This window comes from Podarcis filfolensis (genome assembly GCF_964270895.1).
Source record: "Podarcis filfolensis genome assembly, chromosome: 9".
In the NCBI taxonomy this organism is placed as follows: domain Eukaryota; kingdom Metazoa; phylum Chordata; class Lepidosauria; order Squamata; family Lacertidae; genus Podarcis; species Podarcis filfolensis.
In genome coordinates, this window is record NC_139610.1 from 33820460 (window position 1) to 34108817 (window position 288358).

Consider the following 288358-nt stretch of genomic DNA (forward strand, 5'->3'; position numbering starts at 1 on the left):
TAAGACCGGACATTTTGTGTGCAACTGCAAACTCTATTCAATGAAATTTATTGGTGAAATACGGAAATACAATTCTGTGTGTGACAGTGCTTTTGTGGGGTCAACTTAGCATGGGCTGAGGAGCCACTATATGCAGCATAAGGCCACCACATGTGTCGATAATGAAATGCCCCACAAATAAAGCTGATCATAGTTATCTATATTGTTTATTCCTCCTGTATTCTACTTACTTTGTGCAAACCATATTGAATCCATTTGCAGTTTAAAATTATTGTTCTTAGATGTAGTCAGACTTTGTCTTTGATATGGTTATGCCATCTCAGTATTCATATGGAGAATCGCTATGTTAACATAGAACATCAAGTGCACCAACATGAACAGCGACTTCCATGTCAACAATGGCTACACAGAGAGAAGCTAGGCTTCCCTAGTGATTCCTCTCATAACCATCCCTTTTGGTCTCTACCAAGAGAATATGACAATGTGAACATATTAATATTTACAGCTGTTATAATTATTCAGAAAATCAGGCAGCTAGGCTCAGCATGTTTCATATTTGCTTTTTTATTCTTGACACAGAGCTGTTTTCATATTCTGCGAGACGTTAAGTAACCCTATAGAGATTGTGCAGGAGAAGTTTTGGATTTCCCACTGGGTTCTGGGAGTTTTTTCAGACACCAACATCCTGGGGGAAATTTATGAGATGCCTGAAGAGCTACACCCCAAGGTGACCCAGAAAGCTGATTGAAAATGCTGTATCTCTGCTTTTAATTTGTGTTTATTAACCTCCTGACACAAAACACTTCCCTAACAGCTTCTGGTGCAGTCTGGTGGATATGTGCATACCAATATACAATATGTATATATTAGGGGGCACCACAGTCCCATGATTACTAGTGATTATATAACCTCCAGGTAATAAAAAGGAACCATCATAGCCCCAGTAGAGATAGATGATATTTGTCCATTTGAGATTCCTGGGAAAGCTAACTGTACAGAAGATAGGGAAGAGTCATAAATTTGTAATGTGCAGTCATTGTGGCTTGGGGGATAAATATTCAGTACCTGTTATTACCTGATAAAGTCATACATATGTATGGATCCATTTTATGTGATAATTACTGAATCTAGCATTAGCATCTGCTTTTACCTGATAAACCAACTTTATTATTTTAAATAAAGCAATTGCAATAATTCACAAGTCACTGTGAACTGTGAAGACTGCAAAATAAAGCAATCAAAAAGGGCGGGGAGACAGCAGTTTAAATCCTCAAAACATCAAGGTGTGTTAGCAGGAATTCTAACAACCTGTTTTGCATGTGGTTCTTGTTACAAATATTTCTGTCTGTGTTAGAAGGCTTCTGTCTTTTTTTTTAAAAAAAGTGAGATTGCTTGAATTTCATACATAATATGGTAGTGGGAGCAAGCTAGGCTGCTATATTGTGAGCCTAAGGGAAAGACACTTTCTGTGTAGGGTATTAAAGGCAAGGGAGTAAACAGAAAGCCTTTGCCTCCTGCCGGAATGGTCAACTACCTGCTGATTAATCAGTAATAGGAAGCGATAATCTGGAATGTTTTTAATTACAAAGAACAGATAATGTTGAAGAAGGGAACAGATGTCGCCACATCCCACTAGTCACAGATACAACACTGCACTCTCTCCCAGAGGCATCGCTGCTGGATGCAGAAACTCTGGAGCCTGCAGATATCTTTAATGCCCGATTATGTGTAATTGTGTGCCACCATAGATTGTTAACACAATATCTAGCTTCCTTTGTGTGTGAGTGTTTGTTTATTTATCAGATGGCTAAAGGCCCAAGATTATATGCCTCTTCAAGAAGGAAGTTCTCCAGAGGAAGAACCAAGAATAGGTGCTTCACCTTTTCCCTAGCTGCCTTGCTCCCAAACACTGTGTCAAACCCTCCAAGTGTTCCTATTTTCAAGAGCCAGTCCCAGATTTACAGAAGCTGTCCCAGTTTCTGATTTGATTCCGGAATGGCCTTCTTTTTCTAAGGACATCCCTATTTTCATCGAGGAATGTTGAAGGGTATGAAGTTATGAGAGACCTGATCCAATGAGATATATAAAACCTTTAAAAGACTTTTGAAGGCAGCCCTGTAAAGGGAAGTTGTTTTTTTAATGTTTAATGTCTTATATTTTTATACATGTTGGAAAATGCCCAGAGTGGCTGTAGCAACCTATTCAGATGGGCAGGGTATAATAATAATTACCACCATCATCATCATCAAATAGGACATCCCTCTTTTCATTGTAGAAATGTTGGAGGATATGTGATGCTCCATGCAGTCAAGACCATGGGTAGGCAAACTAAGGCCCGGGGGGGGGGGCTGGATCCAGCCTATTCGCCTTCTAAATCCAGCCCACAGACGATCCAGGAATCAGCGTGTTTTTACATGAGTAGAATGTGTGCTTTTATTTAAAATGCATCTCTGGGTTATTTGTGGGGCATAGGAATTCATTCTCTTTCCCCCCAAAATATAGTCCGGTCCCCCACAAGGTCTGAGGGACATTGGACCGGCCCCCTGCTGAAAACGTTTGCTGACCCCTGGTCAAGACCTTTGCTTATGTGCAGCCCTAGACATCAACCCAGCCTCTTTGCAGACATGCATTCTGACATGTGGGTGTTAAGTGAGTAGGACCAACCACACAACTCTACTACCACCTTTTTTTTCACTTATGAAAGAACAGCATACGTGTAAAAATGAACAAGGCTCAGACCGAAGTAAGAATCTTGACCATATGGAAAAGGAGTACAGTGGTACCTCGAGTTAAGTACTTAATTCATTCCGGAGGTCCGTTCTTAACCTGAAACTGTTCTTAATCTGAAGCACCACTTTAGCTAATGGGGCCTCCCTCTGCTGCTGCGCCACCAGAGCACGATTTCTGTTCTCATCCTGAAGCAAAGTTCTTAACCCAAGGTACTATTTCTGGGTTAGCGGAGTCTGTAACCTGAACTGTATGTAACCTGAAGCATATGTAACCCAAGGTATCACTGTACTATTGATGGCTACCTGACAAGCAAAGAGCTAGAGATAATTTGAGCTTCCGAGGCAGCATTCAATTACAAGATTTTCATTTTAAATTAAGGGAAATAGAAAATGAAACTTGTTATTCCCTGATCAAGAGGAAAGATGCATTCCATTCCTACCCCGTCCAGCTGTTCATACTCTACTTTATGTCATCTGCTCACAAGATGGGACATCCACATGCCATTTTCTTATTTGTAATTCGTAATAAGATTTTTCTCTCCTGTTGGAGACCAAACCTGCTGTGAGTGCTGTTATCTCTAAGGAACCATCCTGCTGTAAAATATTTCCACAAACTCTATTCCAGATTAACAGTACTCTGTCAGGCATCTGATTTAATAACAATGAATGAATACTACTACCCCCCGCCTTCACACAACCCTGACAATTTTTACATCCTATTCCTACTTAAGGGCTTATAAGAATTGTCAAAAGAATCCAGATTTTGTAGCTACTAGCCACTTTAATAGGGCATACAATACCAGATTTGGAATACCTTTTCTGAATGTGAAATCTGTTTTGGCACAAATTTGATAAAGATTGAGAAATGCTAATTAACATGGCCCAAACTGTGCATGAAAGAGAGAGATGTAAGGAAATAATTGATGTTTACTGGAGCTCTCTAGTGCTTATGTGTGACATTATAATAATCCTAAACATTTCATGCATATTTTATCATTTTAAACAGAAGTCTTAAACTAATTATATGAGATGTAATTTCAGTTGAATTGGGTAAAGCTGCCTCTGATACTATTTTGAAGTAGATATTTTGGACCTCACAACTGCATCAACTTCCATTTAAGTATTCCATGCTTTTGTTTCACGCAATCCTTTATTCTAATTTGGATTTCTTTTACTGCTGGAGAAAGAAATAGAGGTCTTAACCAGTCAGTTCTGTTTGAAAAGTGTACATTGTCTGTACCTCGATGAAGTGAGGATTTATTTATTTTTAGTGGGGGGACATTAGCAAAAAGAAAAGGAGAAACATTTGATCCTAAAACCTTTAGTACTGACACTGGCCATTTTGAGAAAAGGAAAAAGGAAATAGAAAGGTCCTTTTGTGCAGGAAATCAAGAGGAAGTCAAATTAACAGGACGTGTTCTGTGGTTTTTTAAAAAAATATATAATATAATTTTCCATACCAAACAGTGTAGCAAAAGTAAATAGAAATGCAGAACTGGTTAGTAATATGACCACCATGTCTTGATTTTTCTGAATAAGTACAGCTTTGCAACACATCCCTTCTTTAGAAGAATAACAATAGCCCTATTTTATAGATTGGGAACTTAAGCTAAATGGCATCAGTACCCAAAGACCACCCAGCTGAGCTGGACCTTTATCCTTCTATTCCAACACATTATCCAGTGGAGGACATTATCCAATGAAATACATCACATTTTATAAAGAAACATCATGCTGCAGGATCTCAAAGAAGTGGGAGGGAATTACAGTGGTACCTTGGTTCTCGAACATAATCCATTCCGGAAGACTGTTCGGCTTCCGAAACATTCGAAAACCAAGGCGCGGCTTCCCATTTGTTGCAAGAGCTTCCTGCACTAAGCAGAAGCCATGTTGCATGTTTGAGTTCTGAAAAACGTTTGAAAGCAGAAGCATTTACTTCTGGGTTTTCAGCATTTGAGACCCAAAACGTATAACAACGGAGGCATCGGGAACTGAGGTACCACTGTAATCCCTTTCTGATTCTTGGATGGGGTTCTCAAAAATGTGGTGGGGGCTCACCTATCTCTTCACAGGCAGCATTATTTGCATGCCTACTAATAAATCCTGGGCCATTTATTAAAATTAACTCATTCTCTTTCACTAGACACATGCCAAGCTTTGAGTAATCAAACAAATGACAAATTTGTCAGGCGTTAGTGGGAGGATGCTATGTGAGAGGCCCAAATCATGCACCTTGAAAGGCAAACACCAATTTATGTGAATTAAGTCTATGAATTAATACAGCAAGAAATGTTTGGATGCATCTGCCCTTCCTTTTACCTTCATGGTTTTGTGTATCCCATTTCATTCCTGTCTCTCCTTCCCCCAAAATAGAGAGGTCTAGTTCCACTTGCTGGTTCCTTCCACTATATACCTTCTTGATCTATGTAACGTTCATTATATAGCAAGGTGACCCTAATTGAGCATGGTATTATTATAAAGTGGTGCTGGAGGATCACCAGGCATCACATTCATTACCAACCAGTAATTTTTTTCCTCCACAAATTCTGCTTGCCACCAGGAAAAAGAATGATTGAACTACCAAAGACGTATGTATCCAAGCATACACAGGGTTTATTTTCAGGGGATTTTATTCCCTGTCTCTGAATTCTATAGTTCATAACTCATTGTCGCTGAAGTGTGAGAAGTTAGGTGAAATTTAATTGCACAAAGTTTCAAAGATGCAAATCAGCCGGGAAAGAGGAGACCACATTAAATCAGTTAAGCTTTCAACAGCACTTGATACTGACATTAAAAGGTCTCCAGTGACAAAAGATGAAGTTCTCCAGAACCAGATATGTGCCGAATCCTTACAATATGAAGAACATGTTTTTGTGCTGAGGGCTACAGATTAGCACTATGTAGTAGCGGTGGATTATACTTAGTCACACAGTGGCTAAGAATTTAGCGATATTGCCCACTCATACATTATATATATTTTAAAAATATTATTTCATGATAAAGGCAGTTTGCTTTGTATTTCTACTGGAAGCAGCACAACCTTGAACTGGTTTAACCACCAGGAAGCCTCAAAACCCAGCCAGATGGAGGGGAATAAATAATAAATTATTATTAAAACTTGGATTACATTTTCTACACAGTGGCAACATCCAAACCAGCTATTAACAGAAGACCTACATGAAAATGAAAATGCCAGCTGGGGCATTTGAGGATGAAATATTTTAAAGAGTGCAACTGAATGAGATAGTGGAAGGTCCCTGGTTGTAATCCTGTTTTTTTTAAAAAAAAAAGTTCAAGAAGACATTAGAGCTGTAGCACCGGGGAGAGTGACATAATCCTCAACTCCAGCACCAGTTTCTTGATTTGAATAACCTCGTGGAGCTGTCATTTGCTCTTCAGGGATGGAAAATCCCATACATGTAGGTACCATACGGGTGTCTGTTTCTCGCCACCATGGTACAAATAGTAAGTCTTGGTGGGGAAGGTGTTGACTGCTGGTGCAAAGAGCTTAAGATAAGCCTATGAAGAAGTGCATCAACTGCCTGTACCCTTTTGCAACACTACGTCTACTCAGTGCTATTTTCCTAGAAAAAGAGGTACTGGAACTCACCATGAATATCTCCCCTGTTTTCTTATAACGGCAATGGTGCCCAGCTGAGAGGTGCTGGAACTGAGTTCTGGTAAGTTATGGCTTTTTAAAAAAACTCTGCTTCTAATACTGTTTTCTGGTGACATAGTACTCCAGCTCTAACTTAAGTCAGAAAAAAATAGCATTTAAAAATACTAATACTAATAATGTTTACAGGGTTATTCTAAGGATTAAAAGATAATGTATGTAAAATACATGGAACATTCAAAGGCACTCTAAAAATGCTTATTATTGTTGATTTAATAGAACATGAAACACTTGTCAGGAAAGGTGGAAGTATAAGGGAGAAAACAGTGTTCCATTTCAATTCTGATTATCTTTCAATAGTAACAAATATTGATGAGTACAGTAACAAGATTATATACTAGATAATTTGCAGCACATTGTTATGAATTAGTGAGCTGAAGGCACCTGCTGATCGACCATTTGTCTTCCACCAACTTTAGCAGCCTGCACAGAAAGGTTTCTGTTATTCCTTAATTTGAACATAGCCCAAAACTAGTATTCATTATTTCCACTGTACTTCAATGTGAATAGTCAGTTGTATAACACATCGGAAGGAGGAAAGAGCAAAAGGGTATCAAACCTGTCAAAAATGAGACAAATAACAGTAGTTCATCAGTGATAAACTGTAATGATTTGGGAAGCCAAATGTTCACTTTAAACTGGGCCTCAGAAGCAAGATAGACCCATAGGGCACATGGCAAAAAGGTTGTACTAAATATACTTCACATAAGCCCCCTTTATGCATAACCCATGATAGCTACCAGAATCACTGTTTTGGTTATAGGTCAGTTGATTCTGGGGGCCTCCTGCTGCTAATGGATTACAGCTCTCAATTTCAAAAAGCACCTTGGAACAGGGATTTCTGGGGAAAATAAAATGGCATCCTGCCCAATTCTATTCCCCTCCCACCCAAAAATCATCTCACCCCTGAAATACTGCTGATTTTGAAGCAGGTGAATTAATGGAGAAATGACCACTATCAGTTCAGTCCAGCTCTAGTAGCAACCCTGGTTTGCTCAGTGAGTGTAATTTGAAGTTAGGACCACTCAGTTAATGCAATGTAGTTTCATGGTTCAACTGTGACTTAGTTGAGATTCCTGCATTGCAAGGAGTTGGACTAGATAACCCTCAGGTTCCCTTCCAACTCTATGAAGGTGAATTTGGATCTAGTCTGGCAGGCAAGTCCCGTGTTGAGGGCTTGCAGTTGTGATATGCATATGCTTTCATCTATTGCTGTGTTGACAGACCGGTTACAACATGGGTTCTTGTTCCTCAGTCTGCAGAGCACTTGACAGTATTATTTATCATTCATATTCAAACCCATTAATTAGTCCTATTCATATAATCCCTCATGACACAATTCATTTACTATGTGTATTTTTTAAAGAAATGAAACAATGGTCTTCCAGGAATAGGCCTGCAATGCAACTTCACAGGTAATGGTTTGTAAAAGAAATGTTATTCCATTATTTTACAATAGCCTTCCACCCCAGCCTTCCACAGAGCACCAAGAAAATAATCTGAAACATTAATGAAGAAAAGGGATGAGGCCTGATCTTTTGTTTGCTTTATTAGTTCTGCTTTTCCCTCAGTAGCAGATGATGTAAATACAATTGTTAGCCTAAGGGTTCTCTCTGAAACTGCTTGTCTATATCAGTTCATATGGTGAAAAAGTGTCAATAACTGTGTTAAAGCACTTCAGGCTCAGTCTGAAAAATGGCATAATAATGATCCGAGTAATGCATGCAAGAGCAAAGCTGTTAAGAGGGGTGACAGGTGGCATAAATGTCCCAAGGCCATGACTCACAGAGGCACAGCAGCACTCAAGACAAGTGGTGTAAAAACAATCCTCATCAAACCATTGCTAAATAGCTGCAAACAGTGTGTTATATCTTTGGCCATAGGGTCAACCTATAGATGAGGACATAATAAAAGCCCTGCTGGGTCAGACCAAAGCAGCTATTCCAGGATCCCGTTTCCCACTTTGGCCAACTGCTCTTCCACAGCATCTCCTATTCAGAAGCATGATGCGTCTGATCATAGACACAGCATGTAGCCATTAGGACTAGTGGTCACTGATAGCCTTATCATCCATGAATTTGTATAACCAAGTTTAAAAGCCATGAATGCTGGTGACTATCAGTACTTGTGGCAATTATTCCATAGTTTAACTACATGCTGCCTGAATGCATATATGACATTTTGTCTGTCCTGAACCCAGGTTTCTTCAATGACCTCCTTACTAATGTTATGAGATAGAGAGAAATTCTATACAGTGGTACCTCTGGTTACATACTTAATTCGTTCCGGAGGTCCGTTCTTAACCTGAAACTGTTATTAACCTGAAGCACCACTTTAGCTAGTGGGGCCTCCCACTGCTGCTGCGCCACCAGAGCATGATTTCTGTTCTCATCCTGAAGCAAAGTTCTTAACCCGAGGTACTATTTCTGGGCTAGCGGAGCCTGTAACCTGAACCATATGTAACCTAAAGCGTATGTAACCTGACGTACCACTGTACACTTTCTTCACAGCATGCAGAATTTTATACACGTCTGTCATGCCACCTAACTTTTTTTTCAATACTAAAAAGCCCCAAACCATGTGACCTTTCCTCATAAAAAAGATTGCAGGTATTTTCCGTCAGTGGTTTTACATTATCAGGTGTTGATGTTACTGCTGGCAGTACACAGAATTGCATACATTAGTTTAGTTTTCATTCTGGCTGCCTGGTGTAGTATGACCATTTGACCAGCCTGTGGTTAATCCAAGCAGTTTATTGGCCCTCGTACAGCCAGGGCTGGATTTAGATGAAGAGAGGCCCTAGGCTACTCCACTTGTGAGGCCCCTCCCCATTCCCCACCCTCACAAGTAGAAGAAAATGGAAGAGTGTTATAAACAAAATTGAGTGAAGCTAAGGATTATGAGAGGTATTTAAAATTCTACAATTCACCATTTCTCCTCTAAAGGACATAAGATATTATTGTTAAATACCATGGTGATTTTAAAGACTCTTCTTATGGTCTTTGTACTGGACCTGGAGACTCCAATAGAGAGCATTCCATGTAAAGAAGGAGGGCAAGTGGGCACCCTATCAAATGACAGGGCAGGAGCTACACGGAGCAGGGCCTTTTCACTGGTGGTGCCCATTGTATGCCTCGCTCTTCCCAGACCTGCTCTCTTTTGGCTTGTATTTTGGAGCTTTATAATTTAGGAAGACTTTGGAAGAACTGGTTGATAAGTCTTATCAGTTGCTGACATATGAGTGGATTTTATTTGCTGTTATTCTGTGCTTCTGGTGCACCAGAAGAGATACAGTTTACGAGCTTTCTTCATTATCTGCACAGCAGGGGGTGTTCAGTCAACAGTGCAAAGGCTGAGCTGAAGCATTCCCTGCTGGTTACCTGCTTTCAGCAATAGGGGTCGCTGTTTGGTAGTACCCAATTGGTTAGCTATCAGATTCTAGAGCTCCCTGTTGGTGGCTGTTAGGTAATTCGCAAAATACAGAGTCCATTCATAAAACACAGTGTTCATTCATAAAGCAGTAACATAAATCTCCATTGCTACATATTGGATGTATATTTCAGTGGTTGAACGTACAAGTTTATGGCTATGCTGTGGTGTAGTGCTTATGCAACTGTGAATAAAAGGTGGCTGGGCTCATTGTCTTGGGGTTTGGGGGGGAGAGGTGACAAAACTGATTTCCAATAAATGCCCCCCTTTATTTCCATAACAAGTCCTTGAGTCTGTACTCTGAATAGTGACACCAGGGACCTAGAAGGTGCAGGGCTCGTCAGTCCAAGCTCTGCACAGTCTCATCAGGGCTGACCTTAAGGCAATTGGAGCAATTGGGCCAACTTGGGCCCTGTGGGCTGCTCCTAAAAAGCCCCCTGCACCAGGGCAATCTAGGTGGATTTTATTTATATCTATAAGATTTTGCAGACTTTGGCTGTGAACTCAGGCCCTACAAAAAATAATAATCAAGTAGCACCCCACTGCTTCAAATGGGGCCCCACTGGCTATCCCTGAGCCTAATAGTTGCTGGAACTGAGTTGCCCTGCCCTTGCATGAAGTCTTGGGTTTACAGTTTTGGGAGAGGGGAGACTGCGGCACTGGGGAGCAGTGTTTTCAACAACATAGAAACGAAACAAGAATTTCATGGCCAGTCATCAGGAATATTCATTTGTGCATATATTCTTGATTATATAGTTCAGAATATTGTCCAGGTCATGAGAATAATTGAGAATATACGCTTGCCACTGTCCTAGAACCAGGGGGATCAGCATTTCTTGCCTAAGGAAAAACAAATAAGTCCCACCCTTAATCCTAAAAAGAATTAAGGTGGTATATGTGCATTCTGCTCCTTTTGAAGAATATGAACCTAATTCATGCCCTCTAGATTTTTTGTACTATTAGTCCCATCAGCCCCTTCCTGAGTCTGATGGGAACAGTAGTCCAACCATTTCCTGAAGGCACCAGGTGGAGGAAGGCTGATATAGCACAGCTCTTTTCTTTCAGTACGTCATTACCAGCATGTTCAGCATACAGATTTGTTGCATAGTTTCCTCAAAATGATAGCCTTACATTTTTTATTGGATCACCTTTTCTTGGTGGAAAAACTTTGGAACCTTTTGAATTGTACAGAAGCTTTATTCAGCACAACAGCTAATCACTCAATTTCCATTCTGCCCAGGGATAATTGTATGTAATTAAAAAGCTTGCTCACCCCTTTGCCAACAGTTGTTGTCCCTCACTCAAAAGCGGCAGCCTTATCTGGTTCTGTCTTTTATTGTGTGTGCTCAGTAGTAAAATAATAGAAGCAGGAAAGAAATGTTGGACAAAAACGTTAATTTTTCAGACCCATTTAAACAAAAATAGATATGTTTGACTCATTATTCCACACCTATACTTCAGAGCTATTTTGAGTATTAAGGTGAAATTATGTTTTAAAATTAGAACTAATTTAAGGCTGCAACCCTGTGCTCATTTATCTGGAAGGAAACCCCATGGAACTCAATGGAACCTGTTTCTGAAAAGACCTGCATTATGGATTGCACTGTAAATGTGCTTGCTTGTGATGAAAAAGTAATGCTTTGTTTGATGGAAAGCAATGCTGAGCCAAGGAGCTTTGGTAAGTTGTATGCTCATCTATTTACAATTAGGCACAGCTTAATATTCAGTCCATCTGCCTGAAGTTGAAGCTGTCAAAACATCTTGAGTCCAATGATCACCAGTGTGCACGCAAACATTGGTTAAAAACAGGAATTTTAACTGCTGCTATTTGGATGGTGTTTTTGTGCACCTGTTACATCTGCATCTCCTTTGAGCAAAGCATTAAATAATTTGTATGAGAAATTAGGTTAACTCTGACTCTGGTACTGGACCTCTGGAGATTGGTGAATGATGAATAAAAGATTATCCCTTTTGTTCAGTAGTGCGTGTTCCTGTTTGCTTAATCTTATGCTGATCAGCCAAAGGCAGGCTGCATAGACATTTCAGTGTTATTTTACAAACAAAACCTTTTCTTTTTCCTTTATTTTCTTACGGAAAGTTAGTGATCTCGCATTGCTTTCTTTTTAATCAGGAGGTGGGAGGGAAGAGTCTATTCACTACAATATTGAAAAAAGCATATTAGTGTTGAGCAAGTATAGAGTCACAATAAGATTAAAATAAAACTGTAGCGCTCTTTCTACTGCAGGGATGGGGGCCCTGTGGCTTTCCCAATGATGCTGGAGTACAGCTCTCATCATGCCAAATAAGTAGCCATGCTGGCTGATAGGAGTTAGAAACTGGCAGCAGGACCATCCCTGCAGTAGAAAGAATAGTTACACTTGCTTGTGTACCATTTGCATTAGCCAGGAATGCATGGAATAACAGTATCCTAACAACAAGATACAGTATCCTAATTCAGAGGCAGGAAGAAGGTAGGTCTGAATCTACTATCTCTGAGTGACAGTAGATCAGCAACAATTTAGGTTTAACAATATCAACAACAAAATGACCCATGGCCTAAATGATTGTGCTAAAATGAAGAAAGTCACATTTAATTGTGGTAGAATCACAGAATTGTAGAATTGGAAGAGGCCCCAGGGGTCATTAGTCCAACCCCCTGCAATGCAGGAATCTCAGCTGAAGCATCCTTGACAGATGGCCATCCAACCTCTGCTTTAAAATTTCCAAGGAAGGAGAGTCCACCACCTCCTGAGGGAGACCGTTCCACTGCCAAACAGCTCTTACAGTCAGAAAGTTCTTCCTGATGTTTAGTTTGAATCTCTTTTCTTGTAACCAGCAGAAATGGACAGGCCTAAAACAGAACCTGCATGATGCTTATGCTGACCCAAGAAGCAGGGTAGGAAAGATGAGGATGCTTGAAGGAGCAGGAGACCCTCAAACTAGTTGAGTTGTGAAGCTGGAAGAATAAACACCAGGAGCAGCAATATATTAGATGAGTAAGACACAGTCATGTGGAGAGACAAAGACATGGAGAGGTATGAAGATAAGGAAAGTGTGCGCTGGATCCAGGAGTGGACAGAAAAAGGATTTAAGGGGAGGTCACATGGTCAGAACAACAAGAAAGGCGAAGCATTTTATACGTAGGGTTTAATAGGGCTGAGATGTGACTATGGCCCAGTTCTGAGCTCGCATACTTAAAACAAATTCAGAATGGGTTTTAGTCTAACTCTAAATGTATGGTATGTCTTTTGCATGGGGCTGCATGTTTGGGATCTTGGAGTTCTGGAGTATGAAATTTCTACTGAAATATATCCATGCACATATTCTCAGGTGTTAGAGTAGCCATATTTCAATAAGTAAAAATCCGGACACCCCCAAAGATGTTGAGTGCTTTTTTTTACCTGTTTACTTGCTGAAGATCCAGGCTATCAGGAGTGCGTGCAGGAGCCAGGCCCTGTGACTGGTAGGGCCTCACAGGAACTGGGGCCTTCCTGTGTTTGGCCTGGGTGTTTGGCCTGGGTTTGGCCAGGGTGCGGCCGCACAGGTGAGGCTTGACAGAAGACTCGTAGCACCTGGTGGCAAGGGTCGGGAGGGGTATATAAGACCAGCATTTCCTTCTGGCTCTTTGCCACAGCAACACGCTACCCACTTAGCTGTGCTCCGGCTTCCTGACTCCTGATTTCCTGATTTGTGGACTCTTGGATTCCTGACCCCTGGACTGCTGACCCTGGACTGCTGCTTCCTGCTTCCCGACCTCTACCCCAGTCCCGAATACCAAGCCGGGACTCCGACTGCCTGTAACTCTGACCATGACACAGGCAAACCGCCGGACGTCACTTCTGCCTTTGAAATACCAGTAATGTCTGGGAAATCCTGGGCTTATGGCAGACCCATCAGGTGTGTCTATATCAAGTTCAGTCATTCATATTCACCACTGAATGACTAAAATATAATTTATTGGCTTGGAGTTAAGAAATTCTGACCAAATGTTAGAGGCAGAGCTTTCACAACACCTGGTATCACTTCACACAGTATGCTTCAATGGAGACAGTTCCTGTTAGATTATGCTCACAGAATAGTCTCAATTACTTGGAAAACAAACTGCAATGTAATTTTTTTCCTGGCATTTGTGCTCATGTGATCATTTCATAATGTCATGGTGTGAGTACCAAAGGGTCTATCAAAGTCAGCCCTTCTGACATTAGTCAAAAAGCAAGCAAATCCCTAAACTCTCAGTTTGGAAGAAGGGTAAGCCATGCTGTAGGAGGAAAAGACCCTCCAGCACCAAGAAGTATCTACCTCAGATCTTCCAGTGAAAAGGCAACACACAGTGAAGGCTGAGCAATGAAGCAGACACTACCACGAAATATACAACAAAATGATATCCACATAGAATAGGTTGTCGTTATGAAGTACTCCATAATACCTGTCATCTGTCTAGCTCCTTATTATGCACATGCTATTTTAAGTTAATATTTAAAGTGTCAAATAACCACATATGAAACTTTAAGCCCCCACTTACTCCAGTCATAAAAATTGCCCCATCCTGTCTTTCTCCCCAAGTTCTTTACAGCTAGAACTGGTCTTGGAGATCACCCACCAAAGTTTAAGATTAATTAGTCTTTCACAGGATTTAAAGGCATCATCTGTATCCTGAAGGCAATGCATGGTGTTTGGCAGCCTCTTCCATCATTTCAAATTCTGCTTTATACACAGTATAAATAATCTGTGGCCAAATGAGTACATTTTGTGTATGGAAACAGATACAAATGCTCTTGTCTCCTGCAATTCCACAATCTTCAGTTTGTACAGATTACCCCATTTGAGCTTTTTATTTATTTTAACTAAGGTTAATAAATATCCCTCTCACCCACCCACCCACCTCATAATATTGCAGCAAAACAGCCACATCGTTTATTAACATTTGTTCTGTGGTTTGGGTGGACTGTATATTCATTTTATTCTGTCTCATTCCCCGACTGATGCATGTTTATGAAGGATTTGAGAAATATCTATTTCTCTTTTGTAATATAAAGGAATGAATTTTAGCATGTGAAGAAGACATGCATGTGTCAAAAGGGAACAAGCAGAAAACACATTCGGTGATACTTCACAGCGTGTTAGCTATGCTATGTCCTGTTAACATCTTTTAACTTTTATCATGTGAGCTCCTAATCCACTTGCTTCATTTCTGTGCTTCAAGTTCTTGCTAATTAGTTCAGTCACTCATGTATTCAAATACTTGCATGCTTGGGAGTTCTGCAGATGTCAAAATAAAGTTACCTGAGGCACTATTTCTGTGAGTTTTCGAACGTTAAATAGGTAGGAAGAATTGTATGTAATTATCTCTTGTTACCCAAGTTAATTTTATGTTTCCTTTTCTGTTTCAATTTCCATTTACCCTACAGAGAACTATGCTTCAGTTCCCATAACAGCCATGAATCCAGAAACTTGGTGAACCCTTCGGATGAAACAATTCCAGGGAATGTTATAACTGTGACTTCTGCTGCTTGGAAGTTTAGGTTTGTAGCTACTATCTTCTCCTGTCCAAATGCCTTTGCGGCTTCCAGCCTGCTCCCTGAGAATTCTATGCAGACCCTCCAAGTACCCCTATTTTTCAGGCACACTCTTGGATTTACAGAAGCCATCCAGGTTTATGACTGGATCCCAGAATGTCCTGCTTTTCCTTAAGATGTCCCTATTTTCATCAGAAAAATGTAGGAGAGTATGGAGTTATGCCATTCCTGAGCCAAGGAGATAAGTAACTACACAACCATTAGAAGACATCTGAAGGTAGCCCTGTAAAGGGAAGTTTTTAATTTTTTGTTATGTTTTCATATATGTTGGAAGCCGCCCAGAGTAGCTGGGGCAACCCAGTCAGATGGGCAAGGTATTAACATTATCATCATTATTATTACTGAATAGGACGTATCTATTTTCATCCGAAAAACATTGGAGCGTATGTTGTATAGATTATTTTTTACCTTCACTATGTAAACTTTTCAGAATTTGAACTACAACTCCCACAATCCCCGACCATGGGCCATGCTGCCTGGAGCTGATGGGAATTAGAGTTTAACAACACCTGGAGGATCAAAGGTAAGCCACACACTTTGGTGCATCACCCTTAGCAGAACCTGCAGCGTATTCAGGGCACCCCATTAAAGGGGTCTCAGTGGAACTCTGTCCAGAAGCCAAGCATGGGGCAGACAGGCCATAGAGCTTCCGGCGATGGCCTGAAGGTGGCCTTCACAGTAGATAGGCATCTTACTGAGGCCATAACCCCTGGCATGACCCTAAAATGTCCTCCACCAGGAGGCTGAGGCAGATATATACCCAGTGCCTGAGCCAAAATCCACCTACATCTAAAATCAATATAGTTGTGGCCTATACTATCCCAGATTGTTGTCTGACTGACTTTATTCATCACATACTTGCTATAGTCAATGCATGCCATGGGGGGTCCCTGCGGCTGGGGCCACAATGAGAGTTCAACAACACTTGGAGGATCAAAGGTAAGTCACTCATGTTTTTGGTTCAGATGGTGTTCGCTTGCACGGCATTTGTGCAGATGTTCAGTGGAATGATCTGGTCTTTGTTCCCGACTCCACCATACATGCAGTGTGCTTGGATTCAGACTGCATGACCTCTTAGAAACCCATACCTGCTAGTTCCAATTCCTTGCCCCATAATGTCCAAATTCCAGTTGAAAATAGGTCTTGGGTTGTTGTCCTGATTTTCCCCATGAGTGTAGCGCTGTCTACAGCTAAAGGAACTTGGAGGCTCCAATTCATCATTGAGACTGAAAAAACAAATTGGAAGGCATAGTAAATATCTCTTTATCCTACCTATGATATCTGTCATTTTCTTCTGTCTGACACACATGTATACTAATGGAGTTTTGTACTTTGCATTTGCTCCAAGCCTATTTAAGAGAGTGGAGCTGACTTCCCAGAAAGCAAAGTGCAGATTGTGCTGTAAGCCCTTTGAACTCCAAAAAATGAAAACAAAAACCATGGTGACTGGATACTTTACCTTTTAATAAATGGCCATCTAGTGTCTATTATTACTTTTGCTGCTATATCTTATTCAGAAGCTCTATAGAGATGTGTCCGCCTGATGTAAGTAGGAGCCTTCATTTTACAGAAAATACGGAAAAGGTCATCTTGCTTCACACTGCACACCTTTAGGTTCAGGAAAATATGAAATTCAAGTGCTGAGTGGCTCTGGACCTCTTCCATAAAAGTGTCAAGAGGAAAGCTGTGGCCTTTAATGATCACAGACATCTATGCTCAATTGAGTGTGACTAGATGAAGCTGGAATTCAAACTGAATCTCCTCAGTGAATTGTCTGCTGATTGAGATGTAGCTCAGCGAGAGCAGAGAGAGAGAGAGAGAGAGAGAGAGAGAGAGAGATGTTCCCAAGAGAATATATCTGTACTGAGAGAGCAAATGTAAAACCTGATTTGAGGCTAACAGTATTCCTCAGTTAGGTAATTTGAAAAACAGTGGGAAAGAAAGAATGGGAGATTTTATAGGGGGACAGGGGAAAGCTTAGGTACTTGTTTTTAGGCTAATATGTTTTTACTTACTGCCCATGAAAATACACTCAAAGAGAATGCATGTGCAAACCAATCCTCTGCATGCGTCCTTGGAAATAACTTCCTCTGAACTCAGTGGAACTTACTCCTGAGCAAGCATTACTGGATTTCAGCCTTTCTGTTTCATCCCATTCAAGAACACATCCATTTAATTGGAAAATCAGCATTCTAAACTTACCAAGCCTTACAGAGCTCCTCCTCTTCTTTGTTCAGCATATCAGCCTTTGAATGCAACTACTTGTGGTTGACTTTTATGTTGTAATGGGGCGGTGTGTGTTTTTGGCCCATTACTGTTCTACTTTAGTTGGTTTTGGGGGTTATTTTTAGGTTTTAATCTTTTATGAACTTTGTGTTGCTGTTTCATGTTTTATCGTTCTGGTATGCCATTCTGAGTGCCAATTTGGCAGAAAGGACAACTTATAAATGTCTGGCAAATGTACATGCATAAAGTTAATGTAGACTTCTATGAACTACCATGATGATTTCATCTAGTGACGAGAAACTCCTCTTGGCTCAGTTCAGAATTGTCTTGGCAATTACAAAATTTCTTGATGAGATTTGGAAAGAAAGCACTTCTATTTTACAAGGTGTGTCTCCTGCTGATAATGTTGGTGAAACCTTTCTAGCTTTGTTTTCCTAGAATCATAGAGTTTGAAGGGGTCTTGTTATATGCTATTTATTATGTTCTATGTTGTAAACTGCTCTATGGTCTTTTTATGAAGGGTTGTACATATTTTTTCTTTTCAAAATTCATCTGTTTTTGATCTACCCCATGCATGGACAATAATCACAATTCAGGTTGATACCTACAAGCGAGGCATCAACTGCAGGAATTCACGTACTGATCACTTTTATTCTAAACACACTTACAGGGTCAGCCTGGGGGCAAGAGCAAGTGACCACCACATTTTCCTTTCCACTATTGTTAGAAATCTCTCCAAAAACAAGTAACCTACCTATGAAATACTTTGTGATTCACTTCCAAGTTTGGCACTGCAATAATTGGGATAACAACTGTCTCGAAACACCAAGGACATCCTCTTCTGGCTCTTGGGAGGGTTTCCATGAAAGCCGGAAGGGTAGCACTGTTTGCTCAGCTAATATTCTGGCAAGTGGTGAGAGATGCTGCACTACCCCACATGTCAGCTGTTAGGCTGTGAGGCTGAGCATCTCAACAATGCCCTGCTGCCCCTCTGGTTCATGAGGAGGCCCTCCCCTGGGGTTGATCTCCTCATAAGCCAGGAGGACTCTGCAGGGTGTTCCCCATTTCCAAGTACCACTTCTGGGTACTTAGCACCATGCATGTGTATGGTCACAAGCAAATGGATCACATATAAATGGGGTGTTGCCTATACATAACAAGGATACCAGATACATGTAGTGGGGGAGAGAATTAGGAGTTTAGGAGCTGGCTTGCCCCAAACTTACAAGTCTGGTAGAACAATCCATCTAGGATTCTTGTCTCGAGGGAATGTTACTATAAGGTAAGATACGTTACAAAATCATGTATGATAAAGCTATAAAGAAATAAGAAGACAGAGAGTGGCTGACAGACAACACATTCATTAGTTCTGTGTCAGTCTACAGGCATATGGATGCCTCAAGCACAACTGTTCATACTTGACTGATTAGATTGATTTTTTTAGCTGTTGTTACCAGACTCGACTTGAAAACTAATACAATAAAATACTGCTGAACTTGGAAGAAAGCAGTAAAGGAAGTACCAATGTATAATCTGATAAAGAATGAGAGAGTTCTCTTTTCACTGGTTTCCATTTGGGCTTGACAGCTGTCTTTTTGTCTCAGCCAAACTAATAAGCAAGCAGCTTATAAAAGAAATAGTGCTGATCCGGTAACGTTTTGTGATTTAGAGGCAGTGAGGCTGCCAGGCTGTAGCTTCTTGATTTCAGTTTGTGGCACTTTCTTTGTATTGTGATATGTTAACAACAGTTGCCTCCGGGGCTTTTTTTTTAGGGGGAATTCATAGGAACTCAGTTCCAGCACCTCTCAGGTGGGTTCTGGCATCTCTCAGGTGGGTGCCACTTTCATTCTAAGAGAATGAGGAAAGTGTTCGTGGTGAACAGTGCTGGCTATTACAAGCTTTCCAGCTCCCCCCCAACCAAAACTGTGTTTTTGACAACTGTGGGGTAGTCAGCAATGCAACGGCTGCAGTTTTCACTTCCATGAAGATGCAGTGATAGGCAAATCTGTTCCTTCCCAAAGCCTTATGTTTTTACAAGATAGATTTGCCATCAAACACAATTTGGAATGATGTTATGCTATGATACAGTTCACTGTTGGGGAAACACAATTTGGAATGATGTTATGCCATGATACAGTTCACTGTTGGCGAAACAGTGGCAGTCCCAATGGCATTGTTTTAAATCAAGAAAGGGACAAATAAACCAGCTGTCACTGCTTTTCCAAGTAAACTCCACATTCTGAAAATCTGTAGATTTTCTCTAGTCCTGTTCTTCCCTCAAAGTAGTTGAAATTGTCTCCTATTTTCATGGGCGTTGGAACAACCACACATGCTGATCTTAATAGCATTTCATTTTATATCATGGTCCTTTATTAAATGTGTAACCTCTTTAATCCTATCCGTTATTGTCGTCTTTAATTCCTTTCCCTGACATGTTTTACTGCTTTAAAACACAAACTAATAAATCCCATATTTAAGATTGCCTATGTGTTTTTTTCTGCTCACATGACAACTCATTTTTAGTGGAGGTACCTGAATTAAGAGCGCCATAATCACACGTCCAGATCATATTGCTGTGGGAGGTTTTGTTTGGAGGGGGGAGAAGCACTAAACTTTGCTATGATTTATTTACTAAGGAATGTCTTTAGAACAACAGAAACCAGGTGACAGTTTTCTCACTTAGGACTCATCCATCATTGCCTTGAACCTGTCAGCCTGTGTAACGCTGTCTTGATTTGCTGTAATTATTCACTCCTTTAAATCCCAGGTTGCTTAAAGATATCATTAAGTCTCTGGAAGGAGATGAATTTAATCCATTTCTGTGAAGCAGAGTTAAAATTATTTTAGTTAAATATGCCTAAGATTCTGAACGTAATTCTTTTTATAACCCCCCCACACACACAGAGAGAGAGAGAAAGAGAGAGAGAGAGAGAGAAGTTCTTCAGAGAAATAATAGACTGTTGGAAAAGGTGTGGGTTCTTTTTACACAAGCACATGCATAAGGAGACTTTTCTTCACTATTAATAAAATGATTGAGGACAATAAATCTCTTTGAGGTGGTTTGCTTGTGCTTTGACAGTTTATGCCACCAAATAAAAAGCAACGTAATAAATTTAAATATGTGGTGTAGCAAATCATGCCTCATGATTCAGCCTAAAGGCTGATTTTAAAATTCTTACCCATGTCTGTGCTCCATATGGCAGACATAATATTTAACAAGTTATCTACCCAAGTGCCAGCCCATGGTCGTGCCTATGGAGAGAGTAGAAGCCATAGTTAACTGGTAAAGAACATGCCTCACATCCATTCCTTAGCATTTCCAGGTAGACTGAGAAATATCCTGTCTGATAAACTGAAGATGTGCTGCCAGACAGTACTGGCAGTCAGTGGTGTTGCGTTCTTTATTGACACCCGGGGCCCAAATCAGCACTGACTGTTTAGGACATTATCTGTGCTACATTAGTGGCATGAATGAGCAGTAATCTACAGTAGAAAAGAATGAGAGCTGTTGAATGGAGTAGACTTTAAAAACATATATTGTATACACATACATGCACGTATACATATACTATATACACAGGCATCTCACCAGCTGCATGTGACGAAGGGAAAAGAGGAGCAGCGGTAGACACAGGGGCAACTATCAGCTGAAGTGGTAAATGAAACTGATAAAAAAGGATTCAAGTGATTCAAAGAAAAGCTCGGGTGCTATCATCATCTGAGAACTAAGAGACAGGGCTTTTCTGGAGTCATCTAAGATTGTTATATATGTCCTCTGTTTGAATTGTGCTATTTCAAGTCTTTTACTTCCCCCAAAATGCTCTTTCAGGAAAAGGTTTTCCATAGTGCACCGAGATTGATAACGTCTATATTATAGATATAAAAATGGCTCAGTTTCGTGTAATCTCTTTTACAATCTTGTTAGCCGTGTTTTCAAAGGCAGATAGTTATCTGAGCACTATCTTGAATTCCCTCAACGGAGCCCTGGTTTCTAACTGTACTTCTGGAAAAAACGCTTTTAAAACATCTAAGGGCCAGGTGGAGATTCAAAGGTACCGTTTACCCCTGAAATGTTGGGAAGACATATTTCTATGCTGAGGTAACTTACACCCAGGTGCGCAGGCTTGGCCCTGTGATTGAGGGGGCCAGTGCCACACGATGTGCTCAGGTCATGCACACATATCCTGCTTTCTAATCCTCAAAGTGGCTATTGAAATAGTGTGGCAAAAATATCACCCAGACACTGAAACTGTGTCCTAAAAGCCCAAATGACGTCCCCAATTGCAACAGCTCTACTAAACAGAACAAAATTCAACATTTCCTAAATCATCAGGAGAGGAGCAGCTAAGCACTCCCTAGATAGGGCGTTAGAGAGGCAGCATGTCAGTACAGAACATGCTTGAGAATGTCCTGCCTCTAAACATGCCCCTTGGGGGGGGGAATGGAAGAGACCATAATTGTGAGTCCTCTGAGGGACACAGATGGCTACTGATGAAATTGCTGTGAACCACATGAGCCCATGGGGTAGGCCAGAGTATCACTCTAAAGCAGGGCTGGGGAAATGTTTTCAACCTGAGGGCCACAGCCCCTTCTGGGCAACCTTCTCAGGGCCACATGCAGGTGATTGATGGAGCCATAGGGAAAAGTCAGGTGAGCAATGGGTGGAAAGTATACCATTACACAGGAGACCAATTTCTATGTAGATGCACACACCTTCCGTTGTCCTTTATCCAAACAAAAAAGAAACATTACTGGAATCCAATGATGTATTCCAGTCAGGCAAAAACATTTGGGGGGTGCAGCAGGGTCAGTGAGCCCCTATACCCATTCCTGAGGGTTCAGATTCTTTGCAGGTAATGGCGGCGTGAAGACATGAATATGCCCTTCTATAAAAGGGGATTTTTTCCAATAATAATAAGCAACTGAAATGACTAACTATGACCATATTTTAAAAAATCTTTTCATTTCTACTACTACCACCTATTTACATAATTGGGCTGTTCCTATCGGAAGGATCATTCAAGCTTTATTCAGTGAATATGCAACATCTGCATTTCTCTTTGCTGGGCTCTGCCTTACTACCTCAAACAATCAAAGCTAGACACATTATACATCTGCCATTTTTTATAATCTAAACTGCCTCAAGTAGGAGCAATGCATTTATATTTTATAATGAAGAGAGAGTCGCTGAATGCCAACTAGTAGACACAAAAGATTATCTTCTGGATTTGCCAAGCTTTGATTGTCAGACATTAAATTTTTTAGCAGCCACTTCAAATGAATTATTGATGTTTGCACCATTTGGAAAAAAATGGATCACATTACCGGAGTAATTAGCACCCTGCCACTTCTGCCTATAACATTCAATGTGTCACGAGTGAAGCCAGCCTTGAACTTCCAAAATAAACAAATGACTGCCTTCATTTGTCCTCCATTAATATATCAGGGCTCAACAAGGCTATCAACGTGGAGGGTACTAAGCATGATGGTTGCACTCTACCTTCACTGCTGGAGGCCATATGTCTTTGAATACCAGTTACTAGGAATCACAAGTGGGCAAAGTGTTTTCTTTGCTTATGTCCTGATTGTGGGCTTGTCCTCTGCTTGCCCACTGTCAGAGCTGGATGTTGAACTACGCAGAGCTTTAAGCCTGAACCAGCATGACTTTTATTATGTAATGGTTGGGTTCAACTTTACAAGTGCAACTACAGAAAACTAGAGAAACATGAAAGTTTGCCATCAAAGCAGTATTTCCTTCAGAAGAGTAATATAAGCCAAGTTCTGTGGTGCTCTTCTGTGAAGAGAAAGCATCCTTCTGTTTGGAGGGTGTTAACAGAAGTGAAAGGGAGGAAGGTTTAAAAAATATGTTTTATTTTATTTTGACCGGTTAACTACCCCACCTTTGCTCCCTTCTGGACCACTTGCCATGCTTCTGGAGGGTCGTCCTGAGCAGATTTTTCAGGGAGCTGCAGGGGAAATAGTTGCCAGTAGACTAGTCTCTGAGGTAAGTGGAAACAGCCCTTTGTCAGGTGGGGGAGCTTTCCAGGAAAACCTTCAAGATTATGGTAAGTGGAGAGAGGCAGGCAGAGACAAGGTGGATAATTGAAGGATAGAGAGTGAGCTGAAAACCAACCCTACAAGAACAGAGTATGTGGAGAAGATGTGGGCCTGTGTGTGTGTGAGTGTGTGAAATCAGGAGGACTGTTTAGTGAAAATGGGTTGAGAATGTGGCGTTAATGATCATATGAGCAAAGACAAAATCATTTGTTTAGAAATACATTCATTTTGTTACTTGCATAATTTCCTTGGGAGTGCTTCCAGGGACAATTAAGATTTTTTAAATCCTTTTTTGAAGTCTTGGCAAATAACAAACCTTATTGCAAATGACTTTCACATTTGTTCCTACTTGAGAGCAGACATACAAATGGATGTGTTATGTGAGTGAAAAATCCATAAAGGAAATGCTAAATTCAGATGGTGGAACTAGTTTGCCTTATTTCTAAGCAGCCACTGTGCCGTGAGCACAAAGGACAGTAATGTAAGTCCACAGGTCAAGGCAAGAGTTCTTCTAATTTTATGTAAATTGTTTTAGTCTGTCAAGGTGTTCTGGCTCATTCTAAGTTTCTACTGTAGCTTTTTTGGGGGTGAGCCTCTTGCCTAGTCCTGTTTTAAATTAATATCTGTTGGGGAGATCTCCCATAGAAATTAATGGGAATCATCCCCTTTCATGACAGTGGACCTGCACAGTAGAAGATACCATTATACTATGAACCTTGGTTTCTACAAAGTTGGTTATAAAAGCATCCTTGTTCAGACCCCTAGTTTCCCCTGCTGGCCTATGGGATCTAATCTAATTGACCTAGAGTCATAAGTTCATTTATACTCTGCCTTTATCTAGCTAACTTGAATTGATTTCCTCTGCAAGACTCATATAGTCTTTAATTTCCATTCACATCATTATGTAGCATGATGCTGATATATTTTTTTATGGCTGTTGATGATGTATTGCACTCCTGTCCAACTTAGAAACGGAGGAAAGTGAGCAGCGCTGGAAGCCAACTATCTCACCCACATAAAATAGATGGTGCTGTAAGAAACAAAGAGAGTGTTATGATGAGCTACTGCTTTTATTATTGCCAGAGCTATCCTTGGAGCAATCACCTCTTTCATCATATTCAACTCAATGTATTATTGGCAGAACAAGCTATGCAAGCGTGCTGCCAAAGGACAAAATAGAAATGATTCTCTGACTTCTCATTGTCCCTTTGGAGACATTTCAGCATTCATATTTAGAATAATTTTATATACAGGTGTTGGAGTGCTGAATTTTCTACCATGCATCCTAAAGTGGAAACATGATATAGGAGGAAAGTACCTAAGAACATAAGAAGAGCCTGCAGGATTGGGTCAATGGCCCATCTAGTACAGCATTCTTTTCTGACAGTGGCCAACCAAATGCCTATGGGAAGCCTGCAGCAGAAGCTGAGAACAACAGGAGTCTCTTCTCCTGTGGTTTCCAGCAACTGCTATTCAGAAGTATGCTGCTTCCAACAATGGAAGTAGAACGTCTCCATTGTGGTTAATAGCCACTGATAGTCTTACTCTCCAAGAAGTTGTCAAATCTTCTTTTAAAGCCATCCAAGTTCATACCTTCCTTAACTCATAGGTCTGAAGAGCATTCAGGGCTATCTGGTTTAACAACTTCTACTAAATCATACCCTACTATGCTACTTCCAGGAAAGCATCCCTAGCAGACAGCTATGACAGAAAAAAGTGTAACTTATAATAACCTAAATTATGATCTCCCTCAAGCAAGAGAGTGGAAAATCTAGAATTGTCCAAAAATGTCTGCCAGTTTTCATAGCTTGAAAACCATTCATTTTTAAAGGAATCACAGTATTGAAAAATGTACCTGGAACATCCATTTGTGGCCATGTTATGAATAATGATGTCAAAAAAAAAAGTGCTATTTCCTCATCTTCCCTGATCTGATCTCTATCCCAAAGAATTTCCCTCATTTCCACCTTCATTTCCTTCCAGGCACCTGGAAATCCAACCACTGGATTTGGGGCTTTAATAAAGTGTAACTAATCTTCCTAGAGCAATTTCTATTGTTATCTTTGAGGTACTAATGCTGTTTCTTGCAAGGCATAGTTTCATGTAGGATAGGAATTGCACTATTTATCAACCTCTTCCTTTTAAATCAAGGAAAATAAAGGGGTTGATAAGTAACACATCACTTTCTCTCCCTCCTCTCTGTGCATTTTGCTGTTCAGCTAATGGAAATGGAACTTGGAGCCTTAGGGCTCAATGCTACAAACTGCTACACTGATCTGAAAATATTTAGTAGACTTCTGGGGCGGCACGACTTCCGGGGTGGCGCCATCGGCAATGGGGGATTCCCTCTGAACTGGAGGGATCAGCTCCGCGCGAAATGGGTCTTTTCCGCTACGGCGAAGCAGGGACCTTTTAAAAAATCACAGGCGGATGAAGCCTGTGACCATGGGACTCGGCGGGCACCCTTAGCGCCCCCCCAACCCGCAAAGGAACCCATTAACAGGCTCCGAAGCAAAGAGGGGGAAGTGGCGGGTTCTGTGAGTCAACTGCTCTTTCCGTGGAGCGAAGCCGCATAGCCGTTGCCGGAGAGCGCTGCCTTTTTCCTGGGACAATTTGGCATCTAAAAGTACTTAAATCTTGAACAACTGGACTTTAAATAAGGACTGGCGAGTAGAGAGGAATTGGACTTAAAAATTTACTTCAATTTGGTACTGAAATGGGAAGGTCTAAACAGGAAGTCAGCCTTCCGTTTCTTTGTAGTCAGAATAAAGCAAAGACAACGTAAACTAGAGCTTAGAAAATCACTTTTAAAGGATTGGCTTTCATCATTTAAAATTGTTGAACCCCCCTTCGGTAGCAGGAGAAGAAGGGGGATCTTTTTTTTTTTTTGGACTGTTTAAACCTGCAGAAGTGAGTTTAAAGTAAAGTAACTTTCCACCATCCTGATCCTGGAGCGGAGTGTCAGGACTGACGTTTGAAGCTCATTGACCAGAGACAAATGTTTTTGACAGACAGCTAAAAGAAGAGTAATATAGTGATTCCACTGTTTCCTTTCGCATTTTAAAGGAACAAATATTGACAGAATATCTCAAAAAAGAAACTTTGTTGCTATTGTCCTTAAAAGAAAGAATAAATAGAAGTTTTCCCCCTAGAGGGAGACTGTGAAACTGTAACTAATTCCAGTGAGCTTGCAGCTGCCACAGATTACAATCGTGGGAAAGGACTTGTGACCTTGCAGGACAATGTTTTCAGAAGCTCTGTTGGGTGCTCTTTGTAAAATAAATGCCCTATTGGATCAGTTAAGTCAGAAGACGGATTTGATGACTAATGCGGTCAGAACTTTTGAACAGGTAGTCGGAAACTATATGGAGCCCACCCAGGAACTAAAACAGGAGTGTGCTATGACAGTACAGATGAGAGAAGAGGATGCTGCTGAATCTTGGGTGCCAGAAATGGAGGGAGTTGCGGCCCTGCAGGAATATGAGCCTTTGGATTTGACAAATGAATTTGGAAAAAACCAGATTTGGAAAGATAAAGTTTGGACTGGCTTGGAAATGGGGGGTTGGATTGACCCTCCCATGCAGGGATGTTTGGACTTTCCGAGTCTGGCAATGGGCCGTCAGATGTTTGGAGCTGTGGGGGCTCTTAATTTTGGAGGGAATCTGAAACATGTGTTTAAATATCACATGGAGTTTAGTCTGGACTATGGAAATGGGGCTGATTTGCTGAAAAGGGTCAAAAACATTACCAAGCTGGAGTTCCCATGAGTGAAAGGAAAATATGAAGAAGAGCCGCGGAAGGGACATGGAAGAGACTTGAGGGCCTCGGATATAAGGACACCAGGTTAATGCGCTAGATCAATGGGACAAAAAGGACTGACAAAACCCGGGACCAGGAGGAAGGGACGCTGGATGAAGATTGGATCGTTTTATTTCTTTCTTTTATCATTAGGACTGTTTTTAAAAAATTGATGAATGTTAGAAAAATGTTGAAATGAAATTACTTGGTTCTAGTAAAAATGTTTAAAGAATTAGGTTAATGATATGGTTATGAGAAGTTGGTAAAAATAAGATTTAAGTTTTAAGCTTTAAGGTTTGCTATAAGATAAGATGAAAATAGATTAAGGTAATGTAATGACAGATTATTATGAACTATGGAAAGGATTTGCTGCGATAGTTATTAACCAGGATACAAGAAAGGGGAGGAGGAGGAGGTCAAAGAAAGAAGGTAATGAAAGTTGAAAATTTGAGAATGATGGATTTATTTTTTCTTTTTCTTTTTCTGTTTTGTCTTTTTTATAATTTTAAAATTTTTTAAATAAATATTATTTTTTTAAAAAAGAAAATATTTAGGAGGAGTGCAATAAAGAATATAACTTTTGTGACATTTGTTTAGTTCAGCAATTCCCAAAATGTGTGTCACCATGCTTGATGTCTCTACCACTCTTAACACATCCAAACAGAGAGTCAGCATGGAACACTGAATTCCTCTATCTTTGAAAATATATAGGCAGTGACAAAATTCTCAAAGGATGGAGTGAAGCCCATGGTAAATCCCATTGTCAAGATCTGATCTGATTGACTAGAGAAAGATGCTAAGAATACAATGGGTTGTATTCAAACTAGCTTTTACTCAGAACAGACCAACTATGGCAGACCAACACGACTACCTACCTGTAACTGAAATTACTGTCCTTCCGTTAGTCCTGTCCGTTCATTGGAAAAGCTCTACTCTGAGTATAACTAGGCTGTCTCATAGTTGCATGTATATAAAACATTCTGCATTCTGATTGAGAACTTTGAAATTGTTGACATTTGAAAAACTGATAAATAATAGGTAGGAAGTAAGTAAAAAAGATTATTGCCAAAATTTAGTTAATATTCATATTCAGTTAATATTCAATATTCATATTGTGCTATGATCAAAAGTTAACAGTCATAAAAAGAGATGGGAGATGTTTCTGGATATTTTTGTTACATCAGAAATTTGGGTGCCTATTCACTCTAAAAGTCCAGCATGGTCACAGTATATTAAGAGAGAACTTTTACAAAATCTTGTACTAATATTACTTGATGCCTTGTTAAATTAAGATTTATAGGAAACTTAAAATCATAGAATTGTAGAGTTGGAAAGATCCCAGGGGCCATCTATTCCAACCCGCTGCAATGCTGGAAACTCAACTAAAGCAACCATGACAGATGGCCATCCAACCTCTGCTCAAAAACCTCCAAGGAAGGAGAGTCCACAGCCTTCCGGGGGAAATGGTTCCACTGTCAAATAGTTCTTACTGTCAGAAAGTTCTTCCTGATGTTTAGTCGGAATGTCCTTTGTTATAACGTGAATTCATTGGTTTGGGTCCTAACCTCCACAGCAGGAGAAAACAAGCTTGCTCCATCTTCCATGTGACAGTCCTTTATATACCGTATTTTTCGCTCTATAACACGCACCTGACCATAACACGCACATCGTTTTTAGAGGAGGAAAACAAGGGAAAAAACATTCTGAATGAAACAGTGGATGTATCATTTTTGTGCTTCATGCTGTGGCCACAGACATGTGATCTGATGGTGAATTTGGGGTGACCCAATGCAAAAATCCTGAGAATTCCTGTGGATCCATGCTTTGTAACCACGTTTTTGCACCATTGCAGCCCCAGGCAACAGTGGGTGCGTGATTTTTCTGGTGCAGGCTGTAGCCATGGACATGCTATGTGATCTGATGGTGAATTTGGGGTGACCGAATGCAAAGATCCTGAGGATCCCTGTGGATCCATGCTTTGTAACCACGTTTTTGCACCATTGCAGCCCCAGGCAACAGTGGGTGCGTGATTTTTCTGGTGCAGGCTGTAGCCATGGACATGCTATGTGATCTGATGGTGAATTTGGGGTGACCCAATGCAAAGATCCTGAGGATCCATGCTTTGTAACCACATTTTAAATGGAGAGCGAAGGAAAAACAAAGAAGGGACATGAGGTGGTGTGCAGAGAAGCAGCTGGCTAAGAATGCAGGAGAGGGATTTAACGGGAGGGAGAAAAGAAAGGCAAACGTTTCCCCCCACCCCAGCCATTTCTTTCTCTCTCTCTCTCTCTCTCTCTCTCTCTCTCCCTCCCTCCCTCCCACCCTCTCTCTCTCTCCCTCTCCCCCAGCAGCACCGGAGCACAGAGAGGAAATAGAAGGAACACAGTCTGCTTTCCTCTCTGCTTGCCTGGAGGGGAGGGGCTTTCCCTGCTCTTTGTTCCGTTTCAGCAAACACAGCAAGGAAACAGAGGAGGGTGGGCAGTAAGACCCTGAGGCAGAATGCAGGAAAGCAGCCACTTCCTCTTTTCAGATTTCCCTTCTCCGTGAAGCGCGATTTGATTTTTGCCTGATTTTTCGGCTCCAGGGACCACACATTCGCTCAATAACACGCACACACATTTCCCCTTCCTTTTTAGGAGAAAAAATCTGCGTGTTATAGAGGGAAAAATACGGTATTTAAAGATGGCTATTCACCTCTCAGTCTCCTCTTTTCCAGGCTAAACATACCCAACTTCCTCAACCCCATAAGGCTTTGTTTTCCAGACCATTTATCATCTTGATCATCCTCCTTTGCGCACACACACTAGCTTGTCAATATCCTTCTGAATTTGTGGTGCCCAGAACTGGGACTGATTAGAGTAGCAGCTAATCTAAGGCAGGTTTCTTACATATATGGTGGACTTGTCCAAAGATAATAGGGGATGATCATATCCTTTATTTATTCTATCATGTCTAACTATTAAATACTCTTTTCCTCTTGACCCCTTAATTATTTTACAGGGACATACTATCTACTTTAAGATTAATATGGCTGATACAGTGGTACCTCTGGTTACAAACTTAATTCGTTCTGGAGGTCCGTTCTTAACCTGAAACTGTTCTTAACCTGAGGTACCACTTTACCTAATGGGGCCTCCCGCCACCGCCGCACCGCCGCCGTGCGATTTCTGTTCTCATCCTGAGGTAAAGTTCTTAACCCAAGGTACTACTTCTGGGTTAGCGGAGTCTGTAACCTGAAGTGTTTGTAACCAGAGGTGTTTGTAACCCGGATACCACTGTACATTTACATTTTTTAAAAAAAGACAAGCAAAGTTACATATGAACTAAAACTGGTCAACCCTGTTTATTTATTTTCATTACATAATTAAAGATAGCCACCCTCTGATCTATCATGAGCGTCTCCCATCTTATTCAGCCTCAATTGATTTTTGTTAACATTCTGTGTTACACTTTTTCTCATCCTCTTCTTTAAATCCCCCACTTAATGACAGCTAACGGCTCTATTGGGCTGTTTCCTGTTCAGGCTTAACTTGGATGAATTTCAATGAATCTTTGCATTTTCTTCAAGTGCTTTCCACTTTACTCTGTTAGATCCCCCACCCCCATATAACAAAATTCTGGTCACTTTTCCTCCAGGCGTTCTGTGTCCTTTCAAAGCCAAATGTAGTAACATAAAACAATTTTGTTTTGCTTACAATGGTGCTACTTACACTCGTGAGAATTTCAGTCCTTCACACTGAATGATAATGTTATGCCTAGGTACTCCCCAGTGCTTTGTTTACTGTACCTGCCTAATTTATTTTTTAAGGATCAGTCCCTAGATAGGCCATGTGATCTAAAATACTATTTAACAATTTTTGGTCTTTCTCACTATAGAGCCAATAGCAGTAGGGTGAGAAGAGCCGTTTGTTAGTTAGAGTAGTCAGAAGACTATTTCTTTGTCTCGATACACACCCTCCCGCACCAGTATCAATATCTGAGCAATAATTAAAATCCCAGGAATAAAACGCTGGTGTTCTAAGCAGGCACAGTCTAGATTGCCCACATAGCCAAATAAATTTTATTCAGTAGGATTTCCCATTAAGGCTCAGGAGTGTAGATGATTCCATGTCCTGGTAGGATTCCATTCACCAATGTTTTAAATATATCTTTTTTTCACCACAGCAATGGTTTTTTTCATCATGGTTAAGGATTCTTTGATCCATTCATTTTGCTTTCCATACAGCTCTGCTTCTATCATCATAGCTATCTCAGGAAGAAGGAATGTTCAGCTCAGTTCTTCATGTTTCCATATCACTTTGTGTGTGGGGGGGGATTTAAGTCTTCATGAAAATGCATCAGCATATTTGGTATGTTGTTTTCACTAATATATGCACCTAGAAGACACTTTATCCCAGTTTACACATTGTTGTGCACATTAGTTGGTTGGAAAATTGCAAAATTCAGAAAGTTGCAAATTTTGAAGGATGGCTGTGTTTCAATTTGCCTATTCTTTCAGAAAATGTGAACTGAATTGAATTTTCCCCTCATCCCAAGTCTTGTCTCACTGTTAGAAGACCAATGGTACCAGCTATAGAAAGGAATCAGAGCTTTCCCCTACTAGTCATCAAGTAATATCCAGATTGCTACAGAATCCAACCCAGTTTACAAGAGTCCAGATGTATGTGTTTAAAATAATTCTATGCAATAGTTTCCTGTTATTTTTCTACCCCCTCCCTCATTAAAACCAGACATGCATTTCTCAGCAATCCTTTTGCTAAAAGTGATTTTCATCCTGTATTTTCCCTACCTCCTTCAATTTTCCATCTTTAAGTAGCTTATAATAATAGAGTCAGATAATTTTTTTTGTCACTTCTCTTATAGTCAGGACTTATGGACCACTTTTACTCATGGCTAGAGATAATGCACAAATGGCTATACTTCATAATTTCTTAGAAACCTGCTGTTTTAATGGCAATGTTCCAGCACTGACACACTCTGCAAAAGTTTGAGAGGACTGTGAATAAAGCATAATAATAGTAGAAATAATGAGGCCATTTTTTGTTATTACTGTGTAACAGAACATTAGCACTGGGGACCAAATAAAAGTGTTTGCTTCCAGTTAGTTGAGGGGTCGGCTCTTTACATGTAACATGATCACCGCAGGAAATCTGTGCCTATAGGATACAAATTTGACTTGGTCCTGGACCATGACGTTCTGTTACTTGTAGTTGCATGTGCTAACATAAAAAAACCTAAGATCATGGCCACTGGTCCCATCATCTCCTGGCAAATAGAAGGGGAAGAAATGGAGGCGGTGAGAGATTTTACTTTCTTGGGTTCCATGATCACTGCAGATGGTGACAGCGGTCACGAAATTAAAAGACGCCTGCTTCTTGGGAGAAAAGCAATGACAAACCTAGACAGCATCTTAAAAAGCAGAGACATCACCTTGCCAACAAAGGTCCGTATAGTTAAAGCTATGGTTTTTCCAGTAGTGATGTATGGAAGTGAGAGCTGGACCATAAAAAAGGCTGATCGCTGAAGAATTGATGCTTTTGAATTATGGTGCTGGAGGAGACTCTTGAGAGTCCCATGGACTGCAAGAAGATCAAACCTCTCCATTCTGAAGGAAATAAGCCCTGAGTGCTCACTGGAAGGACAGATCGTGAAGCTGAGGCTCCAATACTTTGGCCACCTCATGAGAAGAGAAGACTCCCTGGAAAAGACCCTGATGTTGGGAAAGATTGAGGGCACAAGGAGAAGGGGACGACAGAGGATGAGATGGTTGGACAGTGTTCTTGAAGCTACCAGCATGAGTTTGACCAAAGTGCGGGAGGCAGTGGAAGACAGGAGTGCCTGGCGTGCTCTGGTCCATGGGGTCACGAACAGTCGGACACGACTAAACGACTAAACAACAACAACAAGGTACCTCCTAGCAGTCTGATGGCACTTTCTATAGTTGGGATCCCATGAACTATGTGACTAAGTTCTACATGAGCAATAGAGGTGTGGACTCTTATTGCTTGAACACCAGCCTTTATGCTACATGGAACAGAGGAAGCTGCCTTACAATAGGCCAGGCTATTTGATCATCTACCCCAGTATTACCTCCTTTCACTGGAGAAGACAGGGATTGAATATGGACCTTACACATTCCAAGTCTGTTCTCTGCCACAGGTCTATGGGCCCTTCATACATGGCCATTAGGAAACTGCCTCGTACCAAGTTAGTTTATCTAGCTCAGTATTGTCTACCATGACTGACTGCAGTCAATGTAGGGTTTCAGACAGGTATCTTTCTTAGCCCTACTAAGATTGCATTTTCTACCATACCACAAAACACTTTTTTTTTGTCTGAATAAAGCTATCGTGTCAACATATAGATTGTTAATTTTTTCATATTCCAATGCAACAGAAAACATTTTATAGATAAACCAATTCACGTATTTATTTTATTTTATTTTTCTAGGCTTCTTCACAGTAAAATGATTTTGTTTCCGTTTTTCAGTAAACCTCATTTAATAAGATAAGCTGGCAGTCATTCACTCTTTTTCCAAAAGTAGGCACGAATATTTTTCCCAGATGCAACACTTCATAATGAAAATCATCTGAATGATGCGTAGAATATTTGTGAAGTAGACATTTAGAAACTTTTTCCAGGTGTCCCAAATTTTAGAACTGAATTGAATGCAAACAGATACTATTTATCGTTTAGCTTCATTTTCCCTTTCGTTGTCATGGGGTTGCAGCATTTATCAGAATTAGTCTTCCTTTATCTCCACATCCCAGTATATTCTCCTCCCCACACTCCCCAATACTTTAGCCAATGCTTTAACTCTGCACAGGTTGCAATTGCCCTTCTTTCTTAAAAATAAATTTAAAAATCAGATAACATAATAAGAGTCACATAAAGAGAGCTGTTGGTCAAAATTAACTGGAGGAAATGTGAGTGATTCCCACAGGATCTTGTGTTTTACAACTGTTTTCACTTCATATGATTTCAGAGTGGATTTTGTAGTCCCCCCCCCTAAAACATTTAAAACAAGGCAAACCCCCCCACCCCACCTACTGAGGGGCAATGAGATGCAAAGCTTTTAAACCCCGCTTGCTTTCTCCTGCTGCTAGAAATTCCTGCAATTTTGGCAATACAAACATTACATTAGAGATGGAAACAGACACATATTATCCTTAATTTTGTTTTTTGCTTTAAAACAACGAAACAAAAACCAAGGCTTAAGATTTCATACCAAGATGTTTGAAGGATTCTGTTATTCCTTGCATTGATGACCACATCCTTGATTTTCATTTACAGCTCTGCCAGCTCAGGGCAAAGATTTCTCTGATACAATCCTGGAACTGTACCTCCCTCACAATCTGGTCTGAGCTTGTATAAAGCTCATCTGAAGAGCTCACTATGATTTTCTTAGGTGTGAATCAGCAATGTCAACCCGCTGCTCCCCGCCCCCCAGTGCATGGAATATTCGTAATAAGAGACAGTGTACCTTGGGAGAGGCAATCAGGGTGCTAATAGAATGAAAGGAGAGACTCAAAAATGAGAACCGGCAGTAGACTTTCAAAAGAATATTAGAAATTCATGCCAGATGGTAATGATACATTTAGTCATTCTTCTTAAATGCACGCCTTTCATCGGTCTTGATAGCAATTCGTTTTATGCTCTGTAAAGGAACTTGAAATCAACAATGTACTGACAACACATCTGAAAGGCAATGCATTTTAGTCTCCCATTGTCATACAGTAAAGTAAGTTGCTTTTGGATTTCAGCTTTGAAAAAAATATTGTCGTATGCTGTAAGATCTGTTCAGTATGAGAAAAAGTCACTCAAATATGTAGAGGAGTTGTTGCTAGGGACATTGTGGCCTGGTTTGCATGTAACTGTAAGCCAGAAGATTGCTAAGCATGAAAGAACATGCATGAGGATACTCCAAGAAAAAAATGTTTCTGTTTCCCTCCTCCCATGGTCCTGCTTCTGCTGAGATGTATGTTGCTAACCCCTAACTAACAGATCTGAATTATCCTGTGAATAATGTCCAGATTTCCCACCCACCCTAAATATCAACATCTGACCAGTATATAAAGAATATTTCTGTGCATGTGAAATAAAACACCAATAAAGGAAATAGCTGACAATGTTTCATTTCTGAACTATTTCTAGTAGAGCAAGCAGTAAAAAGAAGTACCCTAACATAACCAGACCAGGCCATACTTTAAATTAATTTCACTGCCAATTCAACTGGAAAACTTTGTAGAAACAAACATGTCTTCAGCTGTTTTCAGGAACTACAAATAGTGGGTGTCTGTGGTATCTCAATAGGGATGCTGTATGGATAATGCTAGAAAAGCCCAGGTATACAAGCAGTGTCCTACACAAAAAAGTGTCCTACACACAAAAATAGTGTCCTAATAATCAGGTAAGGACATAGAGTGGAAATGTGAAATTAAAATAGATATACAAAAACAGGCAAATCTACCTTGCTTTGCACCCAAAGAAGCAATGAAGATTGCATCTGATACAAGAAGTTACAGATCTCTGAAGTTCTGAAGTCATAGATCAGAATTGTCTGTTGCTGATCTGTAGTTCCAAGGTACATCATTAAATACAGCTATATGGAAACTGTCTCAGGCAAGAGACCTAATACAGACAAGACCAATGCCCTGTTCATATCTTTCTCTCCATGCAGTTGGGGTTACAGGGAGACTGCACAGATTCAACACACCTCCTCTGCTGTGTCCTAGGCTGGCCCTGGCCCTGTGTTGTCAGCAGGGCCATCTTTAGCATATGCGCCGCAGGGGTGCAAAGATGCACCCAGCGCCCCCAAATTTAGATATACTTCTACGTGGTTGCAGGCGAGGCCATGGAGGTGGTGTCAGCGTCCTGCTCTTCCGAGTCTCAGTGCCATCGCCCCTCAAGAACCTGGCGAACGAGCTCCACAAAGGTGTGCAGCTTCACATCCAGGTGCTTTTAAAAGCTCCCCAGGAGGAGGAAGGAGAAGAAGAGGGATGCAGCAGCCACGCCGATGGTAGGCAATTCTGGTGTCCCCCAGAATTTGGTGCCTGGGTGCCCTGCTCCCCTTGCACCCCCGGGTAAAGACGGCCCTGGTTGTCAGTGTGCTGAAGGAAAGTCTAAAAGGGGATTTTTATTTCCCCCCAGAATGTGCAGAGGGTGTTTCCATGCGCTGGAACTCAGTGTTCTATTCACAAGACAGCCTATGGACTTTGGGCAGCCCCCTCCCCTCCAGTACTTTCCCCATTGGAGAGGGTCCTGTGTGTGATGTGACAGCAGGGGCACAAGCCAACTGTCTCCATAACTGGAGAGAAATACCTGAGCAGGGCTCAAGTAGACAAAAGTATTAGGAATGACAAAAGCATTGGGAATGACAGCTTCCCAGATGCCAGGCAAAGGGGCTGTTCCTCATCATTATATTTACAGAATGCATGCTCTGGAGAGCCAGATGACCTCACAACTCATGCGGTTTCAATGAACACAAGAATATAAAGAGAAGGAAGCTTTAACTGCAACTATTTTTTAAAAAACAGGAGCTACATAACACAGGTAGCCTTGATGTAAGAAAATACATTACAATTTGGTATACAGGTTTTCTTAATGGGAGTATATGTGCTGAAGAGCCTTATAGATTCAAAAAGTTTGACACAAGGTCAGAATTATCGCACTTTCGTACATAATCTGTATGTAAAATAAGAACATTAAATCCTCACTTGTATGTAACTAGTTACTGTGGAACCTATGAATAATCAATTGGATGTTTCATTTCACCATATTAAATATAGATTTTTTGCTCCCTTGAGATGAAAGCAATTTTTTCCTTATCAGGGTGGTGTTTCATTGAAGATTTCAGAGAGGAATGTGCTGCTAGATTAAAATATGAGTATTCCATGATGAATTATTCATAGGTACCCTTATCTTCATCAGCGTAGTTTGGGCTCAGACCAGTGCAGAGAGGTTGCCAAGAAAACCATCCAAGCCTAAGCCCTTGTTCTTCTGCCTAAAAAGAAAAAAAGAAAGGGGGTTAGGTCTTCAGAATTATGAGATCAATCTTGAGATCCAAATAATGAAAAAACATATCTGGGGGAGGTGGGCCTCCTATGGATATTTAACAGGAGCCAAAATATTTCCTGGTGCTAAGCACAGGGGGACATGGGAAGCTCTATAAGGCCTTTATGAATGTATTATCTATGAGGATGTTGCAAATCTTAGTCAGCTCTGAAGGAAAAGTACTGTGTCTAAGTCAGGGGTCAGCAACCTGTGGCCCATGGGTCACAAGCGGCTCATGGGGGTCGTTGAAACGGCCCATGAGCTGCCCCCGAACCAAGCCGCCCACTAGGCGAGTCCCCATTGGCTAAACCGGCGTAGCACAGAGCAGGGACTCGCTTTCGCAGCACCAGAAATCGCGTCTGCGCAGAAGCGATATAGCCCACGGAGCAATCTCAGTGGGAGTGAACTGGCCCAGGTGAGGTAAACCTCGCCGACCCCTGGTCTAAGTTGTTGTAGGAGAATTGGCTGAATCAGAATGAAACTTCTATGATTTTAATTAGCTATATTACTTTCCTGACTTTCAAAAAGTTGAAAGTAGGAAAGCTGAGAAAATGCTATGCAAATGAATTAAATTTCTTTATGAAGATTGCTTTTATCCTCATCTTGAACAGATCCTTAATGACCTTTCTGTCTAGTTTAAAACATACAGAAAGAGGGGTGGGATATATCAAACTGATATGAGTTAATCTTGATGAAAATGTGGGATAATCTATGTTTGGGGTTCTGGTCTTCAAGATCTGTTAAGTCAGCTTCAAGTTAGGTGACTGGTGCTGCCTCACCACACTGTCTGCGCCTGGTGTTAATTGGAACATGAATGAATCCTTAGTTTTGTTAAATATGAGAAGAAGACTGAGAAAGGAGTCAGGAGTATGACAGCTTAAAAAGCAGCTTCATAATGAATTTTAATGTTAAACTTCCCAGCATTCCATATGGCTTGAAGGGGTAATTTGCTCTTTTAGGAGGTTTTGCCCTGCAAGGTCTTTGAAACTGAGAGTTTGCTAAGAAGCAAATAAGCCCTTGAGCCAAAATGCATTGGGCTAATTTAACAATAAACTTTTTCCTCATCTTTGAAATACAGTGGTACCTCAGGTTACATACACCTTGGGTTACAAACACTTCGGGTTACAGACTCCGCTAACCCGGAAGTAGTACCTCGGGTTAAAACTTTGCCCCAGGATGAGAACAGAAATTGTGCCGCGGCGGTACGGCAGCAGCAGGAGGCCCCATTAGCTGAAGTGGTACCTCAGGTTAAGAACGGTTTCAGGTTAAGAATGGACCTCCAGAACAAATTAAGTTCATAACCAAAGGTACCACTGTACATTTCTCTTTTACATCTTTGGTTGCTTTTTGTTCTCTGTGTTTCCTTTTCTTAATTTTTTCATAGCCCAGTACGTTTCTGTGCACAATTCAAAGTGTTGGTGCGGACCTTTAAAGCCCTAAATGGTCTCTGTCCAGTATACTTGAAGGAACGTCTCCACTTCCATCGTTCAGCCCGGACACTGAGGTCCAGCGCCAAGGGCCTTCTGGCAGTTCCCTCACTGCGAGAAGTGAGGTTACAGGGAACCAGGCAGAGGGCCTTCTCGGTAGTGGCGCCCGCCCTGTGGAACACCCTCCCATCAGATGTCAAAAAAATAAAAACTATCTGACTTTAAGAACATATCTGAAGGCAGCCCTGTTTAGGGAAGTTTTTAATGTTTGATGTTTTGTCATGTTTTTAATATTATGTTGGGAGCCACTCAGAGTGCCTGGGGAAACCCAGCCAGATGGGCGAGGTATAAATTATTATTATTATTACCATTACAGTGGAATTTTTCACATGAAATGCTTCTGTTCCACTGCAAGATAATCATGAAGAAGACCATCATTAGTATGGAAACTCTCCATGAGATTAGAATATATACATTGTGAGATACAGTAGATGTTACCCTCCACTTGAAAACAGCTCTTCATAGGGAGGAGTGGCAGTTGGTGTACTTGTGTAATGTTGCGAATATAAAGCGGCCCTGTGTGTGCAGGGCTATTATTTGAACTGTACTCAGAATATTTTGTAAGCATTAAGGAGCAAGTCGATACTGATAAATAATTGAGTAATCTGGGATTTGTTGGGCACACTGAGGGGCAGAGAGCAGAGAGAAGATAATTGCTATCAGTCAAGTCGACTGGCTTGACAGAAAAATAACAAAGGGGACTCAAAAGGTTGGCAGGCCAGATCTCCTGGGTGAGAAAACACCATAATCAAATACTCATGATGAGTCATTGAGAAAATAATGAAAGGAAAAGAGAAATTGCTGCTGCTGGGGGAAGGATGCTATTTCGCTTCCCTACCCTTAAAAGGTCCCAAATGTCCTAAGCTTAAAGTGTGTAGAATTCTTCACGCACAACTCAATGAAGCCATTGCTTGGCAATGACTTGAGTCTAATATGTGAGTGCCAGAAACCAAACACTTAATTGTGGATGGGCATTGACTACACTATACTTGCCTGCCTGCCTGCCTGCCATGCTTTCCTCTACACCTGTATGTGTATAATATGTTGGCCAACTGAGGCAGGTATCAGATACTTTATGTAAAGTGCTTAGTGGTTTTGATGATTAAGTGCAGTAGCAAATGGTGTGATGCAGAGGAGGTGCTTACCTGAACTCCTTGCAGGTGAGATGCTGCTGCTTACTGGGAAGGAGAGGGATGAGTGGCGGGGAGGGTGGTGTGGTGCAAAAGCACCATCAGGTGTACCAGATTTGCTCCACAGGTGCATTTGCACAGCACCACCTTCCCCACTGCCACACCCTTCCTCCTCTCAGTAAGTGTAATGTTTCTGAGTCCAGTCAGGAATAGTTCAATAAGACCCTCTGCTAGAACTGAAACTGCAGGCTCATGGAAAGCTCATACCAAGATCAAACTTAGTTGGTCTCTAAGGTGCTACTGGAAGGGTTTTGTTTTGTTTTGTTTCAACTACGGCAGACCAACACGGCTACCTACCGGTGTCTAGGTTATGTGACTCCAGAGCAGGTCTTCAAATTGCCAAGTCCTTAACACTAAGGGAGTATCAACCAATGGCTTTAAAATGCAGCAGTACCTCAGGTTACATATGCTTCAGGTTACATACACTTCAGGTTACAGACTCCGCTAACCCAGAAATAGTATCTCGGGTTAAGAACTTTGCTTCAGGATGAGAACAGAAATCGTGAGGCGGCAGCGGGAGGCCCCATTAGCTAAAGTGGTACTTCAGGTTAAGAACAGTTTCAGGTTAAGAACGGACCTCTGGAATGAATTAAGTACTTAACCCGAGGTACCACTGTAGCAACAGACAAATTCATAAGGCTGTCAGTGACTACTGGTTATGATGATGATATGCTTATGTTTTTATATATGTTGGAAACTGCCCAGAGTGTCTGGGGCAACCCAATCAGATGCGTGGGTAATAATAATAATAATAATAATAATAATAATAATAATAATAATAATGCTACTTCCAGAATCAGGGGCAACTGTGGGAGAGAATCAGGGGCAACTCATGCCCTGTATCCAGAATTCCCATTGTGTGAAGCAAGATGCTAATTTATTTAAGTATCTGGTCTGATCCAGCAGACACTTCTTGTATTCTTATGTTCTTATTACAGTGGTACCTCGGGTTAAGTACTTAATTCGTTCCGGGGGTCCGTTCTTAACCTGAAACTGCTCTTAACCTGAAGCACCACTTTAGCTAATGGGGCCTCTTGCTGCTGCCGCGCCACCAGAGCACGATTTCTGTTCTCATCCTGGAGCAAAGTTCTTAACCCAAGGTACTATTTCTGGGTTAGAGGAGTCTGTAACCTGAAGCGTATGTAACCCGAGGTACCACTGTGGTGCCTTTTTGTTTTTTTTCACAATATTCAATTACAGTTTGCTGATTGGAAAGCAAAGTATAAAAAGATGCAAGGCAGCAGAGCCTTGACATTTCTCTAGAATTCCCAAATGCCTCCTTACAACTGAATATATAAAGCTCATTAGAAAGAAACACCTATTTTTAGTGATACAAAATAAAATAACATCAAGGTGTAGGATCTAAGTTAAATATGGGAAATGGTTGATTACAACTTGTTCATGTCATCTCTTCCCTCAGTGAGATTCTTTGAAATCACAAGGGGGCACTCTTCTCCTGAGTACACAAAGAAATAGGCCCCTCTTGCAGAAATCCTGAGAGGTTTCTCTCCTGTTCACACTATGAATGGAACATTTGGAAATGCCACAATTTTTTTAAAAAAGAAAAAAATAGCCTGAAATCTGTTTGCACCTGACTTAAGTGGCAGCTTGCCCATGGTAAAATTTTCAATATGGTCATATAATTTAGCTTTGTAGTGATTTTGTTCCTGTTCTTCACAGAAATTATATTTGGCTTTCATGAAACCTGGACATATTAATGAATCCTTCTTGATATCTTAGGTGTGAATGAAGATGATTAGAAAATGCCTCATTCCTGTTCCAGGTGTCTTTAGCAAACCGCTCATAAGTCATGTTCTTCCTTTCTAGCCTGTTAATCATTAAGTTGACATTAGTTAATCCTCAGTTGGCTGGTGCATTAGCCATGTACTTTTCAAGAAATACATAATTGAAAACTTTTTTCTTTCTTTTTTACTGAACACCAGGAGAAATCATCTCACAAATGTTCTACATGAATTCTAACTCTTTTTAAATGCTTCCTAGTGGTTGGATTTCCTTTAAAAAACAACAACAACACTTTGTGATGTAATGGGAAATGGCCTTCCAGATGTTGCTGAACTCCATCCCTAACCATTGGCCATGCTGGCTGAAGTTAATAGGAATTTTAGTCCAACAGCTGTGGATGCCCATAGGCTCCCCTTCCCTGCACCACACCCATCCCGGCTTTTAGTTTTTCTGCAAGACTTGCAAGCACAATCCTACAGATGTCCTTAGAAATAAGTTCCACTGAGTTCAATAGGTGTTCCACTGAGTTCAATGTTTAAACTTACTCCCAAGTAAATGCGTGCGGCTTGCAACTTATGAAGCATTATTATATTACCAGCCACTTAAAATCTTGTCTCATGTGTTTTTTGGAGAAGGTCTTTGGTTAGGATCACCAAGAAAGTTATTCTTAATGGGCATTTCCAGGCAGACATAAGCTATCCATGATGACCCATGTTCTGGACTTCTGGTAGGGATGGGGAAATCTGTTGGCTTTGGTTCCCATAGTTTCTCATTTTTCCAGTCTGCCACCATTCAGTTTGTCACCATTCTGCAACAATTAGCAATTCTTTTTAAACTTCATGGAAATTTGCCAGTATTTTAGTGTGAATTAGCTGCCTTGAGTCCCATCAGGGGGGAAAGGCAGGGTATGAATATATTGTTACAAAAGTTGGATGCAGCCACTCTCCACTCTCTGCCAAGTGGTAGCAAGATTCCTGGGGTGTACCTTTCAGAATCAAGATGCAGTGGAGACTGTCATAGCTTTAAGAAATATGATTTATTCACACATTTACACCTGAGTTTAGATGGAGGGAGTCCAGCATGGTCATCTCAAGAAGAATTTACTTAAAACTGCAATATGCAATATATGTAATACATAGGACAATGGAGTTTGATTATTACTATTGAAAGAAATATTAACAGCCAAACCACAACATCTAAATATTTAATAAAATGGTGTGGGGATGAGTATTTCTGTGACTATTTCTTTGCTTTATGAAAAATAGTCTGTGCCCCTTGAAAAACACCCCAATTTGTGGTGAATTTTTGAAAGGGGGGAGCTCAAAAACGGTCCAAAAAGGTTTGTGGAGGCATTGTGTTGCCACGGCAACTGTACTGTGACACTTACTGTTTTGACACACTGGGCAGAAGCCACCATTGCATGGCATAGCTGCACAATTATCTTTGGTCCTGTTGCCTTGGCAACAAGGATGTGTCCCCTCCTCATCCCTTATTCAGGGTGAGGGTGGGGTATTTGGTTTTGCCTCCACTGAATTCATCACATTCATGTTGTTTATTTATTTATTTGTTCACAGAATTTTATCACATGTGATCTCAGGGTGGATCTCAATAGCCAAGTAAACGCAGTCAATGAGATCCAATTAAAAACCACACTCAACCAGTCCATCTATTCCTCTCACAAAGCTTATAATTCCTCGAGTTCCCTGTGAAAAAGGGATTGGTTGTTAAATCACTCTGGGAATTGGCTTACTGCCCCCTGCTTACCTCTTATAATGCTAGTTTATTGTGTATCTATTGTGTGCATTTGTGTATCTCTCAGTGTGTCTACTACACTTAAACATGCTAAGATCTTGAGAGCCAATGTAGTATAATAGTTAGATTGTTGGACTAGGACCTGGGAGACCAGGGTCAAATCCCCATTCAGCCATGAAGCTTGCTGGGTGATCTTGGGCTAGTCCCAGTCTTTCAGCTCAACCTATCTCATAAGGTTGTTGTAGAAGGGAGCGAGGAGAAGTGAAGAAGAAGAAGAAGAAGAAGAAGAAGAAGAAGAAGAAGAGGAGGCGGAGTTTGGATTTGATATCCCGCTTTATCACTACCCGAAGGAGTCTCAAAGTGGCTAACAATGTCCTTTCCCTTCCTCCCCCACAACAAACTGTGAGGTGAGTGAGGCTGAGAGACTTCAGAGAAGTGTGACTAGCCCAAGGTCACCCAGCAGCTGCACGTGGAGGAGCGAGGACGCGAACCCGGTTCACCAGATTATGAGTCCACTGCTCTTAACCACTACACCACACTGGCTTTCTTCTTCTTTTTCTTTCAGCTCAACCTACCTCATAAGGTTGTTGTGGAAGGGAGCGGGGAGAAGCTTATTGGAAAGAAGGTGGGATATAACTATGGGTGCTTCTCCACCCACTGCTCCTGCTGATTGAATGAGACTATGTCCCAGAGCCTCTGTTGCCAGACCAGCAGTGTATACTCTTGTTCACCATATGCAAGCATGGAGAGATTCTTCCTTTCTTAAGCAAAATGAATCCAGAAATCCCATTAGCCTCTGGGACGAGAGACAGTAGTTAAGAGTGTTGGGGTAAGATTGAAGGTTTAAATTCCCACTCAGCCAGGAAGCTTGTTGGGTTACGATACCTCAGCCTAGCTTACCTCACAGGTTTGTTGTGCGGATAAAATGGGGACTGAGCACCTTTGAAGGAAAAGTGGGATAGAAATATAGTGAATGTTAACAACAATGGTCTACAGTTCATACTGGATGTGATGGGCAGCTTGGAAAGCCTGTGAAAGAAATCTTGTCATGCAACTGTCACCCTACCTACCACACCATGAGAAATTCTGCTCTCTGACTCTGCATGTCCTTCCCTTGGCCTATCCATCCATCCCAGCCCCTAAATACCAGGTCTTAACAATCTTGTTTGCAGCCCCAATCTCTTGTGTCCTTTTCCAGTTTCCCTGAATTTGGGATATCTTGTCTCTTCTAACCATGTTCAGTGTTTGCCCAAAGGCTCTGGATTCTACGGTGTTGGCAAGAGTTTGCTAATGGGCCTACCCCTTTCTTATGATGTATGAACCCCTGTTTTCAAAAGTCCTTTGAAGCAGCATCCCATGTAAATGTTGCTGCAGCAAACTGGCTCTGGACTTGATTCAGAGAACAACGAGACCTGATAAGTATATTCATTCCCTCTAGGTTAAAAGAAGCAAATGAAATTGTTTGCAAAAGTGAGTCCTATTAGGGGTGATAACAATTGCTACATATTGACTAACGTAGGCTTCCTTTCTGGAATGTTTACAGAATACCTTCCTTTCTTTGAAGATCACAGTTATTTTTAAAAGGCACAATCTGGGTCTAGTTGACAGAGTGTAAGTGCTTTAGAATCTTTATTTTCCATTGTGTCTGTTTAATGTATCTTTTAAACACACAGAGAGATAAAGCTAAAATCACCTTCATGTTTATGGTTGCCAGATATATTTACCTGAACACTGTCAACTTGAGGGTAAACTGTAGCAGATCCTATACATCAGAAAACTAGGCTGAAGTGCAATATATCTGGAAAATGTGGAGGCCCAAATCAGAACAATGAAAGATGCAGATACACAGCAGCAGAAGGCAAAGGACAGATTCTGAGCTACAAATTTTCAAAAGCCAGTGAACATAACTTTGCATTTCTTCTTGTCTAATTCACATGTTACACTGAACAAAGGTGCAAACTTTCTCTAAACCTGTACAAATGTTTGTGTGAAAGAGCATTTACAGCTCAGCTATTGTGTATCTAGGTAAACAAGTGAACATTTCTTGAATGTGTCATGTAATTATGTCAGTAAATTAGCAAATAACCAAAATAACAAAGAAGCATGAATGATAATAATGTGACATAGAAGTTATTAGAAGGAAAGATGAGAACTCTTGATGCCGAAACTCATGTGAACCATGACTAAATTTTTATTAGACCATTTGGCTTCCCACCGCCCCCCAGCTGAGCAGTTTAAGAAAGCCCCCACTCCTTTGGCTCATGCAAGCCAGAGTGGTATGGAGCTTGCTCAGTAGGCCTAGGCAATGCATTTTGATTGCTGTGTTGAATTAGCCCAACTATTTTCCCCTCCAGATGTGTTGAACTACAGCTCCTGTCAGCCCCAGCTAGTACTGGTAATGGCCATGGATTATGGGAGTCATAGTCCAAAATGGCTGAAGGATATTAGGTTGGGCAAAGCTGAATTAGCCCCTGCTCCCTGATGTCATCACAGTACCCGTTCCTCTGCCCTCTTCACCAATAATGTGGGGCAGGAGTGTGAAAATCCACATTACTATGACATCAGGGTGGAAAGTAAGCTGGATAGAAGTTTATGAGAAGGACCATAGCTCAAAGAATTGTAGCAGAAGGTCTTGGATTTGATTCCAGGCATCTCCAAGTGAGGCTTGAACTAGATGGACCAGTGCTCTGACTCTATAAGGCAAGCTTCCTGTGTTCCTGTGGGGAGAAAGGGAGAGAGGGGGGGAGAGCTTGACTCAGAGCTGCCATTGTAACCCTGTGTCCTAATTTCACCCACAAACTGAAATCCCAGTTTCACCTATTTAGAAACAAGATTAATTTAATTCTACATTTCTTCCAAGTAATAGTTTGCTAGGATCAGTTTGCTTATTATACTTCAAAGGTTCAACCCATTTTTAAATTGGCTTCTGAAGATTCAGGAAACAACTCTGAAGAACTACTGATTTAAGCAAATCAGTCCTGATTCCAGTAAGTAGAGAAGGGAAATAAAAGGACATTTTTGAGACAATTTGCATGTAATAGAGATGGAAACCTATTAAAATTAACAGCCATAGAAATAAAATGACTGGAGTGGGAATGTAGTGGAATCTACAAGATCTTGAACACTGTGACAACAGTAAATACAGGATGATTATTTATCCTCTCACACATTGCAGGTCAGGAACTACAGGACATCCAATTACATTAACAGGCAGCATCCTTAAACCAAACAAAGGAAATCTTTTTTCTTTTTCTTTTTTCTTTACCACAGACAGCTCTTGTGGAATGCCATGAATATTTATCTAGAGAGTTAGCAATTAGTCACCACACAACAAACAACCTCAAAGGTTAAGTCATGAACAAAGGCATGACCAGAAATCCATTGCCCCTTTATGCTGGGAGTAAATGGCAATACAAACACAATTTGACAAATGTTTTAAAACAGAACACACTACAGGGCTCTGTAGAGCTTGCTTCCAAGCAACTGTGTACAGGAACAGGTCTCTTATTTAAACCCTACATTTCCTCCACAGAGACATAGTCCCCTCAGTTTTATATTCACAACAGCCCTGTTCAGTAGGATAAGCTAAGAGATCATTGACTGACCAAGGAACATTCTTGGCTGCAGAACTGAAAGTGGTGTCACATCCACACCACACTTCTAAAGCACTCTTATACCACTTTAACAGCCATGGCTTCCCCCGAAGAACTGCGCAGTTTCTTAAAGAATTTTGTTTTTGTGAGATCAGAACCCTTAATGAACTACAGTTCCCAGGATCCTCATCCTAGTCTGATATTCTAACCACTTGTCAAAACATTAGACCAGGCATAGGCAAATTTGGGCCTCCAGATGTTTTGGGACTTCAACTCCCATCATCCCTAGCTAACAGGACCAGTGGTCAGGGATGATGGGAGTTGTAGTCCCAAAAACATCTGGAGGGCCAAGTTTGCCTATGCCTGCATTAGACAAAAGAAGTAGTTAGCTGTGTAGATTGAGGCTAAGCTAGTCTTCCTGGATTGGGTCACTTCTGTAATGTAAACTGCTGTAGAGTTCATGGGAAAATTAGTTCTTTTTTTAAGTGACAACCATATCTAAACATAATTACTAGTGTCGAATCCTGAGAAACTTCTTCAGAAGGCTTCTTCACACTTGCATATTGCCCTGATTGACAAATGTGAAACTCAGGTTTATTTGGGAAACTTCATGTGTTTCATAATTATCAGGTACTGGTGTGTAGCTACCAGAACCACAGAGTCTTTCCCCTGTGTGCATTCCTTTCCCTCTTCATGCACCCAAATGTTCTAGGACTAGGTAAATGGCCTACAAGTGGGACTGGACAAAACATTGCTGTGAGAAGTGCTTTTTTCTGTGTTTCAATCAGGCAACCCTGTCCTTCTCTATGATTACCCTTCCCATATTGTCTCCCACACACCCACATCGGTATTCTGTGACCACTGAATATGCTCATTCCTCATTGGACAGTTTTGGAATCTCCCACTCCACTTATTCCCCCAAAAGATTCTTTGTACTTATGCCAACTTGGGGGTTAGCTTCAACCCAATTATACCTCCCCTCTTATATGTGGGTGATACATTTTGATTACATAATAGGCAATGGCACTCACAGCCTGAACACTGGAAGCTGAGCAAATTATTTATAAGTACCTTTTGTAGAAGTCTTTTATATGAATCCCTTGTGATGAGATTGTTGATGACCATATTTATGCGGTTTTTAAAAAGTCACCCTATCATGTGTGGCTGCATTTACACAACTGCTCCACTTTTAGGATCTATAGGTGTGTTCATAAATAATTGTTAACTTTGGTATGTCACAAATTCCAGAGAGGTAGCTGCTGTAGGAAAAACAAAGAAGAGCACCTTATGACACCTTAAAGACCAACAGATTTATTATGACACAAACTTTTGTGGACTAGAGCTTGTTACCATGGTGCTTTGTGTAAGATTTCACTTTGGTCCACAACTGTGTTGGCATGACCAAAGGGTTGCATTTGGGGTAATTACCTCTCAGTGGAACTACATTTTCTATTGCTTTTTTTACCTTACCTGTTGGGCAGACATGACAGGAATCACTAGGAAGATGGGATTGGAATAACTTAATGAAACTATCTGGCTGTCAAAAGATTGCTAAATGCATAGACTTTATGTCTCAGATTTACTGATGCAGAGTCTCTTTAGGCAAACATGGCTATCACTTAGGTGTCAATTAAAAGGATGAGCAAAACAATGGAGGCCCATTGCAGGTATCCTGTCCCACCAGGAAAAAATATGTAAAACACTTGTTTACCAGTAGACACTCTATTCAAGAGGGATAATCCTCTCTAAGTAGAGTTGACCACATACAGACAGTCATGACCTTTCAGGCAGAAACCAGATTTTCCTGCCACTTATCCCAAGTCTATTTTTCCATTAAGGTCACCCACCTATACATCACCAAACCCCTCATTTTATGTCACTTAACCCCTTCTTAGACAAATGCTCACCAACAGAACATGAAAACTTTAAAATCAGTTTTTTTTGCAATAACCATTTCCTGTATCCATTACATCACCCTATCACCCTCCATTGTTGTCAGATCATCTATTGAGAGCTAGGATATGTAAAACCCTTCTCCTATCACTGTCTTTTTGCCACAAGGTTATGTTCAAACTACCTTGCTTCTTCTTCTAGATTAGAGTTTCTTGTTCTCTTAGGTTAAGTATGCATGAATGTGAGAGTGCATTAGTTATTGTGCACATTGTCTGTATGCTTTTGCTTGTGATAAACTTATGAGTTATATGCACTCTGGACTTCAAAAGGCTGATTTCATAAAGCTTAAGGAACTCCCTATCATCAGAAATACTCAAAGAGAAGGGAGTCCAAGATGAATGGGAGTTTCTTAAAGTTGAAATATTGAAGGCATACAATTCCAACAAGAAGGAAAAGTGGGAGGCACCTAAAGAAACTGGTGTAGCTGCATAAGGAGCTTACAGATGAGCTGAAATCTAAGAAAGCTAGAAATTGCAAAGGAAGAGTATACAAAAGTAGCCCACAGTTGCAGGGAGAAGGTCAGGTGGGCCAAAGCTCAGAATGAGCTCAGGCTTGTAAGAGAGTTTAAAATAATAAAAAATGTTTCTTTGGCTATGTTTGAAGCCAGAGGAAGAACAAGCAAATAGTAGGTCACTTGTGTGGAGAAGAGAAATACTATTGGGTGAAAGAGAAGGTGGAACTACTCAACACCTACTTTACCTCTGTCCCTTCCAACTCTACAAATCAATGATTCAGATAGAATTCTGCCAGGACTGGCTTATCCAAAATGGCTGCTGCGATGGATGTGGACACACCGAGTGGGACCAATAGTGGTGCCAGCAAGAAGCACTTCAAAGTAAAGAAGTGGAATGCAGTTGCACTCTGGGCTTGGGACATCGTGGTTGACAACTGTGCCATTTGCAGAAACCATATTATTGATCTGTGCATAGACTGTCAAGCTAACCAAGAATCAGCTACCTCCAAAGAATGCACTGTTGCATGGGCTGCCTGCAATCGTGCTTTCCACTTCCATTGTATCTCTTGTTGGCTTAAGACTCGGCAGGTGTGTCCATTAGATAATCGAGAATGGGAATTCCAGAAGTATGGGCACTAGTAGGAGAGAGAAGACCACCAAGTTTATTGTTCTTTCTTCAGATAAGCCTTTCACCTTGCAAGAAGGTTGATGAAGTCTGTGTAACGTAATAGACACTTGCCTTGCTTTTTGTTTTCACCTTAAAATAATTATTGTGAATAGTAATAAACATGTTTGTCTCGGGGGGTGGGGATATTCAATGATTCTAAGTTAATTCTAAGTCAATATATAACGGGGTTGGGATCAGACATGGAGACAAATATTTTTCTCAGTTTGGTCCTTCAGACTTCTACCCTGGCCACACTTTCCTCATACTTTTGCCTGCCTGAAAGGTCCCTTGAACTTTAGCAATATCTCTTGCTTGTCTGGATGGAGGGGTGTTATGTATAGAAACCCTGGACATCTGTAAGCCTGGACTGTAGCCAACTGCACAAAGATAAGAGTCACAGTCATTGTCCCACTCACTACAGTACTGGCATGTGGTCCTGTAATATTTCCTATAAGAAACAAACCCCTAGGGTTAAAAATAGAGGCTTCTCAGCATGATCTTATGAAAGCTTACTTAAAACCTGAGTTCTGATTTGAGTTCAATATCCTCCTTCCTTGTGATTTGCTTAGATTTACATATATGAATGACCAAAAGCAAGGGAATTCAAAACCAAATAATTCCCCCCCCCCAGCGGATAATATGGTAGCATCAATTCTCTACAAAAGGAATGGAAGAGTGAGAGTACACCCATCTGATAATAATGTTAAACATGGGGGAGCTGAAAACAATTGAGTGAAATTTCATGCGTGTAATATTTTGCCGGAAGTACAAGAAAATTAAAAGTACATTTGCTGAAAACAGTGTATCATTTATTGGCCTTATCATGAAGGCTGTTCTTGTAACTTGCACAAGCAGTCCAGGACATCAGTCTCATTCAGTTGGCTTGGATGAAGGTGACACTGATACCATCAAAACTCTTTTTAAAAAATACCTAGCCAACTCCAAAGACTTCACTAAAATTCATGGTGTGGAGGTGTTATCTCAGCCTCTGAAGGATCTAATGTTCTTTCCAGCATAGAGTTCATTAGCCAGCTTTCTACCAGCTCTGAGCCTGAAATTCTTTTCAAAACCTGAAAACAACTAGTTATAGGGATGTCAATTTTATTTTGGCAGAATTCCTGTGCTTGTAAACAGCTACATTTTTATTATGCATTTATTTAGAATATTTATGTCCCACTGTATAGCTCTGAAGGGCTCTCTAAGCTGTTTACAAAATTTCACAGCAAAAAAAATCTTAAAGAATATGTGCCATATGTTCAGCATTTTCTTTCCCTTCTTTTCACCACAAATAAATGCTCCACATCTGATTTTTTGGGGGGAGGGGTGTAGACATGGTTGAATTTCTGCCGCCCGTGTAGCTTTTAAAGGCACAGAGGTTTTTAAGGGGAAAGTTAGCAACCTTACTATTGAAGGAGTGAAGCAGTGTACACTTGTGATTCTAGACATGCTTGAGAATAAGTGCCGTTGAATTCACTGTCACTTAATTCAGAGTGAAAATACAGAAAACTAGGCTGCAGAGCTCAAATGTTACTTTTCAAACCCAGGGTCCATAAAGATGGCACAATTTTAATCTCAAAATACTTTATAGAAAATCTATTGTAATTTTGGAACTTGAAGTTTAGAGGAATGGTCACTTCATTATAATGTTTTGGGCAGAGCAGTCCTTAAATTAGGAAAGGAGAAGGAAAGGTATGTCACTGTTACTCCAGAGGAATACTGTACCATATCTTATAATCGCTCAGCAAAGAAGGGAAAGGAACACAATGAAAAGATGGCATAAAAAAGACAAACCTGCTCTGGCACCACTGCCATAGCCCATCAACCAGGGACTATGCTAGTAATGACACACATGTACTCTTCATACATGGGGGAAGGGCAAATGGGCCCACAACAATGGGAATATGCACCCAGCACACTCACAGCATGCAGAAAGGCCACTGTGTGAGTCTTCTACAGTTGAAGAGCAGGATACAAACGTTTTAAATAAAATAAAGGGAACACACAGCAACACTGCAGCTCCACCAGTTCCAGAGGCTTAACCAGAAATAAGGTCACTACCGTTAGTCCCCTTAGGCACTTCTGAAACCCCTCATAAACACTGTGTTCTGTTGGTATATCTGAGGCATTCCATCAGTGTATTTTTCATGGCAGCAGCATAACTAGCATTCAACTGGTATAGAAAGACTTTTAACAAGTGCTTTGGCCTCTTAGCCATCGTATCCCAAATCTAGGACAGTGTTGTTGATGGCAGAAATATGGTTGAAAAATGAGGAAAATAGGGGGTGGCAGTTTGTAACACTGTGGAAACGATGGTGAGGCTTCTTCTTAAAGTTCTCTTTTCATTGTGCAGGGCTAAGATTGTTCTCAACAGCAAATTCTCCAAATTATACAAGCCCCATTTCTTTCTTTGAAATGGAAGGCAAAGTAGACAATGACCTGTAGCCAGGGACAGTGCACTTTCTGAACAGATTAATTAGCATCCCAAAGGTCTTCCAGAAACAACAATTCCCTGGTGGGGGAAGAGGCTGTAGTGTGGTTTGGACAGTCCCCAGTTGGTGCTTTCATGAAGAAATGTAAGTGACCAGGGACACAAATCTTCTTAATGCATCCAGCCCTCCAATCCACTTAACATGAATTGTTTGTATAGTGAATTACTAGGGCACCATCGGCACTATACATTTAAAGCATTATCACACCATTTTAAACAGTCATGGCTTCCCCCATTAATCCTGGGAACTGTAGTTTGAGAAGGATGATGAGAGTTAGTAGGAGACCACCCGAAGCTACAATTCCCAAAGCGGCTTAACAATCTATCTGCCTTCCCAAGGATGTCTGGGAATTCAAGCTCTGTGAAGGAAAGAGGGACCTTCTAACACCCTTAACAAACTGTAATTCCCAGGATTCTCTAGTGGAAGCCATGGCTGTTTAAAGTGGTATGATCCTGCTTTAAATGCATAGTGCAGGTGGGGTCTAGAAGAGTTGCAATCCTATACATGCTAACTTGGCAGCATACCTGGTCGAATATCAGGGCATTGAGGTTGCTGTCCTTCAGGGTGAATGCTTCCAATCCAACCCCTCAATTTTTGAGTTAGATGGCACACTATGGGAAGCACCGTAGCTCACCTGTAGAGGACCTGAATTGTATGCAGAAGGTCTGGATTTAATCCCAGGCATCTCTAGGTAGGGGTGGGGAAGACCCTGCCTGAAACCCTGGGTAGATGCTGCCAGTCAGTGGACCACTGGTCTTTCTCAATATCAAGCCGCTTCCTATGTTTCTATATATATAGTCCTTCCAGGTGTTTGTTTGTTGTGGGACTGGCGCTGTTCATGCATGCATGCTTTTCTCAGTCTCCACATGACATCACTGGCATCAAAATGTCAGCCTATGCATCCGTCCCCTTTCATCTAGATATACCCTTTAAACCTGGTAAGTTACAAGCCCTGCTGTTAATGACCCATTTGCAATATTAAGCCCCCATCTAGAAGCACCCATACAGAATGACAGACAAGCAGAGAAGCCTGCAACCATCTGTGTATGAGCCAGAAAACTCTGGCTTCGATTAAGAATAGTGAAAGCCTGAAAAGGAGAAATTGAGAGATGTAAAATACAATTCCAAACTAATCAAACTTATATCCTGGCAAGAAGCCATTATTCAATTAGAGTTACAACTACAGTCTGTGCGGCTCATGTCAGAAAGAGATATAATGTTATAAGCATTTATTTCTGCTCAGCAAGATATGAACTTTCTCTCCATGTATAGAGGCCCATGTCTTATGCGTAAGACAAATTTATATTTTCATGGTGACTCAACGTTAGCTGCAAATCTTCATCTCTGCAAAACAGCTCAGCATTGTTTTCTGCAAACCCCCCGAACCCTTGCACCTGTTTTGGTTACATCCATCTTTCGTTTTTAATGTGACAACTAGGTAATCCACTCTTCACATGTCCCATTGAATTCAATGAAAAAATGGGAATTCTGTTTAATTCAATGGTGCAGTTGGGCAAACTTGCGTCCTTGTGCACAAATCTGCACAAAGGCATTGTGAGAAGAGAGGACTCCAATGCACTCATTTAGGACATCCAGTCCTGATAAGGCATCTGTGCTCAATGACACTGAATCTCTCACCTGTATTTTTGTCTGTATTGCAAATGTAGGAATGAAAATAATGAGGTCAGTGCTGTCAAGGCAGTATACAAGCTGCGAGGAATGATGTCAATGTGGGAAGCACCAAACGGTATTAACAAAGCAATCCTATACTTACAGTATTTTACTGCAGGTCTGGAGTTTTGCCCCACTACACTGGTGAAATGGTCACTGAACCCAAAGCCAACTCAGAATGTTTGAATGTTTTCCACTCCTACTGAGGTTAATGGAGAGAAATTTCTTCTCCCAGTGTCCTCCTATATTTCTGGTTCTGTTAGCAAATCGAGGGACTTTTGCTTGTGCAGTTGCTTATGTATTGCTGGTATGGTATCATGCTATGTTAACCTTTGTAACTTTCTTGCAATAAAGTGCTAAACTGGCAGCATGGGAGTTTCCTGTGCAAATGTATCCTAAAAGTACACATGCACATATTATTTTATTCTGAGTAATAACAGAGAATAACCCCTCTGATAATATCTGCAGCTTCCATTTTATTTGCTCTCACACACTTCTAGTCAGATATAATTATTTCCATGTTGCATCAGTACAACGCTATGTACACTTCGTGGGTGGCTATTCCAGATTCCCATGTCATGGTTTTCAGAATAGTCTCTCTTCTTCCTCTTCGATGGTTATTTACTATTTTATCTCCCAGTCCTTATGCTTTCCCCTCTACTTATTTATTTTTGTTTATGTCTTTACCATTTATGTGTTCTAATTTCTTACTCCCTGATTTACCTAGTTAAACACATGGAATAATTTTATCACCTAGAACAGGATAATTACTGTGAATGAAGAATAGGAAAGGTGGCAAGTTATTTCAGGGAAACTATTTAGGATAAAGAATGTGATCTTGTACAGGTGACTCTAGGGATGAATCTTGGCTAACACACCAATTAAGATACACCGAAATCTCTGTAGATTATGAAAACTTTAACCTGCTGAATTCATGTCCAGTGTGTTATCCAGCTGTTAAAGACACAGTATCTTTGTTAGGGGGGAAAAAAGGGATAACATCGGTGTATGTTGTACTGTCAGTATTTTGCAGGAGGGATTTAAGCACAAACTGGGAAATTAAGGTTTGCATAATTAAAGTGGATTAGAGCGCTCTGTTGACCTAGCACCACAAATCTACTTTAAAAAAAGAGACTGGCTTTTTGCAGTTAGGAAAGTGACAATGAAATGTATACAAAAGTGTGGAATAAACAAATGATTAACAGGAAGACATATAAACACCACACAAGCAAATCAGGATGAATGATCATTGTCATATAATCTTCCTACAAACAAACACCTGATAAAGATCAGTACATTCTTTCTGCTGTGTAAGCTTTGTGCAAGCAAACCAGAATAAATGTTCAATAAAGAGGTAATATGGAGGAACTCTTAGTGAGTCACTGGAGGTACTCTGTGTACCCTTGAGTTTTAATTTATTTTCCTTGGACAAAGCCTACTCACAAAATTCAAACTGAAGGCCATTGTCCTAAAAATCCACACCAAACTAGATTTTAAAAAAAGAAAAACCCAATTACAGTTCCATCACTTTATGATTGATGCCAAAACCCAGGATCTTGAAACAATTTCTTCAAAAGCAGAGTTAAAGTGAACAGAACTTAGTACTGCCAAATTCAATATGAATCAAGGATCTTTAATAATTTATATAGGAAGAATACGGGTGCCAATTCCCTCTTCCATTGTAGTGCTCTTGTGCATTTAATAGCTGCATGTTGGGCAGAAATTCAGATGATGAAGTTTTTCACATCACTATATGTAGCTCAATGCCAGGAAAACATCAGTGGCTGAACTTTTGTCTGTCACTCAGTTGTTAATGGCCTTGTCAGAACCAAAGTTGGCAACTCTAGTGAATGCAACACTTCGCCAGAATTCAGTTACAGTGAACTTAAACAAGCATTGAGGTAGTGATGTCACAAATATGCCTGTTGAAAATGCTGAGAAATAAGTTGTGAGTTCTTGCAAAATTTTGCCCTTGGGTAAACTGGATCCCTGTGAATCAGAAGCTGAAGAATATTAGGTCGCTGGTGGGCTCTTTAACCCATTAAATTGCAACAGTTAAGAACCAACATTTGAAAAAGTATTTTTTCACTAAGCTAAACATTTTAATGTATTTTTTTTTCTGAGAAAACGTCTGAGATTTTTCTTATTTTCAACTCTCCCCCAACACCCCAGATGTTGTTGGCATGTTCTTATCTTGAGGGACAATGGGTACACCTCCAGGGATGAAGTCAAACTGCTGCGTTACCAAAACTGAAGTGACGTCCCCAAGAAACAAGCTTGGGCAGTGTCCTGGGCTGCCCAGACGAATCACTGATGTGGTCCAAAGGAAAGCAGAAAAATACGCTTGGCACCAGCTTAGCTTCAGGAGTTGCTGGAAGGAGGCATACAAGGCACCATCCAATCATCTTAGGGACACTACTCTGGATTTGTGTAGGGTTTATTGCTTATCCTTTTCTTCTCCTGTAGATATCCCACAAGGTAACAGAGGTTTAGGATGAGAGATTTCCTTCCCTTAGATGGGCTACCTTCTCAGGTTGACAAGCCCCATCTGCCCCTCACTTCCCTCTGCTCTACAGCATGTGCAGAAACTGCCTTCTTGACCATTGTACCCACTAATGGACTCATTCACTCAATCTGCTGGAGTATGTATTTGCATGCAGGGGAAGCCCCTAACTCACTGAGGGTTAGCTACCCTAACCCAGTTGAGCCGGCCAGTTGAAGTCATTCCCAGGGTGTGGCTGCTGTTGCAAGCTGGTAACCTCTAGGAACCACAGATGAAAGTTGAGGACAGGGTGGGGACTAATGGTGGACAAATTACCCCAGAAGCAGCACAGCATGTTCCCCCACCAGAGGTACTATGCCTCCTCTAACACTCCATACCCCAAATGCACTTTGCAGAATTCCCACCATTTTTGTGGTGGTCACCATCTTCTGCACACCCACCCCAACAATAGCCCAGAACAACATTAGGTCTGGGACATTGTAGAGGGTGGAAAATTGGATATTTTGGGAAAAGTTTTGTTGGGAGTTTTTGCTGTTGTTGATATTAATTTTTTTGAATCTATATTTTTATGTGGAAATTGTTCAGTTTGGTTATGCAGTTTTTGTTGTGTTTTATTTATTTTTATGACTACTTTGCTACATTTGTAACTATGTAAATCTTTTCATATTGTAAGCCGTCTTGAGCATTGTTTTAACTGTGGAAAGGTGCTATACAAATAAAATGATAATGATGATGATGGTGATGATGATGAAAATGGGTAATGATACTGCTATTGCTACTTGCAGCAGCTGCACCTAAACATTTAGTAAAAAGGAAAGAAGTTGTGTCAAGGCATTCCAGCTTTTAGTTGAGTGGGTGCTGCATTGCCGTTCTGTGTTGCGGTTTTGTTAATTTTGTTGTTGGTTGGTTTTGTTTTATGATTTTAATATAATTCGTACTTGTTTTAATTGTGCTGTTTTTATAATCCTCCCTTGGACCATTTGCTAAAGGGCAGGTTGTAAGTAGACTAAATAAATGGTCAACCCCAACACTGAGAAACAGTTGGCCAGTTACTCCTTCCCTTGGATAAATTATTTGAAATACCCACTTCTGCCCCATTTCTCTGCCTATAAGCATGGCAGAGGATTTCAAGGTGTAATTTGTGGTTGGCTCTAGTATTTTTTATATTTTTCTCAAATAATGCAACCTGTAGCATCCTCTTTCGGAATCAGGTTCTTAAACCAATTATGTGCAGACTGATAGACTTATAGATATGAAAAAAGCACTTAAGAGTTATTAAATGTTCAGGAAGCTGAGACAGACAAAATTAGAGATAATTGATCATTTAGTTTCCATTATCAAAAGAGTATACACATATATGCAAGATCACTTTTTGTAAAAATCAGAGGGAAACTTCTGTAAATCCCATACTACTCTTGTTCCTAAACACATCTCTTTCTCTATGACGTGTGTGTGCACGCATACACACTCACATCTTCATCTAACTCTGCTCTTCTCATTACGGAATAATTTACCACGTAAGCCCTTTTTACATGTTCAGTGGAGTAAGTCAAGATTATGCTGACTCTGTCCCCATTTCCAACCCCCACACATTCGCCTGGAGGTGTGAATAGAGTTTACATGTGTACAAATTGTACATGCATAAACTCTTTCTGTACTGCTGTGAAAACTACAAAAGACAAGATACAGGTATGGCTGAGATCCTGCACCTTCTTCCATTCATTCAGTGTATACACCATGTGAGAGGGCAGTTTTACTAAAGCAAGTAGTAAAGGCTAGAAAAGTGAAATGCAAGTTTTATAAAAGAGTAATAAGAGAGGACATTAGAATAAACCAAGAGAACGAGATGCAAACCAAGGCAATTTATTTTATTTTTTGGTGTATTTGTTTTGTAGATGGGATGGAAGCTTTAAAATAGTTATCAAAATCTCACTTCTGAGAATGATGAAATCAGCTGCTAGAAGATGGATCAGAGATGTGGGCTGGGGGAGAGGCATTTCACGAGCTGCATTTACTAAAGGTGTGTGATCATTTTGCCTTAATCATCCCAACCAGAACTGAAGCAGCTCAATTCAGGGAGATTCAGGAGAAGTGGGAGGGCATTGTTCAGTGGCAGAGCACATGCCTTGCATGCAAGGCCCATGTCCGGGCCCTGGTATATCTCAGCCGTACCTAGACATCATAGAATTGTAGAGTTGGAAGGGGTCTCTAGGGTCATCTAGTCCAACCCCCTGCAATGCAGGAATCTTTCACTCATCATGGGGCTCGAAGCCATTTCCCTGGGATTAAGAGTTTGATGCTCCACTGACTGAGCTACCCAGCCTCATCCTGCCTGAAACCCTAGAGCCACTTTCAGCTGGTACAGTCAATATTGAGCTAGATGGACTAGTGATCTAATTTGGTAGAAGGCAGATCCCTAGGTTCCTGTTTGGTGTGACCTTTGGCCACTCATACCATCTCTCATCCTAACCTACCTTCAAAGGTTGTTGTGAGGACAACTGGAGAGAAGAGAAAACCATATGTATAGCACCTTGAACTTCCTGGAGTGAATAAATCTGGGATATAAATGTAATTGTAAAAATAATCCTTCAGTCCTGAAGCACGTCTCCTACCTAAGAAATTCAGCCTTACCTGATGCTTTCCACCAGATCACATCCACACTGTACATTTAAATCTCACAGCTTCCATCAAAGAATCCAAGGAACTGCGGTTCCCAGTTTAATCCTCATATAGCTACAATTCCCAGCAGTCTTAACAAACTACAGTTCCCAGGGTTCTTTTGGGGAAGCCATGCGCTTTAAATGTGTGTTAGGGTTGTGTACGATTTTAAGTTTATTTCTGAACCATTTTGTATTAAGTATGTTTAATATTTCCACTTTTGTGTTGAAGGAAATGCCAGCCAATCACCAGCTATTGATGGTGAAGGATTCAAATGATAAATAGTGATGCCTCATTCCTACCCTTCCAATAGCAGAAGGTGGGGGAAATGGCATCCAGGAAAGCCCCTTCAGCAGCTCCTCCTCCTCCAAGACATCTGGAGGAAGTCAGGAAGAGTGAAATCAACAAAAGGCAGTGACTACTCCTGCCTTTTATCTGTTACTCACCCTATTAGGGAATCAGCAGCAGGCAGAACTGGCTCCATGGTGACATCTAGAGAGGCAGTGGAAGCAACCACTCCAGTCCAGTCATTTAGCTTAGCCAGTAAAAAGGTAAAGGGACCCCTGGCCATTAGGTCCAGTCGTGACCAACTCTGGGGTTGTGGCGTAGAGACTTTTAATCTCAGGGCTGTGGGTTCAAGCCCCACATTGGGTGAAAGATTCCTGGGCAGTTGGACTAGAAGACCCCTGTGGACCCTTCCAACTCTACAGTTCTATGATTCATCTCTCCTGCCCACCTGCTGCCAGATGGTGCAGTATAGAGAACATAGGAAGCCCAGCATACTGCCTATGGAGAGTCCAGAAGCAGAGACCAAGTGCAACAGCCTTTTCCCCTTTTGTGGTTTCCAAGAAGTGGTGTAACTGGGATGGGCATGGAAGGAGCAGCCACACCAGCCTCTCAGCTGCCCTCTTCCTCTGGGTGGCACAATGATGGTGGCACTGGGTGTGCTCAGTGAGAGGAGGCAGTGGGTTAGTTACTGGCAGAAAGAACTGGGCAAGCGATTGCTGCCGCCTCTCGTTGCTTGCATATCCCTAGCAGCGCCACCCAGAGGGAAAGCACAGGTGGGTGAGAGGCAGCTGCTGCTTCCCCCGGCCATCCTCTTGTGCCATGCCTGCTAGAGAGAGTATGAGAGAATGGGCAGAGGTGGGTGCTTGGACCATGAAACTGATCTTCCCTGCCCAGGGGGTAAGCGCATGAAAGGCATCAGGAGCAGCCACTCTTTTTCACTCTTTCCTTCCCCCATCCAGAAGTGGCAAGGCTCAGATGAAGTGGCAGGAGGCAAGGACAGCCGCCAACCTAGATGGCTTTAAGAGAGGATTAGACAAATTCAGAGAGGAGAGGGTTGCGATGGCTATGCCTCTACAGTTGGATACCAGCTGTTGGAAGGGACAGGAGGGGACGTTCCCACAGGTATAGGACTCAACGCCTAGCGGCTGAGGTCCCTTCAGTCCCCCCAAAATATCTGAGGGGGCTGGGCCCCCAAAATTTATTCAAATAGGGGGCTGCGTCATGTGATCTATTATGTGGGACGGGGCTTACCTGCCCCCCTTCCAATATTTTATTCAAGTTGGCACCGCTGCCCACAGGCACCCGGCTGGCCACTGAGACCAGGACGCTGGACTAGCCGAGCCACGGGCCCGATCCAGCACGCTCCTCTGACGTTCCTCTCGAGCCCTCAGCCCCTGTTTCCAGCCTCTGCTACAGCGCAGGAGAGCCTTGCGCTGTCTCCTCCCCGGCAGCAGCTCTTCCTTCAGGAGGCAAAAGAAGCGGCCGCGTAAAGGCGCGCTTGCACCATACGTGCCTCGCCTCACGTGTAGCTCTCGGGCCATCCCGGCCGCCTCCGCCACGCCGAGTCTCCTCGCGCGCGCCCCGTCCGGAAGGGCCCTCCCGCGTCCCCTCGTCAGCCGAGAGAGCGAGAGAGCTTCTCCCGCCGCTTGCCAGCAGCTGCCTGCGGAGCGGAGCCGAGCAGCAGAACGAGGGGGGAGGGCCTGCTGGGCGGGAGGAGGCGGGGGCGGGGGCGGGGAGCGCGCGCTGGGCGCCAGGCGCTGAGTGGACGGCTCGAGACGGCGGCGCGTGCAGCGGCGGCGGCAGCAGCAGCTCCTTCAGCAAGAGGCTCAGTGGGCAGCGTCGCGCTGCGTTTCCACAAGCAAGAAGCGGAGAGTCCGGAGCGGCGGCGGCGGGGTTGGCGGCAAGGTGACGGAGTGGGCAGCGCGCGCTTTTCCCCGTTCGACTCGCGCCTTTTTCCTATTATTTTTCTCCCTTTTTTGCGGAGGGGGACCGGCTTCTCGCCAAGGGAGCCTTCTCTGTGGAAACCCCCCTTTCTGTTTCGCGAGGGGAGGGTGCGGGCGTGTGTGTGTGTGTGTGGGGGGGTGCCTTCGGGGGCTAACCCGCCCTCGCGGTGTCTCTCTTCTCTCCCTCAGATGCTCAAGGTAGCCGCCTTCGCGTGTGTGTGGGCAGCCGCTTGGTGCAGTCAGGCGGTGGTAGCGGCGGCGGCGGCGGCGGCAGCAGCGACGGGCGCCGGGGGCAGGTCAGACAGCGGCAATTTTCTGGATGATAAACAATGGCTTACCACTATCTCCCAGTATGACAAGGAGGTTGGACAGTGGAACAAATTCCGAGACGTAAGTGTGCCGTGCTCGCTTGCTCGTCCGCCTGCCTGCCTGATCCTTCTGCCACTGATGCTTCTCCTGCTCCTCTTTCCCCTTCCTCTTATCTTATTTCTGCTTACCTGGGTTTTCGCTGCGGGCGCGATCACCTTTCCTCTGCGAAGAAGTTCTCCTGCGCTTTTCTGCTCCTCTTTCGCGAAAACTGGCATGGCTCCCTCGCTCCTCTTCCCCGATGCGAGCAGACTTTGTTTCCCCTGCAACGATCTTCATTTCCCACTGGCGGCGGGTGCTGTGATGTCTCAACTTTTTTCCCTGGGTGGTATGGGGAGATGTAAAGGGTTTTTTGTTTTTTTTGGTTCCCCACCCTTCCCTTCCCCGCATCGCCTTGAGTGAAAAAAGTGCATCCCCACTGTGGGGAGCTTTCTCTCTGCTGTTAACTGAGTAGTGTAAGGATCGATCCGGTGGCTTAATGGACCCTTTAAAAGAACTTGAAAGTCAGAGGAGGAGGAGGGAGACACGCAGACAATGCTACTTGGGGAGACTTGGATGTCTGCGAATGAATAAAAGCCCTGATTGATGGTGATGGGCTGCCTTGGGGGGGGGGCGGGTGGACTTTCCCACCCCCATGCCACCTCTCTTTGTGCACGTGCAGGCCAGGAATATATAACAATGCTGGTCTTAAATGCTGAGAACCAGGGGATGGAAATGGTGATGAAAAGGCAGACTTTTGCTGGATGCAGTGGGTGGGGGAGAGAATAGACATAGAGGAGGTTAAGAGTCGTAAATGGAAAGGAGAGTGGGATTTTTTAGGGCATGTGTTGGTCCTGTCTTTAACCCATAGTTCGTTGGGAAAGATGCTTCCCTTTTGATAGAAGAGAGCTGAGTTTTCTCTGGGTGGCTGCAGGTGGAGTGTAGCTGCTGCTACATTGTCATCTCCGATCCTAGTGTTTTATCTAGGGATCTGTATTCTCTAACTGGAAGAGGGGGATGTGCTTGAGTTACAGTTGCAGTGCTTTTTCACCCCATGGAAAGCAGCTGAGTGACTTTGGTGGAACATGCATGAAGCCAGGGTCACATTAGAAGCTAGGTAGGGAATGCAACTTCTTTTTCTTTCTCTCCTCCCTCTCCACTGCCCCCCTCACTTTGGGGCCTGATCAAATGGAGCCCAAGCAAGGAATGTGCTAAGTGAGCCCCAAATCTCACACTCAGGCAGGTCCAGTCTGTGCAGAGAATGCTTCTGAATGAATGGCTAAGGGAGAATGCTAGTACTAGTTTGAAAGCATCACCAGTCGCTTTAAATCTCCTTGCTCTATCCTTTTCAAAAAGTTATCATGAGACTAAATATAAATTCTTAAGAAGCAACACATGTGTTGCAAGAAATAATGTGAATGCTTTGGCATACTTTTTGTGAATTTTTCTTAACTTAGGCTAAGACATGTAAAGGTTTGCAATGGAGATATCTTTGATCTGTGCAGCTTGATGTATGTGGCCTGTGAAACCTTCTGTGTAATTGGAAACAAGTCCTATGTCATTCACTAAAACTTAGTTCCAAGTTAGTGTGCATTGGATTGCAGCTTCAGTCTGAATATTTACTAGGGAGTAAGCCACATTGGACACAGTGGGACTTGCTATAAAGTAAACAAGCATAGCATTGCATTGTTTAGAATCTTATCTCCTTAGAAGCAGTTGAATAATAATTATCACCATTTATTTAAATCTTACTCCTCTAAAAATATCTGGTTGATGCTTTGGAAACTCTTCTCTACTGTTGAATTTTTTTAATGGGAAAACTTTTTTTAAAAAAGTGTCAAAGTTTTCTTGTTAGAGCAAGCATACTTTGGACTGCCATTGTTTCTTTACTTTGAAGAAAAGCAATAGCTGAATGCTGCTTAATTTTTTGTATGCATGTTAATAACTTTGGTTTTAAATTAAACTCCCCCCCCCAACCGAATTACTAAAAGAGAGAGAGAGACTGCATACAGTAATTGGTCGTGGTCTCTACACTAGAGTCACTAATATTATCTTATTATGACAAATATCCGTGTTTCATTAGCACTAAATTCTTTGCACATTGCTCTGTGCTCTATACTATTCTGTTTATCACTTTAAATAAATATTTTTGAAACCTCCAGCAAACTCTTCTCTTCTGCTTTAAGTTCCCAGAAAGCTGGCACCCCAATAGTAAGAGCAATTGCATCCTCTAAATAAAATGAACATATTTTGGCCCCTTTTTGGGTTCTAATGGTGTTCATAAAAAATGACGGACAATGAGAGTAGACAATATAGGATAGGGTCCTCACTACTGTTTTACTAGTAAGGAGAGAAAACGTAAGTCAAGGGCATGCCATCTTAAGTTGATAAATCATGAACAATGGAATGTCAGAGGTTTTCTGGAAATAAGTTAATCTCAAGCAATAAGGTATCATTTTCTGTATTTGAGATTGGAATAGGTTTTCTTGCCTTATGAATAGAAAATACTAATTTCTGGGTTAGAAATGTACCCTGCTTCAAAGTATTCAAGGGGACTGGTCACAGCTTACTAGTTCCTAGGCTGCATCATATTTTTATATGCGGAGCTCCATGAACACTCTAGGAAAAAAATGCATGGGAATGGGCTTTGGATTAATAATCAGCATCCTTCTGAATTTGTTTATAGTGAAAGATTGATTTTGCTATATAGCCAGTTAAGTAAGGAGTATTGAATGTTGTGTGTGTGTGAGGGTGCTTATTACCACTGCAGTGCAAAGTTGCAAAACTTACAGTGGTGCTGTAGGCTGATTTTATCTGTAGAAACATTTTAGTTAGCAGCTGAATTTTCAGTAAGCCAGTGTGTCTCTTTGAATGAATGAATGAATTGGAAATGAATTCTAAGTGAACTGTTAATAAGCATCCATACATCATGGTTTCAAACATTACCACAAATTGCATCACATACACTTTAAACTTTTTTGATTTCCTTGACACTAGAATTTCTAACTACTCCCTCTCAAAAAGAGAGAAAAATGTTTGTCTTGAGACTTTCAACTGGTCCCTTCAATAGTTTGTCTGTATCTGTGATTTAATCTGAAATCCTAAGTTTTTCATGCTATTCCTTCTTGCATTGCCAGTGTACATATAGATTTTTTTGTCCATGTTGGAAATAGCATAAATGTATGGCCAAAAACAGTTGGGCTAGTAAAGGTGTCCACGTGTGTGTGCCTAAATACATTTCAGTAGTAGGTTTCAGTTTTAATTTTTAGCTTTGATTATTGTATGAAATGTTAAAAAATGCATTCCTCCTTAATGTAGAACTAGAAGCTTGAGATTTTCCAGTTCAATAGTATGTGATTATTGTAGGATGTGGGACTAGTGTCAAATCATTGTATGATATATCCATGAAGACTGTGATCTTGTGCAAACTTAAGTATAAGAATAATGTAACCTACTCCTGAGATGCATATGATCATACTGCTCTTGTGTTAACTGATACTTTCAATGCATTATCCCATAAAACTGAATAAGTGAATGCATTGTGAAAGATCCTTGTTGGTGTTGTGTGTGGTATTATTGGGATATTAGCCAGTTTTTTTCTGTACCTGAAACAAACAAACCTGTTCTAAGTATTAAAGAATTTGGAGAATACTCCCTATTGAGTCTTCCAATAAAATGTCCTGGTATCGTGTCTGTTTAAAATACAGGTTGCTAACCTGTGGCCTTCCAGAAGATGTTGGTCTGCAGTTCTCATTTTATTTCAACCAGTTCTACAATTCTTTAATCATTGGCTGCACTAGTGGGGGTTAACGAGAGTTGTAGTCCAATAACATCTGGAGGACCGCAGATTACCCATATAAAGAAATTTCAGAGCACTAGTGATTCAATCCTATATCCACTTATTTGGGAGACATCCCCATTAAACATAAGACTCTCTTGTGTTAGCTGGGCACAATTCATGTGGAAGAACTTTCTCCATCACAGTAGATTCATAAGACAAACTCCACCTGTTGAATGTTTTACTGTGCAGCAGCTGTTAAGGGCACAGGAGACTCGGTCATGAAAGGATGTAGTAATCCTATCCATGCTTACCACCAACATCTGGATTTATTGTAAACAGAGTCTGCATATGTTCATTTTTCAAGGAGAGCTTGAGCTCAATACATAAAAGATGGCATGATTCCACAATCCTGAAACAACTAATTTTGAAGTAGTAGCTGTTGATATCAAAGTGGCTGACTAGGAATATTCTGAAATAATTTAAGGTTATGGTTACAGCTGCCTGAGCTTTTTAATTCAGCCTCAGCAAATAGGTGGTGAAGGCCTGGGAATACATTTTTAATACCTTAATAATATAAAAAGTCTTCCTTTATTCAATTCCACTTCTGTAGAACTTTGTTCTTTTTTTTCGAGTGTGGAAAGGATTTAGAATGTTTAAACAGTTTTAAAGTGTGTGACAAGCAAGCTTTCTGTAAAATAGGAAAAATCCTATCTCTTTCAGAGGTAATTCTGGTGTGAAAAGAAGTATTTAAAGGCTTAACTCAGAGTTAACTGACAGGATTGATTAATGTGTAAGATAATGACCCTGACTTCTGGCTCATTGGCTCAGCTTTCCAGAAGTGATTTAGAACACAATGAAAGAGAATAGAGAGCTGTTCTGAAATAATTGTCCATAATCTGGTGAATGTCTTAGGCCAACACTGGCTTTACACCATGTTGTTGCAACTTTGCCTGATGTCTTATAATGTTGGCATTACATTAAATTGGATTTTTCACTAAAATGATATCCATGGAATGGTGGAAATTTCAAATAACCTTTAGTACTTTATATGAAACTTAACATGACATTTCTGCTTCTTAAAAGAAACGAATTCTCTTGTGACCGTCCAGAAGAAAGTTATTCATCAGCTACATTGCAAAAGCCATGTGTTACCCTGAAACAGTAGAAAATTTATGTGTTGGGAGTATGTACTGACTTTGTGCTTAATTCCAGCAGACAGTGGTCATATTACAGGGCAGAGAGGCAATCCTGATGATGTTTAAACTGAAAATTAGCTTGATGAAGGGTTGAAGAGGCAGTATTATTTGGAAGCTTGTTTCCCATGGACATCTGAATCTGGCTTCATGACTGAGCTGAGATGTGAAGCTAGGACATCTAGCTCTTAACCATGTTACTACACCAGCTGTCTACATTAAGTAATATGGGTGATAGAATCTGGAAAGATAATATTCTTGGAAAATGACATGGACACATCTGACTACTGACTGACTCTGGTCTTCTAAGTGTGACTCTTAACTGGAAGGTTTCCACAACACAGCAGGATTCCTCAACTGTCAAAAGTAGCCCATCATCAACTATACAGAAAGCTAACGCAATTTCCCAAGAACTGGAATAGTCTTGATCAACATTACCTTGAAAAGTGCTGATCTTGTCCAATAAGAAAGCCAAATCCCAGCCTAAAATGTCAGATTTTCTTATCTGCATCTTATGCAGGGGCTTGGTTCTGTGTATGCACAAAAATAGCATATCTCCAAATCCTTGGAGCCACCCCGTGGCCAGCAGGTGGTGGTGGGGTGGAGAGAATCCCTGGAGTTCATGTACTGAGCAAGCCTTGCCCAACAAGCAAGTCAGAGCTTAAAAGCTCTTTTCGTGCTGAATATAACCCCAAGTGGATCTGGTACAAAAAGAGCTTTTAAGCTCCCTGCCTGGCTTGGATTTGACTTGCAGTTTCTGCCTTCAACCATGTATGGTTGAAATTGTGCAAGTGAAATGCATTTAGGATGCAGTACTCTTTTCCTAACTGAGGAACAGCAATCAAGGAAAAGCTACAATCCAGCAAGAAGCTCCCAGTGGTGTTATAATGGCCAGAGTGTCAACAAGGACGCACCTATTTTTTGTGGTACTTGACTGCAGAGATTTCAGGATGGCATCCAGTAGGATTTATTGGACTGTGCTGTGCTGATCTGTTCTTTGTAGGATAAGTGCAGGGCTTTCTTTTTTTGTTTTGACTATAGCCCTATAGCTCTCCCTCAGTCATCTCTCCCAAGTTAAACCACAGCTACTATGTTTATCAGACTTGTTGCTGAACCATGAAGATCTATAGACTGAAGAAACAATATATAGCCTCCGGCAAGGAAACAGAGTCCAGGTCTGAAAGTAATTATTGATGAGCCTGTTGATTAAATGATTGAAAAGTATCACATGGTAAACGTAGTTGGTTTTCATTAAAAAAGACAAACAAACATGGAACATCTCATGGGATTGATAGCCGAGTAGGTTAGCCACCTAACTTGGGAGAGCCTCTCATTTTCTTTTCTCTTTTATATAGACGGGGGGTAAATGTCCCACAGCAGAAGTAGTTCTGTAATATTTTATTACTTTGTTTTTCTTTACAAAGTTGCTTTTTATGCTCAGGGCTTTGACATATGCTATAATATTCCTAGTTTATTCATCAATAATTCTGTTGCAGATTATAGACAAGAGCAACTAGAGGAGAAATTCTGAGGTGACTGAAATATAAATTAACTTAGAAATCTATCCTGTCTTTATACATTTATCTAGTATTTGTGTCCTGCTAATGAATTCCTATTTATCCCTGATTCCCTGTTTGACCTCAGAGTAGTAAGGGGGAAAGAAACAGTTTAGTCAAATTGCATGTAAATAGATTGGTCTACTTGTAAATGAAAAGTAGGGAGGGGGGAATGCTCAGGTTGGCTAAGCGATCTTTTCTTTGGTCTTGGAAAGCATTAGTTGAGAGAAGCTGATTATACTGCTGGATATTTCAGAGTTAGAAGAACATTAATATGCTCTTCTTTAGATTGGCCTTGTAATCTTAGGTAAAGTAGATAACTGTTTCATCTTGTCTTTATCGCCTTTCTCTGAACAAATAATCTTTCTTTTACTTGCTGCAGGTGATTTAGTTGATATGGATATCCACCATTAGTCTTGTCTTATGTCTTTAATCTTATTGGAATTGACTTTTGCCATCTGTGCCTATTAAACTGCAGCTATTATAAATAGTTTTGGGATGTATGAATAGGTGGTGCCAGCAGACTTTCTTCTTGTTTTATATATAACTTGAGGTGAAAAATCTGGAGACAGAAATCAAGTTCAGCATGGTTTTAATGCTCAGACTGTTCTGTTTCTTCTAAAAAGGGCAAGGCTTTCTCTGTTCTGCTTCTAATATCTGAACTATAAACTATAAACACTGGTATTTGAATACTATGTATTATGCTCTTTTAATGTGTATTTTGTGTAAACTGCCTAGAGGTTTTCACAATTAAGTGGTATACAAATGATGTTAAATCTTTGTCTTCATTTCATAGCTGGTAATATAGATTGCTGCTTAGTGTTTTTAAGAGGACTGTTCCATATAGTGGTACATGTGCCATGTTTAGCTCACCTTTTCTAAGCTTTCACCTATGAGTCACTTACCTGTTTCTAATCTTGTCACTTGATGATCTTGTTATCAAATCCTTTCATAGCATTTCCTCCTTTATTTCTGCCTTAAGTGTTTAGTTTCATAAATCTGTATTTAGCTTGTAAGCAGTACACCTGTGTAGTAATAGTTTGCATCTATATAGTAATTGTTTTGTGTGAAGTGGCTGTCACTGTGCCCCTGGATTTAAAAAAAGGTTTATCACATGTACACAGTACCTGTCAGTCGAGGTAAGCTTTCCAAATGGTAAGCTTGTTACTTAACTGCCACTTCAGCTAATCATGTAAGTTGGCCTTTGTTAGCATGGACTCCTTATGTTGTTGACAGCAAAGAGATTTGTTTTGAGAATCTTATTCTGCTTATGCAATTCAATTCACTAAGGTTTGTTCGCACCATGTGATTGGTGGGTGGAAGAGTTAAAACTCCCTGGCTTTTCCAAACCCTTGTTTATAGTTAACAAGATGGAAATGGGCTTTTGTGCATGGATGTCCATTTTGGCTACGATCCATGCCATGCAAAAGGTTGCTTCACCCTGCAAGCACTTTGGGGAGTGCATGTGGATGGTTTCTGTACGGTGAAACTCATGGTTGGTGCAACTGTTAGGAGTATCTGTTATGAATGGACTAATTTCAGGTACTCTCACCTTGCAGATGATTAGCAGTAGCAGCACTAACCATCTCTTTGAGGGAACCTCATCTTTGGTAGTGTGCATAGAATAGAGCCTGCTGTTGTCTGCAAGGAGTTCCAGATTGTCTTTGTCTTGTGCAGCACATAGCATACAGTTGATCAACAACTGCCAGCTGGTGTAAGCAGCAGACTTCACTACTGGTGGCACCAGCTAAAGGTTCTTAATAGCTTTTGGGGTGACATTGGACTGGTCATTTGTGCTCTATGTGACACACACCCATGGGAAATAATATTCTTATAGCTTTATTGTGTGTTGTAACTTTCCTAAATGTCAAATGATACCCTTATCTATCAATCTTAGATGCTTTATGATTTTCATAGCAAATTTACTAGAGACAGAATGTTAGACTTACTAGCTGTCATTCCAAAACTCCTCTTAAATTTGGTTCATCCATAATTTAAGGAAGTATTGCAACTTCTTGGCTTTTCTTCTCCAGCATTTGCTTCCTGTGAAAGCCTACTGAAATACAAGGAATCCATAATTTTCTACATAGGATTAAACATGCCATGAAAAAGTGAGACTTGGGTTTGATCTTACTCTTGCTATATTTCTAAACTTCTTGCAGTTCTCTGAATAATTGCAGATTGGAATATTGAATGTATTAGTTGAGCAGGAATCACATTTTGTTAAACCTTTTTTTAACTCTGATCTTGCCACAGTGCTAAGTGGAAAGCAGGTGTAAATTTGCCTGCAATTTAAGTAAGTCTGGGTCAGGGATATTTTTCTATTGGAGACAAGTGCTAGCCTTTTTTAAAAAATAAAATAAAATCATGAGACTTGTTTAATGCATTTGTAATTAATTTTCATATTTGTTATTAATAATTAAAATGGCTTTACCACCCTTCGTCCAAGGATCATAGGTGGTTTACAATATAAAACACAAAAATACATAAGGTAGTAACAGACAAAAACAATATCTGCCTGTAACAGTAATGCTTTACATGTAATATTAATGCTTTTGGTTGCTATATGCAATATAAATTATTTACAGGATTGTGGCCCACATTGATAGGCTGCAAAAGTGTGATAAGTATCATTGCCCTGCATAACCTAGGTTTTCTTAATGTATATCATATTTGTTGTGGTATACCTGCTCGGCAATTTTTAATGATGCTCAGAGTTATTGTTATGCATCATGGATTCTTAGCTTTAATGGGACCCTTGATAGGACTCTCTAGTAATTCGAAATAGAACCTTTCCTGCCTTTTTATTTTGTTCTCAGTCCACTAATTATTGCTCCCATATGTGCCACACTGAAATAAATGTGAAGCAGCATTGCTTTGTGGATTAGAATATACATCAATAAAATGATGATTGTGCACAGAGTGGCAAGTGGAGCAAATACAATCTCTTTTGACATCTTATTGCTAAATGTTGGGCACCTAGATTTGCAGCTTAGGTTTCCTGACAGCTGAAATAATTTAGGAAGATGTGCCAATGTTTTGCTCTGTTGTTGTTCTGTAGATGTGCTCATCTGTCCCAAGATGCATAAACGTCATTATCTTTGATGTGGTGCAATTTCTGTATTTGTTCTCAATTCTAAAACATGCCTGGCCTGGCATAGAAGATTGTAGGACTGGCTTAAAGATTAGTACGTCCATAAATGGATAATATTTGCACCAACTACTGAGAGTCATGTGATAAATTCTCACATTATTGGAAGAGTGAATTCTGAATCATGAAGCAGGCAGAAGTGTATGACTTTTGATTTAGTTTAGAAGAGATGTAGCTCGTGTAATAATGTAAGCTGAGCAGTCATGGCCTCTATTAATGACTATAATTTTAGTTGTTGCACTAATAAGCTTGTAAGATGAACAGTTGCTTAATGGCTGGATATATTTTGCAAGCTGAAATTAATGATCTTCGTTATCCAGCTGCTAACATAAATCACTTTCCTCATTGATTCTTAAATGTGATGTATGTTATGAAAATAGAAGATCCGGGAGTGAAAGTCTCCCATACTGCTAACTAAGGAGACTGCCACCACAAATAATTATAAATGAAGAAGAACACTTCAAGTAGTCTGTATCCTGCATCTTAGTTTTGTAAGCTTTGCTGATTTTAAGAACGGGATCCTTGTAATATTAGTTCTAATTGTGTTTTGCCTATAAACTCCACAATTCTATGATTCTATGCAGTGGATGATTGGAATCACATCTGTGTGGCCCTGCCTAATGTGTGCAGGTTTGATCCATTTGAAATATTTGCATAGCCTCTCCATAATTGTAAGGAGATAAACATCAGTATCTTGCATATGTGTCCAGGAATCTGCATGTGCATGTATTCAAACACATGACCCTTGAAAACAAGCTTATGAGAGAGGTAGTATATTTGCTGGAGTCAACTGTGCACTGCTCTGAGAAACATTCTGAATTGTGCTATACCCAGAAATGTACTGTTACATAGAATTATTCCATAAGGCCTGGTGAATGTGTGAGTTTGGGTACCTTGAGGAAATGTAATCAAGAAAGATTACCTCTCCAAGATAGCCTCTTGAATAGATTGAATAGATTTCCTGCCTGCCTGGACACCTAGAGTGAGCTGCTATTATTCTTCTCACCCTAAATTTACATCTTAGTAGCATCTATGTTTACCTAAGGAGTGCCTGCCTCTGGAGTCTCAGATCTTGCAATCTGCATCTGATGACCTTTCAATTGCCAAATGGCTTCATTGTTACCATCATAGCAACTCATTATTTTCATTGCTTTAATCATTACGCTTCCTGCCACAAAGCAACTTGCTAGAAATGGTCAGAAAATAAATGGTGTGTGTGTGAGAGATTACCCAGAGCATGCTGTTGATTAGTCCAGTCATGAACACAAAATAAAGGTTAACCATGAACCCCTTAACAGGTGGGGTGAAGGACAGGGAAGCAAAACAGTATGTAGAGCTAGGGACAGACATCATGAGGGAGCCAGAAGTCAGAATATGCAGAGCACATGACACAGACACACAGTTTACATGGTGGTGAGAGGAAGAACAAAAATAAGGCCTGGGAGGGGGAAGAAATAGAGAGGTTAAGGGATGGAGGCTCAGGCTTGTGAAGGGGCAACAACAGAGAGGCTAGGGGAGATTTTGCTGTGGTTCATTGCAGGAAAGGAAATCATTTTCTCCCATAAAAGCATGGGCTCCCAAATTTGTTTGTGTCACATTTCTTATTTGTGGAGGGTGAGTGGACGCGGGGATGTTTGACCAAGAAATTGTGCTTAAGATTCTCCCATATGTCCTTTATGCTACTGTCAGGTGCAGTTCTTCACCCATTTATGAAACATCCTTTTGCACTGACTACTTCTTCCTTTACTCTTCCTCTTGCCTCTCTGCACTACTAAAATCACCACAGTCATGCTTTCTCTGTGCTGCTAAAAAGAGCAATAGAGACATGGCATTGTGGCTAGAGCATCTGCCACAGTAGCCACTCTAGGCACACAGCCCCATTTACAATGCTTCCCCCCTCCCTTCAGCCAAGATAGGATATGGAGGAGGCAGTGTGTCTGGAAAAGAAGAAGCAAGGTATATTTTCACATACTACTAAGTACTCTGTACTAGATTTGATGTAGCTAATCACAGAATGGATCAAAAATCCATGAAGAAATAGGCACCATCATTTCTATTCATGCAATGTCTGCTGAAAATACTCATATTTGTTGACAGAGCTGAAACCTAACTCTGCTAGTGCAGCAGATGAAATGCTGTGCTACTTTAGGAAGATTAATTGAAGCACCAGCACTGTTGACAGGCCAGTTTATGTCTTTGTATTGTACAAAGAGAAAACCTTGTAAATCGTCAGGCTGCAGGAACAGAGTTAACAATGATGGTGGCTTGAGTGCATCCTTCAAGAACACATTGGGCTTTTCGACATGATCATGAAACATTTTTCAGCCTTCAGCCTTGTAACCAGTTAGATCAATAAGTGTGAAGTACATATCAGAGGGATTTACAGGTGCATAATTAGGCATTAGATCATGGGTAGTTAAACTAAGGCCCAGGGGCTGGATCCGGCCTAATCGCCTTCTAAATCTGGCCCGCAGACGGTCTGGGAATCAGCGTTTTTTTACATGAGTAGAATGTGTCCTTTTATTTAAAAAGCATCTCTGGATTGTTTGTGGGGCCTGCCTGGTATTTTTACATGAGTAGAATGTGTGCTTCTATTTAAAATACATCTCTGGGTTATTTTGTGGGGCATAGGAATTCATTCACCCCCCCATATAGTCCAGCCCCCCACAAGGTCTGAGGGATAGTGGACTGGCCCCCTGCTGAAAAATTTTGCTGACCCCCACATTAGATTGTGGTTTTAATGTACTTACATCTAACAGATTGCGCCGCCCCCTTTCAGTGTATCTCTAAAGGTCATACTTGTTCTCCTGCCTTGCATCATAACTAATATGTACAAAAGTTTCCAGAGGCTCCTCTGAGTTTTGATCTTGAAGACTTTGCAAAATAGAAAACAAAATTTGGTATGTTATGTTTGAGTAAGCATGGTTTCTGAACACAATCTGTGTCCTGAGGGTAGCAAAACCTCTTCCCTTTACAACAGGGGTCATTAATTTTTGACTCTCCAAATGTTGGATTTTAGCTCCCATCATCTGTGACCATTGTCTACTCTGGCTGGGACTAAGGCAAGTTCCTGTTAGACAAACAGCTGTCTATCTGGTGGGGAAAGTGGATAGAGATGTTTTTCTCCCTCTCATCTCATAACACTTGGACTATGGGGCACCCGATGCTGGAAATTCAGGAGAAAAAAAGTACCGTATTTTTTGCTCTATAAGACTCACTTTTTGCCTCCTAAAAAGTAAGGGGAAATGTGTGTGCGTCTTATGGAGTGAATGCAGGCTGCGCAGCTAGCACAGAAGCCAGAACAGCAAGAGGGATTGCTGCTTTCACTGCGCAGCAATCCCTCTTGCTGTTCTGGCTTCTGAGATTCAGAATATTTTTTTTCTTGTTTTCCTCCTCCAAAAACTAGGTGCGTCTTGTGGTCTGGTGCGTCTTATAGAGCGAAAAATACGGTACCTCTTCACAGATTACAAAATTAAACTATGGAATTGCTCCCACTAGAGGCAGCAATGGCCACAATTTTGGATGGCCTTAAAAGAGATTACACAAATTCATAGAAGTTAAAGCTGTTTTCTACCTCCACTATCAGAGGGTGTATGCATTTGAATTCCAGCTTCTGGAAACCACAGGAGGGCAGAGTCCTGTTGTTTGTGCTCAGCTTCTGTTTATAGGTTGGTCATTGTGTTGGCATCTGGTTGGCTACTGTGAAAACTAAATGTTAGACTGGAAGGGCCACTGACCTGTTCAAGAAAGTTCTTGCATTTTGTGAGTGGCAGGGTGTTGCCTCAATTGCATTTCAGTGCAAGTAAGGTTGTCTTGGCATGTGCCTTTATAACACACACACTTGCTTTGTTTGTACAATGTGGTCAACCAAGCTGTGGTTTAATATGACTGAATGAATGTGTGGGTTCCTGGAAAGCGCATGCTGCTGCTTCACTCTTCCCCAGTATTTTTTGATTCCTGCACCACATTGAACTATGTAGCAGTTTGACTTGGCATTTTGTCTGAATGTGTTTTGTCTACTTACTAATTATGAGCTCTAATCAAGAACAACCTGAGAGTTTTTTTAACCACACACTCCGGTTTGGCCTTCAGCCTATAGGCTTAGGCTATAGCCATAAGACCAAGAGATCAGGAGATCAGGAGATTCAAAAATGAAACAAATATATTACTTAAAACCTTTTTAAAAACAATATAATTATTTAATAGATTTGATAATAAAACTAAGCTTTGGTTGTTGTGTGCTTAAATAGTGATGCTACCTTAAAGAAGTATCTGTTCGCTCAAGCTAGTTTACTTTTGTAATAAAAGCCAATAGTCTGTGTCCTAATTTCCCCCCAGTTAGCATTCACTGGATATCTTATTCTTAAGTCTTCTCATAAGAATGCATCACAAAATTCTTTTAGTTGCTTGAAGACTTGTAGCTTCTTGAGATCAGCTGTCTTTAGTTTATCATCCGGCTTCAGTTCTCATATAGGGCATTAATGGAGTCTTCCTCTCCTGCAGACCTTATCAGCTTTTGCAGTTTCAGTTACTTTGTTGTTCTGCTTTTGGGCTGCTGCTGTTTGTTGCCAATCTGTTGCCCTCCCTAACTATCCCACTCTCAGTCTTGGCTCTTTCTGGCATCTATCTTCAACTGATGTTCACTGTGTCATCTTGCCCTTTTTATTCTCTCTGGCTCCAACCTTCCAGCCAATCACAAATTACATTTTGGTGTCCTGACAGCTCATTGGTTCCTAACTGAAAACCAGTAAGTGAAGATAGAACGTTCGGCCATGAACCTATCCTTGCCTGTCCTTCTGTTCAACCCACCACACACAATTCTGGTATAAAAGCACTATGCAGTATAAAATAGCAGTAAACCTCTCAAGGCAAATAGTCAGTTCCTTGGTAACTGTAAAATTACCAAATTTTAACCTGCTGATTCTTCGCAGGTTGCCAACAGTAGAGCACCTATTCAGTATGTTTTCCAGATTCACTTAGAAGTAAGACTTCTAAGTGAATCTGGAAAACTTGTAACCTTTTAACCTCATACAGTCAACCATTTACAAACCAAATAGTATTATGCCACAGAAAACATTCTTATTTATAAATTCATATTAGACAACCCCTTTCGTCCTGTCCTTACTGATTCTCTACAACTTGAATGATTACAGTGCATGCTGAAGTTCCATCCAGCTGATGTTTCACCTTCTCCTGAATGGTGCAGATTGTCATTTGGGGAACGTGTTTGGATTATTGTATCTTGCCATATTAAGCTGAGATAGTCTGCAGACTTTTTGGCCAGGCATGCTCCTCCTTCACACAACATGCTGCATAGCAATCAGACAAGAAACTGGGAACAATGATTATCCTGGGATAAGCCAGGATATTAAAAAGAAGTTTGAAGTTGGTTTAATAGCCTGGTTTGTTCTGAAGCTGGAAACCCTAGTTTTGCAGTGTTGGTGAAATTGTGGCCAATTGTGGACTTCCTTATTTAATTGTGGCTTATGTATGGGTAAGAGCAAAGGGGCTGTGCGTGGAGAGAGAAAACCTCAAGCACACTCTGATGCAATAAGAATGAGATATGAGCATCTGAACTGAGCCAAGTATGTTTCCATGTAATGGTGCCTTCTGAATTCTTGGCGTCCTGAAAGATTTCCTAGCAGTATACTATTTGAAACTTTGTCTCTTTATAAAAATTTCAAGAGCACACAGTTGTATCTAAATTTCAATGCCAGGAAGTGGTTTATGTAGCTATTATAATACTACAGTACATCACAGAGCAGAGTTTAGGGCTGCTAAAGCAAGAAATAATTCTGTTCTTACTGCATCACATTTGTAAATAAAACAACAGAGTAAATATTTGGGAAGCAGTATTTCTAGTCCAGAAAACAGAATCTTTCCCAGTAACTGAACACCTAAATCTGAATGTGCAGAGGAAATTGCTTCAGTGATGCGTTAAGAGTTAGCTAATTTGTCTGCATTCTGTAGGAGTATATACAGCAATAGCATTTATTCAAGCAGAAGGGCACAAACAGTTGCATTCTCATCGTCTTGTACTATGTATTGCATGTATTACACATCACCTTGTGGGAAGAAAGTCACCTGAGAGGCTGTTGGTACATGAAGAGCTCTCAAAGGTTATTTACTAGGTTCAAGATAGAGCTGTGGCCTGGAAGCAAGAAGGATCTCTAGTGTACAGTGACATACCTTTAAAACAAGCAAACAAACAAAAAAACTATGGTGAAAATCTAGTAAGTGAACTGAGACAACATTTCAGTGGTCTACTGCACCAGATTTCTTATAACTATGTACAGCATGCATTTGATACAGCTTTTCAAGACTTTCAGCATGCAATTGTTTCTGTAAATGGGTTAAATTGTGAAAAGAAGGTAAAGGTCTGCTATGGTACAGCTAGGTAATTGTGAAGTTTTGTGAACAAAGGAGGACATTCCTTTGCATTCCTCTCACCTTCAAGACCCAGTTCTGTAACTAAGCAGTTTTTGCAGTACTGCTGAGTTACAAAAATGATAATTATTGCAATTGTTTACAAAGTATTGTTTTATCCTTTAACAATTTTTATGGTCGTTGGTATAAATTTGAACACTGTCCCCGACATTCACATGTACCCTGTGAACATCTGTAGGGAATGATATATAGTTGTACATACAAAAGCTTCCCTATGTTATGGATCCCAATCATTCAGAGTGAACTGAACCTCCAGCTCAGTTTAAATAAAATTACATTTTCAAGTTATGACTCCCAAAATGTTGTATTTGTGTTAACTGAAAGATTAAATCTTACGAAGGCAAAATGTGAATACCCACAAGTTTATTTTTGTTTATCAATGTACTTTCTTTTCTTAAGGAGGTTCTTAAATCCTCCACTCCATTTACAAGATCAAATATACAAAATTCTTCACTGTTGTATTTAAAGCCACTGAAGAAAAGCTGATAAAAAGCTGAAGTTGCACAGTTAAATGATTGAATGTATCTAATATTTTTTTGCAAGGCTACAATTTCCTTGTTTCTTCCTTTGAACATGTTGCAGTCAGGTATCATTTTTGTACTCTGAAACAAATACTCTCCTTCTCCTTCTCTCTCTCTCTCTCTCTCTCTCTCTCTCTCAACTCATGCCAATTCTTACCATCTTTGCCAGTTTACTGGTAGGACAGCTCATAGCCATGAACAAAAGACATTCCCTCTACCAATTTCCATTTGATGCTTTCTAAGCTAGAGTGACTCATCAGCTTGATTTTTAAAAAGCAAAGATGAGTACCGTATTTTTCGCACCATAGGACGCAGTTTTTCCGTCTTAAAAACTAAGGGGAAAAGTCTGTGCGTCCTATGGAGCGAATGCAGGGGGGGAGGCAAGCAGGAAAAGCCCCCAAGAGCCACACACAAGCTTCGCGCAGCTCTTGCAGGCTTTTCCCCAGGAGGGTGAAGGGACTGACGCGGCCAGTCAGTCCCTTCTCCCTCCTCTAGAAAAGCCTTGCACAATCTCTCCAGTCGTGGGAGGCTGCGCAAGGCTAAAGAGGAAGCCTGGGCAGCGAGCGCGATCCATCCCGCTCGCTGCCCGGGCTTCCTCTTTAGCCATGCGCACCTCTCCAGCTGCGGGAGGCTGTGCAAGGCTAAAGAGGAAGCCCGGGCAGCGAGCGCGATCCATCCCGCTTGCTGCCCGGGCTTCCTCTTTAGCAGTGCGCACCTCTCCAGCCGCGGGAGGCTGTGCAAGGCTAAAGAGGAAGCCCGGCAAGCGAGCGCGTACCATCCTGCTCGCTGCCCGGGCTTCCTCTTTAGCCAGTGCGCGCCTCTCCAGCCGCGGGAGGCTGTGCAAGGCTAAAGAGGAAGCCCGGGCAGCGAGCGCGTTCCATCCTGCTCGCTGCACGCGATTCCTTTTTTGCCTAGCACGCCTCTCCAGCAGCGGGAGGCTGCACAAGGCTAAAGAAGCCAACTTTTTAAAAACCTTTCTATCTCTACCTCTTTTTCTTTTTTCGTCCTTTCTCTACCCCCTTATTTTCCTCTGGATCAGTGTTTTTATCTAGATTAACATTTTAGTTTGGAGGGGGGGATATTATAAAAAAGGAAACTTTCAGCTTTTATTTTAGTATACAATAAAAACAGATTAAACAAAACACAAGAGAAGGAACTAGCATAGAAGAAGAAGAGAAAAGGGAAAGAGGGAGGATACAAAGCCATTTACCAGAGGTAGATCTTAACCCTTGCCTCACCTGGGAGCTTCTCTGGGCAGGAATTCCCTCTGCTTAAGTGGGGTGGGAGAAGAGTGGCAGGTAGGGGGGTACCTACCTAGACAGTGAAGCCACATGTCTCTCCAATGAAAATTGGGAGTGGGCATTGTGTGGCTGGAGAGGTGCGCACGGCTAAAGAGGAACCCCGGCAGTGAGCGGGATGGATCGCGCTCGCTGCCCAGGCTTCCTCTTTAGCCTTGCACAGCCTCCTGCGGCTGGAGAGGCGCGCACGGCTAAAGAGGAAGCCTGGGCAGCGAGCGGGATGGATCGCGCTCGCTGCCCGGGCTTCCTCTTTAGCCTTGCGCAGCCTCCCACGACTGGAGAGATTGCGCAAGGCTTTTCTAGAGGAGTGAGAAGGGACTGACTGGCCGCGTCAGTCCCCTCTCCCTCCTGGGGAAAAGCCCGCAAGAGCCGTGCGAAGCTTGTGTGTGGCTCTTGGGGGCTTTTCCTGCTTGCCTCCCCCCTGCATTTGCTCCATAGGACGCACAGACTTTTCCCCTTAGTTTTTAAGACGGAAAAACTGCGTCCTATGGTGCGAAAAATACGGAATGCTGTGCTTCTGTAAGCCTATGGATCTGAACTGCAGCACCAGTTCCTCTCTGCATTGGAACTAATTTCCAAATCCTAGAGATAGAAATGGATTTTCATTCCCATAGGTGTTTTTCCTGAAAATAATTTGGGTAAATATACCGTATTTTTCCCTCTATAACACACAGATTTTTTCTCCTAAAAAGGAAGGGGAAATGTCTGTGCGTGTTATTGAGCGAATGTGTGGTCCCTGGAGCCAAATGGCAAAAAAAATCAGGCAAAAATCAAATCGCGCGTCTCGGAGAAGGGAAACCTGAAAAGAGGAAGTGGCTGCTTTCCTGCATTCTGCCTCAGGGTCTTACTGCCCACCCTCCTCTGTTTCCTTGCTGTGTTTGCTCAAACGGAACAAAGAGCAGGGAAAGCTCCTCCCCTCCAGGCAAGCAGAGTGTCGTCTCTGTGCTCCGGTGCTGCTGAAAACATGCAGGAGGAGAGAGAGAGAGAGAGAGAGAGAGAGAGAGAGAGAGAGAGAGAGAGAGCGAGCTGGCTGGCTTGGGTGGGTAGGTGAGGGAAAACTTTTGCCTTCCTTTCCTCCCTCCCGTTATACCCCTCTCCTGCATTCTTAGCCAGCTGCTTCTCTGCACACCCCTCTCGTGCTCCTTGTCCATTCTGTATTTTTCCTTCCTTCCCCACTTAAAATGTGGTTAAAAAGCATGGATCCACATGGATCCTCAGGATCTTTGCATTGGGTCACCCCAAATTCACCATCAGAGCACATAGCATGTCCATGGCTACAGCCTGCCCCCCCCCAAATCACACACCCACTGTTGCCTGGGGCTGCAATGGTGCAAAAACGTGGTTACAAAGCATGGATCCACAGGGATTCTCAGGATTTTTGCATTGGGTCACCCCAAATTCACCATCAGATCACATGTCTGTGGCCACAGCATGAAGCACAAAAATGATACATCCACTGTTTCATTCAGAATGTTTTTTCCCTTGTTTTCCTCCTCTAAAAACGATGTGCGTGTTATGGTCAGGTGCGTGTTATCGAGCGAAAAATACGGTAGCTTGTCCCATTATAACAGTTAATTCTAGTTCTTAGAGATGAAATAATGCTTACTTAATTTGCATTTCACTGGGACTGGAGAACCAATGGCTTTTTTTATACTATTAGGATTTAGCACCTGTTAACCATTTTATAAATGGGACGTGGGTGGCACTGTGGGTTAAACTACAGAGCCTAGGACTTGCTGATCAGAAGGTTGGCGGTTCGAATCCCCGCGACGGGGTGAGCTCCCGTTGCTTGGTCCCTGCTCCTGCCAACCTAGCAGTTTGAAAGCACGTCAAAGTGCAAGTAGATAAATAGGTACTGCTCCGGCGGGAAGGTAAACGGCGTTTCCGTGCACTGCTCTGGTTCGCCAGAAGTGGCTTAGTCATGTTGGCCACATGACCCAGAAGCTGTACGCCGGCTCGCTCGGCCAATAAAGCGAGATGAGCGCCACAACCCCAGAGTCAGTCACGACTGGACCTAATGGTCAGGGGTCCCGTTACCTTTACCTTAAACCATTTTATAAAGGGACGTGGGTGGCCTAAGCCACTGAGTCTCTTGGGCTTGCCAATCGGAAGGTTGGAGCTTCGAATCTGCATGATGGGGTGAAATCCCTTTGCTCTGTCCCAACTTCTGCCAACCTAGCAGTTCGAAAGCATATAAGTGCAAATAGATAAATAGGTACCACTGCGCCGGGAGGGTAAACAATGTTTCTGTGCACTCAGGCACTCATCAAGGTCCTCCTTGCACCAGTAGCAGTTTAGTCATGCTTGACACATGACCTGGAAAGCTGTCTGGACAAATGCCGACTCCCTCGACCTGAAAAGCGAAATGAACGCTGCACCCCATAGTCAACTTTGACTAGACTTAACCATCCAGGATTCCTTTACCTTTTACCTTTTAAACATTTTATAGCAGTTTTCATATTTATAGCTTAGGATATGAAATTTAGAAGTTCTTAGTTTTATGAGCAACAAAGAGTGAAGTGATATAACCATTAATAAAAACTCCCACAGTGACAGCAGCAGACAAGTAAATGAGATTGTATGAGGTTTCAATTATGTGTCATGGAAAAAATGCAAGTTTTGGGGCTTTTAGTGGAAGAATGATGATGAGGTTGGTGGGGAACTAACATAAGGAGAACAAACAGCAACAGTTTAGAACTGGCATGATTTTCTCATTTGTAAAATATTATTCATTTTGATTCTGATATATCTGTCTTATGTGTTTCACCTGGTATAAGCTTGTAGGTTTAAGCAATTTAAATTGCTTAATGACTTTCTTACAGCTGTATTTTGCTTTTGTTTTCCTTCTTTATTAAAAAAAATCTTATTCAGTTATTTATGTAGTACTCAGAATATGAATAAAAATGATTTGTAATTTATCTCTATGCTGCTCTTAACAATATAAATTAGATTTGCCTCAAGAGACAGTGGCTTGCCCAGGGCCATATCAGGCTCAAAAGGGATTTTCCCACTTTCCATGTCTTCCACTCCATGAATCTTTATATTTCTTGTCTCTCTCCCACTCCACTTAAAATTTGTCCACTCCTTAGAATATGCTAGGAAGAAGAGAAAGCTACTATATTGTCCAAACTGACAGATAAACTTCTTTCAGTGAAATTTGGTTATGCCTAGACTATTAACTATTTACAGTGGTACCTCAGGTTACAGACGCTTCAGGTTACAGACTCCGCTAACCTAGAAATAGTACCTCGGGTTAAGAACTTTGTTTCAGGATGAGAACAGAAATCACGTGGCAGTGGTGCAGCGGCAGCGGGAGGCCCCATTAGCTAAAGTGGTACCTCAGGTTAAGAACAATTTCAGGTTAAGAACGGCCCTCCAGAACGAATTAAGTTCTTAACCCGAGGTACCACTGTATATGCTTCTATGGTGGTCCTTTTCACACCTGCTACACCCCTGAGGAATCATATTGTTCTTACTTACAGTGCACTAGTCTTGTTTCTGGAAGCCCTGTCAAAATTAATGCTCCATTGAGCCCAGTAATAACTTTAACATCAAAATGAATCTTGTTTTTTCAAAAAAATTAACACCATATGTTTGGCAGGTTTTTAATATGAACACTTAAATTGATTTTCAATAACATTTTCCTAAATTTAGTTTCCAATTATTGTTAATGCTCATGAAACACTTCATAGAGCAGCAACTTTCTGCATTACATAGACACCTAAGTAAAGATTGACCTGTTTGTCTTATGTAGAATACAGAAGGGCATTTCTGGCAGATAACCACACATATCATATTGGAAGATGTGGATTAATGAACTCTTGATGTCATAGCTGACATTATTAGGTCCAGCAGTGCTGTTGTCTGAGTAGATATGGGCACAAGGTTGACATCTGGATTTGTTAACAATATAGGAATAACCCAACTGGCTAAGGGTCTATCCTTTCATAACGTTTGATTCCTGTGCTTGTGTCCCTGCTCTGTGACTTGACGACGTGACTGGCTTTCTATAAGCAAGTACAAATATATCACCCACAGTCTGTGTGAAGGGAAGTATCAATATCCAGGACAACATATTGTTAAATTTCCATGGGGTGGGGGGAGAGAGAAACTCAACAATATGAGTAGGCAATAAAGTTGTGTGACAGTTTTGGTGAGAAACTATTTCTCAAAGTACTAACTACTGTTAACTTTGCAGGCTGTATCCTTCTGAGTAAGATTAGACTATTAATTCTGTTTTATAGGTGGATAACAGATTGAAAGAGTGTCCAAGGTCAAATCATGGCTCTGTTCAGATACCATACCAAAGAACATGAAAGAGCTCTGGGCTTCTTCATTCCCTGCAGACAAACTGCAGTTTGTGCCAACCTGAACTAGAAACCACATTTTCAGAACTTTAGTTCTGGTTTGCAAAAACTAGTTTGTTCAGCTCTAGTGGGAAACTGCAAAAGTAGTAATATAAGTGGGAAATGCAGACATGGGAAGGTTATATAAAAGCAGACCATGAGCTGGCATTGTGTCTGAACTAAGCCAGTGATCCCATGGTAGATAAGTGGGATCTTTACTCTAGTTCTTATATATTCAAAACTAGCTATTTTCTATGGGAGCACACCAGCTGTTTCTACTACTTTAGAATCTTCATTGTTATTTGACCACTGTATAATTGTTCTTTAAATCTTCTTCATTAGATTAATTTTAATTTTCAAGTTATTTATCTTTGTATAATTTACATGAAATGGTTATAACAATGAATATTTGACGATGCTGTTAATGACCAAAATTAGGACAATCCTAGGGGCAGGGAGAGCATCCAGGTGTAGGAGATATCACTCTGATATAGGCGAAATGCACTTTCAGAATTTGATGTTAATCTGCTAATTAAATAGGACTTCCATTAGAAGAATGAATCCACTCTGTTTTCAGATGTTAAGGAAGGCCATATTGTATAGAAAAGTATTCACATCTTGCTTCAATTTCTTGAATAAGTGGACTTTTTCAAGCTTACAATATATCTGCTCTTGAAAATTAGGTGATCAAATCACTGTGTGAGGAAATGTATGTCAGGTATGAATGAATAAATTAATGCAAAGATAGCAGTTTGCTAAAATTAGTTAAAAATAGATTTAAACACATCAGTACCTGTGTATGGGAGGGGTGTTTGTACATGAAGCTACATTTGAAAACCATTCAGTAACTTCATTTTACAAAAGGCATAGCTATTCATTCACTGGCATGAGCATATCTCACCAGTTCTGAAACAACTTTATGGCTTCAGGTTAGTTCCCAGAAATGGATATGAAGTGATAGTTCTGCCCTTGGCAGTCTTCTGCTGCTTGGGTCTGGGGTATTCTGCTTTTAGTGATAAGATAGATGGCAAATGAAAAGCAATCTCCTGTCTGGTGATTCTGTGGGATAGAACTTCTTCTACAGGTACACCAGCGACCAACAATGTTGTCATTTTGGTGCCAAGTGGAGTTCAACCTTTACTGTTTATTCCAGTCTTCTAGGTTTGTAATGGATGATTTGGTTTAGCGTTATTTGTTCAGCTGTTTATTATTGACTCTGTGCACGGTTTCTTTTCTTTTTAAAGGATCTGTTTTAGGGAGCTCAGAGACCTTCTGTCTAATGCAGGGATGAGGAAGTAGTAGCCCTTCAAACATTGCTAGATTATTGGTCACACTGGCTGGGCTGATTGGAGTTGGAGAACAACAACATCTGGAGAGCCACAGCGTCTTCCTCCCTGGTCTACTGGGTTATTGGAGTGAGCGGACAGGAGGAGCCAGGTTGTCACTGCATTCTGAGCCCATTTGGGAATCTTCCTTTTAGCCAATATATACCATATATATACTCTGGTCCCAAAAGTAGTGTCTGCATCTCTTGGTAGGCTGGAATCTGCTGCAGAAATACTCGCCCCATTTTTTTTTTATGAGGAGGGGAATCATTACCAATGTTTGCGATTTTTCTGCAAGAGGAGTTCTGTATTATGGTCTCCTCCAAATTACTTGTTAGTTGAACACTCATTCTTTTTTGCTTGCACAAAGCTTAAGCAGAAGTTATACAATCACTGTTCTTTATCAAGCATTCTTTCTTATTTTCTTTGCAGGGATGTCACACATAATCCCACCCATTGATCATTATCCCATACTTTTCCATACATTTCCCCATAACTTCCTTAACTGCAAAAAGTCTGCTGTAGTGGATTTGTTAGAGCACTTCAATCATTTTTTCATTATCATTTAACCCTTCCTACATATACTGATGCCTGTCCCTTCCATAAAATACTGACAGTCTGGAGGTTTTATCCTGCAAAACCCCACTCTTAGCTCTTCATTATCTGCATTCCTGTGCTGAAGGTTACAAATATGCAAGACAATGGGCAATTGAGAGATGAAGCCAGGCTATCAATTATAACAGCTGTACCATCATAATAGTAAGATATTTAAAGTACTTAAGAGATTTTTATCAGAGTGTGAAAGTTGCAAAGTTGTTTTTAACCTATGTCTTTTCTAAGCTTATTATTACTTATATCTATCTACCTGTGTACTGCCAATGGCTGCTAAGCAATCCAATTCTATATATAGCATTCTTTGAAAAGGAGATGATGGCACAGCTATATTTAAATGCACAGTAGTTTGAAAATAAAATGCCTGCCCTAAGGAATGTTAGATATTTAGTCCCATTTAACTGTTGAAACCTCACTGACTCTGATTAGCTGTCATATGTTCATGTTATAATTATGTTACATATGGTAGCCTGTTAAGAAATGTCAAAGAATTTTTGAATTACTAGATGCTGTGCCACATTTCCTTAAGCTAGCTGTGTGATTCTACAGCTAGAGGGACTATACTGCGCTAATTGCTGCTTTTAGCTGCTAATTGCCAGTGGACAGAGGAGTCTTTGAAAGAGAATATTTGATACTAGAGGCATATGCTTTTGTCTAGACCACCTATTACAAAACACTAAGCAATTTCCACAAACTAGGAAACAAAATTGTTAGGGTTAGGAAAGTTTTGGAATGAGTGGGAGTGCATTTCCCACACATTTTCATGCCCCCCCTATGCCAGCCAGCCAATAATTTATACTTCTCTAGTGTATTCTAAACTTCTCTTCCTTGCCATCTTTGCCATTTTGTGTTGGCATGCAAATTCTTTGTACAGAATGGGCAACTTTTATGGATCTTAAGAGTAGTGATGGGAGAGGGGGAGCTAACAGCCTTAGGTAGACTACTTGTCATCTTTTGCATTGAAGTAGTATATGGCTACTAGGGTACCAGGTGCCCCTGGCTAGTTTTTTTGTGGCACTCCCTTAATTGTTGGTATCTTGGACAGTTTTTGTCTGGCTAACTTTCTTGGCACTAATAGCTACAAATCTCCTTTTGAGTATGGGGGGGGGAATGCTTTTATTTATGTCCTTTAGGTTTTTAGCCTGCCTTTTCTTGAAGGCTTCGAAATAAAAACAAATGTAGAAATACCCACAGTTCTTGGACTAGGATTGCAAATTACCACTGCTGTGTGTAGTAATCTCAAATTTAGACTACTGTAAATCGGTGCTAAGGAGCCAGGTGCGGGTCCAATTGTATAAGTTCAAAGCTGCAATCTTGCATGTTCTGGGACCCAACTGAGCATCACAGAAATATATGAATAAGTGTGTGTAGGATTACACATGTAAATGTTGTAAAGGGTCTTTGAAAAATACACCTGTGTGCATAGCAAATGGGCTAGTAACAAATTGTATGGGTTGACAATTTTTATGGCCTTGCAAGGCTGGTATTTATGACTATGCTTGTAGCTATATCCAGCAGTTTATAAGCAACAACCACTCTCCCTGCCACCTCCTAGTTGCAAATGGCTTGCTTGAATAAAATGCTTCATATCTGGAGGTTGCTCAAACTACCATAATACTTCCTGGCATAGCAGTCTACTTCCACTGCAGCAGAAGAATTCCTATGAATTAGGGAGATTTGTGACAGCTGTAGAAGATGCGTAATTGAACTTATGTTAGTGATGGAGATGAGTCTGCAGTTACATGACACCAAGTCGGTGAAACAGAATAGTGGTGTTTCATAGCCTGACCAGACCATAACACTGATCACTTAGGGGGAAAATAGTAATGTATAGTAATCTAGTATAGTAGATTAATAGTAATCTATAGTGCTTTCTAAATAAAAATGAACATTGATTTAAAAAACAACAACAAAAGAAACAGCTGCATGGTCATTTAAGAATGGTAGTTATTCTGTTCATATTTAGCAAGAGGAGTTAAAGCAAGGATTGGGGAAGAGGTAAAAAATCTAGTTCATGCTGAGTGACATATTCCATTTACAGATCTTAAAAAAGTAGACTTCAAATGTCAAATGGAATAACTCTTTCTTCATCTTCATGCGTATTGTAGATTTTATATATATATATATAGAGAGAGAGAGAGAGAGAGAGAGTTCCACAGCAGCAAGGTTTCATATATAAAGGATATGAGTACAGGAGTTGAATTAATCGTTGTACAAATGTCAGTTTGACCTCTTTCTGAGAGCAGCATTCAGAAACTTTTGGTACTATTCACTGTTTCAGAATGAATGGATGATATAATCCATTTTCTTGAAAAAGTAACATTGTATAAATTATAGGTTGGATTCTGTGCCAATGCTAGGGGTGTGGGGGTGTGCGTGCACATACAAATAGTTCTTTAAAAGAAACATGAGAGCCCTGCTAGTTCAGACCAAAGGTCCATCATAGTCCAACACTCACAATGGCTTATCTGGATGCATATGGGAAGCCTGTATGCAGGACCAGAGTGCTGCAACTGTGCTCTCCCCACCTGTGATTCCTAGCAACTGGTATTCAGAAGTATACTGCCTCCAATAGTGGAGGTAGAACATAGCTGTCATGGCTAGTAGTCATTGATAGCCTTATCCTATATTCATTTGTCAATATGCTTTCTAAAGCTGTCCAAGGTAGTCACCATTATTGAATTTTGTGGGAACAGATTCCATAGTTTAACTTGGAGCTGTGTGGAGTACTTACCTTTTGTCTGTCTTGAATGTTCCAAAATTCAGTTTTATCAGATGGTCCCAGGTTCAAGTAAAAGAAATAGAGAGAGAAAATTTCACCCTATATACTTTCTCCACGCTACGCAGAATTTACATATCTTTTACATCGCCCCTTACCCACGCTTTTTCTAGAGTAGAAGGCCTCAAATGTTGCAAGCTTTCCTTATAGGGAAGTTACTCCAGCCACTGAATCATTTTGGCTGTCCTTCTCTTAATATTCCAAGCTATCCAATATCTTTTCTGAGGTAACTGATGGAATGGTAAACAATATTCCAAGTTCTGACTCACCATAGTTTTTATGACATGGGCAGTTTTACTTTCTGTCCCTTTCCTAGTAATCCCTAACACGGAATTGGCATTTTCTCACAGCTGTCGCACACTGGCTCAACATTCTCATCAAGGTATCCAGCACAACCTCAGGATCTCATTCTTGGTTGGTTACCGCTAGAACACATTAGTATACATGTGATTATTAGTTCCTATCTGGACCCGGTGATTTGCCAGTTTTTAATTCATCGGTAAGGCCTAGAACAGGGGTCAGCAACCTTTTTCAGCCATGGGCTGGTCCACCGTCCCTCAGTCCATGTAGTGGGCAGACTATATATATATATATATATATATATATATATATATATGTGTGTGTGTGTGTGTGTGTGTGTGTATGTATGTATATTTGGCGGGGGGGGATGAATGAATTCCTATGCCCCACAAATAACCCAGAGATGCATTTTAAATAAAAGGACACATTCTACTCATGTAAAAACATGCTGATTCCCAGACTGTCCATGGGCCGGATTGAGAAGGCAATTGGGCTGCATCCAGCCCACGGGCCTTAGGTTGCCTACCCCTGGCCTAGAACGTAGTCTGTTCTCGCAACTCAGGCACAAGGTTCTGCCCTACATCTTCCATTGTGAAGACAGATGCAAAGAATTCATTCAGTTTTTCTGCAACCTCGTTCTGCTCCCTTAGCACACCTTTGAGTCCATCAATACCCAAAGGTATTCTCTAGCCGGTCAACTGCTACTAATGCATTATTATTTTTTTATGTTGCTGGTCTTCCTATTTTTAGCAATATTCTCCTCAAATGCTTTTTAGTACCCCTTTTAAATTGCTAATCTGAGATTTGTTAAATTTGTTATTTTTTTGGAAAACATTATAAAAATTGGGGGGGGGATGTTTGCTTGCATTTCTTTTGCCAAAGTTTGTGGTTCCCCCTTTCCCTCATTTGGACGCTAACATTTTCTGAAGGAAGCCTTTTTGCCTACAATAGTTTCCTTGGCTTCTTGTTAACTGTATTGATGCCCTGGTGGCATCCCCCCCCCCCCCCGAGCTACATTATATACAGTGGTACCTCAGGTTAAGTACTTAATTCGTTCCGGAGGTCCGTACTTAACCTGAAACTGTTCTTAATCTGAAGCATCACTTTAGCTAATGGGGCCTCCTGCTGCTGCCGCGCCGCCGGAGCACGATTTCTGTTCTCATCCTGAAGCAAAGTTCTTAACCTGAAGCACTATTTCTGGGTTAGTGGAGTGTGTAACCTGAAGCGTATGTAACCCGAGGTACCACTGTATTTTAACTAGGCTTCTATTATTGTGCCCCCAACCCACAGCATTCTTGACCAATTTGATCCTTTTGCCTTTCTTTTTCAACTATCTCCTCATTTGGGGGAACTTTTCTCTTTTGCAGTCAAATTTGTTGGACATCAGTTGGCAATTCTCCATTTGAATTCGAAAGCACCATGGTTCCTGATCAGTTCAACAACATTTACATCTCACAACAGGTCCTGAGTGCCATTAGGTCCAGCTTCAGAGTCCCTCTGGGTCAGTTTTTCACTAACTGTTCTAGGGCAGTCATTTAGGTATCTTGAAATTTTTCCTCTTTGTTGTGACTAGAATATGTGTGTATCTAGTCTATGTGAAGATAACTGAAATTATTGATTTTATTAAGCAATTTCTTCCTGGTTTTAGTATGCCTTTCAAGATTTCTTTGATGAGTTTGAAAAGGAGGATGGTAGTATAGCTTCAGTACTAAATTACAGTTGGGGTCTGGTGTTACCACACACAGTGATTTTGTGGAGGAGTCTGCTCCTTTCCAGATTTCTAGGAGCATGAAAGTATCTTATTCATGCAAATGAATATATTCTTACACAATGTAGTTCACTGGCACTTGTGTCATAAAACTGTATTTATACTTTGAACTCTTTTAAGTGTTTTCTCAAGGGATATAGATCCTTGGAAAGTCAATATTTTAGCCAGCCATATAATAAGAAATCCAATAATTCAATCTGATTGTGGAGCTGAATGAAATGACAAAAATCTGAATACTTATTAAAGAATTCATTTTGTAAAGTCAGATTTCATGCTCAGTAATTTTAATGTATCTATAATGCACCCAGTCATTATTAAAATATTTAGTCTTTTCTCATAGCTGTATTGTAATAATAACTATAGACCGTATTTTTCTTTATAGGGCCAAGTGTAACACTGTAAATTGTTAAGCTGTGGCAATCTGCATTTCTGAATCAACGCGAATAATTATTTGTTTATTCATTATTATCAAACAAATAGTTTTCCACAATACTTTTAATTAGTCAGCTAGAGTCTGCATTGCATATTTGTTTCAAGAAAGACAAACAAATTAGAAAAGAAGTAAAAATAGAGGAAGAGAAAAAATGATAAAGCTGTTGCTTGTGATAAGATTCTTTTCCTTCATACTGTTATAATTTCATGTCTGGCTGCATTTGACTGAGATAATGTATATGCTTTGTGTAGTCCCTTTAAAAATATTGCTTAAAATAGACAATAGAGCAAGGCTAAAGTTGGGTTTAAGTTTCACAGAATGAAAAATTGTGAAAGGTTTTGCTACTGTTAATACTTGGCCAATGGCAGCTATTTGTTTGTATATTGAATTTCTATGCTACCCTTAAACAAATGGTGTGATAAACTTGTTGTATGATGAACCACTTAACTGTAACATCCATAGCTGCTTTTGTTAAATATGAGTGGGTTTTTGAAGCTCTCTTTGGACAAACTTAGAAATCATATCAGAAAAGCTTGGGTGAGCCAGAGGGCTCAGAAAGTGTCTTTGCCAGTGTTCACCCCCCAAATCTTGACAGCCAGTCCTTTACCCCATTTACTCCTCCCCTCCTCCCATTTACCTCACAGGTGACCAGATGTGATAGGACCGACAAGGGGCAGGCATGTGAGGAAAGGAGAGGGGGATTGCTCTTTTTGTCCTGCCCCCTCCAATATCCTGATGTGCTGGGTTGCAGTGGGCAAGAGCACAGAACCTTGGGAGAAGTAGTTCTATGCAGTGCGTTAGGGCAACAAAGAGTTAGGGCAAGCCTCTGCACCAGGGGTTGCCAACCTGGTCCCTACCGCCCGCAAGATTCTAGGTGGGTGGTAGGGGGTTCTACAGCACAAGCTGAATCCTCCTTCCATCGAGCACTGGTGGGCGTTAAGGAAATTTTACCACCAAGAAAGATGCATTAGTGGGTGGTATAAAAAGGTTGACTACCCCTGCTCTACACATTCCATGCACCACATGCCTACTACAGCTGTTCCCTCCCCTTCATTTACCTAGCTAGAAGGAAAAAGTGTACTAGCTGGGAGAAGTTAGTTTCTGCAAGCGGTGTCAGGAATCTCTTGTTTTTGGTTTAAACTATATGGATTTTATTGAAAAATACAAGTCATTTCTGGCTGAAGTATTCTTTCTATGGCCTGCTGGTGTGTTCAGTAAAATCACTTGCCACAGTCAGGATGTTTTCTGTGACATATCTTTTTAAACTGGCAAGAGATAAGCAGTTGTCACCTGGCTAGCATTTCTTGCGGCATCTCATTATATTCATGAAGGTAAGTAGCCTCATTAGTTTCTTTTTTCACTTATCACTGATGAGATGACACATGAGTAATTTATTAACTAGAAAGGAAGACACTGGGGGAAAAAAATAAATTAGATTCTGTGCTTCAGTATTCATAAAGCAGGGTGCAGGCAAACTCCCTAAATAGGGAGCAATTTTCTCAGGGGATGAATGCAAAACTGCTTAAGGAAATTAAAGTCATGACAGAGTAAGTAATCCAAAAATGTATAGAGGCTGTTGTCCTTCTGGGCAGGTCTGGATTTCCCTTCAAAGTACAGTAGTATTACAGTAATGGAGCATTTCAAGATTTTTGGTAGGTGCAGGAAGTAGTTGTGCATTGCAGCTAGACAGTTGTAGGAACTGTCAGCTGATAGGGTCAAGTAGTGACAATTGCCTGACCCTACATTTGTTACAGTACCAAGAGGTTAGGATCTTTTGCTAGAGTTATGATGTGTGTCTGTTATGAATACGTGTTTACCCTTAACCTTATGCCCACAAGAAGTTCTTACACAAAAGGAATAAAGAAAGCATGAAATGAAAGTGATAGAATATATAAATGCTATTTCAGCCAGCAAAATTACAATTTCAGCAGCAGCAAATCCTGCAATACATACACTCCTTGATCTAAAGAGTGAAAGAACCCCAAACTACTCTCCAAAGCTTGCAGAAAGTTAGCATGACAATTCTGCAGCAGAACCCACATTAAGGGTGGGGGAAGGGCATATCTGTCCTTATGGACATGTGTTTGTTCCTTGAGGGTGTTGACTAAATTTCTTGTTGGACCAAGGAGAGTTGACTAACCATTGGAAATCTAGAGTTTTGGCACTCATTTAGCCAATTCATTACAGTGAAGAAGAGAGCAGGGCTTTGAGATGAGCAATTCCTATAATTCGAATAGTTCTGTAATTCTATTGAATTTATTCCAGAGTTTCCTGCCTATTTCCCACTTTGTCCATCTTGCTCCATAAACAGTTGGAAGAACGTCCTAGTGAACTGGCTATTCTTGTCTGCCTCCTGTCTATATCTGAAGAAGTCTGCATGCACACGGAAGCTTACACCCAGAACAAACTTAGTTGGTATCTAAGGTGCTACTGGACAATATTTTTTATTTATTTTGACTGTGGCTGCCTACCTGAATCCTGTCTCAAAAGTTATCCCACCCATTATCTCCATGGCATCCATTCAGGTGTTAAGTAGATTTTAATGGTAGCTAGATTTACATATGCTCATCTTTATACAAGCAGCGAGGAGCTCAGGAAGTCTCCTGTTCTTCCAGTACAGGTTTTGAGACCAGACTGATACCTGTGTCAAAAAAGTTGTGAATGCCTCATGTCACATTAATTTGTGCCAACCATGATCTACAGTAATAAATCATAGAACATGTGCTTGCTGCCCTCTCTACTACTTTCTAGGTCTACCAAATACTCCACTACTTCTTCAACTTTCTATAACATCTTTCCCCCCAGAATTAAATATAACACCCATTACTGTTCATGTCAAATTTCTCAGACCTGCCTGCTTCTTCTTCTTTGCTTCTTTTACTCTTAAAATAGTAGACTATTAATTGCACTTATGTAATCTCTCTCCCCGCCCCTCCACCCCATTCCAATGTGTTGCTATGGTATTTGTTTTTCTTTAACAAATGTAATTTGGTGCATGATCTCTTATTGTAGTGATTACAAGATTTACATTTTCAAAACACACAGGGATGTTTTTGTTTCTTGGCGTTTGCTGCCTATGCCGTTGGTGTTCTTACTATCAATCACATATGAATGACACTCTGCTCTTAATGCAATTCAAAGGAGAGAAAAAGGAATCTATCAAGAAAGGGTTGTTGTTGTTTTTTTTGCTTTCTAATAATTAGGACTGATTGTTCCTCACTTAATGCATTATAATGAATTTGAGGCTGCTCAAATGATTGCTGTGGAATTACAAAGATGAATGTAATACTTTCCATTTTTCATGAGGAGTGGGAGTTTCTAATTAGGCCTGGTTTTAAAATGCATGTGCGTGCACACACACTCAAAGTTGGTACAACTGGAAGCAAAGAAGCTAAATACTTCTCTCTTATAGGCCTGTTTAAGACATGCCTGACTGTTAAGGTGCAAACTTGTTCTTGTGGGTCTCCATCTCTAAAGTCTGCTGGGTACTCTTATTGTAATCATTCAGAAAGGCAATTAAAACTATACAGTGGTACCTTGGGTTAAGAACTTAATTCCTTTCGGAGGTCCGTTCTTAACCTGAAACTGTTCTTAACCTGAGGTACCACTTTAGCTAATGGGGCCTCCCACTTCCGCTCCATGATTTCTGTTCCCATCCTGAAGTAAAGTTCTTAACCCGAGGTACTATTTCTGGGTTAGCGGAGTCTGTAACCTGAAGCGTCTGTAGCCCGAGGTACCACTGTACTAGAAACCCAATGGGATGGTGAAAGAGGATTCCTCTGCGAGCCTGCCATGTTGCTGGCATGCAACATGTCTTACAAGACTACATTTTATTTTGTATGTTCTCAACCAGCCCCTCTGATGAGTAAAAAGCAGATGAGTGAACCGTGGGCTAGTACCTTTTGTGGGCTGAATTATAAGGCTGATTTAACTGAGCAAACATGTTTCAGGTGGGCCCAGGGAAACCGAAGTATTCCCTGGGGGAATGTAGCAAAATGTTGTTACCAGTATGCCAGTAAAGGAAACAAGGATACTTATTGATATTTATCAAATGACATCTGAGGAATGAAATTCTCAGCTGTTTGCTTCCATGTAATTTTATTCCTACCCAAAATTTACCAGACTTCATATCCCACTCAGGGTATTCCTTATTTCTCTCGCCACCCCCGCCACCTCCCCTCTCTCTTTGTGTGTGTTCTGTATTGATGGTTGGTTAGTGTTCCTAGGGGATGGATACTATCAACAAATTCTGATGATGAGTTTATTGTAGCTGCCAGGCAAAAAGTAGAATGACACAGTGTAGTTGTGTCTTACATAGTTTATTATCTAGGTGATTATTCATCCCCTAGTGACCTGCTCCATGAAACATAACATTCTTTACTAATGGGCTGACCTTGAAGCAGTGGATATGAAATATTTATTTTCTTAGAAATGGAGCATATGCATTTTTAAAAGGAGTCTGAAAATGTAGCTCAAGTGTTTGTTCTACAGTTGCAGCTTAACAAGTCCTCTTTGGAAAGAAATATGGGTCAAAGTTATGACAGTTTTATATTTAAAATATTTTAATTGTCTATTAATCATTGATGGGATGGTTGTCTGGATGCAGTGTGCTCTTTTTATATGAATGCATTGTTAAAAAGATCCCAAGTGCTCAGTTCCTGTGTGTTGTGTTGGCAATAGATTTCAAACACTCCTGGTGGCAAATCAAAAGGCTGGCAAACTAGGGCATCAAGTCCCTAATAGTAGGTCATATGGAATTTGTAGATATGCTGCTAGGCTTGCAGTGCTAGGAAAGAAAGAATGTCAGATGGGCCATAGGAAGAAGTTGCCACACAAATGCCACACACATGCCACACAAATATACTATTTCATATATAATTTTAGTTCTCCTAAGCTCTGCTTTCAGTTGTGTCATTTCTTTTTTCCATTGAGACTCTAGAGATGTTATTTCCGATCAATGATGGTTAAAATTCAACTGAACTAATACAGCATTCTCTCATTTTTTGTTAATCCAATGTGCAAATTGTTGTGGTTATCCACACACTTTTTTATATTGTGTTCTTACTTTAAAATAATTTAGATTGTCATTTAGAAAAAAAATAATTATGGAAATAAGATTGTGTATGATTGCTGTTTTTATATATCATGTTGGAAACCATCCTCTGATCACTATAATGAAGAGTGGCTTAAAGGTTTTGTAAACAAATAAATGTACTCTTAAAAAGCAATAAGCATATTTACAATATGAAGAGCATAGTAGTCATGAGATAAGAAAAATCACAATCATTTAATGAATAAAAAAGATTTCCACATAGTGGAATGTTTTGAAATCACTGGTAATTTCCCAATTTTCCACCACCTTCCCCCTACCACATAATTTACTATTCTGAACTTTGAAGCAGTCACACTGCTTAGTGACCTTTAGCACCAGTAATTCAACTTTTTGGGAAGTGAAATGGAATTTACTGATTTTGGCATGTGCCAAGTAAGAATGTGACCTTTGCCCAGTCAACTTAAGTATGTGCCGTTGGTGTGCAGTGGAAGCATATGGCATTTTACATTTCATAACAGCAGAGTTAATCCCCGTGAAACATGTTGTGATGCATTAATATTTGCAACAATGCATAAGAAATAAAGTGAAGCGTGTTAAAATGATTTTTCTTGTGATCTTTCTTCTTGTAGAGATGCAGAACCACTGAGGCAGCACTGTCCAATCTGCTATTGCATTTTAGCAAGTCAAATGTATGGTGGTGGAAAGAAAGAGCAAAGCCAGGGACTGGCACAGGGGAGTAATGCTGAGGTTGGAGTGGGGGTCCATGGGAGAAAGCAAGGATAGGGGCTGGAAGGTGGCAAAAATCAAGAGAACAAAGGTGAAGTCAAAAAAAGCCTAAAGAGTAGGAAAGAGTTGTTCTGTGTTGCAACAAATGAAATCCCACCTCTATCCTGCCCTGGTATAGCACTAAACCAAAGCAAACTTGTCATGGTCACCTGCTTTAAACTAATGGATCACAATCCAGTTGATCCTTCAGCTAGACCCTGCTCAAATGTATGTTGGCTAAAATTGATTCAGAACAAAACTGAACCAGCATCAAATTTATTGGTTGTGAGCATCATCATTATATTGGAAATATTTTAGAAGTGTTTGCAATGGATTGGTTGTGGGCTTCAGTTTTGCAAATTTTAGCCAATCACTGTGTTCCGATTAGGTAGGTGTTTCCTGTTTCTAGGAAATAAGGCTTTTTGCAGGATTGGTGGGTCTTGTCACTCTGCCTGAAGCCTCTTTTTCCCTGTGGAAAATTTCTTTCTTTCTGGTCTCCACTGGTAGAGAGGTGGGTTTCTGTCCTGAGAGGTGGAAAGCTACTAACCGTTTTCTCATGTGTGGCAAGACCCAAAATAGAGCATTTTGGATGGGGCAGTGGTGTCTTTGTGGATCCTTTGGTCCATCAACTGTGCAAGCCTGGAGGTGGGATAACAAAGAAAACAAAACAAAACAAAACAAAACAAAACAAAACAAAACAAAACAAAACAAAACAAAACAAAACAAGAAAGCATCCTCCCTGGATGGCATGATCTGGCAGGGCTTGGGATACAGTGTCATATCTTATCATGTCATTCCTCCCTTGCTTCCTCTTAGGATTGCACTGCTCATTCTGATAATTTTCTTTAGCTAGTGACCTATCTATATTGCATGCGTATATCAGCCTTCAAAAAAATAATCAAGACTTCTGAAATGCATAAACACTATAGGCTAAAAGTAAAATAAAATGCTACAGAAACCAAAAGAAATGCTGCTATTAGAGAAATGACAATTGCACATTTCTTAATTTAGACATAGCTGTGATTCATAATGAATACATCAGATGGTCCCAGACTTTATACCAAAGCACATGGATAAATTCTTCTACCTACTTCATCAAGTAAGAAAGCATAAATGAAACACAAACTTCCTCTTCTTCAATAGATCTGCTCTAACTTTTTTTTTAAAAAAAAAATATGTTCCACTCATTTTATTTTAATGTGAAACATGGAGACTAGGTGAGGTTAAAAAACTTAGCAAATCTTTCTATCCAATGTTTGTATCTAGCTACTGTCAGCACAGGGAAATGCATGTTAAAATTTCTCTTGTATTAAATGTATAGGTTGAGATCCAGAAAAGTCAATGTGTTTATGTAAAATAGTTTTACATACACATAAGAGATTTTCTTCTTCTTCTGGCTGCTGCCGCTTCATTTTTGATGGGATGATGGTCAATGGTCCCCTCACTTGCAGGGGAAGTCTTCAAGGGCTGCTACTGGAAGGTGATGCTAGAAAGTCTTCTTTAATATGTGGTGCTTTGAATCCACAGAACAAAGCCTTCATTTTCTGATGTTGCCTTAGACAATGAGCCCTGTACAGTGGTACCTCGGGTTACATACGGTTCAGGTTACATACGGTTCAGGTTACAGAGTCTGCTAACCCAGAAATAGTGGTTCAGGTTAAGAACTTTGCTTCAGGATGAGAACAGAAATCGGGCTCCGGTGGCGCAGCGGCAGCAGGAGGCCCCATTAGCTAAAGTGGTGCTTTAGGTTAAGAACAGTTTCAGGTTAAGTACGGACCTATGGAACGAATTAAGTACTTAACCCGAGGTACCACTGTATTGGTTAAAACTGAAAGCTTTAGTTAAGAAGTTCTGATCTAGGTCTTTTATGTTGTAATTCATGTAAAGAGCCACATTGTGGCTGTTTCACATTGTTATAATAGAACAGCAACCCAGATCAATACTCTAGTAAATGACCATTATATTATGAAAGTAGGATTTAAAATGAATAGGCAACTGATTTAGAATTCACCTGCAAGAAACAGTTATCTGTGTGACATATGAGAAAATCCAGTTGACTGACTCCTGTCAGCCACAGTCTGATGGGCACAGTCTCCCAAGTATAGAATGCAGTATAGAGGTTACTTTACAAGTAGTTTATTTATTTTAAACCCAAAACTTTTGTTTTTCGGTTTTTGAAAATACTTATATAACATATAGTTGCCATTTACAGATAGGTAGCCGTGTTGGTCTGCCATAGTCAAAACAAAAAAAAATTTGTTTTTGTTTTTGAGCTGCTGAATTGCAACTCATTACCAAACTTAAAACCATGGAGAGACCTGGTCTGAACAAAGACATTGGATTCTTATCTCATTATACATGACAAAGCCATTTTTCACCTTCTCACCCCTTGCTTTTTCCTGTAAGACCTATTGCAGTCGTTAAGAGTCGTCAACAGGCCTATCACAGCTATCTGCCAACCACCCATTCCCACCACCCTTCTGAGTAATACCCCTCCCCACCTTCTCACTATATAGAAGGATCTGGCAACTTCTGTTTCAGTGTATCTGAAGAAGTGTGCATGCACACGAAAGCTCATACCAAGAACTAACTTAGTTGGTCTTTAAGGTGCTACTGGAAGGAAAAATTTTTTTTTGTTTTGAATATAGTTGCCATATAACCCCACTCCTCAAGAAACAATCTATGCATATACAATGTAAATGATACAGTCAAACATTAAGCAGGTTCGTACAACAGTGTAGAGTTTATTAAATAAATATGTGTCACATAGTTTCAAAATCATCTTTGGTCTTTGTGTTCTTTAGTGCGCTAAGATGCTCTGTTAGTTTCCCTGTAAGATCTAGCATCCATAGTCTGTCTCGTCATGCCTTTAGAGTTAAGTTTTTGGCTGTTTTCCAATATTCTGTTAATAAATTTCTAGTTGCAGACATGGAAAAGATTAGTAGCTGCTTAAACAGTAAATTCTTACTGTTTACCTAAAAACAGGTTTAAATAATTGTGCAGGTTTGCATTCTCACCATATATGGAAATATGACTGAACATCTACTATGTAAAGGACTTCAATGAGAGCTTAATCTGTGGCATTTCACAGGTATCTGGTGCCATCTGTGAATTGTATTAAGACTATTTTTGCCTCATTTTAGCCGACAATGACTTAAAAAGCCGCTGCCCCAAGTTTTTGACAGTCTGTGAGTAGTTTCTTGATGGAACAGGATATACTGCATATATCTTACTCAAAGGAAAACCTGTATTTGAGCATATTGGAAATAAGCAGATCAGGCCAATATTGACATTGGGCTTCCAAGCAGAGTTTTTTAGATAAAATTGTTGGGGGGTGGGAACACACTACTGCAAACCTTTCTTCATAGCCAGCTGCTTGCATATTGCATAATTCTATGTTTATTTTATTAATAGCTTTTTGGAGTAAATCATTGAAAACAGGAAGAAAAATGTGAGCATCACTTCCATCTATTTCATATTCTGTGTTATCAACTGTCACTTCACACAAATTATAGCTGTTAATTCTAAACAGTCAGAACACATGCTTATAAAAATTAAAGTTGGCACAACGTAGCTTTGGCTTCAGACATGTTTTGTCACAACAAGAAAAGTGTAAATCCATAATCACTGCTAAAACAACTCAAAATATCAAACATCTGTGGACATATTTTTCAGTGGAGCTTATAAGTGAGGTACAAAGCACTCCTCTCTAAACTGGTAGCCTTCCTTGTGTGTAACATGAGACACGTTGGTACTTCTTGCAAGTATAAAAAGCATGCCTTTATTGAGATACTTCCTTTTTTAGTAAAACAATAGAGTCTAATCAGGGTTGATAAAATAAAAAAGTATGCTGTAACTGACCGTATCATTTTTAAATTTTTTAAAAAATCACAGTTCACTGCTGCATGAGCAAGATTTTTTGTAATTACATTCATTGCAGAGATGACACATTTGCCTTTCCTTGGTCTCTGCAGTGGCAGTTCTGGGAGTGCCTGCTGATGTCCCAAACAAGTTGCTTTGTTTCTAGATTGAACCAGGATTTGATCAACTCTTTAGGTCATCTAGATAGAGTGGTGTTTTAGACTGATCATCTAAGGCAGAGGTCATCTAAGGCAGAGGGGGCCGGTTCACTGTCCCTCAGACCTTGTGAGGGTCCGGACCCACCCTCTCTCAAAAGCACCCCCCCTCCCAAAAGCACCCCACCACCACTCACGCCACCACCTCCTTGTCTTTGGCAGCATCGGCAACGTCCTCTGTCTCGGCGGGGTGCAGAGCCCATGCTGCTGGCCTGGGCGGCACCGGGACTGACTGAGCGGGCAGCAAGGTCCGCAAGGTTCATTTTCCCTTCAAAACATAGTCCGCCCCCGCACAAGGTCTGAGGGACAGTGGACCGGCCCCCTGCTGGAAAAGTTTGCTGACCCCTGCTAAGCATTATGGCTGAATGGCTGTCAACCCAAGCAGTTTTTCATCAGATTTGTGGATTGGCTGTTAGATACTTTTAGTTCTTCATTAGCAAAGTTCTTTCTATTCCCTGCAATTGGTTTGCCAGTATGATAATTATATCTTTTTCTTGTTTGTGTTCCTTTTTGCTGCGTGCCCTTTACAGGAAGTCGAGGTTTGTATATTCCTTCTGTATTTCTGTTCTTTTTCTTTCTGCATGTATTTATACTTTTTTCTGCATAATAAACATACACTTTCTTTTTTTCTGCTGCAGGATGATTATTTTCGCACATGGAGTCCAGCCAGACCTTTTGATCAAGGTAAGAAATAATCCTTACATCAATAAAAGGGGTTGATACTATGTAAAGTGTGTGTGTGTGTGTGTGTGTGTGTGTGAATAAAGAATGTCCCCCCCCCCCTTTGGGGTATGTGCCAATTATTCCCTCTCCCTTTTGAAAAGTGAATTACAATCAATTCAAGTATAAAAATATAACTGCTAGGTGACATTACAGTTAGGGTTAAAAACTAGCCTGAGCTCATAACTTCATTTCTTTAGAGTACTCTACTTAGGGTATCGAATAAATAGTCACTGAAGTCTGCTTCATACACAGTATTTTTCCAACCCGGGTATTGTAGAAAAGCTCAAGGTGCATGGTTACATATAAGGACAACATATGAATATGTTTTACCACATACATGCAAACTGAGACTTTCTGCCAACTTCATTTTATGATCTACCAACAATTTTTACTTCATCCCTTATAAGGAAAACATGGGTGAAATGGACAGGGCAAGCGTACCAAATTGGAATGTATTTAATACGGGTCAAAAGATTTGCAACATTTAAGGCATGGGAAAAGAAAGAATGAAGGGACTTTAGGTAGGTGAAAAAATATTTCGAACTGGGGCTATGCCACCTTCTTCTCCAAGTCCCAATCATTTTCATGTTTAGTTGAGGCTTTATCAGAGCGGCTTCCTAGCAGCTCCTCTTGGGGTTACTTTTAACTTTTGGCTACAGGAGGCCACAGAGGACAGACCTTAGTCTATAGCAACTCTTACCTGCCTGGTGTCCTTCATATGTTTTGGATTATAACTTTCAACGGTAACAGTTGGGTATGGCCAATTAGCAGGGGTTACTGGTTTCAATAAAACAATATATTTGCACATGATCTGGTGTATTCTGGATGATTTGAATGACCACTCACATCGTCCCTGTCTATGGAATACACTGGAGAATTATAGTTCAGAAATCTAGAGGGCACTACATTGGGGAAGGCTGGTCCATACAATCATGGCCATCCCCACAGTTGGCAGATTTCAGATGCTGCTACATAGAAATGTGCATGGGAGAGCTTGTAACATTATGTAACCCGAAATATGTTGCTGCTGTAATAAAGCTCTTCTCATATTTGCTTAAACTTTCTTCCAATATAATGGTTTGGGATGATGTAAAAGAGAAGTTAAGTCGGTTAAAGTTTCTTTATAAAGCCCTTAAACGGCTTTGTGACTTCCCTTTGTGGTTTAATAATCCCATGATGTTATTCCCCAAGTTTATTAAGTCTAGCAATTCTCTGTTTTCATAAATGATGGCAATCATAGAAAAGTTCTGTAAAGAAACTTCATATGTATGGACTCCACTCCCATTTTTCTAAATAAGATTGGATTTTTTGGGGTTTCCAGGTGTTAAAAATGCATTATCTATGATTTTGGTGATGAGGGGCAAAATATGATTGGTATAGTCAAGCTTGAATGGGAGACTATATATTTGAATAGCTGCTGAGAGGTTTTGGTTTGGATAATTGTTCAAGATTGTATGTGCTAGAGGAATATATTATGGTCTTAAGGGTGGTTCTTGTTTGCTTGCTAACATACTTGTAGCAAGTAATTTTTTTTTCAAATTTTGCATTCGATTGAATGCATTTATTTCTCAGCTGCAGTGTCAGACTGAGTTTCCATTTTTAATACCACATGGTGTTCATCTGTACTGTCATAAGATGGTTTAGGGTGAGATGAGGAAGCTGGAATTCTGCTTCTTGAGCTAGTAGTTTCTTGGCAGATCATTTGGGAGATTCTATAGATGTACAGAAGATGATAAATATTTAAAATATTTAAAATGCCATATTTGCACTTCTTTTTTTGGCTTGCTGCTGCCAAATGCCATTCAACTGACAATTTAAGGAGGACATAGATCCTCCCCTAACAGTCATACAACAAATTTTTCCAACTCTCCTAATCACTGTTTGTCCATAGTTAATAATAATAACAACAATCTAACAAAATAAACCATTTCATGTTGTCCTATTTAACATAATAATGAAAAAAAAAGGTAAAGTGATGGTATGGAGCTATTCTCCCCACCACCACTGAAGGTGAACTTTGTATTGCGTCTTGTTTTAACTATGATGATTCTTTGAGAACATTTTAGATGGCCACCTGTATTTCTTTTATACTAAAAATGTGTTGCCCCCTTCCAACCCTTTCCCTGCCTTCCCAAGGAGCTGGGTAAGCTAGGTGCAGGGCTTTGGGAAGGAAGTGCAAGGGCTCTGGCAGAGTCCTAGAGCCCTTCTAATCTCCTTTCCAAAGCCAGGCAAGTACTGACTAGGCTTTGGGAAGGAGGCAGACAGACATGTTCTCAGCTCAGCACCCTGTGCGGGGGAACAAGTCACGCTGCCCTAAATCCACCTCTGATTGTAGCAGTCTCACAGTGCAAGAAATTGAGAGTGTTGGTATACTCATTCCATAGGCTGTGCACACAGGGAAGCTTGTCTCTTGCACTGCTGTACTGTGTTAAAGCTGATAATCAACTCTGAAGCCAAAAGTATATTGTGTCTGTCATGAAAATCAGCATGTATTTTTTGTCGTATAAGTCCTTTCCACATGAAATTGGCAGAATATAAGTTCTGGGCTAAACATCTACAGACATTAGTAACTAACTAACCATGTAAACTTTTTCTGGGCGGGGGAAGCAGTTTAACCCTAGCCACCTAGTCTTTCCAATGGGGTAGAATTGATTGGAAAAGCTGTATAAGTAAGCACACCACTAAATTACAAGGCACCCACCAAATACCATTTGACAATTCACAACACGTGTTTGAGGACTACCTGGAATGTAGAGTTGTGGAAGACTGGCATAAAAGGGATAGATACATAGATGTATATTTCAGTGCTTGACCCCACATGTCATGAAAAAGTTAGAGATGCTAAGTTAGTAACATATATTTATTGAATTTAGATAGTGGTGGAACTTTTTTTAAAAAAAATTCCTTGAAGACTGAAGATGAAAATAATTGAATCCAGGAGCTCTCCACAGACCGCTCTTGGTACTTATGAACCTAACCAGCTGAACAAAATTAGATTTTAGGAGATTGACGACTTCAACAAATTTACACAATGTGTTTATAGAAATATCATTTTATTTACTTTTCACATGGGATCCAGATGTTCTTTTGGTTTCCATTCTCAGAATGGTAGTGTGGACAGAGTAGCTGAAGAAGATTATTGAAACACACACACACACACACACACACACACACATATATATATATATATATATATATATATATATATATATATATATTGTTATTTCCGCTCTGCATGTAACATCATGTAAGTGGCATCTGATGGATGTTGCATCAAGTCCAAAGTCAACAGAGGCCTTAAACAGACTTTCATTTGATTGCTGGAAGACCTTCCAACAAGATAGCTTACGTTTATCAGGAAAACAACCAGTGGTATCACAGTTGGCAAAAGATATGAAAACCAGGTTGTGTATGTACCCTGTAACTCTTTACTCATCATAAATAGGATGAAGAGGACCTTGCCTTTTCCTCTTACTGGTGCCACCATTGCAGGATGTTGGTGGTCATAGTATGGGTCTCATTGAAGTAATAGTACCAAAACATCTGATTCAGGAAAGTGAATGTTGACTAAGGAAGCACCTTGTAAAGTTGCATCAATTGCATGAACCATCAGTTTTAGCATCAGCTTTTGCTATCAGCTGCTTCTTGTGTTCTCTCTTGGTGGATCAGTTGACAATGAGTAGCTGCCACTGCTGTTCACCGTGTTCCAACCAAAAGTCATCTTTTGTCAAACTTGTCAGTGATGTTGTGTGCCAAGTATACTGTTAAACTCTGCTTTTGTCTGCATGTTTGACAGCAACATTTTTGTGAGACATTTCTGATCTCTGTGCTGCATGCAGTTGCCACATTTGGTCCGGGTGACATTTCGGCAATGCTGGAAGGCCCTATCTATCAACCAGAACTTCATCATAGGAACCATAATGGGACTGTAATTGCTGCTTAAGGAAATGCTTGGCAAATTCCTGACATGCATGTATGAATGGGGGCTGATCAAAGCTTTGCAGCAATTCAATACTATTATAAACTGAAACCAGCATTTGTTACAGAACTTGTGCATTAGTACCTGCTAGTCCACCCACATGAAATTGCAAAAAGGTCACTTTTATTTGTTGAGATAAGAAGCCCACCATCAGCTGTGACATGCACATTTCTTATGAAATTAACTTGAAGAAGCCATTCATAAATTAACCTGGAATATTCTGGGCATCTTTCCACCTCCATACATTTAGATTTTTTTTTTGTTACTGCCTATATAAAGCTAATGCAATAAGTGGCAAATGCAGTCTAAATTCAGACTGTTAGATGGGTAAAAATGCAAAAGCCAATGAATGGTGTGAATTCTTCTTCTTTATGTAGAGGTTTATATTAATATTTAACCACCTGTGCATTAGAATAAAAGTTATTTCACATTCTGTATGGCTACTATTTTCCTAATTCTGCACCGTAACAAAAAAGTATAGCATTCGTTTAGGCAGTGGGGTTTGTTTGTTCACCAGTTTTATCTGAGGGATGTTTGTGAGCTGGAAGGCATTGTTGGTTATGCACTATTTTTCAATATATAGTCATAGAAGATGGGTGAAACATATTTAGATCAATTTCCTTGTTCATGTGACCATATGTGCAAAACATATTACCCCGGTTTACTCTTAGAAGGTAGAGGCTTTCAAAGCTTAGCGGGAGTGCTATAGTGAATAAAATTACAATACAAAGTCACTGAAGTAATTTCTGAGGTATGGACTCTCTTTCCTTTGCTCAATAGAAATACCCCGGAGGATCAGTGAACTATTTTCATGTAACAGATAAGATATGAAATGACATTTCCGTGGAGGATGGGTACCCTGCAGGTATTGTTGTGTTAGTAGATACCATTTATAATGCTTTTCATCGGCCACTCTAATCCATAGCACTTGGCTTTTACAGTATATATACTGTTATCTAGGCATTCAACCAAAAATAGGAATGAGGCAATTTCAGTCTCTTGTATGTTATGCTTTCGTGAACTATTCCTGCTTTTATCAGTTCACTTATGATATAATTCCAGTGCCTACAGGTTTGCATTAAAGGTTGCATACACGTTAAGTTCAGTATTCTGTTTGTACCTATTTAATTTTGTGTTCTTATTATATATAATAAAATTAACATACGCTGTGCTAAAAGTACACTTGTGTTTGATGATTAAGATGTATGTTTCTAGAGTGAAATGAGCATCGCTCAGCGGTAGAGCTCATGTTTTGCATACCAAAGTTTCCAGATTCATTCCCCACTATGCCTAGGTAGGATGGAGAAAGTTGAGTGGAACTCTGGAAAGCTGCTGCTACTCAGTGTTTATAATATTGAATTAGATGGATCAAATGTCTGAGTTAGTATAAGGCAGTTTCCTATGTTTTCCAAGGGAAAGGCATGCTTTATGATCTGATATGGATATGGATATCTCATAGATCTCATAGAATCATAGTTGGAAGGGCACCTGAATATGCAGCTGTCCCTTATGGAGATCAAACCTGCAACCATGGCATTGTCAGCACCACATTTTAACCAACTGAGCTATCTCTAAAATGAAGAATTTCTAAAGATACAGTTCATTTTAGTGGTGGTGATGGTAGATCAAAATATTTCTGTGTAATTGTTAAAAGTGCTGATGTTTTTTTCAGCATATTCCTGTGTAGCACACCCAGCCTCTTCAAGTGTGGTTGTTTAAAATTAATTTATATGCTTAAGACATTCAATAATTTGATGTGTCTTTACCTTATCAAGTCAACTTTGTTATCTTTCTAAGCTTACCTATTTAGTTGTTTTTGCTAGAAGCTCTGTGAACTTCCTACTTTTATGTAAGTTAAGCTGTGTTTGAGAAGTTGTGGCTTGTTTCAGTAAAGCTGTAGCAGAGTTAATGTAGGACACAGATTTTCCTCCCCCCCCCCCCAAGCCACAATAGTTCGACAAAGGTAGAAGCCACAGAAAATCAATCTGATCTCTATTGACTGCCATGGGACAAAGTATATTATGCAAAATGTAAAAGGAGTGGAGGAAGAGAAGCTTCTACCTTAATAGGGGCCCCACTACTTTCTCTTATGGGGAAGAAAGTCTGCCAGTTGCTCCTTTGCAGGGAAGGAGGAAAATGAGGCACATGGTAGGGATAGAGCTATCCACTGCTGCTGATGCTGAGTGCTTGACTGCTACCAGTAGGGACCTCATGCAGTTTGTCTTCCTCCATAGCTTTCAATAACAGATGCTGACACTACACAGGTACTATCAGCCACACTGACATCCCAGACAGCTTCCTTTCAAGGGAGCATTACAACCACTTTTTATTATTACTCAAACAATTAAGTGATTTGCAAGATAAAGATTTATTATTATTTATTGGAAAAACAGAGAAATTATTTTCAGTTGTCCTATTCCAAATACTAGCTTGCTTATTTATTATTATTATTATTATTATTATTAATAAAATATATAGATAAATAGCATAATCTTAATGTGGAAATGAATAAATCTCCACACAACTAGGAAAGTTACGTCACGGACTGGTTTGACTGACCGACTCTTAGCTGTTCTTGATTGATTTCCATTTCTAATATATAACAAATCTTAATAACTTGTGTTGTGTTGTGGTTTAAGCTTCCCTTTTCTGGTTGTTCTAGAAGACAAACCAGTTGCTAACTTAGCTGCTATTAGGAAAGTGCACTTACTTACTTACATTTCTTATTATTATGACATTGAAATTAGGTTATTCTGCAATGTATCCCGCACCACAAGAACCATATTATCTTGAAAAATATAGTCTTTACATGTTTGAATGATCTTGATAATCAACACTCAACTCTGATGTATTGACTATGTTCATTTCATTAAGTGCTGCTGGACACTCTCAAAGATTCCTACTAAAGTTTCTCATAGTGAATTATGATCAGTGTCTAAAGCACCATGAAATCATAACATGCACAGTTTCAGAAGCTGCACCATAATTAAAATTCTTCTAGGGGTGCTTCACACTACTAAGGATTCAGCTAGATTGGTAAAGAAAAAGTGTTTTATATGCATTATAACACCAGATAGTGCTGTGGAGTTCCGCTTTTGCCAACATGATTTCTCATACAAAGTTTAACAATGCTTTTTCCTGAAATACTTATTTGATGTGTCTAGATCGAGCCTAAATTTATCTCCATGAATATGTAAATACTTGGAAGAAGCTTACTGAAAGATGTATTCAGATAAATATTAAGCTGCTGCAGATCTGTAGATACTGGCATGTCTCCAGAGACCAGTTGGGTCTTCCTAGAGTATGTTGAGAGAGAGAGGGAGAGAGGGAGAGAGGGAGCGTGCATGCATGGAAACTGTAGTTGCTGCACAATTTCCTGGAAGAAAAACCATCAAAACAGATTCATTTGTCTGCAAAGATTCTTGTTGAAGAATAGAGTATGAGTCAAGCGGCAAAGTATTCCTGAACTCTTTGGGAAAGTTTCTCACTTCTACGTAAAATTAAATATAGGGGAATGCATGCACAAATACAAACACACCATCTATACTTTGAACAAATGAAATGCTTATGGAAATAAGATTTCTAGTGGAACAAGCAATAGACTGGTTCAGATTATGCTGTAACCCATGTGTAGAAGCTAAACATCATAAGTAAGTTGGGTTGTGTCCTGTTCATCAAGCAGGATTTCATTTCCACTGGCCCTGTGGACATTAACTAGTTTGCAAAGTTTGCATACAGAGTGTAACACCGCTAGATCTGAAGCAGACAGTAGTACCACAAACCTTATGCATTAATGACTAGTATATACACAAGGCCAAATGTGAAAATCTGGTGATCCCAAATTCTTTCCTCAAGTTGTGCTCTTTCTGGGTTAGTTTGTCCACTGTTGGTCCCCACCCTGCTCTCAGCTTTCACCCGTGGCTCCTAGAAGCTGTCAACATGTGACAGCCAGCAGCCATACCCTGGGAAATAGCTTCAACTGGCTGGCTAAACCAGCTAAGGGTAACCGATGGGTCTCAAACCTTCAGTAAGTTAGGGACTTCCTCTGCATGCAAAGACAGGCTCCTGTACATTGAGTAGATGACACCAATGTTGGGTCCAATGCTCAAGAAGGTGGTTTCTTCATGTGCTGTAGACAGAGAGAGATGAGAGGCAGATGGGCTCATTAACCTGGGAGAGTAGCCCATCTAGTAGAAGGTCCTCAGACCCTGGTAGCTTACAGCTATACACATTTGTGAGAGAGAATCCATACCCACCATAATCCATGTCAAAATCATGGTGCAGTAGAACTTGCTCATAATCCCCATCAGCTGGTGCCCCTCTGAGAACATTGATAGCCTGATCTTTCATGAATTTGTCCAATCCCCATTTCAAAGATGGCTATGTTGATGGTCACACATTCTGATTGAAATTCTGTAGTTTAACTGTGTGAAGAACTAGTTCCTTTTATCTGTCTTAAATCTATGAAAGCTTGACTACATGACCCCAGTATTATAAAAGATGGAGATGAGCTACTGTCTAGCCACATTCAACACACAATGCATGCTTTTATATGCTTCTCCCATATTTTCCCCCTTACTTTGTTTTTTGGTTAAAAACAACAGTTCCTCTCTATTAAGCCTTAACTCCAGATCTTTTATGAACAAGTTTAAAAAGTACTGGTTTCAATTCAGATCCTTGGGGGACACCACTTCTTACAACCCTCCATTGGAAGAACTGATCATTTATTCCCTTTCTTGGCTTCCTGTTCCTTAACCAGTTACTCATATATAAGAAATGTCCCCTTTCCCCACAAGTGCTAAGATTCCTCTGGAGTCTTTGGTGAGGAACTTTCACTGAAAGCCTTTTCAAAGCCACTCCCCATTCTTATTGAGCCTTAGCGATTCACAAAGGTGCTTAATTCCCGACATAATTCTATATGTTGTATGTAGGATGTCTTGCCATTCTATTTGCTTTGCTAAACTCTGGCATATACAGTGGTACCTAGGGTTACAGATGCTTCAGGTTACAGACGCTTCAGGTTACAGACTCCGCTAACCCAGAAATAATACCTCGGGTTAACAACTTTGCTTCAGGATGAGAACAGAAATTGGGTGGCGGCGGTGCAGCGGCAGTGGGAGGCCCCATTAGCTAAAGTGGTGCTTCAGGTTAAGAACAGTTTCAGGTTAAGAACGGCCCTCCGGAATGAATTAAGTTATTAACCCGAGTTACCACTGTATGTGAACTAAAATGTAAATGCATTTGGGAAACTTTTGCTAACTATTAAGTCTAGATTTCATTATGACATAAATTTGACATTTCAGTAATGAACAATAAAAATAATACAGGATGTATTAGTAGAATTCCTACTGAAAGTGCTATTAAAATATCATTTTGCTAAGCAACCCCCACCAATAGCTTAAAGCAAATAACTACAGAAGAACCTAAAGCTATTTAGGCTGCTATATTATACATAGTTTCCCATTTAACGCAAGGCATTTTTGAGTAGACATGCATATGAGTATGTTGTTAGGTAATAAAAGGTAAAGGGACTCCTGACCATTAGGTCCAGTTGTGGCCGACTCTGGGGTTGCGGCACTCATCTCGCTTTACTGGCCGAGGGAGCCAGGGTACAGCTTCCGGGTCATGTGGCCAGAATGACTAAGCCACTTCTGGCGAACCAGAGCAGCGCACAGAAATGCCGTTTACTTTCCTGCCAGAGTGGTACCTATTTATCTACTTGCACTTTAACGCACTTTTGAACTGCTAGGTTGGGAGGAGCAGGAACCGAACAAGGGGAGCTCATCCCGTTCGAACCGCCGACCTTCTGATCGGCAAGTCCTAGGCTCTGTGGTTTAACCCACAGCGCCACCCGTGTCCCTTTATTGTTAGGTAGTTATCTAAAAATCCAGGAAATATCTCCCTCAAAAATACTTTTCTTAAAAGCAAAACAAAACAGTTTTCAGAACTGCAATAGTGGTGCCAGACAGACATTTCTAGGCAAAGATTATAAAGTGGGAGAGCTGAATGAGAGACAATTTTACCCTGGTCCCCTGCAGATTGGACATCTAAGGTATACAATATGAGAAAAGGTATAAAACCATGAGAAAGAGCCTTTTTTGAATATATGTAGGGACTGTGGCAGAAGCGGAGGCTCAGGAAAAGCTCTTACGCCTTTTCCTTGTGCAAATACCTTGCAGAGTAGGCCAGTTGCTTCTTTTAACTACCTGCTAGCTGCTGCCACCAGTTCCCAGTCAGGAGGGAGATCTTAGGCACCCAAGACAAAGACAAGACAAAGGGACTACTCACCACCCACCACTAGAAAGGAAATGGGGGTGGGGAAGGCTCTGCCCCCAGGGATCTCCTGCACCTGCCCACTTTGATTCAGGGTAGCCACACCATCCCCCCAGTGACTGCCTTTGACTCCTACTTAAACCATTGGTTGCTTTGATTCCCTGCGGTCTGTTCGTGATGTAGATAACACCTTCTCCCAAGGTTGAAGTGGGGGGACCATTTTGTGGATTGTATCAGATGCCAAAATGTTTTGGGCTGGCCCTGTGTGGATCTAATGGTTTAGCATGAACTATGTGCTGCCTAGTCAGGGAAAATTGAATGGCAGACCCAATGCTTTTTGTGACAGGGACTAGGAAATTTATGGCCTTTAACGTAAATTGGGTTTAGAAGCCAGTGTAGATGAACCAGTATACATAATTTTTCTTCTATGTGTTCTTCATTCAGTCATGGGTGTCTGTATGAGCTGAAGCTTTAAGTCAGTTTTCAGGGGTGGCCCCACACAAATTAAATACTAATATACTTTTGCTTAAAACTGCTTTAGTTCTACTATAGAAAAGAGATTGCGATTGCACTGTAAGTAAAAAATATGTGATCATACTGCAATCCAACCAGTCACTTGTCACTGCAGTCACTTCCTGTTTTTAGTTGAACAAATGGCATTCATGCTCAAAACATTGTCTCCTATTGAAACTGATATCTGCCCATATGATATTATCAAATCATTGTATACACAGCAAATGGATCACTGAGTATTCTCAGGTTTTATAGGCATGAAATTGTACTGATTTTCAATCTTTCACATAGGTTCTCAGGTACTCTGTTACACATTTGTAAATGTCCATTCTATATTTATTGAAAGGTGGAGTATTTCTAGAATCTATAAAACACCGGGAATGTCCCCGTTTTTTATTTTATTTTGAAAATCATATTGTGACAGTGTTTTATCTAGTGAATAAAGTCTTTGTTGTCACACATTTCTGGAGGTGTGAAAAACACAATACAGAGTGAAATAGCACAGGGCTTCTAAATCTGACAGCTATCTGAGAAAATGTTTGTAATGTTGTTGTTTTTACTTGAATTTAATACAGCCCTGATGCAGTGATTTCTCAGTTGAGTTCAAAGGAATGAAAGCCAAAGCTTATTCAGTGTTTTGTTTCTGTGTAAAATAAAGAACTTCTGACTTTTTACTCAATATTTTCTGATTTCCCATTGACCTTGTTTGCATGCCAAGGTAAACTACCATAACTGGTTTACCGTGAATGCAGATTTTTTATTATTATTATTATTATTATTATTATTATTATTATTATTATCATCATCATCATCATCATCATCATCATCATCTAAACTGCCAGTTCATCCAACGATCACAGGATGATGTACAATATAAAAAGACAAAAATATATACCGTAGTGACAAAACAGTATCCCGCCCCCTGTTTAAAAGGTCACATGGTATTTAATTAGCCAAAGGCATGGGAAAAGAGAAATGTATTTTCCTGGAGCCTAAAGATATGTAACAATGGCACCAGGCAAGTTTCCCTGGGGAGAGCATTCCCTCCCTGGGGAGCCACAGCAGAAAATACACCTTCTCATGTTGCCTCAGATGATGAATGTGAGGTCTGAATGGGTTTCATATGGGGAGAGGTGATCCAGGAAGTATTGTAGTCCTGAGCCACTTAAGGATTTATAAGTCAAAACCAGCATTTTGAATTGGGCTCCAAAATTAATTGGCAGCCAGTGAAGTTTGGCCAGGATTGCTGTTAAGTGCTGAAACTGTATTGCCCTGGTGAGCGACCTGTATAACAGAAGTCTCATGTATAACACATTGCAGGAACCTAACCTAGAGGTTATCAGAGCATAGACAAGTTAGGCTATTCATGTCCAGATAGGAGCACAGCCGGGCCACCAGCCAAAGCTGATGGAAGACACACTATGCCAACAAGGCCACCTGAGCCTCAAACAACAGCTGTGGATCCAGAAGGAACCCAAGGCTGCGTACCTGCTCCTTCAAAAGCAGGCCGTATCCCATCTGATCCAGTGAACCACCCACTAACAGTGCCTCAGACCTCTCTGAACTGAGCTTCAGTTTATTGGCTCCAATCCAGTCTCTCTCCTGGTAGAGATCATCATACAGGGCAACCAAAGCAGTTTCTGTGCCAAAACCCTAGCTCATATAGATCTAGAAAACCAGTTTCCTCCAAGAGCACCTAGATCTGTTCCGTGACTACCACCTCAAGAAGCTTGCCTAAGAAGGGGAGGGTGGCAACTGGCTGGTAATTACTGGCCCAGCCACCTGTCCCCTCTCTGCTAGTTTTTATCAGCCAAGAGGGGCAAGAGTCCAGAACACTAGTGGTCACCCTGACTGATCCAAGCATTTTATCCTCATTGTTGAGCCTTACTAACTGAAACTCATCCAACACAACAGGATTAGACAGTGCTCTAGACACCCCTTGAGATTCATCTGCTATAACAGCGGAGTCAAGGTCCTGCTAGATGCAAGTGATTTTATCTAGTCAGCTTTGCTTCTCCATGCTAGCGCCACCATCCTTGACTTAGCGTTACTTCCAAAGTGCAGTTCTGTAGCCAACGTTTGTTCTTAAGGTTGTGGTTTGTTTGAGCAAAACAAAACTATGATCCCCATTTTGGAATAAACTCAAGTCAGGAATCATTCCCTATGCTAGCAGGGAAGAGCAAAACAGGCAACTGGTGTGGTCATGGTATACCATGTGAGATTTGAACTGGGCCATAGTCACATAGTCACATTTCAACCCTTTTAAACCCTGTGCATAAAATACTTCTCAAACCACAAGGTGCCACCTGAGTCAATCAGGTGTTTGAATTTAGAAATTACTGCATTCTAAGGTTATGCATCCCATAATGTGGTAAATCTCACTATATTATGTTGCTTTTAACACAAGTTAGAACAAGGTGGTACAAGTTAGTACCTGTCTTTTTGAGTTTCTGTCTACTGATAATTTATGCAACCAATTCAAATATTGATCTTCACATGGTGAAAAATGTGCCCATATACAAGTAGTGCTCCCATCCAATCAAGTTTCTATCCTTGGCAGTCAACAGGTGATGCAAGTGTCAGATGTGATAGCTATGTTTATCAGGTGAAAAACAAGTTCCTATGAATCTGTGCCCATGGAAGTTTATGTACTACCTGGGCATCAAAGCAATGACAACAAAGACCAAACTAGAAACCTTAACAGCAAGAAATTAGGATGCAGTTGATTGAGCACACAATCAGCCATACATAGGTGTTATTATGTGTGCTTGTGTGCTAGACTACACACTTTATTGTAATGCAGATTTCTTTTTAAAAAAGTATTGGTTTAATGTAACATGAAATGCATTTAAGAGCCCCCAGTAAGGCATTCATAACTCTACTGTGTGCAACAATTGAGTTGGCTTATAATTACTGTACATCTGTAGAAAAGGATTATTTAAAAAAATATTCTCCTAATTGTTTTTAGCTTTAGACCCAGCTAAAGATCCATGCTTAAAGATGAAATGTAGTCGTCATAAGGTATGCGTTGCTCAAGACCAACACACAGCTGTTTGCATTAGCCACCGGAGACTTACGCACAGGTAAATATCTCCATATTATTGATTAGTTAACAGTAACAAGGTCTGTAACTATGGAATTTTGCTAACTGACGCATTTTCATCGCATCTCATAGCTGAGGTAAAAATATGTGACAGTGTATATATTCGTGAACTTTCTATGTATAAAAGAATCCTTCATGGCCTTCATGAGCTACACATCTTTAAAAAACTTACTTTGTTATAATTCTAGGGTAAACCATAGTTAAGCAATGGTGTGTGCAGCATCATTTCACTACTCCCTTCCTGGAGCAGGAAAGCAAACCATAGAATGCTGTTACATTTGAACCAGTACTTTGATTTGATACTCCCAAGCAAACCATGATCAGAAGCTAGGAACAAACAAATCTGCTTAACTGTGGTTGGTGGGCGGCATTGCTTCTGAACATAGCCAGTGAATTGCTGTCAAAATGGCCATATTTATGCCAATTATATACCAAGCAGTTCCAAAGTAACTGTTCCTGTCCCAAAAATGCACTTCTGAAAGCGATGCTCCCCCCTTTTTTTATTTGCATGCAAACATGCATCTGTGTGCATGAATGCACACATTCCTCTGCAGAAAGTCCAAAGTTTCATGTGGTGGTCTGTTCTGAAAAGTGTACATGCATATTTCTGAACTGGTCAGACTGTTAATGGTTAAATTTATACTATCATTTCATACAAATAGAAAGTGTTAATTGTATCATCAATAGTGCAGCTGTTATTCTCTCCTCTGGGGAGTAGCAAAAAAAAAGAAAGAAGTACCACACTATGTGGGCGTAAACAAACACAGGGAATTCCTTATTCGCATCTCATTTCCAAGGATTTTGTGCAAACAGCAGTGGGCAGGCAGGATGATCTGTACTGTCATATCTCTCCCAAGACTGCTGGGACAGCTTTTTTACCACCACTTGGTACTTACTGTCTTATTCTGATGAATGTTGCCTAGGAGCAAAACAGTGAAAAATCTGACCTGTTGTTGCCTCCCTCGATGCTGCCTAGAGTGAGACAGATAGCTCAGACAGGTGATGGTGAGGTATCAAACACAGTTGTCCATGTTCCTCCTGTTCTTAGTGTGTGTTCCAAAGTGTGTGTTACTCTGAGGGCTCCCTTATTATGTAACAGGTGAGAGCCACCCCAGTGTCGGGATGCCATGCAGTAAAATCCTGGGTATATAGGGAGTATTTCAGTTTAAGAAGATTAATTGTGGATGGTTGGGGAGAGGAGGAAATACAACAACTGAGTAAAAAAAAGATGAACGCTGCTGTATTCATTGTGCCACAGCAAAGCACTAAAGCATATCAGTTTGTCAATTAATCATGCATAATTCAAATATGCATTTTAATCATTGTTGTTTTTTCCTTATAATTCTGGAAACTATGTTCATGTAATGGTGTTTCCTTGCTGTTCAGCATAGTATACTTACTGAGCAGATGGATAATACGTATAACAGCAAAAGTTGTGAGATGTCAAGTGTAGTTGCATAGCTACTGGAGTTTCTAAAGCTGTGCATTGCATATTGGAGAGAGGACCAGATGCCATTTTTCTACCAGATTCTCTTGAAAAACAGGGTTATACTTGAGGCCACAGAGGTGTCTATCAAGTTATGTTAATGGTTCCACTGTTGTTCATAGTAACAATTATGCATTTAAATGTATTCTTGTATTCTGTTGCTTTTCATTTGATAGATTTCCCTCCAGTAATGCAGCTGTTCTATCAAAAATAAAACAACAACAAAAACTCCTTTCAATTTAAGGGAGCACATTTTCTTGCCAAATTCAGAAGTTTATGCTATCATTGGTGGCTGGTATGGTACAGTTCTCAAAATAGATAGTTTTAATTGAGTGCATCTGCACTGCTTAGGAAAGCATACCTTTTTATAATTTTTCCTTACTTCACAAAAATATAGCTTGTGTTGATAAATCAAAGATTTAATAGAATTAAGCACAATTGGTCATCAGGAATCTTTATTCCTAATAAACAGACACCTGGACCATTCAGCACTAAATAGATTGAAATGAGTAGGAGGCAAAACATATTTTTCCTTATATGGAATGCAAAGTCATGGGAATCTATTGTAGGCCAGCCCACCTGTAACATGTAAGGTGGAAGACATCCCTGTTAGGTTGCTGACATCACTGTTAGATTGCAACAATGGTAGATGGGCGGGGGAGAGCAGGAGCGCTCAGCTATCATGCGCCATTAATATTAAATACTGCATATCGATTAGTGCCCGCCTCTTTTCCAGAAGGGATTTAGGGCAGATGAATTTGGGTAGAGCACTTGTGCCTTGCGATCCCACATCTGAATACTTCTGAGGTAGAGCACTTTAAGCATTTGATTGCATTGGCTGATATATTTTTCGAAAATGTATGGCTTGAGTGTTGAAATACTTTGTTTCTTAGGATAGAGTTACAGTTGTAACGAGCTATTTGTGATGTAATTTTAAGGTGAAATACAGACACACAAATACATGCTTTTAATATGATTATACCAGAGGTTTTCAACCTTTTTGAGTCCATGGCTTCCTTGACCAACTACATTATTTCTGCGGCTCCCCTGTGAGGAAACACATTCCAAAGCCTCAGAAGCCAATTTATGTCACCTCTTGACTGCAGCTGGCAGTCCTTCCCCCCTTTTAGAACACCCTCCCATGTGGAGTGATCCTTCAGCCTCCTCTCCCCTCTCCTTGTGAGTCCTCCGCACAGCTGCCCCTGGTCTCTGAGCCTTCTCCCCTCACCCCAACGAGAGGTGCCTCCTCAAGCCGTCTCACAGGGGCCTGGGAAGAGGATTCCCCCAGCCTTAGTGGCCCAATAGAGACTGGCTGAAGGTGAATGTGCGGCCACCATCTTACTCACCTTCGGAGGCAGGAGGTGGCAGCAGCAGGCGCCGCTGGGCGTACATGGTGGAAAAATTCCCTTTTGGCGCTAGACACTCAGCTCCCAGGCAGGCATTGCACTTAGCAAGCACAGGTAAGGCCAGTGTAGTGCCTGCCTGCCTGCCTGCCTGGCCTCCCAATTGTTGGTCCATTCCCAACAGCAAGGGCTGGCTGATTGACTGGCTGGGCTCCCTCAGCCATCTGCTTGCCGCCTCAGCTCCTGGCAAGCAGCACCCCCTGGCCAGCCCCAGACACACCAATCAGCTGGAGAGGTTGGAGCTGAGCAAGCCTTTGGGAGGCAGAGGTGCAAGAGGGCATCAGAAGAGGGAGGGAAGGAAAGAGGGATGGAGGTCAGTGTTGCCTGCGGCATCCTTGACCATCATTCAAGTCACCCCAGGGTGCCACGGCACACTGGTTGAAAACCACTGGCTTATACTCGTCAGGCTTTCATTTATTTTTTAGTTTGATTAGAGATTTTGACAATCTGTGTGCTTTTGCACATACCCGTGAAATATTATGATATAATTATAATAATAATAATAATAATAATAATAATAATAATAATAATAATAATTTATTATTTATACCCCACCCATCTGGCTGGGTTTCCCCAGCCACTCTGCGTGGCGTCCAGCAAAATATTAAAATACAATAGTCTATTAAACATTAAAAGCTTCCCTAAACAGGGCTGCCTTCAGATGTCTTCTAAAAGTCTGGTAGTTGTTTTTCTCTTTGACATCTGGTGGGAGGGCGTTCCACAGGGTGGGTGCCACCACCGAGAAGGCCCTCTGCCTGGTTCCCTGTAACTTGGCTTCTCTCAGCGAGGGAGCCACCAGAAGGCCCTTGGCACTGGACCTCAGTGTCCGGGAAGAACGATGGGAGTGGAGACGCTCTTTCAGGTATACTGGACCAAGGCCATTTAGGGCTTTAAAAGTCAGCACCAACACTTTGAATTGTGCTTGGAAACGTACTGGGAGCCAATGCAGCAATGCAATGTATTTAGCAATGCAAGGCTGAGCAATGAAATTCAGCTTTGGTTAATCCTTTCATGATATTTAATGGGTAGATTTTAGAGAATCCTATCACAGGTTAGGTTTCTTCCCATTGACAAGTACTACTTCAAAGAACAGGCCATTATGTTTTATTTGCAGTCATCATGTGAATAGCACCCAACAATCTGTAGCCACCTATAATCTCATATCAACACAAACTGAATTGCTTCTTGTTGTAAAGATATTTGTTTTGCTTCAAATATCAGTAATTTTTCTCAGCTTACCTGTTATTTACAAATGCCTTTGAGATCAAACCCACCAACAGATGTAGCAAATTCTAAAAATAGGGCATGCCACGTATATCTTATCAAACTGACCTTGCTACCCTTTTGACATTAATAGCAGCCTTCTGATTCAATGTACATGTGGCATTGTAATGAATCAGAATCGTGAAGGGGGAGTGCGAGGGAGCCCCGACTGTATATCTTTTATCTTTTAGAATTGATTGCCAGACTACGTAAATCCCAGAAAGTTGAGAACTTTTAAATCTTATCTTCATTTATTGCACTTCTTAATTTTGGAACTGAAAGAATTAATAGTATTCCAGAAAGCAGCGAGAATTGCTTTAAAATCGGCTATTGGATCTGCTTCATTTGCTTATCCTATTGACCTTAGCTTTGGGTATATAGCTATAGCTAAGGAGTTCTTTTTACCCCTAAAAAATTGTTTAGGGGTATTCTCATTTTCCTACACATATTAAAATACTGCCCCTCAATCAGGCCAAAGTTAGACTCACAAAATGTTTAGGGGTATGCGTACCCCTGCATTCCCCCAGGAAAAAAAGCGCTAGCTATAAGGCCTGGTAAGGAGGGGGGTGGAATGTAGACAGAATGGAGTGAAAATCCATTAATTTTGTTTTTATGGTGCTTTCCCCAATTTCCTCCCTAAGCTATTCCTGATTTGTGTGCTGTAGTAACATGGGGAAAAACATTTCCCTTTCAGCTTTCAGGGGTGATCAGCTCTGTGCCCTGAAGCATGGTATTTGGTTACCCTTGTCTGTGATGGATGATGTGACAGAAGGCTGGAAAAAAATCTGAAGTGTTATAGAGCTGCAGTAGTGGCTCCATTATACACAATACACAGAACAATATCACTTATTCAAGCTGTTCTTTGGCACTGCATCTTCAAGACAGAAGTCCCTCTGTGAGTGACATTGTTTCACGTTAGTATTTCCCCCCCCCCCCCGAGACTTCACTTAAAGCATAGTGCTTTGGAAGATGCTTGATAAAAACAAACAAACCTTATCTCTTGAGTAATTCGTGTTAAGAAATCATATCAGGAAGGCAGTAAATGTGTTGAGATAAGTAGCTATGTTGAGATAAGTAGTCTTGGAGTTGGGGTGATATGAAAAATTCACCTAATAAGATATGTTTGATAGGTTCATATAGCTTGATTTTCTGTGGAACAATTTATGGGTTAGAGAACAAGGAAGGATACATTTCTTAGTTTGGATAATGGGTGGGCTCCCAGTAACAAATTAATATTCTCTCTCTCATCCCCCTTCTTTTGCCTTTTAGTAGCATCAGCAACAAAATAAATTAGCACAGAAAAAGAAACATAAAGTAAGCATTGATTTATTGGTTTGCCCATGACAGTCTGACCCTTTGTCACCAAATGCTTAATGTACTGAAAGTGAATTCATAGGGGGCAGATGCTCCCCTAATTGTTTGAGAATGAGACTGTTTTGTTAGTAATTGGAAGGAAAGTTGGGTTGGGAGAAACAAAGAGTGCACTTGCTGAGTCTTTGGATGGATCTACACATAGGAAAAAAACCACTATAAACAAGTCATAAATTGTTATAATAAAGAAAAAATGCTATGTAAAATCACATATAAAAGATTTGAGCTCTACAGGACCATCTGGTGTTGCATGTTTATAATGCATTCAAAACGCTGTTTTTTTGACTAATGTAACTGAGTCCTTAAGTGCTGAGTAAATATTGCATAGGATTTCACTGTAAGCTATTTATAGGATATCTAAAGGTTTTCAGATATTCGTTGAATACTGAACACAGAGTGCAGTCCAGAAGGATTTGCGTTATATGCATTCATACCAGAAAGATTCTGTAATGGAATAATGGGTTTGTGCTGTACCAAAGGACTATATGGCGTGGATCAGAACACATAGGTAGCTTGCTTAAAATTGCTGCGAAGTGAACTCTGAGAAAATATGATTATACACAGAAAGTATTAAGTTTAAAGAACATTGAAGAGTTTTGAATTGAATTGAATTTATTATGGTCCCAGACCAGACTCACATACCATACTAAACAAATCAAAAACACAATAAAATTAAATTTAAATTAACAATCAATATAATGATAAACAGTACAATTATGGCAGCAGTTAAAATATGGTTTAAGTCTTAATCTCTCCAATATTATCTATAATTTGCTTCTAAGGCCATAGTCTTTATAATAGCACAGCTTGTTCCCTAAGTTTTATGGCAACCACACAAAATTTGGCCACCTTTAAGGTGATCTCTGGATCATTGTCCTCTATCAGAAATTTTAAAGGTTTGGGCCCACTTGGAATTTTCTGTATAACGGGTGATAAAAACCGAGCGTATATCCCTGTAAAAACGGCGTCGTATCAGGACGTGAGAGACAGTTTTCACCTCTATCGCACTGCTGGGGCAAACTCGTTCCACATACGGTTTGTTGGGATACTGCCAGGGAGACAAAGGCCATCACTGCCTCCACGTCGACTCCGGACGATCCATCGGTCTCCCGTAGATGCAGTATCAGCAATTAGCGACACGAGCTTGCAGAACATAGCTTGCCACATTCCAGAGCTCATGCACACTCTATCAGCAGATAATGCACAGCAAAAGTCGCACTCAGGAGAGCATTATTTACAAGTTTTATTCAGCGTTGATCAGAACAAAAAAACATGACTGCCTGCTTCAGTGTCTTCGACACCAAGAGGGAAACGAAAGCAACAGAAAACATAAACATCCTGTGAACAGGAAATACGCAGGCTGTGACACAAACATCCTGCTTCCTTTTAAGGTGCAACAAGGCAGACAGCAGTACGTTGAATTTAGCGAGGGTAAACAGCCGTCTATATTTACCTTAGGTATTTGTAATTTTGACAAATATGTCACTGGGGTAAACCATCTCCCATTATCCTTGATTCCTGGATGCTTATTCATCTTGCTCACATGATGCTGAAGCTCTACATCCATCCCAGATTCGTTGGCGAATTGTTACTCTGGCTTTCTCATAGCTGACAGCTATCAGTGCCTGTAGCGAGAACCCCAAACCTTTTAACTTTCCGTACAGTGTAGATTTCCATTTGGATTGATAGGAATCCAATAGGGTTAAGGGTGCCGACCCAACAGGGGGGGGAAATGAGTTTTAACCAATAATGGATCTTCAAGATCCATATCACAGAGTGCTAACAGGGATTTGACCAAGCTCTAAGCGGACAGCTATATTAGACACGCAAGAGGGGATCCCTAGTAGGGAGCGATAAAACTTGGTCTGGAAAATTTCTAAGGGATCAAAGTTTTGAAAGCTGCAGATCTGAGAGCCATATGTCATTGAAGAGTTTTAAAACTATAAGATCAGCTTTACAAGGAAGGCAATTTCTGAGTTAAGCTGCTTGAAGAAATAGATTCGCAAGCGATGGCTTTCATTTTCTGGATATTGAATTGAACTTGATTTTGTGCTAGGGCTAGTATTTAAAATAATTATTCTGATAGCCTGTGTGTAGGAATTTCCATTGTAAAATGAAGGTGAACAGGTTGGCAAACTTTGGGCGCCCCTTTTCTCTTTCTTTTCACTTTGGGATCAGTTTCTACCTTGAGAAGAAGGGAAGTGTTACCTTATATTTCCACAGGGCCTGCACTCCTGTCAAGTAGACAGAACCTCAGGCAAGTCGAGGTTTGGAGAAGAAGGCTGACCTCTTACTCTCCCTGAGGAAATTGCCTCAGTGGATGGTAGAATGGTGAAGGGGGAGGAAAGGTAGAGGAAGAGAACACAGGAAATGGTGAAACTCTACAGAGCAGCCAGATATCACTGACACATGTGTAGCCAGGGTCTTTTCCACCTTTGCCCACTTGGGCACTTAATACAGCACAACTGCAGACTGGAGAGTCAGTGGTGTGTGTGTGTGTGTTGCCATAGTTCATAGATTTTCTCACTTACCTAGGATACCTCTCCATCTGGCGGCTGGCCTTGAGGGCAAAAGAGATAAGACTGGAGATACTGCTAGGCGGGTTGTATTTGATGCTATTTTCTCTGGTTGTTACTACAGTTTAATTAATGAATCTGATTCAAGTGTTCTCTACCAAAATTAAACTTCTTTGATTATGATACCTTGTTATACGTGGACATTTTTCAAATTATTTCCAAGAATCTGGACAAGATTTTACTGTTTGTTAGTCAGTGGAATTGTTATGCAACCAGAAGTTTATAAGCTCCCTTCCATTTTTAAAATGACGGAACTAAATAGACATTGCCTTGGATCCGGGATAGATTAGTTATGCTTTTATTCTGATTAAAATCCATGGGATTTAAGTTAGTTTTAAGCACCAACTAATAAGATTAATTTGTCCCATTGATTTAAGTGAAACTAAAACTTAACTACAGGGACGTGGGTGGCGCTGTGGTCTAAACCACAGAGCCGATCAGAAGGTCAGAAGTTTGAATCCCCGTGACGGGGTGAGCTCCCATTGTTCGGTCCCTGCTCTTGCCCACCTAGCAGTTCGAAAGCACGTCAAAGTGCAAGTAGATAAATAGGTACCGCTCTGGCAGGAAGGTAAATGGTGTTTCCGTGCGCTGCTCTGACTCACCAGAAACTGCTTAGTCATGCTGGCCACATGACCCAGAAGCTGTACGCCAGCTCCCTCGGCCAGTAAAGCGAGATAAGCACTGCAACCCCAGAGTCGTCCACGACTGGACCTAATAGTTAAAACATAACTAACTTGTTCTGAATCTAGTCTATTGGCTCTGTAAGAGATTCCACTTCTGTGGTTTCCATTGAAGTATATATTAAGATTAACAGAAATTCATGGTAAACTTTTAACTCCCCACACATACAGTGTGTTAATGGTCTGTGAAACTTAATTTTTATTAATTTGTGTTGTCAGAATTTTGACATGTTCTTCAAGTACTGGAACTTACAAGCTAAGAAGGAAGAGCTACTGAATCAGGATTAACTATGTCTATATATAGAATGATACAGTCATACCTCGGGTTACAGACGCTTCGGGTTCTGCGATTTCGGGTTGTGCACCCTGAACCCAGAAGTACCGGAACAGGATACTTCTGGGTTTTGGTGCTTGCGCATGTGCAGAAGCGCCAAATCGCAACCTGCGCATGTGAGTTGCGGACGCTGCGGGTTGCGAACATGCTTCCCGCACGGATCACGTTCGCAACCCGAGCATCTACTGTATTAAATTTTGGAATATTTCATACCATTACCTGTTTGGCAAACAACTGGGATGGTGGCATGGTTATTTTGCCCTTAACTTAACATAGGCAATAGGTTAGAAATCTGTCATCTTTCTTGATAGATTTCCAGGCATCTTGTTTTAGTGACTTGCATGGCAAAACCAGGTTTTTCAGCTAGTAGCCTAATTATTCTTCTACTTAAACAAGGTTCATTCTGTTATGTAATGCAAAATATGTAATAAATTTACTGGTGGAACTATCAAAATTATTCTTCCAAGATAATAGGTTTGGATATTTTAATATTATATTTGAGCAAAGTATGCAAAACTATTTTCCTCCTTTCCTCAACTGAAGTGTTATATCTGTTATGTCCGAACAGCAATTTAATTAAATTGCCATAAATTGTGCTGTTTAAATGTATTTATATACAAAAAACATTGAATGAATTTATAATAGAACTAGAGCAATGTCTCATATGATATGCCAGTGAAGCAATTAGAAGAGAAGATAACTAATTGCAAAGGTAGCAAACAGTCTAACCAAATGCTTTAAGCATGTGTGTATATATGTGAAATTAGTATACAAGTCTCACTATCTTCTGGATTTTGTATCTTGTAGGTGTGTTTCTCAGAGAAAAAAAGACTTGGAAAAGAGTTAGTTGACTGATATGGATGGGATCATTCCCGTCTAGTCATCTCCACTGATATCCTTCCATTAAAAATATAAAATAGGGGATTCATTATGTAAATTCATGTAAACTATAGTTTAATTTGATAATACATCAACAGGGCAATCGAACCCCCAACCTGCCATGCTGCAAGGGGCTTGGATGAGACAGATCCAGCTGTGCATAGATCTGTCACTGGCTAGGGAAGCACTCCTGCCCCAGTGGCAGGCAGGTGGAACCCTAACCTGTAGTAGCCAGCAGAAACTAGTCCTTTTGGCTTTCTCAATTCCTTCAGGTTTCCACTGTTCCCAATATATATCTTCTCCCCTTTGACACCATGCACTCCGGTTTGTCTCCTTAGCTTGAAGACTTCTGTCCTTAGCTTCTATATGGCCTATCTCTCCAAATGTATTTGGAACATGCTGTACGTTTTTCTCTATAGGAAATACAAATTGAATGTGAAAATACATTAAGTCCTTTCAGATTCTGTTGATTCTGCTAGAAGGAACTTGTTTCATCTGATCCCACTCAAGTTTCTCAAATGACAAGATTCTCGAGTCTGATATTATTAAAGACTAGGCTCACTCTAAGCCCATACTGTCCAATTTGGTCTTATACCATTTTCATGATTTTCTTAATTCCCTTGTGTATTAAGAAATGATGCTGCTGCTGGTAGGGTCATCTTCAGGTTCCCCCTCAGGGAGCTGTATATTATATGGAGATGCAGAAGAGAACCTTTCCTGTTGTATCTCACTGGTTATAGAACACATTTCCCCCCAGAAGCTTGGGAAATGCCAACAGTAAATTCTTTAAGCCATGAAATTGTACCCATTTCATTAAAAATATTCATTCATTTTAAACAATACTTCAAAGAGATTTTAATGATTGTTTTGGAGGAATTATTGATAACGAATGCCCGCAGTCTATGTAGTACCTTCCTGCTTATTTTTTCAGTACTTCAGCAGGTTAGCCAAAGTAAGAATGTCTGATATGCTACTTTGTCGTTTCTTGATCCTCTTAAGCTGCAATGTGCAAATCAGAACATAATAGCAGAACTGTTCTTGTGGGTAGACTGTTTTTGAATACTTTGTTGTTCCTGTTTGAAATCAGGCCAGTGTATGAGGAAATGAAGAAATAATGCAACTACTAATGAAATAATAAGTCTCAGGGTTATTTGACCCTCCCTGCTTTTATTTTTTATTTTTTTAGGGATCCTGATTCTGTCTGCCATTCTGCAGCCAGTCTTTGAACTTAGTTGGCTTAAGCATGTGAGATGAAATGTGGGTTAAATCCTCACACAATTACTTTGTGTGTGAACATTTCCCCTAAAATGTGTGATGTAGTTGTACAGTGGTACCTCGGGTTACAGATGCTTCAGGTTACAGACGCCGCTAACCCAGAAATAGTACCTCGGGTTAAGAACTTTGCTTCAGGATGAGAATAGAAATCGTGTGGTGGTTGTGCGGCGGCAGCGGGAGCCCCCATTAGCTAAAGTGGTACCTCAGGTTAAGAACAGTTTCAGGTTAGGAACGGGCCTCCAGAATGAATTAAGTTCTTAACCCGAGGTACCACTGTACAGATTGTAGCTAGGTTTTTTTATTTTAAAAAAATCTGATTCGTACCTTCAGTCTTAAAATGCAGACCATCTCTTTCTCAAGGTAATCAAATTAGGATATACTGAAAAATGGGTCATGTTATGATCCCCTGCTTTAAACTAAATAAAGAAACAAGGATGGGTTTCCCTGTCCTTGACCATTTCCAGTTATATGATAACACTATTGCTTTTTGAATTGTAGTCCTCTCTTCCTTCCTTTCTTTTAAAGGTATGTCTTAGACAGATTGCACAGAAGTTGGAAATGAGGCTATTTAGAATGTCATCATTTTGCATTATAACCCTGCTCTCTGAAGAAGCCCAGCTGGTGCAGTTGAGCCCCTTCTTGGAATTTTTTAGTCTGATTCATTATTGTGATGTGTACTTGTGTACAGAAACATTTAATCATTCTTACGCTCCAAGCTCTATTGAATCTAGTGAAAGCTTTCTGTTTCTCTGCATAATTTGCGTTGCCAGTCTGCCAGCTTGGAAAAGTTTCAAGCTTGTTGCATTATCTATGTTTGTTTGCACAGGAAGTGATGCTGCACGTAGGCTTGAATTTACAGTAATTCTTTTGTAATGGGCTAATGAGCAGGACTACTTTATTCACAATGGTAACATTATATAGCTTTGATTAGTCCAATTACTGTGGAACTGTGCAATTGTGATGATTCTTACACTACCCTGCAAAGTACCCCCCTTCGAAAAGCAAAACAAAAAACCAACCCACGGGATTTGCTCTGCTGTGCTTTAATTTTGCTTGACAAGAAAGCAGTTGGAAGAAGTAAAAGGCAAAAAGATCTGTGAATGTACTGGAGACTCTATATAGTGCAGCAGCTTATTTTATTTATTTATTTTTTTAAAAAGACACAAAACAATATCACAATTAATGTATGGGATTGCTAGTTCTAGCTATTCTTTAGGGAACAAAATACAGTTCTTGGATAAGTATAACTGGTTGTGTAGCCACAATGGGGGACAGAGAGGGTAACTAGCTCTATTCTTTTATAGGCTTGCATGTGGATGATGGAAGTTAAGCATCAAAAGGAAAATAGGACCCCATGGGGGAATTATTTTTGTGCTTTTTTCATTAATGATTTTCACTGATACTAATGGAAAATGGGCAGGATTGCATGAGAGAACTGAGATTGCCAACTTTTAGGTTGTGGGAGCTGGCAGGAACTGTTTGTAAGCTCTGTAAGGCTACACTGGTGGCACGTGGAAGTGCTTTCAACAGAGGATCACCATTGACTGAAGCAAATTTTGGCTGGCTGCTGTGGCTATCTTAACTTCTATGATTTCTCACCTTGACCACCTACTTCAAGGGGCCAAGATAGACTCAAGTGTGAAGTGTCAGTGAGTGTACTTTTAAAAAGTTGGCATTCAAATATGTGTTCATGCAGTGGTGGTAAACAACGGCATTTCAACACTTTAATTTAATATTTTGAGACAAAGCTTTTACCCCACATTTTTTTCTACTATGAGACATAGAGTGGGGAACACCATGAAATAAGCAAAAGAATATTAACAAGGTTACGTTGAGTTGGATCTGCTATTTTATACTGGGTAAGTCCTTTAAAAGAGGCCCCATGGATACAGAGTACACATGTTCCACTGGGCCTCTTTTAAAAGACTCATCCTGTACATATTGTGCACTTTAGCTTACCTTTAATCTTGTTTTCACACTTGTTAGTAATGTGTTGTTCTTTTTTGTAAGTCGCTTTGAGTTCACTTTACTGAACAAAAACAACACATAAATAATAGTAAACATAATGAAAAACAGTAATTAAAAAAATTGTTGCCAGAGCAGAGAACAGTGGTCAAGGAAATCTAGATTATTAGCAGCAAAACTGACCAAATATATAATTGGTTCAGCCTTCTCTAAAGTTCTCTTTGAAGAGCCCAAGTCTGCATGTATTGCTGAAAGGTGTATTGCAGTGGTTTTCAACCAGTGTGCCATGGCACCCTAGGGTGCATTGAATGACGGTTGGGGTACTGTGGACAACACTGGCCTCTGTCCTTCTTTTCTTCCCTCCCTCCTCTGATGCCCTCTTGCATCTCTGCCTCCCAAAAGCTCTGCAGGTGAATGGTACTCTGGGGCTGGCCAGGGGGTGCTTCCCAGGCCCCTGTGAGGCAGCGTGAGAAGGCACCTCTCTTTGGCACAAGAGGGGCAGATCAGAGACCAGGGGTGGCAGCTGCGGCTGCCCAGAAGACTCCCAAGGAGAGGGGAATGGGGAGGAGGCTGAGGGAACACTACACAAGGGAGGGTTCAAAAAGGGGTGAGGAGCTTCCAGCTCTGCAGGCAAGGGGTGACATAACTGGGCTCCTAAGCCCCACAGGAGTGCCACAGAAAGAATGTAGTTGACCAAGGGAGTATTGGATCCAAAAAGGTTGAAAACCAATGCTCCAAGTCATCCCAAGTTGAAAACCTCTGTTGCATTGTGATGGTTATACAGATCTCCCAGTATCTAGTCCTGATGAGAATCATACCTTGTGGATGCTGGAAGAGGCAGATTACTCAATGGTCTAGATTAGAGAAGGAGAAGGCTAACAGTCAAGAAGTGTATGTCCACTTGAAGTACAAGAAATGGTTTAAAGATTTTGCCCCTATCTGAGCTCATTTATACTTCCTGAGCTTGTCTCCCCCAAAGCCCTGTCCCATTGTTGAAGACTGCAGATCATTAAAGGGGCAGCTCACTACTCTAGAACCTGACACTCTGTGGCCTTTACATTGGTTTGCTAGGCATGCAGTGAATGGTGTCATCACAGGTTTGGCATGTGAGGCCTGTGTTTGTATGTGCATGTGTGTGTGGTGGCTATGTCTGCTTGGTCTGCACTCATGGCTGGCGCGTGTTCAGCTGACTTTGTGGTCCTTAAGTCATTCCTGCCATTTATTGTCTTAGAACGTGTTTAAAAGTAAATTCTCCATCCTTTGCTGGAACTGTTGATCTACCCAGGATTTTCTCAAAGGTGCTTTTGTCCCCCGCCCCCGCCCCTGCCCCCCAGGCCCAGCCAAGTCCCAACTTAACACTTCCATTGCTGTTGGAAATAAGTGGCTATTGCTGTGTCGGGAGGTGAATTCTCTCCCCATGTTACTTCATCAGAAGGCTGCATCCTGGAGAGGTGATATGATAGCAATCATCAAATATCTAAAGGGCTGTCACATGGAAGATGGAGCAAGCTTGCTTTGTGCTGCCCCACAGGATACGACCCAAACCAATGGATTCAAATTGCAAAAAAGGAGATTCCAACTAAAAGCTCTTTCTGATTGTAAGAGTTGTTTGACAATGGAACAAACTACCTTAGAAGGTGGTGGACTTCATTGAAGATTTTTAAACAGAGGTTGCGTAGCCATCTCTGAGGGATTATTTAGCAGTAATTCCTGCAATGCTGTAGGTTGGACTAGACAGCCCCAGCCCTTTGGGACCCAACTCTACAATTCCATGGTCCTATGATATGATTATGACCAAGCTAGTAATCAATCAATGGCTGAGATATATGGGAAATGTTAGGATAATATATGATTCTTGATGTTAAGACAGACGATCTACATCTCGGTAAAATAAGTGACACCCTTATAGAACTGTTTGTGAATGAGTAATCAAAACTGGTACAATGAAGTACCTATTTGCTTGTCTTGCTCTTTCATCCGAATTTCTTTGGCTGCACTTGGATATTAAGCTTTCCTGATTATAATGCTAGCACGTTCATTTTCTACTGCATTACCTGTTGCATTACACAACTGTTCCCATGCTGTATATTGATGGCAAAGAACTGTATGCCAGAATACTGCCCCAATTTTTGTCACGTGATATTACAATACAAAATTTATTTCCCAGGTTAACAGGATTGCAAATGGATTTTTCTGAATGCAAATAACACAGAAACGAATGCTAAACTTCAGCTACAATTGAGTTAGTTTTTCAGAAGTGGCTTCTACGTCATGTGAAAGATCACATGAAATGTGGAAATTATCAGCAAGTAACAGAACATCAGGAAATTGGCATAGAATGCTGCCTGAATTGGCATGAAATAAGAAAAGCTGTCCTTTATGTGACTGCTACTTGATCATTTACCAGTGATCATGATCTTCTAACCATATGCAGTTTTTTTTTTCATAATAAGCATTTCCTGCATTTGTGCGAAGCTTAGATTCTCCATCTCAGTGGTTTTTGGAGTTGTTGATATATCGACAGGGTAGGCTAACCAGAGAAGGAAATAGACAACATGGTTGAAGAAGGCCTCATACTTATTGAAAGCTCTTTGGTGCCCTCTATAGCTTGGAATCCTAAAAATTCTCTGTTTTAATGAGGTTCAGGTAAGATTGCCAGCTGGCCAGAAAAACAGACTGCCAGCTGTCCTGCTATTTCCCCTTTAGCTATCATTTGATATGCCCCCCTCCACCCACCCACCCACCCACCATCCATCCAGAAATAAATAAATAAATAAATAAATAATAAATAAATTATAACCAACCAACCAACCAACCAGATGAAGCTTTGGAAGTAAATATGATTACCTACTATTCGTTGTGTAACAAACTGCTATTAAAGGGAGGGATACAAAGGCTAATTCAGGAGTTGGCAAGACATGGTTTAGTGTGATAAAACAAAGGCTTGTAAGACTTACTTGTCAATCTAAGAGTTACATTCAAGTATTCTTCATGAATTAAGGAAACTGTAATTGCCTTGCAACTTGGTCAATCTCTCCCCCCCCCCCGTTAAATGTGTTCAAACAGTCCCCTCCCCATCGGACTCTTATTTGTTTGAAAACCTATTCAACTCAAAAAGCACACTGAATAAATAATAATCTAGTGTCTCTCCTTCATCTCAGTCTTCTGTGGCTTTTACCAAGGAAAATAAAATTGTAGCTTTCAATAATTAACCTTTAAAATGTCCTTTTCAGTTTCCTAGTCCTTAAATTGTCTTTTGTGTTATAGAGGTTTTAACACACTAGATGATATTTTTCAATTACATTTTCAACACCACGTGTCATATCTCCCTCGTGCACTCTTGACTTTGTGTCTTCTTGACTTTGACTTCTTTCATGATCCCCCATCTGCTAAGAACAACTTTCTATTTTATGTTTGATTTATATTGTACAGTTTTATATGTTATGGCTCTTGAAAAAGACTTTCTTTTTATCAATGGCTCCATAGAGTCCACTATCTTGAAGTATTATAGAGTGGAATGCAGTTTCCTAATGGTTTAGTCCCATTAATACCAAGTACTATTGGTTTTGTGAGGATGTTATAAATTGCCCACCACTTGCAATTTTGAACTTCTTTATCTCCCAAGGTTGAATGTTCAACTTTCTTCAGGAGCTCTATGGCACCCTATCTAGCTGTCTGTGACACCTCCTTTAACCACCACTCCAAAAAAACCCCAGAGCATTTAGCATGTCAGGAATGTTTTGCAATTATATTTATGTGTGTGTAAAAATCATATGAATTAGAGGATTCCCTACCCATTCACTCCCACATGCCTGAAATTCTGAAGCAAAATGGCATAATGAAAATATGTGTAGATTTATGAAGCTCCAAATAAAACTAGACCACCCATTTCTAAACAATGTTTGGTGAATCCTCCTAAGTTTCAAAAAGCACTGAGACTTTCCATCCAGGATATCTGTGTATAAATTGTACAGAAGCTCCCTGCTCTCTTTGGCAGTGACCTGTCCAATCTTAAATAGACAGAATGCAGTGGTGGGAAAGTACAGTGGTACCTCGTGTTACGTACCGTCCCCCTTACGAATGCTTCCACTAACCTGGAAATAAGATGCCCCTTGTTGCAAACTTTGTCCTGGTATGTGAGCGGGAGTACAAGGAAGTTGTACTCTGGTGGTGTGGCAGCAGCAGGAAGTGCCTCATGTTACGAGCGGTTTCCGGTTACGAACAGACAGAATTAAGTTTGTAACCAGAGGTACCACTGTAGTGCATTAGGACACTGCAACATTTATTCTCTCCATATGTGGGACATATCACTGATACTCTGAGTGCAATTAAATGTCTTACAATTGTCCAGGGAGGCAGTGGGAGAAATTGCACCATCTAATGAGTTTAAATGAGGCCAGTGAAATGTTATTCAGACAGTTTGTATGCTCACACAATTGTCAACTTAAAAAAAAAGGTCTTTTCACAGGTTTTAAAAAACTTTTTATTGCTCATGATGCTACATGCTTTGTTTTCTTTCAGTATGAAGGAGGCTGGCTTAGGCCATAAACAATGGAGAGTTGGTCCCTTGTCATCAAAATGCAAGCAGTGTCCAGTGGTTTATACTAATCCTGTTTGTGGATCAGACGGCCATACTTATTCCTCTCAGGTATGAATAATGGCTGGGGTTTGTCCACCATCATTATATGTTATATAACATTCTACTGTCAAATATTATGCTCTGTATATACAAGCTCTTCTAAATTCTATAAAACACACACAACCCATCCCCATTTCAAAAAATAAATGCCAAGAAATCACAGTATCATTTAATTCAATTAAACAAGTAAAATTGCCATTCAAAATAATGGGTTTTCAATCAAAGAAACCTGTATTAACAGTTGGTATGGGAATTTTTTTTATAATATTATACTGATGATGCAGTACAACAGTGTCACTGGGAAAGATAAAAAATACAAATGGTACAAAATGGTTGGAAATGGTACAAGAAACAAGGTGCATATATGGTAATATGGTGGTCATGTCATTTTGTACCACAGTTTTGTGGTATGATTACATATCAGACTATATATACTAGGACAGCTTTAGTTCTTTCAATAAATTGGAAGGAAGAAATGAGATAGTGACAACTAAGGAACTAATAATATTTATGTTAATGGTTGCTTGTACGAAAATAACAAAAAATGCAAATTGCAAAACTTTTGGATTTTAAGATAATCAAAAAATATGCCTAGATGAAAGAAGAAATGTCAAGATTAAGCCTAATAAGATTAAACAGTTTCTAGCTAGATTAGCAAACATTTCCAATTAGTGGCCCAAACAAGTTTTGTAGGGTTTATTAATGCAACCTTTAACTGCCTTTACCCAAGAATATAGATGGCTTGCATGGATACAGGAATCAACACTACAGTCATACCTCGGGTTACAGACGCTTTAGGTTGCGCGTTTCCGGGTTGCGCACCTTGCCGAACCTGGAAGTACTGGAACAGGTTACTTCCGGCTTTCGGCACTTGCGCATGTGCAGAAGCACTAAATCACACTTTGTGCATGTGCAGAAGCGCCAAATCGCGACCCGCGCATGCGCACACATGGTGCTCTGGGTTGCGAACGTTGCAGGTTGTGAACGTGCCTCCCGCACGGATCACGTTCGCGACCCGAGCATCCACTCTACATGCAAGCATGGGAAAGGGCAGGGCAGGACAGGACAACATGGTCATATCGCTTCTAATTATGTTCAGTAATATAACTGAAGGGACCATGTGGAAATTATGGTTATTCTGGGTACTGCATGGAGGACCACAAATCTTATCTGGGAGCTTCTAGTTCATCACCTTACAAAGACAGCTTGAAAGCAGAAGCAAGGCAGATAACAGCAAATTCTTAACCTAAACCCCTCATCATTTCCTGCAGTAATTAATTTGCACGTAATTAATTTGCACATTAAAGTTCACACCCAAGCTTCTGGTTTGTTTGCCTATCCTGGTAAAGATGTATGCCTTCAAATATCCATTTAAACCTCATAATCTTGGTTTATAAACCCAAGGTTATTTTGAAGGGTTGTCAATTTTGAAACTGACATTAAGGACAAATATTTTTGTTCACCCCAGGCAAACCTTATTTTTATTATATTGTAAAGCTTCAGTAAGAGTTTGGCATTGTTGTATGATATACTGTAGTTACTCTCCTTCACTTGCTACAGTATGTGTTTATCAGCAACTTCTGCAAATTGTGCAATACTTTGAATACATGTCACTAAACTGTATCGGTCTTGTAAAAATAATTTCTGCAGCACTATAGAGGTTGCTATGGGATTTCCATGTCATGCTTTCAGACTCACTAAATCCATGGCATTTGGTCAGAATATCATAGGATTTATAACAAATGAATTGTAAGAATGATAGTTCCAAAAATCTGAGCAAATAATAGAGATTGTTACCTATGAGGCATTACAATGAAAAAAAGCTTTGAATAGCAAATGCTGAAGTTAGGATTCTTGGGATATTGTCTATTAACAAACAAATATTTGTCAACACACACATCCTCCATTGCGGATCATGCTCAAATCTTTAAATTATCTAGTATTTGTTCCTAATCCCTCTTTCATTCTGCATTCACACTACACAGTATTCTCAGCATCCAACGATAATGTTTTTTGTCTGGAAATTTTAAGGGTAAACTTTCCCTAATTCATGTTTACATGGGCACCTGCAAGAATGTTTCAGGGTGTGGGAAAGGTAGAACAATGAAAGTGCGGAACAAGGTCATTTCTCATCAGAAATGAGAAGAATTGTACCTATACATTTTGTCTTGTACTTGAAAGCCAACAAATGCTAGTAAATAACTCTTTGTAAAAAATGAAAGATGGGAACCTGGGGAATATGGTTCATTGGGAGGGGAGGTAGTAGCCCCCTTTCATATTTGTTTGATTTTCTCTAGTTTTGTTTACTGCATGTATGCTGTTTTAATTTTATATCTGAACATTTCTTCAGTAGTCCAAATTAGTTTAATGGAAAAACTTGATTAGATTAAAAGAAAAGAAAAGTACATTTGAGTGCAATCCCTTAAATTATCAAGGAACTACACAAACTGATAAGTCTGTGATGATCTCTCAGAGAATTGTGTCCTAGCAATCATGAATGTTTAGGTTCTTTATGCAAACATCCTCCACAACGATGGACTATAAGACATCGGGGAAATGATCTCTGATGGTGCTATGGTGCACCCAACTCTGCCACTTTGTATTCACCTGCAATTGCTTCAACTTTGGGGAGAGCATGCTACTTCAGTGCACTGAATCCACAATAGGTCAACAATTTTTTATCATTATTCTTGATTAAATTTATATACCACCCTTTACCCAAATATCATCAGGGTGCTTCTTCACAAGATAAAAATACAGAACATAGAACTATGTTTTTCAGCATGTATTCAGAAAAGCACCTTTGCCTGAGATACATGAATCATGCATTTATCATCAGGACTCAAAGACAAGAGGAACTTGAGAAGTTCCACCAGGACTTGAACAACCTTCCCCCCTCCATCACCACTCCACAAAGCAGGCGAAATATCTTAACTCTATTGTGCAACTACATCATGGGCTAAAAGCACTACCTACTAACTGCTTCAAAAGTCTACATGTTTCAAGCATCTACCCAGAACTCACCAAAAATCAATTCTCTTCAGCCAAGTCCTACAATACAGTTCCATCTTTCTTGGCTTTCCAAAGACATACACCACAAGGGTTTAATTCAGGAATTTTAAAAACTACAATACCCACTCGTTGAAATGAAAAAGCAGATCAACAAGGCCAGACTGGTGCCCATGAATAATCAATTAAAGCGCAGAAACAAGACCAAAGGTGACAGAACACCCTTTGTTCCCAGCTAAAGCCATTCCATCATATAGTCAGTGATCTACATCCCTCTCGGAAGCCTAACTCACAAACAGCCGCCTAACTAAAAACAACTACTTACCTGTGACAGCAGGCTACATAACAGTGACACAAAGACCACAGGAAACCCATATGCCAGCTCTGGATCTATACTGCTGTTATAAATGTTAAATGGAGAAAATATAATTTAGTGCAAAGGAAACTGCTGTTTTTTAATTGGTAGCTGCTTGTCTGGTAAGTGGCACAAAGGTGGATGCTGGGAAAACAAGTATCAACAGAACTATGGAAACAGTAAATTTAAGATGTTGTGCTAGAAAAAAAAATACTGCAGATGTGGAAAGCTAGAGATAAATATTTTGAGAATATACATTATGCCTTTATAAACTTTGTCAATGGGGAGACCAGAGCTGGATGTCTGTGGAGACTCCTGGATATCTATGCAGAAATCTTATTTCAGAGATTAGACTTGATTAGTTATATTAGTTTGTTTTTGTTTGTTTCTGTAATTTATTTATATTTAAACTGTCAGAAACATTTTTTCAAAGAAGAAAACTGTCTCCATATCTACTCAAACAACACCATTACTGGATCTAATAATGTCATTCAAGGGTTCATTCATTGTCTATTATGACATATGTTGTCTTCTCCAAACAATGGTATTCTCTATTCAACATAACTCAGTCACGACACAAAGGAATAAATTGTCACACATCTGATGTCAGAGAGGGCAATATTCAGAAATTAGCAGAACATTTAATCTCACCCCCAGTACACTCTGTCACTGATCCTAAGGTGCTTTTACAGTACAATGAAGAGGAGCGTTCAAAGGGAAATTCCCACACGAAACTGTTGAAAAGCTTTTTAACATATGTAGCCTGTACAGGTACTAATTTGCTAATCTATTATCAGGATGTTTCACATTTACATTTTACCATGATTTGTTCTCTGTTTCCATCTGACCCTCATTGCTAACACACACACACACACACACACACACACACACACACACAGCATCAAGAATAATATTCTACACGTCTGATGAAGTGAAGAATTAGAGCACAAAAGCTTATGCCACAATACATTTCTTGATTAGTAAGGTGCCACAAAACGTTGTTCTTAGTGTGCTGTGAACAATAAAATTATGCTCTAGGAAATATTAGAAAAGGGACTGAAATTAATTATGTCAGGATGCAATGTTCATGCCCAAATCTATGCTGATAAGGGAGGACCATGGCCTTCATCATCACATTGTGGGATTACCAGATGCACCTGGTTACTCACTGTGGGAAGCAGTTTGCTGTGCTAGAGGGACCTCTGATCTGATCCTTTCCACTTCTAATGTTCACACAGGGACCTTGGTAATATGCCACCCGGTGCAAAGCTATGGACGCCCCTCCCTGCCCTCACAGCGGCTTTGGGAAGGAGGCGCAGGGCTCTGGGGGAGTCCTATAGCTCTTCTGCCTCTTAACCAAACCCTGGTAAGTACTTGCCCAGCTTTGGGAAGGTAGAAGAAGGACTCTAGGTCCCTGTTAGAGTCCTCACGCCTCCTTCCTGAAACTGGGCAAGCTCTTCCCAGGCTTTGAGAAGGCGCCCTCCTCGGCTCTTTGCCCAGTGCGACCGCACTGCTCACACTTTCCTAAATCTACATCTGGTTGATGCTTCTTTGTCATGTTGGAACACAGAAGGTATTAAAGCTTGAAGTATGTGAATCCCATTACATGTAGGATTTCTGCTTACAATGTGTGAGAATATTGAGGATTATTTAGTAAATAAATACAGATTAGTTCGTGCCTGCCAGTCATGCTTTTTTTAAAAAAAATATGGGGGCAACCCATCCTTCTGTTTTCAAAATGTACAGAATTAAATTTATTGTCACCATGGTGAATGCGATGACAAAAAACCTAGGGCTTGCCAATCAGAAGGTCAGCGGTTTGAATCCCCGTGACAGGGTGAGCTCCCGTTGCTCAGTCGCAGCTCCTGCCAACCGAGCAGTTCGAAAGCTTGTCAAAGTGCAAGTAGATAAATAGGTACTGCTCTGGCAGGAAGGTAAATGGTGTTTCTGTGCGCTGCTCTGGTTCACCAGAAGCTACTTAGTCATGCTGGCCACATAACCCGGAAGCTGTATGCCGGCTCCCTCAGCCAATAAAGCGAGATAAGAGCCACAACCCCAGAGTAATTCGCGACTGGACCTAACAGTCAGGAATCCCTTTACCCTTTACCTAACCCAATAGAAGTATTCATTTCTAATCATATCACACACAGGTGTCATATGAATGCTAAAAATGTATGGGAAATGCTGCATCTTCTGCAGGCGATATTAAGCATGAAGCCTTGCTTAACAAATATTCGTAAATCAGAGATAATTGTGAAATTGGTCCAATCAGCAATTCTGCATCATCAACCTATTTTGTTAGGTAATACATACCCAGTCAGTCATCTATCATGCTTTTGTCACACCCCAAAGTTAGGACTTATGAAACCTAAATGTGTGTGTGTGTGTGTGTGTGTGTGTGTGTAAGGGAATGAATTACCCATTCTGAAGCCTACATATGTCTCCACTGGTTTTAATGGGAATTCTTCAAATGGCCACTGAAACTTTGTAGTTTAGAGAGTTTGAGTCTATGGGTAGTGGTAGATTTTGAGTCTACCTCTACCCATAGCATATTTGTTTTAGTGGCTGTATAATCCATTGGCAAAGGGCTAAACCAAATTTTTGTGCACATTTTCAATGGCTGCAGTCCTATGCACATTTTCTTGGGAAAAAGTCCAATTGAACTTTTAAGCTTTCTTCCTAGAAGACATGAAAGGTATTTCACTGTAATTGCATCTATACCATTTGTGAGTGGATTAATCATGTCAGTGTTTAATAAAATAACTCTAAAGTGAAATATTGCAGTGTGAAAAGTAAAGGAGTACATACATGACTCTATTTTAGTTTTTAACCCAAGTAAAACAATTTGCTAACCTTTTCTTTTTCAAAGCAGCAAAAAGTAGTGTGTCTGATTATGTGTGTTGTTTTGCATTTTCCTCACAATTAAATACTAATGAGCATGCCCTTTATGTGATATTTTAGTTCACTTATAACTTTATAAATATTTCAACCTTGGATAATTGAGTAAATTGAACTTGATGAATTAGCAATGCAATCAGTGGATGTTGTTTAAGAAAAGAGAATGCATCAAAAAGTCAAATTACAATGCATCTTTTAAACAAATTATTTATTTAAAAAAACATGTAGAGTGAGGAGGAAGAAAGTAACATAAATTTTATCACTATATTCCATAAGATAAATTCAACAACCTGAATCGACTGCAATATAGAGAGCAGATGAAAAGAAATTGCTATACATTTTCCCCTAAATCTAAAATAATCTTTAAAAAACCCCTAAAAAATAAAAATTTAACATTTCCAAGCAGATTTCTCATTCCTCTACTCTCCATGTAGTACTGCATGCTCACTAAAATATTTTCTGGATCATCTCCTGTCAAGGATGATTGGTGGGTGCTAGAAGAGATAAGAGTCCGGGCTTCCAGGCAGTTTTACAGGTTTTATTAGGTCCATTCTCCTATTTACACATAGAGCTCTCAGCGCACGTCCGGCTCTTTCGGTATCAGTTGCAGAGACTGCCTGTTCCTTTTGTTTTCTCCAGCATAACCACTTCCGGAGCCCTCCCCTTTTCCTTCCTCTGTTACGTGAAGAGCTAAGCCCTGGAAATTGCTCCCTCCTCCCTGATTCATTGCTTCCTGACAACCCTTCATCATCCTCCCCCTCTGATGAGGTGCAACTACTTATGATCGGAGGCTTATCTCTGTATTTCCCCATCGTTTCCCCCTTCTCTGCCCCCAGTTCCCTGACATCTCCCAACCATTTAAAGCAGATTTGGGGAAATATATAGGGGATTGCAAAGGGAAGGAGGAGAAGCCTTGTTGCACAAATCTGTTCTGCTCACAAACATTCACAATTAGATATTATCCAATATACTTAACATATACAATATGCTTTTAACTGTTAACATTAGCCTGGAAATGAAAGAGTTCTCAAATGCATCACAGTTTAGAACACACTAATACCGAATGACAGGATAAGAATGCTTTCTGACCACCTTGCTTCCTCAACTTTCCCCTTTCTTGTAGCTAAGAAAGTAAGCTGTGAACTAACAGTTTCAGATTTAATTCTTAGCTCTGCCATGAACTTATTCAGTGACCTTAGGCAAACTACACCTTCGGAGCCCCCAACCCCATCTGCAGTATAGGCTATTGCTGATTTGCCTTACAGGGTTATTGTAGGAAAAATTTCTGAACAAAGTAAAGTGATTTTGAACCAGAAGATAACTGAGCAAGAAATAGAGGGAGCCATTCAAAATATGCAATTGGGAAAATCTCCAGGACCAGATGGATTGACTTCCAGATACTACAAAGCATTGAGAGAATGGTTGATAAAACCGCTGAAGGAAGTCTGCAATGAAATTTTAGAGGGGAAGAAGGCACCTGAATCGTGGAAAGAAGCGTGTATTACACTTATACCAAAATCTGAGACTGAGAAGAATCAGATCAAGAACTACCGCCCTATATCATTACTTAATGTGGATTACAAAATTTTTGCAGACATTTTGGCAAAAAGATTGAAGAGAGTTTTGGTGGGAGAGATTCATAAAGATCAGGCAGGCTTTCTTCCAGGAAGACACTTATCTGACAATGTGAGAAATATAATAGACATTATGGAGCTATTAGAAGCTAATATTAATACTAAGGCAGTATTAATATTTGTGGACGCGGAGAAAGCCTTTGACAATATCTCTTGGAGTTTTATGAAGAAGAATCTTGAAGGGATGGGGGTAGGCCAAGGTTTTGAGAATGGTATAGGTGCAATTTATTCTGAACAAAAAGCAAAATTAATTGTAAATAATGTGGTTACTGAAGAATTTGCTATTGAAAAAGGGACACGACAGGGGTGCCCAATGTCCCCATTACTTTTTATATCTGTCTTGGAGGTTTTATTAAACATGATTAGAGGGGACCAGCTGGTTAAAGGGATTCAGGTCGGAGCTAAACAATATAAACTGAGAGCCTTCGCAGATGACTTAGTACTAACTCTACAAGAACCAGACACTAGTACAAAAAGAGTCTTAGAGCTAATACAAGTATTTGGTCAAGTAGCAGGTTTTAAGCTGAATAAACAGAAAACGAAAGTATTGGAGAAAAATTTAACAGTTGCTGAAAGAGAGAGGTTTTATAGTGAAACTGGATTAATGGTAGCAAAGAAAGTGAAATACCTGGGGATTAATTTAACATCTAAGAACGTGAACTTATTTAAAGACAATTATGAGAAATGTTGGACAGAAGTTAAGAAAGATCTAGACTTCCGGAGGCGGCGGACTTCCGGAGGCGGCGCGACCGGTAATGGCTGCCTTCTCCGAGTAAGGAGAAGGGAGCTCCGCTGTAAACGGGTCGTCCGCTACGGCGAAGCGGAGACCCATTCAGAAAAACCACAGGTGGCAGAAGCCTGTGGTCTCGGGACCCGGCGGGCGCCAGAAGCAGCCCCCAAAACGTTGAAGGGACCCCGTAAGGGGCTCCGGATCGCGGAGGGGGTAGCGGCGCTGTGGGTCGTTGCGCAAACAGCGAAGTGAAGCCGCATTGCTGTTGCCGGTCAGCGCTGTCCTTTCTTCCTGCAACTTTTCTGAACTTTGGAAACTACAACCCGTGAGTAAATTTGGACATTGAAAACTTTCTGAAACTTTTGTCAACTTTCTGAAACTTTTTGAGAACTTTATGAAACTTTTAAAACTTTTTTAAAAAGTTGAAATCTGGCTGAAAACGGAGTGAGGATAAGCAGGAAGCCCATCTCCCGCTATACTGAACTTTAAGCAAAGAGCAGGAGGAGTGGAGACAAAAAGTTATGCGTTAACTAAATGCTGGCACCCTGTTAAAGCAGTTTTCTGAGTGAAAGACTTTGAGCTATTGACTTTTGCTGGTCATATTCGGGGTGCACTGATATCCTTCTTCTGTGGTACCAGTGGATTATAAAATAAATAAGAATCTCTGGTGCTGGAGCTGCCTGGATGAGCACCAGTTTGCAACTTTGGATACATTGAATTCAGGTTTTGAAAAATTCTGAGTTGGAACTGGATACTTTGAAACTGTTGCAGTCAAGGCACTGTAAGAAACACTGTTTTGCTTTAAGTTTTACTCTGCTAAAAATAATACATTGTGGAGGCGATAGACATGGATTTAAATTTATAAGTTTAACTTGGATTTGATCTTTTCCCTGAAGACGTATTAAGCTCCCTCTAGAGGATTTTGGACTTACAGCAGTGACTTTGTTTTACTTTCCCTTTCCCGGCCTCTGTTTGACTATTGCATCTGGGACTCTGCTTTCTCATGGGAACAACTTGGATTGACCTTGGATTACAGATAACTTTGGAATGAGTGGCGCAAGGAGAAGAGGAAGGACTAAACAAACAACTCTAACTTTATCTGCAGCCTCACAGCGTAGATCTTCTGTGCCGGCCTTGCCTTCCACTTTGCCTCCAGACATAGAGGCGGCCTCCCTAATACAGGCAGGGGAGGGTGAGACAGAGGAGCTGCACCTGGGAGATATGGCTTCAGGGACAAGTAGCTCTGTCTTGGAGAAAATTTTGGAGAAACTGGAGGCTCTGGACAAGAAGGCTGATTTGCATACAGCTAAAATTGAACAGAACACAGAAAGCTTGAATAAGCTGACTGGACAAGTTGCACAGAATGCCCAGTTTATTGGAGAATTAAAGGAGGCTGTAGGTGAAAATCGTAAACTGGCTGAAGATACTAGTCAAAGATTGGAAGAACTTGAGAAAGAAGTAAGACCACTCAGCAAACAAGTTGGAGAACATCAGATTTACTTTTTGATGACAGAACTGCGAAACAGGGAGACCAACTTGAGGATACGGTCAATACCAGAGGTGGAAGAAGATAATTTTATTGAATTTCTAACTAAGGAATTTGCCAAGTTTTGGAAGTTAGAGGAAAAAGACTTTAAAATTGTATCTGCTTTCAGGCTTGGCAGAGTCAGAAGGACAGAGAAGCCCAGAGATTGTTTGATAACACTGAGATCAAAGGAGGAAAGGGACAAGATTTTGGGCCTGCACTACGAAAAGTCACTAGACATTTTGGGCAAGAGAATTGAAATCTACAAGGACATTCCTAAGCAGTTGCTGGACCTTAGATCTAACTACACGGAATTGGCAAGACTGTTGAGAAGCAACGCAATTATCTTCAGGTGGGAGTTTCCACAAGGATTATCCTTTACCTACAGAGGGAGAAAGATCAAAATCAAAACAGTGGAAGATAGAGACAAGTTTTTGGGAGCACACGGAGAAGACCTCCACAAAGGACTTGGATTGCCAGCGCCAGAACTTCCAGGGGAGCCCGCCCCCTCGGATCCTCAAGGACCGGAGAACAAGGTACCACCCCAGAAAGAATAACCAGACCTATCCAGGATGTCTCTGCAGCTTTTGAGTTGGAACATAAATGGCTGTAACAGTCCCGAAAAAAGGTCTAAAATTTTTCATATTTTAAAAAAGGAACAATTGGACATTATATGCTTACAAGAAACACATGTGATTAGGCTCCATAGAAAGGTGTTAATAAATAAAAGGCTTGGTCAAGAATTTATATCATCGGATACAGTTAAAAAGAGAGGTGTAGTGATCTATGCAAAAGAGAGCCTTTCACCAAAATTTCTCTTTAAAGATGAAAGTGGAAGAATCCTCGCAATAGAAGTACAGTATCAAGGAGAAAAAATTTTGATATTAGGAATTTATGCTCCAAATGAAGGAAAATCGGATTTTTATAAGAAGTTGCACGAGATCATGCTGGATTATCTGGATTACAACAACGTCATCATGATGGGGGACATGAACGGGGTCGTATCAACAAATATGGATAAGTCACAGAACCAGAACATTACTAAAGAGGGAAGACTACCTAAGACCTTTTTTGAAATGACTGACAATATGGACTGGGTTGACATCTGGAGAGTTAGAAACCCCCTGGGAAGAGAAGGAACATTCTTTTCTGAAGCTCAATTGACTTGGACACGAATCGACCAAATATGGATAACTAGAAGTCTGGCACCTAAGGTGAGGAAGGTGGAAATCTGCCCCAAAACATGCTCCGACCATAACGCCTTGAGAATGGATATGACATTGATCCCAATCGGCTCCTTTAGATGGAAGATGAATGATGGCCTGTTTAGAGATCAAAGAATTGTAAAGAAGGCCCAAAAAACCTTAAAGGACTATTTTGAGATTAATTTGAACACTACGGTGGAAAAAAGAACTATCTGGGATGCAAGTAAAGCTGTGATGAGAGGGTTCTTGATTCAACAGAATTCCTTAAAGAAAAGACTGCAAAATGAAAAGAAAGATAAAATTCTGGAAAGTATCAAAGAGTTGGAGAAGAAGTTAAGATTTAACCCGAAGTCCCAACCGATTCTGAGAGAAATCAAACTTTATCAGGCGCAATATTCCAAGCTGATAAATCAGGAAATAGAATGGAAGATTAAAACAATGAAACAAAAAACTTTTGAATCGGCAAATAAATGTGGGAAACTGCTAGCTTGGCAGTTGAAAAGGAGACAAAGATTAAATACAGTAACAAACTTAGAGGTTGAAGGAAGGAACATTCAGAACCCGGGAGAGATTAGAAAGTGCTTCCAGAGGTATTTTAAAAAGTTATATACTCAAGGGCCACAAGATGAAATAGAGATTACACAATTTTTGGAGAGAAATGGATTAGCAAAGCTGTCAGAAGAAAATAGAACAATTTTAAATGGCAAAATAACACGACAAGAGATTGAACAGGCCATCCTGAGTCTGAAACAGGGCAAATCACCAGGGCCAGATGGACTGACCTCTAACTACTATAAGACATTGAAGGATTATTTGATACAACCTTTGTTGGAGGTCAGTAATGAAATAATGGAGGGGAAGAAGGCGCCTGAATCGTGGAAAGAAGCATTTATCACATTGATTCCAAAGTCAGAAACTGAAAAGACACAACTCAAGAATTACCGTCCCATCTCCCTTTTAAATGTGGATTACAAAATATTTGCAGATGTTTTGGCACGAAGATTTAAGAAAGTTTTAAGTGAGATAATCCATAAAGACCAGGCAGGCTTTCTCCCGGGCAGACATATGTTTACTAACACAAGGAACATCATAGACATATTGGAACTTTTACAAACAAACATAAACACTAAAGCAGTTTTAATTTTTATAGACGCGGAGAAAGCCTTTGACAACATTTCTTGGAAATTTATGAAGGGGAATTTAAAAGAAATGGGAGTGGGACGGGGGTTTGAGAACGGGATTGAGGCAATATATTCAGAACAAAAGGCTAAACTGATAGTTAACAATGTGGTTACAGAAGAGTTTAAAATTGAAAAAGGTACACGACAAGGCTGCCCGATTTCCCCATTACTGTTTATTTCGGTTCTGGAAGTGCTCCTGAATATGATTAGGGGGGACCGGTTGGTGGAAGGGATTCAGGTCGGAGCGAAACAATATAAACTTAAAGCTTTTGCAGATGACCTAGTTCTGACATTACAGGAGCCGGAGTCTAGTTTGAAAAGAGTACTACAACTGATTCAAAACTTTGGTCGAGTGGCAGGATTTAAGTTAAATAAGCAAAAAACTAAAGTTTTGGGGAAAAACATGACAGATATTGAGTTGGAACAGCTTCAGAAAGAGACAGAACTAAATGTGGTTAAAAAAGTTAAATACCTAGGGGTAAACATAACAGCAAAAAATCTGAGTTTATTTAAAGATAATTATGAAAAATGTTGGTCAGAGATTAAGAGAGACTTGGATAGTTGGTCAAGACTAAAACTTTCTTTGTTAGGCCGAATAGCTGCCATCAAGATGAATGTATTGCCAAAAATGTTATTTTTGTTTCAGACACTGCAGATTGTAGACAAGACAGAGTGCTTCCGGAAGTGGCAGAAAGATATTTCTAAATTTGTCTGGCAGGGCAAAAAGCCCAGAATCAAATTTAAAATATTAACAGATGCGAAAGAAAGAGGGGGCTTTGCCCTGCCAGATTTAAAGTTGTATTATGAAGCTGCAGCTTTCTGCTGGTTAAAAGATTGGTTACTTCTTGAAGATACGGATGTCTTGGATTTGGAAGGTTTTAATAATGCGTTTGGATGGCATGCATATTTATGGTATGATAAAGCTAAGATAAATAAGGCCTTCAAGAACCATATTGTCAGAAAATCAGTTTTTAATGTCTGGACAAAATATAAAGACTTACTGGAGAATAAAACTCCGAGGTGGCTGTCACCCCTGGAGGCTAAGGCTCGGAAAAGAGCCAATATGGAGGCCAACTGGCCAAAATATTGGGAGATAATAGAAAAGGATGGTGACAACTGGAAATTGCAGAGTTTAGAAAAGATGAGAGACAAAGTGCGAGACTGGTTACACTATGCTCAGATTAAAGAAGTGTTTAAAAATGACAAAAAGCTAGGATTCCAAGTGGAAAAGTCAAAGTTAGAAACTGAACTGTTAGAACCTAAGACTAAGGTACTTTCAAGAATGTATAACTTGCTGCTGAAATGGAACACACATGACGAAATGGTAAAATCAACAATGATAAAATGGGCGCAGGATATTGGGTATAATATTATGTTTGAAGATTGGGAAAGGTTGTGGACCTCTGGGCTGAACTTCACTGCATGTAATGCGTTGAAGGAAAATGTGATGAAAATGATGTATAGATGGTACATGACCCCTGTTAAACTGGCTAAAATATACCACTCGTCTGATAGCAAATGTTGGAAATGTAAGGAAAATGAAGGAACATTTTTTCACCTCTGGTGGACCTGCCCTAGAGTGAAGGCCTTTTGGGAGAAGATATATAATGAATTAAAAAAGGTGTTTAAATACACCTTTACTAAGAAATCAGAGGCCTTTCTCCTGGGTATTGTCGGCCAGAGTGTGTTAAAAGAGGACAGAACATTCTTTTTGTACGCAACAACAGCAGCAAGAATATTAATTGCCAAGAATTGGAAAACTCAGGAGCTACCCACTGTGGAAGAATGGCAGATGCAACTGATGGACTATATGCAATTAGCCGAGATGACCGGCAGAATTCGAGACCAGGGAGAAGAAAGGATGGAAGAAGACTGGAGGAAATTTAAGATTTATTTACAAAAATATTGTAATTTGGCTGAGTGCTGAATTGGATGCCAGTGCAGACAATTGTCTACCATTAAATTAGATTTAAGGCTGAATTATATGTCAAACCAAATTAAGATTATTAATTAAGATGAGTTAAATGATAATTTGTTTGAAATTAATTTAATAATGATGTAAGTGTATGCGGGAGGTGTGGGGGAGTCCCATGTAACAATTGAGAGATGTTAAATGGACAATGATAAGTGCTTATCTAATATATGCTTTATTTGAAAACTTTAATAAATATATTATTAAAAAAAAAAAAAAAGAAAGATCTAGAAATATGGTCAAATTTGAGACTTACCTTGTTAGGCCGAATTTCTGTTATTAAGATGAATGTGTTGCCGAGAATGTTGTTTTTGTTTCAAACACTGCAGATTGTGGACAAGATGGACTGTTTCAAGAGGTGGCAGAAAGACATATCTAGATTTGTCTGGCAGGGCAAAAAGCCCAGAATAAAATTTAAGATATTAACTGATGCAAAAGAAAGAGGGGGGTTTGCCCTGCCAGACTTAAAACTGTATTATGAATCAGCGGCTTTTTGCTGGCTGAAAAACTGGCTACTTCTTGAGAACACAGACATTTTGGATCTGGAAGGGTTTAACAATAGGTTTGGTTGGCATGCATATATATGGTATGACAAGGTAAAAATTCACAAAGGTTTCAAAAACCATATTGTTAGGAAAGCACTATATAATGTTTGGATTCGGTATAAAGATTTGTTGGAAAACAAAACCCCTAGGTGGTTGTCACCAATGGAAGCTAAGGAAGTCAAAAAACTTAATATGGAATCTAAATGGCCAAAATATTGGGAAATTATAGAACAAGAGGAGGGAAAAGTGAAGTTGCAGAGCTATGAGAAATTGAAGTCTAAAGTAAGAGACTGGCTTCATTATTACCAGATAAATGAAGTTTTCAAACAGGACAGGAAAATCGGCTTTCAGGTGGAGAGATCAAAATTAGAAACCGAATTGTTGGAACCCAATACTAAGAATTTGTCAAGAATGTATAACTTGCTGTTGAAATGGAATACACAGGATGAGATGGTTAAATCAGCTATGATTAAATGGGCACAAGACATTGGTCATGACATTATGTTTGCTGACTGGGAACAGTTATGGACTACCGGTATAAAATTTACAGCATGTAATGCCTTAAGAGAGAACATTATGAAAATGATTTATAGGTGGTACATGACCCCAGTCAAGCTTGCAAAAATCTATCATACGCCCAATAATAAATGCTGGAAATGTAAGGAAACTGAAGGTACTTTCTACCACCTTTGGTGGACGTGCCCAAGGATCAAGGCCTTCTGGGAAATGATCTATAATGAAATCAAGAAGGTACTTAAGTGTACCTTTCATAAGAAACCAGAGGCCTTTCTCCTGGGCATGGTAGGCCAATTGGTGTCAAGGAAAGATAGGACGTTCTTTATGTATGCTACAACAACAGCAAGAGTTCTTTTAGCAAAGTATTGGAAGACACAAGAACTACCCACGCTGGAAGAGTGGCAGACGAAGGTGATAGACTATATGGGACTGGCTGAGATGACTGGCAGAATCCGTGACCAAGGAAAAGAGACGGTGGAAGAAGATTGGAAAAAATTCAAAACTTATCTTAAGAACTGTTGTAAAATTAATGAGTGCTAAAATGTTATGGGTAATGTAAAACAGAATTGCAGTGACAAATAATTTGGTAAGAGAAAAAGGATCAAAGAAAGTGAATTATAAGTAATTGAAATTAGGGGTTGCTGGAAAAGTTTAAAACAGGGATGCAGAAAAGGGAGGTATGGGGAAGTCGTTGAAATAAGGTTTAAGAAAAAGAGGTTATGAAATTATACGTGTTTGTATGTTTGTTTGTTTGTGTATTGTTAGTTGTGTTGTGTTTTGATATATGTTGGAAAATTAATAAAAAAATTATTTTAAAAAAATACAGGGTTATTGTAGGAATAATTGAGATTACGCATGTGTGGCACTTGTGGGTGCTGGAAAGAACTATTTAAATGCATACTATGGGGTCATAGTAGAAAACAATCAAGTCAGCTGAAGAGTGGCAAGAAATATGCCAAAGCAAATACATACAGGGTTCATACGCACGGTCCAGTGTGGCATCAGCCATTCTTTGTTTTGTAAAAAAATTAGTTACTAAGGCTGCGGAGTCCTCTTTAGTCAAAGGCACATATTTTTTAGCACCGAGATGGGGAATCTGTGGTCTTCCAGATATTGCTAGACTCCCAAATCTCATCAGCCCCAGTCAACGTTGCCCAATAGGGATGATGAGAGTTGAGGTTCAGCAACATAGAGGGTCACAGGTTCTGCACACCTGCTTTTGTAAAGGTGTCCTATTTTTCTACATCATGGCTTTTAATGAATTACAGCACTTATCAACGCTATCCATTCAGAGTGTGATCCTACAACATTTTAGGATGGGTGGCTTTTGTAGTCCTTTGTAATCACAAATAGAAAGTGACAAAACGGGTAACCCTAATCTCTTTCAAAATACTTAATGGACTAGAATTTACAAAAAATGTAAATGATGCTTACACTGAAGATTGCCATTCTCTCTCTATTGCAGTGCAAACTAGAATATCAAGCCTGCGTCTTAGGAAAACAGATCTCAGTGAAATGCGAAGGACATTGCCCTTGCCCTTCAGATAAATCCACAAGTGAAGGCAGAAATAATAGAAGGGGTAAGTACTGGCACTTATATTAGGTCTGTCAATGATGATTTCTTCACTTATACCCATGCATGTGGAAAAGCATTGTGACTCTTTGTTTTAAGGTAGTTTACAAAAAATACATGATAGTACACCGCTGTTTCTTTAATGATTTTGCGTACCTTTCTGCTAACACTGGGTTTGACATAAAACTGGACATGTTTATAAAGACCAAACCCTGAACACTCCAGGGGTTTTGTATTCACATTTGATATAGGAGATCTGTGATTGAGGCTTCTGATGATGTTTGTTCTACTAATTAGCCATACTTTGAGGATTGGGGAAATAGTGCTCTGGGAGACAGTACTTGTAGACAATTCTCTGCACAATTACTTACATGAACTATAGAGCTGAGCTTCATTGTCAACTGGCTCTAAAATAGAGCTTTTTAAAGAATTCAAGCACACTTTGATATTCCTTCAGATGTCAAGGAAATAAACAACTATCTGACTTTTAGAAGACATCTGAAGACAGCCCTATTTACGGAAGTTTTTAATATTTGATGTTTTAATGTTTGATGTTTTTAATATTCTGTTGGGAGCTGCCCAGAGATTATTATTATTCCTTAAAAAATTGCAATTGAAACAAAAGATTTCTATAGTGCGCTTAGTGACTGGGTTTGGACATTTCACTTATCTATCAGCCTCCATGCTAATCACCCATACAATAAGAATTCTTCTTCTTCTTCTTCTTCTTCTTCTTCTTCTTCTTCTTCTTCTTCTTCGGCCTGCACCATAGCCATTTTGGAGGGTACAGTTTAACAATACTTTGTAGTAACTCAATTTGTGCTTGTATATTCAGGCTATCCCAGCGGGGGTTCAGGCCATGCAATAGATAACTAGCTGCACTCTATATACAGTTGTACCTTGGAAGTTGAACAGAATCCATTCTGGAAGTTTGTTTGACTTCCAAAACATTTGGAAACCAAAGTGTGGCTTCTGATTGGCTGTAGGAAGCTCCTGCAGCCAATCAGAAGCCACGCCGGATGTTTGGCTTCTGTAAATCATTCAAAAACCAGAACACTCCCTTCCAGTTTTCGATCATTTGGGAGCTGAAATGTACAAGTTCCAAGGTGCTCTGCAACCAAGGTACAACTGTACCACCATTTTGAGTTTTGCTCTAATTTGTAGATCATTCCATGTACATCCTGCAAGTGTGAATATTCCGGAACATAGAATTCTTGCTAGGAAAGTATGGGTAGCATTGAAGGCTAGAAAGTTGGGGATATGCAGTGATGAGTATAGGGACTGATCTGTTCTGTAAGTGCCTATTTCTATGTGGCAGAGTAGGCTGTACTTACTCACTGGAAAGGGAACATTTTTATTATACTCAAAATGACTAGAAGAAATCATTGTTGGCTTTCAAGCTCAGACAAAATTTGTCGACCTCTGGCTGAAACCTATGTTGAGTAGGTCAGCAGTGCAGTCTGAAAAATACAAACCAATATACATGCCGGAGCTTGTAACGTCAGTCCCCCAGTTTGTAGTTTAATTTTTTTATCCAAAGTAGTATCTTAATCACCATCTTAACCATTTATGTGTACGACACTGACTGTATTCATTGAAGATTTTACTTCCTATTTTGTCTAATTTATGTTGTTAACACTCATATTTATGCAGATATATTTGTTCCTTAAATTGCATGGAAATTCCTTCTTTTATATATACAATGTAAAAGAAACATACCTGGGCTATTGTGTAATAGTTAGGACTGAAACACACCCCTCTGATCCAGCTTACCCAGGCATTGCCCGACCCGGATCCAATCCTGGATCAAATCTGGGATAGGGCCAATGTTTCATTAAGAGTTTTTAGAATCTGGCAGGCACCATCACCTTCAGCTTGTGCATGTTTAGTGTACTGAAATTCTCTCCATCTTCTAGGCTTTGGTTTATTGAAGTGGGGTGGGGGTGGAGAATGCATGCTCCTTATTGGTTGAAAAGACGTTTTGCTGTGTAGCTGGTAGTCACTGTTTTTTTCCTAATATCCTAATATTTTCCTAATTTCCTAAGTACAGAAATTGTAATGTTGCTTTATAAGGAGCGAGGGAGCAATTATATTTATGCGTGCAATTCCATATAAGTTGTGGTTTTCTAGATTGACAGTTCCTTTTTAAAACAAAAGCCTTTTAAATGAAGCATTCTGCTACTATATACCTAAAACAGAAAACCAATGTTCAAGCAAAGGCAGAATTTCTGTTCATTGATTACAGTATCTGTTGCTCACTTCACAGTAGTTTTTAAACAGTTTTGCAAAGGGATCGGAACTGTAAGATGTATGTTTAGCAATGCATTTGCTTTGCTAAGATGTTATATCCTTTTTCTAAACTGCTGCTTTTTCTAGTTTCTTTCTTTTTCAGAATATCTGAGAGAAAAAGAAACGTGAAGGATGATGCAAACCTTGTCTCTGCTGGCTGTTCAGCTTTGCTCAATAAATGTGACAGCTCTAATTATAGTAGAATTACTTCTGAAAATGTGTCCAACCTGTTCCACAGCCTTATGCCACATTAACCTTTACAATTAACTGCAGTCTTCTTGTCATTTGTAAAGAAATGGTTAGAGATAAATAGCTGATAATTTGCTAAAAAGAAAGAGAATTAAAAAAAACTTTACCCTGAAATGAGCTGCATTCCTCCCTGTTTATTTTCTCCCAAATAAACAGTCTTGTCAGGGCAGCTACCATATTCTTCACTCTATAAGATGCACCCGACCATAAACACACCTAGTTTTAGAGGAGAAGAACAAGAGAGAAAAAATTCTCTCCCTCTCTGCACAGCGCGTCTCCAGCAAAGCGGGAGGAGAAATGGAAGGGGCTCCGTTTCTCATCCCGCTTCGCTGAAGGAGCTCTGTGCAGCTCTCCCTCTCTGTGCAGCACCCCTTCAGTGAAGTGGGAGGAGAAACGGGGCCCCTTCTATTTCTCCTCCCGCTTCGCTGAAGGGGCGCTGCGCATAGAGGGAAAGCTGCGCAGCGCCTCTCCAGTGAAGCGAAGTCAGAACAGCAAGAGGGATGGCTGCGCAGCAAAGCAGTGATACCTCTTCTGTTCTGGCTTCTGGGATAGCCGTGCCAACCCTCTTCAGGGCAGGGGGAGCGTTCCTCCCTTTGCCCTGAAAAGGCTTCATGCAGCTATCCCTGAAGCCAGGAGAGCAAGAGGGATCAGTGCGCACTGATCCCTTTTGCTCTCCTGGCTTCAGCGATAGCTGCGCAGCCTGCATTCGCTCCATAAGATGCACACACATCTCCCCTTATTTTTTAGGAGGGGAAAAGTGCATCTTATAGAGCGAAAAATACGGTATATGGTTATATGAACTTAAAACATTTGATGTTGGCTCTTACAAATTTAGAATATAATTACATGGATAGGGACTTCTAAGCCTGTTGTCATGTACTGTGGGACAGGGGCTTCCCATATTTTGGGGCTAAACCCTTTAAAAGGTGCAGCTCAGAAGCTGAATCCTAGGGTTGATAAATATGTAGAAACATGCTTCCAGCTCTACCCTAGCAGGGCAATCTTAAGAAATTAATAAACCATCCAACCAGAAACCTAGATTGCACCCCATGTTGACAGGAGGAGTTAAAAAACACATACATCTAAACGTGTTGCTTAGCTTTCAGCAGAAGTTCAGTGTAGGAATCACTTTCAGATTATGGACCAATTGGCAGGTTAAAATGATAGAATACATACAACTTGCAAAAATGACAGGGAAGGTCAGAGGATATTTGATGCAGAAGGTGAATAAAGAATGGACAATATTTTAAAAGTATTTGAAAAATCATTGTGATAACAAAAATCTCCTGGCTGATCTTGAATGATTTTTGTAAAATACTGGTGATAGAACATCTTGAAAAGAATTGGGAAAGCAATAATAATAGTAGGGCACGATGGGTAAAATAACGAAATAAGAAATAGTACAATGAGAGTAATTGGAAGTCTATTTTATTTATTCCATCTTTTCTCTTTTACTCTGTGCTTTTTTTCTTTTTTCTTCTTTTTCTGTAAGGTATGTGTATGTGTACTGTATTTTTTGCCCTATAGGATGCACTTTTCCCCCTCCAAAAATAAAGGGGAAATCTGGGTGCATCCTCTGGGGCGAATGCAGGCTTTTGCTGAAGCTTGGAGAGTAAGAGGGGTCGGTGCGCACCGACCCCTCTTGCTCTCCAGGCTTCAGGAAGACATCCGCAGCCTAGGCAGCCCTGCGGGAGTTCCTGCAGGGCTGTCTAGGCTGTGGATAGCAGCCTGCTTCCTGGAGCACCAGGCTCGCTGAAAGCAGAGCGCCCGGCGCTTCGGGAACACATCCGCAGCCTAGGCAGCCCTGCGGGAGTTCCCGCAGGGCTGCCTAGGCTGCGGATAGCAGCCTGCCGCCCGGTGAGAGGGGCGCCCTGAAGCAGAGCACCCCTCGTGCCGGGCAGACATCTGCAGCGTGGGGAGCCCTGCAGGAGTTCCCCGCAGGGCTTCCCACGCTGCGGATAGCAGCCTGACGCCCGGCGCGAGGGGCGCCCTGAAGCAGAACGCCCCTCGCGCTGGGCAGACATCCACAGCGTGGGGAGCCCTGCAGGAGTTCCCCGCAGGGCTCCCCATGCTGCGGATAGCAGCCTGCCGCCCTGCGCACGGGACACCCTGAAGCAGAGCGCTCCGCACGCCGGACAGACATCGGCCAGCCCCACAAGCTCGGGGGACAGCAGGGAGGCGCAGCGCCGCCATCCCGCTGTTCCTCGACCTGGTTCGGTTTCCCCAAGCTGGTTTTTTTTGGGGGGAAATAAAGGGAAATTTTTTCCCCTTTATTCCCCCCCCCAAAAAAAACTAGGTGCGTTCTATGGGACGGAGCGTCCTATGGGACGAAAAATACGGTATATAGTTTGTATATATTATATTATTGTGTATGGTTGTGTAGGTCGATGCTGATTGTTCAATAAAGTTCTATTTTTAAAAAAGATTATAGACTGATGTGTCAGTCCAAGTTTAAAAGGTGAATTTCTGGTTCGATCAAACCAGTAAACAACAACAACAACAGCAACCACAAAACTAGGTCAGTGTGAAACTTCCACAGAGAGAGCCACACCTTTGCAATCCCAGTGCACCTATCGGCATCATTTATGTGGCGTTAATACTATATAGACAAATGAATTCTGACATTCAATTCAAATTGGGCCCTTACAAGGCTCATTGTAAACTATGAGTTCAGGGATGTTGCAATGTGTAGCAGATTTGAAATTATGATTATCATCTATCTACTACACAATGCAGCTGTGAAGCATACCTTTTCTTTAGCATCCAACAAGGGTGAGGAACCCTTCTTCCCTTTCTGGGGTTGCATTCCCGCAGCGTTAATCTCTCTCCCCACCCCTGCACTTTTTGCTCCATGTCACCACAGGAAATTAAGCAGAGCGCTGCAGGTTCCCCCCACCCCTTGCCTACAAACTTTTGTTCAATCTCAATTTATGTTGATCAAGTTCAGATGTGTCCCATTGTATTGTCTGGGAGTCTTCTTGCATTGGTGAGAATAAATGTTTTACATTTAAATATGTTTTATTAGTAATTATTATTAATACTAGCAGAATATAAAATGCATATAATAATAACAATAGATATTGTGTTTGTGTCAATTTTTGGTACATAAAGTAATTTGTATTCCGTAATACAATTCATTACATTTTCCTGTTTTCAAGTAGTCTGCAGGTTTTTATTTTTATATTGTACTTAATTTTTAATATCGGGGACAAAAGGTGTTTGGCACTGTGACTTTGTACTGATGCAAACTGCACATGAGCTTTTGTTCAGGACTGGTGGCTTCTAATGTATTCATTCCATTACTCTATTTTTAAATTATAGCTTTTCACAGCATCCCACTTCTATGTTTTATGATCTTGATAATCAGATTCTGGACTATAGTAGTAATTAACAATTTCTTATTTCTTAGTAGCTTAACTACCTTGTATCTCATTTTCTGCATGATAATTCTGTAATGGAGAGTGCTATTGTTTTAATTAGCACTTTTATTGGCTTTGTGATTCTTACATCAAACATATAATTTTATTAAGATACTGGGACAATCATTTTAGCAATACCTATTTTTTAAAATTTAAATCATTATTGTTTTAAATAGAAGAAATGTAATATGATATATAAAATTAAATTGATTATGCAATAATAGTTTTATTATTACAGTACATCTGTATACAAATGTTGTTTCCCATTCATGCCCAAGATTGCTATACATTGAAAGCTGTAATGGCATCATGTTTTGTTTTTTCTTATTCCGTATGATCCATGAATTTTTATGATCCTCTTATGAGAGCCAGTGTGGTATAGTGGTTAAGAGCAACAGACTCGTAATCTGGGGAACCGGGTTCGCATCTCCGCTCCTCCACATGCAGCTGCTGGGTGACCTTGGGCCAGTCACACTTCTTTGAAGTCTCTCAGCCCCACTCACCTCACAGAGTGTTTGTTGTGGGGGAGGAAGGGAAAGAAGAATGTTAGCCGCTTTGAGACTCCCTAGGGTAGTGATAAAGCGGGATATCAAATCCAAACTCTTCTTCTTCTTCTCTTTTAAAACTATTTTGTTTGTGTCCACCACCACATGTTGTGGTCGTGATCCCATTGTTTTACTATGTCCTATGTGAAGAAGTATTTTCTTTTGTATGTATGTCCTGAGATTTTCAGCATTTTGCTTACGTAGATGACCCTGAGTTCTAAGATTATGAGAAAGGAACAACAACAAAAGTCTATTCATTTTTTCTATAAATATCCACACATAATTATATAAACCTCTGTCACGGTACCTTCTTGCATGTCTTTTTTTCTCTCTAAACTCAAATGCCCCAAACAATGTAGCCTTTGCTCACAGAGAAATTGTTCCAACCTTTCTGGTCCCATGATATACTTAGCTAGCTCTGTAAATTTTTTTGAGGTGCAGTATTTCATATAACTGGAATCTTAAATAAATTATAGAATATTAAAACTGTTTGCTTTAACTGCAAATGGTGTAATTGGTTTTATTGTGTTTATTACTGTTGTTTCCATATATTGACTGATGCATACTGATGAAAGATCTTGAAGTGGTTTGAAAGCTCTGTAAATGGTAACTTGAGTTAAAATATTTGTTAAACCACACTTCTTCAAAATATGCCAGACAGTGTAGAAAAGTTGGAATAAAAACTAATTTGCAACATATAAATACAACATAAAGCCAACAAATAAACATAACAAGATACCAAACAAAGACAAATTAAAACCCAAGCAACTAAAGAGCAAACTGAAGCAAAGCAAAATAATCTAAAATGATAACATTCCTGGGCAAATATGAAAAACTTCACTGATCCCTAAAAGCTTGCAATGTCTGTATACTTCATCAGTATTTCAAAGTCAAGGCCACTGCAGAAAAGGCTTTCTTCCCTGTAGAAACATGTATATTTACAAAACATAGCACATGTCTGCAGGGTGTCTGCAGAAGAACTGAAGACATGAACAACCTGGTGTAATATGCTCCATAAAATATTCAGATCCCAAGACTTTTTGGATTTTTAAATCCAGTTTAAAGTTCAAATTAGGTTTGGAAGTGAATAGACAACCCGTGTAGATCTTTTGAAATATGTGTGATATGAACAACTTTGGATGTGCCCATCAAAATTCTAGCAGCTAAGTTCTGTACTAATTTGAGGTTACAGGTCATTTTTTGAAGTCCAGACCAGTTGTAACTCAACTGGAAGATGTAGTCAGAATCAGCAGTGATGGGGTCAGCTGCTTTAAATAGATGTCAGTGTAGGTCTGTGGAGATTAAATAGATATGGTTCTGTGGTTTTGGATTTCGGTGTTAAATTTTATGGCAAACCACTGCTATATTTCACTGTCAATGTCTCAGATCCTATATACTTATAGCAAGCTCTTTCTCCAAACATAGATCATTATGTAGCCAAAATGACAGCAGTCATACACAGTCTTGATGAAACCCTAAGATTTGCAGAAGTATACAAAATTGTTCTTGAATGGAGGCAGGCAAGCTGGATATGGGCTGAGCATGCTCAGAGGGCATGAAATACTGACTGACTGCTGTAGAGGGAGGGAGGGAGGAAGGAATTGCATATCCTGGTTACAGGTATGGCTGCCTGGCTGAATATCTGAAATCCCAAACTGGAGGAGGGAGGAAAATGGATTGGAGTATCCTGGATTAAGGGCATGGCTGGCTGGCTGGCTGGAATACTGAGCAGGAGTTCTGTCCTATAAGACTCTTCAGAGCTAGAACCTAATAGTTCAGTTAATCCTTATTTTTTAAAATTGTTTTGCTAGTAATGTCAGGTTTAACTTGGATACTAAGCCAAGGCTACAGCCATAAAACCAAATAACAACTTTTTCCAAAATAGTTTGTTCTTCTCTGAGATTACGCTAGAGACTTTTTATACTTTTGCCTTTGTAGCAGGATTAGCCCTTATCTGGATTTAGGGGCAGATGAAAGCTTTTAAGCAGGTTTATGTGCCTGTTATGTTTGTCAGGAAATTTCATTATTTTCACCTATCTTATCCGTTGGAGGTGTTGATCATTCCTAGTAGTTATCCTTATAGAATTCAGGAGGAATGTATTTAAAGGATATCCCAGAGGTCACAATTCATTCTGTTTAGCTCAGTCACTTTATTCCTAAAAGCAGCCTTTCTTCAAATAAAAATGGGGAAACTGCATGCACCTCTTAACAAAGCCCAGGCTGAATTTACAAAGCTTGGAAACAAAAAAGGAAACAGAATAATTTTTCTGTATTCTTTTCTTTTGAAGCAGTTAAAACACTGGAAACATACAACATGAGAAAGCTTCAAAAGAGCAGTGCAGAGGACAGATTTTTCAATAACATTTCTGCCTTTGAAAAGTTTTCTACTGAACAGTAGATATAGTTGTCTGAATCCATACGTTTGTTTGGCTCCTTCTCATTTACAAACTATCTCACAACCCAAGTAGCCTTTGCTCTGAAGGAGAGGAGACAACAACACAACTTTTATTTTAATACAAGTAATCCTGTACATGGATAGAATTAATTCAATGATACAGTTTAGGGTGCTAAGCATCTGGGGATGGGGAGAATGTAATAAGCAACCAGTACTTAGACTGGTTAGACTGGCACTTAAATATACTGGATGATCTTACTCACCACATAGTATTCTGGAAGACTGTCATTGCTGTGACATTTGTGCTATTCCCTGGCTAACCTAAAGGCAATGCATGGTGTAAATGCCTCTTGCCATCACCCTATCATCTCTTACCGCATGAGTCCACTGTACTATGGCTGCCACAAGTTAAAAAGAATCATGTGTATCAGGATAATCACCAGGATCAAAGGCAAATGGGCTACTGAGAATACAATATTCTTTGCTGGCTGATATATATTTTCCAAGTAAACTCAGAAATATATTTTTCTGAGGATTGGAAGTTTGTCATGAGAGGCTATCTGGTGGATGAGAATTAGCCTCAGAGCTAAAGATTACACATGACTACACAGCCAGCTGGTGATGAACCTACCTGTTCACTACCAGAGTCATGTCAGGGTTCACTGAACATTTTGTCCAACATAAGACAGTGTTTATAACACTAAATGTGCCAGAGAGACAAATATTTAAAAATACTGAGTGAGAATTGAGATGTTAAACAGCTTCCTGCTTATATCAGGTTATGTTTCACTTTAAATATGTTCTCTGGGTGATAGCCACTGTTTTGCAGTGGAATGCACTGGTGAGATGGAATGTCCCCTGAATCTCCTCTGGAAGGGCACCCATTCACGTGGAGCAGACTTTTATCAGGCAAGGGAAGTCCTGATTCACAGAAGTCTGTTCCGGTGACACAGTTGCATATTTACCACTATCCAATAAGGCATGGTTTCTCAAACTAGGAACAAGTGACGTACCCTCATACTCCCTTCTTCCCTTGCACACACGACTTTTCACTACCTGGTTTGGAGGGAGCCTTAAAACATAAGTTCCCCAGTTCATAATGAGAAACTGCTATTAAATAAAGGAGAATTTTCTTCACAGCAGTACATATTGTTCTTATGGAAAAACTCATCACCTATATGTGCTGAGGGAAGAAGCGGAAGCTGAAGACTATGCAAACGTTTGGAGGACTTTTATATCTCAATAATGGTCCCCATCTCAAAATAATCCCAGCTAAGTACCAATTTATTTGGAAGTACCTTTTAAGTGGTATTATTTTTTGTTTCTTTGTTTCAACTGCAGCTTACCTTGCTAGCTTAGTTTTCCTCCCCATATTGTCAGTACTAACAAACCAGGAGCGTTGGCCAGAGTGAGGGAGGAGGACTTTCAATCTTAATATGTCATCTTTTTCTTTTTTTTTAAGTAACCATAGGATGGTGCATGGGTTTTGTGCTTTCTGTATAACTGTACAAGCAGTGTATGATTACTAAGATGGCCATGGCAGTTAGTGGTACAGTCAAACTCATAGACAAGGTGTATGAGACTCTTATAGTTCCTTATTCACTACCTACATGTTTGCTTGCCTCTGTTGTCTACGCATTCTTATCATTGGAGTCAAATTTAAAGTACTGTTTATCCATTTCTGAGACTAAATCCCTTTAATTTGTCAAGGGGTCAAGGCATGACAAAATTGTGCAGTGGTGTTGATGCAACATTGCTATAGTAGTGGGTTTGCTTTTTAGAGATTTTCTACATACTGTTTTCATAAAGGAGATGAAAGTTGTATGCAATTGGCATTGTGCCACAATACATCAAAAATGTATGGAGTTATTTGCATGATAGCTGCTGCATTACTTACAAGCTAGCATAACAGGCAACAAGAAATGATCTTTATCATATTAGAATGCAAAACACTACATTATGAAAAAAATCGAGGATATCTTTAGCAGCATTATCAAAATACACTTGGATATTACAGAAAAAAGTTGAAACATGTATTTCTTCAGGCATCAGCTTCTGACAGATTATTTTCAGACTTTTCCTGACAAAGTGCTGATGTCATCATTGACAGTTTAATCAGTCTCAGTTTCATGAATCTTGTAAGTAGTACAGAGTAGTGATGCAGTTATTAGAGGAAATAGATGTTGCTAGTCTAAGATGCAATGGGAAAAGAGGCTCACGGTTGATGACATTTGACAGTTCCTTTCAGCTAAAGGCAATGGAGCTGATAATCAACACATCCAGTTAGTTCAAATATCTTTCATACTTTATGAATAACAAGCAAATTTATGGCTGAATAGATTACTGCCTAGCAGCTCATTGTCCATGTGTGTGTGTTTTCCATGAAAAAATTATTCGTCAATGTGACACTAAAATGGCTTGATATAAAAACGTTTTAACAGGGAAGCCAATAATTTGTTTTCAAATATGTAAGCAGTATAATGGTTTTACTGTCAATCTTATGATTATTAATAGCTGCATTCAGAATACAGTTTTGGATGAAACTATAATTTAACAATTCTTGAGGAAACATTAATGGCACGGTCTATGCAATGGTTGCTGGTATTAATGCCATTAGAAAATGGAGCATAGTGCTACCATCCATTACCAATCCCTGAGTATTGATAAGTTTTAGGGATCCTACATGTACCTTAGGTTTCTTTCTGTGGAAGATATAAAACCTTACATTACATAAATTCTCTGTATACAATCTAAGCATGAGATGGACGTTCACAACACTCCCAAGAGCTTCTGCTTCACATTTAGGCTTCTAGGGGACCCACAATGCTCTAGCACTGGATTTATCACAGAAAGTAAGCCAGGTCTCTTATTTCTTTCTGACTCAGTTTCAGGACTGCCAATCTTTTGTTCTCTTCCATACACAGACATATTGATGGCAACATCTTTATCCAAGGAATGGGGGAAAGAAAGGCATGCCCCCTTCCAGAAGAATCACCATTTGTTTAGTTTCTGTGGCAGGACATTGGCCCCAGCTTACATAACAAAGTAGATACTTAACAGACCTGGCCAGGGCGACACTTCAGCAATCTCCCTGTTCTGCAGAAAAGTCACAGAAATATATTTCCCAAGAGCAAATTTAGTCCAGTTCAACACACACACACACACACACACACACACACACACACACCATTACAATAGCACAAGGTGGTCGACTTTTACTACTTTGGAGAGTTGTTGTGGCTTGGCTCCCTTTCTTCCATTGTGAGCCAGATTTGAAAGCCTTACAAATCCCATTATGCTTTGTGATGTGTTTGCTATAAGTACTGTATATCCCATAATGCAGTGCAGCTTAGGAAAACATGGACTTGCTGAATTCTGATATCCAGACATTCCAGAGAAACTGATGCTTATGAGTGAGTAGGTCTTGAAGCAGTAGTACTCCAGTGTGAGGACATAGTCTTAAATCCGAATATAACTAAAGCTTCCGTCTTATTTACACTTAAGCATAAATCCCCTTGATACCAGTGAGACCTGAGTAAATGTGTGTAGAATCAGGCTGTATGGTGTGGACAAAGCTGCAAGTCATTGATCTTCAGCAGCAGATATGGCATTTGCGTAAAACCCAGGCAAAAGGCAGTACTCGAGGCTAAGGAATTTGGCTTCATGAAGGGGTGTGTGTGCACAAATGGGGTAAGTTATCTGGGGTTGCCTTTTTTGTCTTAAGTATGTGTTTTGTCACAGAGAGATATGTTAAAAGCAGCAAGTAGTGGAGCATTGGGGAAAATGAAATTAGCTTATAAAATGCATCATTTGCTGAAGAAACTATCTGTCACTATGAGAGGAATTACCAAAATGTATAGCTTTATTTTGCAGACTAGCTTTATCTTGCAGACTAAGAGTCTGATTCTAGCCTCCTTGATGAGGATGTCACTTTAGTATCAGTTTGGTTTGCTGGGTGAAGTGATGTGCTTAAGATGGCAAGATGAGGCAGGGATAAATGAAGAAAGGAATTGATGTCTGAATGCCTTTTAAAGTGTTGGCAGTGTGTGCAAAACATTTGGGGTCCACACCTATCAGAACTTTGCATTGCAGCTCAGGCTGATTCTTTCCCTCAGGACCGCTCTATATTATTCAGCCACTTTTTATGAACTGCAAGCACTTTTGCATAATTGCTCACCCACTTGGCACACATTACAGCACTGTGTGACAGAGTGGAATCATACAAAGTAGACCTAACTTACTGTCAAATGTGGGTTGAAGTTCTAGAAATAGATTTCACACAAACTCAAGCCACTGTATGAAAGAAGCAAGGAAAGCAGAGAACTATACTTGGTGAAGGAGTGGCTCATTTCTTCCCTAGTTCATCAGTTCCTCATGTTGTAAATCTTGACAATCTTCTTTGGCCTTGATGACTGAATGAGGGCTGCCTTGACAATTGTATGGAGACAATAAGACTAGATCTCTCTTATGAATATATAATTTAATTGAAATCATTTTAAATTTTATGATACATTAATCATGGACAGAATGCCTCTATGGAACATTAATTTCAAGCAGTAGGAATAAGCAGCTGTAGTTCCCTGGTATATCAGCAGTATTTATATTAATTATCTCATAACATGGAATAACTGGAGTATAAAACCCATTTGCTTAGTTAAGCAGCGAAGAAATCAAACTGCATTTATTTGTAAATTTTAAGGTGCATTCCTAAAATCAGACTTTTTTAAAGGTTAGCAGATGGCTAGAAAATGCATACTGTTTATAAAAATGTAGTATTAGATGTACTTATATTGACAAAAGTTTTATCTCTTAATAAAAGATTAGGCCATAAATGAAATTAAGGAATTGATCACCTTATTTTAGACTTAACCTCCCACCCAAAATTGTTCTAATGAAATATAGCTGCCATGTGCTGATCAAGTTCATTGTATGAAAACATTCTGCTCCATAGTAGAGAGGGGCAGAACTTTATCTGAAAATAATCAGATAAAGTGGGGCACTTGAAAGAAGGGAAAGAGAATATTCTTGGAAACAATGTTTAAGGGGAGTTGAATGCCATCCCAGTTAGTTTCAGAAAGACCAATGACCATCCCACTTATTTTCAATTGGATGTAATAGTTTTCTGGCATAATTATCCCATTTCATTTTTCCTATCACTCTGAAACTGTTGGATTGCATGTACCTGGCCTTCAGGGGCAGAGACAGGATGTAGTGAGGTCTGTTCTATAGTTCTATCCCAATACTTACTGGGGGGGGGGGACACCTACTAAAGCTGCCACCTGCTGTTTCTGCTGTCAGTGATTCCTCTGCTCTCCCCCCCCCAACAACTTTAGGGAGCAACCAAATCAATGAAATCCCCTAACTCTTTTCAGGTATTCTCTAAGGGGGAGGGGGGCAGACTATATTGGTGGGGGGATGAATGGATTCCTATGCTCCACAAATAACCCAGAGATGCATTTTAAATAAAAGGACACATTCCACTCATGTAAAAACACGCTGATTCCTGGACCGTCCGCGGGCCAAATTTAGAAGGCGGTTGGGCCAGTTCCGGCCTTTGGGCCTTAGTTTGCCTTCCCATGTTTTAGACCTTAACCTAGCTCAAGGTTGTCATCTGAACTAGCCAGATGTTAATCAATCACAGCCAGTCCATCATTTGAAAAATAAGACTTTAGGGCTGTCTTGCTCCAAAATGGCAACTAGACATTCTGTTTTGGCGACTGTAACTTTGGTTTAAGGAGCCATTTGGTGCCTAGCTTATGTAGCTGCGTTTCTGACATTGCTTAAAAACCACATCATTTCCCTTTTCTCCTCCTTCTTATGACCCTGTTTAGAATTATTTCAAAGAACAGGGGAGTGGGTGGATAGTTAGGAATCTGAGGGTAACAAGAAGGTTGAGAAGAGATACTGGTCATTGGCCATAATGAAAAGATGAATCGAGCAGAGTGTACTGTTTAACACTAGAGAGATGTTACTGACTAGTATAGGAACAGAAACAGGGGATGAAAGACAAACGGTAAACACACAGGACTAGCCTAAGGCTTATCATGGGTACCAAGTAACATTGGGAGCAACTGGCAGTTTAATTATTGGGGTCAGGAAAAAAAGCTCAACGACTGTGGTCGGCCCTCACACACATTCACTTCATCAAATCTGGCCCTCTTTGAAAAAAGTTTGGGCACCCCTGGAGGTGGCTTCAGATCTGGAAAACAGTAGGTTATGCTAAAGGAATAATTTACAAGCAATTGGCTACTATAATGATTAAAGATGAACGCAAAAGAGTTTGAAATTGTGAAATTAAAATTAGTTAATTAGTAATGAAGGATTATTGCATTTGTATGTTATAAGGTGTACATTTCAGTTTACATTCCACAGTAGACAATACATAAATAGGTTATGTGTTCAATGGTTCAAGTTCTGAAATCATTCAGAGGTTCTTGGTTAATTTGTTCTTGCCTTTTCTGTGGATCACAGTCACCAAGACCCCATTTTCAGCTTAAAAATGATTTGTTAGTCTTCCAACTTAAATGTCATTTACTGGAGAAAATTTTGTAATGTTATCCCCTTGCCATTTGCTATTGTCTATCAGAAATGGTGCAGTGTAGAGCACAAATACAATTACCACTTAATTAGGAGCAGGTTTGCCCAGATTCTTGCTCAGACAACCCCTTTTTGTGTGTTGTTAGATGCATATTTTAGCATAAAATCTTAATACATTTTTCATTCCTGCTCTTTTGATTCAATTGTATCAAAGGATACAATTAGCTTCTGCACTGAAAATTAAAGCGGTGAAGGAAAATATGCTGATTAGCATTTCCAGAAACTCTACTTCCAATCAGTAAATTATATTCAAATGCCAACTCCACAAATTGTAGCATTTACTTTATGTGAAAACAAATTCAGCACTTGGTTCCTCTTTGCATTTATATATTATGAAAGTTATTTATGAAACATGTATGAAGGGAACTTTAAATTCATTCATTTATCCATAGTTAAATATGCTGATTTTTGTAAACCCAGTCAGCTTCTAGCACTTTAAGATGATAGAACAAAATAACCTTTGAGCTAGAGACTTCATTTATCCATACTAATTCTTTTAATGGCTGCTAGAATTGATTGTAAGAGCAAGAGCGCCTGTAGTAGTATTAGACAAAGGGAAAAGCACTTCTTGGCAGGTTCCTGAGTGGATTCATCTGATTTAATATGCATTTTTTTGATTACTGTCTAACCTTCCACAACCTTTACTGTCTGTCTTTTGTCATTAAAGATTCATCTGCCAACCTATTGGGTGAAATAATAGTCTGAATTACCTCATCTTGACCTATTTTAAATCAATGCAGGCCAATATGTCGTGTATAATAGTAGCAGCACGCCTTCATGGGAAAAAAAAGATTTCATTTTAGAGAGATAGATAAATGGTATGATTTATGCCCAAAATTTAGTTAGCTGGTTAGATTAAATCTTTGGTAACACTGCAACCTTGATCTGGCGTTCTGGCAGCAGTACAACCCAAGAGCTTAATTGAACTGCTATCATGGGGGTTAGCAATCTGCATTGGTGTACTTACACCATGGGGAGCAGATTGTAATCTCTTATGTGCAATGCTGTAGCTCCCTTTGAGTGCCAGGACTCCAAACATTCATACCTACTATCCTCAAGCTGTACCAGTTGCATAGGCTGCTGCCCAGCCACCAATCTGTAGCCTACTGCTCTGGACATTCCAACACAGTTTCTCACAGTTCACTTTGGACCCAAGGCTCAGCTGATCTTCCAGCCAAATTGGCAGAAAGTAGCACAGCTACTCTTCCTAACCCAAGCCTATCCCCATTTCTCTTGTTGGGGCCTGGATTGGCTGTGCACTCAATGAGCTCTTGATGGGTTTGAGTTTCTTGGAGGAAATGCAGCAGGCCTGTGTATGCTCCCAACAACTCAAGCCAAACTAAACCGCTGTCCTTGTTAGCTGGGATCTGCTAGAAGGCATAGATGAGAGTGAGTGGTTTGGGTGCAGCTAGCAGAAAGTGCACAAGGTTGCAGGCATCAATTAACTTGCCAGTTCATGTGGAAAAGGGGTCATGTGGAAAAGCTGAAAACCATTGTGATATACACACTGTTGTTGATCACCTCTAGAATATTGTCAACTATCAAATGTGTTCAGATACTAGACTTCAGATGATGAATGTGTTTATTTGTTCATTAGACTTGACTTCCTTTTATCATGGTCCTCAAGGTAGTATGCACAGAGTTCCCACATGAATTCCTATCAAGGCACTAACCAGAGCCAGAGATGTGTGAAACCTTTCCAAGAAAGTTTGAATTTTTAATTACAAGCCAGTTGCAAATTTCTTCCAGTAGACTGAAGGTTCCAATAGATTTTGAGTAGAAATTTGTCCCATTTCTTCACATTATTTCTAAAGTGCACAGATACACATCCAGAAAAATGCCCCACATGCTTACTGAAGAATAATAATAAGAACTCTTATTCTACAATAGAACACAGGATATACCACAACATAGGGAGAGAGAGTCACAGGTATTCCTACCAGTAGGGAAATTGAGAATAGTTTTACTTATGAAGAACAATACATTAGACATTTTTCAAAAGCACTATGTAAATTGCATCTTTAAAATACCGAGGATTGTAAATAATATTGAAAGAGAAAATAACTCATAGGGAAATTGTTATCTGTTAGTGTTCATTTGTTTACGACAACATGAAAGATTGAATTTATATGCAGCCCGGGAAAATTACAAAGCTTTTCATTTTGTTTTTCAGTGTGCAGTGACCTGGAGTTCAGAGAGGTTGCAAACAGATTGCGAGATTGGTTCAAGGCTCTTCATGAAAGCGGAATTCAGAAGAGGACTAGAATTGTACAAAGACCTGAAAGAAGTAGTAAGCACTTGCATCTTTTCATATCTCTTTGAAAGAATGCATGTTAAGTTTCTGGGGGTTTTTTTTAATTAAAAAAAACATTAGTGTTATTTTTCCAGTGAGTCTCAAACTGAGCTTATAACCACTTGCTTCAGAAACATAAACATGCCTTCCACAAGTTAATTTTTTCTCCAGCTGTGGTGCCCTCCAGAAAATCGAGCCATGGCTTTGTATTGATGTGCAACAATCTCTTCAGGCTTTCTTCAAATGATCACTTAGTTCAGAACAAGCTAGTGAGTTTTGTGTGGGTTGTCATTCACAAGTCTATTGTTCAGCCAGGTATGCAGTTCTAAGAAATGGTTCGATACAGGCTGATGATTAGTTGCCTTGAAAGGAGAGGATAAAAAATAAGTGCTTCACTTGAGCTGAGTGGCAGGTATACAGTCACTGCAGCACGGTAGCCCATAACCATTAGTGAATGTTTCTACAGTTAAACAAAGGAAGATACTGACAAGCGCATTGTATGAATGGAATAGTGTATGAATGATCAAGCTCCAAAGGGGCGGGGGGGGGGGACCCAGCAAGTGAATAATGATGAACTATTAACAGGGCCCATCACCTCCTGGCAAATAGAAGGGGAAGAAATGGAGGCAGTGAGAGATTTTACTTTCTTGGGCTCCATGATCACTGCAGATGGTGACGACAGTCACGAAATTAAAAGACGCCTGCTTCTTGGGAGAAAAGCAATGACAAACCTAGACAGCATCTTAAAAAGCAGAGACATCACCTTGCCAACAAAGGTGCATATAGTTAAAGCTATGGTTTTCCCAGTAGTGATGTATGGAAGTGAGAGCTGGACCTTAAAGAAGGCTGATCACTGAAGAATTGATGCTTTTGAATTATGGTGCTGGAGGAGACTCTTGAGAGTCCCATGGACTACAAGAAGATCAAACCTCTCCATTCTTAAGGAAATCAGCCCTGAGTGCTCACTGGAAGGACAGATCGTGAAGCTGAGGCTCCAATACTTTGGCCACCTCATGAGAAGAGAAGACTCCCTGGAAAAGCCCCTGATGTTGGGAAAGATCGAGGGCACAAGGAGATGGGGACGACAGAGGACGAGATGGTTGGACAGTGTTCTCGAAGCTGCGAACATGAGTTTGACCAAACTGCGGGAGGCAGTGGAAGACCTGCCTGCGTGCTCTGGTCCATGAAGTCACGAAGAGTCGGACACGACTAAAGAACAACAATTAACAGGGCAAATCCTTTGAAACTTTAAAAGATTTTGTTGCTGTTGCATCAAAAACAAGTGGAATATCAGGTTATGTAATTACTGGTAGGATTTGTTTAAAACAGCAATTATTATATGCAGTGATACATTTTGAGAGTGGTTTCCCACTGAGGAGTCAAGGCAAATTAGATTTTGTAAGCGCTGAACTTGGACCCTTCATTAACACAACAGGCCAACTCTGTGAATTTCTCTCATGTCTTGTTTAATAGAGCTTGCCTGCTGCTGACTGCCTACCTTGATACCTTCACTATTAACATTTTTTAGATGTGCTCAATATTTTTTGTATGCTTTTGTTTGATTAGGTCTTCTACTTTCTGCAAATTTGCATTACTAAGAAATCCTATTATGTTACTTAATTGAAAATGTTATTGCTCTGTGTGATTACTCATGCTGAAGCAATAATAGCAAATAGTCAAAATGAAATAAAGATGAATCTGTATTTATGTGGATTTGTTTCTCTACAATAAATAGAGTGGTACAGGATGTGAAAGCTGGGCTGCTACTTACTTCTACATTCTAAAGATTTACAGTAGAGTTGGTGCACCATTATTTCACAATCCAGTCAATGCAAAATGTAAACAAAACAAGCTTAAACATCAGTTGCAATCAAGAAAACAGAGTCTTGTGCACACACAATCCGTGCACACACAATCCAGGCTTAAGATTCTTCTGTAGGGACCAGAAAGAATTTTTTAGATAAGATTCTTTATGCTCTCTCTTGGCCTAGCTTCTTTACAACCACAGTTTGTTATGGGTAAATGGTGAGGTATAGTTCTGGAATAACCAGGGCCCACTCTGTAAAAGATACTTAAAATACTAAATATTTTTGATGCACTGAAAGTAATATAAACTAGGAATGCTTGCATTTTTAAAGTACTGTTGTGTTCCTTGTAATTTTACAAGGAATATTCCTGCAGTTCATTTCTGGAATAATGTGCCAAACAGCAGCATTTAAAATGGATGCCATATGAAACAAATGTGTATAGACGAATGTTAGAAAAATGCAAATTTCATAAAGCATGCCACTCCTTCACCCAACTTTGAGTGTAATAAGCATTATCACTCAGTGTAGCACTGCACCATGTGGTAAAATGTTTGTGTGAAGTAGCTTCCAAACCAGTCCTTGCAGCTCCCTTTTGTCCAATTGCAATCACATGGCAAATATCACCGGGACCAAATATGGTGTCCCACAAGCAGCTTGTTGTTTTCCATATTTCGATTTTTCTTACAGTGGCCTTTTAAGCTGCATAGGTGACTGGATTCCTTTTACTCCCTTGTTAGTATACATTACCAGATACCTGAAAGATCACCTCACCCCATACACCCTCAATTAATTACTGTGCTCTGTAGGTGTGGGACTCCTGCAGATACCATCTTATCAGGACATCTGTTTAGACCTACCTTTTAGACCTACCCTTGAATATTAGTCACACACAGTTTCTGTTGTATTTTTAGCGCCTACTGAAGACCTTCCTCGTTCAAAAAGCTTTTTAAGTTGAGATCTTTCCCAGCCTTCAGCTGTGCTGTTTTTCAGATTTTTTATGGCATTGTCACTTATCTGCCACCCTGGGCTCCATTATGAGGAAGGGTAGGGTGTGATTTAATAAATAAGTAGCATTTATATTGTAGGGTTTAGGGAACTCAAACCTGTTCCTTTGTGCATATTATATTGCTGAAACCCTTTTGTGTAGGCTAGGATCCCAGTGGCCATCAGAAAAGTGGCTTGTCTAAAGTACCTAGTATTATCCAGCTGAGTTGAGAGAAGAACCAGGGACTTCGTAGCTCATGTGCCTACTATGTGTCGTCTCCCGATGGGATCAGGGCATCACGGTTTATCTTGCACTGAATTTCTGTGTCTCGGTTCATCAACTGCAGCATAGAAGTAATCAGTACTTAATCCTCTTCCCCCTGCTTCTCTCTCCCTTAGGAGCCTGGCAACAAATGAAGCTCCTATGTATTGTTAAAGCTTTCCATAAATCTGAACATGTGTACTTTATCTATTTATTCTGGAGGTTTATATCTGGCCCTTCACCATAAATAAAATCATGGTGCCTCTGGCATACTTGCTACATCAGTCCCATAAAGCGTACCAACACAAGTCAGAGGTCTTTTACTGAACTTTAGAAAAGAAAAAAAATTAGGGAAATTCTGAGTCATTTTACATGCCATGCTTCTGGTTTTTCACTCATGTGTAAAATGCCATTTTGAAGAACTGTTTGGGAAATTATCTTTAAAATGATATAGAGAACGTTTACTATACATGAAAATGAAAAAAGGAGTCTGCAGGTTGAGATTTTCATGAAATTACCCAACTTATTTTAGCTTCCTCCTTATTCACGTGCCAAAGGAAGGGAGGAAAGTTGGCACAGCTTTATTTGTCAAAACTGTATTTTGAAACATTCAGGATTCAACATTTATCCCCAGAGAGAAAACAAAAATATTTGCCGATATACATTCTTTTTCCTATAAGGTTTTGCTGGTGAATTCCTAGTGGAGGAAATGTCGAGCGCTGTGAAGTGCAAAAGACATTTATGGCGATGTGTGGAATTCAGTACTTCCTTTGGAACTGAGCCCAATGGCAGGTTTCCTGGAAGGAGGAAAAGCTTTTAATGACCCTGTACGTGTGCCAAGTTAGTAAATAGCCAAGTGGTGCAACCTAAGCCAAATGAAAGAATATTCTTCTGTGCAGGAGTGGGTAGGGAGAACCCAAATTAGCAGTTTAATAGTTGACAAAAACATTTCTGGTTTAAATCTGGTTGGTCTAGGTTTTTTCCAGAGGGGTAAAGCAGACTTCTAATCATATTCACAAGTCCTCCTTGCTTCTTTGTGTGCTGGTTGTTAAGTTTGTCTGAATGACATAATGTGAAAGGCTTATATTCTCCAAATTGTCTAAGGGAGAAGTTTCTTTCTCAAATGGTCAGTAGCCCAGTGGGGGGGGACTTATCCAGTGCAACCTAGTGCAAAAAAGAGGGGGGGAGTTAGGCAAGTGGAAGAGATGATGTGACTAAAGTACCAGATTGACAAATTTTGCCATAGGGGCCAAAAGTCTGAACTGTTGCCTCCTCCTCCCTGACTATGAATAAACTTTCACATTTGCAGAAGACCACCAAGGATTTCTGATTCTCAGGTGTTTAGCAACAGCAGCAACTCCAAATTAGGCTTCTGACAGAAAGAAACCTGAAGGGAAAACAAGAAATGGATTTTTTGTGTGTAAAAGGACTACGAGATCAGTTCTAGGCTGAGATACAAGTCTTCTCCCTGTTTTACACATAGATCTTGCTGGTGGACTTCAGGGAAGTATTGGGAAATGGGGAGTAGATCCTATATGTTTGAAGTCCACCTATCCCCTATATGTTTGAAGTCCACCTATCCCAGGTGAAGGCTCATCTCCGTGGGCCAGTGATCTCAATATAAGGCAGCTGCCTGCATTTCTATGTGGTGCAGTGATTAGAAGATCATACTAGAACCCAGAAAACTGGGTTCAAATCCCACCCCCCATGAGCCAGGAAGCTTACTGAGTTACATTGGGCCACTCATTACCTCTCAGCCTAATCTGTCTCAGAGGGCTGTTGTAAGGAGAGGGGAAGAGCCATTTGTGCCAGGCTGAGCTCCTTGGAGGAAAGGCAAGATATTAATTCAATAATTAATAAATAAAAGGGTCCATTTTGTGCCCTGAAGTGTGGGTGAAAAAGACCAACAACTGAATCCGCCACATGTGTTAGAGGTGATCAACACCTTCCACTTCCAGCTGCACACTGTCATTGACTGGGTTTAATTTCAGACACCCCTGGCTCAACTAGGTTTACATACCACAGCTCAGCTCTGCAACATATGAAGACAATCACCCTTTCCTCCCATAACTACAGCTGTTGCACACACCTGGCCCCGTCTGGACTGTGCATTTAAAACAGTACCATACCAATTTACAGTCATGGCTTCCCCCAAATAATTCTGGGAACTGTAGTTTGTTAAGGATGCCGAGAGTTGTTGAAAGACCACAGTTCCCTTCACTACGGTTTACATGTGGCAAGGGATTTACTGCCTTTTTTGTGCTATTGGATGAAAACATCATTATATGTGCATGGCAGGGAGTGTGGCTATCAGAAAACTGAGTGAGAGTATGGAATTGTTACTTTGGAAAGGGTAATTTTATCGGAGGAGCACAATAAAATAATACGGAATGGTTTTGTTTGGTTGAAAGTACCCGCAATTGGACCAGAGGCCATATTTCAGACCAGGTTTATATTTCACTGGCTATTTGCTCCAGAAGTAGCTTTTTTACAATAAACACCACCTTCACACAAATAGTAGCCAAGAGGAGAAATTTCTAGCAGGCAACTGGCACACCTCAGATTTTTTCTTTGAAATAAAACTGGTTCATTTAAGCCACATTTTAGAGGAGGCAGGGGGGGGGGAGTAAGGTAAGTTGTATTTTGACACTAAGCAATTCCTCAAACAGAAGAGGGCATACAAGATACTGTAGGTAACTTCTAAACATTTCTGCTAACCTAAACAATAAATAATATAATTTTTTGGTGAAGATTTTTCAGGATTTGAAACCACAAAGAATTTCTTCTTGTTTCTAGCAAGTCTATCTGGTGGTTATTTTATTCTGAAAATGGGAAAGCATTTGAAAACAGGTCAATATAACTCTTCCCTTAGAGATCTGTATATTTTGGTGTGTTTGATGTCTTCAGGCATGGTCAGGAACTCTCAATTTCCTTTTAGTTATCTCCAGTCACTGCATCCCTCAGTGCCTCGTATAGGCTGTGTATAGATCCTACTCAGCATGGTCAAAAATATGTGACTTTGGTATATTTTAACAAGAGATGATAGAGAATGATATGTAGACACTTTTAATAAATATTGAGCCAAGTTACCATACTTTACTTTAAAAGTACGTTGCAAGTTGGTTCTCTTAAGCAGATGTAATTGGGTCTGAGTTCAGTGTTCATTAGGTAAATTCATATTGTGTTCTAGCTTGCAGTCCCATACAGGCCATTGGTATTTATTCAGCTAGCCACAGCCTCTTACTTCAGTAGTCTCGATTTTGTTTCTACAGGAACAGCATTCAGTACGAGTATTTGAGAGTTAATCACTTTGCATCCAAACAATTTGCATCCAAACAATTTTATACCTCTTTATACTGTATTTAAATACTCTGTTGCTGTATATTAAGCAGTTGTGTTTTGCTGCAGTTTTGTATGAATATCTTCTCAGCATTCTCCTTCCTATTGTGACGGGTGCTTGGTAGACAATATGGGCACTGGATGTGAGATTAAAACTGAAGGTGACAAATTCCCTTCTCTCCTTAAGGGAATGCTTTGGGCCATTTGTGCCGTTTGCTTGATTTTCTACAGCATTTTTGAAGTTTCTGTCTTTAGTTCCCAGCCATTGCAGGATTTTAGTTCTTCACATCTTTCTGTTTTCAAGGATGAGTCTTTTTAGGATTTTGCCATGTAATAGCTGCACCCTACACTACAAGCTGCACTGGTGATGCATACAGGGAGCAAGTCATGCTGAAAACATCCGTGGAACTTCACATGAATTGGCTTTTTGATATGGTCAGGTGTCGGCATGTATAATTCTTGCTTTGCTTGTGACGGCCCAGCTTGAAAATTGTGTTGTTCTCTGTGATTTCAGTTTCTTTATATTATGGATAAATAATAATAAAATATTACCTAGAATATTTGCCTGCTGGTACTATGGTTTTCCGAGTAGTGATGTATGGAAGTGAGAGCTGGACCATAAAGAAGGCTGATCGCAGAAGAGTTGATGCTTTTGAATTATGGTGCTGGAGGAGACTCTTGAGAGTCCCATGGACTGCAAGAAGATCAAACGTATCCATTCTTAAGGAAATCAGCCCTGAGTGCTCACTGGAAGGACAGATCCTAAAGCTGACACTCCAATACTTTGGCCACCTCATGAGAAGAGAAGACTCCCTGGAAAAGACCCTGATGTTGGGAAAGATGGAGGGCACAAGGAGAAGGGGATGACAGAGGGCAAGATGGTTGGACAGTGTTCTCGAAGCTACGAACATGAGTTTTACTAAACTGCAGGTGGCAGTGGAAGATAGGAGTGCCTGGCGTGCTCTGGTCCATGGGGTCACAAAGAGTTGGACACGACTAAACAACAACAACAACTGTTAACACAGGACGTCCCAAAATCTTTTATGGCATCTTGTTAGTGATCTCTGGTCTTACGTTAGTGTCAGAAAATTCAGACCAAGAACATTTCATGTTCAAAGTAGGCAATCATACTTTGGCCAAGCTAGATGAGAGGGAGTAGATGAGTAGACTTATCTCTTGCTTTGTTTGTCTTTTTGTTTGACAGAAAGGCAGGCTGCAACTTAATTAGAGCACTGTTCAGGGTGCTTGTCCCAGTTTCCTCCCCCCAATAGAAACCCCTCTCCCCTTGGGACTGCTTTACTGGCTGCATGTGAAAAGGCACAGGGTCCTCCTATTTTTTTCACCTATGCAAGAACAGTATGCTTTTTGCTGAACTTACAAACCAGACCTAGCTTATCAATCATAAGGAATCATAAGGAATCCAGTTTGAGAGATTTGTCTTCTGTCGTGCCAGAGGGTGCTCTTAAAAAGACGCAATGTTTTTTATCCCCTACCTTCCCACCCACCCCAAAAAACCCCCGGGAAACTTAGTCCAAACTAGCTCTCCTCAGTCTGATTTGCTTGAGAGCAAGAAGGAAGACTGGCATACCTTTCTACGTAGGAAGCCAAAGTAGCAGCACAATGCTTTCCTTATGGTTCCTTGTGTCATTCTCCACTGTTTTTATCTGGACTTCAGTCTCCCTTTCTTACCAATTTTATATAACCATACCAGTCTTCCCGGGTACATACCCAGTCTTACTCAGTTACTTCTCATTTTACGGATGTCAACATTACTGAAAGGGTGCAATAATTATTTCCCACTATTGCATGCCTAGAATTTTCAAGCAAGCATATGTTGTCAAGTGTCTTGAGATTAAATGCTATGTTAAGTAATAGATGCAGATACTCTTGTTTTTAAACAGTTATCATGCTACTTTTACAAGCTGGTCATCAGCACACACTGATAAAGATGTTTCCATGACTTACCTGACTTTGCCAAGTTGTGAACTAGCTGAATCTTTCTCTCATTCGATTTCTTTGTATTTCTGCCTCTTAGGATTTGATACCAGCATTTTGCCAATTTGCAAGGACTCTCTTGGCTGGATGTTTAACAGGCTTGATACAAACTATGACCTCCTACTGGACCAGTCAGAGCTTGGAAGCATTTACCTTGACAAGAACGAACAGTGCACCAAGGCATTCTTCAACTCTTGTGACACTTACAAAGACAGTTTGATATCTAACAATGAGTGGTGCTACTGCTTTCAAAGGCAGCAAGGTACAATGCTAGAACAACTTGAAAATCTTGATGTTAGACATTTAACTCTTAGTTGTTTCTCTCTCTCCCTCCCTCTCTCTCTCTGTGTGTGTGATTAAATCTTATAAAAGGTTATGGAAAAGTAAGAGTTTCTGTGAGAAATCCACTTTTTAAGGGGCTGTGAAAAGTTACAGTGGGCAGGATCCAGAGAACAATAAAAGGCGTTGTGATAATGCAACAGGGCTTCCTTGTCTCCTGCTTCCTACTGCAAATTACTAAAACATGACTCCTGTTGGGCAGGTTTCCCTCTAATACAGGGTGAAATAAGGTGTGTCAGGAAAAACTCTGACACCATCCCTTGCACAAAGTCGTCTGCTTAAAGAAGGATCACTCTTCAGCAACCCAGTATAAAAAATACACACTAGATAAAAGGTATATAATAGGGTTATTTTATAATAAATTTACAAAAAGTGCTACTGATAAGCATAGCAATTTGTTTCTAATAGCTGGGTTTGTCTTCTGATTCTCTGGCTTGTGTTTGATACTTTGTTTCTCAATTTAGTATCGATAGAATTGGCATATTTCTTGTCACATAGCCACCCCTTTCTAAGGAGGCTGTTTCTAAACAGAATCTCCATAACCCATTCAAGCATATTGTTTATCTTTCTATTTTCCCCCAAGGTAAAATTCAAAATCGAAAATGAAGGGTAAATACAGATTGATCTGCGTGAATAGTCAGTTTGTATTTCAATCTGTATTGATTCTCTCATTTGCATGACTAATACACAAAAAGGTCTATTGATGTTTGAAGTCTTCTGCAACAGATATATTAAAAAATCATAAAATTTGTTCAATATATATACTGAACAGATTTTATGATTGTGTATTCCATTAAAAACTGCAGAGTTTGCAACAATCAGTAGCATTTCAGCATTGTTTGGACTAAACAAGCAGTAACACAATTTTAGTCAATTGTAACCTTGGTATATAATAAAACAAAATCAAAAGTAACATGGACTTAGTCTTAAATTTAGCTCAATAGCAAAGCTATTGACAATAGAGGAAATCAGTGAAAGTGATGCAGCTGTTGAATACAAGCGCGCGCGCGCGCACACACACACACACACACACACACACACACAGCTCAATCCAGCCAGTATTAAGAACTTTTCAATTTCAATGCAAAAGATTTAAGTGTGTGCTTAACTTTTCTATTGAAATGAACGGGACTTGAAAGTATTTAACCTTGTACTGTGCTCAAGGAAATTCAGATTTGTGAAATATGCTTGCATTGTAGAGTTACTCTAAAGACACAGCATTCTAAAGTACTTGTATTTTGAGACTTTTCTTCTGCTTGTGACCCAGATAATAGCTATTAAAGCAAACACATGTATGCACATGCATAAATAAATAAAATCGTTTCAGGATTCACTCATCCAATATTATTTTAGTAGAATTCTGCTGATCAGTGACTACTAAGAGTTATACAGATGAATAGACATTAAAGCCAAGATTGCACAGAGTTAAAACATTTTAAATATTTTCCCATCTACTAAGTGCAAGGATGCTAATAATGAGGGGGGAAACCTTAGATGGATAAAGATAATTGTTTCTCCTCATAATACTAGGATTCATGGTGAGAGTAGGTTCACAAAATATTATTTCACACTTCACAATATTTAATTTGTGAGTTCCATTACTTACGATAGCCTGGAAAAAGACCTCGCAATAGACTGGGAACCAGTGCAGATTTAAAAATGCAGACTTCCTATGGTCAAACTGTTTGTTGCAGTTAATCATCATCTGGCAGTTTTCAGACTGTTTTTTAAAGAAAATACTATGATAGCTGTAATGGTTCTAGGGGTTGCTCGTGCGTAAGTTGCCCCCACTCCTGGCTAGGTTACCTGGTTGAACCCTTTCTGTCTGGACAGCCTCTCTCTTCGTGGCTGTCTCAGTCGCTGGCAGAATCCGTCAGTGGGCGTTTCTTGAACTTCTTCCAGCAAAGAAGTTCTTTGACGCCAAGTCTCCTCCTACTCTCCCTGCGCGGAAGTCTTCTGCGCAGGGAGGGTGTGGGCAGCGGAGTACCCGTGCTCTCCCCGCTGGTCTCCGGTGAGGAGTCCTGGAGCCTCCCCTCCGATTCCCCCATCTGCCCCCCTTCCGCACTGGTGTTACGCTGATTTCCTTCCCCAGCAGATGGGCTGCCTCTCTCCCTACTGGGACCCTCTCCGGCATCCCCCCGGAGCCTTCCCTCCGCCTCTGGCTCCGATGGCAGTTCCCTGACAATAGCCTTAAAGAATATCAGACAAGATCTGGTTAGTAGGTCTATCAGATGGTCAACAGTCTAAATCAAAGGCCAAGGGTGGTATTCAACGAAGTTTAAAACAGAGCAGATCCGCTGAAACTTGTAAACATAACTAAATTGGGTCCATTAATTTCAGTGGGTCCACTTTCAGTAAAACTTTAATACCATCCCATGTATCCTCTTTTTAACAGATGTTAGTTGTCAAAGATTGCTGATGCTATCATGCTTTGCTTACAAGTGTCATAGAGGTATCTGGAAGAAGACCTCTGATGAAGACAGAATGCTGGGCTACATATGTATTTTTTTCTAAAACAGCAAAACTGTTCTTACATTCTGATTGTAGAATAACTGGCTTCCAGATCACATCTGTTAATAATAACAATGTCAGTGAGAGTAAGCCATTTTTAAATCCTATACTTGAAGTTAAATCGTAAGCAGAGCAAGCCATTCCTAAATTCTCACACATAACTGAAGTTTAACTTATCTGATGTCATCATTCTAGACCCACCTTGCCAGACAGAGCTCAGCAACATTCAGAAACAGCAAGGGGGAAGGAAGCTCCTAGGTAAGTCATAGATCATTCTTTTGAAGCTTTTATTGCTTACATAAATAACTCTAGCGAAACTGCAACAGAAAATCAATATGAATCCTAAAATGATGGACCAAACTAAATTCCAGTAACAGAATTTATAAAGTCTTTGAAAACCATTAAACTTAGTTTTATTACCTTATCAGTTCCAAGATATTACATATGTTTTATTACAGTACTATAATGTCAATTTTTTCACTTTATAAAACCTACTGTGAAAAGAAGGGTTAGATGATTCAGTCGTAAAATAACATATGGTTTTAAATGTTCTGTTTAATATTTCCTTCAAATCTCTTACGTGAATAATTGTTCATTGAATCTAAAAGTTTGCATAATTATAATCAGAGTTAAAGACTTTGTATTTTAAATTGAAGCAATTATCTCCAAATTTGTTGCATATGTTACAGTGTTTAAAATAAATTGTATTCTTATTCTGATATACTTAATAAACTTAAGTAGAATTTAGGCAGCAATCCTGTACATACTTACCTGACAGTAAGTCCCATTGAATTCAGTGACTTTGCCACTGTTACTCTTCCATGGCAACCAACATGAAATACATCCCTTGCAGAGTATCTTAACACTATTCAAACATATGAAAAACTACAATATGAATTAGGTATCAGTAGAACAAGGAAAAGGCAATGTAGACATTCCTTTTCTGGTAGAACAGAGAGACCTTTTATGGCAAGCAATTGGGAAATATGCTTTGATATTTATTGAAACCTTTAAAAGCACAGTGGTACCTCGGGTTAGAGACGCTTCAGGTTACAGACACTTCAGGTTACAGACTCCGCTAACCCAGAAATTGTACCTCGGGTTAAGAACTTTGCTTTAGGATGAGAACAGAAATCGTGCGGCGGCAGCGAGAGGCCCCATTAGCTAAAGTGGTGCTTCAGGTTAAGAACAGTTTCAGGTTAAAAACACACCTCCAGAATGAATTAAGTTTTTAACTCGAGGTACCACTGTATTAGTACTTAACCTGAGAATGAAATAGGAGATACAACAGAAAAATTGTACGCATATTCACATGTTTCATAGAATCGTAGAGTTAGAAGGGATCACAAGGGTAATATAGTCCTTGCAATGCAGGAATCTTTTGCCCAATGTAGGGCTTGAACCCACAACCTTGAGAGATTAAAAGTCTTGTGCTCTACTGACTGAGCTATTCAGGCATTGCTTGGTTGAAGCCAGGACATTTATGCTGCAAGAGTGACTGCACGTCCCTGGTAATGTTTTTGTGTATTGCACAGGGCAGTATATACCTTTATGTGATGAAGATGGTTACTACAAGCCAACTCAGTGCCATGGAAGTGCAGGACAGTGCTGGTGCGTGGACAGATATGGCAATGAGGTAACAGGATCCAGAACACATGGAGCTGCAGACTGTGGTAAATCACATAATTCCATTTCCAGTTGTTTGGATGAGAAAAGTTTGTCAGCCCGCCCCCTCCCCCCGCGCAGCTGATCTTTGAGGTCTGAATTTACCACCTAGAGTATGCCCTGTTATCTGATTTCCTTGATAGAGAGAATTGGAATCTCTCTTAATCCATAGATGATACTTGCTTTTAAAGCAACTGTATTAAAAACTGATCATTCATAGCAACTTTCCAACTAAAGTATTTGATACAGGACTGTTGTGTGCAGAATCAACACCGCCCCCCCCCCCCCGTAGATTGTGATCTACACCTTCACAGTTATAAGCCTTTTACATAATAAAACACAGCACAATTCAAAACATCATCTCACACTTTTTGGGGGTTTCTTAATTAGAAGCTGTTATTTTCTGCTTGTTTCTTGCAATAATTAAAATTAGTTTTGACAAGCCCATTTTGTATTTATACTTCATGACAAAATATATATCTCTCATCTTGAGTTATCAGTATTCCTTACCAGTGTTTTTACTAGTCTTTTTCAAAATGCATTTTGTAGTAGATGGTTAAACTTGTGCCTTGGAGTCAAACAATGGTATTGTCAATTGCAATGAAAGCAACATTAGGATGCAGCCTTAGCAAGACTCCGGAGGGACAGGAGCTCTTTGAGCAGTTGGATTCTGAACTCCCTTGGGCCAGAAATATACCCACCCACCCCCCAAAAAATATTAGGAAAACAATTATCTTACCTATTTTTTAAAAATAGCATTAAATAATACTTGACACAAAGTAATGCAGCTATATTCTCCTTTAGCTATTGATCTGGAAACATCAGGTGATTTTGCCAGCGGTGATTTTCATGAATGGACGGACGATGAGGATGACGATATGATGAATGACGAAGATGAAATTGAAGATGACGACGAGGATGAAGGGGACGATGATGACGATGATGACCACGAAGGATATATTTGATGCTTTTAGCTGTGACTAAATTGTCTCTTTCTACAAGATGACGCCCCAGAAAATTCCTATACCTTTGAAGGTCAAAAGGATTCTAAACAACATGTATATTTTGTATGATTATTTGAAATATTGAAGCTGGAGTCATAGACTTCCTTTGTTTAAATGAAAAGCATTATATTATGTGTTGTTTTTATATGCCGTTGAGCAGAAGAAAACACACTGGAGTCTAGCCTGAAGAAAGAAACATATGTGTGCTACTAAAAAAATAATAATATGTGCAGATAATCATAAGGACAACCAAACTTAAAACCTTCCATGAAAAAGACATCTTCTGTTTGGAATTGTGTGTGTATGGCCGCTTCCAGCAGGTGCTCTGTGATAAGTAAAGCAACTTAAACTTTAGCAGTGATTTAGGCCATGTGGACTTCTTTGCATGGGCACAATAAGGAAAGTTTGATTAAGGAAATAACCTGTCGCCAGCCTATAATTTACCACAGGAGTGGAGAAACTGTGACTATAGAAGAAGGTGTCAGGTCCTCCTTTGTGTTTGCAACTGTTATGTTTTTGACTCTGAAATTACTACCATCTTGAAATGACATTTTAAATGCAGTAAACCAGGAAAAGTATAGATTCTGCAAATCTAAAGTTTTGTTGTCCTTTTGTTCTTTTATTTCTTCCTTGTTCATGTCAAAATCATGTAAGCTTGTTACGCGTGCAGGCGGCCTGATGATTTTACTTTTATTTCTATAGTATTCTAACCATAAATTTTAGTTTAACATATTTTAACGGGAAAACTTTGCATAAAGAGTGTGTTTTTATATTACTGTGTTGGAGAATGACACATGCCCTAAGAAATGCTTTTGAACCCTAACTGTGACTTTTTAGTTTCCAGACTCAAACTAATTTTGCATCTCTCTCCTAATTCATGCCCTGTTTGGATATTAGTTCAAATTTTTAGAGGAGTTATTGTAAGGTGCCTTGCAAAATAGAAATAGAAAGATTTATAGCATGCATACCAATATAAGATTATTAGGCATTAGCCAAGCATTTCCAAATTCCAAATTTAATATCAATATAGGTACTGCTGCTGGAATGGAGAAATACGTTATTTCCCACCCCCCACCCCATTGTTATGTAATTACCATGTAGAATACATTATAATTCTTAAGTAGGGTTGCATTCAAAATTGACTGTAGAGAAAATTATTTTAATCACTATATTTATGTTAGCATGTTAATTAATTGTGTAGACGTTCTAAAACTCCACTACCTTCATTCATATCAGACCTGTGGCTTTGTGCCATAATAAAATTGAAAGAACCTGTGTAATATTATGCAAGCAGTTGTTTAATTTCAACTGTGTGTTAACTGTTTTCCCTGATTTTTATCTGCAGTTAATTGCAAGAAAAAATGGTTTCTTCTTTGCATTTAATTTCAATAGGTTTAATAACTAAATTTAATGATTATCTTATGTAACATTAAAGTATACTGCAGTTTTCTTTTTTATGTTTATGTATAGGTTGCAAAATAAAGACTCTCATAACCAACTTTTACCCTGAATGCTGTAATGATTCTTATGGGTATAGCTGCCTTCAAACCCTTGGCAACATTTTTCTTTTGAGACAAATAAAAAACTATACCCAAATTAGGTGAGAAATGCAGGCCACCAAGCAGCAATTTTGGGCAACAATCCATATAGTTTTCAGTAATTTCAGCAAAAGCATTACAAGCCATAACCAACTCCCCTGTCTCAGGCTCACTTGGTGAAGAGGAGCAGTACTCTTAGAGTAGTCTATAGGGATACAGACTCTTCTGGATCCTTCATCCATTTGCTCTAAGAGCTGTATATGAGGTTTGTGTACAATGAGTCACTTCTCCTTCTCTTTGTCTTCTTTGTCTGCAAGTTTGCTCCACCACAAGTATGTTGGATATTGATCACTTACTGGTGTCCATATGCAACAGAGCAGCTTCACTTGGCTCTATCAAATAAGAGCAGGAGCTCAGGGGTGATAATGTCAAGAGCTGGCACTATTAGCATATTCCACAAATCAGCTAGGGCTTCAACAGGAGCACCAGTCATATCAATCAGAAAATTCACCAGAACTGTCTGGAAACCAGTTGAATCCATCAGCCTCTGAGTTGCGGAAAGCCTAAATCTCAGCAGAAGGTGATCCAACCATCACAAGGAGCTGACATTAATACCTCCCCTTCTCTTAGATCACATTATTCCTGCCTGTCAAGAAAAGCAGATCAAGAGTGTGGTCCGTCAAATGTGTCGTGCAGAAAATATGTTGGGACAGCCCCGCGGTTGTCATGGTGACCACGAAGTCCTAAAATGCCTCAGAATAAATGGATGTTGAAGTCCTCAAGAACCAGCAGTCTAGGAGTCTTCAATGCTTCCTCGGAGACCATCTCTGTTAACGCAGGCAGGGAGACTTCTAGGAAGCAAGGCAGGTGATAAACCAGCAGAATCCCCAATCTGTCCTGATTACCCAGTGCCAAGTATAGATGCTCTAGATCCCCAATGAAGCAGACAGGAAGCCTGAGGAGAGACAGAATTCCCAGAGACTGTTACAGCTTCCCCTCCATGACCCTCAAGCCTTAATGGCTTCGGTGTACATGATAATAAAGACTCCAATTAGCTGTGATGATGTGGTAGAGGATGATTCCATAGGTTCAGCAACTTGTGCAGTCAGATTTCTAATGTTATCTGCTGTGATTATTGATACAAGATGCTTATGGTTAACATGTAACCCTTCAATGATGGCAGTCCTGCATGGTGTAATTCTTAAATTAATGTACTACTCTTTTCACACAATTCACCAATGAACAGTGCTGCGGCTAAGGTCAGACCCTGAGACAATTGTCCTGGACCCCATAGCCCAGGAGTACTTGGATGACCATCCCATGTGCTGCATGTGATGGGGGCAGCAGCAAACAAGTCCACCTCAGCACTGGGTAGGTATAGGCATGGCAGGACTTATCAAGCCTGCCAGTGATCACATCACTATCGTTATTTTTAAAGACCATTTATATTTTGGGTAGCTGACCGGGCATGTACATAGTCACAGGTGTTCTTTTTATTTACAAATATATTATGCATATTGCTAAGTGAATGTGTCTAGCGCCAGGACAGCAGAAGCAAGGTCCATTTTATTTCTGTAGTCCTGCTGGCGCTGTGATTTAAGTGATTTTTTTTTTATTAATGCGAAACTGCTTGTGCTCAAGAGAATTTTTCTCTTAACATATGAGGGGCATAGAAGCAGCTGTAAAGCCTGGACTGCAGGTAGCAACTGGATAAATAAATGTTAATTGTGTGCCTCACAACTAAAGATCTGCACGTGGCCAGCTAATGCTGCCTGCTCTCATGTGTAAGACCGTTAAGCCCAGGGTCTAAAATTGCCTAGTTGCACCTCTGGCAGTAAATGGGTAGGCCTCGGGGTAAATGAATTGGTAAAACAGATGACGAGTGTTCCATTTTGTTCTAAGACTCCATCATGAAAGAGCTCATGGGTTTAGTCAGCCCTGTTTCCAAATTCATAAAGCTTGTTGCAGAAAGTCCCAATTGCAGCAGGCTTCAGCTACAAGAACATCCAAACAATGATCTATCCATTCACTAACCTCAGAAGCTTTTGCCTCTGGTGTTCCATAAAGAAAATGTATTGAGAAGGATGGAAGAAAACAACCAGGATTGCGTGTGTGAAATAGCTCCCCAAGCAGCTATAATAACAAAGCATTTTAAGCTATGCTTGTGCAACCCGCACTTTTCCAAAGGGTTGGGCAGATGTGGTTGAAATTGTCATGAAAACATAGGATGCTGTTGATAAAAGTTCCCTTGTGGAACAGCACCAACATAGTTTTCCCCCACCCCCCAAAAAAACCCTCACAAATCTTTCCCTATTGAAAACCAATTCCCTGAGAGATACTGTGCCTTGTGCTAGAGCTGCTACATGAGGAAGCAATGAGGAAGCAATGTATGGTGTGTAGGCACCCTCAGCCTCAAGTATCTGAAAGACCACATCCTTCCCGGCGACCCTCTTGGGTGTTCAGCAGAGAGGAGCCTCTTGGTTGTTCCACTTTCCTCAAAAGTTTGGTGGGGAGGAGATAACATTCTCTGTCTCATCCCTTAAGTTCAGAGCTCAAGGTGGCATACATATTTCTCCCCCTTCTCACTTAATCTCCACAACAACCCTGTGAGGTAGGTTAGGCTGAGAGGCAGCGACTTGTCCAAGGTCGCCCAGTGAGCTTCATGGCCAAGTTGGGATTTGAACCTTAGTCTCCTAGGTGTTAGTCCTGCGCAATAAGCCCTACACCCCATTGGCCAGAGGGACTGCATGCAAGTGAAGGTTTAAATACACACCGATGCATGCATAAACCAGGATTAATCAGTGTCCCTTTATGTACAGAAAGCTCTACAGCCAACTTCCTTACACCATGGCCTCTTTCAGACAACCTCCATATTCCGCATTTACCCTGATCTACTTGCATAAAGCATACACAGTAGTTAAACTCAGGCCGTGTAGACACTGTTCATCCTGCTTCTCTTGTGAACTGTTTTACACCTCTTCCCCGTAACCATTTGTTCATCCCACAGTTTTCAGTGCATTTCACCTTCACTTTCCTAAATTGCAATATAGTCTTTTTTAAGAGTGGGGAGGAGATAACAGAACATTTTAATTGCACAGACATAAGCTTTTGATGCGTTCTTGACTCCCTCCTGCAAAAACAGTGACATTCCAGAGGTACCCAATAATTTGTGTGTGTTAAAAGCATGCATGTTTGTGTGCAACTCCATGTGCTATATCTCTTTGTGTGGCATACATATTTCTCCCCCTTCTCACTTAATCTCCACAACAACCCTGTGAGGTAGGTTAGGCTGAGAGGCAGCGACTTGTCCAAGGTCGCCCAGTGAGCTTCATGGCCAAGTTGGGATTTGAACCTTAGTCTCCTAGGTGTTAGTCCTGCGCAATAAGCCCTACACCCCATTGGCCAGAGGGACTGCATGCAAGTGAAGGTTTAAATACACACCGATGCATGCATAAACCTGGATTAATCAGTGTCCCTTTATGTACAGAAAGCTCTACAGCCAACTTCCTTACACCATGGCCTCTTTCAGACAACCTCCATATTCCGCATTTACCCTGATCTACTTGCATAAAGCATACACAGTAGTTAAACTCAGGCCGTGTAGACACTGTACTTTGAAAACACATTTAAAACACATAATTTCTCTCAAAGAATTCTGGGCACTGTAGTTGACCCATCACAGAGTTACAATTCTGAGCAAGCCTTAGCAAAGTACAGTGACTGGGATTATGTGAGGTAAAGAATGTGCTTCCAATGTGCTTTAAAGGTATAGTGTGTACACAGCCTGGGTCTGGTTTTTATTGAGCATTTATTCTGATTTTTTTACAGTGTTCAACGAGTGTTCATCCTGCTTCTCTTATGAACTGTTTTACACCTCTTCCCCGTAACCATTTGTTCATCCCACAGTTTTCAGTGCATTTCACCTTCACTTTCCTAAATTGCAATATAGTCTTTTTTAAGAGTGGGGAGGAGATAACAGAACATTTTAATTGCACAGACATAAGCTTTTGATGCGTTCTTGACTCCCTCCTGCAAAAACAGTGACATTCCGGAGGTACCCAATAATTTGTGTGTGTTAAAAGCATGCATGTTTGTGTGCAACTCCATGTGCTATATCTCTTTGTGTGCAACAGATCTGAAGCTACTCTTCGAAATTACTCTAGCTCCCTGCATGAAAAGATATGTGCAATGTTCTAGGGGTGGGGAATGCATTTTGTGGAGGCTGAAGAACCAAAATAGGTAAGGTCTCACTCTCTCTTTTTTTCATGTGAAAGGAGCTGATTTTGTGGTGGCTTTTGCAGCTGGCATGTGAATTACATCTGAGGCACCAGCTGCTGAGGTAGCCGCTTTTTTTGTTTGGTGTTTATTTTTAGGCACACTGTGCCTGAGAGACTTGGGAGAAAGCAATTAATTTTCTTTTTGACTTTCTGAAGTTGAGCTAAATGTAAGTCGTTTTCACATTGTGGAACATGGTGCCCCCCAAAATCGTATCCCTTAGTTCTTGGCTCCAAACCTGAAAACTGTTAGTGATGGCTTCTTAACCACCACACACTTCTCACTTTGCTATTTGACCTTCTATTTGTGCTTTTATTTGCATAGCAGGTGAATGCTTATCAAGGGTAGCTCTTCCAAAGATAGGACTATGTGTGCTTGCTAGCTCCACATTTCTAAGAGATTATTCAGCTGCAATAGCTCCTAAATATCTGAGGGCAGAAAAATAGTTTCTCTAAATCTTCTGAAAAAGATAAATCCCCAATACATTTTTGTGCCATTTTATTTATTCCTTTATTTCAGGTATTTATAGACCACTTAATATTCAGAATTTCTTAGTGTACATAATATGTTAAAAAAAAATCCACTAGGTGCTTATAGATTTATGAGTGGTGGAGTGTATGTGTTGCATGCATTGAGACTCTATGATTCTACGTTCATGAAATGCACCTTTCCACCAGCAACTCTCCTCTCTTGACAAGATTTTTCAGATATTCTAATGACTCTTGCATGTGTGTTTGCACTGCCTATTAGTGGGATGAGTTTAGCGAGCCTTTAAAACTTGCTAAAATGTACAGAACAGGTTCTAATAAGTGTTGGAAAGGCAGAGAAAAGGAGGGTACATTCTATCATATGTGGTGGGAATGTAAGGTTATTAAAAGCTTCCGGGAAATGATCTATAATGAACTGAAGAAAATGTTTAAAATAACTTTTGCTAAAAAAACCCCAGAAGCATTGATAGGAACTGAACTCCCCAAAGAACAGAAGAAAATATTTATGTATGCTACAATAGCCGCCCAAATATTGTTAACCCAAAGATGGAAGGAAGAAAAGATAGTGACGAAAGAAGAATGGCAAATCAAGCCAATGGACTATGCAGAAAAGGCAAAATCAACGGCAAAGCTCAGAGACTATGATGTGAAGTTTAAAAAAGTGTGGGAATCGTTTATTGTTTATGTGCAAAAATAATGCAAACAGGTTGATACATTGGCAGGATTTTAAGTAAACACTTGCAATTAGTAGAAAATTAGGGGGAAAATTATGGGAAATAATAATTGGAAAAGTATAAGTATGGAAATGCAGAAGAACTTGGTTTTATATAAGGAAGCAGAAGAGGGTATGGAGGGAAGTCTGGAGATTTGAAGAATCTCAGAAGGTTCGTGAAAATGTATTTGTATAAATCAAGATCTGGTAGAGATGGGAGTTAATTTTTGTTTCTAATTGTGAAAATGTAACTGGAAAATTAATAAAAATTAACTACAAAAAAAGAGTTTAGCGAGCCTATTTTAGTGTTCAATATGTAAAGTATTTATGGATATATAAAGTGAGTATAGAAATTCTGATTTTTTAATTTTTTTAAAAAATATATTAATTTAAATATGATGCTGTTCACTGGCCTCAGGATGTAGTGGGACAGAAAGTTTTTTTTAAAAAAACTGACTTGATGGTAATAAAGTGAACGGGGGCGGGGCGGCTAGCCTCCCAAGGCTGAAATGCAGATGGATGATTTGGCATAGTTGCATGTTTGTTTTGTGAAAATACGTCCCTAGCGAAGGACCAAGAGAGGGGTAGGATTTGAGTCACATAGAAATCCTGGTCTTCCCTCCATTCCCAGGATGGTGTGGCCTGGGAATGTCCCCTCTCCCAAAGTGATCTTGGGCTTCACCCTTCTCACAGGCTTGGCAAAGAGAGGCAATGCAGCTACGGTACTTCTAGCTAATATCCTTGTGTTCTGAGACTTGACAAAATATTCTGTCCCCTAGAGAAAACTTACAAAAGCTTTACTGACGAAAAACACCCACACTTGATCCTGCCGAAAAGCCTAAAATGTAGAGGAAAGAACTTTACAGTGTCAGTTCTGACATGGTGAATCATGCATCACAAGCCATGGAGAGTCTGTAGAGGTTTAATTAAGAAGTTTTGTGCATATTAAGGATGAGCGAAAAGAGAATGACATGAAAATAATGAAAGTAAAAGCAGGGAAGCCAATCTCTTAATTACTATAGATATCTGCAAAATGTGCTGGAGCCTTTTCCCCCCTTTTTGCTAGATTTGAAAGCATACAATATACCATGCAGAATAACCTTTATCAGTCAAGGAATTACTCCTTCAGGACTGTAATGAAGCACGACCACCACTACTAATCTATATTTGGTGTCCAATGCAATAACTTTGATTCCTTTTATTGAAGTTCTGTATCATATTTATGTGAACAAATTTCACAGGAAGTGAGATGGTGTAGGGCAAATGTGGGGAACCTTTGGCCCTCTAAATGTTCCCGAACTCCAGCTCCCATCATCCCTGGTCATTGGTCATGCTTGCTGGGGCTGATGGGAGTTGTAGTTCGGCCACACATGGAAGGCCAAAGGTTCTCCATGTCTGGTGTAGGGGAAAGTAAAAGGGTGTGTGGCACACAGGGTTTATATTAGTGAGTATCAGGTTCTCCCTTGGCTTCATTTGGAATTGGCTCAGTATTCATAATTATCTTAATAAATGTGTGTGGAGGTTTTTTTGGGGTGTGTGGGTGTCTGCTTTCTGAACATTCTCTTTTAGCTCATAATATTTGTACACGTATGTTAATCTCATTGCCCTCTGGGAACAGAGATTTGGTTTGGGAACACGTGCCTGATTAAAGATGCAATTAGTGTGGGTGTTACAACACCTGGACTCAAACGTATCCTTATGTTTATTTGTTCATGTGGCGTGCCAATGTTTTGCAAATTAATTTACATGTCAGTGTTAAAAGCTTCCCAAAAATGAAGAAGAGAACTCTCAGAAAAACAGGTTGTCTCCCCAAACATCTTTCAAGAAAGCTCACGAATACGGAGACAGTTCCAAACCAAAATGCTGATGCCTTGCATTTTGGGGCCATTCTGCAATCTGAAGCTCTGCCAACCACCCCCTCCGCACTCCAAAGCCCTCCATTGCCCCTCCAAACCCCTCTGCCAGCCTCTATGGCCTCCTCCAATCGCCCTCTCCAATTGCCTTTTCCATACTCAAACACTCTCATGAAAGCTGCTGGGATTGCTGGCTGCTCTTTCCTGCTCGCCTGTCCCCCTGCGTGTGTCGTTTTTGTGCCATATTCTTATTTTCTCCCTATGCACACCATTTTTGCATCATTTTGAAAATATTTAAACATTTTTCGGTGACACACATAAGGCTGTGAGTGCGTATGATAAATAAGCGTAAGATGCAAGTTACTTGTGCAATAAGAAAAAAGAAGTAGAACATCATAGAGCAAGTAAGTTGCCCCCCCACCCCAACCCTTCAGTAGTTAATCTCCAAGATTTACCGTATTTTTTGCTCTATAAGATGCACTTTTCTCCTAAAAAGTAAGGGGAAATGTGTGTCCATCTTATGGAGCGAATGCAGGTTCCATGGCTTCAGCTCCGGAGGCTTCGAGTTGCTTTCGCTGAAGCCAGGAGAGCAAGAGGGGGCAAGAGGGGATGCAACGGCCCCCCTTGCTCTCCTGGCTTCAGCGAAAGCTGCACAGCGCCCCTTCAGCGAAGCAGGAGGAGAAATGGAAGGGGCTCCATTTCTCCTGCTGCTTCGCTGAAGGGGCGCTGCTCAGAGAGGGAGAGAATTTTTTTTTTCTTGTTCTCCCCCTCTAAAACTAGGTGCATCTTATGGTCGGGTGCGTCTTATAGAGTGAAAAATACAGGAGTTAGAGTTTGTGTTTTGGCAATAAGCTCTTATCCCCATTTCAGTAATAAGTGAATATATATTGATTCTAGGTGACTTCAGCAAACATGATTCCTGCTTTAAGACATGCACAAGTGTGAGTTACAGTACTAGATATGCCTGCCAAGGCTGAAGGATCCTAATATGTTAGACTCTTGGAACGTGTGGAACTGAAACACGTGTGTACTGAGGGGGATTGCTAGCACAGGATACGGTGCTCCACCTGTAGCAAAATGGAATATTATGAGCTGGGCAAATTCTTACATCAAACCAGGTACGTATGAACTTTTAAGCCATGGCTAATTTTTGGTGCAAGTGAATGACTGAGAGGAGATGAGGCAATGTGTGCAAGATGGGAATATTGTGGTGTAGTATGGGACTAAGCATGCACCTTCCAAACGCCCACCCCCTCCCCCGCCAGCTTGTTCCTTGTTTTTTTAGAGGCTTCAGTTTGTTGTGACTTCTGGATCCATTTAATACAATATTAATTTGACTGGTGCCTTCCAGGTGGCAATTAATTGACAGCTGAGAGGAAAGCTTGCTGTGCAGGAGATATGAGCGCCTCCTCAGAGAACAGCCTGAAACACATCTGATGTTTTGAGTTTGTTTTAAAAATAAAAATAATAAAGATGAAAGGGAGACTGTGACTACCTGTATACTTAGAACACGGCAATGAAATAACATAAAATATGCAGAGCTGTGTTTTCTCTGTAGTTGTTGCACGAGGCCTTGGCACCTAATGGAGTCCCCCATTCAAAACAAACAAGTGGTTCTTTCTTCAAATACAAGAGGTCTGGAAGCCACTTCGCACAATATGAGATACCTTGCATGGAAGCCATATGATAGCAACCCAGGAATCTGCCTTATACTGACCATTACCATTGGTCCATCTAGCTCAGTATTGTCTACAGTGATTGGCAGAGGCTCTCTGCAGTTTCAGTTTCCTACCTGGAGATGCCATTCACTGAATCCAAGGCCTTCTGCATGCAAATCAGATGCTCTCCCACTGAGCTACAGCATTTCCCCACTTCCTTTTTAAAAATAATAATCTATTTTTGATACTTATTAAAAGATATACAAAAGTGTATACCCGATACAAAGTATTTTTTATAATACACCAGAATAAAGGAAATACTTTAAAAATACAATTTAAAAAGGAATAAGAGCAAAAAGAAGAAAAAAAGAAAGGAAAAAGAAAAGAGAATGGGAAAAGATAGTGGTTCTCTGTCTGTCAGCTAAATATAGCATTCACTTATTAACATCCAACTATTCTAATTTCTAGAAACCAATAGTTTTTCAATCTTCAAATCCAGATATTACAAGTTCATTTTCCCTTTCATGCATTAATTCCTTAAGAAATTTCCAGTCCTTAATAAATGTCAATAATGATTTTTCTCTAAATAAACAGGTTAACCTCCCCACTTTCTGATGGGAAGTTTTGTGAATTCCATATGTAGTTCACCATACATGCATGTCTGTTTCACCATATGTGTTTTCAGAAAACAGGTTTTGTCACTCAGATCTCACCTGTGGATCCTGGAAGCTGTCATGATGCATATTATAGCAAGTTATACCCTGGAACAGTTTCAACTGTCTGGCTCAACCAGGTGAGGGTAGCAGATGGATCTCCAACCCTTAATAAATTAGGGACTTCCTCTGCATGTGAAGACAGGCTCAGGCAGACTGAATGGATGAGACCAATAGCGGGTCCAATGGTCAAGACTGTGGTTTCTGCACGTGCCGTAGAGGGAAGTGAGGGGCAGATGGGGCCACTGGCGGAGGAACGGGGGGGCGAGGGGAGCACACCGCCCCTGGCACCATCAGGGAGGGGGTGCCATCGCGGCCACCCCCTCGGACAGCGCTGCACACCAATACCACTGTGCAGGGCACCATGCCCCCGCATGCAGCATGCCATGCCCCCAGGACACACGCCAGCCACGCCCCCGCCTGCTCTCCGCCCACGGTGCTGGAGCATGCAGCTTCGCCACTGGATGGGGCTCGTCAACCTGGGAGAAGGAAAACTCTGATCCCAGTCAATATCCGCCCAGAAATCCACAGTGCACAAGAAACTGTCATACCTTCTCAATTCCTATTAGCGCTGGCTCAGCCTCTCCTTTATATCCCACAGCTGATCTCTTCCTGGGTGTAATGAGGTACTGTGTCCAGCTCTGGGCACCACAGTTCAAGAAGGACACTGACAAACTGGAACGTGTCCAGAGGAAGGCAACCAAAATGGTCAAAGGCCTGGAAACGATGCCTGATGAGGAACGGCTAAGGGAGCTGGGCATGTTTAGCCTGGAGAAGAGGAGGTTAAGGGGTGATATGATAGCCATGTTCAAATATATAAAAGGATGTCACATAGAGGAGGGAGAAAGGTTGTTTTCTGCTGCTCCAGAGAAGCGGACATGGAGCAATGGATCCAAACTACAAGAAAGAAGATTCCACCTAAACATTAGGAAGAACTTCCTGACAGTAAGAGCTGTTCGACAGTGGAATTTGCTGCCAAGGAGTGTGGTGGAGTCTCCTTCTTTGGAGGTCTTTAAGCAGAGGCTTGACAACCATATGTCAGGAGTGCTCTGATGGTGTTTCCTGCTTGGCAGGGGGTTGGACTCGATGGCCCTTGTGGTCTCTTCCAACTCTATGATTCTATGATTCTATGAGGTCACAATGATCTAACCCGGGGGTCAGCAAATCTTTTCAGCAGGGGACCGGTCCACTGTCCCTCAGACCTTGAGGGGTGCCAGTTTTTTTGCGGGGTGGGGGAATGAACAAATTCCTATGCCCCACAAATAATCCAGAGATGCATTTTAAATAAAAGGACACAATCTACTCATATAAAAACACACTGATTCCCGGATCGCCTGCGGGCCAGATTTAGAAGGCGATTGAGCCGGATCCAGCCCCTGGGCCTTAGTTTGCCTACCCATGATCTAACCCAGCTGTGTTCAGAAAGAGTGTTTTACTCCTCTTTAACTAGATAAATCCCTCCCACAAAATACTGGTAGTCTTGAGTATAAATGCCCATCTTTCCGTCTAGCACACAAAACGGCAGCGAACAAAAAGGAAACAATCCATTCTTTTTTTCCTTCTGGAGGCCAAGTAAGTCTTGCAATTTTTGTTGACGTTAAACTCCTGCTTCTCCGATAACATTTTAAAACCTGATCTCTCCTTCATGGCAGCTGCATGAATTGTCATCGCATCAGTAGGGGAGCTAATTTCTTAATTCTTTTTACAGTATTAAAGGGGGGGAGCTCTTGCTGCATCTCGGGGACTTTTGCATGCCTCACAGTCACAAAAATGACAAATTAATGACAGCACACACAGGAGAATCTTATCAGCAAACTCTTCCCAGCCTCGGCAAGCTGATTTGCCTGTCAACCGAAAGAAAAGAAGGTCTAACTAAGCCTCTTGACACATGAGAAATTACCATTCACAGTTTCACACTTATAATTTTGTTTTTTTATATATAAAAAGGAAACTGGGATTAAGAGTGTGTCTTATTACATTAACATACAAAGGAAGGAGAGGCAAAAGAAGAAGAAGCAAGCAATTTGTTGCATGCCATTTTGCACAGTCACAGAACATAAATATACAGCACAAGAAAAATAATCTTGTGAAAATATATACCCTCCCTCATATCCAAGACCTTAAAATGGCCTTAAAAAATTAATAAGATAAAAAGCTTGCAAGTCCATGATGAAAAGGTGCAGGGGCAGACAGGCACAGAGTACCAGCAGAATATTTCTTCCACATTCATGACTGATTTCAGCATAAGACAAATAGATGTGGGACCAACAACAAAACATTGCAGTGTATTGCCATCATCCAGGTACATGGAACCTGTGGCCTTCCAGATGTTCTTGGACTCAACTCCTATCAGCCTTAGCCACTGTGCATGATGGCCAGGGATGAGGGGAGTTGCCATCCAACAAAATCTGGAGGGTGGCAGGCTCCACATTCCTGCCTTAGGAGGACTGCTCCTGTTCAGCTTCAGGCAGCTGGAACCAGAAGCAATGTAATGCTGTCCAGGCTTCCTATTCTCTTGAAGGAAAATAGGAGTGGGAAAAGCAAATGGACACCTCCCATCTATCATCACCCTAGACCTTCACTTGTTTTTGATTTGGGGCTGGCTGTCAGCCTTGAACCTGAGATGATAGATAGATGATAGATAGATAGATGATAGATGATAGATGATAGATAGATAGATAGATAGATAGATAGATGATAGATAGATAGATAGATATAGATAGATAGATAGATAGATAGATAGATAGATAGATGATAGATAGATAGATAGATAGATAGATAGATAGATAGATAGATAGATGATAGATAGATGATAGATAGATGTAGATGATAGATAGATATAGATAGATGATAGATAGATAGATGATAGATAGATAGAGATAGATAGATGATAGATAGATAGATAGATAGATAGATAGATAGATAGATAGATATAGATGATAGATAGATATAGATGATAGATGATAGATAGATAGATGACAGAAACATGCTCATGAACAAATGAGCCTCGGTCCTCAGTCCAGTATATCTGAAGGAGCGTCTCCATCCCCATCAGTTTACCCGGACACTGAGGTCCAGCTCCGAGGGCCTTCTGGCGGTTCCCTCATTGCGAGAAGCCAAGTTACAGGGAACCAGGCAGAGGGCCTTCTCGGTAGTGCCACCCGCTCTGTGGAACACCCTCCCACCAGATGTCAAAGAAAAACAACTACCAGACTTTTAGAAGACATCTGAAGGCAGCCCTGTTTAGGGAAGCTTTTCATGTTTGATGCATTACTGTATTTTAATATTTTGTTGGAAGCTGCCCAGAGTGGGTGGGGTATAAATAATATACCCCAGATGGGCGGGGTATAAACAATAAATAATAATTATTATTATTATTATTATTATTATTATTATTATTATTATTATTATATTATCATCATCATCATCATCATCATCTAGAGATAGTGGGATTTTCTTCCCCTGCCCCTTAGGTGGGGTGGCAATGTGTCCTGTTTTACAGAGAGCAGTCCTCCATCTGAAGGTCCATCAGAGTTGTCTCTCTGAAAGGTTTTTTTGTTACAGATCCAGCTTAAAGAGAAAGAACCATAAGAATGGAGAGAAGTGGGAGGGAACAGTTACATTTCCCAACAGCCCTGAGCCTCTGAGCAGCAGGCTGAGCAGGCACATGGGTAACCTAGACGTTGTCTTCCCTACTGTGCCGAGATGTATTATATTTCTATTTAAATTAGAGTAATTGTTTCTAAATCTGCACCTAAAAATATTAACTAGCAGTAGAATTTTATGCAAATTTGTGTTGTCTGCTTTGGTGATCCATTTCCTTTCGTGTGTGATGTCTAAGTGACCAACCTATCCTATCCTGAAACCTGCCCATTAGAGGGGTTTTTATAACTCCATGGCACACATGCCTTCCCCAATCCTATTTCTCCAGCCTCAGGACCCTTGCTATAACTCAGGCATGAGGAACCTATGGCCTTTCAGATGTTGGAGGGGGGGGGGAGGGATGGGAAGTAATAATGGAATAAATTGAATAAGGTGCAGTAGGAGAAAGGGGAAGAGAGTAATAAAACAGGGTGGTAGTGTTGTTTTTTAAAAAAATGCTTTCCCCTCTGTCCCCACCCCCTCTGCATCTGGCTCCTCCCACTTGGCCCTTGGATGGAATAAGTTTACCCACCCCTACCCCAAACAAATCACAGCAGTGAGGTCAGGAGTTGCTGTCTTTAGGCATTCATTGTGAGCCAGGAAGTTCTGTGTTCAGACAGCAGAGTGAGTTTTTCTTCTATATTCTTATCCCTCTGGATTCAACTGACACCAATATTCCAAAAAATCCCAGAAGCTCTCTCACACACAAAATGACCCTGGTCATTCTCTCTCTGTTGACCTCTGCAATCTTGCAAGAGAGCTAAACAAGAGAGAGAAACAGATTGGAGTGGCTGAGCCTGGAGAACAGCTCTCATCTCATTCTGACACTCTGATCATCCCTAGAGACTCAGCGAGAATGAAATGAGGCATGAGAAGGGGAAGAGTGAGCTTTTCTGGTTGCGGTACTCCAGTCTATTTTCTTCCTTATTTTCTTCTGGCATGATCAAGAGCAGCCGTTTTATTTTATGCCGATCCACCCCGTTGGAGGAAGCGCCTCCGGTGCAGAATTCTGTTCTACCCACCATAGAGGTCAGGTATTTTAGATATTTCAGGTATAAAGTCATGGGAATTCAAGCAAAATATTTACTGCTTAGGGGAAGATGTACTATTGAGTTAACCCTCAAGAGAGAAAAGGGAAAAATATTCTCATCTGAGCTCAGCCGTACTGATGTTATCTTTCCTTCTGGAGCAAGTAGTCATTTTGAGTTGAGAACCATTTTCATAAGGACTGAGTTGCACCTCTTTCTGGCTGCAGTGATCCTGATTATGACTGGGGCCCCTGACATTTGCTATTTCTTTCTCCCCAAAGGGAACAAGACATGACATATAGCATGAGCATACATTTCTTGAATGACCTTGTTTGGCTCCAGCGCAGCAAGAAAGGCAAAGAGAAGTGTCTAAAAGTGTGCTGTTTCTCAGAACATCTGAAGAAAAACTGAGCATCTCCCCCATGCTCAGTTATTCCAGTTGTCTGCACATCTGGAGCTGGGTGGATATGTCAACTGGTTGAGCAGGCTTGAAGAAGGCACTGATGGTCAAATGCCATCTGTGATCCTCCAGATATTGCTAGACTCCAGCTCCCATCATCCCTGCCCAGGGGTCAGCAAACTTTTTCAGGAGGGGGCAGGTCCACTGTCCCTCAGACTTTGTGGGGTGCCAGACTATATTTTGAAGGGGAAAAAATGAATGAATTCCTATGCCCCACAAAAAACCCAGAGATGCATTTTAAATAAAAGGACCCATTCTACTCATGTAAAAACACCAGGCAGGCCCCACAAATAACCCAGAGATGCATTTTAAATAAAAGGACATATTCTACTCATGTAAAAACACGCTGACTCCCGGACCACCCATGGGCCGGATTTAGAAGTCGATTGGGCCGGATCTGGCCCCCAGGCCTGAGTTTTCCTACCCATGTCCTTGACCATCAGCCATTCTGACCGGGACTGGTGGAAGTTGGAGTTCAGCAACATTCTGAAGGCCAGAAGTTCCCCATCCCTGGTCAAAAGCCTGACTAGAAATTCAGCACCATATTGCAACTGAGACAAAAACTTAGTTGTTTGTAGCTAAACTGTTAGGCTGCTGCATTCCTGTGTCAGCAATAGCTTCCTTGACTTTCTCTTATTCTGTACTGTTCCTCTGGGTCTCTTCCTGTTTCCTGCCATAGTTATTTATAAATTTGCCTTTTAAATGAGCAGTAATGATCTGCTCAGCTCAGTTTCGGGCTAAAGGGCTATCAAATTGGGTGGTATGAAGAGAAAAGATGATTTCAGTTTTTTAAAAATCAAAGAACCACCCGCATCTCACTCAGAGGTGAGCATAGCAAGTGCAAAATTAGTTCTCTCAAAAACGACTTCCATCAGCAATTCCAGGAATTCCTGGCACTAAACCCAATTTGTATGAATTTCTTTAATTTTTTATTCTATTTTTGCAGACCTCTTGTCTTCTGATGCTCTCTTCTATGCAACAGGCTTTGAACAGAGATGTATTCAAGATAACGCTGAGATGAAGTCAAATACCTGGCAGTGCTCTCAAGCACACCTGATTGGAATGCACACTGGCCATCTCAGAATGCCATCTTCTTTTACAATCAATAAGTATAGAGCACAATTTGCTAAGAACATGAATTCAATATGTGCTGAATATTTCATTTGCCCACAGCGCTATCCTGTGCATGTCTATATTGGTTCAATGGGGCTTACTCTCAGGTCAGGGCATATAGGGTTTAATGGGTTTTATTTCTGAGTAAACCTGCATAGGGTTGCACTGTGTTTGCCTCAGGCTTGTTACTCCGTCAAAAAAAGAAATGAGGTTCTTCTGGCATGACTTATTTTTGAGAAATCCTTGCTGGGTCTTAGTAATCGCAGCATCTTTTTCTAAGTGCTCACAAACTGACTTGAATTATCTGTTCTAGGACCTTTCCTGGTATCAATCTCAAGCTCACTGGTCAGTAGTTACCTGGGTCTTCTTCCCCTCCCCCTTTTTGAAGATGGGGACAACATTTGCCCACCTCCAGTCTGCAGGGACCTCACCTGTTCTCCAAGAATTCTCAAAGATCAATGTAAAAGTTCAGTGCAGAACAGTGCAAAACATGCTTAGAAGTCTCTGTTCAGTCAACAACCCTGCCTAATCAGATATTACTTCTCTACACAGAAAGGCTGGAGAGAGAACATTTGGGAGTTGTCACATGTCAAGAGGGGATGTGGTGAACAGTGCCATTATACACCCCATGTCCCCTACTTGTGTGTGCATTATGTATTCAGGCAGAATGCCTGAACAGGGTTATACCTGAAGTGGTAAATACATTGAGATGGTAACCATAAATAATAATAATAATAATAATAATAATAATAATAATAATAATAATAAATTCTTTTAAAATTTGCATCAATCGTCACTGAAAATATGGTTACACCACAAATATTTCAGATTGATTACAGAATAATGCCTCAGCCAGGAGCCTAATGGGAAATCCCACACAAAGAGGAAAGAAATGTCCATGCCTCATTTTCCCTACTACCTAGCAGAATCTTTACTATAAAGAACTAAGTGCACAACTTTGCAGTTCCGGTTTTGGGATTACAGAGATCCCCTAACATAAGAGTCTGAAACATGCATTCCAGAAAGAGGAATTTTGAAATTAAAAAAAATATCCCCTGGCATCTTAAAAAAGAGCTGATTTATTGTTGCATATGGTTCTGAAGACATGTGCCTCCTGCCTCAGCATCTGTGTCCAGAAGGTACACACTATGTACACTATGCTGTGGTGACGGTGTTTTTCAAGAGCAGTATATATTGTATCTTTTGGTGCAGGAATGTCAAATCCAAGTGAGGCCTCCTTTTCAAACTACAGGCAATGCTAACTGGAGTGTGCTGGGGAGAAGCAGTGGTTTTGCTTCCATGTGTGCTTAGCCTGGTGTGTATGTAATTGTTTATGTGGGTGAAGAATGTTCCAATGTCCTATTGATGTGTGTGTTTCTTTGATACATTTGTGTTCCCTCTGTCTTTGGGATATGAAGAAAGCAAGAACAGTAACCACAAGAGGTTTGCCATATTTTGAAGAGCAAAAAAGAGGATGCTATGACGACTCTCATTTTATATGTAGGCTATAGAATTGCTGAGGGGGCAGAAGAAAAGAAGAGGAAAGCAAGTCTTCAGCCACCAGTTATGTCTATGTCTCACCCAGAAAGTATAGCCAGAGACATTTTGGCAAATTTTAAAAATCCACCCAGACAGAAATTTTAATCCAAAAAAAGAGGACGTGTCCTGGAAAAAAAGGACACATGGCATCCCTACACAAGGACACCTTGCCTACAGTTGGTTTTTGTTTTGAATTCACAAACAGAGTGAGTTCAGATGTAGCACAAACCTATGGTTTGTTTAAAGAAGGGGAAAGAGAGATAATGGAAAAAAAGACAAATGAGGAGAGAGAAGGGGAAAGTGTGTGTGTATTTTGTATATATGCACATGAAAGAGTGTGGGTTGGCCACACTCACTTTGGTCATACCCACCACCACCAAAGTTGGCCAAGAAGCAATGTAGCCCTTTGGCCCCATCTTTCAGCCATCATTTGTTCTAATGTCCAAACCCAAGCTTACCCATAAGCCATGGCTGGTTGGGTGCCAAGAAGCCAGGACCTTTGAAGCAGAACAATGGCCCTAACTGTGGTGTGTCATTGGTATGTGAATTCGCAAAACCATAGAATAATTTGTCCTCAGGAAAAATAAATGTGGGAGAAGAATTTAAGAAGTGCATGAATATATATATATTCATGCCTCATTCATGGATGAGTTCCTTGCATCACTGCTTAATAAAGCCATCAGTAATCGTCTTCGTTCTTGAACAGTTGCATAATGACAGCAAAAGGTGGGTGGTAGATAAAGATAATAGAAGCAGTTATTTTCCTGTGTCATGACATGAAGGCATTTGAATTTCAGAGAAAGAAGAAAAAGGGAGAATCTGTTTGCACCAAACCATGATAGGAATATTTCCCTTAAATTATAGATAGGACAATCTGTTGAAATCCGTAGCTTTTATAAAATATTTACTATTCCCTGTAAACCGTGCAATTCACATTCATCTCAGGCTTTCCAAAGAGCACTGATTGAGCTGATAAAGAGGAGGGTATCCAAAAATTAGGAAAATAAAGAGGAAATGAAGAGTTGCAAGAGAATGATGAACATGTGGAAAAAGTTATTGAGAAAGGCAATTTTAGCACAGACACACACACATCCCTGCAATTTCATGAAATGCCTTGCAGAAAAATGGAATAACTAAAGAGGTGGTTAAAGCACAAGAGGATGGGATTGCAGCTAAGCTGGAAAAGAGCAAATATATTCTGCCAGATGGCCTTTTCCTAATATATTATACAATGTTTGTTTCCTCCTAAGATCCTCGTAAGTACATTGGCATTAACTCATGGAGGGAGGGAGATGGAAGTGTTTGGATAATGGATTTTCCTCCTCCCTTGCAGCCTACAAGCACACATTTGCTTACATGGAGAAAGCCCCCTGTTGAAATTTCTATAAAGGCAGCTCCCGTCCTCTTTTATTTTAATATAAAGGTCATGTGGGCCAAACAATTGCTTGCGGATTTTTATCCTCAGATTGTTTTATTTAAAAACACCCTCTGGATTCTATATTAATGATAAATAATATAAAGTCACTGAGGTTGGATTGCTATAGAAATAGAAAAGAAGCAAGTCTCATTGAAATCAGTGGGACTTTCATCTGAATAGATATGCATAGGATTGCACCATCATTCACTTAGCTTTTTTTATTTAGCCAGTGTGACCTTGTGGCAGGAGAGCTGAACTTGGAGCTGGGACTCATAATGGACTCCCATGGTCACAACTGAGCACCATTGTAATTAATAAATTTATTCAAGGCTTTCACTGAGCTGAAATAGATCCATTGATTTCAGTGTACAGTCAAACCTCTTCTTACATCCGCCTCCGCTTGCGTCCATTTCGCCCAACGTCTGAGGCAAACTGGAAGTAACCAGCGGATTTGCCGCTGTTCGCAGATGCGCAGAAGTGGGCAATCGCTGCCTGCACCTGCACACAATGGCTCCTCTCCCAGCGACCGTTTCGATCTCCGGATGGACCTCCGGAACGGATTATGGTTGCAGGTAGAGGTTCCACTTTACCCAATATTGTGTGGGATTGTGTCTATTGTCTTGAGCAAGTCCATGTCTCTTATTCTCATTATATATCTATGAATGGAAACATAGTGACCCTTTAATATTGTGTTGATGAAAGAGTCTACTGAGTTATTTGAGTCATGCCTGTGAAGCAAGTGTGGTATAAGTGAGAAATCAGTATTGCAGTGGTTCAATTTGCAGGAGTAAAAGACCAGATTGTTGGTCCTGTCTCCCAAGGCGGTGGATGTGTTGTCAGGATCTTCTCCTGTCACACAGCATGCATGATAATTTTAAATTGGCATTGCATTGCAGTCTTCTTTGGTTCATAACTGGACTTAAGAGTTGTCATAAGTAGTGTGGCATGATAGGATCACACACACCCTCTCACTTTGTCACATGAATTTAAAGAACGGACTGCTTGACTCTAGGTTGCAATATGGCAATAGCTGACAAGGTTTGTGACAATAAAAAGGTTGAATGGGTGAAGCTCCTTAGCGAAAACTTCTCTTGCCCTGAAGGAATCTCCTATCAAATGTAGATGCCAGTGTAACATATTGTGATAGGTAAATTGTTTAGGACTACCATGTTTGTTCACCTCTGAAGGCCCGCCGTTTGCAGTGCCATGACATCAATGACCTCACAATGCGTGTTATTTTAAACCCTTGACAATGAGTCACTTTATTGTAATGCAAGCAAAGTAGTGGAGTCTGCTCTACAAATGAGCCATCTTGAGCACGATTCATGAAAAGGCAGGGTATAAACACTGTAGTAACCATCTTCATAACCATTCATGACCTCTGCCACTGCTTAGAAAATAACAAGCCACTCTGAGTCTGGGAGGTGGCCAAGAAGTATGGTTGGGAGGGAGGGGAGAAGGAAATGAATTCCCAGCAACATTCAGTGGAATATATTTACAAGAGAACACTTTAAGTGGATCCGAGCATATAAATATATTTATTTCAAAAGCTTATTTTGGTGCATAAATGTGGGGATTTTTTTGACTGCTGTTGAATCAAAGGAAGGCTATACTCCCTCTATGGGATGTATGTTCTGCTGGGGGAGCTCAGATGTTCTAGGAACTGTGCTTCTAAAAGAATTGTAGGATAAACAGTTTTATGTATGCATTTTGATGTTAACAGAGTAGCAAGGCAGGTTGGTATGCATTGTATATCCAAGTGGCACCATCCTCTAGGCAGAGCACCATTTTGTTTGTACTTTAAACCTGTTTTTAGAATATTAAATAAAATTATTTCCATCTGTGTACTTGGGGCAGAATTGCAGAGGAAAGAAACCTCATAGGGAAGAAAATACAGGTTGACCATTTGCATATCTCAACATTTTACACATGCATGGAAGTTTAAAACTGTTTTTCTCCGCAAGACAAACTTCTATCAAAACTACCAAATTGTTTCTGATCCCCCAAACAGGATGGTAAAGGTAAAGGTACCCCTGCCCGTACGGGCCAGTCTTGACAGACTCTAGGGTTGTGTGCTCATCTCACTCTACAGGCCGGGAGCCAGCGCTGTCCGCAGACACTTCCGGGTCACGTGGCCAGCATGACAAGCTGCATCTGGCGAGCCAGCGCAGCACACGGAACGCCGTTTACCTTCCCGCTGGTAAGCGGTCCCTATTTATCTACTTGCACCCGGGGGTGCTATCGAACTGCTAGGTTGGCAGGCGCTGGGACCGAGCAATGGGAGCGCACCCCGCCGTGGGGATTCGAACCGCTGACCTGACGATCAGCAAGTCCTAGGCGCTGAGGTTTTACCCACAGCGCCACCCGCGTCCCTAAACAGGATGGTAGGAAGATGTAAATACTGGAACAGAATGAGTGCATTTTCTAAACTGTACACAGACTAGAACAGTGTCTGCAAATGGCTGTCAGTTTGTAGATGTTTCACAGAACTGGAACACCTGCACAATTGGGAGGTCTCAATTGTTGGAGTATGCATCAAATATATAAACGTAAGTGTATATTTGCAAATGTGCTGAATACATAGAAGTGTGGGGGCAGTAGTACATGCAGTCTTCTAGAGGTGGCCAGTGATGTGGTCCTGCTCTTCTCCCTTCTCAATGCGTTTACCATACGGAAGGAGAAGTTCTGAAGAACTTCTAGACAGTGGGGAGAAATTGGTTTGGTCCACATAATGGAGTTCAGCTCCTCTCGCAATTCATCTGGGGACAGACATTAGTTAAGAAAATAAGAAGAGCCCTGCTAGATAAGGCAAAACCCCCATCTTGTCCAGCACTCTGTTCTCACAGTGTTCAACCAGATGCCTATGGAGAGCCTGCAAACAGAAGCTGAGTTCAACAGCACTTTTGTGACTCTTTGCCCACATGGTACGCCCCCTTACTTTTTGTCCCGTGGTTATCTTTGAACGAACAGCTTTCCCAGGTTTGCAAAACTCCTCTGCGAAGCCTGTAATTGGAGACTCAACTGGGATGTGTGTGCACATGATGCCTTTTGAAGACCAAATTCACCTTGCTGAATGATAGCCTCTCTGTCTCTTGCTTGAGCACATTCCTGAGTGTCTCAGATACATTTTGGTGCCCAGCTGAGTTTTGCCTCAAGAGGTAAGAAGTCACTGACACAATCGCAGAAAAAAATATTGCCCTTGTAATAACTAGCACCAGCGGAGCACATTGTCAGCATGGCTTCCAAGCCTGCTCTACAGGGATTATACACGGTTTAGTGCTATTAAGCCAAGTACAGTATCTGTTGCTGAATTCAAGAGTCTTTTCCCCCTATAGTGTTTTCTCACTTTTTTCTCATCCAGCCACCCCAGGTAATCGAGTTTCTACGACTTCCCTTGGGAAAATTGTAGATCACCTAATTTAGCTTCCTTTTTGCCTTCTATTCAAGCCTGAATTTTATAAATTCACCTCATTATTCTTAATTATACCTTTTTGCCAGGGTCTAAATAATTCATACTCTTCCTTGGGGGTTTATACTCTCCCCAATATCTGTAGCATGCTATTATGGTCCTTCCCTTACTATTTAGCCAAGCTATGCTGACATCGTTCTTTCAGGCTTTCGCTTTCCAAAGTGTTCCCTCCAGATTAGTCAATGCGGTTAGTGCTGTCTCATCTGATTCCTCAATATTTTTTGAGGTACCCAGAGCCTCTGGTGTGAATGCAACATTCCCGGTGTGGTGTTGCATCTGAGTTTTATACTGAATGGCACTTCACCCTTGCTTTTAACAGCCTTTTCGCTGACATAATGGAATGAAGCATTAGGGCATTCAGTAATTGCATCTGTCTGGTTTCTCTGATGTGTAACTGCCCCAGAATAGATGGCAACTCATAGGACCAGTAGTCGTATGGCCAACTCACATTTGGAAGTTTTTGTTGTAATAATAACACATATAATTAGGATTTGTGCTGGGCCATAGCTCAATGGCAGAGACCAATCTCTGCATGCCAAAGGTCCCTGGTGCAAGACTTGGCGTCCTCAATCGTATCTGGTTTCAGGGCTGGGGAGAAATTCTGCCCAGGAATTTGGAGAGTTGTTGCAAGTGCCAGGGACTGGCCGGGTGAAGAGAAGTCATGGAAGGCTTCAGTCAAAGAACCCCCTAGGGAAGCAGCATAGGGGGAAGGCTCACACCCAGAATCGTAGTGGTGGGACTCTGAAGACAGGTCAGAGGAAAAAGGGAGGCAGGGAGGCAGAATAAGCAACAGGCTCTTCAAGGGCAGGGCAGAGAGTGCAGAGGAAGAGACTTCAGACCCTGGACCTGAAAGAGAGGAGGAGGTTGCGGACAGAAGCTGCACCAGCCTGGCAGCAGCTGCCCGGTCCCACTGCAGTAAGCTCCCTCCCCCTTTGACTCCAAGGTCACGCAGGGCTTTGCATGTAGCTGAACAGAAGGATCAGAAAGCCCAAGGGGGGAGCTCCCTGCTGGAGTTTACATCAGCTTGGAAGAGACCTGGCGGAGGTGGTTTAGGCGGAAGCAGGAGGGGCCAAGAGTTGATCACTGAGGGCAGCTGTGCCTGTGTGCTCTCTGCTTGTATGCTGTTTTCTTGAATAAAAAGCTGACTTGACTTTGAGTCTCTGTGTCTCTGTTCTGAACCAATCCTGACACAAGTCAGAACAGACGGTGCTGAGCTACATGGACTATATGACCTGTAGCAGGAGCCCTTACTCGACCTGTCCATCTCAAGAGAGTCTATGTGATTCAAACCTGTTTTTTGTTGTAATGGAAGCGCCATAAGCTGGTGGCAGAGCAGAGCTCGACATGCAGAAAACCCCAGGGTCAATCTTTAGCATCTCCAAGTAGGGCTGGGAACGTCCTGTGCTTGAGACCTGAAGTAGCCAAAGACAACTTCTAGCATACCTGGCTACTTGATCCTGCTGGCTGGGGCTGATGGCTGTTGGGGCCAGTGACATCTGGGAGGGCCATAGGTTCAACATAGCATGCTTTGGAAAAGCATGCCTTTGCTTAGGGGGCCTTTATGATTCGCACTGAACTGAATGTGGTGAAATGATTGATAAAATATTTTTTTAGCTGACTTGTTTTCTGTTATTTTGTTATGCTGACTTTCCCCCCACTTATTTGATGTGTGTGTGTGTGTGTGTGTTAGATTTGTGTAAGCTGCTTTGTAAGGAGTAATCCTGAAAGATGGAAATATAAATATATGAAATAAAAAAATTATAGGTTGAGTTCAGCCAATCCTGGTTCTGAAATGCATCCTACAAACACAACTCCTCTCGTGGGACACCCCACCACACAGTTTTCTAGCAACCACCTGGAAAAGGTTGACACTGATTCCCTTCCTCTTTGCTACCACCCAGATTAAAACTGCACAAGTTATTCCTTTAACTACTACCTTGTAGGTTGAAGTGGTTTTTAGGTACCTTACACAATGGGCTTTTGAAATTTAAAACTAAGAGGATGGGCTGTTAGTGCCCATTAAGAAACCACCTATTGTTCACCACCAACTAGCAGGCTCTACAAAAAGCCCCCAAAGTGAAGGCTACCGCTTGCTTGACACAACAAAATTGCACAATCCATAATAGGATTCCCCCCCCCCCCCCGCTGCCTTCTGGCTCTGCATCAGCATAGGCTTTGGAGCAGCATATCTGCATCCCAGAGAAACAAAAACCGATTCATTGCAACCCTCTCCCTGCTCATGCTAGTTGTGCTATTCTAGAGGGGGGAAGAGACATCTCCAAAACATCCCAAGCCACAGCGTCTGCTCTCCCTTGTGCCCTTCTTTACTCTTTCTGGTGCCACAATGCTGCAACATCCGTGTCCTAGATGCAAGGTTCCCTGGGAAATAGAATTCTCTAGGGCTTCTCATCAATATGGTCTAAGAAGCAGCCCTGTTGCAGCATTCTAGTTGGGTAGATTTCGGGGGGGGGGGGAGATAGCACTGATGCTGCTACCACTACTTCACTGCCAGGTAAGTTTGGGCTGGTAAAGGAAGGCTTGCTTGCAGCATCTGTAGGGAATTTTCAGGTAGGGGAAGGCAAGCAAAACATTGAACGGCAAAGGCAGGTTAGTGTCTAACACAAAAATATGAATAATGTTGCCTGTACATTTTGCCTCATACCTCATATTCTACAAATGCTAGAAACTTTTTAAAAAAAGAAACTAGGAAAACTGGGTATTTTGGTTCATCTGGAGGGTTGGCAATTGCCCCATATGGGAAATTCCCAGAAAAGTACTGTATCATGAGGGGATAGTAGCATTTAACCATTTTTTTCTGTTGCTTTGTGCAGGGTTTGTATAGCGACCTGAAATTGCTGAGCTAATAATAGAATACTTTTAGGCTGCATGCTTTCAAGAGTTGCTTGTGTGTAGTGATGTACAGTGTCATGAGGAAGGGCTGTGGGCTTCTGGCAAGACGACAACATGAGAAAGTAAAATAATAAGGGGATGCACTTTTCCTCAAAGACTGTCATAAGGCATGGGACAGCTGCCCAAAAGAACCCCTTGCCAAGGTAGCTCCTCACCTCCTCAGACACCCTCAGTCACCCATGGGAGGGAGAAGAGGAAGCTAATATGGAAAGTATAAACCCAAATCTCCTTTTGGAAGGGTCCCAGCTTACCTGGTAGTTAGGGGCAGCATTTTGAACAGAACATACGATGGCAATGTCATCTGTATCATTTATAATAGCCACACCTTCTAAGAGCACAATGGAGAGCAGGACATTGATCCCGTTGGTTCTAATGGGCAGCCGTGCTTCATTTTTTCTGGATCAGCTCATTGCCCAGATAAAAAAATGGGTGCTATAATATAATTTGGGCAGCAGTCATAATCCATGTTCTCTATGAGTGCAAGCCATAAAAGAACCTGGTGGAAGTAAGCAAGTGCTGTCTGTCCAATAATTATTTATTATGGGAAGACACTTGGCAGTTGAACCTAATTTTCACTCTAGCAAAGTAGGGGGGAAAGGTTTCAATTGCATCCCAGTTCTTAGCTTACTTTTACAATTCAATTTCTCATCTATCTTTTATTTTAAATGTTAACTGTCAACTATCTGCCTAGGACTCAGGGGATGTGGGGGCCTTGGGGAACATCTGTGCACCCAGCACTTTACAAACATTTAGTACAAACATTTAGATGATGATGATGATGATTTATACCTCACCCATCTAGCTGGGTTTTCCCAGCCACTGTGGGTGGTTTACAGCATATATAAAACAGTAAAACATCAAACATTAAAAACTTCCTAATACAGGTCTGCCTTCAGATGTCTTCTAAAAGTTATGTAGTTCTTTATCTCTTTGACATCTGAAGGGAGGGTGTTCCACAGGGAGGGCACCACTACCAAGAAGGCCTTCTGCCTGGTTCCCTGTAATTTCACTTCTCACAGTGGGGGAACCACCAGAAGACCCACAGAGGAGGACCTCAATGGGGGTGGAGATGCTCCTTCAGGTATACTAGTCAGTGGTCAGACTGAATACTTAAATGAGGGCTATAGCAGGAGTAGGCAAATGTGGTACCCTCTTGACTACAACTCCCATCATCCCTGACTATTGGCCATGTTGGCTGAGGATGATGGGAATTGAAGTCCAACATCTGGAAGGCCACCATGTTTAACTAAGTTAGCTCATTTGTAATATCAAAGGAGACAAACCTGCACTAAAATACAGTTTTAAACCGTACAAATTACAGTGTTTTGTCATCAAGATTCTTGGGTCATATTTTGTAGCTCGTTTTTGAAACCACAACACATCAGTTAAATCTACAGGATTATATTCTTGCCCTGCCGTCACATTGTTTAGTGGCTGGTACCAATCACTTGAGGAGGCTAAGCACTTATGCTTTCTTTCTCAGTTCCCTCCCTCTGCCCCCATTCTCCAGTCACTGCCTTTATATGTTGAACAGCTGGCATTTGAAAGAGGTGAGTGGCTGCTGCTCAGGTAGGCTGACCTTTTCAGCAAAACAGATGGAGAATGTATAATAGCATTTCTTCCATGCTCATGTCTTGAACTGCTGTGCATTACCTCAATAAAATGTGCAATAATTTGAACAGGAAGTACCCTACTTAAACAAAAAAGGACCGGGGAAGGTGATATGTGAAGCATTAATAACTGGATTGTAGTTTCTAATTTTGATTTTCGGTTGACATTTTGCCTTTTCCCTGGTAACTTTTTCTTATTTGCTGCAGAGGTGCTTTCCTTTGTTTCCTTTTTCCTTTTTCTTTTTGGTGAAGCGTGTACAAGACTGCCCTGAAACCCTACATGATTTTTTTTGTCACACAAAAATTGATACTGAGCCCTCAAGGCATCTGCTCAGTAACCTGTATGTGTGAGTGAGGCAACCACGCTGCCATCTGTTCTGTGTTCTGGGTGATGACTGTTGCCCTGAGTGTAGGTTATTTCAGGCCCCAAAAGGCCAGGCTCATTCTGCCTTTGAGACTGTTCCAGAACAACAACAACAAAAAATGCCTTGGGTTCCCTCCCCTCCTGTTGCTGCCCAAGCTATACAGAAAAGATTGCTTCAATTATGAGATAACTTGTGGTGTTTTAAAGGAACGTTTATTTTGCTTTCATGTCGCTGAGACAAAAGTTGGCTCTGTAAAAAGAGGCTTTTAGAGCTCTGGCTTCTATTTCCATGACTGCCTCTCATCATTTTGATTTTGCATAATGATAATGACATTATTTACTATTTATTTCGGGTATTTAGATGGAAAAGTCTTCTGAGATGCCATCTGCCATCTGTGTGCTACAAAGGGAACACATTCCTTAGCATTAAATATTTTTTGAAAAATGTAAAGATATACTGAAGCACTTATTTCCGTCCAATATCAGTCTTGCTCTGTCTCTGTGTGACACATTCTTGACCATCTTGCATCAGTTCTACAATTCTTCTACCAGCATAGGTATTGCTATTGATTTACCATATTGCATTTATATCCTGCCTGTCCTTTAAAGAGTTTAGGGCAATATATACATGCTTCTCTTCCCAGTGACTTTTCCAGATGGATGGGGACTTGAATCTGAGCCTCCCTTGTTCAATACTCTAACCAGGGGTCACCAGTTTTGGGGGGCCAGTGGGTATACAGTGGTACCTCGGGTTAAGAACTTAATTCGTTCTGGAGGTCTGTTCTTAACCTGAAACTGTTCTTAACCTGAAGCACCACTTTAGCTAATGCGGCCTCCTGCCACCGCTGCGCCGCCGCTGCACAATTTCTGTTCTCATCCTGAAGCAAAGTTCTTAACCCGAGGTAATATTTCTGGGTTAGCGGAGTCTGTAACATGAAGTGCCTGTAACCTGAAGCGTATGTAACCCAAGGTACCACTGTATTGGAATTTTGAGAAAGAGCCATGAGTACCAGTCACACAATGGCTGACATGGTATGTATGTCGTATAATACAAAATGGCAGGAAGAACCATCTCATACATTGTATATTTTGACGGGCTATTTTGTGTGACCTCTTGCAGACACCTTAGGAGGTAACAATTGGCAAACTGGTGCCCATGGAACCATGCTGTTGACCACAACTCTAAACATTACATCAGACTGGCTGTCAGACAAAGAACTGTCCCTTTGCCTTAAGGAGGAGAATTTACAGATTACTAGGCAAGACAACTCAACTGGATTTCTATACTATACTTGAACTCTGATCCTAATAAATGCATTATTTTACAGACCTTTTGAATTTTGTTAAAATGAACTCATATGACAGCCTGATTTTTCTGTCAGCCTTAAGATGGAATTACTTGTGAGAGCTAAAGCTAAGGTGCACTCTCAATAGGATTGAATCCCAAAGTTAATTTCCTGGCAAAAGGGTGCAATCCTATACAAATCTGGGCATAAGTCCCATTGCACTTAATGACACTTACCGTATTTTTTGCTCTATAAGACTCACTTTTCCCCTCCTTAAAAGTAAGGGGAAATGTGTGTGCGTCTTATGGAGCGAATGCAGGCTGCGCAGCTATCCCAGAAGCCAGAACAGCAAGAGGGATTGCTGCTTTCACTGCGCAGTGATCCCTCTTGCTGTTCTGGCTTCTGAGATTCAGAATATTTTTTTTCTTGTTTTCCTCCTCCAAAAACTAGGTGCGTCTTGTGGTCTGGTGCGTCTTATAGAGCGAAAAATACGGTATTTCTGAATAGGCATGTATGGGTTAGGACTATTGGTAGTGGAGAAGAGGGTGTACTTATGGATGATTCCACAAATGGAGTTTTAGGCTTGTTTTCTTTCTGCGTGAGATGCAACCCACTGTACAGAGAACCACAGACATTTGCCTAGCAGAAAGGCTGAACTAGCAATGAAAGAGGATCTTGCTTCAAAGGCTACTGGTTGCCCTAAGGCAAGCCCCTCTACCACATTTGCAATATGGCAATAATACTTACCTACCTAACAGGGGTGTTGTAGGGGTCCTCCATACCTAAGGTCCTTTGTACATTCTAAAAGCACAATATGAATGTATTGTCTGTATTACTGTAAATATTTTAGCAACACACAACTACTGCAACTTTGTGCCCTCTCATAACGTCAGTCAAAGCTGTGTAACTGGTTTCCCTTATGACACAAAGAGAAAACAAGTCCTAAGGCCTCCATCTTAAATATGCTTGGAACTTGCATTTACAAAGAATAAGTTGAATAAGAAACTTGTATTTTTTATATATAACCGCCCCCCCCCATGTGTCAGGAAGGGAAAATCATTTCCTTTTATAAAGACTCTGAGTAAGACTATTTTAGGTAAAGGTAAAGGGACCCCTGTCCTGCCAACCTAGCAGTTCGAAAGCACATCAAAGTGCAAGTAGATAAATAAGTACCACTCCGGTGGGAAGGTAAACAGCATTTCCGTGCGCTGCTCTGGCTTAGTCATGCTGGCCACATGACCCGGAAGCTGTACGCTGGCTCCCTCGGCCAGTAAAGCGAGATGAGCGCCACAACCCCAGAGTCGGCCACGACTGGACCTAATGGTCAGGGGTCCCTTTACCTTTACCTTTAAAGGGACCCCTGACCATTAGGTCCAGTCTTGACCGACTCTGGGGTTGTGGTGCTCATCTCGCTTTATTTGCCGAGGGAGCTGGCGTACAGCTTGCGGGTCCAGCACGTGACCAGCATGACTAAGCCGCTTCTGGCGAACAAGAGCAGCGCACGGAAACGCCGTTTACCTTCCCGCCGGAGCGGTACCTATTTATCTACTTGCACTTTTGACATGCTTTCAAACTGCTAGGTTGGCAGGAGCAGGGACCGAGCAACGGGAGCTCACCCCATCGCGGGGATTCGAACCGCCGACCTTCTGATCGGCAAGTCCTAGGCTCTGTAGTTTAACCCACAGCGCCACCCGCGTCCCAACACTATTTTACCAATGCTTAAATTATATTGCCCAGTAGCAAAATGTTTCCATACAGATTTGTGTGTAGTAAAAGGTATCTATACATTTCCGGAGAAATCTTGTTAGCCTCGCAAGCTGCTGTTCCAGGTAGTTTTCTAAGGGAAGATCAAGCGCCATAGCCAATTAAGGGTGCGTTTATAGTTGGTTGAAATGTAGTACACATTCATCAACTGTATTCATGAAGATAGAGGAAGGGAAACTTGCTCCCTGGAGGCACCTCAAAAATGTATTCTTATATGGGGGGTGGGGGAGTAGCATATGCTGAGGGTACCACATAGCCGGCCTTTGTCTCCTGAAGGTGAATTTGATCAAGCTATTGATTAATCAAGCTATTTTCCAATTTGTACTTCATTTTTTCATGCTGTGTCAAAAAACAATATTATTCAAGGATGCCACCTCATTTTTAGGTTTGTGCACATTTTTTTTACATCTGTATCTTATGTTCATCTGTCCATTGTCTCATGTTCTTACCCTTTAAAATTGTAAATCGGTAAAAAGAGCAATGAAATAATTTCTGGTTTTGTTACATATTGCATAATAAAAATTAGACAGATCTGTAACCGAAGAGAAGATATACTTGCAAACTGGGAGACAGAGAGAACTGTGTTTTGTTTCTTGGTTCTGGGACTCCAGTGGTTAAATCTTTTTTTAAATTGTTGTGTCTCAAGTCTACTTCTTTCATTGTTGCTTGCATCCTTTTCTGCCAAGTGCCTTCCCTTCCCTTCTTTCAACTTGACAGGAGCAAGAGAGCATGTCCAAAGTATATTTTGAAGTCTAGACTTTGCTGAGCTCCCTGTGGATTAGCTGCATGCACATCTTCATGGATTTGGGGTCCTAGGTGACTGCCTCTCACCTTCAAAATCACATGGATGCTGTTGCCTATTCTGAATGCTGAAAATAAAATGCCAAAGCCCCATGGCCCATGACCCTCAAGCAAATTCAAATGCTGAACTCTGCTTAACATTTGAGGCACATTATGCCTGGATTAGCTGGAAGTATTTACAACCAGTGCTTTTGGATTTCTTTTAAATTCAAGAAACAATAATGGGTAGGTAGAAGATTTCCAGGCTGCTCCTGCTTTAATACACGGAGAATAAAGTTGTTTAAAATGGACTTAGGGGATATGACATGTTTCTAAGAGAGCAAGATTGGGAGAGAGGCAGGGAGGGGAATTCTCCTTAGCCCATAATATAAAACAGACCTAAGCATATTTCTTGCACTGAATGCAAGTAGAATGATTTATATTATTTATCTGCTCCCCGCGATTCCTTCTTGTAAGACAACACAAATCTTGTGTCCTTTAGCAAAAACAGGGCAGGTTTTTTTTAAAAAAAAAAAACTTTTAAAGACCCTTCACAGCTGGGGCCATAATATCTGAAGGATCATGTCTTCCCAGTTTTGCCTGCCCATGCCCTGAGATCTTCAACAGAAGCCCTTCTCTAATGTCTCCACCAAGTGACATATGTTGTGTGCCAACAAGACAAAAGGCCTCTTCAGTGGTGGCCCCTCATCTGTGGGATGCCCTGGCACAGCATGGAGTATCCTTAGGTAATCACCAGGTAGGCCCTGCCAGATATCTGCTCTGCACACATACCAGGTAGCTTTCAAGAGACAGGACTTATTCCAAATTTCAGATGGATGTGGTGTTACTCACATGACCTTCAGTTTCCTGGTGTCACATCACAGAAAAGTGTCATCTGTGTGACTTGTGTGAGAAGGGCACCTAATCAAACTGCCACAGAGGAATTTCATGGCAAAATATTGACATGCCTTTTTACACAGGGTGACTTCAGAGAGCACGGCAGCGTGTGTGGCTGCCAAGAAAGGGAGGTCTCGCCCATCGCTGTGTGATACAGCAACCAAACATCTGTCACTGAAAGATAAACCTGAGGATTTATTTTCAGGGCAAACAAGAAGGCTTCTTAATCAGCAACATAGCTTGATTACTCAAACTGACATTGTCAACACAAACACCTATCAAACAAATTATCTGGCATCTCAGTGCATCACATGGGGAGGGGAGAAAATACAGCAAATTGTTAGCTGCTCTACATTTTAATCAGTCTAAAACAAGGCTCTCTGGGATCACACGGGGAAATCAATGTAATTTTGACTTCTTTTAAGAAAGAGATGAGTTGTTCAGATCACTGAATTAAGACAAATATGGTTAGCACCATAGGAAGCTGTTTTATACTTGGGTCTTTCTAGTCTCGTTTTGATTCCTCTCTCTGGTAGGGGTTCTCCAGAGGCACAGGCACAGCTTTCCCCATATTTGCTCCCAGATCATTTTGACTGGTGATTCCTGAGACCTTGTGCATGCAGTGCTTGTGCTCTGGCGTTGAGCTGTTGAGCTTCCTTTGAAAACCATCAGCCAGCTTCTTAGCAAGCATCGGTTTTTGCAGTACAGTGATGGAAAGGGATGGATTACTAATTCTTCAGTGATTAACCTAAGTCGATTTGTATTGACTGCATTCTGCAGGTCTTGCTAAACTATGGTTTAACATAACCTGCAGAACTCATCCAATACAAAGAAGCCCAGGTGAACCTTGAGATCTTGCTGTTCCAGCACCAGGTTCTAGAATCCAGAATTATTCCCTCAGCGTTCAGACCAAGCCAACTTTTGTAAATCATTCTGAGAGAAGCAGTTTATAACCTTTTTTAAAATAATGAAAAAATGAGATAGAGTATGTCTGTTCAATAGGAACAATATAATGTAAAAAAAAAAGACTGATGTTTTGAAAAGATTTGGAGAACTTTAAAATAATGAATGTCAGATCTGTTTCACTGGAGATATTTACTCAGCCCTCCTCTCTTAATTATAATTTGTGTGCACAATGAAAAGCTAAAATGTTAAAGGCTTTTATACCAAAGTTCCACTGACGATGCCACAACAAGTATGAAGAATTTTATTAATATAGTATTTGGCTCTTGTTATTAAATTTGTCACTTTACTTCACTTTATTGCCTTTGCTATGTGTAGATGAAATTGCTCCCCAGTGAGGTTAATTGTTGCTAGAAATAAGAGCTTGCTATTCAGTGCTAATAACAAATGTTATTAGCGTCAGCTATTGTGCCATAATGGTAAGGATAACTTTTGGGGCTGCTTATTTGTTTCCATTGTTATTCATCGGAATAAACCAATTCGTTCATAAGAAGATTGCTGAGCTCATTTTGTAATGTATATCTAAGTTCAAGCTACATTTCACATCGTTAACTCGGGTTTCGCAACTACTGAACAAAGCAAAGCATCACCACTAAAACAGTGATTATTAAAGCTAGCTGTAAAATGTCAACATACAAAATACATTTTTAAATACCACGACATTTTACTTTGTATTCATCTCCAGTGCAAGCTGCAAATAGGTTTAATTAGAATTACATTGGATCCAATCTTAAAAACGTTTTATATTTTGTCAATCTGCAGCATCCCATCAGTGCATTAAGTAACCTGAGAAGCTGGATTGTATGAAGCAGTTTCTTTTAAAAATTATTTTCATATAGGCAACGCCTAAAACTACAGGTCATTACATAAAGCCTGCACCTATTGTTAATAAGAATATCTCCTCTGGGTTTAGATAAGCACTGAATTTCCCCCTCTCTCCTCTAGTATGGAATCAGGAGCTGATTTTGACTTTTACTTACAACTTTGTAATGAAAACAAAAACATATGTATTGTGTAACCTCTTTCCCCGTTTCTGTATATTTATCCCCCCTTTGCATTCAGAACCACAAGCTGACCTTGTAAATGTCTTTTGAGGGGGATGGGGGCATCAAGTTGCAGAGGCTGTCTCTGTACGTAGCTCAGTATGAACATCATTAATTTCTGCAAATCAAACTTTCCCGACTGTGGCTACAAATGCTTTTCTTCCTTCTCGTCTTGAATACTCTGTGGGATTTGCAGTGATTGTGCCCTGCTTGATAGTGTTATATCATGTCCTGCTGACTTTGGGGTAACTGTAGTATAGAAGACCAATAAAGATGCAGACTGCAGCATTCACTATGGGAATTGGCATGCAGGGAATGTAATTTTATCTGTCTATTTTCAGATTTTCTATAGCACCCATCACCAGAGCAGTTAAGACAACAGGGTCACCAACTTTTCTGAAATGTGGAAATAAGCAGAAAGAGAAGCCTTGAAAATTTCACTCTCAGGATGATCTATGGGTGCTATGCATAATCATTAAAGTCTTGTGACAATTTCTCCTTAGCACTTATTCTACTGAATAAGTAGAACCGGCTGAATCAAATGAAAGATTTCATTTAAATTGAAGCACCCTACCATCCAACAAGGGTATTAACTCCTTTTGCAGTTAAGGCCTATGGAAATGTTAGTCTAAGTACCACAGTTAAGAAGGTACTTGAGTTGCTCACATTCTACTGATGGCAATAGAACAGCACTATATATACAGGCTATACAGCTTTGTTGTCCGTGGTACTGTACTTTGACTAGTACTGATTCATCCAGTAGAAGTAAGACTACCCAGACAATAGCCCTGAGCATATGGACCTATGCAATCCAAACCACAGCACATAATTGCAGATCAATGTGTCAGAGCATACGTGGAAGAGGAGGCAGATTTGTCCCTTTTTAAAATACAGGTGTGCTACTGCTTGTTCTGCTACATCTGTTAAGGAAAGGGGAATACATTTGGGATGGTAAGGGGAAGGCAGCAGGGATGGGCAGGGGAAAATTCTTCTCTTGCTTGGATTTTGATTTGGCTCAGGAGAGATTGAAGGTTTTCAACTCTCAGCTTCCAATTCTGAAAATGAATTTTGTAATTTAGTCTTTTGTAAATATCAGAAGCCCCTTTCAGCAGTTTGGAAACCTTGTTAGCATGTGGAAGGTGGAGGGGATCATACCTGCTGTCCCTATAGATTTGTTCCATGTACAAAGAAAAGAAGAGCAATTGGAGTTTCTTCCTCTTTTTTCCTACCAGTAGTGCCTTTTCAGTTTTGTTATCCATTTTCTGTGTGCCCACAACCAACCTACTTCTCAGTTATATATGAACAATCTCTTTGCATATCCAAGGATTCAGCATTTTCCAGGGTCCCCAGTCATCTGTACTGGATCTATGTATGTGTGAGCAGTATGGGGATAGGAGTCATAATTTTGTTCCTCATTCTCTATGTTGAGTCTGTACAAATTCTGAATATCTGAATGAATGGTATGTCCCACAGAGGAACTTACGGTCTTCAAACAAAAACATCTTGAAGGTCCCAGGCCACAGAGAGGTTAGGCTGGCCTCAACTAGAGCCAGGGCTTTTTTGGCTGTGGCTCCGATCTGGTGGAACACTCTGTCACAAGAGGCTAGAACCCTGTGGGACTTGACATCTTTCCGCAGGGCCTGCAAGACAGAGCTGTTCCACCAGGCCTTTGGTCAGGGCACAACCTGACTTCCTCCTTTGGCAATCTTCACAGAACTCTAGCCCAATGGTTGCCATCAATTTGATTTGAATTAATTTTATAATGAATGATTTTAGAATGTTGTACTATTTTATTGTTGTTAGCCACCCTGAGCCCGGCTTTGGCTGGGGAGGGCGGGATATAAATAAAATTTATTATTATTATTATTATTATTATTATTATTATTATTATTATTCAGAGGGCTAAATCTGACTCCTGAAAATTGGTTATTCCTTGGTTAACCTTATTTTCATACAGAGTGTGTGGGCTGGGGAACAACAGCGATTCAGTTCTGTGGTCTTCCATGTTGCACATTACACTGTGAGTATGAGAGCTCACTGAACTATTAATATACACAGATCTAATTGAATTTTTACGGTGGGCTTTTTTTTTAATCACACTTCTCAAGTTCATTTAATTGTGTGGGCAGATAATTTCTCATTACTAAACATTAGGAACTCTTTTAAAGAGCGATCTCAGCATTAGCAAGATTGAGCCTTGAATGCTGTGGCGAACGATAAAGCTTAGAACTTCAACTTGAGTGTTTCTCTCAAAAGGCACTGTCAAAACGCATTCCTTTCAACTTCCTTCACTCACCCAGCTTTGCAGTCCTGATACAAAAAAAGAAAGAAATGTTGAAACAGTGTAATGTACCAAATGAATACAGGGTGACTCAAGTATCAAGCGAATAAATCTTGAACTCCGTTTCACCTGTGACAGGAGCAGTGGAAAGATCTTGTGCCCCCAGGATGTGATCACTTGAAAATGGCTCCTGATGGCAGTTTCAGATCTCCAGAGGGTTCCTTTGGCACGAGGCCCTTTGAGGTACAGGTTTGAGGCGGCTTGAGAATATCCTGTGCAAATCTGCCTATGCCAGAAATGAAGTGCAGGACCAGTGCATGTGTCACTTAATTGGCCATTATTTGATCACTCTACTTATAGCTAACTGCATGCATTGGCTTGTTCAGGAAGCACTGTGTCTGGGGTGACATGATACTTCAGTTTGTGGGATTTAGTCACCATAGGATACTTTTGCTTTAACAGATGGCCATGCAAATGAAAAGCAAACATCAGAAAGGCAACCATGACGTAGCTGAAAAGAAAGATGTACTTGAAGCAACACCTGTGTAGGCCATGGCGATGTCTCCATGTGCAAATATGTGGGTGCCCTTAATTTTCTTCATCCCACCCATGAAGCATGTGCACATTTAGTTCCAGTTTTTGAATCAGGTCTGTAGTTGCATGGACATTGACCGTCATTATGGACTATGCAATTGTGACTGCTTGAGCGTGAAAGAAGCCTGCTGGTCTCACAAAAATGGAGCTGTTGAACAGTAGCCAAGCTCTACCCGCCCTGTTTCAAACAAAGCAGATGTACTTAAAATATATTTAAGCAGAGAGGTGGAAATCCATACAAAATTCCAACTGGCAGAATCAAATGAAAGATTTTGTTTAAATTGAAGCACCCTACCCCCCCCCCATGAAGCACCCTACCATTTTAGAAATCATTGGTATAAATTAGGAGCTAAAAGAACCACAGAACTAGTTAAGATGGACTGTGGAAATGATGGGAGCATAAACTGGGTCCTATACCCTGTTTTAAAATGTTGGCTCTTTTTTTTGGGGGGGGTTATTGGGTTGCTGGTTTTGTTTTGATTTGATTTGATGTATTTTGTATGTATTTTATATTTTATGTGAACTGCCCTGAGACCTTCGGGTATAGGGCAGTGTAGAAATGAAAAATGAAATGAAATTAAATGAATAAATAAATAATTTAAATGTTTTAAACCAGGGATGGGGAACCCATGGCCCTCCAGATGTTATTGGACTCCAACTCCCATTAGCCCCAGCCAACACAGTCAATAGTTCAGGATGATAGGACCAACAGTATCTGAAAGGCCACAGGTTACCAACCATTCTGAACCCTCTAAGATATTTCGAAAATATAATGGATTGCTTCAGAAGGTAAGAAAAAGAAAGCGAAAGTGAAGGCATAATAATAATACATCAACTTTAGAAACATAACACTTTGACACTAGTCATGGTAGCCATCTGTAACATGAGGGGTGGGTGGTGTGGTGAACTGCAAGATAACTTTGTGGGTTAATTAAGGCAGAGAAGCTCTTTTCTTTCTGGTAATTGTGTCATTTCCTTCTGTGGGGTTAGTACTCATCAATTGAATTTTCTGGACAAGGTTGTCTCAGAGTTAACCAATCTTATCAAAAACCAACAAGTAAAAGAAGGTTCTACTGGATGTCTAATTCTGTATGTATCTTATGTTACAACTTTTCTATGCTGAGTCCAAAAGTATCATAAGAGGTAAAAAAAAAAAAATGGGAGCAAAATTAGTCAAATGCCAGACTCACAGGCATTAGCGCTAAATGCAGATTGCTCAGTTACATGAATTTACTTCATCAATCAGAACGAGCGGTTGGTTCAAGCCTTAATGGCATTATAATGAGGAAATGCTTACAGTTAAACTGACTCCAGCAAGTGGTAATGCCTTCAGAGGATTTTTTTTAATGCACTGCAAAATGCTCCATGCTGAAAATGCATATGGCCCAAATTACTAGCATTTTCTTGTCTTGCATAACAGATGTTCATCGATAAGAGGTTTTTCTATGGCACTGGTGAAGACCATAAAACAAATGTCCACCCAAACCTACGAATCCCTAATAATTATAATAAACCAGATCAGACTATGTGCCAACTTACTCCGGTATTGTCTATTCTCACTGACATCAGCTCTCTAGGGTGTTAGCTGGAAGTACAAGCTTCCCCCTGACCTCAGAATCTGAAGGTCGGGTTCCGATGTCTTGCAAGGCCTCAGAGGTGCTGTCCAAGGCCTTGCGAGACTTTGGAATTTGCATCAGGGGTCCTGAGGTGTGATTGCTAGACACCCACAACGAGAGAAAAAAGAGGCCTTTTAGTTGAAAATGGGCTACACAATCAAATCCTACTTATGGTGGGCTGGATTGAGAAGGGGTGTCCCTTTGCTTAACTCTACCAGCTTAGTCACTCTCCCCCTTCCACGTGCTGAACATGCATCTAGGTAGGAGGTGTGCTGGGAATTCCTGAAACAACATGTTCAAAGGGTCTGGCAGGGCTAAATTGGGTCAGATGCCAAGCCAACCTCGAGCTGTGGATGTGGTGGCAACTCTGACACTCCATAAAGTGCCAGTGGCGGGCCTTGATTGTGCTCTAAATGTCTTACCTTTACTCCTATTAATATTTATTTTTATAGATGTAAAATCTTTAAAAACTACTGATACAAACATATGCACACACCAGACCTACCGTATTTTTCATGTATAAAATGCCGTCATGTATAAGATGACCCCTATTTTTTAAAACCCGAAATTAAGTTGTTTAGCTTTTTTTGGGGGGTGAGGGAGGTCACTTCAGCCAATCACTCACCTGCCTGCCACAGCCACTGCCGATCGCACACCGCTGCAGCCGCCAATTGCCTGCCCGCTCCCACCACCAACAGCCCACCCACCCACTTGCCGCAGCCACCAATTGCCAGCAGGCCTTGCTGCAACCACCAATCACCCACCAAATCGCTACTGCCAATCTCCTGCTTGCTTCTGCCATTCATCGCACGTCCCCCCTCTGCATTCACTATCCGTGTATAAGATGACACCCAATTTTTGCCTGATTTTTTTTAGCAAAAAGCATCATCTTATACACAGAAAAATACAGTATATAAGTCAACCTCAGTAGATCTTGTTAAGGATCTGTTACCCTTCATACCTTAAGTTGTTTATGGAATGCATACAAAGTTAGATATTAATTCCTCCAATTTGATCAAAAGTTGCAGAATGGGTTAGACTATGATAAAACCTACAGACGAGAAAGGATAATTCAGTTCTGTTTGAAACGACAGTAGAGGCCTACCTATGGTTTTATGTTATTTAAGATATGTGTGGGTGTGTTTTCAATGGTAAAGAACCGGCCCCCAAATTTAATAGCTTTCAATCTTAAAGTGAATTACCGCAGCGGCTTTAGAGAACGCTGTATTTTCTCCATACATTCTACTTCCTTATGGACTCCTGGGGCTGTAAGTAAGTTTGCATGTTTAATACTACAGGAGAAGGATGGAAGACTGAATTTAAGGCTGACTTGGCAGTAGAATTGTATCTTAGATGATTTACTGGTGGGAGAAGTAGTCTTCCAGATATGAATAAAATATTCCCAGAGAAGGTACTTGGTCAAATAGCATCATTGCACTTCAAATGCAGATATACACAGCTACATTAAGGGGGTATTTCTGAATAACTGCATTACAGGTGACAGGTAAGTAATTTATTCCTCTGGTAAATTGCATAAAAATGTGACAGTAATTCAGTACAATTTCTCCGTTAAGTACCAAGGTACAGTGACCGTTTAGTACAGGAAAACTTGATTTCATGTACCATTACTGGTGACAGTGTTTATATTAACAAGCCCATCTTGCACTTTTGTTATCGGTAGCAAATCTATTAATACACAGCATCTCCTAATGTAAAGTATATTAAGCATTTGCTTCTCCCCGGAAAGAGACATGCCCAAACTGGTATATGTTCAGGTACGGAGTGGAATACCTGGTTCCACACATGCAGTCACATATATAAAGATGGTTGGAAATATACATTGTCACTTCTTAGACAATGTACCCATCTATGTAAAAAAAAGAAAAGGTAAAAGACCCCTGGACAGTTAAGTCCAGACAAAGGTGACTACGGGATGTGGCGCTCATCTCGCTTTCAGGCTGAGGGAGCCGGCGTTTGTCCACAGACAGCTTTCTGGGTCATGTGGCCAGCATGACTAAACCGCTTCTGGCACAATGGAGCACCATGTCAGAAACCAGAGTGCACAGAAACACCATTTACTTTCCTACCACAGTGGTACCTATTTATCTACTTGCACTGGTGTGCTTTCGAACTGCTAGGTTGGCAGGAGCTGGGACAGAGCAACGGGAACTCACCCTGTCATGGGGATTCAAACCATCGTCCTTCCAATCGGCAAGCCCAAGAGGCTCAGTGGTTTAGTATTGTCCATCTATGCTGACAAGCAATGGCTCTGCAGGGTCCCAGGCAGGGGTCTTTCCATGTGTGACATGGAGATGCCAGAGACTGGACATGATTTACAGCCACGTCTTTATCTGAGATGGTTTGTTGGGTATCATTACTTCAAAAAACCCAGAACTCTACTCCATAGGCTTATTTAATACTGTAGTGTCCACAGCAACCTCCCTTATTGTGGGATGCAGGGAAAGAGGGTCCCCATTCACTTTGATAGACAGGACAGCTTCATCGGCACATTATTTTGCAGGCACAGAACTGTCTTTTATGAAGCCATCATATACCGAGTCCACGCAATGCAGTATTGTCTACACTGATTGGTGATGGCTATCTAGGAATTCAAATGGGGTTCTCTCCCAACCCTATATGGAAATGCTTGGGATTGGACCTGGGACCTTCTGCGTGCAAAGTAGGTGCACCACTGCTGAACCACAGTCCTTCAATTGAATTAAATGAGTGATTTGCGGTGGGTGATTTCTGTGGGCCCTTCAGAGCTTTGCTCCTACTGGGGTTCAGTATACTGCATGCAGTTATAAGGACCCCAGTGCATATTTTTCACTATAATGTTTTCCAAGGAGATGTACAGGTAAAAGATGTAAAAGATGCAAGTTTTAATTAGACATGGTAGCTGTTTACAAATGTTGACTTAATTATGATGAATGTATTCAGAAAGGAATAGAAATTGGGCTGGGGAAAATACAAATCTTTCACTGAGTAATACTTGCTTTCCTGTTTTAAAGCTCTGCCCCTAAGGCTCTTGGCTTGATGTGATTTTGCATGGCAACTTCCACTTAAGACTAATCAGTTTTACAACTAATGAATTCCTTCCACATTGATTTGAAAACATACCTAGCCACAATATTGCTTGAATATGGATGTGCAGTCTCAACACACTATCTAAAAGCTAGTATTACAAAGCTCTCTGTATCTTAAGCCAGAATGGGAGAAGGAAATCACCTTTTCATAAGTACATCCACATTGAATTTTATCAGAAAACAATTTTCCAATTTGCTTTTTTTGGTTCCTCCTGGAGAAAATTGAAAACCTCACCACCACCTCTCTACCTATGAATAAGTAAGTAATTATGGGCGCGGTTATGGAGCCAGTTTTAATCATTATTTAATATGCTTTAATTGTGTTGTGTGACTGAGCCCAGATGCAATGAATGACCCAGATGTTAGACCACCTTATATTTAGTCATTTAACACAGATCCATAATCTTCAAAGAGCATCAGAGGGAAACCATTTTGTAATTGGTGAAGCAAGTTTTGTAAACAGTGCGGATCAAGTTCAATTTTCAAGGATAAGTTTGGAGAGTCAGTATTATCTTGGAGTCTATGTTGGGGGAACTACCAACTCAAACCTGACCTTGTTAAGCAAGCTTGAATTCTTGAACTCAGCTAGCAGCCAGGATTACAAGCCCAAGGTGGGGAAGAAGGTTCTATATAGAGCAGTTGTGGGAAACTTTTGGCACTCCAGCTGTTGCTGACCTACAACTCCCATCAATCCCAGCAAGCCGGCCCAATGGCCAGAGTTTATGGGAGTTATAGCTCAGCTGTATCTTGAAGGAAAAGGTTTTTCATACCTGATATAGAGACTGAGATGAGAAAGAAAAGAGATAATCATTCTATCTGTACTCTTGGTTACCTGCTTTAATATTATGATTGGTAGTAAAAGAAGGGAAATGAATGAATGAATTATATTTGTATGGATGATTACCTTTTAACTGATGCTTACTTAATATTTTTGACTTTTCTGACCCATTTTGTATTATTAATATGGAAGAAGAAGAATTAGTATAAGAAAAAAAAGATAAAGATAAAGAAAACCACACTTGTTTTTTTGTTTTGTTTTGTTTTGTTTTTTGGTCAGAGCAAGGCTCTCTTAAAGAGCCAGCTCACTTAAGATTAGTCACCTCACTAGCAATACTGCAGGCCTTGCTAATTCTAAGGAATGGCTATAATTCAGGTAGGAGAACTTGATATCTGACAGCTGAAGCAAACAACGGGCTTGGCCTACTGTTCTGTTTCAGCACAATCCTATATAGGTCTACTCAGAAGTAAATCCCATTACATTCAATACTACTTTTTCAGACATATATGGATATAGGATTGTAGCTGGGCACAACAATCCAACTCACCCACCCCACAATCTGCTGTGGTGGAGAGGTCTGGAGAAGGTAGAGGTGTCCACCCATGCAGTTCTTCCAGTGAGGGTGCTCTGCCACTTTGAAGCTCCTGCCCAAACTGCAGGCAGGCAGAAACTACTACCAACAGTATCCCCATCAATTGGTAGTGAGCACAAACCACAGCAAAGGATCCCCCAGAGCCTAAGCCAGTCTTCAGGCCAACATGTTGTGGTGCTGGGCCTGATCTGGGTCTGTTTGCTGCACTAACCTAGGAGCTGGTATAGCAAAAATACAAAGTTCTCCTGCCCCCCATCTTCTTCTGCACCAGCTGGTCCAAGTGCTGGTGCTGTGGATGAAGCAGGGACTCCACAGTTCCATGAAGCACCACTACTTCCCTGGCAGGTTTAGGATTATCAGCCCTAGTCTTCCATCCAATTGCTTTGTCCATTCATAAATATAAACTAAGTATAGCTAAGTACTAACTGAGACAGAATTCATCAGAAAATAATTTTCTTTCCCCGCCCCCTCCCTAGGAAATGCCTCACATGGAAAATATTTGAACACCCCCTCCTTCTGCCACCAATGATCCACATAGTAAGTTGCAAGTAAACCATTTTTTAAAATCCTACCATGTAGCACAAACACACAAAAAATATTAAAAGGAGGCAAGTTTTCTTACATTTTTTACTTGAGTTCCTTTGCTTTCTACTTTTCCTTATCGTGTGAAGTTTTTCTCCTTGTTTGCTCTGGGGACTTTTTAAACCCCCTTGCCTCATCTTCCTTCAAAACTTCATGGTATCTTATTACCAATATTATGATCCCTGTGATGCTCAAGATTGACATGGACTTAATATTGGTTTTAAGAATTTCAAAAAGGAAAGTAAGGAAGTGCTGCAAAAGTAAATTTGGTTTGGAACCCTTGGAGATCAACAAAATCTCTTCAGCCACAATAAGTAACAACTCAGCCTGAAAGCAGTGATAGAATTGAGCTATATTGTTTCCACAGTAAGATCCAGTTTCATACCCAAGGCTACCCATATAAATGCTGACATTTATGCCTGTGGCAGGTACAGCAGAGACCTTGGCATGAAGCAATGTCATGCACATTTACTCAAAAGTAAGTGGCATTGTATTCAGTATGGCTTACTCCTAGATAAGGATGTTTAGGAATGTAGCTTGAGCTCCCCAAGACATTTTTTAAAATACATTTTGGCATCCTCAGAATTAGGATTCAGTAGATTGTTCACACACCTATCTGTTTCAGAGCCTCAGGAATGGGCACGACTGAACTCTGTGTCCTGTCTTTGAACCAAGGACTGCTGAAATTATAATTCAATAGAACACCCCCAAATCAATGATGTTCTGCATATCATTGAATAATCACATTTGCCATGGACTATATATTTTTGCTATATATGCTCACAGAGGGTATTGTCCACATTATATATCTTCTACATATTATAATTAATGTAACATGACACCTTAATACCACATTATCCATCAAAATTAACAACACATATTTTAGCTCTTAGACTGAAGCACACAGATTTAATAACAGATCTTTTGCTCTTACCTTTCACCATCAATCATACTCATCACCGTGTATATTTTATGTATCTGCAGCTTTGCCTAGTAAGGGCAGAATCTGAATCCTGGCATCAAATTTTGTCTCGTACTCATAGAACCCCCCCCCCCCAATGAGCTCTTATAGTTTAGCATATTTAGAAACAAGCTTTGTGTTGCATACAATTTTCATTTTTTTATTTGGTGTAGACTCATTGAGATTCATAAACAGAAGTTGGTCGTGTCCATTTAATTTCAATGGGTATCCTCTGAGTCAAAGTAACTTTAGATACTACCCATTCTTTCAATGTGTGCAAGATCAAAGCTATTTATAGGAAGGCCATGAATGTTGCCACCAGAGGTTGCCCAAACAATTAATCAAATTTGTCACTCATTTCCATCACCTTGACTCTACTACCCTATGAAATCATTATGGATTTCCATTTGTAGGTTAGGATACAAAGATACTGTGACTGTAGATTATAGCAAAGCATCGTGAAAACTGGTGAGACTTTGCATGCAAACCATGGCAACCAGCTGCCATATGGACAAGGCCATCTCAGAATATCAACTGTATAGAAACAGGATTGCCACTTCTGTAATATTGGCTATGACCACCGCCTAATGCATCCCATTCTTTTCTGGCCCCAGATTTATCAGCTTGGTTCTTGTAGAGACTTCAGGATTTCAGGGTAACCTTGGATGCAATGCATTTATAGTCTATACTATCATTTCTTTCTTGGCATTCAGAGAGTACATTCAGAAGAATCCGTGCATACCTAAGTCCTATTCAAAGCAATAGCGCACAGTAAAGTGCTGAACTCTCATTGATACCAGATGGTTCATATCCATTCCTATGGATTGTGCCTGGAATTTTCACATTGCATTTTATTCTCAATAACTTTTATTAGATTAAACACTCATCATTATTTCTAATTTATCTGCAACCTCTTTGAATATGCCAAACACCAAAACCTCAGCAAAGATTATTTCTTAGTTTTTCATAAAATAAATAATCTCCTTACAGATATTTCAGAACTGAAAGTACAAGTTGCGGGGGAAAGTATACCATTAATTCAAGAGACTTAGCTGGGAGAGCAGATTTTCTTTTTGCATTATCTTTTCAATGTATTCATACTGCCTTCTCATCAAAAGATAGTTCTTCATCTAAAAGCATAACCTTGAGCCCACTCAGGTAAATGACATCAGCATGAACTGCATTTGTTCACAGGCTGACTTTCTTTGAGCAGGTTGTTTTTTTTTAATATAAAAATATATATAATTCTGGAAATATCTTTATTATGAGCTCCACTTCAGAAATGTAAGCAGATTGTTCTGGTTATTTGTGATAGCTACAATTTGTTACCCACCCATCACCCCAATGGAGGGTTACAGCAATTAAAACACAACATTAATATGAAAGCACAATATTGCATAATATTAAAAACAGTTGGTTCAGTTGGTAGAGAATGAGACTCTTAATCTCAGGGTTGTGGGTTTGAGCCACACTGTGGGTCGACCACTTGATCACCTTTTCCCATCTTCTCTTGCAATGTGTGCACTCAGGGGGAGTTGGTCATGTTCTAGGGCTGATGGTGAATATCTCCCCAAATCCCACAGGTTCCATGGCTGATGCTACTCAACAGAAAAGATAATCTGTAATATTGCATAGGCTGGTCTAGAGACTGACCCGAATCTCCTGGAAAGCCACGCAGCTTCTAAGCTCACTGTAGTCCATCCAAAACACAGGGTGAATGTTGGATTTCATTCCACTTGTCTGTAGTGACAGAAGAGAAGCCCTCTTCAGACATTAAAAACGATGCATGATGGCACAGGCCCAGGGCCAGATTTAGATGGAGAGGCCCTAGGATACTTCACTTGTGAGGCCCCTCCCCATCCCCCACCCTCACAACTAGAAGTAAATGGAAGAGTGTTATAAACAAAATTGAGCGAAGCCAAGGATGATAACGGGTATTTAAAATTCTGCAATTCACAATTTATCCTTTAAAGAACATAAGATATTATGGTTAAATACCATGGTGATTTTTAATAATGCATAAAATTAACACTGAAAAACTTTTACAATAACTAAACTTTGTAAACCTTTTGTGGGCAGGCCACAGGCAGGCCGGGTCTTCCTGTTATATACCTGCTGGGATTGACAAGGCATCTGACCCTCACCTGAATCTCATAGCTCTCCTGACAAGTGCTTTGGTCTGCAGTCACAGTGTGGGAATAAATTACTTCTCAATTAAGTAATCAATTTTAATTTAGAATTTAAATTCTCAAAACTTTCTTATTTGTTAATTCAATCAAGTAAACTACTGCTCTCACTTCATTACAAACAGTATTTCTACCTGCAACATACTTGAGCAAACTTGCTCCTCTTCCTTTCACATATATTTTGTTGCCACTTGCAACTATAGCTGACTCTGATTAGTTATCATTTAACTCTTGGGGGAAATAATTAGCATCACACGTCATGTGCATGGTAGTTGCCAAACCAATTAACCAACTAGAAGGATTACTGTTAATAGCACCAGTTTTCCTATAACTTGATATTGCTGGATATTTTGATGAACTGCAAAAGCATTTTTAGTTTGCTTTCTGTTGCCACCCTGGAACTTTTCTTTATTAGTGGCACTTTGTTTTCTACGATTCCTTGCAAATGAAGGAAAACAACATTTCTGCTTGTATATGTTGATAATATAATTTTGGTTACTGAGGACAAACAAGATTGTACAAAAACAAGACTGGGCGCAGGCCTGGCCAGGACATAGGTGTCCTGACTGTGACAAAGGTGACCTGTGTGCTTGTTTGCTTGATTAACAGCTGTTGGGAACTTCAAGTTCTCTGCTCTCCCTTCTTATGGTCTTTGTACTGGACCTGGGGACTCCAATAGAGAGCATTCCATGTCAAGAAGGACGGCACGTGGGCACTCTATGAAATGACAGGGCAGGAGCTACATGGAGCAGGGCCTTTTCACTGGTGGTGCCCATTGTATCCCTCTCTCTTCCCAGACCTGCTCTCTTTTGGCCTGTATTTTGGAGCTTTTTAAATTAGGAAGACCTGATTGATAAGCCTTATCAGCTGCTGACGTATGAGCGGATTTTATTTGCTGTTATTCTGGGCTTCTGGTGCACCAGAGTTTACACCACTGTAATAGAGTTGGCCAGGATGACAGAAGAGATACAATTTATGAGCTTTCTCCATTATCTGCACAGCAGGGGGTATCAGTCAACAGCGCAAAGGCTGAACTGAAGCATTCCCTGCTGGTTACCTACTTTCAGCAATAGGGGTCGCTGTTTGGTAGTACCCAATTGGTTAGCTGTCAGATTCTAGAGCTCCCTATCGGTGGCTCTTAGGTAATTCACAAAATACAGAGTCCATTCATAAAACACAGTGTTCATTCATAAAGCAGTAACATAAATCTCCATTGCTACATATTGGGTGTATACTTCAGTGGTTGAACGTACAGGTTTATGGCCATGCTGTAGTGTAGTGCTTATGCGACTATGAACAAAAGGTGGCTGGGCTCATTGTCTTGGGGTCTGGGTGGGGGGGGGAGAGGTGACAAAACTGATTTCCAATAAGTGCCCCCCTTTTATTTCCATAACAAGTCCTTGAGTCTGTACTCTGAATAGTGACACCAGGGACCTAGAAGGTGCAGGACTTGTCAGTCCAACCCCTGCACAGTCTCATCAGGGCTGACCTTAAGGCAATTGGAGCAATTTGGCCAAATTGGGCCTCGTGTGCCGCTCCTAAGGGGGCCCCTGCACCAGGGCAATCTAGATGGATTTTATTTATATCTCTAAGATTTTGCAGGCTTTGGCTGTGAAGTGGGGCCCTACAAAAAAAAAAAAAATCAAGTTGCGCCCCACTGCTTCAAATGGGGCCCAACTGACTAGCCCTGAGTCTCATAGTTGCTGGGCCTGAGTTGCCCTGCCCTTGCATGAAGTCTTGGGTTTAAAATTTTGGGAGAGGGGAGACTGCGGCACTGGGGAGAGGGCAGGCTGGTGAGGCCCCCTAGATTTAGAGGCCTGAGTTGCCCTGCCCTCACATGAAGTCTTGAGTTTGCAATTTTGGGAGAGGGGAGACTGCCCTCTGGGGAGCAGGCGGGCTAGTGAGGCCCCCTAGATTTAGAGGCCCTAGGCTTCAGCCTACTTAGCCTATACATAAATCCAGCACTGCACAGGCCAGAGATGGGTGCTCACATTGACCCTGTCCATCATCCCTGTGCATGCCAGACATGTCCTGAGCCACCTGAGCCAACCTGTCTGGGTGGTGGGATGCCTTTGCAGCCTGTTGGGCCAAACAGAGGTAGTCCACTCCCTGACACATTGTGTCATCACACCGCTTTCACATGATGCAGCGGTGTATGGGTGTAGTTGGTGGCACACACAGGAGACCGGGATGGATTGCTTCCCCTTCTCTTTGATGGCCATAATTGGAAAGGACTAAATTATTCTTTTCTCTGATCCAGCAGGGCCCTTCCTATGTTCTATTAGCCCATTTCACTATTTAACTCTGTCAGCCTTTAACTGAAGGCAGAATGAATATGTGCCATAAGTAATTTGTTCCAGTTTTTCAGACCAGTTGATATCTCTTCCAGAGAACATTCAGAAAGGAAATCCCTAGCTTTCTTTGTGGCTCTAAACCAGACTGTACATTCCAAATTACAATTTGTGATGTTGAGTTTTATCTTTTCAAGCCATAATGAAAATACATTATCTGAACAAATGAATAATCCACAAAAAATAAAGAGCAATAAAGTCTTATATACACAGTTTCCCAAATGTGGGTAGAAGGGTTAAAAAAATATATTCCTGACTAGTTTAGGGAATAATTAACAATTAACTCACCAGGGAAATTTAATTTGGGGGGGGGATATGCCAGCTACTACTGTATTTCTTCTTTTTCTAAGGCAATTACAAATATGAATAATTGGAGTGCCATCTGCTAGTGGGACATAAACTTACAGCTGAGTTCAGTCACTTAACATGGATTAAGAAAAGGGCAATAATGTATGCTAACAGAAGAAGCTGAGGCTGCTTTTTCTGGCAGAGATTTGTCTGTTTGAAATGCATTTTTCCCTCTAGCCAAAGCTACAAGAAAGAGATTACACGATTAATCAAGGTTAGTTTTTCCTGCCCTTGGTCTTTGGGGCCGCTTGCAAATTGAAAAGGAAACAAGGTCGCAGAAAGCAGTGGTGTGGGTTGAGTGTTTGTACTATGGTACTGTATTTTGTTTATTCATGTTAAGACTATGGAAGAAAAGGGCTGTCCACTTCAGTTCTCTCTGTTTCGCATTTCTCCAGCCTTAAACACAGTTGTCCCTATTTCTGCAGGCAGAAGGGCCTTCCTTCCTCTGCAACCAACATGCAAATGCAGCAGGCTGGTGGAGGAGGCAATCAACACTCCCAATAGCCAAACTTGCTATTGTTGGCCATGCTTTACTTCCTTTGCAGCCAGCATGGAAATCAAGCAGACTGATGGAGGAGAATTGAGCCTCCAGTCTCTCCCTCCTCCATCAGCTGGCTGCATTTCCTTGGGGAAGGCCACGGCTTGGGAAAACACTTTGCTTTGCATGCAAAAGGTCCCAGGTTCAAACCTGAGCATCTCCAGGTATACCTGGGAGGGACATTCCATCTGAAATCCCAAGAAAGTGCTGCCAGTAAGTGTACAGAATAATGAGCTAGGTGTACCACTGGTTTGGCTCTGTATAAGGCAGCTTCCTATGCTCAATCAATTTGCATCATGGCCATGCAAGAAAGTACGTCTTCCATGTCCAGCATGGAACTCAAGCTGGCTGTTGTGGCAGCAATGGAGCTCTCTCTCTCTCTCTCTCATATCCACTAGCCTGCTCCCTTGCCTGAATGGAATTCTGTGCATTTGCCTGCATGAAACGTCTGGTTGCCTTTTGTGACATGGTAAATGCTAGGCTGTTCCTAACCATCTTCAGTTGGTTCTATCTCAGATGGGGCAATGCCATATAAGAACTAACTGGGTTCCATTTGAAGATCTTACTAGGCTTACTAGACTTTTGGGTATCCTGGTCCAGTACTATTTAGGGTTTTATGTGTACGTAGGAGAAAACTGGCTTGGTGGTTAATAGGCAGCTAGTGCATATGAATAAAGCGTCCAACGACAGAGATATCAGCAAATCTACATGGCACAGAGTTGAGATCATTTAGTTAGTTAGTAGTTATTAACTCAAATGTGTAATTCATTGTTCCTGTCAAAGAGAGCCCAGGTCATCACACAGTAATAAAATGACATATAAACCTTTTAAAACAGCATCATAATGTATTGCACTTTAAACCAGCAGGGTAAAAACATTATAAAACCACAGGTCAAATGCCTGGATAAATTAAAGCAGTGCTCCCCCCACAAAAAGAAATGTTTAGTGGTACTCTCATTTTCCTACTCATATTGAAATACTGCCCCTCAATGTGGCCAAACTTAGATTCACAAAATGTTTAGGGGCATGCTTACCCCGGTGTCCCCCCAGGGGAAAAAAGCACTGAATTAAAGCAAAAGTATTAGTATGGTTCCTGAATGGAGGTAAAGAGGAGCACTGCTTCTCTTTGAAGGTAGTTCCATAGCCAGAGTACCACCACAGAGAAGGTTGTGTCTTGGGTCTCAATTGTACATATTCACATAGCTGTCAACTTACAGATTTGAAAATAAGGGACCAGCAGCCTCGAAAATAAGGGATCAGCAGCCAAAATGAGGGATTTCCTTTTTCCACCACCATGTGCCCCCGCTCCAGACAGACCTTTTCCCCAGCAAAGGTGAGTGGGCTGTCAATGACGTATCCATCCGATTCTGAGCACAGGTATGTTCAACTTCTGAGCCCCTCCAAGCCAAAGGCAGAAAGCCCAGCCAGCAGCCAAACGAAGCCTCAAGCGGTGGTTCCCACAGTGTAGCAACCCAGCAAAGGGGATGCAGCAAGGAAAACCACCGTCACCTCTCCACTGGGAAGCACTGAGCAAAGGCGGCCGATTTGATCGGCATGCAACCGCCATCCCCTGGTCATTCTTAGGCTCCTTATTGGGTGAGCAACGCAGCCAAGCAAGACAGTTGGAGCCTCCCTCCTCCCTGGCCAGCAGGGAGGGAGAGGATCTGCTTCCTTTGAAACCCAGGAAATTTATGGGATATCATCAAACCAGGACAGCAGCGGGAAACGGCACTGGGATAAGGGAATTTCCCGCCAAATAAGGGACGGTTGACAGCTATGTATTCATCATGGCTGCACATGTATTACTTTATTTTTGCTAAGGTTTTAATCTCTTATAAATACTGGAAATACTTACTGGGGCTTATAAGAATGTGACTCTAGAGGTGTCCACACATTACACTAAATGAATATACAATCCTATATTTGTGTATACACAAATCCATAGGAGTACACACAAACACCTGTACATGTGTAGAAACAGCTTGTACCTGTGTTCAGTGTAATGTGTAAGCAATTTTTCTTTCTTCCTACAATTAGTAGTTGTTTTTGTTTATCATATTTGTAAATTCTGGTGTTAAAAAGAGGCTGAACCATTCCTTTGGGAACCTCAAAAGGTTACCTTCACTAAAGTGTTGCAATATGTACATTTATTTAAATTTAATCAATTAGCTAATTGATTGGTTGTTTAAGGGCCAGACATCTTTAATTTGCTGACAGTTCCTAATATTTACATATAACCTGCTCCTGTGGCATACTGGCAATTCAGTTGCTATTTAGAAGACCAAATCTGTACTCATCTTTCTGCTTCATTAAGCAAGTTTTCTTAGCTATCTTAATGAGGATTTATGAAGTCACTTTTAACTGCCTTCAAAATATATAACTGTCTTCAATGGGGGCTAGCAAAGCCTGCAAGTTAGACTTATTTTATTTTTCATACCTTGGCTTGCTGTATATTCCACCTTCAGCAGGGAACGAATACAGGAGCCCCTTCATGTTTTACTTATGTGAAAGCAGGTGTGGTGTAGTGGTTAGAGTGCTGAAATAGGACCCTGGAGACCAGAGTTCAAATCCCACTAAGCCATAAAAGCTCACCATGTAACCTTGGGCCTAACCTACTTGACAAGGTTGTGAGGATAAATTGAGGAGGGAGAGAACTGGCTCCTTAAGCCCTTTGGAGGAAAGGTGGAAAATAAATGTAATAATAATAATAATAAAGGGAATATCACCTAATTATTAGAGTGCTAGTGCTTACATTGAAACCCAGGGATGGGAACCGAGGCCAGATGTGGTCCTCCATGCTTCTCTTACTAGCCCTTGGGATTGTTTTTTTGTGTCCTTGAATTCTGATAATCTTGCTTGCTTGCCTAGATGGAGGAGAGATGCCTGAGTGTCTGTAGAAACAAGCCCACAGCACAAAGAAAAAATGGCATTCTTTGCTCCACCTACCTTTGTTTCTTGCTCCTCCCACCATAAGCATGTGGACCCTGGAAGACTGTCTAGAAGGGAATGTAATCCTCAGGCTGAAAAGGGTTCCACACCCCTGCTCCAGGAAGTAACATGACTTGATATCAGGGCTTGCTCCAAATTGAAGGGGGCCCTTGTTGTACTCTTGTTGCTGAGCAACAGCGTGCAGGATTCAGAGGTGTGAGAGGCCAGCCAACCAGGGTCTGGCTGAAGTCAGAGGCAGCATCCAAAGTCAGGTCCAGTCCTAGGGTCAAGCAAACAACAACCCATGTGGTTAGATGGTCCAAAGGTTGGGGAGAATCAAATGCCACCATGCCTTTTTTAATGGAGGCAATTTGAAAGAGGATGGGTATGTAAGACCAAATGCTGTCTCAGTTCAGCAAGGAGGAATGCATTAGCCTCTAGGCAATTATGTAAATGTTTGAGTCAAGTTATTTACCGAACAGACATGCACTTCGATTACATATCATAAGCAACAAGTGCCACCTGCCTTTCTGTCTACTTCCACTGAAAATTTTTAAATCCGCTTTCATAAATCTGTGCCTAAAAGGTGGCATTTGAAAGCCCAAGCTATCTTGGTTGTGGGTCACATTGAAGCTGCTGAGTTAACAGAAGCAGACTGTGGGTCTTGAAATCCAAACTCTAAGATATCTTAAGTCAATTCTCAGAGCTGCCTGCCTCCAGGATGCCTGGGTTAAAAGGTCTCTGAACAAGACAACAGGAATACAAGTAGATTGGATATAATGAGTAGTTATTTGTGGTACTGATGCACCAGGAGGCTGCCTCTGCCTCTAAGCAAATTGTACATTAATAGGCTGGGAAAACCTTGTTGGTATTGGGGAGGAGGGAACAAAAATACCCTGGTGCCGAATGAGAAATGCATTTGCTTTGTCTAAAACAGAGAAGCCCAATTAAGTCAATTGTAGAGGCTGCAATGATAGGTTTCCTAATGCACAATGCGTGTGTGTATGGCATAAATGTATGTGTTGAGAAGGAACAAGCCCTGCAGAGATTTTTCAAGCTGTGCCAAGTGATTTGCAGGGGTTGCAAAAAAAGCTGGTTTCTCTGCTGACACCTTCCCTTTGACCATGGAATCTCAAATGTTTGCTCTGGTGCATTACATATTTTTCTCCTCCCTCTGTTTCTAGGTATTGAAAAACCTCAGGCCAGGAGTGCAAAATGGCAACAATGTTCTCCTCAGAATCCTGGTGCCATGTAAAAATACAGCTTGTATCGGAGGTGCACATTACAGGTCAGGTTTGAGCTCAGTTAAATAGGAATAGTTTCAGTGATCTAATAATAAAACTCTCTCTCTCACTCTTTCCCTCTCTCTCTCTCTCTTGCCTATCCCTCCCAATATATTTCCCTATTTCTAAAATACTGGTGTGTGTTTTTCTTTTTTCCATTTTTAAAACATAACATATGAACATAAAAAGTGCCTGCTGGATCAAGCCAGAGACCATCTAATTCAGCATCCTCACTGTGGTCAACCACATAAGTAGGACCAGAATATAAGAGCTCTCTCTCCTCCTGCTGTTCCCAGCAAGTGATATGCAGAAGCATACTGCCTCAGACAATGGAGGCAGAATGTATCAATCAGGGTTAGTAACCACAGAAGGTCTTGTCTGCCATTAATTTATCTAATTCTCTTTTAAAGCCATCCAAGTTTGTTGCCATCACTGTCTCTGGTGAGAACAAATTCTATAGATTAGCTGCACAGCGCATGAAGACGTACTCTGTTGCTGTTGTTGTTGTTGTCGTCTGTTTTGAATCTGAACAGTCAGTTTCATTGGGTTTCCCCTAGTTCTTATGTTATGAAAGAGGGAGAGGGGAATTATTTCTCCGCATCATGCATAATTTTATATACCTCTTTTCGATGCATATACTCTCCCACCCCCAAAAGATTCATTCTCGAGATTATTTGTCTTAGTGGGGGGAGGGGGCCATTCCCATTTCTCAATCTGCTTTTCACATAAAAGTAGCAAAAATTAAAGAGAAATAGTTTGCATTTCATTATTAATAAGCACGTAATTAAGAGACATTACATCCCACCTGACTTTCCTCCGGATTTTTGATATTGAGTCTTTGGTCTAAGGAAATATCAAGCCAATAGCCAGCTAGTTATTTGCCTACAGTGGCAGACCTCGGGGTCTCAAATTTCAGCAGCACCCTGTGTGATGCTAAAATTCAGCACCTCCTATGTTTCGTGCCTCATTCTAAATCATAGTTGTGGCATCCCCTGCAGTATCCCTGAGGCTCTGTGCCCAGTGCAACACACACTCCTAAATCCACCTCTGTTTGCCTGTTCTTCCAAATGGTTGAATGTAACATATCCAATGGTTGGAGGACCATCTAACATTTAGAAAAATAGGAACACAAAACTGGTCACACCTTGAGAAACAATGGGAATGAGAAGCAATGGGAATGTTCCATTACAAATTACACATTCTGGTGCTAACGTTGGTCTGAGTGATGGCTTTCTGTGCAAAGATGCACTGATCATTTGATAGAAAACCCTACACATCCTAGACTAACAGTAATAACCCAAGGATCAACTTATTAACCCCAAATTCCTCACTATATAGAACCAGAGATTCAGGTGCTGCTGAATCATAAATCTATGTGGTTTTCAAAATTTCCCTCAGAATGGTGCCTTTAATGCTGCGTTATTGAACACGCAAATGACTCATAGCAAAATGTTTGTACCAGAAATAAATTTGGCCCACTTCATTTAAAGCATCCAAATTGAAAAATACTCGGGAATAAACAGACTCCATTGGAGATGACAAATAAGAGGATTGCTCGCTAAACTTTAGCAAGTTACCTCTCCCCGTGCCCAAAATAAAAGCAGACAGCATGAATGAACATGGACCTAGCTAGAGTATGTCACTTTGATTCTTCTTTGAAAATATACTCTAAATTGGAAGACTGAGATTTTGTCCTACTTTCATTTCACTATATTTCTTCTTATATCTCCCTCCCATCCTACCCATCCCTGCAAAGCTAACCTTCCGTCTTCTCTATCTGCTATGCTCATTTTCTTTCTCCGGGGACCTATTAAGTTGCATATTTTTAGAAGGTCTTTTGCCATTTGCTAGAACAGTGGGATGACGGGAATGAACTACGTGAAATAGAAACCAGCATCCGTTTAAACATTAAGCAAATTTTGAGAAAGCCTACGCCTGTTCTGTCTGGCTATAACAACATAGCTCCCCGCTCCTACCCCCTGGAAGAAGGTCATGCAGCCTCTCCATACTCAATGCCCTATTAATCTGGCTTTTGTCGTCTTTAACAGGTTTTCCTTCTAACAACGCCTTTCCGACTGTGTTTGTCAGTTCATTTTGTGCTGCTGCCTTTGACAGCTCATTTTACACATTAAATGCTTTGGGTGACAAAACATTTTTATTACATGCCTTTCATGCCTAGTCCTGGTTTAGCCGTAGTTCACGACCTTGTCTGATAGCCCAATCTTCTGGCCTAGACTTACTTTGCTTCCATAGCTGCCTTTACTTCTAAACGTATACTCTTCATGTTAGCTGATAATATTGTAGCCAGTGAGTTTCTTTGTTCCTTCAGGGCACAATCTTAACCACCATTTCCCCAAGGCTGATTGGGCTTTGAAGAACAGCGATGGTGCTGTGGTCTCAACCACTGAGCCTCTTGGGCTTGCTGATCAGAAGGTCGGCGGTTCAAATCCCCATGACGGGATGAGCTCCCATTGCTCTGTCCCATCTTCTGCCAACCTAGCAGTTTGAAAGCATGCCAGTGCAAGTAGATAAATAGGTACTGCTGTAGCAGGAAGGTAAATGGCATTTCCGTGCACTCTGACTTCCAACGCGGTGTTCTATTGCACCAGAAGTTATTTAGTCATGCTGGCCACATGACCCGGAAAGCTGTCTGTGGGCAAACGCTGGCTCCCTTGGCCTGAAAGCGAGATGAGCGCCACAACCCCATTGTCGCCTTTGACCAAACTTAACCATCCAGAGGTCCTCTACCTTTATCATTTACCTGAAGAAGAGCAGAGCCACTGCCGCATCCACAGCTCTGCCACTTATGGTGGCCATAGCAGACTGTCAGGTAGGGTGATCAGTAGTGCCATGTGTTTGGCAGTAAGCTTGGAATTCAGCAGATCATTGACAGCTCAGCACAGCCCCCTTCAGCATCAGGAACTTGAGTTTGCTTTTCAGTTGCTGTATTAGCATAGCAGATTCAGAGTCGAGTGGTTCATTCTACCCTGCCTCTGAACATTGGCTAATAGGCTGGGGCCATGATCAGGACCCCAAGTAAAATGAAGCTTGCAAAAGGATATGTTCCCTTTCCTTCCTCTTCCCTACCACTTCCCATGCCACTCCAGAAGGTCAGGAACCACCTTGAACAATCTGGAATTGTATACAACAAAAAAGGTTGCATGAAGTCATGGAATTGTGAAGAAGTACAAGTCCTTTCTGCTTGCCACTTTGTTGGAATGGCCAGAGCAGGTCCATCTCAGTTTATAAAAAGGGTGGGGGGGACATGTAACTTAAAGATGGCAACTGAAAAGATATTGCAGTCTTTTAAAAAGCTCACAGTTCCCATTAATCAAAATGATTGTGATCTTCCACTTATGTATCAAAATCTAGTCTTCATTTTGTGCAGTTATGAACAAGTTCTCTTTATGCTTTAATTCTTAACTCTAAGTGCATCTGTTAACACTCAAAACACAGCACTTACTCCCATTAAGAAGATTTCTTACTTTTAAAAAAGGCTCACACCTGTAATTTCCCCCCCAGTAAGACCATTTAGAAATCTGTATCAAGTGGCTCAAAATGTGCATTAAATTACATTCATTGAAAAATTGTGTTCGAGAACATGGTGTTTTTCCTCCTTGTTTTCTTTAGTGAAATCTGAAATTACTAACAGTATTTTGAGAATGTGCATCAAACCTTTCTACAAGTCAAGGGAAATTTTGTTTTAAAAATGTAAGAAAATGGAATGACAGTTCATTGATTCACATCTTTTGCATCTCAGAAAAATGTATTTGGAGGCACATGTCTGCAGCGAGCATCTGAAATCAATCTTTTAGGAGGAAGGTTGGGACATAAATGTAATTAATAAATAAAAAAGAGTTTTTTGGTTTGTTTAAAAAATGTTACGGTTTTCTTCTTCTTTCTTTTTCAGTAAGCCACTTTGGACATTTTTAAATTTAAAAAAAATGGAAAAGCCATTGTAATAAATAAATAATGGCTATGGTGAATTGCCATGTATTTAAAGGAAATAATATTTAGAATTGCAATGACAAGGGTGCAGATTACTGATGCATTTAGGAGGGCTGGGATTGTCCCCATGTAGTCCTCGGCCTAATGTAATGCTGTCATGCAACTGAATTCCAAAAATCATTTACAGTCAGTTCAGACCTCCAGCAAAAGTTCTTTCCATCCTCTAGCAGTTTACTGGTTAGAGAGGCAGCAAGGGAGACATGATGCAGCAGAAAGTGAGGGAAGTGTCAAGATTTATTATAATTTATTTATAAAAGTATTTATATACCGCCCTCCCACAAAATCTCAGTGTGGTGTAGAGCAACATAGACCCCTTAAAAGTAAATGACTGGCTACTCAACAAAAAAATTAAACTGCACAGGACTGTCAGCATTAAAAAGAGATCCCTGAAGGTCACAAAGGATGCCTACTGAATCTCTTCTGAAAGAGTGTTCTACAGCATGAGAGAAGTGACACTAGATGCCCACTTTCTGGTTGAGGCTAGTTGGGCCTCTGTAACATAGCAAACTGCTATGATGATTTCAGTGATTGAACTAGGATATAAGGTTTTAAGTGGTCCTTAATGTATCCTGGCCCCTTCATGGATCACTGCCTTGTCGTGGCGAAGGGGCTTGAAGAACTCCAAGAAGCTATGAGCTATGCCCTGCAGGGCCACCCAAGACGGACAGGTCATAGCTGAGAGTTTAGACTAAATGTGATCCACCTGGAGAAGGAACTGGCAAACCACTCCAGTATTTTGCCAAGAAAACTCCATGGACATAAAAAAGGAGAAGCTTTGAGAAGAAAGTGAGAGTTTCCAAGGCATGCTCTGGTTCATGGGGTCACGGAGAGTCAAACATGACTAAGGCGACTAAACAACAAAAAACAAAATGTATCCTGGACTCAAGTTGTTCAGGGCTTTGTAAATTAATACAAGAGCCTTGAACCTGGCCTAGTAGGATACAGGCAGCCAGTGCAAGATGTTTAGCAGAGGTGTCACAAGCTGTTAGTCATCTGTCCCCATCAACATTTTAGCTTCTGCGTTCTGCATCAGCTGGTGCTTCCAGACCAGGCCCAAGGGCAACCCCACATAGAGTGCATTGCAACTATCTAAGCTCAAGGTCATCATTGTATGGACTACAATGGCTGTATCTACTTTTGGCTACAGCACCTCCCACAGTTGACATGCAGCCCCCAACAGATTGGGGGAATGTGTTCCTCCACAGAAAAGGTTGTCCATCCTTGTACTGGGGGGGGGGGAGCCTTGTTGAGCACATGCATATGATTGCAGTGGGCATCTGGTTGATTTGACAACCAGATATGTGAATCAGCTGTGTTTGGCTTTGGGGAGCTGAACATCGAGGAATGACAACCTTTGCCAGGACAGAAATTGCAATGCACACCTTCTGCCCATGAATTCAGCATTATTTGTATTCTTCCACAGCCCAGAACAGACTTTCTGCTTTGGCCAGACTCATTTACATCAGCTATTTAGTGTCAAAACATCGACTTCTCATGCTATAAAAAAGATCACATTTCAAGATAAAAATTTCACCCATTTTGTGGGTTGAATGAGTAGAATATAGATACTTCCTAGTTTTTGTTTGATGGGTCAAGGACAATATGCAGTTCACTAGGCTGAAAATGTCAATCCAATCAAACATCACCCTTTGCTCTTCCCTGCTGGGTACCTTCTGGAGGTCACAGTGATGGAAACATATCATTTACTTCTTCACAAAATGTATTTCCCGTGGGGTACAGTGATTCTAGTGGTTGTGGAAGACAAAAAATAAATAAATCCATTTTGACTTCTGAATGCTCAGTTTCTGAAGTCATTGAGGACCCAGCAATTCTCTGTTTCTAAAACTTACAGAATATCTAAACTGACATTTTTCACTCAGAAATCAACTTTCAGCACATCAGCATTTATTTATTTTTACAGAATGTATTCATTGGTTCTTTCCTTGGCTGTATTGACCCATATACTGCCAAGAGAAGTAAGAGAAAGTCACCGTAAAGACGGCAGTGGACAAAATTGGAAGTTTTTAAAATGTGATTTTTATTGATTGAAAATTCATTGCGTGAAATGGAAGACTCCAAAAAGGCTCTTCAGGAGCATCCTGAGGCCCTGATTATCTAGCAATTTTGTCCAATTCTAAGGGCACTTTATGTGCATATTTGCACAGACAGCAGCCTGGAACCTTGCATTGCAGTAAATATTAAGATACATCAGTTACTAAAAGTGCTAAAGAGACTTATTTGCTCCAACAAATCAGCTGCTTTTCTTGCATGCAATTCAGCCAAAGCTAAATACGTTTACATTATCTTTCTCTCTCTCTTTTGGCGTTTGTGTGAAATAGATACTTTCCCTTTCACTCTCCCAAATGCTTTCATTTACACGCATACATCTAAGAAGCCCAGGTAGTCATGTTCTACAATACTGGGCAAAATACAAAGCCCATTGTTGTTCTGCCTTGGTCTACTCCCAGTTTAGTCCCTGAGCTGGCTGTGAGGGCAGAAGTTAGATCTCCAATGAAGTCAAAGATCTTACAGCCAATTGCTGTGAAAATTTCAAAGACTGCCATCTAAATTTACTTCTTCTGGATGGAGGGTCGCACAATACTTTCCCCATGATCTGGCCCATTATGTGGAGGGGAGTGTGAGACTACCTACCCTTTCTACCCTTCTGTGTACTGGTCCTGCCTCATATATTCCAGGCGTCCATCTGATGGTGACAGCACATCTGTATGGCCTATGTGTATAGAAATCATTTTGTCCTTGTTGATTACTGATTTTCTCCTCAAGCGGATCAATGACTTGGTTTTTGCCCAATCACAATGGATTTTATGCACATAAACCATATTGAACAAACTCTCCCCTGTGGATGGCCAAATACGGTAGCAGTAATATAGTGAGTGGGCAAAGGGAACAGGTGCAGTCATGCTGTACTCCATGTTGTAGGCCAGACTAGGAGGAAAGCATTATTCAATCCACTACTATATTTGTTTGACTGCCAACTTCCCCTGATTTTGAGAGAAAACTGGAAAGAAACCCACATTCCCGCCCCCCCCCCCCCGTAAATCCATGTGTCCTGTACTTTGATTTGGTCCTTTATTTTTCTCTCTGTATCCATGGTAAGTACCCTAGGAGGTTTGACATCTCAAACAGACAATGACTGGCCTCATAGGGTTGCTGTGAAGATGAATGGGGATGACGACTGTTAAACATTTCCTATTCTCTAATGTGTAATGGTGATTAATGAGTGCTCATGAGTAGTGGCATCCTTTTTGCCCCTTGTGATCCCAACTTGAGATGCTAGAACAAGAAGAATCTAACTCCAAAAGAGAGTAGAATGACAGTTCTTCTATGGTGTTGAAACAACCTTTTCCTCCAACTTTCACCTTGCATGCTGCTCTCAGCTTAAAGATGGAGAAGGAGTTGGTGATTCATCTCCCATTCAAAAGAGCAGGAAGTGAGTCTTTGCCCATTGTTATCCACAGAGTTCTGTTTTAATATTAGCCAGTGGACAGTTAGAATATAAACATATTAAGATGAGTTTACATAGGTAAGAGTACTTTTTTTCCCATCAAAGGCCCAGGAATCCTTTTAAGTATTTCATATAGGTAAATGCAGTTTAATATCCAACTAAGTAGCTTTTATTGTAGCTTTCTTTCTTTCAGCCTCTGTTTGGTAGGATTTGTGGATCACATTCTGATCTTCAGATGCTTACCCTGTTGGAATTAGTGGGATATAGGTAAAGGTAAAGGGACCCCTGACCATTAGGTCCAGTCGTGACTGACTCTGGGGTTGCGGCGCTCATCTCGCTTTATTGGCAAAGGGAGCTGGCGTTTGTCCGCAGACAGCTTCCGGGTCATGTGGCCAGCATGACTAAGCTGCTTTTGGCAAACCGGAGCAGCACACGGAAACGCCATTTACCTTCCCGCCGGAGCAGTACCTATTTATCTGCTTGTACTTTGTGCTTTTGAACTGCTAGGTTGGCAGGAGCTGGGACCGAACAATGGGAGCTCACCCTCTTGCAGGGATTCGAACTGCCGACCTTCCAATCGGCAAGTCCTAGGCTCTGTGGTTTAACCCACAGCACCACCCGCGTCCCTTAGTGGGATATTTCCACCCAAAATAAAATACTGGCTCCAGAAGAGATATATTTCTCAGGACCAGGAAAAAGAAGCAACAGCAAAGCTGAGAGAAAGCAAGCTGCTTAGTTTCAGCTATCCACAATCATCAAGAAAAAAGCAAGAATCCAGAAATACCCTCCAAAGTTCAAACTTGCTGCTTTAGGAGGATGGCCTCCCATCAAAGCCAACTATACGATAATGTTTTCTGACTTATTGTATTATTGTATTAGCCCTCATACAGCCTGACACCAACACCAGATACCTCCTCAAGGATTCCACTGCCTTTTTTGAATCTGGATAAATGGAGGGATGCAATGGTGTCTTATACTGCCAAAAAATTAATTTCACACTTATGAGGCTTGTGTAAAATATATTGCATAGAACTTTACTGCTGTGAGAGAGCAAGCATCTTATCATTAGTCCCCGCTGGTTACCATCAGTTCCCATAGAGTAGAGATGGGAATACTGGTGTGCAGAGTCCGCAGCAGCCCTGCCAGGTAGCTCAGGAGGATAATCACAGTATTACAGGCTGCTGAGAGCCTCAGAAGAAGCAACAGGGTAACAGTACACCAGACAAAGTCATACACCAATGTCCCCAAACCAGGCAGGAAGCTGCACTGAAATGTGTCCACACATTCCAACAAGAGAATTTATATTCTGAAAGTTGTTTTTTTTTTAAAAAAAAAAGATGAATAACTACTACTACTACTACTACTACTACTACTACTACTAATGGTGCAATCTAAACCTCTTATCCACAGCACTGGTGGTGGGGAGGGGGTTGGATAGGGGTGGAGGTCTCTCTCAACTCAGCTCAAAACAGCTCCACTGACTTCCACCCACAGAATCTCACTAGCATCACAGTTCTGGCAGGAAGCATATGGTGCCATCTGCCCAAAGTGCAGGTGAGCATAAGTACCACTGGTGGGATTCCCATAAGTGATAGCCTGCAGAAGCCCCAGAATGAGGTTTGTTGCTGGAGCAAGGAGGGATAAGATCCTGTGTCAGCTCTACTGCTATCACTTAATGGGAATTGGGCTCGAGTGCTACACCAGTTTTTTCCTTGCTTTCTGCCCCAGCCAGCAGGAGCTATGACACTCCATCATGCCATGCTGACAGAGGCACATGTCAAGTAGTTTATGAAGAAAAGCGATGTACAGATGCATTTTGAATTGAGCGAGATCAGCTAGTTGTAATTCTTTGGAGAAACAGAGAATTGATTATAATTCAATATTGAAATGTGATAAAGAAAATGTTCTGAATAATTACTTGATTGCACATTGATTATACTGAGCACTTACTTATTTATTATGAAGTTAAAATATGTTTATATAAGTCATAAATACTGAAATTTCAACAGGGGTAGTCTCTGTCCATTTTCATGAGGAAGGCAAGTTGGCCAGGGTGACTACATGTAAAGAAGAAGAAGAAGAAGAAGAGTTTGGATTTGATATCCCGCTTTATCACTACCCTAAGGAGTCTCAAAGCGGCTAAGATTCTCCTTTCCCTTCCTCCCCCACAACAAACACTCTGTGAGGTGAGTGAGGCTGAGAGACTTCAGAGAAGTGTGACTAGCCCAAGGTCACCCAGCAGCTGCATGTGGAGGAACGGGGAAGCGAACCTGGTTCACCAGATTACGAGTTCACGGCTCTTAACCACTATACCACATGTGCAATAATCTGGAACGAAACTATGGTCTAGTCTGGTGTAATTGTGTGTCGGTACCGCTGTTGGGACACGGGTGGTGCTGTGGGTTAAACCACAGAGCCTAGGGCTTGCCGATCAGAAGGGTGGCGGTTCGAAACCTTGCAATGGGGTGAGCTCCCATTGCTCAGTCCCTGCTCCTGCCAACCTAGCAGTTCGAAAGCACATTAAGTGCAAGTAGATAAATAGGTACCGCTCCGGCGGGAAGGTAACAGTGTTTCCATGCGCTGCTCTGGCTCACCAGAAGTGGCTTAGTCATGCTGGCCACATGGCCCGGAAGCTGTACGCCGGCTCCCTCGGCCAGTAAAGCAAGATGAGTGCCACAACTCCAGAGTCATCCATGACTGGACCTAATGGTCAGGGGTCCCTTTACCTTTACCTTTACCCCTGTATGGGTGTATGGGGTGTTAGGTGAAGGGCAGTACCTCTGATGGGGGACGTGTCATGCTCCTTCTGGAGCAGTTTGCTAACCTTTGGTCCTCACCCAGCATTCAGCTCTCACCTGTGGCTCCTATAAGCTGCATATGATAGTGGTCACACCCTGGGAAATGACTCCTGAAGCTAAGCTGCAGTCAAACGTATTGCTCTGCTTTCCTTTAGACCACATCAGCAAGGCCAAGGTGGGAGGGGGGGTTCTTGTCATCTGGGCAGCCTATACACACTGTCTTGGGCCCTGGGAAGGTCACCATCACATAACGCAGCAGTTTGATTTCACCCCTGGAGGCATGCTCCATTGTCTCTTCAGACAGATGAATGGCAACAGCCCTGTGCAGACATTCTAAATCTGGGAAGAATCAGTACAAGTTATTTACAGATTTTATGCACTTAGACTCGACTTAGATTTTTCTGTCATCATGTGGAAGTTGGGGGCCAGGCTAGGAGCTGTGATCCATCCCTACTCCATTCATTGATTCTCCCTAAACCTAGGGCGTCGGTATGAGGTTTCTGTAAATGGGAGAGAAATGTTACTGGGAAGACCGGAAAGACCAGGTGCTGCTAAATACTGAGAATATTTTCCTTGGCTAGCTATGTTGCCTTAGCCCAGAGGCAGGAAGTTTGTTGTCTTCCAGGTGTACCTAGAGCCCACCTGCCATCAATCCCAACTAGCATGGTGGTGGATGATGGGAATTGTAGCTCAGCAATTTGGAGGACCACAGGTTTCCCATCTCTCCCATTGTCCCATCATATGTATAATGAAGAATGAAGGGGGGGCGGAGCCTGCTCGCAGAGAGCTGAAAAACAGGAAGTCATATCACAGTACTGTACACAGTGTGGGGATTCCTTCCTCCTCTCGAACTAGCACATGTCTAACTTAGAAGCCCAGGCAGAGTTGAAAAGGAAATATGCTGTCTTCTCCTTCCCTCTAAGCTGATTGATAATGTTCCTAGCAAAGAAGACAATATATATGATGGATGTGCTCTTTAATTAGACTGTTGTAAAAGCTGTAATTACAGCTACTAAGTGCACTTTTATGTCTGCATACATAAGCAATTTCAAAATTGTCACTCTAACTCTGTAAGGAAATGACTTGGTTTCAAAAACCTGTTTTGTATTTCTACTACACACACACACAAACACACACACACACACACACACACACACACACACAATAATGGCTTTGAAATCATAGATTCTTGTAAAGGAGCCTGCTTTTAATGTAAGACAGAGGAGCAGTCACTTTACGGCAGTGTTTATTCTTCTTATCATTTTTTCTTAAAAAATATATATCAGATACGTTAAAGCCATTCTTTTCAGAAATATAATTATCCTTGCTATTTCTTTTCTGTGCATCCATCTGAATAACAATGAGGATCTAAGAGCAATTGGCTCCAACCACCTGCAAGCAATGCAAACAATTTTGAAGTGTTTGCTGCCTCTTCTTGTGATCTGTTAGTAAACTGCACATCCTTATTATGGAGAATTAAATCAATTTATTCTTCTTTGGACCCATGCCGCATCTTCAGCTAGATTTCATAGTGAATCAAGATGTTTTCCACAGAAGGCATTCAAGCAAGAAGATTTGCTAGAAGTCAAAGGAAAACTGACACAGGACAATAAAAGGCTAATATGCATCAAGATGTTTTTCACCTCCTGCTATATTGCATCTTGCTTATTTTATTCCTTTTATTCCCTTAAGCAAATAATTTAAGGTTAGAATAATAGAACTGTGTGGAAAACAATTTTGCATTTTCCCGCTTTGCTTTCTTTCTTACATTTGGCTAGAAATGCTTTGCCTCAGATTCTTGAACTGCACAAAATAAAGTTGTCAAGGTGCAGAAGTCTCTCTAGCCAGCCTCATGAAAGATTTCCCTCACCACTGAGTACCTTTGAGGATCACAAATAAATGTGAACAGTGTTATGTACTGATGTTCTCACCCTGGGCCAGCAGGGGGATACTATAGATAGTTATGCAAATGAAGAATCGAAAGTAACGTTCTGTGATTGGATAGTTTTAGAAAGTTGCAACAGTTACAATTGTTCTGGAGCTCTATATAAGCAGGCTGACTGAGCTCCTCAGTCAGTTCTGTTCCAGCTTACAAATAAAGAGCTGCTTTGGAAGAATCGCTGTGTCATCTTGATATGTTCGCCCACAACTTAACAAACAGCCACGGTTAGCTCATTTTGGGGGAAAGGTGGTCATTGTTGGGTATAATTTCTGGGGCACTGAAATGTTTATTGCCACACAATATCAGAGCTAAACAACATTTTTTTGAATATTATTATTAATTAATACTACATATCATCATCATCATTATTTTAATTTGGTGGTGATTACTACTAGAGCTTGCTCTTCTTCTACAACTACTAATAAAGCTCTTAACAAAGTACAGATATACCTAATAGTACAGCTATTTAGAAAGGAGGTTTTCCTACCTGCAGCTTCATGTTGGAACCAGGACAGAAGAGGAAAGTAAACATTGGAGCAGTTGCTCCTTCACCTGCTGATGGATGTAGCACTACCATTTATCATTCTACTTCTAAACTGCTTCCATCATGTTTCAAGTGGTGTTAGTTATCATTAAGAACCAGGCAGGAGTAATGTAATATGTAGAATTTCATTTACACAAGCTTGCTTTTAGCTCCCATACAAGCAACTTTCTTAGTCTTAAGGCCGTGCCATCTAAAAGCACAAATCCGGATGTGAAAGGAAAATAATACTTGCATGCTATGCAAAAATAAGCCAGTGAAAAGTAGCAAAAAAAAGTTGCTCATTTGCACTGGGTGTATGGCTACTTTATAGCTCGTATTGCTTTGCCTTCTGAACCAACACATTAAGAATACATAATTTGTTTTGATTGGTCCTAGGATTGAAGCAAGAGATTGTGCTATGTAATTCCATTCCAAATGAAATTGAATTAATGCTTAGGTTCTTTGGAGAAGAACCCATTAGAATTCTCGTTCTTTTAGAGCTAAATTAAAATATTATTTCAATTCATTAGTGAGAGTTATGCCCAGCGATTGATTTTATCAACTCACGCTGATGATACATCTCAGGGTTTTATCGTCTAAAAACTTCATTTTGGCTTTCAGATGTAAGATGAGTGTAGCTTTGCTGTGGGGGAGTGGGGACATCATTCAGGAGATACAAGGACATAAAAGGTACCCTTGGATGTTACATCCATCCTGTAGGAACTGAGCTTGGATTGTGGCTTGTGAAAACCAACAGGAGGGGCTAAAATGATTGGAGGCCAGGGAATGGGGCTTATGGATTACATAAAGCTTTCCCCTCAACCTTTCCCTTTTTAATCCACACACTGAGTCACTCTTTCAGTATGACAAGTCTTTGGTTCGGCCCACTAGCTGGTATTTAACCTCATATTTTTTTAAAATGTTATATGTCTGTGCAAAAATAATGGCAAAGGTTTCTGTTTAGCAACATAGCATAACAGTTTTCATTTTAAAGAGTCATAAAAGTTGTTAATATTAAAGCCAAGCACTTGTAGGCCTGACAGGATAACGGTTTTCTAAATGAACAGAACTCCCCTATATACTTTATTCATAATAATAAATGCCTATATTTTGATATCTCCATTTATGTTGCCTAATTGGCAGCGAGGTTGCTAAAGTCACTAAATCTTTCATTATATTGTAGGTGGGTTAGATCTGCACTGTTACAAACCATAAACCAACCCCCATTCTTTTTAAATTATTTGCCAGGAAAACCAGCACAGGAGTCAAATTCTCCTATCCTTCAAGTCTTGTAAAAGAAGCAGTAAAAACATTATGCTTAGCTCAAAAGAGCAGGAGTTGTGACTTGAAAAGGATTGGTATTATCAAATCAAATTAATCACAATATATGAGTGGTTTCCTTCTTAATATACAATATATTGGACCAAATGCTCCATTGTATCAAGGCTGATAAATTTCCTGTGGCACCACCTCTTTTCAGCAAGATTGAGAAATATGTGTTAGCAAGCCTTGCGAGAGAAAAACAAACCCATCGCCATTTCTAAATGCACGCGCCATCTCTACCATTTTATTTTAATGACTTTGGTATACTAGTCCTGGGAAGCAAAGCAGACAGCACAGATAAATAACTCACAAAGTGCCATCCCTGATAAGATGATTAAGGGCTGTTTCTCCTCCCTGCGCCAACAGGGTGCCTTTTCATCTCTTCGTCTATTCTCTGTTCATTGTTTACCCTTGGCATCATCAGTCACCAGGCGGTGCAGTTTACAAATGCTGTTGTGGCAGGTGGGGAAAAAATAGGAGAGCCAAGAATGTGAAATCTATCACACTCCTGCCAGGCTACAGCTTGAAACCTCTATTCAAGTACCTGACAGTGGCAGATCCATGGTTCCGATAACATTTCAGTTATAAAAGATAGAATCTTCTTTCCCCCTCATGCTAGTTATTCAGAGCAATTCATTCTTTTCATTTCTCATTCTTTGCCTGGGTAGAGGAGGTCCAACTTCCAAGAGCTGGTGAACACCAAATCAATTATATCTGGCTCCTTTAGGCTGCAGAAAATGCACACAAAGACTAATAGTGGGGTATATCATAGCAATGGTTGGCATTTGGATCAAGCAATGCTGAAAATGGTGGCCAAGGTAGAATCTACACACATATAAAACAACGCCGTGAAAATGGTTTTTAAAAACGTTTTGAAAAATATATTGAATTTTGCGTAGCTCACTGCCACCATCTACTGTCACATTTGTATGTTGCACTTTGCAACACATTTATTTGCAGCTGTGTAGCTGATTCCCAAATGGAAACTTAGCAACTGAACTTTGTTAGTGGTGTGTTTTTTCTTCCTTAGGCAGTCCTGTGTTCCTTTCAAAAGCAATGTTGTTTGTCAGTTTGTCTTTTTTCTGAAAAGCAACTGCAATTAACAACACCTAAGCAGTGAAAGAGGGCTACTGTGCCTATTATGTGGACAAGCCACAAATGCATATACAGTGGTACCTCGGGTTACATACGCTTCAGGTTACATATGCTTCAGGTTACAGACTCTGCTAACCTAGAAGTAGTACCTCGGGTTAAGAACTTTGCTTCAGGATGAGAACAGAAATCAGGCTCCGGCACACCTATAATCGGGTGTGTGATTTTAGGGGGTGAAACTTAATTTTTGCCCTTGTCTTCAGTGAGGAGTCTTAAAAATGTGTTTTCGGGTGTGAGGAATTTGAATCTGCTATTATTTTTGTGCCTGCACAGCATTTAGCTTGGTTAATCTATGTTTGATTAAAAAGCATATAAACTGTTCTCGGAAAACCAAAGAAATTTTATTTTATTTTCTGAAAATATCAAGTAATGCTGTAAAAATTTAGTTTCTCTGTAAAGCAAGCAAGCAAACAAACAAACTCCACTGGATATGGCAAGAGTGAGACAATACATAATATTATGGAATGAGAAGGGCCACACCAAGTAGCTCCACCCCCAACATCAAGCGCCATGATTAGCCCCTCCCCTGGTTTCTGCACATACATTCTAAATGCCTGCAGCAAGGGGCAGTGGCTTTGTATAGTCATCTGCACAAATGAAAGGGTTCCATGCAATCTTGAACCCCAATCACTTAGAGTTCCAGACTGTGTGGAAAAACTGCACATGTGAAGGCCATTTCCCTGCAGACATTTGCATTGTATGTGCAGACACCAGGGGGAGGGACTCATCAGCATGCAATGTTTTGGAGGATAGGGCCTCACACTATGCAGAGACTATGGTTTCCTCAGGTATACCGTGTGTTCTTTGCAGCATACATCTAAAGACGAAAGAGAAGTTGCTTATTCCTAACAAAGGAGTTGAATTCTGTGGCATTCCATAAACCAGATATTCACCAACAATCTTTCTGTTATTTCTCAATTTAGTTATATCCCATCAATCTAAACTGATGTCATAGATGGATAAGTAGGCAGACAGACATTGCTAAAGCGATGCTTTTCATGTAATCTCGGTTACAGTTAGACCCTTACTGGGACTTCATTTAAATAGATTCTGATTTTGAGGATGCAGTGTCTTAAAAAAACTAAAACTAAAACAGGGTTTCACCTAGCCATCCTCTGATATTAAACTGCTGTGGCAGTAGCAGAAGCAGACACAGATGCGTGTTCTTCCCTAATAGGAATCTCTGTACCACCTTCTAGCTATTCTTCCAGCATTCTCTTGTTTGAAAGTCAAGCTTCACAATGAAAATTAGCAATGGTACACTTTTGGTCAGTAGCTATTTTGGAACAGCATCCTGTTATGTGGAGAGGACAGCTAATTGCTTTGCAAGGGCTTTTTATAAATAGTGTCTCTATCAAAATCACTGACAAAAATACCCTGTTTGCATATGTCAATAACAAGCTTCATGCTTCCTTGAACAATTTCTCAAGCCTTCAAATATGCGTTTTACCCCTTCATTCTTGGTTTAACTAAACCTGCCCAATCCACTGAGAGTTAAGAAGGGGAGGAAAACCTGGGTAAAATTGAAACTCTGTATTTGGGCACTGGATGCATGGATGTGAGAGGATTATGAAATGAAGTGGGATCAGTTTCTGGCTACCAGACTGGAACTTATTCAGATATACTTTCCCTTGCTAGAGATGAGAATGAGAAAGGTTGGCTTTCATGCATTTGAATACACAGCCCTGATCCTGGCACATGACCTGGCAAGAGAAAGAACACCAGACTTCACTTTGCTCCCCCTTGCCCCTCACATCTAATAGGCGATCAGCACTTGGGAGTCTTCATCATTTGTTACAATGGAGGGATGAGGGAAAGGAAGGAAGTTCCACAAAACTCAGCACAGAGTGTGATGCTTCTTGTTTTACACCCACAACCTTAGATTAAGAGGCCTAAAGCAAGAAGTTAAGGTATCAGTGGTACAACTGATAGCACCGCCATGCATGCCCACATACTTTCAAGTCATCATTCTCCTTACTATATTTCCTAACATTAACAGACTGCATTTTCAACTTTTATCTGACTTTCAGCACTATGTATTTTGACACAATGAAACAAAAGCGATTCTGGTTCATTGTTGTGTGTTTTCTGATCATAATAGTCCATGTGGACTTTTGCCGACCTATCGAGGAGGCATCAGATTAAAAAAGCAAACAGCTATTTCTGGACTTAGCACCATATACTGTGGGCATATAAATAGACCTTATCTTAAAATTAAGGAAATAATAGCTTATTATTTTGTCTGCTATCATTGCTGCAAAAGCTCTTAGGCGTTTAACAATAAAAAAGCAGTAAACTGCAGAGATAAACACTTCAGTGGGTGCGCTTTTTCATTATCTTTTCAGCACAAGAAAATGAGCTTGATAATGTCATTACTGAATGTACTGAGTATTTGGCTGATTATTTCCTCCATGCTTGATCTTCTTCTCATTAACAGTTCTTGTAGCCATATGGTGAAATCCAGCTGAGGTCACTGGCAAATAGAGCTCTCTGATTGAATCTATGGTGACTCTGTTAACACTGCGAAGTAAATGCTGTGGAGAAGATGAGCATTGTTTTACTTGAGCATGAAACATGCAAATCTTTTCACTGTTTGCTCTGAGCTGTCAGCTCATACTGCATTTGAAATTCATTAGGTAACCTGAGGGGAAAATACTATCAGGCTCAATCAGAAAGATTCTACCAGTGGTCTCACATATCAAAACTGTTGTTTTTAATACTTCCTTTTGAACGAATCACACTTCCTCTTTTCACACTTACTGTATAATTGTCAAAGCTGGACTTCAGCAGGAAGATGGAGGCCAGATATAGACCATGACATCTCCCAAAGAATCTGGGAACTGTAGTTTGTTAAGGATACAGTTCCCAGGAGTCTTTGGGGGAAGCCGAAAGTGTGTGTTTGAATGTGCATTAAAGCACGGTGTGGATCTTACTGCAGAAGTCATAGTTTTCTCGCCTCAGTTCCCACTTCAGATGCTTCCCCTCTGATGATCAACATTCACCAAATGTTCAGTACCCAATATACTAACAGTGAATTTATTCTGAGTGTGGATTCCAAGGTAGCCAAAACAGCACCTTCAGGCAGGTCTCAGCACCAGTGGTTGTATAAATACCTGAAACAAGAACTTCTAAAGTACCACAAACAAACAAACAAAAACAGCTTAATGAACATGAGCATTCCATAAGGTTGCAGGTCCCGCTTGCAACATATAAAACTGAGCACAGTGCCAAGTCAGTGTTTTTCACCAGGAAGGAGAGAGAGAGAAATGTATGGCTCGCCTTCACCCATGGGATTATTATCATACTCTGCTTAGCCTAACATGCTGATACTTCATTATGTGTACCCATTTGATTGCCTTCCCTGCTGCTGCGACCTGTGGAGAAAACAGAAAAGGAAATATACTTTCATCTCTTTGTCTATCTGTCTGCCTGCTTGCCTGCTTTTCTCCCCATCCCCATATGTGTGTGTTGTATTGTATTGTTATAAGTTGAGGGGCAAGACTCCCCTAAATTCCTGGAACCAAGAAAGAGGTTAGAATTTAACCAAGCCCCATGAATCATTGGATGCAGCAGGGATTCACTTGCTGAGAATGGCTGAGTTGTTAAGCAACCAAAGGCAGGGATATGCCCCATTAGCAGACACACTGTACCAGGCGGAAGAGGAATGGAGCCCTCTTCCAGCAGAATTGCATTGGGGATTTCAGTTTGCCTGATGCGAGCTCAGGGGGGAGGGTGTTAGTCTGTAAGCAGCAAACTGGGACCGGGACAGAGGGTTCCACTGACATCCAAGACTACGGCAGAAGCAAGAACTCTCTTGAAGCGTGATGCTCTAAGCCCCTCCATCGTAGACTCAGGTTGTTTATATGACTAAATGAACCATATATCATGAAGACACCACAATCTCCGCTGTGCCCCATTGTCCAAAAGAAAACATAGGCCTTGATAAGCGTTCCTGGAACTCCCAGAAATCTCACATTGCTGTGGAGATTGGGGGTGGTGTGTAACAATATTTTCAGTAATCCAACACAGCATGTGTGCACGAAACAGATTGGTCTTCTTTCCTGACTTTCCCTCATTGATATATTAACAAAACTCATTAAACACAATCTTGTGTTTCACAAGCAATGTTGTTGTTTTAATGCTTGCTTCCATTCCAGTGGCAGACTGGTTGTAGCATCCTCAGACCATTTTTAGGTTGGGCTTTTTGAGAGAGAGTGATAAACTGGCCTCTTTTTGTGCTTTTGGGGTAGTGTATTTTTTTAAAAAAGACACAGCTGGAAGATTTTTTACTTCGGTTAATTATTCTTCAGACATTTCATTCTTAGAACATTTTTCAAAATTCTGAACTCCTGAGTAAAGGGCAGGGTGGGAAAGAGTCAGAGAGAGCTAGCAAGACAGCACTGCATGCTCTCTCTGCATATCATGGCTATGCTTCGTAATAAAGACGGCAAAAACTATGGCAAAAAATATATTAAAAGCTTATGTCAGCAGGAGAATTTGCCCAAACTGCTGTGAGCATAGCCAGAGGTGTTTCAAACAAGTAGGTAGAGAGGGGAGGAAAGCTAAGATCTTGCTGCTCAAGTGAATGTCTTCTCTCTTCTTACAACTTTTTTCCCTGAGTGTTGAATCATCCCGAAACTTAATGTACAAATATGTTTAATTTTTAAATATGCTTCTGTATTAATTTTTAATAAGTCCATGCTCACTAGTGAGTGAGAGATGTTCTTTGCGGTGAAATCAAAGAGCATTTGAATGCAAGGTAGATACACAGAGAGGCTAAGAGATGAAAGACAGGCTCTAAACATCCCGATATTATTATTTTAAGTAAGTTGTCATCAACAGGGTCTCAATTGCATTAATGCCGTTTACGTTTGGGGTAAAAGCATACAAGGCTGCTTTATGGCACTCTGGCTTTCAAAAAGTTACAATTAAAGAAATTCAGTATGAATGCTTAATGGAATGGAAAATACATAAGAAAACCAGAGGCTCTTGATCTTCCAGGTTCTTCCCTCCCCCCCTCCTTAAGTGTATATAAATCTCTTTGACATTCATACACATCTGGGGCTTATATGGGAAAAAAGGACTGCAGACTCTTGTGAGAAAATTATGTAAGCTATGCAATCTGTGATGGCTGAAAAACACACCAGAGCAAATAATAAAGCAGTCTCTGGTGAGATTTCTTACAAAAACCATGGGGTATGGATCCTTCTTGAGAAGAAGCTAGTCTAGCTCCCTTTCCTCTTGTGAGAATTTTGCACCAACTGAAACAAGAGCCTGGCTTTGCTAAAAAGGCCACGTTGGTCTCACAATTGTCCTCAGCCACCATAGACATGTGGGGAAGTTCATCCATTCCTGGATATTAAACCTCTGGTGCACAAAGGGAGCAGGAGTGAAATGTATTCTTCAGTTACATCTGAGCCTTCAAATCATGGCTGGCCTGATGAGCGCCAAGGGCTAGTTAGTGGTGCGTGGTAGCAGCCAGGATAGTGTAGCAGTGAGAGTGTCAAACTAGGGTTCTCATTTCCACCCAGCCATGAAGCTCATTGGGTGACCTTGGGCCAGTCCCTGCCTCTTAGCCTAACCTGCCTCGCTGGGTTCTTGTGGGGATTAAATGAGGAGGGGGAGAATAATGTATGTCATCTTGAGCTCCTTAGAGAAAAGGTGGGGTATAAATGCAATGCAATAAAACAAATAAACTGCAGATGCATTTTAGATGTTGTGCTTGATATTTAGTATCTCAGTTTGCAGCTATTTGCATCACACTGAAACATTTCATCCAGAAGAAAATAAAACATTCATATAGGTGGTGTGGGAAGATATTCCCTCTTTTGTTTAGTTCCATGCAGTAAGGGGGCAAAGATGCTGTACAGTGGTACCTCGGGTTCAGTATTTAATTCGTTCCGGAGGTCCGTTCTTAACCTGAAACTGTTCTTAACCTGAAGCACCACTTTAGCTAATGGGGCCTCCCGCTGCTATGCCACCGGAGCCCAATTTCTGTTCTTATCCTGAAGCAAAGTTCTTAACCTGAGGTACTATTTCTGGGTTAGCGTGGTCTGTAACCTGAAGTGTATTTAACCTGAAGCATATGTAACCCGAGGTACCACTGTATAAGAAAATGTGCAATAGGATTTATAAAGCCTTAGATACCATTGCAATACAATACAACAGAATTTCTTTATCTGAAGCCCATTGAGGAGGCTTGTAGGGCACCAAGATGAGTTATTTGTGTGTGCACTGCAAATCATTTTGCATGGAGAAAGTAAAAAAAAAAGTTTGCATTTAAAGGGTGAGCTCCCCTAATTCGCAATGTCTGAAATAGGACATGAACTGAAACCCAGCCATTTTTTAAAATTTGCAATTCTCCGAATTTTGCAATGCAGTTCTTCAGTCAAGTGATGAGTACACACATGCATATACTTGGAGAAATTGTCCATAAAAATGCATGTATTGGTGAAAATATCATAGAAAATGCAATATATTAGGTGAGATTAGTTTTTAAAAGGCATCTATGAGGCAAAATTGCATATAAAATGTGTGTAATGTGTGGTGTCAACTCCACTGGGACTTCTTAAAGTGAGAAGTGCATCTACAGTTCAGCTTACCGTATTTTTTGCTCCATAGGACACACCGGACTATAGGGCGCACCTAGTTTTTAGGGGGGGGAAGTAAAGAAAAAAATTCTTTCCCCCCCAGCCCCAAAGTGCAAAGAAGCCAAGACAGTCAGCGGGATCCATCCCACTGACTGTCTTGGCTTCCTCTTCAGCCACGCACAACCTCTCCAGCCGGGAGAGGCTGCGCACGGCTTTGGCAGAAGCTTGTGGGCTGGGGGAGCTCTCCAAAGGTTTGCAGATAGCTGCCTGAAGCCCGAGGAGTGCAGCGGGAGTTGGCACTGCGCTCCCCGGGCTTCAGGCTGCGATCCGCAAGCCTTCGGAGCCCGGCAGGAACTCCCGCCAGGCTCCGAAGGCTTGCGGAGAGCTTCCTGAAGCCTGCAGAGTGAGAGGGGTCAGTGCGCACCGACCCCTCTCGCTCTCCAGGCTTCAGCGAAAGCCTGCATTCGCCCCATAGGACGCACACATATTTCCCCTTCATTTTTGGAGGGGAAAAGTGCGTCCTATAGAGCGAAAAATATGGTATGTTGGAGGCCCCAGACTGGGCTTCCCCAGGACTCCAGTTTTGTGTCCTTCTTTGACAGGACATGTGGCAGAAACAGGTAGAAGAGGATGTCATCCTGCCCTATTCCTTGTGGCATTTGGAAATGCAAGAATTTTGATAAGATTCATTAAACTTTTCAGGGCAGGGAACATTATATTGAATTTCCACACCACTCAGTATTTCATTTGTTTGTTTACATCCCACCTTCCTCCCAAGAAGCTCATGGTAGCGTATATGGCTATGCCCTCCTCATTTTATCTTTACAACAACCCTGGGAAGTAGTTTAAGCTGACCAACAGTGATGGGCTCAAGGTCATCCAGTGAGCTTCATATCTGAATGGAGACTAGGTTCTAGTCTGACATTTTCACTCCTGCACCACACTGGCTTGTGGTGTGTTTGTGACAAATACCTTAAACTGACACTCCTGCATGGAAATAAAGAGTAAATAATGCAGGTTACCGGTATTTCGCTCAGTCTCTCCCCTTAAAATACCAAGATGTGGGGGACAATGGCAGTACTGTGTCTCCCCTTAAACGTCCAACACAGAGAAAGATTGCTTACTAAATGGATATAGGTATCTGAAGAGATGGCTCTAAAATTTAATTCTCCATCTCACCAGTAGCACCTGTGAGATTACAGAAACCAGCCACACTCTGTGAGCTTCATTATGTGATTGAGTTCAATGACGGGAGTATTGAGGGAGAGCGGAAGGGAAACTGTGTGAGTCATACAGAGGGGTGTTAAGAACTTAAAAATAGCTGGAGAGGAAGATTATGACAGAATTTTCATTTCGTCCCCTTCATCTTAAAACCTGCTGCTGAAGACTGTGCTATTTTCTCCCTGTCAGTCAGCTCTTCCCCACACTGCATGAGTAACACATTAGCTAGAGCAATAATCACGTTCCCTCACAAACACTCACTGGGTTCTGTTGGTTTTAAACTCTCATTGCCCAGGCTAGGCATGGATTCTCAGAAATATGAATCACGCTATATACATTGCACTCCCAAAACAGCGCAATTAACAGCCAAGTTTTATGGGGTAAACATGGCTTCTAATGAAAATGGCTATTCATAATAGATGAGCCTTCCAGCAATAGTTGTTTAAATGTTGTTATGGCTGGTGATGTTTTGAACTGCAGTGAACATGACCTTATTACAGACTGTGAGAATCAGCACATGGGGGGATTTTTTTTGCTGCCCGTATTCTGGAAGCTTGCCTCATTTCCAGAGATGTAAGAAAGCCTTTGTGAATCTTTGGAGCATCTTGAACACTCCAAAAGGATATTTTGAAAATGCAAACACACACACCTCTTTCCTATGGTCAAATACACAAATCAGAAATGAATTTGGCATTCATGGAACCAAACTAGTAATTCAACACCAATTTGTCCAGTTTTCTCTAATTAGAACTGGATCCAGCATGCTTTATAGTCTTTTTGTGGGAGAATTCCCTTTAACTCAATGCCCAACAAAGCATTTCATACTCTCCATAGAATATCAGGGCTTAGCACGCAAAGGTCATTTGCTCATGAAACAAAATCAGTGATGTTGATTATCACCAGGAGACAGCTGCATGGCATATGAATGTTTTTTTCTCTGGGAGGAAAAATGGATTGGCCCAGAGGCTCAGATAGCGAGGATGATCTGAGAGCTGTGTCATACTGGTCAGAAATGGTGCCAAGCAGAATATATTACATCAGAACAGGTGACCTGCACTGTGTCAGTGATGAGCCCACAGCAGAGATTTTAGTGATACATATGTGGCATTCACATTAATGTGAAGTCACTTGTCAAGATAATGAGGATTCTGTCACACTTCCCTAGACTGCCTTCCATCATTGCCTGCAGTTTGAAGAAACATGGACTCATACTCTAGTAGACAAGGCCACTGAAACTCTTCGCTTGCTTCTACATTCCTGGTAATAGCGGATTGGAACATACTTTTCAGAATGCTGTGACACAGTTTTCAGGAGTTAAAATGTATCAAAATATGCATTTAAATAAGGCGTCCCCAACCTGGTGCCCTCCAGATGTTTTAGACTACAACATGTTCTTTCAGCGTTGTTATTCAGAGTGCATAAGTTCCCAGATAGGCCAGGGGTAGTCAACCTTTTTATACCTACTGCCCACTAATGCATCTTTCTTGATGGTAACATTTTCTTACCACCCACTAGTGCTTGATGGAAGGAAGATTCAGCTTGTGCCATAGAACCCCCTACTGCCCACCTAGAATCCTGAAACACCCACTAGTGGGCAGTAGGGACCAGGTTGACAACCTCTGAGATAGGCTATGCCACCATTACACCAACATTTTTGAGTACCAGGCTAGTGGGACCATTGCATTTCTCTGTAAGTAACTCTGCATCGTGACAAGATATTTACCTTATTTATTTTCACTTTATTTTATAAAATTTATATATCACCCTTCATCTGAAGGTCACAGAGCAGTTTCATACATATTTGTTGTATGGTCATTTGTCCAATAATGGAATTTAGCTTCTGTCTACATTCAGCTTTTCATTTCAAGATTGTTCAAGACCATGTCAGCTAACACTACTGTACTAGTATTCACCAAACTGGAGCAAATAACTATCAAAGACTAGTAGGATCTGTCCACAGCATTAGCTGCTTCTTGCCTTCTTCCTTCTTGCCTAAAAGAAGATGATTGTTCCTTGATCTCAGTGATGTTTATTGATGTCTTCTTTAAAGGTAGTTGGGTCTTCTGATTTATTCAAATATATGATGCAATTAACCTTGAGTTCACCTGTGTGATATCATAAATCACATGAGACAAGTGACAGTTCCCCCTACTCGTAACAGGTGATAAGAGGCAGAGTGATCTTGTACTAGAATCGGGATCATAATCAATCAAAACATAGGTCAATGGAAACCAATAAAAAAAGAGGATTAGTTACTCAACAGAGGGGGGGGGAACCCTTTTCTACAATTGCTGAGATAATGAATGGTTGCCTGAAATCCCTCTTTGTTCCCTTTCTCCTTTTCACAAAGGTCATTTTTCATTACCTAAGGGCCCTTCAGAGTTTATTTTGGTCCCATTGGATTGTCAGCTCCACAAAAGCAGCATCTAATTGACATTGATTGCAGGGAAGAGACCTGTCTTCTCAATCATGATGTGTAGATCAAGCCAAGCTTTGTAAGAAGCACATGGTATGAGCCAGAGGGTGTTCACCTCACAGCTTCCTGAATGTAATATAATTGGCTATCACGATGGCAGTTTATAAGCAGAATATGCAGGGTATCTTAGATGGCAATCCAAACCCACTTACCTGAGAGGAAGCACCATTGAATTCAATAGGAGTCCTGAGTAGACATGGCTAGGGTTGCATTGATACACTGTTTACTTTGCAGTTTAAAACAATATAAAGTTTGGCTTCCTGAAAGCAGGATTGTTCATAAAGGTCATGATCATTTGAATTTAGATCTTCACATAACAAGTACTGCCGAAATTCCCTAGGAAATTAATGGAATTAATGCCATTAGGTACTTTTGAAAACAGACTAAGTAAACATGTGTAAATAGCTCTTTAGCCTGGAAGGCTAGTATGACTCCAATGGGGGATTTCGTCTCAATGTAATTATTATCACTGATGTTTTGTTTTAGTATTGGGATTTCTAACTCACCTTTCACCAGAACAACAATATTAAAATACAACAATATTAAAATACAATATTAAAATCAGTTAAAACAATTTGCAATCAGAAGAACAGGGTAGGTTCTAAAAACATATATCTCAGGTGCCAAAGAGCTAGGCATAAAGCGAAATCTATACCATGATGATGCTAGATGCATCTCTGTGGGGAGGAAATCCCACTATTTAGGACTACCATTGAGGTTGCATTAGAATTTGGGGATGGGGGTTCCCCGATGTGCATTACTTTATACTTGCATACATATAATTATTTATGCCATTTTGATGCCCATTCACTCAGTTCTCAAAGATTCCATTGAAACTCCTTGCAATTCCTTTTTTGTTTTTACCATCCTGGACAATCTGTTGCCATCTGCAAATCTGATCACCTCACTGCTCACCTCTAACTCCATTTCTGAACAAGTTAAAAAGCACAGATTCCAATACCAATGTGGGGGTGGGGGTAGGGGTGGGAATCCCACTCCATATATTCTTCCATTCTTAGAACTGTCAAATTATTCCTACTCTTTGCTTCCTGTTCTTTAACTAGTTACTGATCCACAAGATGAACTGTCCTCTTATCTCAAGACTGCTACATTTCACCAGGAGTCTTGATGGCAGGGTTTATTGAAAGCTGATTGAAAGTCAAAGTTTATTGGATCACCTATATCTAAATGGTTGTTGACATCCTCAAAGGGATATACTCTTTGAATGTTTTGCTTTTAATATCTTCTGGTCTAGTTTTTTATTTTATTCTCACCCTGGAATGAGCTGTTTGGAAAATGTTATCGTGACATTAGGATCAAGCTGCATATCTTTTTGTTAGAATTTCAGCTATGTCATACTTTTTAAAGAACTCTCAAGTGGATGTCACCTGGACCTGGTGATTTGTTGATTTTTATTTTGTCAATAAGGCCCAGAACTTCATCTCATTACCTTTATTCAGTGCTTTTTTTCTGGGGGGACGCATACCCCTAAACATTTTGTGAATCTAAGTTTGGCGACATTGAGGGGCAATATTTCAATATGAGTAGGAAAATGAGAGTACCCCTAAACATTTTTTTTAGAAAAAAAGCACTGCCTTTATCAGTCTCAGAACCTCAGACTCGCCGAATAAAAAGGTTACCTCAAGCACATGAATCTGCCCTAAATCTTCTGCAGTGAAGACAGAGGAAAAGAATTCATTCAGCTTTTCCGCAATTTCCCTTTCCTCTCTTGGTAACCCTTTAACTCCCTAATCACCCAAGGGTCCAGTCACCTCTCTAACCAATTTCCTGCTTCTAATATTTTGAACTATTGGTCTTCATGGTTTTAATGAGGCGCTCATCAATTTCTTTTCCTGTACTCTTTATTGCCAGCTTGCATGTCTTTTGTCACATTTGTGTTCCTTTTTGTTCTCATTTGGACAACTCTTACATTTTCTGAAGGGAGCCTTGCCCCTAATCCTTCCCTCGACTCTGCTCATTAACCTTGCTGGTGTGTTGTTTTCCATATGCAAGTTTAGCAAGTTGATAAATCAGTTAATGGAACAAAACTCATGATTAATCAATTAACTTTTATATCCCCAGTCAGGTTCTTCTCTAGTAGCTATATACAGTTGATTTACCTGATTTTCTGCAACACTATGCAACATAGTGAAAGAATCTTACTAATACTCTTCTATTTCCAATTTCTGATATGGTGTAGATGTGTGATAGAGCTTCCTCCCCACTTGGCAGGATATTAAAGATTACTGGTTTATCCAATGATTACATATACACCAGTGTAATGCATCACCACTCTGCGAATGGTCAGCTGTATTTAGCCTATTTATTGAACCTATTTTGTTCTCACAGTTGTATCCACAAATTTACATTTCCTTGGGTGTAGATTGCTGAGGACAAAAGTTTTTTTGGAGGGAAGGGGAAGTGAATACACACAAAACTGAATGGGAAGCTGGGCCAGGGGGGATTGGAAATGTTCAGTTGTCTTCTGATCCCACAAGTGCAAAACTCCAAGAAGTCTAATTCTTCCTCCTTAGTTCTCCAAATTCTTTTGTACTCTGGAAAAGCCTTCAGACTTATTTTAGCAGCTGAAGCAGCTTATGCTCAGCACTGCAATTTTGATATTAGACTAACCTTTCACACGATGAATTGCTTAAAAGAGCTCTTGGGCTTACTGAAAGACAGACGTTACCTATTGTCAGTGGCATGCTCCATTTACTGTGTAATCAACTTATTTGCAGGTTGTCTGTGCAAATGCTGATAACGTACACACAGATCCAGGGAGGTGGTTTCAAACCTTTATGGCTAAGGTAAATCAATGGCTTAATGGCAGTTTATAATAACTGAAGATCACACCCACTGTCTGCTGCTCTGGTTCCTGTTGCTATGATGGTCATCTATAGCTCAGTGTTCTTTTATTTGAGCCAGCTAGATCTTGTTATTTGTGAAAGAACAAATCTATTTCTCTCCTCTTGGTGCTATTGACAAATCAGTGGAACAGTATTTCCTGTTTTGCCATAGTCTAAAGGCTGCAGCTTAGAAAGTTTCCATTTTCTTTCTCCTCAGGACAAAAAAAAATCACAATGGATTCATTAAGAGTGAGATAACCTCAGGGGAATTTAGGAAAGAAAATGAGATAGAAAAGAGAAGGCTTGTGGTTTTGAATTTATAACCTAACCAGGATAGAGCATTTTGAAATGTCTGCTGTACCAGTTTCTTTCCAAATTAAAATCCAACAGAAACTGTTTTCATCTTAAGACACTTTCCTTTTAAAACATTCTGATGTGTTTAGAATGTTTTTAAAACATTAATATGAAATTAAGTTCACATTCTTATCAATATTTAAAGATTGGCTGGCTCTGGTACACCTAGAGTTATTTACAGGTGCAGTCCTGTGGTCCCAGGAACAGTGTCCCAAAGGCCATAGAATATCATTGGACAACCTTCTCTGACATCAGGCACACAGCTCCAACATCAAAGAGGGAAAATAGGGCTGTGCACACACTTGTCAGGGACTGGGCAGAGGAGGAATGGTGGAGACCACCTCTCCAGCCTAACCCTTCCAGAGAAGAAGACAGTTCGGAATAACAACAGGGGTTTGAGGGAGGTCACACCTTAGAGGCAGATGAGGGGGAAAGTTGGGAAATAATGGGAGAGGAGAAGCAGGCAGAGCCGGAGCAGCAGCTGGCTGACACGTTGTCACTAGAAAGCATTCCAGACCCACCAACTCCCAGAACCCAGTGAGCCTTAAAAGTAGGAGAGCAAAGAGCTCAAAGACAGAAGGCCGTAAGTGGCACCTGTAGAGGAGGTGATGATGATGACAAATGGGCAAGTGGGAGAGAAGGGGGTTGGAGATTTACTCAGGACAATGTCATCATCCCAAGAGACTGCATTCCCAAGCCCCTCTCTGTAAATATTGAATAAAAAGCAGATGGTAAGGACTTTTCTTTGTCTTATCCATTGCTCTTTCTGCGGTGGGGCTTGGTTCCTCTGCTGCCTGAAAACACTATACATTTAAAGCTCCCCCCAACAAAGAATCCTGGGAACCCTAGTTTACTCATAATAGAGCAACAATTCCCAGTACCCTTAGCAAACTACAGTCCCCAGGATTCTTTTTGATGGGTGGTGCTTAAAACGTATGCTATGTATGGAGCCCCGGCGTCAGAGCCTTCCTCTTGGATGACATCGGCGCTTTCAATGCACTGGCCCAACTGATGTTGGAGGTCTATGTTCGGAGGGGCATTCTGGGAATTGGTTGGGATCCAAAGGATCCGAAGCTCTCCTAGTCCCTCCTCATGCTCCTAATACAGATTAAAATTTAGACATACAAAAGTAGCATGTGTAAACCGCTCCCTCTCCTTACCACTCAATTTCTTCCAATAGGATGGAAAATACAGTTCTGGTAGGGTGGTGAATGAAACAGTTAAACCATCTTTGTAATCCTCCTCCCGTTCTTCAGATTGCACTCTTATCATTATATACACTGGCATTGTTTCATTAGTACAAAGGTTTCTCCTTTTATAACAAGAGTTCCTCTCCCTCTCCTCTCCCCATGTGTCCCATCTGCTCCAGAGTGTCAGGGGAAATTCCAGAACAGATTTGCAGGGGGCAGGGATGAACAGGGAGAGGAGGGTAGAAGAAGTCCTATTGAAGAGGTGGTAGTCCATGTGCTAATACGATGGCTTCATTGGATAAAACCCAGAATGCTTAAAATGAAATGTGGCAAATCTAGTTCAGAGTTACTGTGGACATATGACGGTGCCTTAGATTGACTCAGACCATTGGTCCATTTTGCCAAGGACTTCCTATGCTTACTGAGAAGAACTCTCCATTGCAAAGGCATCTCACTTCATCTGCTATCTGACCATTTAACTGGACATGCTGAATACTGAGCTTTGGACCTACTGCATAGAAGAAAATGGTTCTACCACTGAGCCTTATCTCTATGCTCCCTTACTAACTGTACTTGTTTAGGTTTAGGTTTCAAATCCCCAAAGAAGGTAACAGGAAATTACTAATGATGTGTCTTCATGAAGTCGCAGCTTTCAGGGCAAAATTAGACTTTCTTGGATGACATGGGACTGCCACTGACAATGCATGATGTGGCATCATCACAATATTGGGTTGCCAATGACGTAGAGCATGGATGGATAAAATTAACAGTATGAGGGGGTCAGGTCACACTAAGCATATAGATGCAGTTTTTAGCAACAGCCCCAGATTTTCTGGGACATCTAGTTCTACCCTTGCAGATCTAGGCATATGCATCTTATTCACACCTGACTGTCTAAAGACATGTGTCTATGATGAACATTCTGGGCATATCATTGTGTGATTTTTCAAACCACAAGTAGGGAAACATATTTGGTCTCATGCCTTTTTTATGTTTCCACCCTGGGGTGTGTGTGTGTGTAATCATCTAGTACTTGAGAATCATTATAAATCTTGATGAGATCCAAGAGCCTGTAAAATATTGATCAATATTCAGTTTGTATAAGTGGAATCACAATGGTTTCACTGAAATGAGATTTGGCTAGCATGAAAAAAATGAGAAATGAGCCACCAGGGAAATGTTGAAAATTTAGTTTAAAATTGCCTATCTTCTACTGGGCCAGCTGCTTGCTTATGTTGTCTGCCTTCAGCAGACATCCAACCGTTTGGCTCATTGCTCTTGCTTTCCCTTTAAGTCTCCATCCATTTATCCCTCTCCTTTGTGGCAATTTTCATCTCTTGATCTCTAAATCTATTAGGAAATCTGTCTTTCCCTTAAGTAGCTGTGTTTGCAACTTGAAGTCTTTAACTACATTATTAGTGTATCTGTTGCTGTTCTGAAAATCTGTTTTCAGGCCATAATCTCTGTTTCATAGTATGTCTCTTCTCTTTAGCAGGACATTTGTATCTCCCACAGAAAACTCTTCCAGCTTTGTGTGCCTTTTCATGTTGCAACCCTTTATATTGTGGAATGTCCATGATGTCTAGGTTGAAAATTGTAATAAATTTCTTTTTTAATTGCTGAACCAGAAATCCACAGCAAGTTTGGCTCTATTTGGTTAGGTCTCTTTTGAGTCCAAGATTTTCTCCCCCACCAAAGGTATTACAGTAGGATAGCTAAGCTAGAGAGTTTGTGTCACTGTTAAAAATTGTCACTGTACCTTTGAATTTTGGATAGAAATCTCATACCTTTTGCATTTTATGGCTTCTTTGCTCAGCTTTTACAAATTGCTTCTGTATACATGTGGGGAGGGGTATGTGTCAAATGAGAATAACAGTTCATGAATCTGAGGAAGTGAGTGAATGCTACAATGCATTGTAAAGTCATGTTTATTTTTGTAAATGGTATTTTAAAAAATGTTTGAGAGGAACTCCATCAAATCAACTGGGGCTTACTTCTGAGCAGCCCTGCATAAACTTGGGAATTCTAAAATGGGGGGAGTGATAACTGTGTTCTGAATTATTTAATCTTTGGTTCACTCAATGACAGCTTTAGCCCCAAACAGATTACCCCAACATATAAAGCAGATGCATTTTTAGGGTAGTGTGACCGGTTCAGCTACACTGTGTGCTGTAAGAGAGGTGGGGTGTGCTGAATTTTAGGGTGCTGCTGAAATTTGAGAGCCCAGAGTCTGCCAATGTCAAAAGGTTGTCCATCCCTGATTAAGATTGGATCAATCATCAACTTCAGTTTCTCCCATTTTATCAATTTTAAAATCTTCAATTCAATTTGCCACATTTTTGGATCTGCTTACAATTATTTATATTTTTACAAAAATTACCATCATTTTAATGGTGCATTTCTTGTAATACAGTGGTACCTTGGTTTGCAACCGCTTTGGATTACAACCATTTTGGATTACAACCACGTCAAACCCGGAAGTGCGTGTCCCTTCTTTTGGATTACAGTCCTTTTTTTTGGGATTACAACCAGTTTTGGGGGGGAGGCCCCATTGGTGAAAGTGCACCTTAGGTTCCAACCTGTTTTGGTTTACAACCGGACCTCTGGAACGGATTATGGTTGTAAACCAAGGTACCACTGTATACACAAAGTCACATCCAATTTTCTCTAATAAAATGCATTTTTGTATGTTACTTTCACCTCTTACCTACCTCGTGCATTTTTATCCCTCCCTTTTTAGAACTACACTGCAAAAATATGGGAAGTGTGAATTTCAAAGCATAGCTATGTTTTGGTTCACCTGTCGTCTTGGTAACTGCAAATTAAGAATGTTTGCATTAAAACACAAACTACACTGAATTTCTTCCCCACCGTTACCCATGATTCATTATATTGATCAAATGTCTTTCTGAAGAAATGGTCTAAGTGATGTGCAATTTATCCATCTTGAAATGAAGAATATGTGACTGGGTGAACATTAGAATGTTTAGACTAAGTTGCCGGGGGGAAACCATTATGGTGATACTGTACATATTTGTTTGGACCTGTTTTGATCTGGTAGAAGGGTTTTCTTTTTCATCCATTTAAGCACATGGATGATTATTTGTCCTAATCCTGCCTTCTGTAGAAAGATTATCTCCAGTATTTAAGCTTGACTGTTACTCTCTCAAGGCCAGTTCACACTGCTGATGTTCAGTACACAGGCATGTGTATGCCACCCTGGGAGGCAATCTGGGATGTTTCCTCCTTCCTTGCAATCACTGTATCCAGGAGTGTGGTCTATTTCTGGAACTGTGAACCTCCTTTAATATGGCAAGTGGTAAAAGAGGTTGCTTCTTCTCAGATCTTTAGAAATTCAGTTTTGCAGCTGAAATGATAGGATGTCAGGACCCGTGTTTGCAATCTCAATTGCTTCAGCACTGCATTCATATCCCTAGCAATGAGATGTTGGATTAATGAGATGTATTCATGCCCTTAAGAGTGGTTATGTTATATTAAGCACTGCACATATGTAATCAGCTAATAGCAGATACATCCGTCAAAATGTGTGGGAAAGGATTTGTTAAGCACTTAGACCAAGAGGCTTAGGAGCCTCTTCACTAAAGGTGGATAACAGTTCATTTAAATTTCCGAGAGAAGGAGTGTACCATGAGGAATGAGAGGCAGAGAGAAGCTCTTCTGTTTTCAGGAATGTCAGATCAGACAGATTCCTTCCTTGTTTTAGCATCGTACACATCACCAAATCACAAAAAGAATGTAAAAATATGTGGTCACTTAATATTACATGTATGTGCACTTTTCCCTCTCTCTTTAAAATTACAGGATCAGTATTGATCTTTATTGCCAGGTACAAAGATAGACTATCTTTCTTTAAAATAAAGAAAAGACATTCCACTGAGCAGCACATAATCTGATACAATTAGATTTCTGTTGTGGACTAGTTTCTGAATAGCAAGAAAGAGGCTGACACCAGACTTGGGTTCAAATTAGCCATGACTTTGTTGGTTAATTGGAATCATTAACTGCATCACCTAGAATCAGGGTGGGGTTCTGCTTGATTCTCTTTATCCAACTACTGATCTAAAGCCGTCACATTCCTAACCCTCCACGAGAAAGATGGGCCTTGTCCTGTGAGTTCCTGCCTGCCAAGCAATGAGGCCAGCAACAGTGGCCAAGTCCTGCAATAACCATAAAGTCCTGGCAACCATGAGATCTCACAATGGCCAGGAGCCACTGTGAGATGTTCATCCTAAAGTCTCACAATAGCCAGGAACTGTCCTCAGCCACTGCAAAATCAGCTTGATAGTCAGTCAGTGCTTTCTTTCCAGGTCCTATAATCCTCTGCTATCAGGCAGGCTTTGCTGGCAGTGGTGGGGATCCTTCCTCAAACTTCATAAGAAATATTAATTTTGCCAGTTGTTAATCTAACTGATGGCAAACCATATAGCTTGAGCCCTGGGTCTGCCATAAAAATGGCTGTCAGTTTATTACCATGGTGATGACATATTTCCATAGAAATTAGGAGAATGCAGTAATTTCAGCCAACTCCTGGGGAGTGTCAGAGGGATTCCGGGCTTCTCAAAGCTGAAGTTGGATCTGTACAAGGTACCCTGATTCAAACCTCCCCCTCCCAAAGTGCTTTATGGTGGCTCAGGAAATTGGACACCCCCAAAATTCTACATACAAGTATCTGCTAAACATTAAACTGATGTCTCTCAACTTAAAATATCCACAAAATGCCAAGGAAGGGGTGCATAGAAGTTACAACAAAGGTGGGAAAGGGTAGGAGGTAGGACTTCCATTGTGACTGACAGGTCAAGCCTGTAACCAGAATGTATGATTTCAGCTCAACTCTCCAACGCCTATAAAAATGTTTGAGCCACAAGTATTAAAGGAAAAGAGGTAGAATCTTTGCAACTTCTTGTAAAGAAGCTGGTAAAATGCAGTCTTGACTATGCTACCACTCAGTGGATTTGTAACTGGCTGACTGACCGAACCCAAAGGGTGCTCATCAATGGTTCCTCTTCATCCTGGAGAAGAGTGACTAGTGGGGTGCCACAGGGTTCTGTCTTGGGCCCGGTCTTATTCAACATCTTTATCAATGACTTGGATGATGGACTCAAGGGTATCCTGATCAAATTTGCAGATGACACCAAACTGGGAGGGGTGGCTAACACCCCAGAGGACAGGATCACACTTCAAAACGACCTTGACAGATTAGAGAACTGGGCCAAAACAAACAAGATGAATTTTATCAGGGAGAAATGTAAAGTATTGCACTTGGGCAAAAAAAATGAGAGGCACAAATACAAGATGGGTGACACCTGGCTTGAGAGCAGTACATGTGGAAAGGATCTAGGAGTCTTGGTTGACCACAAACTTGACATGAGCCAACAGTGTGACGTGGCAGCTAAAAAAGCCAATGCAATTCTGGGCTGCATCAATAGGAGTATAGCATCTAGATCAAGGGAAGTAATAGTGCCACTGTATTCTGCTCTGGTCAGACCTCACCTGGAGTACTGTGTCCAGTTCTGGGCACCACAGTTCAAGAAGGACACTGACAAACTGGAACGTGTCCAGAGGAGGGCAACCAAAATGGTCAAAGGCCTGGAAACGATGCCTTATGAGGAACGGCTAAGGGAGCTGGGCATGTTTAGCCTGGAGAAGAGGAGGTTAAGGGGTGATATGATAGCCATGTTCAAATATATAAAAGGATGTCACATAGAGGAGGGAGAAAGGTTGTTTTCTGCTGCTCCAGAGAAGCGGACACGGAGCAATGGATCCAAACTACAAGAAAGAAGATTCCACCTAAACATTAGGAAGAACTTCCTGATAGTAAGAGCTGTTCGACAGTGGAATTTGCTGCCAAGGAGTGTGGTGGAGTCTCCTTCTTTGGAGGTCTTTAAGCAGAGGCTTGACAACCATATGTCACGAGTGCTCTGATGGTGTTTCCTGCTTGGCAGGGGGTTGGACTCGATGGCCCTTGTGGTCTCTTCCAACTCTATGATTCTATGATTCTATTCTATGATTCTATGAACCCAAAAGCAAATGCCTCTTATTTTTTTGCATGTTCCTTTCTTTCTTTTTGCAGTGAAGAGAACCATCTGCCTTTTATCTCCTTTTGTAAAAATAATAACAGCATCCCGTTGTCGAGAATTTTGTCTGACATGTTGCAGCTCTCAGGGGGCAAACTCATCATACTTCTGGACGAGAATGCTACAGGGATACTTCTTTGTCATAAAATGATAATGTGTTTCTATAGCAAAATGCTGTAGCTGAGAGGTAATGTACATGCTTTGCATTCAAAAGGTTCCAGGTTCAATCCCTAGCATCTGCAGGTAGGGTTTGGAGATACTCCTGTCTGAAACGGTGGCAAGCCACTGCCAATCAATATCAGCAGAACTGGGCTGGATAGATTTATGATCTGACTCAGTACTGGGCCGCTTCCTATGTTACAGAATTGGTATTACTGGTTTATTTTTACATCTTGTTGTTGTTGTTTAGTCATTTAGTCGTGTCCGACTCTTCATGACCCCATGGACCAAAGCACGCCAGGCACTCCTGTCTTTCACTGCCTCCCGCAGTTTGGTCAAACTCATGCTGGTAGCTTCGAGAACACTGTGCAACCATCTCGTCCTCTGTTGTCCCCTTCTCCTTGTGCCCTCCATCTTTCCCAACATCAGGGTCTTTTCTAGGACCAGGAACCGGCAAGCCACTCCAGTATCCCTGCAAAGAAAACTCCATGGACAAAGACAACAGGCATTTTTACATCTTACTTTCTCTTATTAGCAAATGTGTGATCTTGAGAAAAACTGTAATTGCTCTCTTAGGCCACTTGAGCGGTTTCACAAATAAAGTTATGACATGGTCAGAGAACTTGTGTTTTTGAGTATTCAACCTAAATTGGAGAAATTTTGTGGACTTCTTTCCAGTAGGAAAAGAAGAGAGCAGAGAACCGCTTGGCATCTTTCACTGTAATGAAGAGGAATGTAGGACACCAGCTCTCTGGCTGTTGAGATCTGTCAGGAAAGAGTAAGGTTGGGCTTAAAAACCGCAATGTTTCTGTAGTAGCATTTCTTGATTAAAAGAGGAAAATGTGATAATTATGTATGTAGTCGTCCCCCCCAAGGTCACCTACTTTTCCCCACTTTGTAATATAAGATAGCAGAGTGTGCATCATGAAGTTAATTGCCTTAGTGATCAGGCTCGGTTAGCACAGTTGCTGCAGAGCACCCATTAAAACCCCCACTTATTTAGGCCACAAGAAGCACATGGAAATCTCAGTGCACCCTAACGGGGAGTTTATTTTTTCCATCTTCCTTACATCTTTCTCCCTTGCTCCTGGATCACCTCACAAGCTGCTTTTGAAACTAAGGGGAGCTCCAAAAAGCAGATGGAGAGAAGGCAAAGAGGTGGGGAGATGATAAATAAGAAATTTAAATTTCGAGTACAATTTGAGAGAAAGAAATTGAAGCAATGGGGGACAGAAGAGGGGCACAGATAGGAGGGTAATAGCTGGAACAGTCCTTTAAAACACAGGGCTTTGTTCACCAGCAATGATCTGCAAAATAAAAGGGGTAGGGCTGGAGTGGCCAACTCCCAAGAGACTGCGATCTACTCACAGAGTTAAAAACTGGCAGTGATCTAGCCCCTTTTGGGGGGTTCAGGTCAAAGTTGTTGAGTTTTTTCAAGGAGGAGGTAAAAAGTTGAGCTTTTTTTAGGGGAGCCACAGCTGTTCAGCTTCTTTGGGGGGAGCCAATGATCTACCAGTGATCAACCGCAGACGTCCAGTGATGTACCGGTAGATCACGATCTACCTGTTGGACATGCCTGGGGTAGGGAATAGCTCGTGGTGATATTGGATAGTGGCATCTGTGGCTGTGATCTCATTCAGGTAGGGACAGATAAGTTGGTCACGTTTAGCCATGTTCTGCTAACATGCCATTTGGATTACTGCTGGGCATTGCATGTGGGTCTGCCAATGAAGACTGGTCAGAAATGGATGCTGGTTTAGGAACACAGGAAGTTGTCTTATTCCTAGTCAGACCCATAGTCCATCTAGATCAGTATTGCCTATGGCAACTGGCAGCAGCTCTCCATGGTTTCAGACAGGGGTGACTCCCAACCCTACATTAAGATGCAAGAGATTTAACTCAGGACCTTCTGCATGGAAAGCAATTGCTCTGCCATTGAGCTATGACTCCCCCAAAAAACAACACAGCAGTTAGGCTACTGAATGGTACCAGGCATATGGAACACATTGTACCTGGTTGTTGTTTTTTGTTTTGTTCTTTTAACTGCAATCTATTAGCTATGGTGGAGCAATTCCATGCAGAACACATGGAAAGCTAATTCTATCAAATTCTCAGTTTCCAACATAATATGCGAACCAAAGCACAGGTACCCTTTAACGTTCATGCTTATCTAAATTTTGTGATGGTGTTTCCCAACTAATGTTTTGTTTTGTTAAAATGCTTATATTAAGAGCGAGTGTAATATAAATTAATATATTGGTGAAAATAACATGCAAAAATGCATTAGAGAAAATTGCTTGCAGAAATGTGTACATTAGTCAAAACTGCATATATATAAGTTTAGTATTATTTCAAAAAATAAAAACGTATTTTAAGGTACAGTATTGTTTTTATTTTGAATTACCACAACATTTTCAGTGTTTATGGCCTCCAAAAGTCTTAATCTGGTTTTGGGCCCACAAGACGGAGCCTGATGCTTTGTTTTCGCTGCACTGTTCTTCATCATAGAGAAATGGCATGCTAGTCTATTTAGAAGATTCAGCATAAGGTAGGATTTTTTTCAGTGTCTCTGCTGTTTGAATATACCTTTTTAAACAGCATCAGTAATGCCTAACATTTTTAGAGTCACTGTGCTATCTCATTGTCAAGAGCAGGAGGGGAAAATATTGCAATTTTAAATTGAAATATATGCTGCCAGCGGTAATTCAGTTTATTTTGGCTTCTTATGTTATTACAGCATCCCTGAGTTATCAGAGCTGGCATAGAGACATTCCACATTAATTGCAATTCTTTTTTTCTCTGCCCTTACTACTGGTTTAGATTTACAAGTATTTTAGGAAAAGGCCCTCCTGGAATTGTTTTGTTTTAATGAAGCATTAGAGCTGCACAGTCTGAAATGATTTTTCCAAAAGCACTACAGCATACCAATTACGTTTTGAATTGTCCGCTCAGTGTGGAATTTTCTACAATGCACTGAAGTGACCCAAAACAAGGAGAGTGTTTTGTCCAGTCAAACTTTGAAGTCTCCAGTGTCTTCTCTCCTGAGAGTGCATCTATATGGCAAGAGGGTTTGGTATGGCACACTAATTTACATCTTCACCACGGCTCTTTCAAAACTTCTGGAGTGGTATTTTCTGAGGATAAAGGAGAAGTATCCTATATACCAAGTATGGGGAACCTGTGGCACTCCAGATGGTGTAAGACTATCACTCATCCCTGATTATTGGCTATGTTGGCTGGGGCTGATGGGTGCTGCTGTTGAAAAACAGTTTCCCATCCCCACTCTGTAGCCTCCAGCCACTAGTGAACTGAGCATGACTATCTTCTCACAACTGCTCAGAAATATTGAGAAATGGAGGTGGGGTAGATAAATTTGTTCACTGAATGCCCAGAAAATACAAACACTTCATTTTCTGTATAATCAGAGCCATCCCTCAGATAGGGTTAAGGCAGCCAACTAGCACATAGCAAATAGTCATTTGATTCCACACGGCAGCCATAAATTCCAAAAGACATGCTTCTCCCTCTCCAGGGGAAAAAATAATATGGGGGGGGGGGAGGGGAGCTATCCACTCTGTTGCATATTGTAACTATCTGATTCAGCCTTAAAACACTGTATTAAAACAAGTACTAACTTTAGACATTGTTGCTCCTGGACTGAAAATCCAGAAGATACTTTTAAAGGAAAAGTGAGGATAAAGACAGGTGTAATATAAGCAGTGCATGAAGAACACCAATTACAGTGGTACCTCGGGTTACATACACTTCAGGTTACATACGCTTCAGGTTACAGACTCCGTTAACCCAGAAATAGTACCTCAGGTTAAGAACTTTGCATCAAGATGAGAACAGAAATCGTGCTCCAGTGGTGCAGTGGCAGCAGGAGGCCCCATTATCTAAAATGGTGCTTCAGGTTAAGAACAGTTTCAGGTTAAGAACGGACCTCCAGAACGAATTAAGTACTTAGCCCGAGGTACCAATGTATGTAGTTCCCTTAGAGAGTTTACTAACTAAGCAATCTGTAACTTGGAAAATAAATGAATGTATGAATGAATGAATGAATTGCTGTCCTCACCTGACCTTCAAGGCCATCTTCAAAGCTAAAGGGTCAAATAATGGAGCAGCAAATTCAGTGCAAGTCAAAGTGTCCCAGTCTTGCCTTTTCCTGACCACTCACTTGCTCTCTCCATTGCCCATTGCTGCTCCCTCCTCCCTCCTTGAGCTGAGAAAACTGAACAAAGTGCCCTTCGTAACAGAGAAGCAGTGCAACCTTCTTCCCTTCTTAGGCATCTGGCTGTTGGGATACTGCCAGGGAGATAAAGTCCATCATGACTCCACGTCGTCTCCGGACGTCCATCGATCTCCCGTAGACACGCAGTATCAGCAGTTAGCGACACGAGCTCCAGAAATAGCTTGTCACATTCCTGGGCTGATGCACACTCTATCAGCAGAATTCACACAGCGAAAGATGCACGCAGAAGAGCATTATTTACAAGTTTATTCAGTGTTGGTCAGAACAAAGAAAAAACATGACTGCCTGCTTCGGTCTGCTCAGACACAGAGAGTGAAACGAAAGCAAAGAAAACATAAACTTCCTGTGAACAGGAAATACGCAGACTCTGTGACTCACAAAGCCTGCTTCCTTTTAAGGTGGAACGGAAATATCCTAACACTGGCTTTGCTCAGAAGAGTAGGGAGGAACAAGCACCAGAGTGAGGCTGTGCACTCACTCTGCATTCCATGTGCTCCCACCACTCATTCAGAAGCTGTGTGCAAATGACATTAGCCACAATCCGTATCTATTCTGTATATAGTCTGCCATCTCTTAGGAAATACTGCATTTTGATGCATTTTTCTCCAAACCAGATTGGGTCCAAATTGAGGAAAAAGGATGACCTAGCTACTTTTTAAGCTGATAACGTGAGTTAGGAGGGGTAAGAACTGCAGGCTTCAATTGACATTCAGCTTGTTGGCTATGCTGCTCTGACCAGTTTTGAATGTGGTCTCAGACACTGTGAAACCTCTTCTTATATGTGTCTTCATCTAGATGGAGATGTAGGGACTGGTGAAACAAGATATTATTGCACCATATGACCTGAGATGTGAACCCCAGGATTTTGAACAAACATACAATGGGTCTGAGGGGATATGCAAATAGCAGATCACATTCTCACTCCTAAAAATATTGCTAATCCTTAAGTGGTTACGGGAAAATGGAGCCCTCTCTGAAAAACACTTGACATGGAATAGCTGCTTCTGCCAAGAGCACATTTTCAAACATGCACCCAGAGACAGTTACAAGCACTGCTTCTGAAATATTCTGAACTATTTAGTTATTCTGAAGATTAGTGGTAAAAAAATGCAGTCTTTTTCCCTTTCCTTTTTTTAAAAAAGTGGGGTTGTTTCCATAGAATATACATCTCCTGATGCTTGGGAGAAAGGTCATAAAATTATGGTGATGAAGTGGCCTTTATACTGATTAAATCTCTAATATTGTGCATCATTCATGATTTGCTGCAGAAATATTTTGTTTCACCTTCAACAAACAACGAACGGCATTTGTGCTGAAGACAAATCCTGCCTACTGTCGCCAGGTGCTGGGACAGATGGTCCCTGTGAAGGCAGAATGATGTGAATCTTATGGGTTCCCCCTCCTTTCCCTCTTCATATTGAATTGTGAATTGACCCATGTACTGACAGATTTGAATCCATATAGCAGCAAAGAAAGTGAAAGCAATTTAATAACTGGGACACAGGCAAGTTCCCTATGCCTGATTTAAAGCGCAATACGTGATGACAATAGGAGTTTAGAATGCTAGATGGACTCGTCCATCATTTAGTTCATCAAACATATTAATCTAACCAACCTGCCATCTACTACTATATTGAATATTCACCAAGAGAATACTCTTACCCAAATCAAGCATTTCTGGTGCTCATGCAGAAACACCAAAGTACAGCCAGAACATAAAGTCACCAAGTACTGTACCATTTGGGGCAATATCATGGAAAGTGTTGCATGTATGAAATGTTCTTTGGCATGGAAGTGAACGGATTTCTGCACATATGTAAGAACCACAGAGATTTAGCTTGCAGAAGTTCTAAGTTTCAGGTAATGCACACCCTTTCAGAATTGCAACATGATGTTTTCACCACTCTATTGCATGCATCTAACTTTGAGTTCTTGGCAATAGTGGTTCCACCGACGGGTTAGTGCTGCTCACCTAACTTCCCAATGAAGAATGACACTGCCAGTTCCTGAGAAGTCCTTTGTCAACACTGGGAGGACCACAACTCAGTGGCAAAGTACCTGCTTTGCACAAAGAAACTCCCTGATTCAATATCACTTTGCGTCAGACAAACCCCAAATCTGTCTGAAGTGGTCCCACTTCACTTCTTGATTTGAAATTCATCAGAATCTTCTGCATGCACCTTTTACAAAGTTTTGTGGGCAGGCACCTCCATGCCTCTTTCCTTGCGAGAGCTGTGTGACATTTTCCTGAGACTTGTTCCTTTACAGATATACACATTGAGGATGGGGGCGGGGAGGGGAGAAGGCAAGTCCTCAGAGAGATAGTGCTAGTTTTAAAAGCTGTGTCTCAAAAAGCAAACAGGATCTGCTTCGAGGTCTCCATGGATCCTTATTTCTAGACAGCTGCAAAATGCAGACTGATTTCTCCTTCTGTGACCACCCTGAAACATCTGATTGCTTCTCCAGACCACCCCCAACACCCTCAGGCAGGTATATGGGGAAATGTCCAAGCTCGGTGTTTGTTGAAAAAAGCAGAGTACTCTAATAACATCAACAGACCAGTGCTCAGGAGCAAGCACGCAGGTTGTACAAATGAGAATCCTCTGACAAATGCAATCGAGTTCAGGTTGTAGTGCAAAAGTCCAAAGACTCTTGTTTTCTTCTGTCTCTCATTTCAGAAGTGTTGTTTAATTTCAGTCCTCGATGGAATTTCATACCGCACGTTTTTGATTACTTCTCTTGTTTATAGTTAACATCTATGACCTTTAGATTTAAAAAAATTAAATGAGAAAATCACAATATATTAAAAAGCATGAAAATGTTTCTAAACATTGTTTCGCCACATACAATTCTGCCGTAAAAAGCCAAAGCCTTTCAGTTAGAAAACAAATCTCACATGCTCAACTTACCTTGCAATCCTCTGCCTGTCTACCCAGAAGGAAGACCTATTACGTTCAGTGGTATTTGCGCCCAGGAAAGTACATTTAGGATTTCAGCCACCACTTTCCAACTTATAATAGAAATCAACTGAATATTGTTTTAGCCCCCACTGGTTCATGGAATATATCAAGGGTGGATCTAGGGGAGCATGACTGGTGTCACACTGGGCATGGAGCTTCTGGGGCAGAAGGCAGCACAACTGTGATATCCAGTGGGAAATATGAGATGCTAAGGTCCACCATAGTACATATTTGCAGTGCATATTTTGTGCAGAGCAGCGGTTCTCAACTTGTGCGTCCCCAGATGCTGTTGGACTACAACTCCCATCATCCCTGAGCTCTGGCCTTGCTAGCTAGGGGTGATGGGAGTTGTAGTTCAACAACATCTGGGGACCCACAGGTTGAGAAAGGCTGGTGTAGAGGGATAGGGAAATATAATGAGATCATATATTACAATATTCATATAGTGACCACAGTAGTCATTCAGTAGTCACTCTCCATCTGCAGAGGGGAGGGCTCAGAGACTCCATGCACAGGAGAGTAGGTGGAATGAAGCTGGAGCAAGCTACTCTTCCGCATCCATCTTGAGGCATGGCTAGCTTCATGGCCTCAGCTCCTCGTTTTGAGGAATTGAGCAGCACAGTCACTCTTATGTGTGCTGGAGGGGGTTAACAGACATCACAAACGGGGAACATTTGCTCCTCCAGATGTTGCTGAATCGCAACTCCCATCAGTCCCAGTAAGCGTGGCCAATGACCAGGGATGATTGTAGTTTTCCCACACCTGACATACACAAACTAATAAGTTTTGAAGTAATTATAAAATAACTCCAAGAGCTCATGGAAGTTTTAATGTGACCTGAGAGCCAAACAAGAAATACAATGGAAATTAGGGGGAAAGATTTCAAGGAACAGTATATCTCAGCAACCATGTGGGGGGCCTCAAATAGGCCTTGCCCATTGCTGTACATCATGCACAGGAGAAACCTCTGTAGCTTGCCCTCTGTACATGGACAGAAACAGGGGTGCCAACTTGAATAAACCATTGGGAGCCCCTGAAAAACTCTGCCCCCAATCCTAGCAATGGAGGTACCTAGTGCTGGTGAAACTGTTTATTCTCCCCTCACCCCACTTTTTATCCCCAAAACAGCTCTGTGAGGTTGACTGTGAAACAGCAACTGATCTATGATAATTTTTTACATGGCAACTGACACCAGCAGTTTGAACATGTGCGCATTCGCTTGAAGGCAGATTATTACAAGTAGTATCCATGAGAATAGTTTCTATAACTCTAGAATGGATTTGCGAGCTAACTACTGTAGTGATGTGATTGATGGCAATATTCAAACTCTCTGAAGTAGAAAAGCAGATTGTCATCCAAGCTTATCCATCCGTGACTTGCAATGTACTACGAGACAGGTAGCCACACAACCAACTGAGTTGATAGTAACAGAAATTGGGTTTCAGTTGAAAAAAAAATGATACAGTACTCTAAAAAGCAATACACAAATGTATATTGGCAAGATCTTTTCTATCTAAAACAAAAGGTATTCTCACCTACCCACACTTTTCACTCCCCCCCTTTACTTTTATATCAAGAATATTACTAATGCCACTGTTGTAGCATATCCTGATCTCCAGTGCAATTTTTCTAGAAAAAGAGGTGCAGGAATTCATAATGAATGTCTCCCTTGTTCTCTTATAGTGGCACTGGTGCCCACCTGAAAGGTGCCAGAAATGAGGTCTTGTGAGTTCTGGCTGAAAACAATCCCTGCTTATCTCTTTTATCACATCCCTCAACACAGGTGTGCAGCAGACTCTCCTAAATCTTGAGCTCTGGACCAAATCAGGCAGATACAAGAGGATCTGGGTGTCTCTTGAGCTGGGTTGAGAGAATTGAAGCAGGTCTGGTTGAGTGACTCAGAGTGATCTCGGCTGTCAGGGGACAGAGCATCAAACAAGAAGTAGAGGTAGACATTGAGGCCAAGGGGGACCTACATGAGTGGCTTTGTCTTCCCAGAGAAGGTAGTTGTTCCTACCCAGTCTGCTTCCCTCCCAATGCCCCATCCTCTGAAACAGGGAGTTGCCTGCAAATTTCATGCAATGCTGCTCAAAAGTTTAAAATATTATTTTTAAAATTTATTATTAAAAATAGACATTCTCGTTATTAAAACAAAGTTTAAAAAAACAATCTTTGAAGGTGCTAAGCACTAAAGCCCATGGACTATTTGTCTGTAATTTCTTGGACTTTATTTTCTCAGGCGGGCTAGTATGCCTTAAAACTTCATCCACTTCTATCAAAAGGGAAGGAGTTACTGCCATTTTTCAAAATTTCACAGTACAGTGGTACCTCGGGTTAAGAACTTAATTCCTTCTGGAGGTCCATTCTTAACCTGAAACTGTTCTTAACCTGAGGTACCACTTTAGCTAATGGGGCCTCCCGCTGCTGCCGTTGCGCGATTTCTGTTCTCCTCCTGAAGCAAAGTTCTTAACCCAAGGTACTATTTCTGGGTTAGCAGAGTCTGTAACCTGAAGCGTCTGTAACCCAAGTACCACTGTAGTGGGGTTGGGGATGAGTGGATCCCTGAACTGTAACAGTAACTGTTGTGAGATTACATAAGGAAGAACTCAGTCAAGTGTTCCCTATTCCCTAAAGGACTAAAGGTCATTCTCATCATGGGTCTCCCCAGCCAGTTTCTCCTTCTCCTTCTCCTTCTCCTGCTTTATAGGGTACTGATTCTGGTTCACCACTGAGCTTTATAATTAGACCTTTGTCTCCCCTTCCTTGAGTTCTTACCACATTCTAGCAGGCTGTGCCCACTTAACTTTGATCATTGTCTTCCTCTAAATCTTTTCCCAACAATCATTTGCTTTTTCTTAGTCTCCTCTGGTCCACCCACACACTGTAGCATTCTGAGCTGACTGATGCCCAGGCTTCAGACTCCTGCCCTTTATGTGTGTCAGTGTGTCGTCTGGTGTCCACTAGATCAATTCCTAGAATTTTGTATCCCTTCCAGTGCAGCCGTGCCTGGTCAGGGCACAAGAGACACAGAGTAGCTAGTGACTCACAGCTGCAGTGTCCTCTCACCCACCAGCCTCCTTGAGCTGGTGGCATGGCGATGATCAGCTGCAAATGCCTGCTTGCAGTGGCGTAGCATGGGGGGTGCAGGGGGGGCGGGCCGCACCGGGTGCAACATCTGGGGTTAGGGCAAATCCATGGGTTAGGGGGCGCAAATCCACGGGTTAGGGGGCGCAAATCCACGGGTTAGGGGGCGCAAATTACTTGCCTTGCCCCGGGTGCTGACAACCCACGCTACGCCACTGCCTGCTTGTCTCCTCTCTCCTCCTCACCCTGCCTTTGTGGGAAAATCACCGCAACTTTTCTGTAGCCCTTTCTTTCTGTAATTTGCTAGACTTTATCCATTCTACATATCCAACCCCTTCTCCATTGTTTTCTGTTTCATATTTACTCTAGCACCATTTTGTTGACGCTCTTGGGGAAAACAGCAGCTCCACGTTCCTCTGTGAAATTATTACCAGCATCCTGTCCTCTGCTGCTGACTTTTCAAACAGTGGGTAGTTTACCTGACACATTTTTGCACACCAGACATCTGTTTCCAGGACTACAGCAGGCACCAGAGGAAAGCAGCATGCTGGTAAGTTTGAGAAGCACAACAGCTTGATTTGTCAGTTTCCCAAAAGCTCCTACAATATTTAGATGACGGCAGTAAGCTGAAAAGTACAGATGGTTCTTAAAAATAATGCTGAAATTCAGGAAAGAAACAATCCTGTTTTGAGCTTCTGTGTGCATAGAATGTAAGGGACAATTCAAACGACACTTTTCTTTATATTTGAGTATGAATATCTGGATATTCATGGCCACTGGTCCCATCACCTCCTGGCAAATAGAAGGGGAAGAAACGGAGACAGTGAGAGATTTTATTTTCTTGGGTTCCATGATCACTGCAGATGGTGACAGCAGACTCAAAATTATAAGACGCCTGCTTCTTGGGAGAAAAGCAATGACAAACCTAGAAAACATCTTAAAAAGCAGAGACATCACTTTGCCAACAAAGGTCCGTATAGTTAAAGCTATGGTTTTCCCAGTAGTGATGTACGGAAGTGAGAGCTGGACCATAAAGAAGGCTGATCGCCAAATAATTGATGCTTTTGAATTATGGTGCTGGAGGAGACTCTTGAGAGTCCCTGGGACTGCAAGAAGATCAAACCTATCCATTCTTAAGGAAGGAGAGATCCTGAAGCTGAGGCTCCAGTACTTTGGCCACCTCATGAGAAGAGACGACTCCCTGGAAAAGACCCTGCTGTTGGGAAAGATTGAGAGCACAAGGAGAAGGGGATGACAGAGTATAAGATGGTTGGACAGTGTTCTTGAACATGAGTTTGACCAAACTGCGGGAGGCAGTGGAAGACAGGAGTGCCTGGCGGTCATGGGGTCACGAAGAGTCGGACACGACTAAACAACAACAACAATCTGGATTTTTAAGAATACGTGCACATTGCATCAACTATGAAATGAGTATGTGTATTATTACCACTGCCCTTCCTTAAAATGTATGGTAGTGAGGGCATGGTTTATTCACAATTGCATATAAAATTATTGTATATATGGAAAACTCTAATAAATCATTTGTATGTACTGAACAAAACAAAAGCATGACAAACTGAACTTAGGAGCTAACCTTGGGAGTGCTAAACCATAACCCCACAAGAGTCCTCCATAGAAATGTTTCCTTATCCCCATCTATGCTCATATCTTATCTCTCATCTCTTCTTATGGGGCACAAAGAGCATGTGGTGGAATCCTTCTTGGACAGCAGCACTCATGATTCTGGTTGGGTGAGGGGTGTCAGTTGACATTTGAATGCTCTCTTCATATAACAGGCGTTCAGCACCTGGAAACTTACTACAGCAACGAGAGAGGCTGAAAGCATGTAAGCGCAGGGTGGCTTTCTATGCCAGTGATCCTGGGACTTCATTGTCTGAGCTATAGTCTTAGGTTCTTGGTGGTCATAAGATGCTCTGAGCATCTATGGGAACAGCAATCCCCAGAGAAGCATCACTGGTTCCCCTAACACCTGCAAGGTACTTTCTTGGCCTTTGAAGAAGGAGAAGGGTGAGGGGGAAGTGGTAGCTGGCACTCCCAGAATGACAGGTGCCTGAAGGAGCATAAGTAAAGTAGGGTTCCCCATTTCTACTCTGCTCCTAAGAATTTGAGCAGACATGCTAGCATGATCACGACCTTGAATGGCACACCAATTGCTACTAAACTTGGCTACATCTTTCACTGTGAGTTTCCTGATGCCACTCAGTTCATTTTGTTAAGTGGCTACCACATGGCGCCTGGCTTTCAGAGCCCACCCTTGGACTTCACAGATTAAGAACTCAGCTGGTTTGTTCAGTGCTGAATTAGAGACACATTTTGGAACCTGTTGGTTTGGGTTGTACTGGGAAATCTTAAATTGTTGCTTTGAGATCCAGATGGAGGATGATGTTGGCTTTCTGGAAGCATGCTGTTAATGATTTGCTCACTTCACTGTGGATTTATTTAACTTGAGTACTGATTCTATTGCTTTCCAACTGTTTAAGTGTATTATTGCTTTTTGGCATATTTTCTTGATGCAGTGCAGCTTAGTGTTGTTTTCTGTATGCATGCTTTCTGTATGCAGTGTGGCATACTGTTATTGTCTCCAGGCCTGTTAGCTGGCTGGAAAGAGGAGCATGTGAAAAAGCATCACCCAGCGAATCAGGAACTGTTGGGTGGTTTCGGCTGACAATGCTTAAAAGGGATGGTGCTAATGGAGTGAGTGGCGCCATGCTGCTATCCATTTCCCCTGTGCAATACGCCATATATTGTCAGTGTAGATGTTCAAGTGGAGCCACACAAAGGAGAGGACAGGAGAAAGTCCCAGGGAAGAAGTTGCCATCATCTCCACTACTGGCTTTCCTGAATCGGGGTGATCTGGGATGGCTTCCTACTGCACATACTATTTGGCAGAAAGGCATGCAGGACCCCTAGGAGCAATTCCTGTGCCCCCAGCCCCCAGCTGTGATTTCACTCATTTAGAGTAGCCAAGCAAGGCTAGCTCATTTCACAGAAAATGTGATGGAGGGGATCACATTTAGGCATATAAAGTTTCTCCCAGAGCATGTATGGACTTTAATTTTTTTAACAAAATGAAAGCTAAGTGTTCAAGGCTTCTGCTGATGTTGCAAATCTTGCCCCCACAAATGCACCACACAGGGCAATTGCCCCATTTGCCCTTCTATAAATATGTCTCTGGATAGGCATTGTCAGTTCTTTCTGATTGCAATGTTATTATTTCTGCCATATTCCCACACTGGTTGCTCACACCATTGTGGAATCCCTTAGGAAGG

The 288358-nt window shown here is 40.8% G+C and overlaps 2 protein-coding genes and 2 long non-coding RNA genes across 5 annotated transcripts; 2 read left to right on the forward strand and 2 right to left on the reverse strand.

Annotated features, from left to right (window-relative positions):
* Positions 1-36526: 36526 nt before the first annotated feature.
* On the reverse strand, positions 36527-47410 carry LOC310770542. Its single transcript, XR_014552252.1, has 3 exons — positions 47322-47410; positions 46213-46433; positions 36527-37494 (listed from the first exon to the last, which is right to left on the reverse strand). It is a non-coding gene; the product is annotated as an uncharacterized lncRNA (long non-coding RNA).
* A 2594-nt stretch (positions 47411-50004) lies between these two features.
* On the forward strand, positions 50005-50509 carry LOC310742665 (E3 ubiquitin-protein ligase RBX1-like). The gene has a single exon (XM_083572087.1). The coding sequence runs from the start codon at positions 50029-50031 to the stop codon at positions 50353-50355; it is 327 nt and encodes a 108-aa protein (XP_083428213.1). The 5' UTR covers positions 50005-50028; the 3' UTR covers positions 50356-50509.
* Positions 50510-61723: 11214 nt separating this feature from the next.
* Positions 61724-184481, forward strand: SPOCK3 (SPARC (osteonectin), cwcv and kazal like domains proteoglycan 3). 2 transcript variants are annotated; one of them, XM_083631285.1, is made up of 11 exons: positions 61724-61897; positions 62125-62325; positions 102323-102368; positions 116141-116255; positions 134029-134155; positions 151182-151296; positions 168957-169073; positions 177505-177726; positions 180510-180572; positions 181850-181987; positions 182784-184481. In XM_083631285.1, the coding sequence occupies exons 2-11, from the start codon at positions 62125-62127 to the stop codon at positions 182942-182944; spliced, it is 1305 nt and encodes a 434-aa protein (XP_083487411.1). In that variant the 5' UTR covers positions 61724-61897; the 3' UTR covers positions 182945-184481. The 2 variants fall into 2 exon arrangements, with proteins under 2 accessions (XP_083487411.1, XP_083487412.1); XM_083631286.1 differs by lacking the exons at positions 61724-61897; positions 62125-62325; positions 116141-116255 and having other exon boundaries at positions 102347-102368.
* Positions 184482-211611: 27130 nt separating this feature from the next.
* LOC310770565 lies at positions 211612-216549 on the reverse strand. Its single transcript, XR_014552276.1, has 3 exons — positions 214764-216549; positions 213551-214121; positions 211612-213289 (listed from the first exon to the last, which is right to left on the reverse strand). It is a non-coding gene; the product is annotated as an uncharacterized lncRNA (long non-coding RNA).
* Between the last annotated feature and the right edge of the window lie 71809 nt (positions 216550-288358).

What these genes read in the sequence shown, in the direction of transcription:
- LOC310742665 (XM_083572087.1), top strand. Translation starts at nt 50,029, where the DNA reads ATGGCTGCTGCGATGGATGTGGACACACCGAGTGGGACCAATAGTGGT.
- SPOCK3 (XM_083631285.1), top strand. Translation starts at nt 62,125, where the DNA reads ATGCTCAAGGTAGCCGCCTTCGCGTGTGTGTGGGCAGCCGCTTGGTGC. An exon ending in AGTGGAACAAATTCCGAGAC is followed by an intron (nt 62,326 to 102,322) that starts GTAAGTGTGCCG and finishes TTTCTGCTGCAG; the next exon opens with GATGATTATTTTCGCACATG. An exon ending in AGGCAGAAATAATAGAAGGG is followed by an intron (nt 151,297 to 168,956) that starts GTAAGTACTGGC and finishes TTTGTTTTTCAG; the next exon opens with TGTGCAGTGACCTGGAGTTC.